At 38.4% G+C, this 288,358-nt stretch overlaps 3 protein-coding genes and 1 long non-coding RNA gene across 13 annotated transcripts in view; 2 read left to right on the forward strand and 2 right to left on the reverse strand.

The window, feature by feature from the left end:
- NEK7 (NIMA related kinase 7) overlaps positions 1 to 9,709 on the forward strand; it is a 62,364-nt gene extending 52,655 nt beyond the window's left edge. For all 4 annotated transcript variants that reach the window (XM_027713309.2, XM_039389784.1, XM_027713310.2 and 1 more), the window contains one exon: positions 6,593 to 9,709. In XM_027713309.2, the coding sequence (XP_027569110.1) occupies positions 6,593 to 6,703 (111 nt within the window). In that variant the 3' untranslated portion in view covers positions 6,704 to 9,709. The remainder of the gene's footprint in view (positions 1 to 6,592) is intronic.
- Positions 9,710 to 50,627: 40,918 nt separating this feature from the next.
- PTPRC (protein tyrosine phosphatase receptor type C) lies at positions 50,628 to 169,780 on the forward strand. Of its 5 annotated transcripts, XM_039389794.1 has the most exons (30): positions 101,775 to 102,172; positions 102,953 to 103,030; positions 108,609 to 108,726; positions 142,077 to 142,103; positions 144,898 to 144,927; positions 145,758 to 145,973; positions 146,480 to 146,581; positions 147,370 to 147,537; positions 148,381 to 148,512; positions 149,830 to 149,991; positions 152,765 to 152,964; positions 154,783 to 154,843; positions 155,598 to 155,706; positions 156,891 to 156,922; positions 158,079 to 158,194; positions 158,721 to 158,811; positions 158,907 to 158,983; positions 159,209 to 159,245; positions 159,677 to 159,774; positions 160,715 to 160,840; positions 162,254 to 162,411; positions 162,882 to 163,017; positions 163,611 to 163,760; positions 164,201 to 164,291; positions 164,600 to 164,733; positions 165,606 to 165,740; positions 166,052 to 166,174; positions 166,738 to 166,916; positions 167,584 to 167,719; positions 168,481 to 169,780. In XM_039389794.1, the coding sequence occupies exons 3-30, from the start codon at positions 108,660 to 108,662 to the stop codon at positions 168,751 to 168,753; spliced, it is 3,366 nt and encodes a 1,121-aa protein (XP_039245728.1). In that variant the 5' UTR covers positions 101,775 to 102,172; positions 102,953 to 103,030; positions 108,609 to 108,659; the 3' UTR covers positions 168,754 to 169,780. The 5 variants fall into 5 exon arrangements, with proteins under 5 accessions (XP_039245730.1, XP_039245729.1, XP_039245726.1 ...); XM_039389795.1 differs by lacking the exons at positions 101,775 to 102,172; positions 102,953 to 103,030 and adding an exon at positions 63,000 to 63,742; XM_039389793.1 differs by lacking the exon at positions 101,775 to 102,172 and having other exon boundaries at positions 102,314 to 103,030.
- On the reverse strand, positions 72,299 to 87,904 carry LOC113983841 (V-type proton ATPase subunit G 3). The gene is made up of 4 exons (XM_027713374.2): positions 87,832 to 87,904; positions 83,351 to 83,599; positions 75,919 to 76,019; positions 72,299 to 72,730 (listed from the first exon to the last, which is right to left on the reverse strand). Exons 1-4 carry the CDS (start codon positions 87,902 to 87,904, stop codon positions 72,557 to 72,559), a joined length of 597 nt encoding a protein of 198 aa, XP_027569175.2. The 3' UTR covers positions 72,299 to 72,556.
- A 37,281-nt stretch (positions 169,781 to 207,061) lies between the features above and the next one.
- Positions 207,062 to 267,587, reverse strand: LOC113983823. 3 transcript variants are annotated; one of them, XR_005566619.1, is made up of 6 exons: positions 267,252 to 267,587; positions 237,310 to 237,419; positions 231,432 to 231,566; positions 208,121 to 208,188; positions 207,967 to 208,038; positions 207,062 to 207,882 (listed from the first exon to the last, which is right to left on the reverse strand). It is a non-coding gene; the product is annotated as an uncharacterized LOC113983823 (long non-coding RNA). The 3 variants fall into 3 exon arrangements; XR_005566618.1 differs by adding an exon at positions 208,822 to 210,510 and having other exon boundaries at positions 207,062 to 208,038; XR_003539236.2 differs by having other exon boundaries at positions 207,062 to 208,038.
- Between the last annotated feature and the right edge of the window lie 20,771 nt (positions 267,588 to 288,358).

The raw sequence follows: 288,358 nt of genomic DNA on the forward strand, positions 1-288,358 counted from the left end.
GTGTTTGCTTGTTGAACTCACTCAAATGTTTCTGTCAAAACAAGTCTCTTATATGATTTATATTTGAGAGTATTAATGATGGAAACGTCACGCTGTTAGATTCTTAATTTCATTGGGCTTCCTTGCAAGTATGACAAAATACTTTCCCAGAATGCACAATGCTGTATGTTCCACATGCCAAAATGGGAGTCTTACGTCTATAGTATGCTTTTCTAAAAGCACAACAAGTTTATGTTGCACAGTAAATTAGTACACTGGCCTTGGTTCTCTAGGGGCCTGCATTAAAATAGATATAATGTAACTCACTAGTAAAAATGAATTGTTTAGTTCCCATTTGTCTGCATTATAAAACTGCAGTGTGCTGTTCAATACAGTTGAATGGCAGTTCTTTTGCAAGAAAGACTGGTTCTTGACAACACTAATAGTAGATTTCAGAGAAGTATAGGCAGACATAATATAATTGAATTTGAACAATATACTCATGCATATCGCAACAGTGTTTGTTTTATGTTGATAGGTAACAGTTCTTACTGTCATTAGTGCATTTAAGGGGGAATATTTTTTTTAGCTATAAAATGAAAAGAAACTAAACAAAATAAATATCTTTCTTAGTGTAACAGAATGGAAAAATATAAATGCTTGCTTGTTAATGTTCTGAGATGCCAGTTTTGAAGCACTTTCCCACTTTGAAAAGAACAGGGCAAACTGATAGAAACTGTAAACCAAAGAACAGCTATTAGTAACCAATTCTAATTGAGTTGAGCCTACATGAATTTAAGATTACTTTGAAAAAGCAAATAAACATAAAGCATTATACAATTTCATTTATAGAGTAGGAATTTCTAATTCTGAACCCTAAATTTTCTTGCATTCAAAGACAGTGATTGGACTATTAATAAAAGATTACTGCTCAGTGTTTTGTTTTGTATTTATAGTGACAATTTTTCCCCTTTTATGAAACAAACTGGACTTAAAAAGATAATTGGGTGATGTTACAAAGGATGAAATAACAATCTATTGTGTAATTTATACACTATACCTCTTTTTGGGTTTTCCAATTAGTTATTTTACCTAGGCCGTTTTTAATTATTATTTATTGTAGACTATAAATAATGGCAGTTCATATAACCAACTTCAGAACTGGAGGCCTAGAAATACAGTAGGGTGTGAACAATAATGCAAAATGATAGCAAGAATGTCAGGGGCCGTTCTTTGTTGTGTCATTCATGCTGTCTTCCTTTTTCCATGAAGCGCATGAATATTTCACATATCTGCATCCTCATCCTCTATTCTTCTTGACTAATTTTCAGACTGTCTGAATTTGCATTTCACATGGTAGCTGATTAGGAGATGCCGAGTGCAGCAGCGAAGCCTCAGCAGGCGGTTTCCATGGTGACCTTCAGCAGGATTTTAATGATGATACCACTAGTGGTTCGTTGAAGTTGGCCTGCCTGCAGGGCTACTTCGCTGCAGCTAAGTGTGAAGTTGGAGATGTGGATTCCCAGCCAAGGGGCAGATATCAAAGCCTGGCCCAGATAGAAGGTCTTAAAGTTTGGATGGGGAAAGAGATTCCACCCTTTCCTTACATCTGTACAGTTTCTCGTGTTGCAAACAGATGCAAAGCACAACATGTTACGTTCTGTTTATTTCAAAGCAGTCGTACTTGTGCACGGTGGATAAACCAGTTACTTGCAAAATACATATAAGTTACTTTAAAAGATAATGAGAGAATCAGAGCTATTATAGGTATCAAGACAAGTAAGAAAATAGTTACTTAAAAGAAGTCATCAGCTATGGAAACTGTATGGAACTGTATGGGAACATTATGTTATGATATGAAGACTTGTGCCTTCACTAAGGTACGTGGAAAACACACACATTTATTAGCTATTGCACCAAAATAGATGCTTTTTTACTTGTGTGAAAAAATACACTGCTGGCAAAAACTCTGAAGAAGAGAAACAAGTGGTATCTGTCATATTAGGATACTGTCCTAAATGTTTCACCTGTACTGGAAATATAAATGTCAAACCTTTAACCAGGTCAGAAACACACTCCGTGATCAGTAAAGATCAGGGTTCACTGATCAGTAAAGCCCACTTCCTTTTTTATGACAAAGAAAAATTTCACTCAGTGTTGATCTCTGCATCCTGTAATATAGGAGTGTAAATACTTTTATTACAAAATACAAGACAGGCGCTTTTCTGAGAAACTTTTTGTAAGTAAATTTTAGTGAGTTTTAAGATGTGACATTTTTTCTAAATTTTGAATCCTCTTTAAGACCAACCTATTAGTAATGTATCACATCTGTGTAATTAGAGAATAGTGTGACAGAAAGATGCACCTTTAGATGGACAGATGGGTAATTTTTTTAGAAAACTTTTGATTAGAAATTCTAATAGTCTAAGATGCGTTTTCACAAACTATTGCTTCAGTGGTAGAGACACAAGCCAAGATTTTCAGATACTTAATAACTTTGGATATCTCAATTTTTTAATATATGTTAAAAACATCTAGTATTCAGAGTGAGTATTAAACATTTACTGAAAGCTGTTCTGCTTTAGAGAATTCAAAGCTGGGGCTCCCTTGCCACCCCCAATCAATACTCTTAAAATCTTCTCAGCAAATATTAATATAACATTGCTTTCATGATTAAGTTTTAAAATCTTCACTTTGATTGAGGTGCATTTCTTCTAAAGTCCATTGGCAAACCTCCTACCCAGATGTGACAGCTGAATGAGCCAGCAGGTTCATGATGATGGTGTTAGTTGCCAGCAGAAGGTCTTGAGAAAAGCACTCAGAAAAGGCTTCAAGAAGGTCTCCTATTCAGACCAAGAATCATCTTGTGGGGTTTTTTCATCCAAAATTCCCTATATGAAAATTTCTTTTTCAGCTAGCTAGCAATGCCGAGTACTTGCCTGTCATATTTCTGTCTTTCCCTCTCCTCCTGACTTGTGTGATAATTATTTATTTCATAGCTGAAAAACCTGCTAAAGAAAGTGTGTCCCGCTGCTCTAATGTCAGGCTAAGCTCCAGGCTAAAGACAGTCACTGTGCTAAGTGTGCAGAGGAGGTTAAGAACAGTAAGCAACCAAAGAAGTTTGCAGCTTGGGGATGCAACAGGAGGTTCCTCTAGTTCAGTCATAAGTCTGCTCTGCCTGTTGGACAGTCTGTGCCAGGTAATAAAAAATTTCTCCCATCTCTAATGATAGTCTGACTTTAGAATCCCAGTGCCTCTTCCCATGATACTGGTGAGCTTTTTTGATACATTGAAAATTTTATTAATACTAGAGGGACTGACAAATGGATTTTAGGTTTATTGAAATGGATATTCCTGTAGGAGTAAAGGAATAGTGCTAATACCAAGTATTAGTATCCAGCGTGGTCCCAGTTTCAGTCCCAAAAGACTGTCTTTCCATGTAACTGTTTTCATCGTGTACAGCAAAATTTATTCACCTTCTTCCAAGGGTTTGCTGTTCAATTACAAGGCTCAAAAGAGCTCAAGGATTTTGAAATTACTCAGGAATATGCACTATTGTTGTGCACTGTCCCAAGCATAGTCAGCTCAGCATTCTGACCTTACTGAGTGAGATTCTGGACTCCCCAGGGGAAGAGGGAGACAGAGATTTTGTAGTAATTGCAGTGACTACCATTTTAAGAGGTCTGTGACCCTGTGGTTTATTTTATTACAGTAATAGTGAAGGTTTGTCACTAACGGAGCTCACCACTTACATTGGGAAGAGAATTTCTGAGTAAACTGATTCTTGTATATTTTTTCTTGCATTCTAATAATGGTAGCTATGTATGCATTTTAGGGAGAGTAAAAAATAAGAAGCTGTAAAAAGCCACCAGTCAATACACCATGTGGGTGAACGATTTTTTTTTTTCCAAGTGTGTCTACAGGGATTAATAGGACCTAAAGTCTTACATGTACTTTTGAGTAATGATGCCATTTTGCTACACTGTCTTTCTGAGCAATGAATCTTCTTGACCACTTTATTGAAGCTTGGAATTATAATCTTCTGTAGCAAGTGCAAAAGTAACTCTGAAGGAAGGCTTACTGTTTAGTGACTTAACAAGCAGTTTGAGTCTGAAATGGGGTTTTAGAATGAACATTCAGTTTAGAAATCTGAGAGAAGAATTAAAAAGACATGAAGTAGTCTGTTGGAGGTAAACAAAGCTTCTCATGTGCTTCACAGGTTAAGTTTCTTGAAGATCTATTTCTGCTGTTCTACATGCAGTAAAGTTATTGATAAACAACTGGGAAAAACAGGAGAAAGAATGAGAAAGAATGCTCTGCTTTCCCTCTGATGCAAGCTTTATAGATTTCAGTCCCTCAAGGATGCTTAAAAAGACTATTTACTGTATGCAGTTCTGTTGAACAGATGGAAGTCTTCACAGAGAAAGAGAAATGTATACGTTCAAGATTAGATGTTGTATATTGCAGATAAATTACACCTGTATTCTCCTCACAAAATGTTTGCTTATTTGACGCTAATTTCAGGCTTGGTGCTTTTGCATGTTCCTCAGTCTTTCCTGTTTTCCATGCAGGCTGTCTGAGGTGTTAGCAAGCTGCTCATCCCTGCTAATACACTGTACTGTGCCTCTTGCTTACACTGTGTCCCACCTGCTTCTTCTGCAGGAGACTGTTGTGCTTTGCGTGTTTGTATTACATGCTGGCAATTATTATTTCTTACAGTAGCTAATGATTTCCATCATTCTATTCTTCAAATGTTTGTGAGTTATTACAGGCTAATACTTTTTCTTTTCACTGGCATTGTATTTTATTTATTGACTGCCAGAAGCAATATGATGGCTTTTATAACTACATTAATCAGAATTTTATTTAAGATATTTAAGATTCAAATAGCAAGTCTGTTACAGGTTATTTTGATTTAATATGTTTCTTTTCAATTCAGCAAACTGACCACTACCTTCAGAATTAATGGTCTCATTTTTAAATATTAAGCTGTTTTTGCCAGGGAATAGGGATGTCTAGTGACGTAGATTTTGTGTTGTTAAGTACAAAATCCCTGTACATTGTGTGCAGTTTATCTGCAAGGGCTAATGGACAAAGCTTTATATAGTGCTGTGCAATGCTTCTTCCTTAACTTCAGGAATTACTGTTTCCATGCATTTAAATTAAGGAAAGGAGTAGAATTATAATTTAAAATCCTTCTTGGTCTTTTTATAAAAGGTAGGAAGGAAACTCTCTGATAGCAGGTTTAAAGAGGCAGCCTGTGTTACTTTTGAATACTCAGAGTGATGAGGTTGCTCTGTATTAGTTGCAATAATTACAGATTTTTTTTCAATAATGGTACCTAACAGTACTGCATGGGAGACCAAACCAAATTTGACATATTGACATAGAAGGGTAGATCACAATGTGTTGTTTGGAGTGTCCTTCCCCACCTGTCCCTAATGCTATAAGGAGATCCAGGAGGATTTGACAAAACTAAAAAGCATAAAAGAAGAGCTTCAGAGTTGGTTGTTTTCACGAAAGATTGTAAACATTTTAGTAAGTCATCATGAAAGAGGTATTTTCCATGTCGAAAAACACTTAGGACTTGCATACAATTTAAAATAGATGCCCTATCAGAAGGTCATCCAGACAATATATTAAGTTCTAATGACATAAGTTCTTGGGCGTATAAATGGAGGAAGAAAAGCCTGCAACTGTCCTGCCAGGTATCCAGGTGGTGGGGAAGCTCTTTGGGGTTGCTTCTGCTGAGTATGTGCATTAAAAAGGCCCATTAAGTTATGATGTTTGTGGAAACATGGAGTTTTCTAGAGTAGTGGTTTGTTTATTTCCAGGCTTTTGTGAACATATTTGTTAATTGTCCTTTCCATAAGGAACACAATAAATGATCTATCCCGAAGGAATAAACACTGGGATATAGAGCAAAGGTTATTTATTCCAATATAGTATCTTCAGCAGTGGACAAGTGAAGTAACAGGGCCAATATAATGTGTGCTGTTCCCCAGCTTCCAGTTTTAAGTTCAGAAATTTCCTCGGGGGTGAAGTCTTTATAACAAATAGCCCACAGTGGGTTTAATTTGCTCAGTTGCTTTCTGAATGTGTGTGCCTTGGTAGCTCCTGGCAGCAGGAGGTTCTGCGGGTTAACTGTGTGTTAGAAGGAGAACCGCTGCCTTTTGTTCCTTGGAACCTGTCACGCAGAAATGCCATTTATTGCTGGCAAACTCTTGTCTGAGTGAATGAACAAGCAGTCCTCATTTACCTCGCCTCAGCCTTCTGAGGTTTGCAGGCACACCCCTCCAAAAACCTGGGAATTTTCTGTAGGTTATGTGTGATTGGACTAAATGCATACCTGAAGTTGTGCATTTAGAAGGATTAGAACTTAAATTTGCTCATCAATTTTAGTGCACAGCAGCGCAAAACGTAAAAATCCTGGGAGCACCTTGCATGCATTCTTGCATAAAACTGCGTGTCGAGAGAGGGAGGGTCGAGTGTGGGCTTATGCAGAACTGCTGCTTGGCTAATTTTTGCTGGTTTTATTAATTTGAATTAGATAAAGCACAAATACTGCTTGTAAGGAGGCCAACGATCCTGTGCTGTTGTTTCCCCTCCCCAGCTGCGACAATTAGTTAATATGTGCATCAACCCCGACCCGGAGAAGCGACCAGACATCACCTACGTGTACGATGTAGCGAAACGTATGCACGCGCACACCGCCAGCAGCTGAACTGACGCCAGACCAGGAGGAAGAGAGCAGAGATAACCAAGTATTTTAAATAACTCATCCCACCCCTCCGTGTGTTACACAAATGTAATTATTTGAAGCTTACCGTTGTGCTTTGAATCGTAAACCAATTTACATACACAAGCTTTGTTGTTTTCTGTTTGTTTCTGGGGGTTTCGTTTGTATTTTTTACTAACTTGCAGTTGTACAACAGGTTTAAATGTGTAAGGCGTAATTTCAAGATACCAAGAACCACTGTTTTCTATGATATGTGGGTTCAAGTATATTTTCTGTAATAACAAAATTGTATTCAGTTGGGCCTCAGTTCTAAAACACAGTTGCACTTTTGCACATGATACAGATATTAGGCTTATTATCCAGAAGAAAAATGTCTGAATCTCTCACCTTTATAGTAATTTATGGAAAGTATGAATCAGCACAGTTAACTTTATTTTAATCTTTGTTCTGAGAGGAACATAATTATTATAGAAGATTATTGTATTTTATGTTGAATTGTAGTTTGCAGTTCTTACTGTAAGAGTAGACAGGTGATAGGATTAGTTCTCCGCTTGCCAAGTGCAATGGAAAAATAGTTTCAGGAAAATTTGTCATGCTGAAATTTTTTTAACAGCCCTTTTTATTTTGTTATTCTGTCATAATACACATAAAACACTTGTTGGAGGTTTTCTGGGAAAATTTAAGGTTGTTGATTCACGAATCTGGTGTCTTTGAATAGATTTGTGCAGCACTGCCCTGGGGCAATAGGAGTCTGCGTAGTTAAGTCTTAAAACCATGCAGATGCTTCTAGTAGCAAAGAGGGGTTCTTCTGAGGCTGTCATTTGTGCAGGTCTGATTAAAAGATGTGATCTTTAGGTTACAACTTCCCAACTGTTTGTGTATATGTCACTGTTTGTAGATTTTTGTGTTTAAAATAATTTGAATGACCTTACAATGTATTTAAATTTTAAAGTGTTTGTTTTTTTTTAAGTACAGAAATCTTTTGGGAAAGATATAATACTGTAGTATAACAAAATGTATTCTACATAAATATATAATTTTTGTATACTGTATCCTGAGAATTAGTTTTATATTTAGCAAAATTGAATTTTAGCTTCTATGTTTAAGAGAAAGTTGCCAGTCCTTCACTTGGGAAATAAATATATATGCAAACTGTCTTACAAATACTTTATTAGTTAAAAAGGAAATGCTGAATATTTTTTTTAGACCTTACTGCCTTTTTGATTGTGTTTAAATAATATTTTTATTGTTAAGGAAGGAATGTGCCTTTTTTCTAAATGTGGCAAAAATGGAGAGTGGAATGAAATTTCTAGAGTTTCATGACTGAACTTTTTATACAGAACTGTCTAAGCGTAATTCTTTTCAGTGATAACAGCTAAGAAGCTGTTACAGTCGGTTAAATCTTTTTCCTTAACGTGGGTAAAAAGAAGTTAGTTCAAATAAAAGCAGCAGGATGTACATACATGTATAGGTTCTAGATGCAGTCACTTCCCTGCATGCTCAGATTTTTTTTTTTGCTTGTTTGTTTCTCTGTGTAGCTTTAATTTTTTGATTTGATATAATGCTCAAGGAATAAAAATCTGTCTGTGGAGTTTGTGGATGAAATGTTCAGCCTAGGTCAGGATTGTTTCCAGTTTTGTATTTTTTAAAACTGCAAATAGTATGGAAATTGTATTTGGCAAAATACAGGAGTTTTTAAATAGTATGTGCCAGATCATGAGCTTATCTTGATACATATTTTTTAAATCTTTGTTTCTAGATTTTGTAGGTTGAATTCTATGAAACCATAGTTTTCCTTCTCACTTGTGTGTACTTAATCTTGTAGGACTTGAGTGGAGAAGAGGTATTTGAGAAACCTTGGTTTGTATCTTAAAACCTCTAGATTTGTTTTTGTTATCTGTATAATTTTTTAAATGATGGTTATATTCTGTAACTATATTTCATATGTCATAGAATGAAATGCTTTGTATTGAAAAAGGCAGCACAATATTTGCTTGACTGCCAGGATTAACTCTTAATGTGCACAAGTACTCACACAATCTTTTTTTCTGAAATGGGCTAGAACATTTAAAAATCACTGAAAAAAACCCTCAGTGCAGTCAGGCTATTTGTATCTAATCTTATGCATAGAGTATTGAACTTTTCCTGAAAGAAACCGATAATAGATCTCTCTCCCTCTGGAGGATATGTAGAGTAAAAAAATGATGAGTTAAGAGTTAGCAAATGTGCATGCTTAAGCATTTAAATTTTTTTAGGTTTGGGGGGGGTTAGTATTTATGATTAAATCTTGTGTTGAGGAAAAAAATAGTTGTTCATGGTTTAAAATCTGTAAAACAAATGGTACAGATGACTCTGGTACCAAACTTTATAATTAAAAAACCCATGTGGGTTAATAGAACTGCTTACATAATTGGGACTGTAGAATCTATCCCTAAAGTAAAGCACCTGGTAACATATGAAAGTGATAAGTCTGTTATAGCACTCCCATGTGTCCTACATACTAATAAAATATTTTCTTTCATAAACGACCATTCTCTTTTTCATATGTTGGTGATGACATATGGCACTATTTATTTTAAGCTATGTTATTATATGTTTATTTTCTTTAAAGAAAACATATTACATTTCTACCCAAAATGTCTGACTAGCTCCTTTTATTTCAGTAATGCTCTGGTATTAACTTGCTTCAGAAGTGAATTTTGTGCTTTGAATGACATTGCATAAAATCTCTTTTGTCTTGGAAACTCCCTTTCTGTGCAGAAGTCTAATAGAAATAAAACACACAGATATTAAATACAATATGAAAATTATAGTATTTCTATGATATTTTTTTTGACTTTTCGTGTTAGAGATATATATATATATAATATATGTTACAGTAGATGCTACCTTGTCTTGTGGACAACTTAACTGCTTCCAGTAGTTGATTCTAGGTGAGATTTCTTGACTGTAACAAAAGATAGTACAATAAAAAAAAAAATCTTGTTTGTATTATTTGTCAAAAGTTTATCTAACAATACTAAATCCAGTATATTGACAATTAATCCAAAGGAGTGTTTTTATCTAAAATTTAAAAATAAATTTAAAACTATTTTCATGCCATGTGAAAATATATAGGTTGGCTGGTTTCTATGTAGTTTCACTAGTTTTGAGTGAACCTCATCTACACACATGAATAAATAGCAATCAGTAGTGTATATAGAAATACTCACTTTTTATACTCTCTGTATGTCACTGGTTTGGTAGCAGAGAATAATGTGGGTTTTTTTTCCCCTCTTCTGTTGCACTCTAATGATCCAGCTACCAGTTGTACGAGCAGGCGGTAGAAGTGTGTCGTCTTTTTGTAATGAGCAGAAACTTTAAAAACATGCCAGTATACCAGAAGATGAAATGCAGTATTAGAAGTGTCTGAGAAGGCTGGTGTTTTATTCATGCTCATGATTAAGAAAGCCACAGACTGAAATTCTTGACAGAGGCCTGGAAAATGGAGAAGGACTTCTTATGCCAGTGGTTCTCAGATACCTCTGAATAGGACCCAAAATCACAGTGATGTTTGTTTTCAACAATCTGTCTACTTAATCTCTTATCTTTGCTGTTATACAGCGAGATGAGAATCTTAATGGCTGAATTTGAATGCTGGTGGTGAATGCTGCTTGGATATTTGAGTTTCTAGGAACAGGAGGTTGATGTGAGGGAGAATCAACAAAGGCCTTCAGGTCTGCTTTGTGAAGAGTTAATTTAATCTGGAAGTAAAGGTGCTGGATAGCAGATGCCAAATGATGTTTTCAATACTTTTTGGTACTTCTTTAACAGTCAAAATTTTTCCAAACCAGCCATATCCCCACATCATCTAGACAGTGGCAGTATTGGTCTTGTGAATTTATGATCTCTGGCTTGGTCTAGGTGAGTAACTAAACCTTTCTGGCAAGATTACCCAAGGAGGGAAAGACAGGTGCTGACTGTGGAGTGCTACTTATGTTTCTGAAGGTGACTTAAGTACAGGTTAAGTTTGTTTTTCAAACTTGACTCCCTTTCCTGAACCCTTTTTCTGCAGTTCATGCTTTTTAAAAAGTGTTTTCTTTCATATTCACTTCTACAGTTCTACGACTCCTGTCTTCTGTTTCTTCTGCTTGATTGGTCCTGTTGTCTGCTCTACCCTCTTCATGATTTTGAAGTCCTCTGTGTCTAGTTTTCCTAGTGGCCATTAGTTTGCTTCTTTCTTTGTAACTTTGCTAAACTCAACCCATTTCTGTCTTCTCAAAATTTATCCCTCCCCATGGGCAAGTGTAGTGGTTTGAACCTTCCCCCCCAGTAAGTACTTTACTCCGCTGTTCTTCATCCTGTTTTTCCAGCCCAGTGCCTGTGATTTCTAGTTTCAGACAGATTTTCTCACTGCCTCAATCATTCCCATGACCTTGTCTTTACTAAATACTGTTCCCTTTATTATCTCTCATTTCTAAATTCCCTTTCTCTGATCACTACCTGCTCCCTTTCAGCTTATCTGTCTTTCTCTCTCCTTTACCCTGTCACTCACTCCTTTTGGGATCTCCAGTCTATTAACCTTTTTGACTCCTTTATCTTTTCAGCTGCCTCCTTCCTTCATTGGTCTCGCTTCTTTTGACTCACTGGTCTTTATTTTCATCTCTATCTGGTTCTCTATACGTGGTATCTTTGGTTGCTTCTCACATTGCCTTGTCTCCATTCCTCCGTCCAGACTTTTTTTTTCGTGTAATTTCTTAATTTCCATTCCAGCTTTTTTGAATATCTCTGAAGAGTATGTCATTGTAACACAGCTTTGGACTCTACTTTACCTTTCCTGCTTTAATTCTCTTCCCAAATGAACTTTTTAACCACTCTTACCTCATCCTTTTTTTCTTGTTGAGCTTGCTTTGCAGATTTGCTGTTCGTTTTAGTTCTCCGTTCATTCTTGAAATGAAATCTTCAGTCTTGATTTTTTGCGTGACAAGATCCTTTTCAAAGTTGTTCTTCATTTTCAGGATCTGTTTCTGAACTGAACTTCGCTGCCTCTTAACTGTACAAATTTGCCCCTCTTATTTCTGTATATTTTATGCCTCTCGTTCTGTTCATTGAAGGACTTTTTTCCTTCACTAGCAACCAAGTTTCTCTTTCCTCTGTCTTTAAGGGGGTAGCACCCGTCATCCTGAGGTTTTTTATACTTTGTCCTTTTTTCCTCCTCTTATTTCCTAATTTCATGTATCTGAAGACCCTCTCACTAGTTTGTTTATTACATTACACTTTCATTTGAATGCCTCAAAAGTCCAGTGCTTCCCCCTCCCCTCCCCACCAGTCTGGTTCTCCGGTAGTTCTATCTCCAGATGATTCCTTTAGTATCCAGCCGGCCTCAGACCTGTTCAGATTCAAAGATGTAATTTTTATTTCTGACTCCCTCTGGACTATTTTCCAACATCCTTGACAATTTTACTTGCCTATTTTCCAAGGCCACAACCTTCCATCTCTGACATTTCTCCCATGCCTGTGTATCAAATGTCTTAAAGTTAGATGTATCAGATTCCAGCCCTCTTCACTATGTTCTTTCTTATCTTTTATCTTCACTGATTTAACCTCTGTGTCATTTTGACTTCTTTTCTCCCTTCAAAGTATCAAAAGTGACAGGATTTAACTGTCGTTGGGCTTTTACTGTTTTGTGTGCTGAAGAAGGAACTCCCCCAAATTACTACATTTTTGTGTTTTAAAGAGACCTGAATCCCACAAATCTGGTCTTATTTCTGAACTGTAGACTGGAGTAGGCACTGTTTTTTCAAATACTTCAGAAGTCTTTGAATTTGGACCTTAATTTAGTTTTCTGTCATTTCAGATGAAAACCTTTTTCCCTTAATTGCTTTGTATTTACTGTGTGTAACTTTGTCTTGTCTTGTTCCTGCATGTCCAGCTAACAGTTTTTTTCTTATTATAGCAACTTCATTTCAGTGCTTTTAGCTAGTGCTTGAAATAAGAATATACTTAAGAGCGTCACTGGCTGGATCCAGAGCGTTAAGGCACAGTGCTCCTCTTTGTTCCTGTCCCACCTTAATTCTGGCTTCTCTTCCTTGCTGTCCCCTGTGTCTGACCTGGCTGCAGGGACACTGTTACACTGCAGGGTGGTGCAGCTGAAAACAAGGTGTAACTTGTGTTCTTGCAGCAATAGTGCAAGTTGTTATCAGCAGCAAAATGTTTATTCGTCTTCTAGGTCTAGAACGAAGCTCAGTGCTGAACAAGTTCTCTACCCATTTAAAAACAAATTTAAAACCAAATCAGACCTACCTGTGTGGTGGGGGCTGCATGGTTTTCGGAGGAGGTGCAGTATCTAAATTCACAGTTTTAGCAGGCTTTCAGAGTTGGGGGATTTTATATTTTCAGAGATTCACTGTTGATCAAATTGTCTGACCTTTCACTACTCATAATTATCCTCATGTATGTGTTGAGATTGAGAAACAGAATTCTCTGTAAAACTAAGAAGTTCAGTGTTTTGGAACTGTGGGATGTACATAGAGCAGAATGTCAGATTTAGTTTGGTGTGTCTGGGTATATACACGTTTATTGACTTTTTATTTGCACCAGAATAATTCTTATAGAGTGTCAGTTGCTTGTTGGCACCAAGAATTTTTCTAGTAATTTTCAGGTTTTATATTTACTTTTGTTGCCTGTTTGTATCACATCATACCATTAGTTAATTTGTTCTTCTACAGCTGCCCTAGTGATGAGTGGAGGCCTTACATCTTTTGTCTAATTTCAGTTTTCTATCATTTGGAATTAAAAATAAATTAAGAAATTATTGGTGCATTGAGTCCTTCCTGATAGTTCCACTTGCTTTTCATTTAAGGGCTCTCAAACAGGAACAGAAATGGTCTCCAGGACAGAGTAGAGATGTTTTGGGGATGTTTTGGGAATCCCTGCTTCCTCTCCACCTCCCATTCTCTGGCTTCCCTGGGGCACTTGCAGGGGACCTGGCACTGCCATGCTATCAAGAGCCAGTAGAAACTTAGTGTGGATAGGGAATCTCCCAGTTAAAAATCACTAGGAATATCTTTGGTATTGTTATGCAGTTGATAATTCCAGATATGTAAAGAGCAATTAAAAAAAATGTGTGTTTGCTGTTACAAAGAGAATTTTAGGCTCTTAGTTTGCCTTTTAATGTGGTGTTGAATCTCTTCTATAGTCTTCATTTGCTGCTTGTTTCTTTGATTTCAGTTAATGCTGGACTGTTGTAAAGATGATTAAAGATGAGTATTGCTTTTTTTATTGTGAGAGGGAAAAATGGGAGGCATTCACTGATTTGATTGAATTTGGCTCCTGATTGTGTTTGAATCAAATCATATAATTATTGAGATTGGAAAGGATCTTGAGAGAGGTCTCTAGTCCAGCCTCCTGCTGAGAGCAGAGTCAGTGCTGAATTCAGACCTGGACTTAAGGCTTCAGCAAGTTGGATCTTGAAAGCCTCTGGGATGTTGATTGTGAAGCTCCCCTGGGCAACCTGCTCCGAAACTTAGCTGGCTTCACTGGAAACCTTGTCTTCCTTACATTCAGTCAGAAACTCCTCAGTTACAAATTATGACCATTCTTTGTTCTTCTGCCACACTTCAGATGTTCTTTATATTGCAGAAAAGGTAAGTCAAGTACTGAAACAGAGAACTTAGGATGTTTTATTTTCTGAAACTGCTGTTGCTAACACTTATGTTCACGTAGCACTTGTGCATTGTGTATGACATGTACAGTATATTCATTTGCAACTTGAGTGTAAAATAAAATTCTTGGCAGTAAACTTGATATAAAAGTTCCCTGATGTTTATGGCCTGGATTTTCTCAGAATTCTCATTTTTCTTGTTACCTTTCAAATCTGCTAGATGTTTTGTGGCAGATCACAATTCTGCCCACCTTGATGAAGCAGGGAAGTTGGGATCCTGAATATAACTTTGCGTTTCTGTCTTCTGGAGCCTGCTTTGGGGAAGGTGGCTTACCACTGGGGATGGGAAGGGAAGGAGGTTAATGTGCATCGAAGTTAACTGGTGGTTATGGGAACTCTAGTTTTAAACTCTCATGTCCTGAGAGAGATTTATCAAAACTGAAATTTAAGGAGAAAAATTACTGGGGTGGGGGAAGTTTTCAGAGTCGTAGTTCGTTTTGGTAAATTTCTCTATGTATTAAATGAGAACTCAAAATTTGAAACTTCTGACCACAAACTTCTTGGAAACAAATAAGGAATATTAGAAGTAGATTCATTTTCAAATTTGACAGAAAGTGTCTTAGGAAACAGTTTCTCTAAACCAAGAATAATTTCTCAATCTTATAAAATATCATTTAACAGTTACCAGTCTGGCAGGGTGGTGGTGGTGAGTGTACCTGTGTAACATTTGCTTCCAAGTAGGTATTGGCTTGGGGTGGAGCTGCACGTGCTGCTCCCTTCTCTTGCTTCCCAGCACTAGCTGTGTAGGTCAGACCCTCTGACACCAGGGAACAGGACAGTTAGAGGTCCTGTGTAAACACATGTCTCCTGATGTGCATCGAGTTCACCATGGCAGAATTTTTCCTGATTTTTATTTGTTTGCAATTCAAACATTAGAAAAAAATAAAAGGAGTAGCAAATGATTCAGAGCTTTTTCTCTTTTGGGAGAGTATTTTATAAGGTAATTTCGTTTTGCAGGATTCAGTGTGCGTTTTTGCAAATAGCAATTTTTGTTCCTTATTCTAGAACAAGTAATTATTTTAGATCATGATTTGTCCATAGTGTGATGTGTTAGGACTAAAGTTCTTCGTGCTATACTTTTCCTCCCTAGATAGGAGGAATTCAGGAGTCTAGGAAGAGCCAAAGATAGTTGCACTGCTTTCAACCCCCAAAGAAGCATGTCTTGCTTGAGTCTGGTGTGAGCTGTTGAACTGCTTTTGGCCTGTAGCTGGAAGGGAATTCTTCCCAGGGCAGAAGCACTGCTGGACAAACATAAAGCAACTTTCTGAGGACTACTTAAAAAATTTTAATGAGTTCGTGGGGGAAAAAAGGGATCCTAAAATGTTGTTATTGTAGAGAGTATTATTAATGTCGTGACCTCTGAGGTAGGCTTTGGAAATCTGGGGGTGTCCAGCTGCAGAAGGCACTAGGCTGAATTCAAAGAAAAGGCTTCTTGTCCTTTCTCCTTCAGCTGAGAGGCCTGTACTGCATGTTTGGCAAGGCTGAAACACAGCCTGGCTTAACAATCTTGACTTGAGTGGGAGATTTTTGTAGGTAGTTTGCATGGAATATCCAGTAATAATAGTAAGTCAGTATTTTGAAGAACCATATACAGTCATCTTGTTTCCATAATTTAGTTGTTCCACTCCAGAGCTTGCATGGATACAGAGATGACTTCAACAACTCCATCCTGTATAACAGAAAGAGGACAAGAGTTCCCTTGTCTTGTTTTAATGTTTTCCTGTGGTGTGTATTTGTTGTTATTTTTTGATTGCTTTTGTCTGTTTGCTAAACACTTCTGACCTGAAAATGATAATAAAAATTGTTCCTTATGTGTGAAATATACATTTTTATATGTGTATATATATATGTAAGCAAGGCTTACAAAACACTGCATTCTTCTTCAGGGTGAGCAGTTGTAAGTTGATCTGTAGTCACACAGATGTACTTGCTGCGAGCTGCACTTGGCTGTCCCATGGCACTGTTGCAAACGTGAACGCGTTTTCCATTAAAATCTAAGGACTGGTCCTGTGAACATAAAATGCAAGGCGTACACCTTTAAAAAAAATTCCTCATACTGCAAAATGAGGCAATTACTTGACCTTCCCAGAAGGCAGTTTGCTGTGTGTGGGTGCCAGTGGTGAGCGTGGCCGTGAGCAAGGCTGGTGCTGGCTCGAGCATCATTAAATGGGAGCCTGCTGACACCGGCCATTGATCCAGCAGCCGGCACGGGGCCTCTGGGCCGCGGTGCTTCCTCCTCCATCCCTCACTTCTCTCTGGGGATAACCAGTTGGAAGAAATGACCCACTTGCCTGGAGTTTCTAGAAGCGGTGGGCAGTTCAACGTGAATTGTCAGCTCAAGCAAAAGGGCAAAGGTTCGTGTGGATGACCCTTATCTGTTGCTGTAACGTTGGACCATCCCTCACAGTGTCACAAATCCCAAGAAGACCTTGTGAAACTCTACCAATGCGGTACTTGGAAAGCTGTCATCTTTTAAAGTTATGTTACAAAAGGGTGGTGATTGCTTTGAGCTGTAATACTTTCTTTGAAAAGTTCTGCCTGTTTAGTAATTAAATGTTTATGATGCTAAACAATCTGTCTATAAAATTTTATTTTATTTGAAAATTATTTTTAGTTTTCTGGGGGTGCACAGGTTTATGACAATGGTCCCAAATGGTTAGAAACAGATGATGTTCAGGTAATACCCATGAAATGGAATGTATTATATTAGGTCATATATTCTTCCCATTTATTGTTGTTTTCAGTCTTGAGTGTTTTCTTTAAACAGCACTGATAGGTCTAAAAACCGCCACGGGTAACTAAAGGCAACTTAGTTATTCTAATATGGTGTGCTATGAATTTTGTGTATATTTTTCAATTAATGATTTATATTTCTCTTTCTGTAAGAAATTTAAATTAGACACAGCCTAATTTTTTTTCTTTTTTATTAGCACAGAATCCAAAAGCCATTATTATGATCAGAATTCTATTGTAACTTAGTGGTGTATCTGTGTGAGAATATTTTCTGTGTTGAGCATAGATATTTCTGCAGTAAGTTGCCTTACACATTGATTTGGAATGCTGGCAGCCATTTACCTGCAGCAAAGTACCTTCCAAAATGTATAACTTCTTCTTACTTTATGGAGCTCTTGTTGGAATTTGGCCTTTTTATTTCCTCATGATATCTAATTTCTGGCTTTGCATAGGACCATCAAACTACTGCTAAAAGAACTGTAGATCATAATTGTAATTTATTTCACAGTAATTGAACATAAAATTCTGTGTTTAAAATGCAGTTCTAAAATACAACTTCCTTTTAAATCAGATATTCTGCAGTTCTCTCGTTAACTTGAAATAGTGTTACATCTTTACATACTTCATAATTTTATGTAATGAAAACTTGAAATAGAAATTCTGTTTGCATAAAGGGCCTGAGTTGAAATTGCAAAGACATCAATTGTGTTCTTCAGGCCTCTCAATAATTGTCTTTATATTCATTCTTTAAGGTCCTAACCAAGTTGAAATGCAGTATTTCATTCCTGACATTTAATCCATTAAAATGTCCTTGGAGATGTATTATTCCCTTAAAATAATTTATGTGTACCCTGCAAGGAACACACGCTGCTGGAGGTATATCAGAATAAATTTTGCTCTGCTACAGGACATAAATAGGAAACGTATACATGCCTCATTTGAAATTAATTTATATAATTCTCCTTTGACAATCATGTTATCACAGTCTCGGGACTACTTTTTGTTGACATTTATTAAAAAAAAGTATCAAATTGTTAACAGATGATGATTGCATGAACTAACACTGTATCTTGGGCTGTTTTGGCTTGTGTAGCATTTTGTTTAGTTTATAAAGGAATAAAAGTGGTATTTCCGAGCTCAGTCTGTCCAGAGATATTAACATACAGTAGATTTGTCCATCTGCACTGTCAGTGGTAGCTTTTGCCTATGAAGATATTGACACGTGAGCAAGAGGGAGGCTCGTTCTGGGGAAGGTTGTGGTGTGAACTCGCCCTCTGGCAACTCTGCTTGTGCAGCCTCTAACTGTGCCCTTACCTGGCCACAGGGTGCATTACAGGCAAGGCAGTGTCAGCTTGGTGAGTTTAGGTGCATGGTATGGGAATATCTGTTCTGTTGAACTCTATGTATGCCCATCTTTGTCCACCGTAATGGGACTTGATTATTTACATGTACCAAGGATTTATTATGTGAATGTGAGTATTGTAGATGATTTTAAACTGGGTATCTGAAAGAATTGCTTGACTGCTGTTGGAAAGCCTGATCTGCTGTTCAGTATGGAAAAACATACTACCCTAACAACCCCGTGTTGCACAGGTTGACTCTAATTATGTCTCACTTTCCATTTTATTTTTCTGTGCAACTTACCCAGTAGGGGTTTTCATCATGAACCAGGCAGATGTTGCCAGGCAGAATGCTTCACAGCAAATTGTCTAAGTGAGCAGGCGTCCTAAAGAAGTCCAGAAACTTAGGAGCAGCTTGCAGACCTCACAGCTCCTGCCCTCCTCTTGTATATTTGTAGCTCTGGTTTCTGCTCTTTCTGGAGTGTAGCCAGTTCCTACAGTGCTTTTGGCCTTTTTTTAGCATTCCCAGTTTCTGTGGGATCCTGGATTTCACACCGTACTTAGCTGTCAGTTCTGCCTTTTACCTCTTAGCTTTGCTCTGTCCTGTGATTTTTGTGCTTTGAGAACCTTTCCTTTCAATGTTACGGCCTTTTCACAGCTACTGGCTTGGTAACCTTGTGCTTCTCTTATTCTCCTAGTAATTTTGTGCTTGCTATCTCATGTACTCCTGCTGTGATTTGAGGATGAGATGGCTTTTGTGATTTCTTTCCCCATCTCCCTAGTGGGACATGAGAATCTGTTTCCATTCTGAGAATTTGGTAACATCCCAAACTACTTTGCCAGAGTCCTGGTTATGCAGAAGTTGGACTAGGAGCCTCTGAGCAAGCTTTGTGCTACTTAGGTTGAGCACAAAGGATGATTACAAAACAATTTGAACATGGCAGCTATTGAGAAATTTGAAAGGCCACAGTATGGAGGGTTTTGAGGGGAAAATTTGCCTGAATGGAACTCTCAAGTAGTGCTCTAGGATAGTGTGGGATTAGATCTTAAGCAAACACTCTTGTGAAGAGTACTTGTGCAGCATTGCAAGGAACAAAGCAATTACCCCAAGGATAGCACCTTTCAAAATTATTGCTATAATTTGGCTAGTACCAGTAAATGTGTTGTTTTCACTGTCTATATTTTATCTCTTAATACTCACTGCAGAGCAAAGCAAATAGTGATTCCTTTTTTCTTGGAAGATGATTTTATTGGTAGATGTGTACTGTATAAAAAAGGGAGGATTTTTCTGTGCTTCTATAACAAATAATTCTCTTTGATTTAGCACTAATCTTTAAGAAAAAATGAGGATCCAGGCAGCAAATTATTTTTTTTCAAATGGCACTTCCTTTTATTTTTGCCAGCAAAGATAGCTGCATGTTTGGTTATAGTTCCATAATAATTTTTTTTTACTAAAACTTGTAGTTTCTTCAGCTCTTCTTTCATCACAAGATCTGCTTCCCTTAAAGAAAAGTATAAGGAGCAGCAGTGTTTTGCAGAATTGTATATTATCTGAGATAGATGCTGTCTTCCACACAGCTACCAATACACAGATACTGAAATGGCTTTATATCCTTGAATCTGCTTATGAGATTGATACTTAAATTACTCCTGCTTACTTACTTTTGTAGATCAATATTTCATGGTCTATTTACTAATACAAAATGACTGTTTCTATTTTTGGCTTAAATGTGTGTGGTTGGGTTTTTTTTCCTTTTTCCCAGTCTCTAACAAATTGCTGCTTTTGATTTTTCAGGCTTGATGGGCCACTGGCATTGGCAGGTGGTGGAATGACACAATGCAATATGATATGCCAAAGTAGTTGGGCATCACTTGTCATCTTGTAGACAAGTGAGGCAGAGGAAGTAAGAGAATACATGAGTCTCTCAAATATGTAGGCAAAAAAAAGGGATATTTTCCATGGGATAGAAATCTTTTTCTATAACTGCCTCCTTCCATCTTGTCCCCAGAGGTGTTCAGTTTCTCGTGGTATTTTATCTATGCCATAGTTGAGGTACCATAAATAAATATGTAAAACATTTTATCTGTAATAAATAGCTCCATGTATAATTTCACTTCTCTTAAAATGCTTGCTTTCTGTACTGCAGATAAGAAGCCATAAAAGATAGTAAAGATTTAAATAATGATCTTTAAAGTTACAGCCTATGCTAAATGCAGTATATAAGCATATAGCTTGCTATAAAGAACTGCTCAGTTCACTCTAGTTTCGTAGTGATTGCTTGTGTTTTGACCACACAGGGTTATTCATTTTGTTTCAGGCAGAGGTATACCTCAGTAATTTGTGCAGTTGTTCAAAAGCACAAATGCTTATACATGGATTTAAGGGGGAACTGTCTATGAACATGTTTCTCAATTTTTACTTTTTTTTTTTTTTGTCTGTCTGGGGCAGCATGGTGACAAATACGTAGCAAATTTCTACCTCAGCTTATTGTTTTTCCTGAAGGTTGAGATCTAGAAAAGTTTTATTAAATCCATCACAAGACACTGATGCAAATAGGATGAGATGGAAGAGCAACCTGTGTTAATTCTTTCCCTCCCTCCGAAGGTGTGCAGTATGTTCTTCCCCTGTGTGTGTGGAGCCGGCATGAGTGAAGGGGAAAGTGCAAGTTCAGTAAATTTTGCGAAGTAGCAGCATGGTGGATTTAGCTCACTTGGAAAGCTTCCCACATCCAGAGCAGCTCTTTCTTGTCCTGAGTGCCCAGCTGCATCCTAATATGCGTTAAGGAAAATACAGTAAGGATGTTGAGAGCAAGGAGCAGCCCAGTTCGGGAGGGGAGTTTCCCTTGTGTAGTACAGGTATAAACTTCACAAGGATGGTTTTGACTGTGAGCTTCACAAATGTTGCTCCAAAAGTTGATGTGTTAACTTTTTCTCTCCACTGCCCCACTTTCAGATTAAGCACACTAAGTTTAGTGGTTGAGGTTGTTCAGGATCAGTGTTTTTCATAGATTACATCTGCATTGCTAAAATTGAAGTCTGGTTCCTTCATTTTGGAACTCCTTTTGTCTGATGTAGAAGCGTGTTTTTAAAGATCTGTCTGCAGGTGTGTCTGCTTCTACAGTTGCTTTATAATAAATTTTGGAACAAACTTAATTTGGAAGGGAAAAAGTTATTCTTTCCATTATTTTTCTACAATGCATTGTCTTGTGTTTGACCATAGTGAAAAATGTTTCCTCTGATACGTTACTCTTTTGATAAATGAATTTTTTCAGTTCCTCCCAGTTTTCTCCAATCTTGATGGTTCTTAATGAATCTGTAGTATTTGCGAGTACTTCAATCCTATGTTAATTGCAGTACTACTTCTGCAAAGCCTAGTATTCATTCCAGGTTTGCTGCTTATTACATGTTGTATCATAGACTGAGGCAAAATTATTGCATTTTGGGTCACAGCAGGTTTGGCTCACATTTTTCTTACAGTCATGAGATTGTTTTATGCTTTGGAGTGATGCTAATTTAGAGAGAGTAGCAAATGCAATGTGTGCTGCCATTCCAGCTACTTAGTAGTCACCAAGGCATCCTCACCTAATCACATACTTTGCCTCTTTAAAATAATCTTTCCCAGAAGGAGATGTTAATTCTGCATATTGAGGACAGCCATCATGCAGCAATATACATATGTGTAGGAAAGAAACCCTTTTAAAGGGAGTTTTTGATTTGTGTTTTAAGTTAAGCTTGGTTGCAAACAGTTTCTGCAACACCTTGGTGTTTGTGGCTGGGTGATTGTCGATGCTGCTTGCATGTTGTTGGTGATTTTTAAGCTCATCTAATATTAAACTACAAATCTTTGCTGGCTTCATTTAACCCCAAATCCAGTTTCCAATATAGCTTTAGCAGTACTGGTAGGAAAGAAGAAATTAGGACATGGTAGCCTGTAACTGGCTTAATTTCCTTGGTCCTGTTTGCACGCACTTGAGGGCACAGCATCCCCACACCATCGGCTGCCAACCTCTCCTGTGGCAACAGGCAAGCATCCATGCCACTGTGCCCCATTCCCCCTGCAGGCCCTTGGCACTGCCAGTTAGGTATTTGAAGGTGGGAACCATAGCCTCACAAAATACTGTATCTTCCTCTGTGGATATTAATTTTAGATGTGTTTAGGTAGCAATTAAGTTTTCTCTGGTTCCCATAGTGGCCTTATTAGACAGCTAAGGAGAAAAATATCTCATCTAAATCTACCCACATTTACTCCTTTATGATAAGGAAAGCTTGTAAGAGATAAGCTTTCCATGTATGCATATTGTGACTGCTGAAAATTAATGCTAAACCTACTCTCAGAAAACAATACGCAAATGGAGAACTTCTAAGGTATTCTTGAAGTAAGCTATGAGTTGAGAATTAGAAAATCCTGTGGCCTGGTAAGAAATGGATTTTGTGGTCTCTTTGTACTGTTAAAATTCTTTTTGGAAAGGAACTCCCACTGTCTAAAGTACCATAAGGTTTTACAAGTTTGCAGAAGATAAAAATGCTACCAGATGTTAAGTTCAAGGAGCAAGTTAACTACTGTTGTCAGATGGAATAGCTTTTTTGTGTTTGGTACCTTCTCCTTACCTTCTCTCCCTCTCTTCCCCCACCCCGTCTGTTCACTTGACCACAGCTGCTACCAGACTGCCCATCTCTTCTGCAAGTAAACTGGTGGTTCACTCACACAGCTGAAGGGAGAAATCTGTGTGTATTTTAGAGTGCCTATAATTAAGTTGATGGTTGGTTGGATTAGTGAATCTTTTACTGAAATGGATTATCCAACTAAACTGCTGTAGTTAAATATAGTTCAGTATTAAATATATATTGAATAAGCAGAAGAGAAGTCGCTAATAACTGAGTTCAGCACAGGGAAAATCAATGAAGGGCACATGAAAAGGATTGCTCATGTCCGGCAGTCTCACCTTAGTGCTGCTACAATGCTGCTATTTTTGCCATAAGACCTTTTTTCATAATATGATTCAACTACATAAGAGGTGTGTGGATTTGAAGCACATCAGAAGTCATTTCCTCCTGTGACTCACTAATCAGCTCTGGTACTTTCATATGTACAGCAGGAACTTTCAGACAAAGGTAAGATTAGTAGCTAACCAGACAAAGAGAAAATGGAGGAAAATAATAGTAGTGGTGAGTACATGCATCCAGTAAGTGTGGCCCAGTATTTTTGTCTTTTTTGATAGATTGCTTTGGATGCTTCTGGGTAACATTGAATGTAGCACTTTTTCATCTCTGTCCCAGAAGGACTATTCCAGTGGTTCACCTTAGATTCTGCACAGAATATTACTTTGATACTGTAATAGCTTTGGAAATGCTGTCCTTTGATGTCAAGAGCTGTATGGAACTGTTCTTTTGATTAAGACACACTTACACACTTGAAAAACCTAATAGATAAAAAAAGAAAAGAAAAAAATGATCATCATTTGTGCTTTATTAAACTAGATCTATGGGAGAGATGCAGAACATGTGTGCATCTGTATCCCCTGTCTTGATCTGTTACTTTTCTATTGGAAACCCTCATAGTGTGTCTGTCTCTGTCTTGAATAGCCCAGGAGCCTATTTTTTTTTTGTCCCCTCTTCATTTTAGGACTTTCACCTTTCTTCTGCCAATGAATGCTTGCAGACTGAACAACCTGGCTGGAAACTGGATTATTGTATCCCCCCTTCCCTCATCCTCAATTGATTGTCAAAGATTTATTGTTTACAATTTCAGTTTAAAACCTACTCTGCTCCATACCAGGAAAATTTGTTTGTGCTGTCAAGGGGTGTAATTGAACGAGTGGCCAACAATTTAACTTCATTCACTCATTTGCAATTAGTGCCATTTCAGGGGAATGAGTGGCATGCAGTCATTCCAGCCTGCTCAGCCAATACTGGCTGTGTCTTCAGCCAGAGCTCAGGGTAGATGTCTGGCACAGTTCAGGGCTCACAGGAGAAAGCCCCTGGCATTGCTGTGGAACATCTGTATGACATCCTATCAACAGCGTAGTTGCTTCTAGGTCAAAGTCATGTTTTGCATGAGTTTCTGAGGTACTAAGTTAATTTGCTAGTTGAATGGGTATGGAAATTTGCTCTGAAAACATACATTAAAGCTCTCTTGTCCTTAATATATTTACTGTGAGTTTTTTAATGCTTTTGTCTCAGATTTATTCCTGGAACGCATTGCTCCATTTTTGCGAGTTAATTTAGTTATTTTGAGATAAACTTTTAAGAGAACTTACTGATCCTGCCTTGTTGGGAAAGATTGGTCCCCTCCTAAGCAAGGCAAATCCTTTTTTTATTCTGTGCTCTGCAAGTAGGCCTTTGTTTGAGAGTTTATTTTACGTTAAATCCAGAGTCACTGCCTGAATTGAGTTGAGAAGCAACTGGGCAAACATTTCAATTTTAGATACAGGAACATAGTGTACATCAGAGATGGTAATTTTGATCACTTTTAACTCAGAAAAATTGAGCTGTATGGAAATAAATATATGCTCAAACAGATGAAGTGGTTCTCAGCAAAGCAAAATGGGAATAGTAAAAGTGGCAGTGGAAGGATATATTGACCCGAGATTCAGATTAGGAAAAAAACCTCAGGATTTGGGATTTGGCTGCATGTGGCCAGAACTGTGCCAGCCTGCAGTGGAGTTGTAAGAACAGAGAGGACTAGAGAAATAGTTATATTTTCTATTTCAAACTTTACGCTCTTTTCAGAGAGAGTTTCAGGCTAAACCTGAGGCTTCGTAGGCTGTTAGACCCCTGCTGCTTCTCATGGAAGCTTTGTGCAAGAAGGGGAAAGTCGGAACATCAATCCATATCATCACAAGAGAAGATGTGATTATTTGACTGCCTCTCCATCCTCGTTCACAGGGCAGACTTCCCAGACAGCCTTCACTGCTCCCTTCAAGTCCTTTTTACGCAGCACAGAGACCTTTCCAGACTTCGAGGTGAACGTGCGTCATTCACTCCAGTTTGGGAACTGTGATGTAGACTGAATGTGGGCTCTCCCTGATGGATAAGTGTCAGGGATAATCCGAGCACTAAAAGAAGACACTATGTTCTCCAACACCCAAACTTGCCCTAAGCAGTATCTGGGGTTTTGCTGAACACCAGCCAGCAAAGCAGACTGACTTACCTGGAGAGTCTGTAAAGGGAGACACATTTTGCAGTGCTTCCTTTGCAGCATATGGAGAAGTGGTTGAGGCGTAGCTTCGTGATTATTTTTGCTAAGACTTACCTTCTCTTAAGAGAAAAACTTTAGATTAGAAACTTATTTTTGCTTCGTGGTATGTAGTTCATACGAGGTTTTTAACTTGGTTTCAAGTTAGAGGGATTTTTTTGAGGATAGTATAATACAACGTGAGAGATTATTTGAAGGGGGTTTCATAGTCTGTTGATATTTTACTTTTGCAAGTGTTATTAATTGTTTACATGGCTAAAGGAGCACCCTTTAACTCTTCAAATGGAAATTGCTTTTTCCTACAGTGGAAATGAAACAAAGCAAGAATGAAAAAAAAAAAAATTGTTATGAAATAAATATCAAGGTATTCAATCCTGACCTAAGAGAGATGTAACATAAAATGAAGAATGGAGATGAAGGAGAACAGGAAACATTGCCTTTTGAAAGACCAAGTTAGCTTAAGACAATCTCTGGTCACAAAGAATAATTTTAGTAGCCAGTACTGATATAAAAGATAGGTGATCCCACGACACTCCTCAAAAAGAACCAGACATAAGCCTAGAAGATGAAGTAGGAAAGTATATGTGCTTAGGAGACTTTTAGCTAGTAGCTTAAAGACTGTTAAAAAATTGAAAGTAGCACCTGATTGGCTACATTATCCCTTTGGATTTTATCCATATGAAATGTCAGGGACTTAAAATTTGTGGGTCTAAGAGATCATCTGTAGCCTTACAGTACTGGATATTTGTTTAGCTGTAACTACAGATACTAATCTTTGGAGAAGTTATCATTCTGTGAAGAGTAGGGGCAGAGCATGTCTGTTGCTATTTGTCATGTGTGTCCCCTCCACAGGCTGCAGGTGGATCCCTGCTCCCTCATGGGCTGTAGGGGCACAGCTGCCTCCCCATGGTCTGCACCACAGGCTGCAGGGGAATCCCTGATGCAGCTCCTGGAGCACCTCCTGCCCCTCCTTCCTCACTGACCTCGGTGTCTGCAGAGTTGCTTCTTTGACTTATTCTCACTTGTCTCTCTGGCTGGAGTTTCTATTATGAAGTTCTTCCCCCTCCACCCCATAATGTGTTATCCCATAGGTGCGATCACTGCTGGGCTCAGCCTTGGCCAGTGGTGGGTCCAGCCTGGAGCTGGCTGGCATTGACTCTGTTGGACATGGGGGAGGCTTCCAGCAGCCTCTTACAGAAGCCACTTGTAGTCCCTTGCTAGCAAAACTTTTCCATGCAAACTCAGTTCCCTGATCTGGAGACCTACCTGTCAAATCCTCCTGTCACATCAACATTAATTAACAAGCCAGTTTGGAGGTATGGGTTTAAATGGTATTTTTAATTGCTAAATACTTTCTTCTTGCCAAAAGTGTAGATGTTGACAGTCATCAGCCTTAAGGTTCCACCGAGGCAGAGATGACTGAACCAGAAGTAGATCTGTGTCTGGGATGAGAATTAACCAGGACAAGGACCCTGCCGGGAACTGAGTGTTTTGGGAAGAACAAAGGAGTTATCCCAATTGATGTGCCAAAATTAGCAAACGGAGTTTGATTTATGAAATCTTGGCTGGAAAACAAGGTACAATGCCCTCTCAAGCACATCCCTAATGAGTAACATCCTCAATCCCCACCCCTGCTTATTGCAGGGTACTAGCTGTGGTGTCTTATCTAACTTTATTTTCTGTGTTCTCTGTGCATTCAGGATAACTCTTTTGTTCCATTTTCAGCCACACGCTGACACAGCTCTCCCTCTCTCTCTTTCCCCTTACACTGTTGTTTAAGCATGCTGTAAACTTATTCATTCCCTAAAGGCAAGAGCAGCTATCTGAGCAACACTTTGTCAGCATAATACATTTACAGAATGCATATTTATGAACCTTTGAGCCTTTATTGTTCCAGAGGGCAAATAAAAAACATGAAAAGTAGCAATATAGTGTTTCAAAGGTCCCTCAAGGAAAACAAAAGTAGTTGGAAATAAATTTAGGGGAAAAAAGTTCTTCTCCAGAAGAGAACCTTGAATTAGCACATACAAAATATGTGGTAGGTAAGACTATTCTCTTCTTTCACCTATCCTAGACTCTTCTAATCCAACTTTTAAGAAGTTTTAAGCTTGAAAAATGGTTTTAAGCTTTATAAAAATAAATAAATGGCATAGTTTAGATATAAAACCAGGGTTTTTTTAAACAGCATGTTTTGCTCAATCAAAGTAAAACAGTTTGAAAATGGAATTGATCATCTCCATTGAAACACACCACACTGACCATCTTGTGATCAGTGTGGTGTGTGCTACAAAATTACTACAGATAAAAGGTAGCTGAAAAATCAGTAAAATGCCCTAACTGTTATTTTAATTGACTCTGGATTCTCATTAACTTTACAGTGTATACCTCAGCTTTTAAAATTAATGGGTTGCTGCTCATTATTGCTGATAATAAAATAAAGCTGGTTAGGCAGTATTTGTGTTCTTACATGTGTCCATTAGCTCAGTTGCAATCAAAATGTGGTTATACCAATGTTCCTAGATTATACACCCTAAAAGTTAAAACATGCAGAGTTGTCTCCCCGCATGAAGAGTCTCATCTTAAAATGAGATATGTGAACGTGGCTACCTGTAGCTTATGTCCAAAGAAAAAGCTGGAGTGTGTGCCAAACAACAGAACTCATGGAAATTCAGCTTAACCAAAATTTGACATCATAAAAAGAAGAAAATAGCTCCAACATGCAGGAGAAAATACATGAAAGTTCCACATGGTGAAAAAATAAAATAAATGCAGATTTTTAGCTTCTCTACGGTAGCAGAACTATAGGGATTTGTAAGTAAGAGGTTGTAGTTGTGCTTTCTGCTGTAATGACTTGGAAGGCACATTTAATGGGAAACTCCAGGCACCAGTACCTGCTGGGGCCAACCTGCTGGGAAGCAGCTCTGGGGGAAAGAACCTGGGGGTTCTGATGGACAACAAGGTGTCCATGACCAGCAGTGTGCCCTTGTGCCAAGAAGGCAAATAGTATCCCCGAGGGCATTAGGAAGAACACTGCCAGCAGTTCCAGGGAGATGATCCTGCCCCTTTACTCAGCCCTGCTGAGGCACACCTGGAGTGCTGTGTCCAGTTCTGGGCTCCTCAGTGCAACAGACAGGGAGCTCCTGGAGCAGGTCCAGCAGAGGGTCACAAAGAGGATTAAGAGACTGGAGCATCTCTCTTATGAGGAAAGGCTGAGGGAGCTGGGACTGTTCAGCCTCGAGAAGAGATGACTGAGAGGGAACCTCATCAAAGTCTGTCAGTCTCTGAAGGGACGGTGTCAAGAGGATGGATCCAGTGGTGCCAAGCAGTAGGACAAGAGGTAATGGGCAGAAACTGATGTAGAGGAAGAACTTTCCTGTGTGAACAAATTGCCCCTAGAGATTGTGGAGTCTCCCTCATGGGAAATATTCAGGAGTTGTCTGGACGCAATCCTGTGCCATGTGCTTTGGGTTGACCCTGCTTGATCAGGAGGTTGTACTGGATGACCCACTGGAGTGCCTTCCAACCTTACCCATTCTGTGACTTATTCTGTGAAACTCAGCTGGACTCATCTCTGTTACTTCTTTTGGCCCAAATTAGGGAAGGAAATTCAGAGAGCTATCCATGGAACAATGCAGAACCCTACTGACAGCAAAAACTAGCCTGGGGTGATCCAGAAGCTGCGGCGACTCTGCCATAAGGTGCTGGATGATTTGTGTGGAGGGAGGAGGGGTGAGGAGGAGGATTTGTTTCCTAAATCTGTCACAATTTCACTAGTGGATACTTTTTTCCAAAGGGCTGATGCATGTGTGACTGTGAAGCAAGGACTGTGAGTGTGGGATCTGAGCTAGGGGTTTTCAGTTGAGTGGATGTTTTTCTCCCTAAGATACTGTCTCCATTAGAATGGCACACCAGAAAAAAGGTAGGAGAGATGATGAGTGAAGATTCAACATTGCACAGAAGAGACAACTTAAACTCTTATGTATGTGTTTAGTTATTTTCAGTAGTCAAAATGCAACTGTATTCACAAATTATTTCAGGTCCTTCATGGCTGAATTTTTGGTAATTATTCATGTATTACAGCCTTTCTTCCATTCTTTCCTCAAGAATCACTGTTCTGCGTTTTGTAAGTTCTGGAGAGACCCCCAGAGGGGGAGGGGGATCAGGTTTGCCTCTAAATATAATTTTCCAGTGAATTGTGGTAATCATTTGTTAAACATGAGAACAGCTTGAAACATTATGATCACTCAGGAGTAACTGCATGGGTAAACCTTCGCCTACCACAGTGCAATGACTTTAAAAAGAAAAAAAAAAGTGTAGTTATATTTCATCGTTTTCTCACATTTTAGGTGGCACTGGCAATGTTACTTTGTAGCAAGACATCTGTAATATCAAATGATTGCTTAAAGATCACAAAAGAAACTAAAATTAATTTCTTGCTAGTTCTACAAACATGTTTGCCACTGGTATATTTCTTCTGAGATAGGGAGGATTGACATTGCTAAGGCTGGGTGGGATTCTCCTGGCCCTATTCCACCATTGAAAGGACGATGTCTTTTAAGGATATGTAACCCCATTTATAAGTATAGTTTAAGCAAATGTTTGGTATCCAAAGTGCCGCTTTTCCTTTTGTCTTTTAACATGCTCAGAAAATCAGGGTGTGAGGTTGGTGCCCCAGCCAATGCCTTTCCCCTCAGCAAAGTGGAATTCCACATCCTCCCTTCAAAACAGTCCTTGTGCTGGGTGGGCAGTGCTAGTGCCCAGGGCTTACAGAAGAAACTTTTTACTCTCATGGAAACCATCTTGAGACATAAAGATTACTAAATAAAAAAAGAGAGAGAAAACTCGTGGTTTTTTTTTTCCTAGTTTTTTAAACAGCTTTTCAAAGCTTATTTCACCAATATGAATCAAGCATAGATTATTTACGTTCTTGACTCACTGTGAGAAAGACTGATAAATGAAAATATCCACAAGTTAAGAAACCATACACAATTGCGCTGTCATCTTTAAATTCTCTATACATAACAAAAGTGGCAGGATGCAAATATGAGGCATTCTAGATCAAAGCAGTAAAAATATGAAGATATTATTATCCAAAAAATATACAGTGAATGATAGTAATGATAAATATTTTAAATCCAGTGAAAGGAAAAATCTATAGGAATCTTGCTATTTCAGTAGGGGTTGTACGGTGGGGTTTCAGTGTTCCAGATTACACCAAATTTTCCTTTAATTAAAGGTGTCTTGCACTGAAATAATGAAAATGAACCATTTAACATTATTTCTGTGTAGTAAAGGAATGAAAGGGTTGTCATCTTTTTACAATTTGCTTTTCTCAAAAATGTAATAGAAGTGTGGAGAAAGAGCCATGTTGTCACTGCAAATCAGAAATTGTACTGGGCTTTCTCTATTACAATGAACTTTGCTGTCTGTTCTTAGGTTCTGTTAAAAAAAAAATTAAATGTGTATGTGTGTACTTCTCTCTTATTCCTGGTTAGATTTTTCTTAAATAACCAAATCTTTAATATTGTACTGGAAAATGAGTCCTGTGTGAGGGTCAGGGAGGTCCAAACAGTTTGGATCAAAACACAAAAAACTGAGTTGGGACTAGTCAAGGCCTTTTAATGTGCCTGATGTTTGCTTTGAGAGCTGCTGCAGTGTGAGTGCGTTTTGAGACTTGCAGCATTAATGTTGTATGCAAGTTGGTAAGTTGATTAATGTTTCAGAGGAAAGCTTCATAAACCTCTCTGACCCAATTGCTTGTGAAGTTCTGGTTGGGCCGTGTGTGCCCAAGTTTGTCCCTCGTGGCAGGAGGGGCTCTGGACAGCTGCCCACCATCAGTGCTGTGCCCCCAGTCTGCCTTTCCCTGTGGTTCTTGACGCTTTTCTGTTCTTCAGTTGTGACTGTGTGAGTAGAATGGAAACTGAACCTTTTGACATGGGTGTTTCCTATGTCCAACCCCTGCCAAAAAGGCATTTTCCCTTTTTAAAAAATAGATAAAGTTTCTCTCTGTTCATAATTTGGCTGTGCATCAGTGGCTCTGCTGTAAAAACAATTAATGGAGAGACTGATGTGAGAGCTAGGCCAAGTCCTAGCACTGCCTGCCTGTGCATGAGTAATGAGTTGCAATATTCTTCCTGAATTACGTGTTTCTGTCTGAGAAGGTTGTGTTTCCGAGACGTGGTGCCTCCAATTGGTGCTCTTCAGGCTGGCTCCTGCTTCACCGACTTCTTAAAAAGGGCTGGTTGGAAGAACGAAGATCTGGCCTAATATTGGCAAGGATTTGCTGGAGACTGCATGCCAAATTAAAGGGAGAAAAAGAAAAAGAAAATTGGTTTAGGGAGAACATGTTTATTTGAAAGAGACCATGCTGGTTTTGTTTTTGCTGAGAACATGGTAATATGAGATACTGAGAGCCGAAGGTTTTAATGATATTATGCACCTAAGGTACTAAAGAGTCTGTAAAAGTGTGTCCGGCCCTATAAAATAATTTTCCTAGTGGAGCTGGTACCAAGATAAATGACAGCCTTCAGTACTTGTCAGCTCTGTGGGCTCAGTCCTCTGGGGTGCAGCTGGAACTGCCGCACCAGGAGGTTGATTATTGCCAATAGTCTCTGCTGTGCATCTGCTTTTTTTGTTGTTGTTGCTTTTTTTTTTCTCCAAGTTAGATCAGTGGCTGTCTTTTTGTCTCCTTCCTTCTCTGTTTCTCATTTGTGTGCCATAGGGATACATATTGAATGAACTGAGGAAAAATAAGGAAGAAAACTGGTAATCCTGGCTAATATCTCCAGAGATCCCACCAACAGGTTAGATGACTTCTGTGTCAGAAGATTTTAGGGAGTTATTGTTGACTGGTTGCTCTTATGTATCCTTTTTTTTTTAAGTTGGTAAATATGAAGATTGACATTCACTGTTTCTCTTTTGGGGAGGGTTTCCTGATTCAGCTTCTTAAGAGCAGCAAATGAGTTTGGTTAGAGGGTAGAAAGGCTTTTGTTGTGAGCTTTCTGTGAGTAGGCCAGTAATACCACCCATAGGCTAAACCAAAAGCACTGTGCTACTTGCTTAATAATTAAATGAGCTCCTCATTTCAGTCGCAGTATCTAACATAAGCTGAATCCAGCGAGCCCACCAGCTGTGTACTTGCTCACAGAAAGTTACTGCTATGATGTTGCACTGAATTTCTCCCAGTCATCCCAGTCTTATTAATGCCTCAGTGTGGCATAAAGCTTCATTCATTATTCATAATAATCCAGTCAGAGGGCACTCTGAGACCTGATAAATTCTCACCTAAATGACAACAGCTGACAGGGCCTAGGGTTTTATAGCCTTTCTCTTGCCATAGCAAGGTGCTGTGGGCAAAGGTCCAGAATGATCTTCTACTAATGACCACCGTGATATATGAGCAGCTGCTGATTTTCTGACACGAAGTCTATTCTGCTGAGCATCCAACCTACCAACCGTGAGCAGCGGATAAATATCTGACAGGCGATATACTTCAAGAACAGATCACGAAAAAAATCTGTCTCAGGTGGGAGAGAATAAAAGGGTTAATCCTGTGCTGGAGCACTGCAACATCAACAACAACAAAAATATCCTGGGGGCAAAAAAAAAAAAATAATCAGAAGTCTGTAAATTCTGGCTGTGCTGATGTGGAAATGAGAATACGATTCCTACTTCTGAAAACTCTTCCTTTCTGGCCTCCAGAGGGTTGAATAATCATGACTTTAGAAGCCTGTAAATTGCTTTATAAAAATCAATAATCATCTGCTGAAGGATATTAATTGCACTTTTTCATAAAGGGAAAAAGCTTCATAATATTTTATTGGTTTTTAATGGGCTCTTTGATACCACAGGAGGTAGGTGAAAAGCCTCTTTCTTTTGTTCAGGCACAGATCTAGCTTTTCAAAGGAATGTATGTACCTATTTGAGTTTTAACTTCTCCCTTGTGTTGTGGGTTCAAATTAAAAGCAGGTGGAGTCCTTTTATTTAGCCCTTCTGTTTTACTTTCAATGAAAAATAATTCTTTATTATATCATCTTACCTTTTCTAAGTTATATTGATAAATGTATGTCTTTCTCTGAGTTTCATTGCCATGCAAATTGAGGGGTTAATTCTGGAAGTTTGACCTTATTGACATATAGCAGAAAAAAATCAAGCTCTAAGTGTTTCAAAAAGATTCAGCACCAACCAGGCCAAGTCAGATATCTTTTGCTTGTTAAAATAAGTATAGTGAGTGCTCATTTTTCACTATGCCTCATCTTTGCTTTGGAAGAACGAGCCTTTGAGGCTGTTTAAGGGTGCCCATTTTTGCATTTTCCGCATCCAGTGTTGAGTGTCTAGGCCAGGAGGACAACTGGTTATTCTGCATAAGAGCTTTGCTCAAAATGAGTTTCTGTCCACTCCATTTAGCACCCAAGTGGCAATAACAGGCTGCTCTGGCCTGAAATCGTAGAGAACTGGAGGTGAAAAGGTGGCCTTTGCATGGATGAAGTTCAAGGCTGGAAATTATAGTTTTTTCAGTGGTGTGTTTTGACCCTGTTCTCTCCAGGATTTGTGCCACAGTAACAGAGATCCACGAGGTCAATGCAAATGTTTTCCCCTCTTCCCTCCCTGTGACACCCTCTTGTTAGTTAATGGAGACATGGACTCTATCTGGTTCCCAGACTGAACCAGTAGATAGGAGGGCACCAGACAAAGTCAGGCTAAAGGAGATGGGTCAAGTCTGGCACTGATTCTTATGCTCACATTATGTACAACACGTTGTGGCTGTTGGAGTAGTTCAGGACTCGGCCACTGACAGTTACTTCCATCAGTACTGCGACATCTTTTGGGACCAGACTTTGAGGGCTGATGGCAGCAGAACTTTACCATCTACTGGAATTATAGGAAAGTTTGGCTTTCCTGTCTGAAGTAATTCTGGCAACTTTATTTGGTCTTGTTTTGATAACAAGTATTTCTAGTATTTCTATTAAAAGTGACACAGACTATTTACAAATGAGGTGTGTCTGAACTATATGAAACTTAAACATATTCCAGGCAAGTTTAGGCTTTGTTTTGGGCAAGAGCTGGGTGAAAGCATTCCTGGAATCTCACATGGTTGCTAGAGCAACTTGCAGCTGTAACCAAAACATTCATCACTCTCGCTGGGCTCCTCTGTCAGCCTCCTCAGACACTTCTTCCTTCTTTCTATTATATTCCAGTAGAAATAAACAAAATGTGACCTTTACTTAGGGTGACCCTCACCAGTCAGAATATTGACTTGTCGAAGACAGCTTAACATGCAATTTGTCAAGCCAAGCCGTTGGGTTTCTTAGTCGTCCTGTGTTGTCTTCACTGATGCCTTAGTTCCTTCTCCTTGTTGCTGCTCCCCTGGCTGAACACAGTTGGTCAATGGGTTCTTTGCTTGGAATGTTTGGAAGGTGATGGGAACATGTTCTGATGGGTGTGGTAGACCAAGGAAGCCTTTTTGTTGTTATTTTTTTCTTGTTGGGGTAAAATAGAAAGGTATGTCATTAATACTCATGGACAGCAAGAATTGCCTGGATAATTTTTTTGTTTTTGACTGTGTAGGTGAAATCACCTCTAATGTGGGATTTTCTCACTCAGTTGTCTGTCACTGAATGTCTCCTAGGTTGGTAACAACCCTGCTTTCTATCTGGGGATTTACTATTATAATTTTTCAAATGCTTTTCTACCTAAGTGTGAAAATGGTGGTTTTCCTTGTGGTTTTGTGGCTTAGTTTGGTGGTTTGGGGTGGTTGTTTTTTTTTTTTTTGGTAGAACATGCATGTTCCATTCCATCTGCTTGAAGGACCTAGAAGTTACTTTTGTTTTGTTAACTAAAAATTTCCCACTCCCATAAGCAAGGGCAGACAAAATACAGAATTGTTCTAAAAAATACTCTGAAAACAAACTAGAAAGCATTGCAAAAATAACTTTAATAGAAAATAAAACCTGGGTTCGTAAATTCATTAATTGTAGCATATGCTTTTGAAAATCACGCTCTGTATTTAAATGTGAACATTCACAGAATAATGGAAAGATTTGTGTTGGAAGGGATCTTACAGATCATCTGGTTCCAGTTCCCTTGCTGTGGGCAGGGACATCTTTCACTAGACCAGATTTCTCAAAGCCCCATCCAGCCTGGCCTTGATTCGTTCAGTTTCCTGTCGTTAAAAGTTTTGTGCAGGGATCTGAAGTTTTCCTATGAAGTAATTTAATAGAAATTAGTGAAAGAGAGCAAAAGAGGAGAGGAAACTAAACCCTTCAAAGGTGTACTCAGAAGGAGAAGACATCTTCAATGCTTCCTTCAGTGTGAAGATTTTTGTCCCATCCTGCAGGCATCATGTATACCATGATGCAGGAAATAAATTACTTTTCTTCTCTGACTTATGGTAGGAGTCCCTGCAGAGATTTAGTGGGAAATATTTAACAAGGGGATCTCCCCTTTTCCTTTATGATCTCATATTTTGTAAACTGATTAATGTAATAAGGAAACATTTCCCTTCTGTCGAAGCCCTCAGTTCCTCACAACTGGGAGTTGCATTCCTCAGCCTTTTCCATTGGAGGGCTCTCCCAGTAGGCAGTTTGGTTTGCCTCAGGTGGAAAACAAACTATTTGTTTGACAGGAAGGAAACTAATCACAACTAGTCTTCTCACAATTAAAGGAAAAACCAGACTATTTTAACAAACTGTAGACAATATTTTTGATTTTGGTCAGTTGCAGAGCTCCTCCAAGACTATTCAGCCATCTAACACAGTTCTGTGATGTGCCCATGGAATGGATTCAGTCACGCAGTGGTTCCTGCCTTGTGGTAGTAAACCCAAGCAAATGTCATGCAGGACCTCATAGCATTGCATCACTGTGATTCTCAGTTGAATTAAAATTTTTGAGTGAGGTTGCCATTCCATCAGAGAAATCAAATGTTTCTGGGTTGTCCCCAGGTATCCCTTTCCATCTATGGACTCCCCTTGTGGATTTTTATGTATGTGTTCTTTAGGAGCCTCTCATATTGCCATCAGTGCTGGGAAAGACATTGTTTTCAATGCGCCAGCTTTCTTATCTTGCTAGTTAAGAGCTGTCGCTAGTTAAGAGACCTGAGAAATTCCTGGCACTCGTAGACTGCCTACTGCCGTTTAAATGAGCACCTGTGTGTGCAGTTTCTTGTTGTTTTCTGGAAAGCCATTGCACAACCTCCATGCACAAGCTCTGCTGCAGCTGAGTGTTTTAAATACAAAGAATGATGTTGCTTCCAGCTCATGGTGGTGTGCAAGCACTAGCCTGTACTCTTGGCCTGTGTGGATCTGTGGCTCCTGGGGGATAGAGAGCTTACAGACTGAGCTGAAGCTGCAACACAGATGAACAAACTGATCAGACACAGGTTAAAGCCTTACTCACACATGGGTCATGATATACTTAGCAAATACCATTTTCTTCTCTATTGTGTGGAAGAAAATATGGAATGAAAACTGAATTGTCAATTGTCCCAAACTGATATCTGGTCAATATGAGTGGGTGCTTCCCAGGCTCCTGACTGTTACCAGAGGTGGCATTGCTTGAAGTTAGGCTCTCCAGTGTCATGGAGTGACAGAGTATATCTGGGCAATTGGATACACCAGTGTCTTACTGTGGTGCTCTTGTGGGGGAGCTGCTTTTTCTTGTTTTCTGTAGCATGGTGCTGTGCAGTGCTGTGAGTGGTGAGCTGTGTTTTTTGTGCTGTGGGTGAATGGGGACTTTTCATTTTGAATTCAAGATTCTGGGAGATAAAAAGGCAAGTATTTTTTGACAGTTCTGTGGTTTGTCTCTAGGCACATTGGGTGCTGATTTTCATTCCAGTACATCAAGGCAACTGTCTGAACTACAATCCAAACAGAAATTCCTTCAACAACAAACCAGTAATATCACATGTAGTTCCAGTTGTTCACTCTTTCTTGTGCTCTGTCTTTCCATGAGATCTCACGTCCTCAACCCACTGCCTTGGGCTAATAGTTTGTAACAAAGCTCAATCTCTAAAATGTCCTATATAAATGGAGAAGGGAAGATCATAAAAGAGAAAGATGAAAACATTTACCACTCCAGCTCCCACACTCAGAGTCTCTCTTGAGTTTCCTGATTCATCAGCCAGTTAGGAGGGCATGCAGTCACCCATGCTGCCTGGCTGCTGTTGCTCTCTCCAATGCTACAGGGTACCATTCATCACAGACTGCTAGCTGAAGGATACAGTGTCAATGCTGGCAATTGATCCAAGAAAACCTGCACATGTTATTGTACCTCACTAAGGGCCCTCTTCTTTTCTGCTTTTCCCTGTAACTGAAAAAAAATTAACCCGTGAGGTTTTTTTTGTTCAAGTTGGAGCAGGGAAAATAATATCTGTAAGGGGAGGAAATGTTCTGTGCTCATCCCATCCCTATGTCCTAATCGTTATTTAAGACTGTAAATTAGGGGGAAAAGACAGCATTTGCTGTCTTCTAGCATATCTGATTGAGAGGAAAGGAGATCTGTAGGGATTATCAGCTTGTAACAGTATATATTCAGATGATAAAACTGAATTACCCAGAAGACAAAAGAAACACTTGAGATACAGCATTCATCTTTTGTACCACCATGTGCATTCATGTGTTACACCTTGGGGCAAATCACAGGCAAGTTTAGGGGGAAGGGGGGGGGGCAGAAGCAGATGTGGGAAGGGAGATCTTGCTTTTCCTAGGCCAACAATCCTAGATGTAATTGTTGTTCACAATAAATTGTTGATCACAATGAGCAGTACCCACTCATTCAGACCCGTAGGCATATTCATGAAGTAAGGTACTATTAAATAGGGGCTCATGCTTTGACTCTGTGTTTGGAAATCTGGGAGTGAGAAAGGAAGGATTCATCAGTAATTGGACTCCCTTGGAAGAGGATGAGAAATGTGGAAGCAAACAGTCTATAGGGCACCAATTTAAGTCCATCCCAAGTCAACTGTATCAGTGCATGCCTTGGTGTCCACTGGCTTAGGTATGTGCTTACTTTCAAGTAATTTGCTGAATCAGAATTGTAGGTAATGTTCTATCTCGGGTCCCATAAGGTACAATACCAAAGCAGGAAGTCAGGAAATTTTGAGGGGTTTTCTTTATAGCAGGCATTATATTTTTATTGGTGTTTTCATTGAAAAAAATCTCAGCAAACTAAGCTACAATGACTAATTAAATTTTACAGCTACCCTGTGCACTAAGTGAACACCGCATTATTATTTTGTGCTTTAACAAATAGCAAATGCAGGATGCGGAAAGGAAAGGATTTAGAATTATGTCTAATCAGTTGGGGTGGCTCCTTCCCTCATTTATAATCTCCCCTTGGATGCCTGGTAGGATTAGTATTGCTTTTTTTGGTAACTAGAGTCAGATGGACAACTTCATCCTCAGTGTGCTGTAGATCAGAGGTAAGTTCCCAGAAGACCACCAGAACAGATATAAATCCAACCCAAAGGAGAGCAAAATCCTTTGTAAATGTAGTTAGGCTTTTTTAGTTCTTTTCTCCCTAAAATGAGCAGATTTTGGAGCACATTGTAATCAGCATGACTATTTAGCCCCAAGGATACAGGTCTGAGTAGCAGATGCTGGGGAAGCCTTTGTGGTTTGCTGGACACAGGCTGTACCTCAACATAACCTACCATTGCTAGCTCTTAAAAGAACAGGGATATCCTTTCTTGCCTGCCTGTGTGTAGGGCAGGAAAGATGGGTGAGAGAGATCTCCCACATAAAGTGTGTCAGAGGAAGGGCAGACATGGGGATTCTTTGGGCTCAGCATATTCTGTATGTGGAAGTCCTTGAGTAGAGTACAGTCCTGCCTTAGAAAAACACCACCAAAACCAACCAACCAACCAGAAAAAAACAACAAAAGAGGGATATTGAACACTTCAGAAATAAAATTAATGTTTTCTTCGTAGCCTTCTGGTAATAAGACAAGTGTGCAAGATGAGAAAATTGTTCTAGCTGAGAGAACAGTTCCTGAACTTTGTGCTGTTTTGTATTATTTGTTAGGAAAACAGCAAATATTCTAAATGAGCATCATGATTATGGAATGGATGGGTATCTGGTGGTGGGTATCAAAAATTTGCATGGACTTGGAAAGAAACTGGGCACATAATAAGAGGAAAGCTTCACTGTAAAAGCATAAATAAAATTAATAAATGAAAGTGCACAAAGGCCATTTACAGAAAAAGGAAGGTCAGCCTCTCATCTGAGCAGATGTGGTGGTTGTTCATATACAAGGATAATATCCTGTACCATGCAATGGACTCTGTTAAGCCTTTGCCTCCGTGAGGAAAGAGTTATGTTTTTGGTTTAATTGTTGCAAGGAACAGCTTGAGCTGAACTCTACACCATAGAGAGTTACCAGTCTAGAGGAGCTTCTTTACTTTTTATTTCCTAGCTGGCATCCCAACCTGCAGACTCCGGATGAGATGATGAAAACAGAAGAGAAGCAAAGTTCTGCCCAAACCACGTGCTCTTAGCTCAGCTGTAGTGACCTTTGGATTGACTTTAGTCTTCAAGGAAGCAGATGCCAAGGCGGACTTAATCAACTCTCATCCCGTGACTTTCTTTGCTGCCAGCGCAGCAAACTGTTACCACGGATGCTGTTTGTGGGACACTTGTGCTTTGCAGGTGACCTCTGCCTCTGTCAGCCAAAGGAAACTTCTCCTAGCAGAGCTGCCTGAAGCGTGTTGCAGCTGGAAGCTGTTCTTGGCATTATTTACATTTAGCTCATTGAAACAGCATATCTGTCATTGGGGGTGGTTTCTGTGGAACTCTTTAGCATGTGTTTTCATCACCAGGCTGGCCTGGCCTCTCCAAAACTGCTGCTTTCTTACGCTGTGCCTACACATGTTTTTTCCCCTGTTTGTTGGATGTTGATGTACTTCCAGAAAACCCTGTGTCCATGGCAGAGAGGCATATGGAAAGATGCAAAGGGGTTTTGTAAAGTATAAGAAAGGTATGTCCTTTGTCACAGTTGAGTGCAGCTTTGTCAGTGTGTGGAAAGTTGTTTTTATTCTGAACCTTGGTAGCTCATGATTGCAGGTTAATTGTGGTAATGGAAATGTATCATTATGGCACTGGTTCAGATGCAGAGCCCGGAGGTGCAACCGCCTTTCAGGAAGGCTAGGGACAGAGGAAAGGAGAATGGCTGCAGTTGGCTGTGAACAAGAGGCTTGCAGGCATGACTGCAGGGGAGAGAGGCAACAAGGAGTAAAGATTTGGAGTTGTATCCCTGTTTCCATGGGATGCAGGCATGCACAGAGGCCTGGTTTTGATTGCTTTTTTCCACAGTAGAAGCAAGGGGTCAATAGGATCATGCATACAGGGACAAGCGTCCCCCAGATGGCAAAGGACCAAGAGATACTGAATGTGGGAGGAGTTGGCAGCATCATAGTGGAATTACCAGTCTCCTTTGTCAGAGCTCCGTAGGTGAACTGCTGGAATTCAGAATGACTGTGGAAAAGCAGACTCTGAAATGTGGTACAGAGAGTGCTGGAAAATGCAAAACCCAGCCACTACGTTTGACTAGCAAGATTGTTTTTTTGGGAGGGCAGGGAATTTTTCAAATAGGAAATTGCCACTGAGGTCATTCTGACCACGCTTTAATATCTTGGATTTACCTAACTGAAATGTTATTTTCCATTTTAGTTGGTTATGCTCTCATTTATTCACTGTCTTATTACAGGCTGGGTTTTACTGAGATGTGGCCCCAAGCTGACTGGCGCTTAGGACCAAATGAAGTGAGCGAGTCCTTTGCATTTTCAGTAGGAAATTTGAGAGCCTTAATTATTTAAACCTGGAAAACATCAGAGAAATCCATATTAAAAGTTGTTTATGAAGTGAAAGATGGTTCTCAAAGTGCTCTCTCCTGCTTCCCTTCTGTGGGATGTGACTGCCCAGAAGTGTCTTGCTTGTTACAAGGCACTGCAGGGCTGAACCTGGAGAGATGTGTTTGCTCTCATGAGGCTGTGTGACCTCTGTGATTTTTGGATCCAGGTTTCCTGGGCAGCTTTGGGAATGCCACGCCAAATCTTTTTACTTGTTTTGAATTGGCTTTGGCTGCTTGGAACCTGGTAATGTGGTACCATCTGCCTGGCTTATTGAATGTGTGAGGGTGTATAGCTGCTCTGGGAAAAAGGGACATATGGAAAATGATAGTTGGTGAATCCCAGGAAAGAAAAGTCACGGGAAACCACCTAATTACCAAGGCTTAATAGCCAGTGAATCGACAGTAAGGAGCTTGGTCCTGAGGTCCTGTGGCATAAATGCGTGATTACGTTAACACCCCACTGCTACTGGGATACTTTTGTGTTTACAGGCCTTTCTCCCTTATTGCTAGAGGCCTTCAAATCCCAGATAGTCAAAATCTCTATTCAGTGCTGCCTGCTGGGCGTTTAACAAGGGTCCTTGTAACGGGACCCAGTACAAGTACAAACATGAATGAAGAGTGCAGGGGCCACCAGAGCACCACAGGCTGCAAGGTAGCCAAATGGAGGCAGCGGCAGAAAAGCAGGATAAAGTAGACAATGACCCTCAGTGCCTCAAGGCATTGCTTCAAAAGGTGTCAACACCAATTAAATTGTAAAGGCTCTGTCAGCTTCTGAAAAGTTATCTAGGCAGGGACAGAAAGTACAGAATCAAAGGGGCTACAATGAGGTTTTGTGTGTCTGGCAGCAGAGCCGGCAGTACACATGCTCCTGGCAGTGTGGGATCCGGCTGGGAGCCTCCCAAAGGCAGAGCTATGCTTGGGGTGGAAAAGAGGCAAGACAGCTAGTGTGGGGTCTCCTGCGCTGCTGGTTTTTATCAACAGCGGGGGGAGTGTTTAATAACATGAACCAGGGTTGGTTCAAGAAAAAGCTGAACATTTCTCCCTCGACTGAGTTAGGGGTTAATACATTTGAGAACTGGATGCAGTGTCTTCCCCAATAAATGTGCTTTCTGTGTGCTCTGAGCATTTTAAATTTCCTTGCAATAAATAGCAGCTCTCAAATTTGTTTTATACATTGCTGTGTAAAATTGCTCATTAGAAAAGGAAGTGCTGTTTTAGCAGCTAATTTCTTTTTGTGGTTAGATGACTATAACTCTTAAACTCTTGTGCTGTCTTTCCCCTTTGCTTGTGGGACTGTGAAACTCTCATCTTATTCTTTGAAATGGTTGGAGGTGCAGGGCAGAGGTACATGTAGACATTACTCTGCCCCTTGTTGATGAGGCTGTAGTGATGCACACAGGTGAGTATTGTGGTCTTTTCAGTGCAACAGTCAAGCTGTGGGGTCTAAGGCACAATGAAAGGGGGTGAATACTCAGTTTGGTTCTCTTATGTGGTAAGGGAGGAAGAAACGTGTCTTCTGCGTGTGGTGCCTAAATTTCCATGCAAAAAGGCGAAATGCTTCATATATAAAACAGATTAAATGTTTTGAGCTTGAAGGAAGCTTCTAACTATAATATTTATTCCCATTTCCTCATAAAAAGCCTGCAAAAAGGTGTTTATGCTCTCTTTAAAACCCAACTCAAAATGTCAATTAAAACAAGGAATTCAAATTGTTGTTTTTAGTCTTACAGTTTGCTCACAAAGCATTTTTATGGCAATTCAAATGGCTGAATGATGTTGATATTAACTCATCTTTGTAGGTATACACAGCAAATCATAGAGATAGTTCATATTTTTTGTATAATGAGTTCTAACTATGGTATTTTGCCAAATCTCATCAGTATTGTAACAAATTGTTGAATGAAGAAATTGATTTGGGAGGAAGACTCTGATTTGAAAGGTTTAGGAATGCTGTTTAAATGAGATTATATAAAACTAATGGCTTATTGCTGCGCTATATTAAAGCCTTTTCTTGAAAAGTAGGTGATGTGGTGACCCTAGTATAAAAGCAACAATCAAAATTGCTAGAATGCATTCATCTATCTACAGAGAAGTTTATTCTCTGACTAGAAGTGTAGACAGAGTTTGTTTTTCAGTGTCTGATTATTATCATGTCTTTGGAATTCATCATTCTTAAATGTCTCGATACCATAAGAAACCAAAAGGGCACTTTCTGACAAAGTTGAAGTATGTGTCAGAAATATTCTGAGTCTCTCTTTTTGAGTAACAGCTCAATTTAGCAAATATAGTCTTCTGAAGCTGGAGCAGAAATACTTGGAGGGTGGATGAGAAGCTGAGCTGTATGTGGCATTGTTAGGCAAATGGCAGAGGAAGGGTGCTGAGGATCCCCTTCTCTGGCCTTGCCAAGACCACAGCTTCCTGGTGTCTGAGAGGAGAGCACGTATGTTTTCTACCACCCGTGAGGAGGATTTCATGAGTGTTTTTGGGCAGTCAGCCATGCCCTGTGGCTGTCCCAGCTGTGCCAGTGGTGAGCAGCAGCTGTGTGGGCTTTGGCACAAATACCCAGCTGATCTCCAAAACCTGTCACTGAGCAGCACTGATGAGGGGAAGAGCCTGTGTCTTTTCCTGCTTTTATGGAAGAGCTGGCAGGGGAAGCTGGCCTTGGCAGTGGGTTTCTCTCTGTGCATGAGGATTTCTAGGCTTTGCATAGGAGTCAGGACAAGCCTGTAGGACTGGCACCACAGTGCACCTGAGGTAGTGCCCAGTGCTGTAAGCAGTTGAAATGCACAGTGAGCAAGTTGTGAGTGCACATGTACATATACAGCAAGGAGGTTGGGAGCGAAACAGGAACATACTTGGACACATGCTGATAAGTATTTCTCCACAAACGATGATGTAAGACTGGGCTATGCTTTGTGTTGGAAACGAAGAGAGCAAATGTGCCAGAGCTACCGTGTCTGCAGTCATCAAAGGGGCTGCTGGCAAGTTGCTTCCCACAGGTGTAACTCAATCAGAAGTGATCTGGAAGGGGGATAATCACTCTAGTTGTACCTCAGTACCAATTTCATCCTGCCCATTTGTCAACTGTTGCTAGGTAGCTGTCTGGTGGGAGTGGAGAAGTGGGATTTTTTTCCCCCCCACTCTTAAAACGGCGTATTGCAAATTGCTGTCCTTCTGTGCAAATGGGGAGAACACATCCCAGTGCTGCTCTGCCACCAGCTGAAGGGAAGCATGACTGAGAGCAAGGCTGTGCTCCTGCCTGGGAGCCTGCCTGGGAGACAGCACGGATGCTGCGGCTCATCCCGAGCTGTCCGTAAACAACTTGTAACAGCCTTCTCCAATTTACAGAAGAAAGTGAATAGTGTGCAGAAGGCCACCTGACTATGGCAGGGAAGTAAAAATTAGCAAGGTTTTGCTGTGGTTTGGGGCAGAGTTCCTTAATCTAATGCTGGTTTGCTTTGCACAGATTAATTTTTCTTGTGGAACAAAAGAGCTTGAAAAGAAGATTATCACTTCCATATAGTGTTTTGCTCTATAAGGCAAAAGCATTGGAGAATGGTGAGAGCTTCGAATTTTTTTTTTTTTTGGTAAATAATAACATGATCAGCATGGCAATTTTTGCCTTTCTGTGGACATCGAAACAAATTGCACAAAGAGAGGGTGATTTTACCGCAAAGAGAAAAATAATGTTGCTTCTTTAAATAACTGTCACAGAGCAGGCATTCCTCCAAGGTTGAGCAAAATTCCTACAGCTCTTTCTGGGCAGCGAGAGGGGAAGCACGACTGTGTGTTGCCCGTCAGCCGGTGGGCGGGGAGCACTCCTGGGCGTCTGAGGGCTGCTCCGAGTCTGCCCTACCTTTGTGCAGGCGTGCAGCACAGAGCACATTTTACATGGCTGAGTGCATTGTAAACTCTGTCACTTCAGGGTATCGCCCACTTAAACAACATCCTCATCATTTTTCTTAGGAAATGATCTGAGACAAAATATTGAATTATTTAGAGTACCTCTGGGAGAGGGAATTGATTCCTCGCTGTATCAGAGAGAAATAGCTGCTCTTTTGAGGCTTGATCCAAAGCCTGGAGAAGTCAATGAGAATCTTTCCATTGATTTCAATAGGCTTTAGATCATGCTCTTATTCACTCATCAACTATTTCTCCTTAGTTTGAACAAAACAATGCAGCCTTTCATTGCAAGATACTCAGTTTGCTGTACCTAAAAGAAATACATTCTGTCTGAATATAAAAATCACTTATGGCCTGATGAAATAACTAGCAAACAGCTTTTTAACATTGCCAAAACTTAAATTTATCCCTTATGAATTTGGAATTTTTGTAACATGCACAGCTACCTCTGTATGTAAATTTTCAACTCAATATGTGAACTTGTGATATTTGCTTACTTTGCAATTAATTCCTCTTATTTGAAATAAGAAGATGTATCCTACTCTTTTTCTTTCTAGGCTTTTCAGATGTGTTCCTTTGTGCCAAAGGAAAAAGTAGAGTACACTTTCACTGGTGTCCAGTTGCTATCCTGTTCCTGGGAAAGTCAAAATGCAGCATCTATGTTGGACAGCACTGAAATTTTCCATTTTGACACCAAGTCTGAAAGAAGTATCCAAACTAGGCAGGGCTTCTGCAGCTGCCAGCAGCTTTTCCAACAGCCTCTTGAAAAGAGAGATGCAAGAGTTGTTTTCTTGAATGTCTGACTTACATCTTCTCTTTCCTCGTGTCCTGTGTATTTAAGCAAAGTTTAGCCACCTGAAAACAACAACACTCCTGTGTGTGCCACCTTTATAAAATGATCCCAAAACAGACCTAACAAAAAATATAATAGGGAAAAAAAATAGCAGTGAGTGCCACACTCAGCTTTTGACCTCTCAGGCTGTGCTAGAGTCAGGAGCAAGGTGGATTCATTGTTGACCACTGGCAGTGTACCTGCTTCTGAGCTCAGGCTGCAGAACACTCCTGAGGGCTCTTCCAAAGTTGACAGAAATACAGTTGAGTGTAATTTAGATTAGGAGAAGATGACACCCCTGCTCTGTGGCTCAGGGACTTTTGAGGGCTTGCAGCAGGGCCCAGCTCCCAGTGTAAGCCTTAACCCCGAGGAGGGGGACAGAGCTCAGGTCAGGGTTGACTTTGTAGCAAAAAACCACAAATTATAGAATTGCATTCTATTTTTCAGGAAAGCAATTTTTTCACTTTAATAATTTAATATTTTCAGTATGTTTTGTTTCTTATCTTGAAGGAAGTATTTTCAGCTATAGAATTATTCCCTCATCCAGAGGGACTTCTAAACAGCAGATTTATGTACTCCCAGTAATGTTATTCAGAAATTGGATTGTATCAAATTGTAAACATTTCAAAGTGTAAAGAAATCATGAAAGCACGATGAGGTTATCACAGCAGGGACAGAGACAGTGTGTTGAATCATCACCTGTAAAGGCTCCTGCTTTGGGGAGGTATTTCCACAGTCAAAGGTTGGTGAACAGTTATGAACCCCTTAAAAAAAAAAGAAAATATTGTTGATATTGCCCTATAATACCTACCTAGTCGATTAATGGGAAGACTGGACTGGGTTGAGGTTCTTTTTGTTTGTAAGATATCTGAGGCAAGAGTTGAAAGAAGAGAAGCAGAGTATGGTTTCAGAAAAATGCCAGTCAATTTTCATAGCCAGAGGGTTTCTGTCAGGGAAAAGGAGAAATAATAGCTTATAAAAAAATTCTGAAGTTTTATAAATATTTACAAATACCAAAATATCCACCAGAATCAATCACAGAATCAGTAACAGAAGCACATTTAAGTCTTGGCACAAATTCTACTGAAGGCAGTCTGATTGCTTGCATTGATTTTTTTGGGGGGAAGGATGAGGGCAATGGAGATTTTGTTAAAGATCTTGCAAAAGAAACCAAGAGATTCCAGCTAGCAGCCCTTCCAGCTTCACAGCCACTGGGCAAGGCATGGAGGCTGTGATATTGAGAGGTGTAGCTAAGAATTTCTGATAGCCATTTTGGGGGGGAATTAAGCAGCTTCCTTTGTCAGTGAACTTCATCCCTCAGCTAAGAGCTAGCAGAGAGCTTGTTTCATATTTCAAATGGTATTTGGTGCTGCAGAGACTGGGTTATAGCCTACTAGTAGGAAATAAGCATGTTGATAGCTTATGAATTTACCAACATGAAGGGAAAGTGTTCTTGAGGCAAATGAATCTTCTTTGGGTAGGATAATTAATCTTCGAAACCCTAAACTTGCCAGGATGTGATTATTTAGACAAGTGAAGCAAACAGCATATAAATGGTTAAACAAAATAGAAATATTACAGAAGGTTTAATATTCAATCTTTTTAATTAAACCCTGAACCAAACACATTAATTTTTTTTAAAATTCTTTAGCGTTTGAGATGATGATTATTTCTGTTACCTCTTTAAGTTTGGAACTTACTGACAGGAATCTTTGTGATTTTTGAAGTTGCCCAAATCTACTTTCCGTTTAAGTAGGTGATAGTTTCGCAGATAAGAGAGAGAGTTGCTTTCCAAGAGCAAGGATAAAAGCACTTGTGGCCAGACAGAGTGGTGGGTTTATTTTCCTCCCTCGTTCCTGCATAAGCTGTCTCTCTCCCCTTGCTTGCTCCCCTTGCATTGCAAGGAAAGCAGAACAGCTTTTAAAAACAACTGATGAACGTGGTCTCCAGAGCAGGCTGCCTTTATTCTGAGAGTTATTTTCCACCAATTAGTTGCCTTTTATTAAGAATTTTCTGTCAATGCTGGTGACTGAAGTTTGCAGCATTCGAATGAACTGTTCTACATGGATACATGAGCAGACTGAAGTTAGGCTTTGTTATAAAACTTGATTTATTATATCCTTGAAATATCAGAGTAAGAAGAAGATTACAGGACCTAAAATATTTGGAGATGTTCACGTGTGTGTGGATAACTAGCAAGGAGTCAAATTGAATTTACTGGGAGTCATCGGGATTGGCTGAGGCTGAGTCAGGTCTGTGCTGCTGGGTCTGCTGCGATCTGCTCTTTGGGTAAGAGCCTGCAGGGTTGGGTACTGCTTAAGCCTCTTGACGGCACAAAGCTAGTTCTCGGATTTGTTTGCTTTTGAAACTTGTCCTTACAAAAGAAAAAGTTCAGAGCCTTCAGTGGAGTTAAAATTTCGTCAGTGAACAATATTATTGTAAATACACAAAAAACTTAAAAGATAACATTACACTCAGAGACCTGTTTCATCTTTTTTTTTTTTCTTTCTTTATTTGACTGTATTATCAACTTTGGTAAAACTGTGATTAGTCCTGGCTGTTTACATGTCTTGACAGCTATAGATGGACATTTTTGTTATTCATTTGTAAGCTTAAAATATTAAACAAATGAGCTGAAAATTGGGTATTTCTTTTACTAGTGCCTACTATAAATTTATAATTGGTAAGTTGGAAAGCTATCTTGGAAAGCTACTTGTGTTTTTAGGAAAGTGTTGCTCCCTGTACTTGTAGAAATTAACTTTTTGATTGACATTCTAATTTTAATTTGAAATAGTACTAGGCAGTTCAACAGAAATTTTGATAGGGATGCAGTTACCTTTAGTTTCTTTCTTCCCATGAAGAGTTAAATTTTACTCTCATTTACTTTAAAGATGTAAATATCTCTATATCAAAAAGAACCGTATTGATTTAACCATGGAGTTTTGGGGAGTGTTTTGCATATAGGAAAGAAATCATACGGGGAAGGTTCAAAAAACCCATGTTGAATAGATGCTTCACAATTAACAGCCATGATTTTGCCTGTGAGCAATGGTTAGAATTCTGCATTATGATTGTTGGTTATTAGAATAATTTTTGCTCAGTCATCTGTTTCCTTTTATTGTCTACATGCAATTATTTTCATTAGCATCTCCAATTAAAGAGTTTGCTGAGTTGAGATGACTTGGTCTTTGAAAATATTTTGTAATTACAAATATGCATATATCCATCCTCCTATTTTTGGCAAGTTCACCTTAAAAATTTTCCTTATTATTTGTTGATGAATAACCTTCAGATTAGGTTGGGTCAACACTGCTGATTTAGACCCACTGCAGTTTTCAGAAGTACAACTCTGGATTTTTTGCTGCTGGAGTCCTTTTCTGGAAAGAGAACTGGATCATTAGCTGGCGGGAAATGGCATAGTTACGTTTGAAAACAATTTGCACTAATTGATTATCCGGCTGATTCAATTCCCAGTCTTGGCTCTCACTTGGGCCAGATGCAATATTATCTCTCAATATACCTCATGGTTAAATTTTACTGAAGTGATATCCCTATGAAATTCCTATTTGTGCAACAGACTTAGTATTTATCTATCTATCTATCTATCTATCTATCTATCTATCTATCTATCTATCATCTATCTATCATGTTAAAATCTAAAATAAATTGTGGCAATCCCATCTGACATCCAGGAGAGTGTCCTATTTTTGGTCTCCATGCCAACTCTCTGGAGAAGTGTCTACTATTTTGTACCATCGTTACGAGTACATTCTCTCGTTACAGATAATAAACCTGCTCTCCTTTCTGTCGCCCTAGTCTATTCATTTAAAAATTGTTTCATTTTTGCAACACTAATGTTATTCTCACCAGCTTGGCAACCCTGGGATAATAGCATAAATCAGTGAATTATTATTTTTGTTTAAGGCATTTCTAATTTTTAATTAAAAAGAAAAGTCAGACTCTTGCTGATCACCTACAGGATTGTGACTCTCCATGGTTACCTGTCACTCAAAGAGATCTAGCTCTGAGGAATGCTAATTAGCACTGTTAAAGCACTGGTAATTGAACTGTGGAGACAGCCTGCAGAAGGAGGCTGTTTGCATTCAGCACTGCTTTGCCATTTAAATGGACTAGTACAGTCATGAAGGTACGGTGGATAAAAGCGAAAAAAGCACTCAGGCTGTAATTTTTCATTTTGACTTCAAAGTTGTTTACCAAAGTGTTTCCTAGAAACGAGTGCCCGTACCAAAAAAGTGTCATCCGTAGCAACTTCGCTGACAACCTACGCCTAAAAAGTGCACAATGCCCTTCATCTCTTCCTTTTCTCGTTGCCTGGAGCAGCCGCTCGTAGCGGTGGAGCTCGAGATGCTGCCCAGGATGACCCACACTGCTCCCCACTCAGTGCTGGGTTTCCAAGCAAGAGATTGCAAATTAAGCAAGCACCAAACTGAAAACAAGCTGAAGAAAAATCCTGAAGGAAACTAGTCTTCACGCTGTGGTTGATGACTCTTTTCCAGATATTTATTTGACTCCCAGTGCCGTGATGTCCATTTGTCCTGGAATAATGCACCTTCCATCATAGTTTTTACAAGATTTTTTAGGGGTTTGCTGAGGTGAAGCGGAACGTCTCCTGGTGCAGTGGAAGTGAAACCTGAGACCTCTATCACAAGGGCAGGCTGGTTGTCTGACACCTTCAGATGGGCTTGTTTTTTCTCTGAAGGTAAATAATCAGCATCTCTTGAAGATCTAATACTTTTCTTTAAAGTACTGCAGAAGTGAGGTAGCCATGTCATGCTGATCTAACATGTCTTTGTGATCTCTTTGCTTGTGCAATCTCTTTGTCTTTTTCCATTGTACAACTTAATGTCTCAAACTATTTTCCATGCCTTCAGAGAGTTAAATGTTTGAGATTGTTCATATTTGCTAAACTAAACATTCAGAAGTATGAAGTCATATGGTTACCTTGGTCTTTAGATTGTGATGCAACACTTACATGACTCCTACATTTAGATGCTTTGAGAATAATGAATACTGTTTTTAAAATGTGTCATTCAGCTAATAGAATCATAGAATCAGCATATCGTGAGTTGGAAGGGACCAACAAGGATTATCGAAATACAACTCCTGCCCCAAGAATCACACCATGTGCCTGAGAGCATTGTCCACATAGATGAAATTGGATTTCTTCTGTTAAAATATATCAGATAACTGTGTGCACATTTTAGTACATGCAAGATCATGAATTGATCATTTGATTGTGTAAAGCAAATATCTGGAGCATATGACAGCTTCACTTTACTAAGCTGTGAATATTTCAGAGATGCTAACTTAAGCATTTCAGGATACTTTTGTGTTAAAAAGCAAACATGTGATAATGCAGAAAGTTTCCAGGTGTTACCCTCACTGGTGACTTGAAAACCCTTTTCTCTTAAATGTAAGATCCTACCTATTCTCAATGGGTAAAACTGACTCCGAATCTCAGTGAGTCTAGGACTTCATGCAGACATTTTGGTGTGCAAGACTGTTAGATGGGTAGCATGCAGGTGTTATCTTTATGTATCCCCACCTTTGTGTTTATTTATCCAAAACTGTTCCTGTGTGAGATGTTCCCAGTTTTTTTCATTTTGCTGCTTTGTGAAGAACAGTATGGATGGACATTTTCCATGTTATGAGGAAAAAAAAAAGAGGTTGATATTTTCATGTTCCTCACTGACCTTAAGGACTGGGTGCCAGCATGTTCTTGCCTTGCTCCATTCTTCCTATTGGGATGTGCTGGCACATTCACCATGTTTTTTTCTCACAGGCCTTTCACAGGATACATCATCTCTTCTAGCCTGCTAACTGTGGCCTGTGGCAGCTGGATGGAGAAGGACACACATACCTTTTCACACGATTTACACTTTGCTATTCAACAATACAAGGGGGAAAATGTATATCCCAAGGTGTGCTCAGGAGTATAATGGCACATCACTGGCTTTTAATCTGAATCATCTCGGACTGTTACCTTGGGAGCACTGGCTTTTTTCACTTATTTGCAGGTTGGGTTTGAAGGGGGTACTGTCTTTCTGTCATGCGTGTCAAGCTGTTACCTGTTTAGCCTTCATGTTGCTTGTGACTCTGTCTCTGAAATGCTTCATGCATGCCAGGACCCCTGAGAAACATGGGCAGGGTGCAGTGTATATTCAAGTTAGGGCATCGCTCAGGGTCCAGACACGATGTGAGGGGCACAGGGCAGCCGAGCTCTTGACAGGGCATTTTGCAGCATGGTGTGGTTCCCCCAGTTCTGATGTCAGGTTGACCACTCCCTACCGTGGAACTCCCTGCCTGTCATGCCTCATGATGCTGTGGAGAGGCAGGGGTGCTGGCTTTGCTGCTTCTCACTGTGACTGGGAAGCTGCTAGAGTATCTGGCAGCTGTGCCCACATCCCTGTGTGCTGGCAGGCACCTGAAAATAAGAAGAAAGATTGCCCCTAGCTCCCACCTGTCAGTTAAGCAAACAAAGAAAATCAATCTCAGAAAAGGATGCTCTGACTTAGCTACCCCAAAGGAAGCCTGAAGTCATTTTGACAGTCCAGGCATCTAGCCCTCAAATATGTGACATTATTGATCCCTTAATTTTGAAAGCCCCCTAGTTATAGCATAGACTGGTGCCTATGGAGACCACATAAAGCCTTTACTGGGAATAGGGAGCCGTGGCAGAGGCTGACAAAGGAATCAGGGAGATGCTGTGTCGGAGTCTCCAGAGGTCCATGGGCTCCTGTGACCCAGTGCTTGGCTGGGAGGTGCTGCTGTTTCTGCAGTGGTCCATCATGCTCTGGAGCAGTGACACAGCACCGCTCCTGGGTCGTGGTGAGGCTTTTTGAGTGGTTTTTGAGACTAGACCAACACTGACCTATCAGCAAATAGACTTTAAGGTCATCTAAATCAGATGGTGGACTTACTGAGAATCCCATTCATCTAGCCGGGCAAGATAGTGTAGTAAGACCTGGTTTTGGAGGTCTGCGCAGTCACCACATGCATCTCTGCAGCACTACAGGTAAAATGCCATGGTGAAACAAAGAACTTCTTCCTCTGTGACTTAAGAGGAACAGTATTCAAATGTGTCTTTGCTCTTCCTCACCTGTCTCTGGAGAGTTACATCAGATTCACACAGAGGACCTCAGTTTTGAGCTCAAATAGTTTCTAAATGTGCAAATCATTTGTAACTGTCAGCACCAGATGCATTGAACAGAGGAGGCATATTTGTGTGGGGAATGTTGTGACATGGAACGCTGGAACAATAGATGTCTTGGTTTATTTTAATTAGTGTTAAGAAAAAGTATTTGAATTGGCAAAATTAGATAGTGACTACTAAATTGGCATTTTTTCCTCTATTGACTTGCCAGAAAAAATATTGGTGCTACTAACAAACCCAAAGGCAAAAAGCACAGGTGACTTACCTGCTGTCACTCAACATGTGAAAACCAGAGATGAGATACTCAGTGTCTTAAACCCATGCCCAGTCTTTTAGCCCAAGCTGCCTGACATGTAGACTGTTAACAGAGACAGGGATAATCAGGGAAAGAAAAAAATCTGATGATACATAGGTTGTTACTGCGTAATTTTTTCCAGTGCAGAAAAGCCTTTCGCTCCTTAAAGTTGTCTGCAAAGGGATATTTGCTCTTATGATTATGTCAGTGTAATATAATTGCATTCAAAGCAATTTAACATGAACTGCAAATAAGTACTTCAGTACTAGGGAGTTGCATCAGTGTGACTGCAGCGGGTCACTGCTCAGTTACAGCAGTATAATTGCCTCAGTAAATCTCCCCTATGTTGACAAACCCTTAGATGAGTAGTATCCATTTCCCATAAGTGGACATGTTTCAGAGCACCAACTTGACCCCAGTGCCAATAATACCAAGAATTAAATTTTTGAGCAATGGTATATGCAGATACACTTAAAGCAGAACAGTAGCTGGATTTCATACCTGCTGTGCAGTGTATGGTTGGGTGCCTTGTTTTGTGAATCAGGCCACGAAAATGCCTACAATGTGCTCTACAGGAAAAGCCAGTACAAAGGCACAGCTGTTTTTGAACCTGCAGTGATTTTTTCAGAACTTTTTATACCAGACAAAAGGTTGCAGTGTGTCCATTTAATATGAATACACAGAGGATGCTGGAGGCTGGGTCCTTTGCTCATGTAAATTAGTGTTGCTCCATTCTCTTTGGGGCAGTTGAGTTATGCTGTTATCGCCTGATAACATTTGTTTTATTTCTCTGGCAAAATGCTATAAAAGCCTTCTGCTTTTGCAAGTGAGCACTAAGTAACCATACCAATAAAAAAAAAAGCTTAATATGAACACTAAGAAACCTTTCTCTGCTAATTGTAAACAAACCTAGGTTTACTTTGGTGTATATTTGTATTCTCTTTTCAGTGGAGTTTTTGGAAAGAGTTTGAAATGAGAATGTCCATACAGGCCACATCCTGCTGACACCTGCCAGGCTCCAGAGAGGCATGTAACTCTGTGCTGGGAGGATTATTGCCTTATGTGCCAGCCTGATGTAATTTGTTATCCTGTTCTAATTGAATCTGCTCCAGCAGTGAGAAGCTGTTGTGTCCCTCAAACTACTGCTTCTTGGGGTGTTCATGGGAGGGTATAAGTGTTCCCTGGTGGATGATTTGCTGGAGGCTGTTGGGCTTTATTGTGGTGTACTGTGGGTTGCATGCTGCAGCGAGAGAGCTCCTCACCATCGACTGCTACGCTGTGCCAGGAGAGGGATACAAGCCCCAGCCCCCAGATTTTCTGTCCCCCAGGGGCTCCCCTACAGCCTTATCCCCTATCCCCTACCAAAGCCAGCAGGTAGAAATGCATGACTTCAGAGGGCACTGGCCCATGCACAGCTGCTCTGCGCTAGAATATTTGCATTTTGCTCTTCATTCTGTGCTATTAGAACAGAGCTCACCCCAGCACCTTTAATACTGAAAAATTTAACCATTTGATTTGAATATCACGTTTCCTCTTCTGATTGTTAAATCATTCCTAAAATAGACTTGGAAACCAATTTGCAGTTTTGTCCCTGGAGCTCTTACACTGATAGTGGGACAAAGGGCTTTGTGTCAAAGAAATATATCCACCTCCAGCACCAGACTCGAAGAAAAAATGATAATAAAACACTTTTAAGAATGCATTTCACAGTTTATCCTTAGTGTGAATTGCTTCTTACGCTGTGAACTTGTTGGACTGTAGGGCTGAGAATTTTCCTTCAAGTCCATGCTGGTTTACAACCAATGAAGGTCTCAGAGCGGAGATGGCAAAGCTTCTGCTCCAAACCCCAGAGAATGTGGAAATGGAGCTCTGATGAGGATGTCTGTCCTGTGACAGCTTTCCCAGCAAAACAACAATCTGACCATGCTCTGGTTGAGAACTAGAAACCCTGCAGGGATTCTAATGTGGCATGTACTCACTTCCTGATTAACTATACCTGCTGAAAAAGCTTTTTTTGTTCTTGGGATCTTATGAATTGCTCCAGTCTGAAGGATTACATTACAGAGCAGTTCATGAGTATGGCATTTCCTGGTACATATTTAAAGAAATATGGTGCAAGTGCATATATTGGCATACAGTATTCAACCTTCCTGTAAATGAAATATTACCAAACCCAGAAAACAACCCCCAACTAAGAAAAAAGCCCCAAACCATTAAGGGTCTCTGAGGTGTCTAAAACTAGGTGTGGACTATGTCATAAAGTGCACTTTGTTAGTATAATACTTTCTACTTGCTTCTGAAATCTGAGTTCAAATTGCTGTTTTACAGCTATATATTTTCTAGATTAATGTTTACATTAGCTCAATATTACATTTGAGGAGTTAGGTGCTTCTTTGCAATGAAACGCAGAATTTAGGCAGATTGTCCACAGCTTAGTGGTTGCATAGTTGGAAGCTGTCTGGGCCTCTCAAGTTGGTACTAACCTGTGGGAGAGCTCCTACAATTTTACTTCAGACCTCTGGCTTCTCCACAGACCAGGTACCCTCTGATGATTGTTTTTCTATTACTAGCAGATAGAAGCCTGTTGAGGCTGGTGGGATTTGTTTCCATCATCTTCTGTGGCTGGTGGGTTGCAGTTATCACTGTATTTGCTGCCAGCTGACTTCCTTTCTCCTGTGCCTTGTGCAGCCCTGCAAGGGGAGGTCCAGTAAAGCAAGAGCAGCTGCAACAGTGAAGGGGAGCATGGTCTGAGAAGGACCCTGGAGGGATTGTCTGTTTCAGAGTAGGGAATGTGAGACAGAGAACTTAAAAGAAAACTTTTTGATACTTTTGCTATAAACCAAAATATGTAAGTAAGCTCTTGAGAACAGGTCTGGTGAGCAAAAAGCTGTTCACAAAGAAATATCCTTGATAATTTTAAACTGAGTGAACTGAAGAGAGTTGTGGGTTTGGTGAGGTTGCTTATCAGCAGAGATAGTGGCTAAACTGCAATACATATCATTAATTTCTCTTTGTTTTCTTCCTGTGAAATATTAATGAAAATTCACACATACCATACTTATATTTGTCAGATAAAATTCTCCCTGAATTACTTACCTCTGCTTCTAAGGGCTGAACAACAGTGCTTGCAGTGAAAATACTGCTTCAGGCTTTTGCTACTGATTGCTACAGAGTAGCAATCAGTCATTGCTACTCTCTAATATTGTAGAAGCTGTCTAAACAACAACCAGCTGCAGCTACAGGAAAACTGGAAATATCAGCTGTTGTGGAAACCATAGGCTGGTGCTAAAGGCACGTCCCCTTCTGCTGAGGTGCAGGGGTGGCAGCAGGGGTGTGTCAGCCTCAAGGATCCCCCATGGGAAGCAGCAGACTGTGCAGAGGTATGTGCACACTGGGTATCTCAAAGATGTGTTTTGGTCACTAGCCTAAACATTGCCTTTCTGGCTAAACAAAATCCCCCATGATATCCTACTAATACATCGTGACGCAAACGATGTTAACTTTCCAAAGCCTTGCCAAGAGGTTGATTCTCTCCTTTTAAGCAGATAGTTTTACAAAGATTGTATCCAACTTGAAACTGGGAGAAAATTGCATAGAAAACCTGTTTGGTCAGGAAAAAGTAAATGGGAAACAGTCCCATATTGAGAAGTGTGAATGCACGGTGTAAATTTGTTAATGGTGCTGCTGCACACTTTCTCCTTGCTATTGAATTGTGTAACATCAAGTCCCTTCTTTTGTTTGAGCAGAGCAGAGCAACAGCCACAGCTCCTGTATTTCAGACTGACTACCAAACAGGCGATGGCTCCTGTTTTGTAACTGTTAAAAGCAGGTAGAAGAGGCTGGTTGGATGTAGACATTGAGAATGGCCTACAGACACTTTGGCACCAGTTGAGGATTATGTCTCATACTGGTAGGGATTAGAGACCCCAGGTTTTAATTAAGATTCCCCCAGTCCTTGATATCACACAAAACCCAAGCTGCTACAGGGGCACAGCCCTGTAAATATCAAGAGCATCAGTATGGAGGAACTTCCTTGCAAGCTCAGAGGCTTGGCAATGGGACACTGGCAATAGGACTGTGCTGATTGTTTGCAGACTTTCCTGCCCTGATGTTTTGAATCTAAATAAATAGCAAGGAGAAAGAGGGGAACGGGTTCATGCCTGAATGGATTAGCATCTGAAGCTCTTTGGAAAACAGGGCACAGAGAATCTGCCTATGAATACAGTCAATTTTCTGGTGTTAAGTAATTACTATTGTCACTCCCACTTTACAGGCAAGAGATGGAAAAGCTACGTAAAAATTAAAGATTAAAATTGCAATGTCTCTGACAGCTGAGAGCAGATACAGGATTTCTGATCTTGTACCAACCTGAGGGATGATGCGCAAAGGCAGGGTGGTGGTGGCTGCACACCAACAGGAAGAGGCATACAGAGCTGTGAAGTGAGCAGTGTCCATCATCCCCATGTATTACTGCATCAAAAGGAACAAGGAACTTCACAAATCTACAGCCAGTCTGAAGCATTGCTCCCCAGAAGTAAGTGTTTCTTATTCAATACAGTGAAGGAGTAAGTTGCTGTACTTGGATCTTGAGCTTATTTACCAGGACTTTGAAATGTTGCTGTTCACTCTTGCACAGGTATATAAACTTTTCCCAGCACAAATCTGGGAAAGACAATATCAACGTTTAAATTTTCCATCTGACTCAGACCAGGGGTTTGTCTTCATGTATGAAGCAAAAGTGTTTTTATGTTGGCCTGGGAGGATGGGGTGTCTGTCAGGCTGCTACAGACAGAGCCGGTCCCTTTCATTTTCCCTTTTCCCCACAGCTTTTTCATTGTCTGTTGAAAACTTAGCTCTTCCCTGGCACTAGGGCTGGAGCTGAGGTTCTGTCTCTCAGATTACAATCCTAAATCTCTCATTACCGTCTTCCCAGCCAAAAAATCTTTTACTGGTCCATTTAAGCTGGAAGAGCATCCAGAGGAAAAGATGCTCAGGTGCAGAGTACCCAGCCAGGGTGGTTTGGTCACGCTGTTGAAAGGGCAGGTGTAGGTTCAGGGTCCCTCCTGTCCCTCTGGAGAATGGTGCTAGTACCAAGCCAGAAGTGCATAAGTGGCCTACATAACCTCCTTCGATTTATAGCAAACAATTATTTTCCTTTCTTATAAAACCACTTGGAAGCGAACTACACTAGTACAGCAGGAGGCTCGGCAGGAATTACGCTTCCGAACAGAGAGAAAGAGCAAAAAAAGAGTTGTATTTGAAGCAATCTTACTGTTGTTTTCCAGTCCAGTTTTCAGACTGGAAACCAGCTGAAAAGTGAGCGTGCAGCTGAACACAAGGTTGTATGGCCCATGATTTTTAGAAGAGCCACAAGCGATTTTGCAGGTTTTCCATCAGAGTGTTGGTACAGACAGCAAGACCTCAGCAGGGATTTGCTCCAGGTCTTCCCCTGTGCCTCTAGCAGGTGTCGTGGGGAAGCCTGGAATATCTGAGCCTCAGGGATGATTTAATTCCTTGATTCTGTCCTGTCATTTAATCTCCATTGTTCTGTCTTTTCCCTTCAAATATGGCTTCTGACAGTATGTTTGCTGCCTTCTCCGTCAGGCTCACTTGTGCCTTGCTCTAGGGACGAGTGACATAAAGCCCTTCTTACTCAACAAGCGAGGCCCCTTGTGCTGCCATTACAGAGCTCTGACTGAATGCAAAACCCAAGCTGGTATTGCTCATGCTTAATCAATTGTGTCACCGCTGAGGTATTGGTAATTCCTGAGTTGTGTCTGCTAGGCAGGCTGGGAAAATAGTAAGAAATGGCCAGGAAGAAAAATCACTTTGCAACAACCAGACGTGCAGAGTCTGAGGTGGCAAAAATTTACAGCATCTCCTCCTTGGACCTGAGACAAGATGACTCCATGCAATGCAAGGTAAGCTCATCTTTTTACTGTTGTGCTGCTTTCCTCTCTAAATCTTAAACGTCAGAGTTTTCACTTCTGTGCCATGGTTGAAACTGTTGATTGAATGCTCTCTTCTGTGGGCAAAATTTCTGCGCTTCACATGGTAGAGCTATTGCTTCTCAGAGCAATACTTCTGTTACTGTAGATTTTAATTACCACTCTTAGAGAACAAGATAAATGGAGCTTGAAGTCCATAGCATTAAAGCTAACCACAGACAACCTAACTGTGCCTGTTACTGTGCTTAGATGATGTCAGCAACATACTCTTTGCTTAACCTATAAATGTCACTGATGTGATTTGTGCCACTGAAGAAGATTTTGGGAGAAATTCTAACACGCAGCAAAAGAAAGAAACCTCTAAGGAACAGATGGACAGGCAGGATTTTCACACTCACTGTTCATATGTAAGAGCATGGAGAGCCCATATTTAAGGCAGCAGATTCTTGCTGAGGGTGAGCACATCTTGCACATCGCTTGGCATGTGCACAGGAACACACCTTCTCATGGCACTTGGAGCCCACCAGTGAAGCACTGTGGGAGCCCGGTGGGTGAGAAGAGGTGCTAGATGGGTGCCAGCTCCGTGCCTGTCAAGATAATTATTGTACCAGCGTGGGTTGGGATGAGCGTGGCTGGACCAAGGGAAGAGCAGAAACCCAGACACACCGAACTGCTCCTTTGGACAGGAGTTCCTGGCTCTGCTGTGGAGCTGCGGGCTCACATGGTGCTCCAACAGGGACAGAGGGCACTGGTGAGGGAGAGTGAGGCTGCATCTACCAGCCTTTGAATTCCAAGTGGAAATTCTGCTGTTTGGGTGTAGGAAAAAAGTAAACTCCTCTCCACTTGTCTGCACTCAGCCTGTGGTTAGCTGGGTGGACTCCACACCCCTTCATGCTGCAGTAGAACAGAAGACACAGGTGAGGCTTTCCAAATGCCAGCTCGAGCTGCATCTGCAACTCTGCCTGCAGCTTCTCTTGGAGTTTCCTGGGGGATTGCTCCCAGGGGGAGGCCTTCTCCTCCAGAGGTGCCATTGTTCAGAGCAAGGGGAGGACAGAAGGAAAGTTGGGGTTTTTTTATTATTTTTCTTTTTTAAAATCATTTCAGTTTTGGTTGGGTTTTGGGTTTTTTTTTTTCAGTCTCACAGGAGGCCATGAGACAATGTAGGTCAGTGACAGGGCAAGGCTGAGGGCATTTTAGGTGTAGCTGCTCTTTGTGTATAAGGGTGTCACACAGCCAGTTTTATTTTTGGAAGGGTGGCATGAGGGGAAAGTTACACCCTCTGAATTTAATTCCTGATTTATGTGTGTCAAGTTGGGTGTATGCTTTTTTCCTTTTCTTTTTGCCCCTCTTTTTTTTGGATATAAATTTATACTTCTTTCTGGTCTGCATCCTGTTTGACGAATTCATGGTGCCATCTGCTGATTAGAGATGGAATTATCATTGAGTCCTAGTCGAGAATAGCATTCTGCACTATCTATTTCAAAATAAAATTTAATTATGTGGTGATTAAACAACATCTTTACACAGAAAGCACCAAATACTTGGATTTTTTTCCCCACCAGAAAAGCTCAGTACCTCTAAATCACCGTGACTACTTTGTCATATAGATCTGTACCTCCAAAATATCACCCCAAAAGTACAGTGGAGTCTGAAGGTTTTCTCCTTGCCCCTGTGCTCAGAGCATTTGTACACCTCTACCCCTGCTCTTCCCCTGAGATTGAGAAATAGCTTTCAAAAACATTCTGAGCTTTTTGGAAAACAGGAAGATTATGGAGGGTTTTCCTTTTCTTAAAAAAAAACCAGCAGTGACCAAAAACAGATCAAAATGTTATGTTTTGAGTTTGCGAAGCAGACAATTTTTTCCCCCTTTTATTCATAATCAGGAATATATACACAATATGATCAAATGGCCAAATCCGCAACTTAAAGACAAACCAAACAGACCACCAGGGAGTGGGGAAAAGTTGATTTCAGCTGTCTTTATGGATGATATTTCTAAATTTCAGATTTCCAAAAGTTCCAAACCTTTTGACTGGAAAACATGTAAATAATTTGCTGGTTCTGCTGGTGGTATGTGAACAGGGATGAGCTTTGCTCCTGCGGATCTCTCCTCTAGCTGTCTCACGCTATTATTGTCTCTCCTCTGTTGACTGCTCCTTCTCTCCTGAACTGCCTATTTCTCCTGAGGCAGTCTGCTCTTCAGGGGCTTGTTTCCAGGCAGATGCACGGTGTCACCAACCTAATAGCCTGGCAGTCAACCTGGAAAACAGGGTACAGGGCAAGATTTAGAGATCCAGGACACCTCCATTCCCAGGTGGCTCTTGCCTTTTGATGGGCTTTTTCTGAAGAGTGAGCAATAGAAAATGTGTGGGAAGCAAGTAGAAACATCTTTAAAAAATATATGAACACTTCACTGAATGCAAAAGAGCCAAGAGGCTTAATTGAGATACATTGCCTTTGCTTCTAAAATATCTAGTTCTTTTTCCTTTAGAAGAAAACACAAAATGTATCCAAAATAGCAAACATTTTCCATGTACACTTTTAAAGCACAGCCCCTTTTCTGTCCTTGTTCTGTAAGCACAGTGATTGCCCATAATAGCTTGCTGGTGTTCCTAAGGTTAATAGATAAAATAGATAAGAGATAATAGTGTTCCATGTAGCGGTGCTTTAGGGAATACTGTGAATATTGAGGTAATTGGGGAAGTCTGTAATGGGGAACGGGGGGTCACTGGAGGGGAGTCAAAGTAAGATTAGAAAAGCTGAGCTGCAGATCTCAGGAATACTTGATAAAGGTCAGAACTAGAGGCCACCGTATCACTTTCTCTTGAAATATGGAGTCAAATAAAGAAAGAAGAGGGCAGAACTAGAGCAGTACCCATTATTTCTGACATCTAATTATTGTACAGATATTGTTATTTTAATAAGATTAGCCAGCAGTAATGGCAAAATGGTAGACCCTTCCCTTCTTTATATATCTCACAGATTAGGCTGCCTACCAGCAGTGCAGTGGTATGCTTAGAGATGGGCATGAAAGATGATAGATTGGTAAAGAAATAACTTTGATGGTTTCCTCCTCTCCTTGTACAATTAGGTTCAGCTTTGCACAAGCTGTTAATGGCGGGTGGTGGGGAGCCAGCTACAAGTTAAGAACTGGCTCCAATTATGCTATAAATGGATAGCCAGTATTTACAGAAAGAAAGTTTGAAAGTTCATCATTTTTAATCCAGGTCAGACCTGTTAAATTAAAGTATTTCAGTAAAGCAATGAAAATGGGATTTTTTTTAATAATTTGCTTTTTTGATCCCACCTCAGGGATAAACACACAGAATATTTGTGCTTTCCACCAAGTGTAAGAGGGATGGACTAGAACTACCTACTGCTTCTCAATTTAAAAAAGGCCAATGCCTGTCCCACTTTGCAGTCTAAGCTGATTTTAGCAAATATTTTTTTCGAGTTGTAGGAATTTTGGTACAGATATGTCAATGTAAGCAGGCTGTAAAAGAATTGTTGCATGACACTTCAGGAAAGTCAGGTTCACGTGTGCCACAGGGAGTGATGCTCTGCGTGAGTTCATCAATGCCCACACGTGCAGCAGAGTTGCAGACCAGCTCAAGGCAGGGATCACTGTCCTCAGTTATTCTGTTGTATTAAACCCTATATAAACTCTGTTGTTTAATAATAATAATTTGTGCTTGATATTCCCAGGTACCACAGTCACAGACCAGGACTACAGTGAGGGTGGGACTTGGAGCTGAGGTTGGAGGGGAGGATGGTTTCTCTCTCCAGGAGTTTGTAGCACAGCATGGCAGCAGAAGAATAGGGCTATTAGAAAACAAAGAAATTATTGAGATGCTGTTGAGTACTATGATAGTCAGTAGCCTCTTAACACAATTTGTTTTATGGTTGTCCTGCTCTTTTGGTAGAATTATTAGAAGTGTGGAGGAGGAAAATAAAGCAATGTGATGTGTGTCTATGATGAATTCCTGCTAGAGAAGGAGAAAGTATGAAGATACTGATTTGAAAAAGTAATTAGAGGATAATGGAAGCTGGATGCATAAGGTAAGCAGAAATTAAGGAGGTTCTGGTGGGAATAAATTAGGATACACATTAGAAGTAAAGAAAAGCAGGTTACATTTCATGAGAAAGAAAACATTGGTCTGATGAAAGTAAAAAGCCAGGAAAATTAGGGGAGGTCTTATGTTTTTGGGTTTTTTTATTTTTCATAATGAAAGTTATGGCTATGAGAAAAAGACTAACCAACAAACCAATTGCTACATCTGGTCTCCCTTGGTAAATATGTTTAATTTGAGCAAGAATCCTGTGGAAGGGAGGTGAATTCAGTATCTAGAATTATGGAGAGAGAACTCTTTCAGTCACATCAGCAGTGTGATCTTTGGAAATAGGCCTTCTCTGCCTCATTTGTATTAGAACAAGTGCACAAAAAATATAGGGCACCCCAGTGGTTGGTGAAAGCCACTTCAGTGCAGAGGAGCAGGATCTTGCACTTTTAGCAATTTTCTTAGGGCATCAGCCTGAGGCTTAAAGTCAAGAACTGGACCTCTGACAAACCGATGTTGTTGGAGCGTGCTTCCTCTCGTTCACAGGTCTCTGTTCAGGTTGCTCTGTCAATTCCCAGCTCTTTCATAGACATGCTGAAGTCTGAGCTCAAGTAGTGGCCTATAAGGTCAGCAAATGCTTGTGCATGTACTACTAATGTTTTGTCTACACAAACATTTGTAAGTACTTCAGTGCCAGTTTATGGGCTGACTTCTGTACTCCTGTGCTGTTAGTACTCTGCAAGGCTCCAGTCTCACAAGAGCAGCTGAGTGGAAGCAAGGCACTGACATGCAAACTCAGAAGTGCTTGTTAGGTTACATGCCCCTTCAAACGGATCTTCACCTCTCATGGACCTGAAGTTTACAAGGCAAAAGAACAGTTAAAAGAGTTGGAACCAGTCACAGGGGGGTGAGAAAACAAAGAGGCTCATTAAACTTTATGTCTGCAACTCAACTGTAAACTGCATAGTGCCATTTTTGTTAATGCTTTGAATTTTAATTGTATGCTACCTTAACTAGTACACATCTAATCTTACCTTTTTCCAGCTGGTATTAGAAAATGAATCTCAAGTTAAATTTAAAAGCTGTGCAAGATTTTGAGGAACGCTGGCATCCATGTTTGTATGTAGGATAGAAGCTTGCTCACCATTTCAAGGAGAGGAAAGATATTTTCACTCTGAAGCACATCAGGGACTTTATTTTACCATCCACAAAGCAATTAATAACATATTAGTATATATGACTGCATTCAGTGTTTGCTGACAAGTCCACATGCTTCTGTGTGGAACATATTTTCTTCTGATTATGGCATCTTTCTTAACCACCAAAGAGTATAAATATTGGTCTTAGTGCTTGAACGAGTCACATCTCAAACAAGTGAATCATTTTAAAACACCATGCTATACTGTGGAATTACTGAATTTCCATACAGATCAAAGCTGCAACAAATCTTCATGTTTCACTGAACATGGCTGTTCTGTTCAAGCAGACTGTAGTCCAGAGGGTATTGCAGTGTGCTTCAGAATGAGTTCTCTTTATTAAAGTTAGTCTCATTGAAAATAAGAAAGCGTCACAATTTAAAGCTTGAGCCAATGGAAGAACTTTTCACGGAAAATTCTCTCAGAATGTACCAATTTTCCTGAAACACTCGCACTTTGAAATTCTGTTTAGTTCTCTGGTGTGTCCTGCGGCCTATGTCATTGACAGTGGGCTATTTTGGGTGGCAAAGTGACTGCACACAGACCTAGCACAAACTCTGACCGTGCACATAATTTTATTCTTGTGCCTTGTTAGTCCAGGAACTCCCCCCATCACAAGGAGTTTTTCTTGCCGAGTCTGGTTTCAGATAGAAACAATAGCATCAGCAGAGCAGCAGGCATGCTGGGACATTGTGGAAGAGCACAGCACAGTAAATGCCAGAGGTAGATGCAGAGTTCAGAGATTTTCACAAAACTGAGTTGATTGCTACTGCATTGGTGTCACCTGACTTACAGTGATTTCCAGCGGCTGTCAATCAAGTCTTAGGTGTTTTTCTCACAACAGTTCTACATAACCAGAAGTTCGGAAGGAATATTTCCAGGAAACTTGTAATTGCTTTGGAGAGCATTCTCCTAGGTCAGGTCTAAAATTCTTTATGGTGAATATTGGCTGGTTTTAGCAGTGACTAAGTGGAAAGTGATGAACCATTCAGGCTTGAATTTGACACGAACAAGTAGGAAAGTAGTTCTTGTTTATTTTTCCAGGGAAGGTAAATAATTATAGTCAAAACCAGAAACTGACTGAATAATGAAAATTACTTTAACTTCTTTAATACAGAGGATACATGTGGGACATATTTATGCTCATATATATAAGTATCAAAAAGTTAAAACTGTGTAAGTTAGTAGGAGCTGGAGTATTTAAGAAGTGTGTGAAGATTCTGCAGACTTTTCATCTTGGAGTAAATTATTGTCTCAATGTCACTTTATGGTGACTCCAAAGGATATGGAAGAAAAATGGTTAAAAAAAAAGAGCAAAATGTTGAATGTTTATTTGCTTACTCCAGAGCTGAATGGAAAAGCCATTAGGGAAAATACTCTGAATGGGTTTGGCAGCCGGTGCCATAAGAAACATTTCCCATAGCATATGCAGACAGAGCAGTTAAGTGTTAATAGGAAACAATATCTTTTTTTTTCCCCTTGAAACTGATATTAGTAGATATGTTGTTAAGAAGTGTTAATCTGTTATAAAGCACAATTATTTCATTTATTAAATGTTCTTCACTACTGCTAACAGCTGGGAAACCGTGAGGTAGAATGTGTCCTCCTGATGTTTGGGGAACCAGGTTGATAAAGCAGGTTTTTGGAGAGTCAAGGGTGTATGTTCCTGTGCTGGTAGAGCAGTGGTGGCAGTGTGAGGTGGAGAGCAGCGACCCTCAGAGAGGAGATGTGGATCAGAATTCATGGCAGGGGAAATTTTGAGCACCCGCCGTGCCCTGGCCACCTGTCTTTGTTGGTAGGTCTCACTTCTACACTCTGAGCTGCCACCACACTTCACCTTTACTTGATTTTAAACACAGGTATGAGTCATCCCGTTGCCAGCAATGGGTTTGCTCATTTCCCACAAGTAAGTCTGAAAGGAAAGAAGACTGACACAAAATGCTAGATTTATTTTCTGAAGTGATATATACATGGTTAGATTACATTTGTTATATATCTATTTTTAGCTGTCTCTTTTCTACAATAAATCAATGCCAAATTATAAAATAAATATTTACATGAAATATATAGAGGAAGTTTTACGAATTAGGTTATATTGACATTGATGATCTGTTTTATATTAATATTTATGCTATTTGGTTTGTTACAAGTGAATTGAATTATAAATACTGTGTTTCTTAAAGCAAAGTCTACTTAATAACAAGTTTTGAGGTCATTTTTCTGGCATATTTTATGCAAAGCTTGTTTTTGGAGCACAGCTTTACTCAAAAATCCTGTATTTCCAAAAGTGATATGGAAATTTGTTAGCATATTGGAGTTTCATGTACCTGGAAATAAATCAGATATCTGGGGCAAGAGGGACTTTCAGGAATCACCCAGGGTCAGGTAATTCAGTTGTGACATATCTTTCATAAAAGCAATGAGGAATCTCAGTAAATTAATAAGCTTGCAAGTCATCAGATTTTCCACATGCAGTCATGTCCTGTATGTGCAATAGAGTCTATTAATAGTACTCCAATGTAACATTTTCCAAGTGTTTTGTAGTAATACTGGTTGGGTCATGTACTTCTAACAAGCGTTAACATTCCTCAGGGAAGACTCGGGGTATGAAGTGCCTTATGCTGCCATAAAATGCGAGATAATCAAATCTGTGAAGGACAGGCCACTGGGAAGCTGGCAGGAATATATGACACTTGTGTATTGTGTAACAGGCAGTCCCTCTATTTCTATGATGAACTGGAGGAAATTACTTTGAAGTATATGCATTGTATACATGAAGCAGAACTTTTCATAATGGTCAAGTTTCCTACCTAACACACGGCCGTGGGGGGTTCCTGGGATGGAGGAGAACTAGAATTGCTGCTGTCACCCCAGAATATTTGCCTGATATCCTTTCTTTCCCTTATGTTTATTTGCGGTAGCACCTGGCTCCCCACTCAGTTGTTGGACAGTGAGGGTAATGTTCTTTGCCCCAGGATACGGAGAAGGTGACAGTGCGATGCCACAAAGATACCATTCTCATGGCTTAGTCTTTTGGTGGGGACATCCTAGACACATCCTGACCTGTGGCTGAGAGTAAAGAAAAATTGTGTCTAGGTAGTCTGCATGCTGTTATTTTGAGAAAAAACAAAATTCATGGTTGAAAGATGCATACAGTTCAGAGAAATTCCAATTAAACATAATGGATTCCCATTAATGGACCATGGGGGCAAGGTTCATTCTTTCTTTTGTGAGAGTTGTTACTGTTCACATGTAAACTGATGACAGTAAAACTTGCCTGTCCATATAGCTAATAGCCAATGCCACTGCAAATGTTGGAAGGTATTGTTTAGTAGCCTAAAAACGTGTTTATATTTCATACCCAGACTCAGTCTGATGTCTCACCCTGCCTAGATTTGTACCCAAAGTTTGACACAACCCCTTGCTGCAGGGCTTTTCAGTGTATCCTTATACACAGACGTCTTTCCTGTTTTGTCTGTAGCTAAGGATGCTTCTGGGCAAGGCTATGTGTGAAAGTATGGATCTGCAGGTACACATCTCCTGTAATTGTATGACATAGCAGTCTGTTTTCACCTGCCCTGTGGTGGCTCCTGAGCTCTAAAACAGCAGGTCATCCTGTCCCAACTTACAGGGAGACATTGCTCACAGTCCTGGAGCTATAAAACCTTTTAATTCAAGGACTGAAATATTTTGTTCCATAAAAATTTCATGCATACACTTATATCCTACATATGATCATTTACAAGAACAACTTATGTTTTACAGATTGTATGAACTTCCAAATATATTTTAATATGGAAAAATTTCAGTTAATATCATAATCCATGTAATAGATTAACATCTGGTTCTGATTTCCCAAACCTCAGCTTCCAAACTCTTCAGAAATTAATGGGAAAGTTGGTAGAGAGCCTTCTACATAGAATGTAGTATTAATTCTTTGTGTCTGTTTCATTTTACTTTATTTAGACTTGAAAGATATTCTGCCCTACTGGCATGAGTTCAGAGATCTTCCCTCATCACCCATGAATGGGAACCACATCACTACATCCTCATAGGTTATAATTCAAAAGAGAACATTGAGGGAGAACAGCCAGAGAAATTCAGCATAGTCCATGTCATGAGTTGTGTAGAACAGTTCTTGTACTTTCCACTGGTATGAACTTTTCCACCAGTTGTTGTTTGAGACACTTTAATCAGTGGATTTTGAATTTATCGTATAATACAGGTCTTCATTTCCAAACAGCAAAAGCCTTGTTAAGCCCCTCTTTAAGTCAGTGAAGAATTAGACTGACCTAGGAAACTTCTCAAGTTTGTTGTTTCAACCCTAATATTTCCCACTGTGGGAGTTTTGCAGTTGATTTTGATGGGAACAGCTTCACTTATTTTATTACTTGCTTATTTATTCATAATTAGAAGCTACTAATTGAAATACTGAAAGTGCTAATCACTGTCATTATGTACATTTAGTTACTCCTTACAGAGTTGGCTCCCAATGACATGGGGAAAATCCCTGTGTCTGTAGTGGTGTCATGGTCAGGTAACCACCATTTCCAAGGGAAAAACGTGGCTGGAGAGATGGAAGCTTTTACAGGAGCTCTTCAGGTGTTTGCCAAGACCATGATTTCAGGGACAATTATGAGAGAAGGATTTATACAGGCATGAGTGCTACCTATATGTGGCTTTCTATTTCTTAAAATCTGTTTGTGTTTTGATATATGATAGGTTGCCATTTTATTTGGCAACTGCATTGGGGCATATTAGGTAATAGAGTGTCAGGGCACTGTGAAGGCTGGAGGATCCCTGGAGTCCAAGGATGTTCCTGGAAGATGGCAGCGCATTTGTAATCATCCCTGGTAGGTGACTGCTGAAGATTTTTACCTTTCTTTTATGCATTTAAAAACATTTTGAAATTAAACATGCTTCTTCTTTTTCTTTTGTATGGAATGATTGTTTGTTGTTATCATGAGTATATGACTGTCACATACAAGGTATTTTGTGCACTTGTAAATTCAGCATGCATTTTCTTGGCACCTCAATATTCCATGGATGTAGCTGATACTTTACACTCTTCATTTGAAAAACCTAGTATCTTGCCAAGTTATACGAAGTCTAATTTGACCTTTACCTCTGTACAGCTAAAAGTGGTGGTATGACCACCCATTGCCTGTCCAGAAAAAGGAATGAATGCAGAAGAGAGGAAATGCGCAGAGCGCTCAAAGCTCTCAGATTTATCTCTCTCAAGATCAAATAATATCAAATTCACTCCTTCTTCATGAGAGATAGCCATGAACCGGCCGCAGCTGGAGAACATAATCAGGTTCAGAAGGCTTGAGTACTTGACTCCATGTGTATCTCAGGTACACAGGTGATAGCAGGGCTATAGGCAGGTCGTGGCCGTGACTGCAGTGCAGTGTCGCTGCATGGGAAGTGGCAAAGCTGCCCAATCCCCTCCAGACAGTGCTCATCCTTGCTACTGGTGTGGCTTCTGCTGTCCCCCACCATGTGCTCGTGTTTTTTGTCAAGGAAGGGGTATTCATGGGAGAATGTATTTTAAAGAAGATACTAAAATAAGAGATGTGTGTGTGGCCGTTAGGACCAGACATGTAGAGACAGCCTGGAAAGGAGGGCAGAAGCTTTGCAAGAAAAGAAGTTGGTGGCAGAAGACAGATTTTGGAAAGAACGCGGGAAAGGGGGAATGCCATAAAAAGAAGCAGATTAAGGAGGAAAACAAAGCATTATTTCATGTAGCATGGGTTGCTGCCTCCTGAAAAGCTGCCACTCTAGTTTGCTGCCCACCAGGATGTGGCAATTCTGCTCTTGCTGTACAGGGGTGTGTGTTTTTATCCCGTGCAGCTGGCGATGGAACCCGTATTGCTTTAGTTCTGCAGCTGAACCTGCAACATTTCTGTATGTTTAGAAGTTATAGCTGGAGAAAAGTGTGCTGAGGTAGCCCAGAGGGAAAGTGGAGCAGTCCTGAGCACTGCAGTGAGACCCTGTCAGGTGTTAGTGTCCACTTTGGTGAATGCTTAGGTTCACAGAGAATGCATCTCACAGCTGAGCTCCGCACTGGGACTGCAGCCGTGACCCAAAGCAGAGGCACATATGCCTGGGCAATGAGGCAACCCTGAGTGCCCCAAGCTATGCAGGAGGGTGCCTGCATTAGGTCCTGCACATAGCCTGGGACTTGAGTTCCTTCATCCCCTCAGCAAATCAAAGGCTATCACAGCTTGATTCAAAGCGCCCTTACATAAATGAGCCTCCCAGCTGATGTCAATCAGCTCTCTTGCCCACTCCTCGGCATCCTTGGGTCCCCAGAGAATATAATCAAGCACAGGAGACTGTAACAATCAGGGTTTGGGGATTATGTAGCATCCAGGCACAGCCTTGAGGAGTCATGTTTGTTGACATTAGGTTGACTACAGCTTTACAGTCATTTTACACATGACAGCATGTCAGCTGTGTAAACCTCGCTGGAACAGGAGATTGCCTATGACTAGCTGCTGTGAAATTGAAATGATTTCTCTGTGTCTATGTGGACTGAAAATCATGGCTATTGTTTGCCAGTTGCTGCAATTTCTCAAGCTTTTTTTCTAATTCAGTATCATTTTGTAGTGGAGAAGAGGCATTAAAGGGGCTCATGGTACCAGGTGTGTGTCAGATCCCCACTTTATCAGTGCCTCCCATCAGACTGAATGGGCTTCACTTTGAAAGGACAGATCATATTATATTTTTGTAACTTCAGTAGAATTTATTCCAGGGAAAACCTGTGCCATTGCAGAGAGAAGTATTGCTCAAGGTGACTTAGAATAACAGAAATGAGCTCTAACTGATGTGATTTCTGTAATCAACCTGTGGATTCAGGTACCATTTAGCATAACTGGTGTAGAGTTTGAGCCCATGGATTTCTGTGCTTTCAGGGTAACTGTATAATGATGGATGTGCTAGTCTGCCCGTTGCTCTGAAGCAGTTTCATAAATAATGATTATACCTCATTTTTCACACTTAACAAAGCTATATAAAATTTGTGGTGTAGTTAAGCAACAGGACAATATTTTGAGTATGACTTTTAGCAAAAATTTGTACAAGTCAACTGTATTTTGCTTTAAATTAGCATAGAAAGATTGAAAATGTTTTGACCCTTTCTGACCAAAATCTAAACGGTTCCTCTATGGTCCATAACCTGATCACTCCACGTGTCATAAGGAAAACAGAAATGCTCTATTTTAAGTTTTTGTGATATTCTATTTCATGGGACTTGAAGTAGAGTAAAGATGGGGATAAACAGACTTTATGAAACACAACATCCCAGTACAGAACATTTTATAAAGGAAAAGGAATAAAGACTCCCACTGAAAAGCTGGTGGTGTCAAATAATCATTTATTCTGCTGTTGTCGACCTGCCCCAGTCTAAATGACAGGGGCTTAGCTACCAACAGGAAACAATATTACAACAAATGCTTACAAAACCCTGTAGAATTCCTGTCACATCAAAAGCCCGTGTGAATTGTGTGCTTTTGGCTTTAGTGTTCTTTTTTTTTCTCACACATGCAGAAACAATACATGAGGAAGTATTTATGCTTATCAAGAAAGAAGGCCACTTTTTATGAACATAGCACATCTTAAACTGCATGTCTGAAGTTTGGGTGAATTTCGGGGTTGATGTCACATATCGTGCTCAAGAGCTTTTTCATCATACTCTCCATGTTCTTATGGTAGCTGCTCGTGAGGTTTCGGATGTTTTCTGTTGTCTGCTCTTCTATTTTAGCTGAGAGGTTACCTTGGGAGCCCATTACCTGAAAAGCAGAAGGCTTCTGAGCAAAATAAAAGGTTATATATGACTGTTTATTGTACTATTTTTCATCATCTAGCATAAGCATAACACAAACACGTCACAGTGCTTCCTAACAGTAAGGGTATGATCTAGGCTGAACTAGATCACAAAAACAGGATTAAAGGCAATTCTTTCATATACTCACAAGCAATGGGAATCTCCCCATGTAATGAAAGTTTCCCAGCTCAGTGTAGTAACAACATCGTAATGTTTTGTCTTTTATATCGCTCTTTTTAATTTGTTTTCTATTTTAATGACTAGTCAACTGAGTTCTATCACCCGTGTGCTTCATTTGGCCTCACTGAGAATGCACATGAGCACATCTAGGGAGCAAAACATGGGAAAGCCTTCCTGACAATGCATAATTACAGTTTCAGAGTACTTGAAATGTCTTCAGCAGTTAGTGATGTATAACCCTCAACAGGCCTCAGACAAGGTCTTTTAATGTTACATTTTCTTATCTGGCGAAATACCAGACAGCTTCTGGCACAGTTAGTATCAGGACATTCGCTTAGAATTTAATTGACTCTAGACTCGCTGAACATTTTAGCAAGGTTATGTTATAAACAGATGCACACGTTCCAAATCTGTGACTTTGCTCCCTCCTCCCCCACTGCCCCAACATCCCTTGAATTTTTCCCTTATGGAAAAGTCCTTCAGATACCAGTAGAGAAATTGTTTTTCACCTAAAGAATTCTGTGGGGGAAAGCAGGAGACTTTTCTGTGTGCTGGCAGAATAAGAAGGGAATAAGTAACATATTCTTGTTCCTGCCATGGTTCTCTGGGGTGGACTAGCTGGCGAAGCTAACCTGTAATACATTAGTGGGATACCTAGAGGATGACCGAAAACAAGGTCATTAGCTTTGTTTTCCATGTGGTTTCAGCCCAACTTAGTGCTTAAAAGAAGGAAAGCAACTGAGTTAAGATCTTTTGCTCAGCTCACCCTCGCAGTTCCATTTGTCAGTACCTGACAGTGTAGTAAGACATTGGTCTGTAACTCACATGTAAAATACTTCAGTTCGGAAGAAATGTAAGTTGTAGACATTATAGTAAGTACTGGGAAAAGATTATAGTTTTCTATAGTAACTATTTTTGGCTGACATTTTATTTTAGCTTTTAGACAAGTTGCAAGGGTCACATATGGGAAAGGCTGTACAGCTTAGGCCAGATTTATGAAGCTGATTTTTTCCACTGGGAAAAATAACTTTGTAGAGATCCCAGATGGTTGCATGTTATCCAGCTACTAAATACTTTTCAAAAACCTCAAGAAAAGTATTATAATTTTAAGAAGAGCCTCTGCAGACCTGCTCTCTCAGCTCATGCTAACATTGTAACTTGAGATAGTAAATTCTTATTCTTCTATGTGTTTTCCCTCTTTGTTTCTGCTTCTGAATATGGAGACCCTTTTCTTTTCAGAATGCAGACAGTGCTCTGCTTAGTTTATGATTCCTGCTGACCTTGAGGGTCTGTCCCTTATTTTGCCTATAGAGGTTTTATGCCAGCATCATTCCAAAGTTGCTAAAATATTACATTGACTTGGAAGCCACAAAATTCAGAATTAGGCTGCACATCTCCAGAGTTCACTGATCTCAGACCCTGAGTACAAACACCATGAACACCAGCAAACTTGGTTTGAGATGCAGGCTAAAAATTTTGCATGTTTTGAGAAAGTGTCATCCATACTGTCATTCTAACCTCAAGTTACTTGTTATTTTCTGTTGCTTTTTTTAATTCTGGATGGATGTGGAACATCTCACAGTATGAGGAAACTTACCCCAGTTTGGATATGAGCAACGCAAAGTAAGAGAAGGAATAGCATTAAATGAGACTGTGACAAAGAATTAAAAATACCTGTGTCCAAATGCCCAAGCAAGTAAACTGAACTGGGCATCAGATCTCCCCCTGCACTGGCTTTGCTGAATCTCCTGAGTGCCTTCCAGACACAGGTTAATAATGATGACATTTGTCTGGGTAGATAAATGTTCGACATAATGGGGTCAGGGAACGTGAAGGAGGACTGATGATCTTGTACAACATGTTGTCATTCGAGGAGCAATATGTCTTCTGTCCTGCTTCTGTGAAATGTTCAGTCGACAAATAGTGGCCTTTCCCTGCAGCTTTAATTTTGTTTGTGATGAAAAAATTGAGTTCACAGCAAAGCATCTGTACTCTTTTGCTATTTAAGACCTAAAACAAGAAGTCTGGCTCGACTGAAAAGGTGAACAAATTTTAGAGGTGTTTTTACTTTATTTCAGTGTCAGTAAACATCTGAAATTGTACATATGAGACAGTTCTACCTGGCCTGCTTGTGTGACAGTGTGTGCTGGCAGTGTATGTTAGAGACTTTGTGTCTATATAAGGCTTGTGATCCCTGCTGGAAAATGGTTTATGACAGGTTTGTAAAGCAGTTTTTATTCGACCTCTTTGGCTTTTTTTGTTGGCAAAAAAAGCCAAACTACTTGTTTCCACAAGTAGTTTCCCTGCCTTTGCACGGTAGAAGCTGGGGGGAAAAAACAAGAGCAAATACATAAGAGGAAGGTCACCAGGTAAAAAGAGAATGGTTTGTGAACTTTCATGAAAATACTAGACAAAAATGCAAGGTGCCATAAATGTATTAAATGGCTTTAATTCAGATATCAAAATATCAGCCAGACCACTTCTACTATAGAAACATAGTGGAAAAACTCTAAAATTTTGGTGATTTGAGTTGATAAAAGATGCAGTCTTGTATCAGACAGCTGAAGTGGAACAGAAATAGAAAGAAACATTTTAAACCTTTGCTTTTACTGACATCCACCTTACTGAAACCTCCAGTTTCAAGACAGGAATGAGGTCTGTCTGCAGTTATAGAAAGAGTACCCAAAGGTATTTTTCCTTAAGGAAGATATGTCTTCAAAGTACAAGCATGAACCAAATATGGAATCTGGACAATTTTAGTGGTAAGAGTCCATAATTTCTTCTACATATGAATTCAAAGCCTGTGAAAAAGTAAAAATTAGGCATATGCACACCATAGGGTGATATCTCTGTGTTTAATAAGTATGATCACATTGATTTGCAGAAGTATCCATGTAATATTGTTGGAAGCAATTTGGTTTACCATTGAGCAGATTGACACTACAAGAGGACATATGCATGTTTCTTACTTACATTTGTTTGCTTGCTCCTAAATTCCTTCTCTCTCTGTAACCTGTAGTGGTCTATCTCGGCTGTGGCTTCTTCCTTGGCCTGCTTCAGCCTTTTCCCCTTTCCTAGTGGAGGAAGAAACCGATTTATTTCATGCTATCACTGCATCCCAAAAGATGAATTTCTCTAAAACAGGGGATTTTAGATGGCATAATAAAATGTTGACTTTGCTGAAAACTTTGTCCATCAGCTTTATTTACACAAGAGTGGTCAGAACAGCTGAAGTGATTTATGTAGAGTACTTTTTGATTGACAGCCGGTCATGCAAGGACCCATCTTCTGAGACCAACTTCCAGTGCAGAAGCACACATCAAATGAAAAGTTTGTGGGTTTGCTAACAACAGAAGTCTTTTTGCAACTACACATTTTCTCGTAACACAAATGCATTTTTTTTAATCACAGCTTGGTGTTTATATAAATATCTATCTTTTCTTTATCAGCAATAGTAGCAGCCAGATAACAGATTTTAGTTGTCACTGATGGGAAAAGACGTTATTCTGTAAGATTTGCTGTATCGATTGGTTGCCAGCATCCCTTCATCCCACACCAACTGGATTCTTCTTGGAGCTGGCAAATTTCCAGAATACTGCAAGATATGTCTTAACCATTACCAATCTGAGTTGCAACCTTCAGGCTTTGTCCTTTTCTTCTCTCACCTTTTTCCTACCTAAGCTTTGTCCAGTGCAGAGGTGAGTGATTAAGAGGAGGTCAATGGTATCCTCTACCAGTGCACAGAAAATATGAAAGCGATTCAAAAAAACTTTTTTTTTTCCTTTTCATTTTAAAGAAGGTGATCTTTAAGGTGATATTGTAGGGTGTAGCGGAAACAAGAGCCTTCCTCCTGACCAGGTGTGTTTACATACTTAATTTTGTTTGCTGAGAATAGTTACTTTGTTTTAGGTAAAACACTATGGATTTGTCAAATCAAGTGCACATAAGTCATTGCAGGACTGGGCATAAGGTAGTTCCTGGGTCTAGCAAGTATGTTATGGAAAGGATAAAAGGTTTGATGGGAATGTGATGTTTAAGGTTTTACATGAAGGAGCTGGTGAAAATGTCATAAAAACCCCTGTGGTCTTCTCTGTCTGCCTGTTTTTTATAAAGTTGGTGAAGTTGCATGGATTCTGCTACACTACTTTGTGAGGAAAAAGTCATTTTCTGACTGATGGGACTGTAAACCTCTTGCATTGAATGTTGATATGTTATACTTGAAACACCTGTGCTGATGCTGATTTTTGGAGTCTCTTTCTGTATGGCTACAATTTTAGGAGTGGGGGGAATAAGCTTGCTCCCTTTTCTTAACAGGAGAAATATCTTCGATGTCTGAAAAACTGCTTAGTTGCTTAAATTAGGATATCACAAGGATGAAAGGGGCATTCTAGGCAACTTGATTTCATGTGTGACACATCAATTAATTTACTTATTGTAACCAATTCAAGCATAGAAGGTGAAAGGTACCTTTTCTGAAGTCCTAAGGAATGTTCTCCACCTAGACTAGGAAGAAGACCGTGAATATTTCTGATTTGTTTTCTCTAGGCTATTATACTGTATTGGTTACACCTGAGCTGGGCTTCTAAAACCTTATCAGGTGTGGCATATAGCAACCTGCTTCCACTGAGCATGGCACAATGAGGAAGTTCAAGAGGAAGGCTGTTGGTTTTAATACATTTGAGACTCAGCAAAAGCCTGGGTAAAATGCCTGATCCAGCAGGAAACTACTTGCCCAGTTGATGGCTTCTTCCAAAGTCATCACCTGCAGATGGGTGAGTAGAAGTGGAGAGATGCCTGAAATGTGAATTACCTTTTCAAGTCTTGATTCCTGGACTGTTTGCTTTTGTGGCCATGCTTATTGTGGACCCTTGGGTGTGTGGCTGTATACAGGCTTTTTACAGGAAGGAGCAAACTACTGAGGAACTAGATAGCTTTACTGACTCTCAGTTCATGAGTGCAGGGCTCTCTTGTGTAGTAAATTATATTTCTCAGAGTCCTTCTGCCGTTGAGCCACTGTGCCTATGCATGAAGGGGAGAGAGACAGTTTAAAACTTAGTGGGTATTTTCCCAGAATTTGTATGTGTAGGATAAAGGCTGATTCCACCATCTTCTGCCACTCACTGTGTGAAGTGTTGGGTGAACAGACAGATTTGTGTAAGAGCCTGATATCAGTCTGGACAACAAAATTTGGAACCAGGTTTAGGTCTATATTTTGAAGTTTCCCTTATTCTCCTCTCCAAATTTGGAGCTGATCAGCCTTTTGTAGAGTTTTCCTCTAGGAGTGGAGCCGGGGGGTGATTCTCTGGAGCTAAGCATTCGGGGGGAAGTGACTATGATGAAGCTCTGCCAATTTCACCAGCTGAGGAACTGGATCTCTATATCAAATTAAATTATTTCAAAATCAGTGGGATTTTAATTTCAAATTCCATCTGGGGGGCCATCTGTAGTAAATATGTTGCATATTTGGCCACCAGATAGATAAATATATCCTTTTAAAATGCACAAAATGGAAAGAGATTTACTGTAAAACAGCAGTTCACTTGCCTCTGACAATGTAGGTAGTGAACCAAAAAGTATATATATACCTATGTGTCAGCTCTTGACAGTGCACTGGAGTAAGCACAATACATAGGGTGTCACTGTGGAGCAACAGCCATTTCATTTTACCATGATGCCTTTAGGATTGGCACAGCAGGAACCTGCTGCTTCCTATTTAATTAAGTGGAAAAGCTGTGAGTAAATTACTGCTAGTTCAACAACGTTGTGGACAGAATCGGCAACTGCCAACATATGCGACAGTGCATATGCTGCACCTGATTAAGTTAAGCAGAAACTAGAGCTTAACCTGCTGTTCCACTAGAGACAAACCAAAATTAATTAATCAGTCTGTTGTTAACCACTTGTCTGCTACCTTAGTTGTGCAGTACGGGACTGCCTTTTCAAAGCCTTACTGATCTGCTGCGTTGGGTTCTGTGCAGAGCACAGCCAAGCTGAAATCCACCCTTACCCACTGAAGGGTGGCAAAGCACTGAAATTCAGCCAAGATCATGCAAAAAGAGGACAAGAAATACAGGAAGATGGACAAACCAATCTCTATGATCATACAGGTGAGGTACATAAAGCTCCAAGTTTGAAGGGATTTTGCTGCAAAGGGTGTGCCGTGGGGGCCCTGCCCCTCTGGTTTGCTACTGTCCCTCTGTAGCTCCTTCCATCCTTGAAGACAGGGAGCAGCAAAGCAGCTGTGCTATGCTTGGTTTCCTTGTCCACTCTTGTCCATGATTATGGTAGCTGACAGCCTATAAATTTTTAGGCATCATGTAAATTGGCCAAATCTTAACTTGCTGTAAAAGCCAGCCCTGTGTTAGATTTTCTTGCCTAACGTGGGAAGGTATTATCAGCATGGAGAAAGGCTGTGTTCTTCTTTCTAGGTGTTTCTGTGATGGTAATGAAATACCTAGCTCTGGTTAGATCCAAAAGAACTGGTGTATTTTAGATTATTGGAGTTTTTTAGATCTTGCAAGAAAAAGACAGTAGGAGGCAAAAATGTTGCATTCTAATTTGTTCAAAACACTAAGTTATCTTACTTTCCAAAAACTGCAATGCTAAAATTGGCTTTTTTGATTTCAAACATATCATCTAGGCTTCTAGCTGAATTTCTGCATAGAAATCAAATCATTTGAAGAAGTTGCGAAAAATTAATCATATTTTCTTAAAATAGAACAGCTTCAGTTGTCTTCAAGAGTGCTAAATTGTCTGCAAATTGGGATTTGGGGATGCTCATTTTGTGAAGACTCTTTTGTACTTTTAATAAAATACAATAGAAGCAGCTGATCAGTATATATAGGGTTTTTTTCAGTAGATAAAATAGGTCTTGGATATTATCCAAGAGAGTGCCATGGATATAATTCTGCTTATTATATCTTATTTTGATTAACATTTGGTTTTAGTCTGATTTCCTGAAATCTTTCATCTCAGTTTTCATTTTATTAGGCACGAGAAATTCAAGCCAAGCCATAAAAATCTATAGGAAAACAAATGTTGCTAAGCCCAGTCTTCATGACACATTTGTTTCCCTTGTTTTAACCAAAAGGATTTTCGGGAATTGATGTCTTGGCTCTGACAATGCTCAGTTATTTCTGGGATCCAAATTATGCTTTAAGTAAAAATGATAGATAAAGCAGAGCCACATTCTAAAGGCCAAAGAATTGCAGACTGGATTGATTTGTGTTTAATCAATTTAATAGTTGCAGTCTTGCACGTGTGCATTTACTAACTAATTAATTCAACTATTATTAATTTGTCAGGTATAAGGGATATGGGCTAATGATACAGTAAAGATATTGCAAGCCAGGATAAAGGGTATTGAGCTAGAAGTATGAAAAAGCATGTATAGAGGAGCTTTAGCTTTATTTTTGCTTTGTTTCGTGTCTATCGATATAATTTTATTTACTGTTTTTTCAGTTATTTCAAGTGGGGTTTGAATTACAAACAACTGCACATATGTCAGCAAAAACCAGGCCTATTACCTGTTTATATACAACATTACGTGTGTTCACACTACATTTTGATCTGGTTATGTATCAACTGTAAACACTGAAGGGTAGTTTTGCTATTCACATTTCCTTGAAAATGCCTTTTCCTGGTTGTGTCCCATGAGCAACCTGCCATTTGTTCTTCTGACATTCCAGTTTGTAAACAGGACAGCCAGACTCATTGGTACAGGGGTGTTGTGCAGTACCTGTTTGTGGTGACAAAGGAGGTCACAGGTACAGTTTAGCAGGGACAGGACTGCATTGGCACTGCCTGGATGGGTTCATTGCTTTCACTTGCAGCCCAGACCTGCTGAGCCCAGGCCCTGAGCAGAAGCTGCTGATCTGAACTGGTACCGGGTGGATCTGGGCTGGCAATTTCTGGGGGGAAGCAGCACGTCCTTGCCTTGTTTCACCGAACTCTGTGCCCAGGTTAACCACTTGTGCTGGATATATCAGTTGCATTTCATATACTTCCTTTCATCTTAGCTTTTATTCTTAGAGACAAACTCTGCAATTTGATCTAACTGCAGAATCACTCCAAGGAAGAGATTGTTGAAGTAATTCCAATTTGGCACAGCCAGATTTCCCTCTAAAAGAATCCCTTTTGTCCTTGTCCCATAGGATTTGAATTATGGTGGTATAGTTAGGTATCTAAGGTGGTGTAGTGACATTGTTATGAAAATACTGAAATTACGACAACATAGGACTTTTTAATTTTGTTTTGTGGCTTCACTGCAAACCTCTTGTAATGTTGAATGCATTGATTGTCTAGGTATAATTATTCTGCTAGTTTAGCTATAATGCTTGGTTTGGCACAAAATGCAGGGTGGATTTATTGAAACTGTTTGCCCTTGATCTGCTATACCCAGGAATAAAATCTTTTGGAAATTCCTGAAGTTTTTCCTGGGATCATATGGAGCTGCTGAGGCTGGAAGGAATCTACAGGGTATGCTCCAAAGCCCTGCTTGGAGCAAGGGCAGCTTGACCGGGACCATATCTAGCAGGTTTTGAACATCTCTGAGATTGGAGACTCCACAGGCTCTCTGGGCAGCCTGTTCCTCCCTCGCAGTTATTGATCTGTTTTCTTACATTTAAATTTGTTTATTGAATCTGTTATTTTTCTTAATAATTTTTGTAAATGCAAGAAAAGTATGGCCTTAAAAGGAATAGAGAAGAAAGTCATACTGATGAATTATTTTCACTCTAAACATTTTTACTGATAGAAAAATTTTAAATAGCTGTTTTTCTGTAGCTGGTTATTAACTCCTACCATTGTATTAGTGTTGAGGTAAGCGTAGGTAGTGGTTTAATTGAAGTTTCTGACTCAGAGGGATCTTGAAGATACTTTATCTGTAAGAAACCCTGTGATTATCACAAGCACTCCAAGTAAGGCTGAGATGATAACAAGGGAGTGTGTCTTTTACAGAGTAGAGTAAATGCACCTGCAACTGTGTCTGGATTCTGCAAGACATTCATCTTCAGTCATTACTTTTATGTTATAATGATAATTTTCTTTTTTGAAATTCCTTAAGGTTTGAAGCCTCTTTTTTAACTGTGTGTTTTAGAAAAAGCTAAACTGACTCATCCAGTTTTAAAAACAAAACCAAATGAAATTAAAGCAACAAAAAAACCTCAAACCAAAAGTAAGGGGTAATCAACTTCAAGCTATCATAGTTAAAGGCAGTCTGTGTTCAGGCCAAACTCCCCCTCCCTCCACTGGGGCTGTGTCTTTCCAGGTCATATGCTTTCTTGCTTTAGGGTACAGTGTGTTTCCTCTGCCTTACATAAGAAGGGAGAACACCCCTCCCAGCGCACCTGTTTTGGCTATGTAAGGATTAAATCACTTCTTCATTATCCTTTGCTTTCAGGCTTGCATTTGGGAGAGTTCTGTTTTATGAAGATGAGAGAATTTTTTTTTTCTCTCTATTGCGTCTGCAAGGCACAGGCAGTGGTTGGGTGCTCAGGGAAGGGGACTTGCCTTTCTACATGTTTTTTTGTGTGTTGCTGTACAAATTGAGATGTCACACTAACAGTTAATGAACACACAGCAATACTGATTCATGTGTAGAAGGGATACGGAAACTACAGAAATTATTTCTGTTTGGCTTCCATTTCTCCCTGGAAAACAAAATATATTCCTTTATCACACTCTTGCTCCACGTGACATCGTCATACATTTTAGTTGAGTTCTGCAGCACAGTCTTGTTTCCGGCTGCTGGTTTCCAAAGCAGGGTAACTCCATGAAACAGTATCAGTGTTTCAGTGCTAATGCAGGTCAGTGACTCAAGTGGTTGGTGGCTACACTCAGGAGAATAATTACTTGCACCATGTAATAAAACTTCTATAAATGATCTAGTACAGTACTGAGAGTGCTTGTGATTCTACTGATTACTATCATGGTGCTGAAGTCTCCCTTTTGTTTTCATATAATTTTTTGAAGTCCAGCTGAGATTAGGAGACAAGTTACTAGATTTTGCAAGTAAAGAGGAACATTTTAATAGGACTTATGGAGAAAAATAGTGTTTGGAGTCTGGTCCTTCAGAGCTGGAAGCCAGAAGCATGTAGAATTCTAGTTTAAATAGCTAGGGAAGGCAGTAATGGCATTATTGGCATTTAGATAAAGCAAGAATAAATCTGGCTGACAGGACAAATATAAAAAAGAAAACACTTTTAACATAATAAGGCACATGTGCATACACACACAAACAGAGAATTTTAAGCAAACTCTGAATGTTCAGTTCTGGTTAAATGCCTGGTTGCAGTCAAGGCACAGCATTAATGCATGGATACAGATGAAATGTTTTTCTGTGATCTACTGTAATTCTGAAGAGCTTGCACTTGAGAAGTACAGTAAAAACAGGCCAGCTACTTACTTTTTTTGGCTTCCTCCAGTTTGTCCTTGGCACGTTTTTCTGCCTGCAAAAGCTGCTGGATTCCCTGAGACTGGCTGGTCATGCTGATTGTTGAGGCTGGTGAACTTCTGTGGAGAACAGAGCTGGGAGGGAGTTTTATGCAGCTGCCAGGCTCTTCCTTGTGTTTTTTGTTCTGCCTCTTATTACAACAAGCTTCCAGATTGCACCAAACCAGCTGGCTCTGCCTGGATTGCTGCTGGGCAAAAAGGCCTGTTAGTGCAATTGGAAAAACACAGCAGCAAGGCTGAAAGGAATGTTCTCTCCTCTTCAGGGTCACAGAGATGTTGAAGTGTCCAATTAACACACTGGAGGAAAAAAAAAAGGAACATTTCAATTAGCTTGTATTTTAATGGGGATTTTTTTTCTTTTTTAATCTCTTCTTGCTGAAGTATAGTTGATCTTGTCAGAGGAACTGAGGAGAAAAAAATTGTTTATTGGATTTTTCTTTTAATTAAACTTTCCCCCAATGTGAAGAATCAGACTCAGTCAACAATTAATTTTGGTTGAACACTATGATCTGCTTGTAGACTTCTCTTTGGTGTTACTTCTTAACACTATACGTTAGGGTTTTCACTTAAAAAAAATCTTCAATAGAAAAGAATTTATTATGACTAAAATTTAAAAAAGCAGTGATGGTTGAGGTACACTCTGCCTTGTAATCTGCCACGATGGAGATGAGTGCTGGGGTGGAAAGCTGTGGGATTAGCTCTAAGATCCAGACTCTTGGAAGGTATGAATGGTGGCCTAGGTTTAAGTCATAACACACACAATGGTCAAATGAACATCTGAGGTGGCTGTAGATGCACATCCCACTCCCTACAGAAGGATAGTGTTTTGTGAGCTACTACATGAACAAGCAGCATGTTCATATTCTCAATCCTTATTAGAAAAAACAAATCCCACTCTCAAAGGTACTCTTGCCATTGCATAGGAGAGGGACCTGTCAAGTTGCATAATTAAAATAGATTTACTTTTGTAAAAAAGTATGTCATAGCATTAGTCAAGTATATTTACTATAAATTTATTCAAGATAGAGCTCTACCAGAATCAGAGATCACCTTCTGATGTAAATGTTTTTTTCTTCATCCAGAAACTGTGTGAGATGCTTTCTCATCTCCAGCACTGAAATCAGGGGTTCGCTGTACCTGCAGGAGAAGAGACATGGCACTATTTTTAGAAGATTTTAATGCATAGCCTTGAAGTTTATTTTATTCAGACTCAGAAGACGAAGTGATGATCAGTTCTACAGAAAATGTGGAAACTGTAGGGTTAGGAAGCCTGTTGTGCCACTGGGACTCAGCTATAAGTGATATTACTGGCAAAGAAAAGCAGAAGTGGAAAATGAAAGTAAAAAATGAAGAGATTTGGTTTACTTGGGGCAGGAAACTTTAAAGCAGTAGTTACTTAAAAATTAAATAGGAAGTGGAAATGTCAGGCTTGTCTCAGACATCAAAAGTATATTCCAGGCAAAGGGTCTTGTCAGGCAAATTTCATTGCTACAAGGAATGTTACAAAACTGCTAGGAAATTAAACTGTTTCAGAGCTTTGGACTTGGTTGAAAGCATCATGGGTCAAACCTTTTAAATTTTCAGAGCAGTTCTCAATGCCATAATTATGTTATGTGGGCCTCAGTAACAGCCTGAGTTTTTATATTTACAATCTGTTAATTAATATTTCACAGAAAATAATTCTATATAATGAATTTTTATGGGAAAAAAATCCACCCTTCAACAGACTATGAAACTTTTCTATTGAGAAAAAAATTAATATAGTCCTTCAGTAGATCATTTGAGCTGTGTATGTCACAGTTCACACAATTCAATATTTCTCTGAATTAAAAAAAAAATCCCAGTTTATAATTTTCCTTGTGATTGGTTCACATACAGTTTGGTGGCATGCCATGCTGGCACTCCTCATGGCATCAGGCACCTAGTACACCTCTGCAGGGGAGAAGATGATAATTTATTTGGCTGGTGCTTATATATAGGTTTTGTTAGACTCCACACAAAGTACTGCCACTTAGAACTAATTTCAAACTTGTCCGATGATGTCGGTGGTGATCTCAGACTATGTTGACATGGCACCTCTGTGAATCCCACTTCAAGGATAATTCATTAAAATAAAGTAGGTTAAGCCAATGACTGACCAAACAGGCTCCTACTTCATCACACAAGCTCATAAGAAACTTCTTTGTGTCGTAGTTGCTGCCTTTCTTTCCAAGCCAGCTCCAGACTCATTAAATTAGAGAAGAGAAACCAATGTGATGACTGGTGATGGGGGGAGGAGAGGTGTTAGCAGAGTGAGAGAAGGCAGAGAGAAGTGTTTTTAGTTTTGTTTAAGACTCCTTTTCTTCTCAGCATTTGGCCTACCTATCTCAGTCTCCAGAATTTCCTGAGCCTTTTCTGGCTATCCCCACTGACAGAATGGGAAAAATGGGCTCAGTTCTGTCATTCTCACTCCCTCAAAGCAAAGCTGTACAGCAAGGAAACGAAGAGTCTTACAAGGGATGAGAGACCCTGCTGAGCTCTCCCTGCTCACCCACAGCTTGTACAGCAGAAACACTCTAAATCAGGTATTTCTAGTTTAGGTGGAGGCTGTGCAGCTGCTGTTTTATCTCTGCAGAGGGAAGGTCAGGGACAGTGGCGAAGTTCACCCCAGGTAATTCAGATTATTTTATTTGGAAAAAAATCTGCTTGCTGTAACTCAGATTGAGCCTTACCTAGCATGAGTGTACTAACTTGTCAGTCCACCTACTGCTGTGCAGTAAAGGCAGTGCTGTGGCACCCTTTTATTGTGGTTTAAGTGTGCACAGACTCTCTGGTATGTAGGAGGGCAGCAGGCAGAGTTTCTGCTGAAATGTGTTTAAGTAGAAGGTCTCCCATTGCCTCTGTGGCTGTATTTCCCAAAGCACACACTTTTTTTTTTTTTTTTAATTACTTCTTTAAATTATAAAACAAATCCTTTCTAAATGAGCTGCAAGGACTGCTAAGTAGCAACCTTTGTTCAGAATACAGCTTCAAAGCAGCGACACTGATTCAATGATAGCAGCATGTAAGGCAGGGCAGCTGCTGCGGGTGCTTTTGTGTTTCTGTGCACCTTTTGTTTTGTTGCTCTAGAAAGGCCTAAGTAAGGAAAAGCAGGGTGCACACCTGCATGGCTTCCTGCAGCATGATGGGGACTGCTTTTCTGATGAAAATGGAGCACCTTCAAACAGAGTAAGACCTATCATGCTGAGGAAGAGTAATGGGCTCCTGTTAACACTCATAAAAAAGTCTTTGTACACCAATTAAAAAGTATGCAGTGAAACCCATCACATGTATCTGAAAATCCTAGCCTTTTCTCTCTGAATTCAACAAACCATGTTTGCTTATATTAGAAGAAAAAGTTATGAACTTTGTACTGAAGTTGTAATTATGTCTGCAAGCTAAGATTCTTGCCGCAGTGTTTTCTGACACTGACATTCTCACTCTGTTGTCATCAGCACAGTTCATCTCAGCAGCCTGAATTTCACCCATAGACCAGAAAAATAGGGGAACAAATAGGTATGAAAAGATGAATAAATATTATAATATTGCTAGAGGCAGCTTGCTGCCATACTGTCTGGGTGAGCTTATTGACTGCTGGCCAAGTCTGCAACACAGCTCCAGCTTCAGCTGCCATAGCAGTCTGATGGCCCTATATTGAACACCTACTTTAAACCAACTCATATTTTTTCCTAAATTTGGCCTATGTCTTAATATGAGTAATTATGTTTGCAACTATAGTGAGTTTAGCATTCAGAGAAAGCCAGTGTGAGCTGTGTATGTACTTATTTTTTCTGAAAAGCTCTTCAACTTCCAGGAGAAAAATTAGGATTTTTTTTAATATGCATGTGAAAATTTGGGCAGAGTAAATAGTAATAATTTTAAAAATGTGCAAAAAAAAAAGGGAAAAAAGGCGTAGCCTCTGTGATTAACTTCCATGTTAATTTATAACTTGACCATCAATATGGTTGAGATTCTTTCCTGGTTTAAGTATATGGTGTATTCACCCCAGCCAGCAAGCCCCCACCCAGCAGATCGCTTACTCCCCTGTGGTGGCGTGGGGGAGAGAATCAAAAGAGCAAGAGTGAGAAAACTTCTGAGTCAAGGTCAAAACAGTTTTAAAAATGAGGGGAAGGGTAGAAGGAGACAAAGTGATGCAAAGTCACTTATCACCTCCCACAAGCAGACCAATGCCTAGTCAGCCTCCAAATAGAGGCTACTGTGGAAAGACCAAATCTCCAGTCATGTTTCTGAGTTTGGTATTACATTATTTGCAGTATCTCTTTGGTCACTCCAGTTTGCTGTCCTGGCTCTGACCACTCCCAGCCTCCTGCATGCCCCAGCCTGCTTTTGTGGGGGACAGAGCTGAGGAACAGAGAAAACCTTGACCTGCAAGCCCTGTTCAGCAACATCTAAAACATTGGTGTGCTATCGACACAATTTTAGTCGCAAGCCGAAAACGTGCAGGCTGCAACGAAGCAATTAACTCCATCGCAACCAGACCCAGCACCCAGTGTTTCATTTCAAGTAGTTTTCTCCTTTTATCTTTTCCCAGTGCAGCTATTTGCTCTTTTCTTTCCTACTGTTCTGCACTACAATCATGCCTCTTCACTTATTACATCCTCTCTATGATTTTTAGTGTAGCTGCCTTTCCCAAAAGCAGTTTGCAACTTCACCAGTGTGTTTGTGCAGTCAGGCACAGAAGGGAGGGGAAGTGGGGAGTCATGTAAGTATATTTTGAACTGTGTAGGCTAGCCAACAACTTGCATCCGTGTCACAGTTCAACATTCACTTGAAGAAAACTGAGTGTAGTATACCAGAAAATTTCAGTGCTGTCTCAAATTAGATTTGTCAAGATCAACAAATATACCACAAAGACAATAGTTCGACTTTGAAGAAATACATTTCATTGTATTTCATTCTACCCCTGAGCAACAACAGCTTAAACTGAAAGTGAAAAAAAGGAATGAGAATTTCCTTTCTTGTAGTGAAAATACTAATACTTTAATAGGAAGAAGAGAAACTATTTGGAAAGGTAAGACACAAAACCTGGAGTGGAAAAAATGATGCATACTGGCAATGTCTTTTAAGACTGGAGTAGATGTTGCCTTAGCTAAAATAGTCCTTGTAAAATTTCCTATATTCTGATACAACTATGAATGTAAAGGGGGTGTTTTTCTCCTTATTTCGTAATACCTGCTTTTGAATTAGTGTTTCTGAAACAAGAAATGTGTACATGTACTTATGTTAGTACCATGTGTGCGTACACAAGGATGTGTTTTTGTGTTGAGATTTAAAAATCTCTTCCACCACTTCCTAGTGCCCTCTAGGATATTTGCTATAATTAAAAAAATAAAAATAGAATTCACCCTCCCTTCATAAAAGAAATCAGAACATTAACCAATTTTAGCCTGTTCACCGCTTTACATCACATCTCTGGTATTTCTGTTCTCTGTTTCTCTTGCTCATCATGTGGCTGTGAGAGTAGTGAGTCTTGTGTCAGGCAGTTCCTCATCTTAGAGGGGGAAGGATTTTTCTTGTCAAGCCTTCATGCAGTGTAAACACTTTTTTTTTTTTTTTTTTTTTTTTTCTGTTCTGTTGGTAACTCATTGGGGCTTGAGTTTTGCTTTGCAGAAGGTAATTCTGCTGATGAGGATCTCTGTGTTTTAATGTAAAGCATTTTTGCCTCTTATGGGCTTGGAAAAAAGGTCAAAATTCACTATTAGTTTTGCTTTTCTTTCAAACACTTCACTTGCAAGTAACTTCAGAGCTTAGTGAAACTAAACACTATTATGGTGTGTCGAACGTGTTCTGAGTTCTGGCGCCAGGCCCCTTCAGGAGTGGGCTGTCCACTGCGCTGCGTGCAGGGCGGTAGCTGCGCCCACGCACCTCACCTTCTCCCATCCTGGGGAATCTTTCTGCTTTATCCAGCAAGGAGCTGTATCTCAGACCTTCCTGATAGGTTTCCTGATAGATTGCCACCTCAAAAATTGGCATCAGGTTATTCTGCCTAAGGCAGCCCTGGTGAATATTTTGGACAATGGCATGATGTGTCATCAACTGGTCAGTGTTGCTAATCATGTCATTTTTAAACTGTTACCTTATATGTGTAGTCATTTTTAAGGTGCAAATACTGTGGCTGAACTTGTGAAGGGAAACATGGGCGAGTCGGAGCTCAGCAGAGCAGCAGCACACGCAGGGAACAAGGTCTGCCATGTGGATGAGAGCTGGCTCCTGGCTCCACAGGCCAACACATTAATGATCTGTTCCTGGTGAAACACAGGAGATGATCCATCTCCCAGACAGGTGTGGAGTCCCACAGAGCTCCCCTTGTCTGGTGCTGCCCAAGCCCTGTTGTGGGGCTTCTGGCTGACCTGGTGGGGAGGAGGAGGAGAGGGGAGGGAAGGGAGCCAGTGGTGTGTTATGGGCCTGGTTTGAGGTAGCGGGATTGGGATGGAAGGTGAAGCTGGTGGAAGCCGGCTGCAGAAGCTGAGCCCTCATAACACCTTCCCAAAGGAAGGGTGAACCTTGGCTCCAAACTGTGCTTTTGGCCCGGTGTTGTTTGAAATTGTCATTTGTGTGGGATGGAAGACAACAGGAGTGGTGATCCAAAGATAGTTCAGAAATGATGTGTGTCATTGTCCTGGAAGTGTAATAGACTGAAAACATGCATTTCTGGCAGGAATTGTGCTTTTAATGGTGGATCTTGTGGCGTGGTCCACCATGGGATAGCTCCTCATAGGCTTCCCTCACAGTTCCTGTGTGGGGATGTTGGCTCTGTAATTCTGTGGTTATTCCACAGAAGTTCTAGGGGTCAAGCTTTTTCTGGGAGAACAAAGAGGAACAAAGTATTGTACAGCAGGAACATTTTGGAAGTTCCTTGTCTACCCACAGGGAGTATTTTCGGGCCCTGCAGAGAGCCACAAGGTTTCTGGTTTCACACGGCATTTAAAAAGGGGAGCCTGACTGCCATCTATGCTTTTCTAAAGTCATCACACAAACATGGTGGATGACTTAAAAAAAAAAATTAAATGGAACTTCATTTGTATGCAGTTAATGTTAATACGAAAAGTTTGCTCTACTGAATATGTGGTCTGACAGGAGGTGCTGGAATCAAAAATAAAGCAAATTATTATCAATTTGGCTATTCTGAGCAGCTGCCTATTTTATCTTTGAAATAAATGCCTGGAAAGATTTCTTTTTTTTTTTTCAGAGAAAGAATTGGAATTAGTCTACTATGAAAGCACAAAGTAATTCTCTGTATTTCTGTCTAAGGATATTGTGAATATTTGCGTTGCTCTTTTTTGACACTATGGGTAACAGCCAAAGCAGCATGGATTAAACCTTCTCTCATGGAGTATGGCAGAGGCTATAATAGAAGCCTCTCAAAAGAAAAAATCATTTCTTTGAAAAACCTCAAAAGATACATTAAAAAAAGAAGCTTCATGCTTATGGTAACGTAACCCTTGATAAAAGACTACACAATATTGGCTCTCAAAACCCTCTTGAAATTAAATTAAATCCATTGAAATTCTTCAGTAAAGGCCTAACAAGTAATAGCTTTTATTCTGTCAGTGTGCTCTACTGGATCTTTCCTTTCCAAGCCACCTGAGATCCTCCTCTTAACAGCAGAGATGATTGTAGATATGTGTCCTAGAATTCAGGATATTACAGCAGTTCATCTGTTCATTTCACTTCTCCCCCTTTTCTAGACAGGGGTGACACCTTATGCAAAGTACTGAGAATCTCAGAAATTACTCTTTTACTACCTCTTTCTGGCCACTTGACTCCTCCTTGCCTTCAGAACAAAAACAACTCTCCTTTTATAAAATAACCTGTGACAGTGCGAAGAGCAGTGCCCTCATTTTGCAGGTGCCAGCAGCTCCCTCTCAGTGTCCAGGCTGTCCAGAGCCTCATGTTGAGTCCAACCTTCAGTCAGGCTTTTGTACCCACCTGCAGGTGTAACATTGCCAGACCTTTTGCTGGCTCCTACAGACGTGTTTTTAGTGAATCCCACATGGGAAGAAGAGGGATAGAAGTGATGATGAAAAGACAGGGCTATCTCCTTGTGAGCTTCAGCGAGGTACAGGGGGAAGTAGGGAAGCACTCACCTGCACATATCGAATAACTGTTGTCTTACAGTATCAGGCTTTTTGGATGTTGTGTAAACTGACTCTAATAACAACAGGTTGATATATTTTTTATAATGTGCATATCATGTCCCATATAGTCCAGAAAAAATACAACAGGAATATGTGTGATTACACTGGGGACTGCTTTGAAGTGTTACAGGTACAGCGCTATCACTTCCCTGAAATTTCCCAGTATAAATTGCCTCCTCTCGTATCTCTTTGATATCAATGGTTTCTTCTGATCCTCTCTCATTTCTGTTTTTGCAGTTCTGCAGTATGTGAAATGCTTGTTATTACAAGTATTGATGATACTGAAGAAATAACAAGGCTCTACAGCATAGAAAGTTGTGTCAATAGGTGCGTGAATTAAAGGGTAGGAGGGGAGCTGACGGTAAGAGGTTCAGAAACCTGACTCTTTACAGTAACTTTGACTTCCTCTACACAAATTTTTGCTGTTTTGAAGTTTGCAGGTTAAATATATAAAGGGATGACTTGGGTATGGGAACTTTCCCCTTCCCCAGACAGTATCTGATAAGCTTGTTACCAACACATCAAAGGTTTGTGTGAAAATATGCTTATGTCTGTGGTTAGGTGTTGTGCTGTTATTGGGCTTACAAATCTCTATAGCAGCTTTGCATCTGCTTATTTTAGAAAACTGACCTGAAAAATTATTTTGCAAGGGAAACATCCAGAGTTCTCTGCAGGAACGTGATTTGAGCACATTGACTCCTACGAGCATTTGAGGATGAAAATGTTTTAATTCCACATCTACCAGCAGTTTGCTTGAGGTCTGAAGCAGCAGATTAATGGGACAGCAAAGAGGCATCCTCAGCCTCCAGGGTCAAGAACTATGAGTGCTATGGCATGACAAGGCCTCTATTGCACAGTCTATGGGCTGTCTGTGTCCTGATCTAGAGAGGATGCAGAGATGACCCAGTCCTTTCCTGATGTCTTTCAGGTTGTCTAAACTGTTGCAGGCAGCAGTGGGGAAAAAGCAGTAAAATTTCATTTCTAAGGTTTGTTCAAGGCATATAAAGAGGGAAAACTGCTGCATACATCTAGCTTCTAACTGCTTCCTAGAGTTAGTGTTCTAATATCCACGTGGGAAATTGGAGAGGCCTTAGAGGCTGTATTTCTTCCCATGTAATCACTAAGAGCTCAGTTAAAGGTTTTCAGGCCTATGGTGTTCAGTTATGTTACTAAATCACAGCCTCTGCATAGCAACTGTAGAGTGGAAGACTTAAAATTTGAGCAAGTCTGAGTATTGGGAGATGGCTTGAAGCTTTCATTGCATTTACTGCAGTGATTACACAGACTCTTTAAAGTTCAGAGTTTTACTAGCAGGTGAGTGGCAGTAGGCTCTGTGTTTGGAGGAAACCCTCATATCAAAAAGAGTGTTTCACAGCAGAAATATTTCAGATTCCCACAAGAATGGGAAAAAAGCAGTTAGGGCCACTCCAGAGTGGCATAAATGGAAACCTTTTTCTTCACTATTGAAATTACAAAGTAAATTTCAGAATTCAATGCAATGTCACTTCAGAGTCCTAGAATTTCAGAGCTATCTTGTTAATTATGCAGGGACTAATTAGGAGATGCTTGTGTCTATAATCTTCTTGGTCAGCTATGTGGATTTTGATTTTTTCATACCTTTTGTATGCTGGGCAAGAAATGTAGAAAAAAGAACTTTTATGTACTTTTGCTCTTCAAATATGCAACATGATTTTAAGCAGTCTCAAGCATTTAGCCAGTGATTGATTTAGTGGGAGCTGATTTGTGCTTAGTAATATTTCTAAATTTTTTAAGATAGTTTTAAAAATGAATCAGATTTTTAATTAAATAAAGATTCCTGATTACTAAAGGAGATGGATTCAGATATTGTGTAGCTTTATCTTGCTTGTTAGGTGTTCTTACCATATGAGAAAGTATTGCCAGATTAAAATATATTATTGTGTGTAGGCTGAGTGATACTACTGTGTTTACAGTTGTGGGAAGAGATTCCTTTGATGAAATCTAGAGAGCTTCCATACAAAAATACCAGACAGTCATTCTACTGTGTTTTGCAGTGTGAAATTTTTTTTAGTCAAGACAGTCCCTGGCAGTTGTGGACCAAGGAAGAATCTTCAGTGGAAGTTTAGTGGTTGGTATGTACATGTGCTCATGTGTGCATGTGCACACACATGCTGATGAAAAGCTCTACCGGTTCTACTCTGTTGCAAAAATAATTTTAAATTCTCTCCCACTCTCTCTGAAACATCTTCAGGCTGATTCCAGAGATAAGGAGAAACATAAAGGTGGGATTCAGAAGGCAAAAATAATTATGCATAAACAAGAAGGGGAGAAAAATTGTTTTTAAAATAAAAAAAAAGGCCAACAAAATAAATGCATTGATTGATTGCAAGCCCAAGAAAATAAATGCATTAATCACTTTGAATTACCTGCTGCTTATGTGTATCTTTTAGCTTGTATACCCCTCTCTTCCTGAAATACAGTTTTAATAAGTTCACAAAGCTGATTTGAAACATGCAGCAATAAGACACTGTGAAGTCCTATCTCAGGGAACTATTAGCTGATGATCCCAAAGAGTATGCTGGTTTCAGTGCATTATGACTGAAAATAAAAAGGGACAGGCTTTTAATGTGGATAGCTTTATATGGAATGAAGTGTGTGTGTGTGTGTACACATGTGCATATATGTGTCTGTATAGACACATACAAATAGTTACATAAATGTCAACAAAAGCTGCTGAAATACACCGTAATAAATCTTTAGTGTTTATTGGGTGCATTTTAAATACACTTTTTCTTTCATATGGACTGCATTTTCAAGCTCCTTTTCTTTCTGTCCTTCACCTCATTGGAGTATTTAATTTCTTTGCACAGAAGACAGCAGGGGGTCTGTAAAATTACTTTTTTTTTCAGTAAGAACTACAGGATTTGGCCTATAGTTTTAGTGTAGATGAAAGAAATAATGGATTTCTTTGAAAAAAACTAAGGAAAATCAGAACAATTTTGTTCAGTACTATACCACTGTTTCCAGTAATTGCCTTGTAGAGTTTGCAAGTCTTTGCACTTTATGTAAATACATTAACTTCTGAAAATCCCCTTATAGCTGTGAGGTGGGGCCTTTTGAAGGAGGTGTTCTTTTGAAGGTTCGAGGGCCTCTTAAACACACATTTTTTTCTTCAAAGTAAATCTTGTAGACTCCCTGTCACAAATCCTTCTTGTTAGGATTTCTGCTTGAAGAACTGTTTGAATTTCAATATCAGGTATTTCAAACAAATACATCTACATGCCTCAATACATTTTTCTTATGGTCAGTCAGTGGCCCTAAAAAAGAAAGGAAACCTCTCTTAACTTAAATTCTGTTCCTAGCAACCCTTTGAAGAAAAAAAATAAAATCTGAGTTTTTGATAGTTACTCCTGGCAACCAAGAAAGGGAAAGTAACTGTAAACTTCTAATTTAGGAGCTGCTTTCTCTGCTTCTTCATCTTGTGCTCCCATTTCCTGTATTTTTATAAATAAGATGAGTGAGAAGTTCAAAACTCTGTAACAGAAAATAATGCAATAACATATAGGTAGGTTTTTGCCTTGACTTCTAAACAGAGGAAATTAATTAATTATAAGCATGTGAATCATTATCAGTTTAAGCTGCCAAATGAATAACAGTTGTATTTGAGTTTTCTATAGTGAAATCCTGTTCTAGCAGATTTTAGTGATTGCAGGACAAGTGGTCTGTTTTACACATTATGCAGGACTGAGGATATAAGGCTTTAAGGCATTTACCTCTGAATTTCTTTTTGTGGCTAAGAATGACTATTTTTTGATATAATTTTGAAAATTCCAATATGCTACAGTGCAAAGGTTTTGTAGGCTACAAATACAAAAAGAGAAAAGGTACTTTTAAAATTTGGATATGGAGAAAAATAATATCATAATTTCAATAAATCTTCATGATAAAAGCTAGAAGTTTTGCTTAGTGTCTCTATGCAATTGTGGACATGAGGAAGTACATACCTCATCTTGGATTTAAAGCCTTTAGCTATAAGACAATTAGGGAAGCACATAGATTACTTGAAAGCTTGTCTGGTTCATGTTGAATTGTTACAAGATTTCTACAGCTCAAGGACACCTTCTTGTTAAGAAAACCAGAAGTGAACTTGGTTCTCTAAGTCCAGCCTCATTTTTACAGTCAGGGTCTCCAGGAAATAGAATCATAAATCTGGAATGTTATAAAATACTTTCCCATAATTCAAGGTCAAGCTATAAATCTAAGTTACCGTGTCTCTTGCTAAATATGTATTTTCTCTGGTTCTTAGGGCTTAAAGCTTCCAAGAAGTGACCCTTTAAATGCTATCAACATTAGTTTTAGCAGCAAATTTGAACATTAGCCTTGCTGAGCTGGGCAGTATGAGTTACTTAAAAGAAGTAGATGCTCAAAGGTTTCTGTGTAACATGGAGCGCAAAGCAGGTAAAGGATCCTCTCAGCCTGATAACCCTTTCATCTAAAAGTGATGACTTTTTTACAGCTTCATACATGCTTACATACTCATGTACATGTTCCTGTATATACCTAGGATACACTGAGAATCCTGTGTATTGCCCCTTGTGAACACTCCCTGGGACTTCCCAAATGCCTGTAGAGCTGAGGGTAGAGCACAGCAACCTAACATCTAGATGGAGTTGGATGTAGTAAAGCACATTGTGTTGTACCAGTGTTCATGCTTTCTCTACTGAGATTATTACCATCATCTTCCTTGCATATGCAGAGCTCTGAGTGATCACCACTTCTTGCTTCAGGATCTGCTCATCTCCTCTGCTCTCCTCCTCCCACTTCCCTCCCACACACAGTTGCACTGCTTGTCCAGAACACTTGTGCTGCACAGAGCTAATGAATCAAAGCATGCATTTCCCTGAACAGTGGTGTGGTCAGGGAACATCTGGTGAAAAAAGATAGACACTGTCACTGCTGTCCCCATCTTAGGAGGAGGACAACATCGATCCCTGCAGTAGTAATGTATGTCTTCCAAAAATGAAAATGTTCGAATTATTCCAAATAATCCTTCAGAAGCAGCCATAAAGCAACAGCTTTGTCTTTTTAAATGTAGAATAACCAACTTCAGGCTTCATCAGCAGGTAAGAGGAGGAGATTCTAGTAACTGTGTATACCATAGGTAGCTTAAAATACATGGTTAAACTACAAGCCAAGACACACTGAGATACAAATGCATCCCATCGAATGTACTGCCCAAAAGTGTTATTGGGAGGGCTATGTAATGGACCATTTCATTCTGTACAATGTGTTCAAGTCCTATCTTGTCATATGGGAGCCATTGACAGGCTGAAGGCAGCCAGAGGCCAGGGAGAGTGAGAGATGTGTGCTCAGCACTTGGACTGGACAGAACTTCAAATGTCTGCACACTTCTGCAACCTCTCCACTGCCCCAGGGCAGGGTTTGATGGTCCTGCAGGACCTGGGAGTCAGTGTCGTGTGTGCTTTAGTTCAGTGCAAGCTTCAAATCATCCAATGTATCATGACAAGAGCTAAGAAACCAGCTTATCAATTTAGAAATACCTGAGGCATCTGACTGAAAAAGTTTTGCTGAATCTTTAGTGTAGTTCTTAGATGAAAATATGGATGGTATTTATCTGTCTCTGTACTTCTCTGCTTTCAGTAAGGAAGTGCTGGCACCTGTGGGAATTCAGATACAAAGCCAGGCTGGTGAAAAGGAGCTTGGTACCTCTGATGCACAGAATGAAATCTGAGATATTAATTAGGTTGTCCCCAAAGGACCAGTCTTTTCATTCCAAAGGTAAGAAGGCATGCACTGACCTAAAGTGTTTCAATATGTTAAGCTGAGACTGGGGATCAAGGGCCAGGATATCAGCTCTGCTGTTTTCATCTCCCAGAGTATCTCTTACTTCAGGGACCAGCAGTGGGCTGCTGTTCTCCAGGAAGTCCATCTTTAGAGAGTTCTACCGGAGCCAACGTAAGTGAAATTGTGGCTTCACTGGTGCAGCTTGCATTTCACTTACCTAGAAAAGGAGGTTATATTTGGGCTGTCAGTTATGAATTTTGCAACTCTGCACCATTGCAGGACCTTGGTAATTATCATACAGACACCAGAATGTAAAACCAGCTTGGAAAGCTGAGAGCAGGAGTGCTTTGCAGGCCAAGCTGAGGCAAGAGCAGAAAGCAGCAGTCAGGTGTTTTTATTTCTTTTCAGTTTTAGCTGTATTTGGCCTAATAGTCTTCATCTGACAGCCCTGAAAAACACTGCTGATGATCTTTCATGATGTATTAGACAGTAAAGGCATTATATGTATCTAATGTTGCTGTTAAACAAAACTTGCTTCCAATATATAAACTATTGATAATTACAGCATAAAAAATAGTGTCAGTAGCAAAGTAGTTTAAGTGGGTATTTATTAGATTCAAGATAAATAATCTATTTGACAGGACTTTGGGGTTTTGTTTTTCCTTTTGAGCTTTTACTTGTTCAATAAACAATTTTGGGAGGTTTTGAAAACTGATATATATAATTTATAAAACTGGTTTCACGTAATTAAACTATTTTAGTTCATGCAAAACAAACTATTTTCCCCCATAATTAATCTCACTGTTAATGAAAGTATAACGCTCATTAAAATAGGTAAATAAATAAAGATGCATGATGTTCAGGGAGTTCACATGGTTGTATGGTTGTACAACGAATATGTACATTTTCAGCCTGGTCATCTTTGTAATACTGAGCGAAGACATGTATAAAAACCAGACTGTCTCAAAAACACTTTTTAAACTTCCCGTTACCCCTTGGAGTAGAGCAGAGGCCACTGTGGAAACAGCAGAGAACAGCTCTTCCCACCTCCTTTTCAGACTTCTCTTTTCTCACCCTCCTTGTGTTCCTCACACAAACAACAAAAAAAAAGACTGAACACCCCACCTCACCCCAAACTCCCCAGAGTTCGAGGGTTTGATTGGAGCTTGTTTTCCTCAGGACTGGTATTTGGTGCTCTCGCTGCACGGATATTGCAGCAGTATGTGACGGGTATTATTTCCAGCTAGAATGGAGTGTACGTAAGTCTGACCTGACAGGCTTATGATTCAAGAAGGTGAGCTATCTGTGAAGAGTAGTGAGGTAGTTCAGATATTTTTTTCAGGCTAATGTGGGAAATTTGGAGAAAGGATTGTTCTGAGAGTAAGGAATAGCACAAAGGATTTTTCAGGTCAGAGACTGTGAGGGCAGGTTGGCCTCGTTTTGTTTACTATCTTCTGTCTCTAAATTATGTTCCTGTTTACAGTAGAAGAAGGAAAGGAAAATGAGCAAGTTATTGGCTTTTCTTAGAAAATCTTCTTTGTGAATCTATGTTTTTACATGGTGGTTGGTCTCTTCCACCTAAAATGACAGTGTGCTGGTGGAAGGGGTAAAGTCCCTCAGAAACTTCACCTCTCCAGAATGTGTCTCCATTGATAAGTGTTGGCCAACTTTATGAACATCAGTAAACTGAAAATAAAGCTGGGATGTTCAACTGAAATGAGGTTGATATTTCTCAGTATACCTTTGTCTGAAGGAAAAAAACTTAATTTTTGTTTACCAGTTTACAGCCTTCACAGACTGACTTTGCTCTAGGAACTGGCAATGTTAAGCCGACGATTTTTTCTTGTTTTGCATCAAAATCAGTTTTAAATAACACCTCTGTATTTTAACACAGAATTTCATAAACTCTAAAGAGGATATTACTAGAAGAAGACAAAAACAGACAGAGCCTCTTGCTAAATAATTGTTGCATGAAGTTTCATCTTCGGTGATATTTCCTAACTTACAAAGTATAGGAAGTAACACTTGCTATAGGGCAGAAAGAGGATGTGCAAATATTTTATGCTGATCTTGGGAGGGAAAGAACATTACTGACTTAGTATGTTACCTTGAGCTTGGTATGGGAAAAATGAGCTATTCTTGCTATAGCAGAATTTATACTGTTAACATTTTATCACTTTTTAGAAAAGAAATGAAGAAACAATAGCAATACCAGGCCTTTTTTTTTTTTTAATGACAAAGACTAGATATTTGGCAGTGTACACATGAGCACATATTATAAAAATAGTTGTTGTGAAATTGTGGTATTTCTTTGAGACCTGTTTTATGAAACACATGAAAGGGTTTTTTTCTTGAACTAAAGGAATGTGATACAGTTCTAAAACTGTAGTGATTCAATTGTTTACATACTCTGAGAATTCCAGGTGTCTTGGGAATACCACAGCAGGGACTGTTTCAACATGATAGATTACCAGCTTTCCCTACTCCCCTTCCACCATCTTCTTTTGGCTATTTTTGGCTCTTTCATTGTGTTGTGTGCAGTAAAAAGGTTGTATGTGTTTATAGGGCCTCACAAAATGTTTCTTGAGCTTTTCTGACACAGTTAAAATAGCCAATTTGTGCTAAAAGTCTTTAAGTGTTTATTACAAAATATTCTACAGAGAAAGAGAAATAAGCTATAAAACCAAAATAACAAAAAAAAATTTATTTCAGAGTGTTTGATTTCCCAATGCTGTCTTTTCTTTTACCTGTCTGTAAATCACTGGAGTATTTTCTTGAGTCTCTACCAAAATTTGTCTTGCACAAGAGTCTATTGTTTGCATGATTGTTACTTTCAAAGTATATATTTCCAATGTTTCTGCACCTCTGTTAGCTGACTCTAATTATGCCCATTAACAAGAAGTGATAAAGAAGCATTTGAAGCTGCATAAATTACTTTTCCATAATATTAATGTTAATATTTTTAATAAAATTAAAATACTTAACCGACTCTCAGTTTTCCTCAAATTTACCTTTTGCACTTCTCATTCAGACTAGAAAATATTCTACCCAAATAGGACGATTTTCCCTGAACTTTCTGAATACTTTAGAAGTTTGGAGAAGGCCAAATGAATATGAATCTAAAAAGTTCAAATTTTGTACGTCCTAACTTCAGATCCCATTTTTCTTGAATAATCTCATATTGTCTTCAGTTTTTCTCTTTCTTTGTAATTTTTCATCTGCAGTGTTTTCCGTGTCCCACAACAAATAACATTCTTGATTAAAAGAAAGCACGAAATCACTATGAAAAATGAGAAAAATGAGAAGGCAAGTAGTTTAACAAAACTGTTGTTGCCAACAATGGATCAATTTGAAATATTTTGACCCAAAACTACATGTAACATGCATCGAGTAACCTTCTTTCCTTGCTGCTGCAATGCATCGGTTCAGTTTTGGGCTCCTCAGTACAAGAAGGCCATTGAGGTGCTGGAGCATATCCAGAGAAGGGCAACGGAGCTGGTGAAGGGTCTGGAGCATGAGTTTGATGAGGAGCAGCTGAGGGAGCTCAGGGTGTTTAGCCTGGAGAAAAGGAGGCTCAGGGGAGACCTTATAACTCTCTTTAACTTCCTGCCAGGAGGTTGTAGCCAGATGGGAGTTGGCCTCTTCTCCCAGGTAACAAGAGACAGGATGAGACGAAATAGCCTCAAGTTGCATCATGGGCAGATTTAGATTGGATATCAGGAAAAATCTTATCGTGGTAAAGGGTTGTAAAGCATTAGAACAGGCTGCCCAGGGAAGTGGTGAAATCACTATCCCTAGAAGTGTTAAAAACTGTGTGGATGTGGCATTTGAGGACAAGGTTTAATAATGGTGCTGGGTTGATGGTTGGATTTGATGATCTTAAAGGTCTTTTCCAACCTTGAAAATTTTCTCTCACAGATTTTTTACTTCTGTTACCCCAGCTCTGTTTTTATTTCTTACTTTTGGTTTTGTTGGGTTTTTTTTAAGCGCTGACCCATTTTATGTCAGTCTGGGAAAATGGATGGTAATATCAGATTTTTTAGCACTTCTACTAAAGGAGCAAATAACCAAGTACATGGACTTTCACAAGATTGAATAGAAAGTTATTGTGGGAAAATACTTTAAAAATGTATTTTAAAGATGTATGGCCTAGGATGTAGCTTCAAGGGACTTTCCACATTACAGAAGTTGTTTTATGCTACAAAAACGTCTCAGAAAAATTTTTCTGCCCTTATAGTCAATTATTTTTCAATGTTTCCTTCTAGTTTTGATGACTCTCTTGCTTTAAAGAAGCTTTGAATTTACTCCCTGTGCTAAATATTTTTTTTTTTATAGTGTGAGAATAAACAAAGACAGCCAGTGTATCTTTAGACAGACTGTTTCGTTTTTTTTTTTCTGAGTATCAACATTATGAACTTGCCACATGTTAAGATAGCTTACAGTGTGTGTGTGAAACATATAAATTGAATGGCTTAGAAGCATGGAAACTAAGGGAGTTTTATGTGACATAAACCCTGATGTGCAAGGTAAATCTATGGGATCAGTTTGGTTTCCTAACTGTTTCAAATTCAAAGATGGTTATTATGAGTTTAGATTATAGAAATCTTCTAGAGCCTTTTAGCTGTATAACAGTAGTTTCTTGACAAGCCACTGAGGAAGAAGTAATGCCTGCCACATGTTTATCTTTGGAAATATCTATCTAACCCATTTGGACAGCCCCAGAGAGAAAAATCATGTCAAAATATGAAGAAGGGTAAGAGATGGGCTATCAGAAGACGACCGACAGCGTCACTGTGAGCAGACCAGCCTTCTAGGTAAATATTTGTGGTTTATGTTTATAAATACCTTGCTCAGAGGCATTTTTGTGCTTCTGTACCATAATAATAACTACAATCAGCTGTGGGACTACATTTCCATCCAAAAAATAAACATAGCTGAGATGTTAGAAAAATATTTGGTATAAAGTCATCCTGTGTTTTATTGGAAAAATGAACACAAATACTCTTGGATATAAGCACTGTAATCTGACAGATAATAAAACACTGGGAGGACTTGCAGACCACAGCTAATAGTGTGTGACAATGAATCTGGCATCCTAGGTGGGAAGCAGGATACAAGGCTAGAAGCAAAGAATACAGAAGTTAATATCACAGAAGATACCTACTTGGGAAAAACAGAAAAATGGACAGAGAACTCACAGAAAACAAGCTGGTTTGCTCTTTTACAACACAGACTAACCACCAGTTAGCTCAGAAGTATCCTATTGTAGAAAGATAGCCCAAAACACAGGTTCAGTAGCCTACCCTGACACCGGTTCTGGATTGCTTCAGCTAAATTTGAGCTTTAAAAAAAGATTAAAAAAGGAAAACCTACCCTGTTTGGTTATTTCAAGCATTAGCTTTAGAATAAACAGGCATGTCTTTAAGTTTTCTACAGAGCACACAGGAAACAATGTTCAAGAGATAAGGGAACGTCCAGTGAACTACAGTGAAGTATGTGAGTGCTATTTTGAAACGTGAATGGAAATACTTTGGGAAGGATTGTTCTGTAAGCATTTTCTTCTTTTTCTGTGTGGGGCTCTTTTGGGTTTGCAGGTGTTACTACTGCTTTGACTCATGTTCTCTCAGGCCTCCTGCAAACATGGCACAACCATGACTTTCCATATGGTGCAGGTAAGACAGCATTTACTGCAGAGTGTCATATAATAGTGTATAAGTTTGCTTATAATTTGGGAAAATTATCTAGCAGACACAGATTTGGCTCATAAGAAGCAATCAGCAAGCAAATTTTGCTGAAGGCAGGGTGGATTTGGTGAAGGTAATAGGGGAGACCCTGCACAGAGGGAGCTTGTTTAGTCCCTCCAGCTGTGGTGATACTCTGAGTTTGTGTGATTGCACAGAGCACAGCTCCTTGTCTGGCATTCAGCTCACTGCTTTTTAAAGCTGTGGTTGTTCATTTGCTGAGACACAGTCATATGAGTGTCTATAAGAATCGAAGAAGTTAGTACTAGGAGAAATGAAACTGGAGGAATAAAGAAGAATCAGACTAAGAGAAGGAAAAATCTGCCAGTGTTGAAGAGCTCTTCCGAATGAGAGTTCAACAAGGAGTGGTCCATGGATAGCAAATATTCAAATAAATGTTGTGCCTCCTTTTCCTTTTCCCCTTCAAACTGGGTGATGGAAGAACACAAAGAAAAGATATCATGGGTAAAAATATTTATTTGATGTTTCATAATGGGAAATGAACTTGTTCACTCTGCAATATCTGAACACCATATACAAAGCTAAATCCTGAGCTGTTCTCAGTGTCCAGCACTCGTTCAAAACCAGGATTTTCAGCACAAATCTGAGTTGGTGCTTGTAGGTATGCTGCCACTGTTTGTGGGTGGCAAATTCTAAACTGACACGTTGAAAGGAGCTATTCAAGAAATATCACAGTGTTATCCTGGAACAATTTTATGTGTAAGCAAGAAGTAGGTGCCTGGCACTTTTGAGAGCTTATCGTAGACTTATTGCTCATTTTGGGCCAGATTGTGGATAGTGCCTCAGGGATACCAGAATATGTTCTCTGTCCTGAGCAGGTACAGCACAGATCATGCAGGCACCATATGAAGTGAAGATGTCAAATCATCATTGCCTGAGGGTTGGTAGCAGCACAGCAGTATGCTTGCACAAAGAGCTGTATTGTTTACTTTTGACCTTAAAATAATTTGATCCAATACGACATATTAAGTAAAAATGTTTTCTTTCTTCAGGAAATAGTTCTTGGCAATTGCAAACAAACCTGAAAAAGTATGTACAAAATCGACTCCTTAGCAAATATTCAATGAAAAATTAAGAGTATTATATAATCTCTAGCAAGAACAATGTTTTCACAGTAACACTGTCAAATTAATTTTGCTGGATGAAATGCATTATGCAGGTAACTCCCCTTGATTTAAACAGAGTTGTCCTTGGGATGAATTTATCTATTAGTGTTTGCAAAGGTGTGCCTTCAGTTTCTGTGGAACAGTTTAATTCTGATATGCAGAATATCAGTGTAACTGAGCTGAGCCATATGAGATTACTTCAATGCAAGGGAAATTATACAAAGCAAAAAAAGTCTGCATAACTTTAAATCCAAGTAATTTATGCTTTAAATCCAAGTGATGTGTGGAGTCTGCAGAGAATTTAATTTTTATTGCTTTGTACTTTACTCTTTCAAGGCCTCTGAAGAAAAAGAAAACACAGGTGGGTTCTCAAGAACACATTTCTTGAGAAAACTAATTCATACTACATTCTGTAAACACATAAACACAAAACAGCATTAGGTTTAGGTACTAGTGGAGAACACCATTGCCTAAATTAACCCTCATCCTCCTCCCCAGTAAACCCTCAAACAAACAAATGCAACCCAATTAAAATCCTCTGTGATGAATGCCAGTATGACACCATATTGACTTTGATAATCTGGGCTTGGAAGTTGTGTTGTGTGAGGAAGATGAATGCCCCAGTGTTATCAAGCTAAACTCTTAGGGAAACGAACACAAGGTTAAACCGAGCTCCATCAAGTCGTAAGGAGAGAGAACAAAGAGTGGGGTTTCTCTGGCATCCTTCAGTCACAGCTCCTATGCATTGAACACAGTGAGCACCAGAAATGATCACTTTTGGGTGGCACAGGCCTTGTAGGTGTTAGTGTGCAGGGTAAGTGTGGCTGTTGTTTGATACCTGATGACAGATACAGGGTGGGCCAATCTTTGAGGGCAACCTGCCATAATCCAACCTGAGACAATTTTTTTTGGCTTGTGGCTATACGAAAATGCTGTTCGTACCCTGGTTATTGCTACTCCTGCCTTCCTTTCATCTTTCCAGTCTGTTTCCTCCTGGTCCTGTTGTACCAGGCAGAGATAGGGACTGGTTTGGGGAGCGCTTTGTGGGGTAGAAAAGGAAAGTGTCAAAATAGTCTTACATGGATGAAGAGTTCATGCTCTCCCTTCCTCTAGGGTAAATAGTGGTGGGTTTTATGGCTGTTCTCTGCTTTCCTCTACCCTCCATTGGAATAGGAACCAGCTCCTTAGCTTCTTCCCAAAGAATAGTAAGGCCTTTTTTTAGCTGCATTAGGTAAATTGTTCTGGGGCAGAACTGTCATGCATGCCTGCTTGTTCCCTTCCTCTCTCTCTATCACACAGAGTCACTGTTACCTGGAGGGAGGAAATAAGGCCAGAGTCTGTGCTGAAATGAGCAAGATGCCATATGCCCTAAACTGCCCACTAGTAAAGCTATTGTAGAACAGGGAACTATGGAGAAGTGCTTATATTTGCCAGGCCTACATGGGTACCTTTTTAGTCTTCAGTTACTGCTCATCCTTCCCCTTTCTTAGATGCACTGAAAATGCTGTGGCCCCTTTTTGCAGGTTTCCCACTTGTGTAGTTACCTTTATTGGTGATTTCATTCCCTGTGAGCTTCTGCACGAGCAGGTACATCCAAGGCTGTCCTTTTGGTTTTGTTCAAAAGCTGATGAAATACTCTGGGAAAGGAAATGTACTTAACCACAGAATCAGGCATGTGCAGCTGAATTTTTCTTGGCTTTGCTGTTGCCTACACAGTGTGATAAGACGGACAGGCAGGACCATCACTAAGCCTTCAGAAGCAAAAAATTGAAATGCTTTGTGTTGTAGTATCTGAAGATCACACCATGCCCAGTGCACTCTGTAATCTCATTCCTTTGTTCAGCACAACTCACAAAACAGAGTTACAGAAACACCTCCTGGTAGAAAGCAAGTTGGCAGTGACTGTGGAGGCTGTTAGAGATCTTGGTGTCTCTCAGCAAGCTCTAAGATTGTTTGGGTTCTGGGCAGAGCTTTTGCACTGTCTAACATCAGTCACTGAGTAACTACAGCATTTTTTTCTGATGTGTTATGAGAGGTTGTGCAGGAAGATGGGTGTGTGTAGTGTTTTGAGGTTCACAGCTGTTTGCTCCAGTGCTGTGGTCTCATTAGCAGTGAGAGAACCAGACCCCCCACTCTGGGTTACCCAGGGAGATGATTGAATGGCCCTGTGACTGACTCAGAAGTGAGAGAGAAAAAGAATTTGGAATAAGCATTGATGCTACCTTTATCATCATTTCCTTAGTCATCATTTACTATTCCTATCTGGGACATGTGAATTGTGTAAATCAACACCAAAAAACCCCAAGGTGAACTTTCATTGAATCTTTTCATGGAATAATTTGATTTTTCTCTCTCCTTAAATCACCTGTTTCAGAAATTTGTTGTAAGGATAGAGTAATATTTGTCTCTTACACAGTTTTGTTGTTTGTTTGTTTGTTTGGGGGCTATTGTGGCTCTTTTCATGACTTACAAAAGAGAGAGACTTCCAAAGAGATGGGTAGCTTGAGCATCTGCACATTTTTAATGTAATTTTAGAAATCCTTATTAATACAAATTGATGTTTCTGTCTTTGATTCTTTCCAGCATAGGGGAAGTAACTGCTCTAGTTATGTATTGACATAATCATTTGGCCAATGAAAAATCCTGAGAAAGGATTTATTTTAATAACCCATTCTTTAATGTGCAGGTAGAATAAATTAATCATCTCCCATTCCCTTGAAAGGAGGATTTTGTATTTAACCTTTGGAAGAAGATTGCAGTTTATGTTTGGGAATAGACTTCATATGCTCTAATAGAAATACCACACAGCCAGAAAAGGTCTGCTGTGCAGGAATTTGTCTTGGGGACACCAGAAAAGCTTGAAGAGTTGAGTGGACGTTGTATAAAACTGCTGGGGAAGGTCAGGTGGGAATGGAGCCTGGTTCTTTTTGAGAACCTTTATGAGAAATTCTCCAGAGGATGTCATGCACTCTATTCATTAGATAGCACACTTCAGCCAGGCTGTTATCCTGGTTTTGGATAGGATAAAAGGGACTAAGATGTCAGTGCTGCAGACAATGCATGGCTATAGTCCAAATTTAATTTGTGACAACTCTAGGATGATGAAGTTATTGTTTATCAAAATCAAAGTCTCTGGAGTATCAGTACAGTACAGTATCACTGTATCAGTTTTGTTCTGAACACATTTACAGTATAATTATTATTGCAGCAAGTTTGTACAGAGAAGCACTACTTAATGGAAGTTAAGATTTTGGCTTGTGTTGTAAGACTTTTTCTCAAAGCTGTAGAAGACGGGTTTAATCGTATGAGTTCAATTCACTAATGTCATTTGTGAATTATTATTTGAATTTGTGCAACTTTTTCCTGTGAGATGCTTAGGAAGTCTCTGGAGGACTTATGAAGAAGCAGCACAAAAGAATTCTCTTCCCTTATCTGCCTCACAGGGTTCTGCTGTTTCTTTTAAAACCTTTGAAACCTTCAAAAAGACAAGCAATCCTAACATTAATTCCTTTTGTAATCTACTATATAATGGGCATTTGTTATCAAGTTGTTGAGAACTACCTCAGTGCATCCAGTGAGTGAAAATGTCGCTGGTGTACCTTGCACAACCTCCATGAGAAGGACAACAATCCTCTGGCACTATCGTGGCAAAGAATTGCATTGAGCTACCTAATCAGGTACTCAACATTACAGAAAACAGAATTAGTCTGTCCCTATCCATTTTTTATATATTACTGTCATACCTAAAATGTCATCCTTGTAGAAAGATTCAGAAGTATATCCCATAGAATCAGAAAATAGTTCATGTTGGAAGGACCTGTGGAGATGATCTAGTCCAACCCCATTTTTAAAAAATTTTCATTTGATCATCAGTTACTTCACTTGAGGATGCACCTTTTTATGAAGGCCTTGTTGTTCTGTTTCCTGATGGTTTGAGTTTCTCCTTCTCTCAACAAAAATCTCAAGAAGCATCCATAACACAGAAAGGACTCAGTGAATGTGTGCAATATGAAGACAAAGTATGACTTTGTTAAATCCAGTCCTTTGAAAAGTTAGGTCTTGTGTAGCTCCTCAGTAGAAAGGAAGAAATAGCTAAAAACAATCTATTTAATTTGAATTAAGGAAGCTGAGTATTACTGCAGGAACTTAAGAAAAACCCTTTTGACTTCCTGGAAACTGAAAGAAGTTTTTTTGAAGAAGTAATTGTCTCTGACATCACTAAACTGCACAACGAGTTTGCGGGTGGTTAGTTTGGGGTAAGAGAAGGAAGCAACTCCTTCACAGATAAGCAGGCAATGTATGTGCCTACTTATTCTCCTTTTTGGTTCAAGTTTTGCGGAGAAATTCTTTTGCGGACAGATAACATTTATTTTGCTTTGCAGAGAGAGACACATGCTGTTTCATAAGGATACGCCTGATTTCCAGAAATAACCATGTTTTTGTGGCTTAAACTCTTAGCATTTGGTGTTGCACTTCTGAGACAGGATGCTTTTCTCAAAGGTAGGTAGCAACTGATATTTCTTTCTCTCATTTTGAACCCTGAGTATCCTCTGTAGATGTAAAACCAATGGAAAGCTTTGCAAAGTGGAGAAATAAGATCTTGGTTCAGAAATTAGAATACGATTGTATGCAATGGTATCAGAACCTAGATCAGGAAGGTTAATGCATAATGTGCTAGGCTAAAATGTCTTCCGCGTGGTCATATGTGAGAGTTATGTGCACCATTAAAAAAAAGCCCCCAGTTTGTAGCTCTATTTGAGAAAGAATACATTTAGATCTCTTATGTGATCCTATTCATTACAGTCTTTGTTTGGTTTCATCTCCTGGTGCAGTACTTTGTTTTCTGTGCTTAAATCCTTCATGAAAAAAAATCTTCCCATCAGTGTTAGCCACTCCCTGATCTCAGAATCTACTTATTGTTTCTCAAATTTATTTTTTTTTTTTTTACTGCAGTGGAGTTAGTAAAAAAAAAAATCTAAATGTTGTAAATTAATCTCTACAATTGGTAAATCGCTTATTTTGTAAAATAGACATCATTTATTTATTTATTTATTTTATAAAAACTGCACCTTAAAGAGTCTTCAGAATGTTTAATTTCCCCACTCTGGGTGAACTTGTCGCTTCACTTTTTTTACTTTTATGAGAGAAAGATAGAGCCCAAGAGGATGATCTTGCAAAACATGATAGATGCAACAGATAATATTAGTAGCAAGAAAAGCAATTAATCTTAAGGTCATACTTCATATAAAGACAAAAACTTATCTATGTTTAAGAAAATATTTTCTTCTGAAGAAAATGCAGCATTCTTACATATATCAGTTCTTACTTCCATTCTTACTTCCATCAGTTTAGCTAGTGATGTAATTGGGGATGGTTGATGGCAGGCACAAAGGCTTTTCTCTAGGGTAATGTTGACCGTAAAAAGTGATTTGAAATATATTTTCTGAAATGGCAGTAAGTTATATGCAGGGCTGAAATCTCTTTTCATATAAACTGAATTTATGCATCCTTCTATCCTTATGTCACTATAGTAACTCCAGGTTTATACTGATGTAAGCAACAAAATGATCTGCCTTTAGTTGATAACCAGCTAAGAAGAGCATTTGAAGCCTGAGCATTAGCTCTCTTGTCCTTCAAAGTCTCTGAAGAGAGGCAGCACTGAATAAATCTAGTTGATAGCTGCTGGATATTATAAGAAAACAAGTGAATGCTGAACTGTAGAGGAAAAGAACAAAATCTCTTTCTTTTCCTGTCTTTTTTTTTTTTTTATCTACTGTCCTACTTTCCATTTTATAAGTCTTTCTGAGACTTCCTGCTGCTCCCTTTTCTCCAGAAAAGGCAGGTTACTGTCTGCCCTCTCAACCACCTTCACAGTCAGTCAACATGTCAGCTAACAGAGAGGGCAGGAAGGTGGATAGACAGGTAATAGTATTTTATTTCAAGTAATAGTTATTTTTTCTGTCCACACACAGTAGTCTAACTAGAGCCAGTTCCTCTCTACATTTACTAAACAGAAGAACCTCAAAGAAATGCTAAGTTTTAACTCCTCTCTTCTACACTTGAAGCAATTAAGTCTCCCGCAGTAATATCAAGTACTCGACATCACAGACCTTGTTTTTACCATGTAGTTTGGCACAGAGGTTGCTTCTCCTGTCAGAGTGACAGAAAGATTGTACTTCATTTGCTGTGCAGATTACTTTGCCTTGTAGCTGTGGGACACTGGGCAGTCTCCTGGGGAGGGGTTTGTTAATGGGGGAGCAGCATTTTGAAACAGTGGCGTAGGCTTTGGTTTTATGGCAATCACTTTTCAGGCACTTGATTGTAAGTGTAGGATGGGCATCAGGACTTCTTTTGTTATTACTGTAATTATTTTCCAAGGGTCTATTGTACTTAGTGATTTTGAAAACTTAGCAGGGGAAATTTTAAGATTGTTCAACTTCCTCCCCAAGCTCAGACATCCTATAAAACATCTCTTATTTCTTGTAATCACCAAGCCACTTTTAAGAGCATCAAACTACATTAAACCAAACCAAACAAATTAAGTTATAGCCTGCACAAAGGCCTTTTCACTGTGTAGATCCCTCAAATAAAAACTAAGTATCCAACTGATTATCCTGGTAAGAAACAGATGTGTAGTGCTATTTGTGGGTGTACCTATATATACCAATATATGGTACAAATAAACACCAAACTTGGAGTTCAGTCTGTCCTTGTAAACATTTGCACTGCTGAAACATCCCATTAAATTAATCAGTGTTTTGTGCACTGTTAGTCTTTCTGTCTACATGGAATAGCTAGCTTTATCAACATCTTTAGTTGCCAGATGTGTAGTTCTTAAAATCTTTAGTGTAAGCTTGATAATATAACACTTTATAGTATCTAGGATGACTTCCCAATTAAGAAAGTTATCCTAACATACCTGATACAATTCGTCAATGCCTGTTTATGCAAAAAAACCCCAAAACAACAAAAAACCCTTAGCCAATTCAATTAAAAAAAACCCAATACCCCAAGAAATGACCAATGTCAATAACCTCTCCCTCCAAAAAATCCAAAAGCAACAAAAAAATAAACCAAAAAACCCCAACCCAAATCAACAAAAGCTTGAAAAACACTTTAGTTTCCATTCAGAAAAAAGAAATGCTTGCTGGACAAGCACTTTTTCCATTAGATCATTATTTCAGGTTCCCACCCTCCTCCACAAAAGTGTTAGCAATTTGACAGCTTTCAAAAACCTTCACCCAACCCCTGAGCCACTTCCTTTATGTCAGGAAACTAAATAATTGCTTGATAGTTTTGAGTGTGACTTTTTTATTTTCCAGGTTAAAAGTACCAAGCTCCAGCAGTCAGACTGTGCTGCTTTTGTCTGGGATAGCATTAATTTTTCTCGTAGTAGCTACTATGGGACTTTGGTTTGGATTTGTGCTCAAAACTGTGTTGGTAATACAGAGATTTCTTCTTTATTCTGTACCATTTATGTCCCACACTATCCAGCACAACCACATTAACCACCTGACTTCCCACCCTTTGATATAATACACAGATATTATTCACTTACTCTATTGGCTACCTCTGCCAAATGTTCATAAAATGTCCACAACATGTCCATCGAGTTCATTTAGTCCATGACTTTAGGCTCCATGTTGTGGTGGTCACTCAGGACAGGAGAGGTGGTTTGTTGCATGGTTATTGGGTGCCAAAGTCACTTTTGGTCTGGTCCCTGCTGCACTTGCTCTGCTTCTTGTAAGGCTTCTCCTCCACTGATTTGGGTAGTTCCTCTTATATTACATACATTTGTTATATATAAAATATATAAATATATATATATATATATATATACAATTCCTATAATATGCAACTTGAATCAGGAGTTACAACAATTTAAGTGTATTTCTATTACAATCTCTACCCCACTCCCTACCAGGTTTAGCATTGCAATGAACTCCTCCCCTTGCCCTCGGTCCAGCTTCAACTTATCTGTTGAATAAACAGTCCCTCAGGGTTGTACCTGCTCCAAATGTAGCCCTGTATATGATCCACAGTCTTTTCAGGGGGACAGCTGCTGTTGCATGGATTTATCCACAGCCACAGCTCCTTGGGGGGGGGGCACCTGTTCCACCATGGCCCAATCCATGGGCCACAGTGCCTTCAGAGATAGACCTGCTCCAGTGTGGCCTTACTCACAGCCACCCTCTCTTCAGAAGTAAATGTGCCCAACACGGTCTTAGCCCTGGCTGCAGCACCTCCAGGGATGTTCCTGCTCTGTTGTGGGCTTATCCATGGCCACATGGTTTGAGGTGCTGTCAGTGTGACCTCACGCACAGCATGCTTCAAGGTGTGTCTGCTGTGGCATGGGCAAATCCTTGGGCCACAGTGCCTTCAGAGGTGGACCTCCTGTGGCACACTTATAGCCACAAATGCTTTGAGATGTACCTGCTCTGGTACGTGGACTTATTCATGGCCCTCAGAATCTTCAGGATGTCCTGCTCCCACATGGACTCACCCATAAGTTGCAGTCCCTTCAACTCGAGTTCACACTGGAGCATGACCAGTGCAGCAGCACAAACAGCAACCATGCTCCAGCTATCTGCCAGTCCCTGTGCATCACCACTGCTGCTATCAGAATGTTCCCAGGAAGAGCAGAGCGAGGTGATCAGCAGCACAACAAGCAAAAAGCAGCCACTAATGAGCTCAGACTCTCCTACAGTTGAGCCCAGGGCAAGCACAAGAGCCCTGCCCAAAGCACCCAAACAGCAATAATGGCTATAAATTCCATCTAACACATTCCAATCAAATCTATCATTTTATCTCAAACCCTTTGAGACCCATATTGGGGGCCAAAGAGGGCTGTTGTAGTTTGGCCCCAGCTGGCAACTAAACCCCACACAGTCTCTTGCTCACTCCCCTGCCCCAGTGGGATGGGGGAAAGAATCAGAAGGGTAAAAGTGAGAAAATTCATGGGTTGAGTTAAAGACCATTTAATCGGGGAAGAAAATGAAGAAATTAATTCACTGCTTCCCCTGGGCAGGCAGGTGTTCAGCCATCTCCAGGAAAGCAGGGCTCATCAAGCATGATGGTTACTTGGGAACACAAAAGCCATCACTCCCAATGTCCCCACTTCCTCTTTCTTTCTTTCCCTGGCTCTATATACTGAGTATGATGTCATATGGTATGGTACTTTGGTCAGTTGGGGTCACCTGTCCCACCTGTTTCCTCTCCCAGATCGTTGTGCACCCTCCTCTCTTGTGGGGTGGTGTGAGAAGCAGAAAAGACCTTGAATGTGTAAGCGCCTCTCAGCAATATGGAAAACTTCCCTGGATTATTAACCCTGTTTTTCATCACAAATCCAAAACAGCCCCATGCTAGATAATGTGAAGAAAATTAACTCTACCCCAGCCAAAACCAGCTTACGAGTGAAATCTGGTTTTACAGTCTCCATGCCCAACAGCTGTGGAGGTTTCCAGTTGGAAGTGTTATGTTTTCTTTGCACAGACATCAGCATAGCTCATCCTATGGCCTTGATTTTCTGTGAAAATCTTTCTCACAGATTGGTCTATACCCTTGGAAAGAGTTTGGCAGACCTAATTTTTAAGAAGAGAAACTTAGTAATACAGGTTCATTTTATGTGCAGTATAAAGGATAAGGGAAATTGCTCTAGCAGGAAGATGTATATTAAGATAGAAGGAAATGAAGTGAAAACTTTACAGCATCAGATCTTATATTGTCCTCTTACGGATGCCCCACCGCAGGTTCTGTTTAGGACTGTTCTTTTTTTTGTAGTGGTGCATTTAGGGGTTTTTGAAATGCAAACCCCAAAGTCCTGCCCTCAGGGACCTCTTAATCATTTGGAACAAATTGCTTGCTTTACACATCTTGCACTGTTCCAAAACTTTATTCACAATCAGTTGCGACAGCGTTTGTGCATGCACAGATGGCAGCAGTTCCTTTTGCTTCCTGGGCTGGCCAGACACAAGCAACTTCTAAACTGGAAGCTGTTTAGTTTCATTATGGTGTCATACCTAAGCCGTGGGCAGGACACAAGTTCATCAGAGCTCAGCAGCACTCTAGCTGAGCTACGTGGTTTCTGGACTAAACGTGATTTTCTTTATCCATTCGCCTAGACCTGCACAAATATAACAAGCAGATGGCTGGGTTGTTAGTGTGGTATAGGTATATTTGTTGATGCAGACATTGGTTCTGGACTAATGGGTCTTTCTTACATAGTATGGAAAAGACATTTTCTAGTCATTTTGTGTTCACTCACACCTCTATATTCATATACTAAGAATCTTTTACAAATAAAAAACTGCCATGCAGAGACCAGTTCTAAAGAAAATCCAGCTCTTGGTGGCATGGTATTTGGAACCACTTCCTTTAGTTTCAATATGGTGAACTTATGTTTATATATTTCGGTTCTGAAGAACAAATCAACAGCAAGAGTGTTAGAAACACTACATGATGAGATAAGACAGAAGAAGTGGGAGGAGGAAACAGGATGAAATGACTTTTCAAAGTTTATCTACTATCAGGAATCAAGCTCTGTTTTTCTGACTCTCATAACCTATCTGCAGAACTGCCTGCCAGCCTGGGAGCATGTGTATGCATCGAACAAGTAGCAGTTTCCACAGTGAAATTGTGAATGCATTGTATATACTGCCTAAAAATTATTCTGTTTTCTTTTGCTGCGTAGCTGCCTCGTGGTATACACTGTACCATGCTGGGAGCCAGGAAAGGAGAACAGCAGGCCTCTGTTTACATTCTTGATCTAGTTTTAAGAGTTAATATTCATAAACATACATCTGGCCCACCAGGAAGGCAGAGCAAATTAACCCACAGTGAATTCTCTGCTGTCATGGCTTGACTTCTCTTCGTGCTCAGTCAACCACCTCCTTTAGTTGGCTCAAATGTCTCTGCGTTGTCCCGTGCAGTGCAGACTTGCCCCAAGTCTTGCCACTGTCACTGCCCTTCCTTTGGGTGCTGTTACCACTGTGCTGTCAGTGCCGGGGGTGAGAGCCATGGGTGTGAGAGCACAGCACGGGGGTGGCTCTCTGCAGATGCAGAGCTGCAACACGAGCCAGCAAAGTAATGAGAGGCGCTGCAGGAAGGCGTGATGTGCTGGGCAAGGCTGGCTAGTGTGAGTTCAGCTCTTTGTGGCTGTGAGTTCCTTTGAAAGCCTAGCAAGAGCACGTGTGTTACAGGAGTGTAATGGCTTAGAGCTGGGCTGTGTATTTGTGCCCTGCCCGGAACAGACAGGCCTTTTGAGGTGGCTGCTGGGGCTGTGACTGCCAGTCCTGCCTGGGAGACAGTGACTGTCTCTGAGCTCTGCTGCTTTCTGCATCATGCAGAGATGTCTGTTGCTCACGTTGATTTATCTTTGATCCTATATAACTAGAAATCATGCAGTTATTTCTTTCAGACAAACTTATGAAATACATCCAATATGTTTTGGAGGAAGTAGTTGGCTTTCTTCAAAGTTCAGTTTAGGCCCTGAGGCACTTCGATGCAAAAAAATGATAAAAAGTCTGAAGAGTGGCAAAACTCTGACTTCCTCCTGTAAATATCAAGATTAAAATAACAGATACAGTTACGAAAGTTGTTTATTTCACTGCAACTTGACTGTTCTTTCAGACTGTGCGTCCTGATGTATTTCCAGGCTATCCATACACTTGCAAACAGATCTTTTTCACTGGTGTTTCAGTAACTGTTACAGCATTTTATCTATTTCCTGGCTTTTTTCCCTTTCAAGTAAAGCAGTTTGGGGCCTTCAATGCCAAGATTTCAGAAACTAGCTGTGAGCACTTCAGTGCTAGCTTATATTATCCATAGTGTTGTATAGCTAACAGGATCCACTTCTTTTCTTTCATACCACTACTTTGCAGTACTGTTCTTCCAGTTATTCCCTCTGTGTCAGTGCCTTCTCGGCTAGCCTGCTTGCTTAGGTTTCTATTCTCTAGTTTCAAAGACTTCTCTTACAATCTATCTGTGCTTCATTCATAATCCCACTGCCCTGCACAGAGCTCTAGAGGTATCTTTTGTAGTGCATGAATGACTTTTTTGTTGTTGCAAAAATGTGGGCTCCATGGAGCAATATTTTTAATTGCCTTTTGAAATAGATTCTTTTCCTGACAGTAAGAGAAATAATCAAGTTAGCTGTCTAATAGAAAAATGAAGCCATACAATGAAGCTTTTTGTACAATATATAAGGAAATAGTAGTTCATTAAATGAAGCATATGTGTCCTATATGAGTTGAAAGATTTTACACTCAGGGAAATATAGTATAACACAGAACCTCAGCTCAAATGGTATTAAAAATATAGGGCTAGTGATGCCTTTCCAGGTAATCATATGCATTGCAGAACACGTGAATGGAATATTTAAGGTAGTATTAGGCCTTGAACTGTTTCTATAGGCTTGTGAGTTAAGACTATGAAGATGGAAAATAAGGTATGATAAATGGCAAAGCATAGTCCGGTTTCTAGAATAAGATTTAAGAGACAGAATTCAGCTGCAGTCTAGCCTGTCTCAGAAACTCCTGGTGTGAAGTTTTAAGGTATTTTCATTTCTCCAGACCTCAGTTTCGTCATCTGTCAGTTGAAGATAGTAAGACTTACCTTGTTAAAAAATGTAGAGTCCTAATTCCTCAAATATTTACAGCTATGTCTGTGTCTTGCAACATGTAAACTACCACCAATTAATCTGAAGAACCTGGCTGTGCATTAGAGTATTTAGGATAGTGTATCTGAGCAAAGAAAACAAAAGTATGAAGCAAATGATTTGTGCATAAAGTTCTACCTTGTTCTCAGTCCTAAAGCACAGGTGTTGTCAATGGGGAGCTGATACTTTAGCGCTGAGTAAGAACAACCCATACTGTGCTTAACTTCAGCAAATCTGAAATTCTTGAAAACATCATCACATCAACTGTAGTCTCTATTTTAGCCAATATTGGATGAAATAGCTGAAGTTGTTTAATGAGGTCTTGTGAGACACAGGAACAGGACTGCACACAAGAACAGGACTGCGAGTTTTTTACTTCCTGTGTCTGTGGATGAGACAACAAGGTGTGCTTAGCAGACCATAGCTGCAAAAGGCTTCGTGTTATAAAGTATCCTCCACACATAAGGGTAAATTTAACAGTAGGCCTGTTAGCAGATGATTTAAAATCGTACACTCACATAATCAAAGGAAAGATGACCAATGTTGCTTCTGCAGCAGTTCAGGTAATCTTCTCTAGATAGACCTTTGATGTCTAAAATGAATGCAGAATCACTTGTGCGTACACCTTAGAGAAATCTTTCAGTTTTAATGAGTTTTGGATAGAGTATGTTGAGGATTTCTTTATTCATTTCACACATTCCTGGAAGAATTTAAATGATGAAACATATATATTTAAACTTACGTGGATTTTTTTTCCTTGGTCCCTGATGGCAGTAAGAGATTACTGCCCTACATCTCTTGTGTGCAGTATACAACCTCCCTCATCCCAAAACACCGTGTGTGAATGTGCAGGCCTGTGCAATGTATCTGAGTGAGTGGAAGTATAACATTTGTAATGCTTCAGACTGCCTACTAAGTACACAAAAAAGCTGGACTTTGCTTGCAGCTTCATTAGTGCTTCTGTGCTCAACTGTGCTGCCTCAACAAGAAGTGAAAGACCTTTCTACATCCTCCACACACCTGCAGTCTAGCGTGTTAGTCTGAAGTAAGAAATGTGGTTGAAGTTGGAGGGAAAGATGTGAAAGAGCAGAAAGAAATATGCATTAGTAGACATTAGTAGCATTTCTGATTTTGCTCTCCAAGTCTACTGATAAAATGACTTAAAATTATGTTTCTGAGAGACATTCATTACTCTTACTCTTAGAAAAAGTTAGGAATAATAATAGCTTAACCCACTGTCAACTTCCATACCTACAGTTTAGAAGGCTTACAGAGGAATTGTGCTGAATACAAGGGAGACAGTTCAAGGAAATGAATGTGAAATCTATAAAGAGTAATTTATCCTTGACAGTAATGGATCAAGGTTTTGTAATACTCAGAGGTGAAACTTGCATTAAATCCAGTGATCTTTGGACTTCCAAGTTTAGCACTTTATGCTTTTCTGAAGATTGGTCAGTTTGGCCATGAGGCCTTTGAAGTGATGAAATATGTAGTAAGATATTATTTATAGAGGCATACGATTTATGGAACTCACCTACAGATGCCTTTTGAATCAACACGGGATGTATTAAGTTAATTAGGAATCATACAAGAATTCAGAAGAAAAGGTCACCCAAAAATTCCAAAATTCGTGGATCAGATTATTCCAAAAGCTAGTAAAAAAGTGACAGCTGCATTTGTCTTCCTGCTGTAATTAATGCTGTGCTTAAGGGCCTGCTAAGATGCAGTTTTGCACTACCCTGAATAAACAGGTAAGTGTTTGGTGCCGTAGCTGGTTGAAGTTTTTGTGTTAATATTGGGAAGAGAACCATTTACAACGTGGAAGTGATTTGGCCTCAGAGATGTCAACAAGTGTGTCATCATTGCAGGAGGGTGCCTTAAATGGCAAGGGAAGGATTGCTTGCAAACCACAGCTTCTAAAAAACACACTCTTCACTGAGCAATGAAGATATTTAACATAGACCATGTCAGAGATGCCATTTTTGACTTCTCTCTCTGCAGCTGATGCTCTCTGTTTCTCTTCAGAACAGAATTGCTGCTTACCTGAGTTTCACCTAGCAGTGACATCAGTGGAAATTCTGAAAAGGCTTCCAATTGTCTTACAGGATTTTTTTTTTTTTTAACCTACCGGGGGTCTTCAAACTCCAAGTTCTGATTTCCTATTAGCTGCCCAGAGAAAACTGTTTGGGGGAGACATCCCTGGTTTTGACCATAAGCTCCAAAACACTTGGGAACTGTTTTTACATAGAAGAAAATGATCAGATTTTCAGAAGACTTCCATGTGTTGGTCGCTGAGACAACATGAAAAAATTGTAGTGTACAGCTGCATGTTAATATTTTCTGAAACTTTTTATGAAGTTGTGAATACTGAATACTTGGAAAGTCAGGAAGGAACTGCTCCTCTGTGTGTGTGTGACTGACTGTCTGACATGTGTCTACATTAGGGCAAATGGCACAGTCATGATCAAGTGTTCTTGTTGGACCAGGTGCTGTAGAAACCTAGGATCAAACATGATCTTGTCCTCAAAGGACTTCTGATCTCGTTCTGGACAGCATGGATATTTCTTAAAAAGTAGTACAGAGGCACGAGAAAAGACAGATAATGGAAAAAGTAATAGTAGCATATGTACCCAGCCAAAGAACTTGCATAATCCCCTGTGCTATTTATTTCCTTTTCTGAGAAAGGGTCATACTACATCTTCTTCAAAGCATCAAGCAACTGGATAGATTCTTCCCAGGATCTAAAATACGCTCTTCTACATAGGTCCATGTATTATAGGTATCACATTGTGCTCTTATAACTTTTTTACATGACAACTGGTACAAGTATTCCTGAAAAACAACATTTAATGATAAAATTGCTGCAGGTAAAAATTTACAGTCTTCCAAAGCTCCTCTCTTGCTATATAGAAACAATAAAAAATCAGGTCACATACAAAGGCACTAAATTTATTTGCAGTGGTTATTTTCTCCAGCTGTTTAATCCTTTCATTAACATGTTGCATTTTCTCACCAGCGACTGAAATACAGTAAACAAACGACAGAATGTGTAGATGATGTGTTACCAACACACATACACATGTTCTCTGTCCTTTGTGGGAGAGAATGTAATCTCACCCTTCTGATTCTCAATCCTTGTAGCAGTTACTCAACTTGCAGGAGATGAACTAACATGAACAGCATCCGGATATGAAAAAGAGGGACCACATTCTGTTCAGTTCAGTTAAAAAAAAATTTAGGTTGCACTCAGCATTTTCATATCTAAATGTTCATAAATAGTAATAACAATAATAAATTAATTTTGACCTGTAATTGACCTAAGAGATTTATTTAAACTGAAAAAAAAAATCACATTTCCTGAATATCAGATGGTGCACTCTGTAGACTCTAGGGATTGCCTGCAACTAATTCAAGTGTGATGTGAATCCATACTAGAGTATAGAATATTTTTAAAAATATCGAGTACTACAGAGGTTTGGTTGGGGTTTTTTTTTGTTTGTTTTGGTTTTTTTTGTTTGGTTGGTTTGGTTTTTTGGGGTTTTTTTTGTGAAATTGATTATTTTTTATTTGCTGTGTTGGATTTCAGGGTCATAATGACATTTGGGTTCTAGATGGCTGCAAGTTTGAGTGAAAAGGTTTTTTTGTGAAGTGCTTAGGATTTGGAATGGCTCTGTTTGCTATTGCAGTAGTTGATCATAAGATACAGCTGTAAGTAGAGCCTTGAATGGAGCTGTATTGTGTAATATGTGTGTAATAACTGTTCAATAGTATCATCTTCATGTAAAATCTGAGCTCTGTGTGTTATGGCAGCTTGTTCTTGTGATAATGAGCAACCATAGGTAGCAGGAAGTAGGTACTGTAACCCTACATGCTTTTTCAAAATCACTTCAGATCTTTAAGATAATCTTCGAAAAGCATTGCAATGATTGGTAGAGTAATAAGTCTCATCTACGGCTGATGCCAGATCTGTACAGTGTTGGTGGATGCAATCAGTGTCTTCATGGAAGGAAGTTCTTCAGAACTTCAGAAAGAAGTTCTGGTCAGGTTGTGAAGCCAAATGAGGGGAGATTGATGTTGTGGGGCAGGAACTCAGGATGTGATGGTACAAGTATTGCTGCCCCAAAGCATCAGAGAAAGGATGATGAAGCTGTTTCTTTAAGAGAAGAGATTGGATGCTGGGGCTGATGTGGCAGTGGGGAACAGCTGGAAGGAGGCAGAGAGACAAAGACACAAAACAGTGATAGGAAGCCTCTATGTCATACTGCAAGGCCTGAGGTAGCAACCAATGTCACTGAGGGGTTTTTGACATTTTGACAATGGCTTATAATGAAAGTGCTGACATATTGATAACTTTTAGTAGCAACTGCGGTCTGGATGCTAAAACAGAAGGAAAATTTGTTTCTCCAAAAAATCAGAGGATTTTTCTCATGTAAGGAGCAACCAAGTATTGAAGGCATGATCACCATTTCATGTTAGTCTAAAGAGGATGAAAACCTAATGGCTTATAACCCTTATTTCTTCAGTGATAGCATTTTTTCCTCTTTTCTCTTTTTTATTCTCTTTCCTATTTTTTTATTTTATTTTTACCCTTTTTTTTTTTTAAGTAGCTCTGATTTGCTGCTAGTCCCTTGTCTCCTGTCACCAGCTCCAAAGCCAGGGAAGAGCTGGATTGGTGTGCCACAGTGGAAGAAGCTGTGGAATCTGCTAGGATTGTAATTCTGAGCCCACTGGGAAACAGTAATGGAAATAATGCACTTCATTTTCTTAGTGATTATATCTGATTCATTTTGAGGGAGAAGCACTAACAGTCTTGAATTGATTCATCAAGATAGGTAGCATCTTTAGATGAGTATGGAACATTACCTGACCTTTGATGGATATTTTGATAAAAGCAGACAGAGAGGCCTAGGCAGAGTCTCCAGGAAGTGTAGGCAGAATACTGTCATTCTTCCACTCTAAGAAAGATTACAGGCAATTCTTAAGGGTGTGGGGGAGGAATTCTTGTTCAGAAAAGTAGCTGAGAATGTCTCTCTTCTCTAGAGAGTGAGGGTATTGTGCAGAATGAATACAGAGAGGAAGAAGCAATATCTAATTATGAAAAGTGTATTATTTTTCCAGTCAGGAAGGCATCTCATTCATATCTTAATAATGGTTAGAGCTGCACTACTGAAATGATTGTAGTGTCCCTTCTGAAAATTCTTACCTGGAGAAGCTTTTAAACTATGTTTGCGACAATATAGCTTGTCTTCAAAATCAGTGTTACTAAGATTTGACTATTTTATTTATTTAAATCTGTACCATTGAGAGAGAAGAGTTACTCACTACTTTAAATTTGAGCCTATTTCAGTGGGATTTTTTATAGTGAAAGTAAAATACATAATTATCAGGCTAGACACACAAGCCACTCCATAGCCGCCATTCAGGATTCCCAAATTATTAACAAGATACCAGTTCTTATAGCATGTGGTTTTATGTATATTAGTAGACATACAGTAATTCTGAAGGGCTTGAAGTAGATTTCTGCTTTCAGGAATGTACCTGAACCTTGATTATTTCACACACATATGTGTGTGAAACATAATGTCAGAGACAATCGTTTTCATTTTTTAGGTAAAGAAATGTAATCTCCTTAAAAGACCCATAAACCATTTTTTATTACAGTATTACCCTGAAAAATATTTGTGTCATTAGAGGGAAAAGTAAGTATTTGCAGAAATCAGACCACATATTTGTTTTAGTAAGTGCTGGTAAACATTAGTTATTAAAGGAAATGCAAAAGAAAAGACCCTTGGGACACCTGTTCATCATAACAGATTGTCACCTCGTAGAGCTGATATAACATATTTCTACTTCAATGGACTTCAATGGACTTCAATGCACCTTCATAAATGTCTTACTGTTCCACAGAGCTCAGAATACTTTAGCAAAGAAAAGTTATTATATCCATGTTAAATGGAAACAGATCCAGATAACCGATTTCTAAAAGGTCACTTGAAAAGCTGTTGAACAAAAAGAAATACTCTAGACCTTTTTCTGAGTAAGAAGCAAAAAAAGGAGGGGAAATGAAGACTAAAGAAGGAGCATTTTTTAAATCAACCATTTAAGTTGGTTGGTTGTGACTGTTATTTCGTAAAGGAAGTCACATACTTTGTAGCAAACTCAGCAAAAAGTCATACTTAACAACCCAACCCAAGAGTATAATGTTGATTATTGTACATAATAAACCATTCATTTAATGAACCTTGTTAGTCAATTAGCAAAGCAGTAGGAGGCCTGTGTATCACCTGAGCTAGTTGCAGAAATCCTGGGCTAACATTCTGCATAAAGTATTTGTCATCCAAAGGATGGACACAAGAACTTAATCTATTCAGCGAAGACTATTGCAGGAAGACTCGAGGGCATTAACCCTTCTTCCTGGGAGAGGATTGCTGTCAGCTTCAAAAGACACTTTCTGCCTACTTCCAGGCAGGGATATCAAATTGAAGCACAGATAAAAAGGATTTCTTGGAAAGCTGGGTCAGATCAGGGGTGGCACTTTTCAAATGCTCTGGAGCATAAGCAAGAGTAAATCAAGAACAGAGAAATTACAATAATGCACTAATAATTTTGCAGCAGGGCTCAGTATGTTTAACAGCTGCATTTAATTTTATGATCTGGAATTATTGTGGCACTTGCAGGAGGCAAATGCAAATGACAATTAACATGATCATCATGATAGGTTTTAGTGAGGCAGATTGTTATAAAAGTTACCATCTGTAACTTTTGTAAAAGAAATACAACCCCCAAATCAAAACAGATCAGCTGTGCTGGTGGTGCAAAGTCCTAACCCCATGTCTTAGGTCAGAGTGACACATCTCTTTGAGTCCTGTTTCAATGTGTAGACATACAATAGTGTTTTCACCGGAGGTGGAAGGTGTTGCAGAGTGCATGTGGTTGCAGTGTTGGTGCAGTCATAAAGGCAGATGAGAAGTCTCACTACAGGAAATGTTATCATTAGGGAAATGATCTGTCACAAAATTCATTGTGATGCCACATTTCAGAACAAACAGTGCTTCAAAGCTTTTAGCTCAAAACCAAATCCCTATGACTCCTTTTCATACAGAGACAGGAGATTTCACCTGTAATAAGGAAAGCTGGGAATGACTGACAGTGTGTGATGCTGAGTATTTGAAATGTTGAATGTTTCTTGACCACAGATTCCATCTAGATGCTTCACAATGCAGTTGCTGGAGGAGAAACCAGTTTGATTTCAAACAGATCCTGCCTTGGTCTCTCTGCTCACTGTCTTTATGGAACATTTACTTTTCATTTGATGAGTCTTTGCTAAAAATAATTAGATTTTATATTATTTAAGCGTCCAGTGTTTACAATCTTACTGGTGCATGTTTTTAATATTACTTTTGATGAATTCATTAATATAATGACCCAACTGATGAGCACTAGCCCAGCTCGTGCCTTCTTCGTAGGTGAAGCCTTGCTATGAGGAAAATAGAGGAAGTTGAAAAGATTCCTTAGTTTCTCAACTCAGACAGTTGTCATCTGCATGTTACAGAAAAAAATAAGTTTTAAACATCATACAGGACAGATTCTCTGGGTCTGGGGGGTTCAAAGGATTCTCTGGACATGCAGGGGTTGTTCACCTTCTGCAAAAACCAATTCTGACCACCTTCTTGACTTACAAAGGCCAGAGGCATTTCAAGGACACGTCCAGGTCCATTGCACTACCTTTGTACTATCAGCAGATTAATCATTAAACAGAATTACTTTTCTGTATTTCTTTTCAATGCCATTTACTATCTGTCTATCAGGCCAACTTTACTGAAGTCAGCTGATTTTTTTTACTCTTTTTTAATTTTTGTAATTCTGTTAATCAGACAGAAAGAATTATTTGGGTTTTTTATGTAAATTAGAGAAATTGTATTAATAGGAATATTTTTCAAAAGCTTAATAGTGCAAACTATGAAATAAAAAAAAATCATAAGAATTATAAGGTAGAAAAGAAACACATATGTAGAATCTCTCTGCAAATACCATTAAGTTAGACTGGAAAAAGGGCATGCAAAGAAACAGAGTTAGTTTATTCAGTAGTATCAAGCTCCCAGTATACCTAAAAAAAGGACTTCTTGCACAGTTTAAGACCTTGGCAGAGATGTACCATGAAGAGCTTTGCCTTAAAAATAGGTACTTGAAATCAGTCTTATAAAAACATATGCACACTTGGTATTAGAGAATGAAAGATGCAAGTATGTTACATAAATGTGATGTATTTCAAATATATATGCTATCTTCTGGGTATAATTTAAGCAGTATAAGTTACATTTCTGAAATCCCCAGAGCTATTTCTGTGGAATATCAGCACTAGTCTTCTCTTGGACAAGTGTTTAAAAGTTAGCTCTAGGAGAAGGGATTTTAGAATGTATGGGAAGAATATATGCAAACATAAACTGAACTCCTAGAACCTGCAAGGACACTGTGACAACACACTGTGCAAGTGTGTGCCTGAGCCCAAATGGAGAGGGAGCAGTAAAGGCAGAAGAAAAAAAAAAAAAGCTGGGTTATGAGTGTTTGTACAGGTACCAGAGGTATTCTGAATCTGGAAATCCACCTGAAGTGATGCTAACATAAGATTTCTTTTAGGAAAGAACTCTTCATAAAGCTTATAAGTGTTGTCTTTATAAAGTAAGCTTCAGAGCTGAATGTTGTGCAATTCACACAACTTTCAATAAAAATAAAAAACAGCTGCCTAAGCATCAGTTGCTATGGTGGAGGTACTCAGTGTACTATAGAAGTCATCTTTGGACCTTAGATCAATAAAACTTCAGTAATTAAAGAATGCTTGAAATAGTCATAGCAGAATCATAAAAGGAAAAAGTACTCTGGATGTTTGTGCTAGGCAAGTTGGATCATCCTAGTCCAGGACAGTCACTGGATATTCTGTGTAATGCTCATAGAAGGTAAACTACAGTCTTATTTCTTAGATATTAGCTGTCTCATAGTGTAATGCACCGTGAGGTTTGTGCCATTGTGGTGGTTGCCTGTGTAGTGCTTTGTAGTTAAAACAGCACGCTAAAAATGAAAAATGAGTCATTAGGGCAGCTACACTTTCTGGTACTTCAGTTTTGCAAAATTCTGTGTCTTCTAACAATGTAGGCTGAAGTATTAATGTTTTTGTACATTGCTGCAGTTCACCTTAGTGAGGAAGTTCATTCATTTGCGGGTTGACAGGCAACCTTCCTGGGACTGGGAAGGTGCTTGCTCACAATGCAAGCTGAGAGCTGTTTTTGCTACTTATAGACCAGTGCTCTGCAAAATGGAGATAAAACTAAGGCACCCACATCCTGTCACACCATATAGCTCTTGCAGGCTGCCATTTACCAGGAAATCGAAAGAAGTCCATTAACTCCAAACACTGTTAAAGCAGCAAAGAGCTTGATTTCCCTTATACTGTGTGGAGGTGAAAGCGAGCCCTGTGAGCTAGACCTTCTGCTGGGTCTCTGACACCACCAGTCTCTTCCTGGTGGTGTCAGAGAAGGAGTAAAACCAGCTCTGGCTACTTGTCAGCCATATCAGGTTTGCAGGTGAACATGAGTACATTCCCATAATTTGTAGTTAATGCAACTTTTCTTGCACATCTGTAATCATTATTTGCTGTCAGTTCCCATGTCTGTTTTTATCCTTGCACAAAACATGTTAAATACACAGCTTAAAATTATTGAAAAATTCAAATGTATTTTATTTTTGAAATACCTATATATTTCGGATGAAATTATAGACTGCGGAAATTGATGTTTTATTTTTATTATTTTATAATGTTAGGAACTTAAATTTTATTTCTCTTTAGCCATAAACTTAAACAGGGCTGACGGGGTTTTTGAAGTACTCATTTGGAAATGAATATGTTATCATCTGAAGAGAAACATAGATTTTAATTAAGCTTTCTAGTTTACCTGAAGTCAAACATTATTATCCCATTGAAATCTGGTCAAGACTAGGAAGATAAACTTAGTGCCATGGTTATATGTCACAGGCTTGCTGGGCAAGCAAACCTAAATTACTGTCTCTGTAGAAGACTGCACTGATCTTTTGATCTTATCTCCTCTGAATTTCAGAATTTCTGATCAAGTTAGCAGAGAGATAGCAAGCTGTCAAGACATCCCTAAACAGGCAATCTAGATGACAATTCTGAAGCAGCTCTAAGTTCCTAGCGAAACCCTGGTGTAAGAACAGGTCACTGTTTAGACTGTGAAGACTGAACACATCTTTTACATGGAGATATTTGTGATGTGGAGGCATCACCATAGTCGTGGGCCAGTTTCCTGGAGTGTGACATAAGCAGGTGCATGATGGTGAGATAATGAAGGGCCAGGCAGGAAGGGACCAGCCCCCTGAACACAGGACCACTGCAGTTTAGAGGTAATCTGTGGAAGCTGCTTCAGAAGGAGGGAATCAGGAGCTTCTAAGCATTGGATGGTAGAGGGGACAGGAGGCAAAAAGAACGAAACCAAAAAGTAGCCAATCACAGATGGCTTTTGCAATTTTAGGCTTCCCAGCAAAGAGTATAGCGTTGTTGGGTAGTGGATGTACAGAGGGCAGAGGAGCCCTGCAGGACCTGCAGTTATCCCCAATCCCCCCTCCGAGCCCATTCATCCATCAACACTTCTTCACAAGCTGTTGTCAGTGTCAGCATTAACACAGAGCCTGGGAAAGGAACACATGAAGACATTTTGTTGATCAAACTTACTGCTAGAGACCAAACACATTTAGCAGTTTTTTTACTTTTAAGTGTTCAAATAATTCTTTTGCCTCTTCCTAGTGAGGTGGAGGATTGCAGTGGGTTTTTATCTTCTTTGTGTGGTGTCTCTATATCTCTGCCAAACCTGTGTATGAAGAGTGAGCAAAACTTCAAGCTGACTAATGGGTAAACACCAGTGTTGATCTCTCAGCTTTGTCCCCTAAGATCTGAAGTCAGAAATTTAACAAGATAATGGGAACCCTCCCATGATTAAGCTACTCAAATCTAAACTGCAGTTGATTTAAACTGAAATGGGAGTTTGACCAAATGCCTGACTACCTGTAATGACTCATAGTCAAAAAGGACATGACTACATGGTACAGCAAAGCAAGACAGAGAGGCCCCTGAACAAGCAGTAACACAACAAGTGGCAGAAGCAGGATTTTTACAAGCACATTTGGGAGTGTAGTGCCAAAGCTCATTAATGTTGATGCGGTAAAAGATAACTTTCATTAGCAACTGCCAGTAAGTTAAAACTGAAAGACAAATCAAGCTTGGCAATTAAGCCATTTTAGCATTGTTTACCTTTGCACAAGTAAAAGCACCTGCACTCCTGGCTAGAGAGCAAATGCTCTGGCAAGAGGCCCACATTCCTCATGTAATGTAAACTCTTGTTCACAGGTCAAATATATTGCAACTGTTCTAATTTGAGAAGTACCCTGTGATACCAAGCACAGTGGGATCCCACTCAGCCATCAGCCACTCACCTCAAAAGTTCCATTTGCATTCATCAGAGAACTGTGTTCCTCTGGGGCAGCTGTCTGCCCCATATATGTGCTAAAATATGTTGACAGCCTTTAATTCAATTTTCTTTTACATTATCTCTGTGGCCCTGGAGGATTGGCTATTCGTCCCTGATCACTGCATTCCTTATTTTCTTGGAAGTTTAATAATATTTGTAAATATTTTCTTTGTCCTCGTCAACCTAAAGAAGACTTTATCCTGTCATCACTGCAGATGCCATTGGTCTGTCCTTAATTTCTTTGAGTCTTGGCTATGTAAATGTACATAAAGAATATAATTTATTTCCAAAAGGAAAGAAAGATCCTATTGTGTTAACAAGGCAGAATTGATTGGGTTTGCAGCAGACATTATGGGCAGAGCATCATGCATTCTTGACCTTGGATTTTCCCACAATTTCCTACAAAACAATCTTGCGCAGAAAAACGGAAATCCAGGAGCTAAGAATTTTACTTTTTTATAGATTTTTCAGTTTCTAGATGTGAGGATATTCTTGATAATCCTAACTAAAATGCTGCAGCTTGTTTGTCTTTCGGTATAGTAGTTTCAATTGCCTTGGGCACTGTTGGGCACCATTATAAATTGTCTTTCATAATTTTAACATGAATTAAACTGCCTTGAAAGTTTCAGTTTGCGGCATCGATTATTACCAAAACAGACAAATTGACAAAGAGTTTGGGTGTGGGTTCTGTAGACTGTGCAGGGTTTTGATCATAGTTCAGTTTATCCAAGTACTAACAGTATACACACTGGTTCAGAGGAGCCCGTGGAAATCCAGGTAATTCTATACTGGAGTTGGTCTATGTGCCCCAAATGAAGGTACAGAAAAAGCTCTGTGCCTTCCTGAGCCAGCAGAGCTGAAGGTTGAATTAAGCACTGTCAGTCCCCACTTCTATTTGTGTTTGTTGCTGGGGGGTTATTGGAGTTCTTATGTGCTTATATGTTATCTGCTAACATGCCAGACTCTGTAGCAGTCTATATTCACATCATCTTTATTCAAACTGTGGGATTAATTCTTACTTAAGTCAACGATGAATTTGTGTGCAGAAGTACTTTCTTGAACAACTACCAAAACTTTTTCTCTTTTGTAGTTTTTTCATATTAGCAAATTTGTGGGGCATACTTTTGAAATGCTAAATACGTGATAAATAATGTCTTCAAGTGTCTTAATCCACACAACTGAGAAATTTTGTACATATTTCCTTAGTTAAAAATGAAAGAGCAGTTAATTTTATGAGGTCGTTTGGTCACATACTCATCAGGATTTCAACCAAATGCTGTAAAATGTAGGCTTTGAGAGAGACAAATCTTACCCACATTTGCACATTCTGTGTCGCTCTGCTTCAGCTTTTCCATCTGTCCTCCCAGAAGACAGTACACATGCTACTTCCAAACTGCTCCATCTATGTGTATGTGTGTGTACAAACTGATACTTGTTTTACAGATCAAATTGGGTTTCTGACCTCCCACTTCCAAGTAGTAGTTGTTCTTGTTATTGTCATAAGATGTGTAATGCTACTACATACATATTTCCTATTATTAGGCATCAGAAATGTTTACAGGTCTGTGGAATTTCCTGCTTGTTCATAGCTGTGCCTATATAAAGAGTGTAAAATTATTTGGAGCATGAAATTCAGTGTTCTCTTAACTTTGGCCTCAGGGCTTTCCCTGGGTCCCTATACATTGAAAGGTCCATAAAATCCTTTTTCTACATAAATTCTTATCTCGCATCTTTATCTAGTGTCTTTGATTTTACTTTTCTTTCCCAGACCATCACTTAATATTTTTAAAATAAAAAATTATAATGAAAAAAGGAAACTATTTATGAAATGCTAATGAAAATTGCTTGCCACATACAAAAGATGGAAGCATAGAATGTTTATGTTCCTTTTGCCTTGAATTATTTTAAGTGGTACAGAAATTAGTCTTGTTCAAATCCCAAGAAACATGAGCTTTAGATTTCACAGGTTCTTTGCTGGAATATGGGGCACCACAATCCCTGTGAACAGAGTAGAATCCTTCCATTCCAAGCCTTTATTTTCATTTCCTGAAACATTCAGCATACTCTATCTTTTAGGAAAGAACAGTCAACACAGGATTTAAAGCAAAATCAGATGAACTGTTTTCACCTCTTTTTGCTTATGATTATCAGATGGTTTGTTAGTTAAAGCTGGAGCTCACACCTCACGTTTGTTATAATGAAAATAGCAAATAGAGAAAGAGAAAAAAAGCACGCATTTAAAACGCAGTGAACGGCCCAGAGTTGGGCACCAAAATTGCTGATCTGATTTCAAAAGAAAAATAAAAAAGGAATGGGGTCCAAGAAATCACTTTCACTTAACATTTTTTTATTGAATTCAGGAGAAGTTGTGTGTACTCAGCTCTCTTCTGAAATCTGTTCATCATTGCTTCTGATGTGACATGAAGTACAGGCCCCTTCTTGATAGTGCTGGCTCAACTTCCCTGAAGGGACAGAGCTCAGGTTTTGCAAAGATTTGGAGATAGTGGGAGGCTTTGGTTTGTGTGTGCACGGCCCTTCGGGGAGCTCCAGTTCTAGGAGTTTCTCTCGCTGTAGCCCTACGACTGTTCCTTTTTATGCAATCAGACAGATGTGAGCATATTTCTTTATGTCACTTTCAGATCCCTTGTCTGCAAACTTCATAATTTTAAATAGATTTCTAATTGCAATATGCCACTATCTCCACTTTGCATGGGATGTTACACAGGCACAGAAATGAAGGGTACATCCAACCACTCATGCAGTACGTAACTAAAAAGTGGAATCCCTGAGAAGGACTTGGTCACAGTCCCAGCTTTTCTCATTCTGGCTGAGTACAAGAAATTTTGATTAAATAGTGGTAATTTCTGATTTTCAATAAAAAATTATTGATAAATTTTAACAGGCAGTTTTCTAAAAGATGCTTCACTGAATGATTTACTTTTCATATAATTTTTGAATTAGTAATGGTGGTAGAATCTGACTCTTACATGATGCTTCCTGTCAACATTTTGTGCGTATATATTACCACATTTTAAATTGTACCCTAACAAGCATGCAGTTGATTTAGCTGTTGGTCAGTGAATACTGTTTGTCACAATATTTTATGAATAACAAAAATATTTTTCAGTAGCATATTTGATGAAGGACATTCGGTTCTGATCATGTTTGGCCTGAATGTCTGGAGGAAAATAAAAAAAGTGGGGATAGTAGCCAAGTAAAATCAGTCTCCCTTGAAACAAAGAGAGTTTGCTGGGTGCAGCTGGCAGCCCCGGGAGGGCGAGGAAGCTGCCCAGCAGGCAGAGTTGGTATGGGAACAGTTCTCCACTGAGCTGCGCGATTTTTTTCCTTCTGTACTCTATCCTTTCAAGAAACAGAAGCTAGTTGTCTATCAGCCAGTGCTGGTTAGGATCTTCTCTTCATGCTGGAAGAAATCTGGGTCATAGGAGACGACTGAGACTAGCAGGATAGTTTAGAGCATTGCTGCTTGGAGATGTGAGGCTGGGACTTCAGCTCAGGGAGCAAAGGGACTGCTGAGGGTCCTGTTAAGCTCGGAGCAAGAAGTTGTAGAAATAAAAATGACAGATCACTGGAAAAGGAAATTTTTGTGCCACATCTTTATTCTGATTTGTGCCTTTCTGTGGCAGTTAAGAATCTTTCAAAGGCTGGGGCTGTGCAGGCAGAGTAACTGAGCACAGTAGAACCCAGCACTGTGCACTGGAGGTACAGAGCAATGGCACATGCATTACTCTGCTGTGGAATAAAGCAGCTAGTTTTCTTTAACCCTGAACTGAACAATCATCAGAGAATGCAATTAAAACTTAAATTTGTGAGTAGATAAAGTCAGATCCTCACTCAGATCTTAACTCTGACTCCAGCATTCTCATTTGAACCTGTTCTCATCAAAGACAGCGGCTGACTCCAGCCCCAGCATTTGGCTCTAAGAGAGTTGCTTCAGTAGCACCAAATGTCACTGCAGTCCTCAGAGCAACACTCCTTTGAGCCATTTACCGTCTTCTAGGAGTATCAGGAATTTTATATTCACAGCGCTGTCTGAAAAGTATAATTTTTGCAGCAGTGCTGAATTACTGGGAGCTTCACCTTTGTGAGCAGAACAACTGTGGGAACAGTGCACTGCTGAGGGTCTTGATAGTCAGGGGCTGTCAGAGCAGCCCTCAGGAAGACCCCACTACGGCTTTGCAGCAACACCGAGTGTTGCTCTCTGGTGGGTTGTTGCTCCATCGTTCATCACACTCTGGTGCTGCTGGAATGAGACTGTTTGCCAGCACTCAGCCCTGCTTGCCCTGCCCTCAGCCCTCGGCCAAGGTGAAGCCATGGCACTGCTGTGGTACATTTATATGTCCTTTATTGTTAAAAAATATGCAATACATAGCAATCAAAGAAGTTTTTAGAGGCTATTAAAAGGATGGATTTATGAATTTGCACAGCACTAGAATGTTGTTTGAGGATCCTGTTTGTAGAATAGGCTTTCTCTAAGAATTTTTGCTTGGTTGTTTTTGCTTTAATCTTTATTTTGTAACATTGGAAATGTTTCTTTTCCCTTTTTCCACTTTTTCTGACTCAAACATTGAAGAATACTGATAATTTTTCATTATAAATAATATGAAATGAAGATAAGCAACCTGACCTTGAAATTCAGACTTTCATCTAAAACTTTTACTGGCTCAGAATGCAATGTGTATCTAAGGTTACCAGAAAAAAAAAGCAAGCTTAAATGAATCATTAAGGTGTCTTTTCAGAGTCTATGTGTTTTCTTTCCATTTTTGATTGTGTTTTGATCCCATTTTGTAGGACAGCTAAGTATTTGCAAATCCAGGTGTTGTCAATTGGAGATAAAGATGTTCAGAGCAGCTGAATATAAACTGTTTACCCTCCTCCCTCAGCTCCTCCAGGCCAGTTAGCTATTTTCGTTTGTGTTTTTAACATAGCAGAGGATCAGAGAAAAATACTGTTACAAAAAGGAATAACTCACAGGCAGATGTCATTTCTTGAAAGAAATGTTCTTTTCTTTTTAAAAAGCACTGGCTAAATCTTTTTGAAAATCACTGATTAGAGTCCTCACTGACATAATGCTCCCAGTAAGCACAGAGCTGTTGAAGCAAAGACTTCATGCTAATAGGTCTCTAGCAAACAGAAGATATTTCTGGTTTCAACAGGCTTTATGTTGTCAGTGGCTAAAATGTTGATCCTATAATCATAGACTCATCGAAAGGCTTGGGTTGGAAGGAACCTTAAAGATCATCTAGTTCCATCCCTCACTCTTGATACGGTACTAAACTGTTCATGGTTTGAAGTTTGAGCTGATTAAAGGTAATTTAGAGAGATATTTTCAAGTTGTTTCTGTTTTTTAGAGCAAGGGGCCCATTTTCTATTGCTGGCAAAATTACATAAAAAGCAATATGGAATCAGGAAGTTCTACAAAATCAGATAATGCTTTAATCTTGAAAGAGCTCAGAGATATCTGCCTCTGAGATGCAGAGAAGCAAGTCAGATATTTAAATAAGCCATGGTGCAATGAAAAATTCTGAGATGAAGTGATTTACCCCTACCTCACACTCACTTTATCACAGTCATTTCTCAGCTGTAGCCTCTTTTTCTGATCAAAACTCTTGAGAACTGAGCTGCCTTCAGCTGTCCTCCATAGCTCCCCAGGACTAATAGAGTTGGTAATTGCAAAAACATGGGAGCAGGAATTGCGAGGACAATCTCATAGTTGTAAGATCTTTCCTCCTTCTGCTTGCCATAAACAATATCCATTCAGCAAATCTAGAAGCAGCCTGTCTGTATAACTAAGAAGAACACTGTGGAGCAAGTGTTTCTTTCCGCTCATGGTAGATGTGGGAAAGGAAGATCAAGAAAGGTACAACAGAGCTAGAAAAATCATGACTAAAATTAGGAACTGGGGAGCAGACAATTTAGCATGGTAACAATGTGGATCTGGTTCATGACTTTGTGTGTGCACAAATACTAAAACTATATAAAGGGCAAAGCAAATATTAACACATTTATATATTCTTTTGTGAGTAGCACAAAATTGCCGAGCAAATATCACATTCCTCATGTACAGGTGTTTCTTACCGACTGGGGATAGTAGCCAGTGTTTCATAGTGGAAGTAACTGTTGCATCAGGGTTTGATATTCTCCTTTCTTGCAGACAATTTGCATGGTGACAAGTATTCCCTGCAAAGCAGCCTGGACTTTATCCCAAAGATTCCACCCCCCTCCACCCCCCCGCATCATATTAATGAACTTGTACAACTAAAAATAATTACACATGCAAATGTGGTGAAAAGGAGGTTAATAGGGAAATTTCATGAGTGCACTAGAGAAGTGGTTTAGCACTAACATAGGTCTGATTGCTTGAGCATGTGGGTGCTATGGTAACTCAGTTTCACCATTTGGAAGCATTTAAGCTCTAAACCGCAGTAAGCTGCACCCTCTTCCTTTTGAGTAGGGTTCTGTATAAGAAAGGCAGAAGTAAAGCAGCATGAGAGAAACCACAGAGTAGCAAAGGTGTCGTTAGCTATAGTTCTACAAGTGGATTACTGCAGTTAAAGTCGTCCTAAGAAGACTGAGGATGTCATTTAAAGTATAGTGCAATTGATAGGAAAGCCTTCCTTCTGCCTGCTAAGTACACAATATTCCTGCATGTTTATTTTAGGTTTGCAAGAACTGTGTACATGAGAGAAAGGACTTGATTTGCTGCTTTTGGGGTTTATTCTACTTCAGGTTTATGGTTTTGAGAAATTCTACGTATCGTTGGTAACAACTGTTGCTTCCATGAAGTAAATATTTCTTGATGGAAATGTCTGTTTTGGTCTGTGTTTTTATTTTTCTCTGGAAAAATTAAACTCTTCTGTTTATTTGGCATAATCAGAACCAGAAAATTACTTTTTGTAAGTGACTAGAAATATTTCATTTGATTTCAGTTTAATTGAGAAAAAATATTATTTCAGGATTTTTCTTGTGCTTTTTTCGTCACCCTTTTCTTAAGACAGGCTCAGTATGTTAGCAGAAGTTATACCTGGTATTAATTTGTTTTAGCTGATGAATGCTGACAAACTTTGATGTTTGTATTCCCTCCTCTCTCCTGAGCTTGTAGTGTTATGTTCCTCCTTGTATCTGTCAGCTATAAATTCTTAATTCCATCTCTTTCTTCTGGCTGCTGCCCTTGTACTTGATTGCTGGTTAATTTGAATTTTTCACCTTCTCCATTGCTGTAAATGCTGATTAATGCTTATAGGCGACTCTGAAATAGAGAAGGATAGAGATAATTCCAGTCCTGGAAGGTGGGCAGCAAAGAGAGGGTCATAGAGCAAGCATGAATTTCGGAGGTCAGTTTTCACAAAAACCATAATATCACATTAGCTGTAGTGTAGGCCTGCACTTATTCCTACGGCGGATTGGGGAGAATTGGGGGACACCTCCAGGCCTTAAGCTGCTAGCCCCATTATCTGAGAGGTGAATGCCCTTCCCCCCAGCCCTGCACGTGGCCCGGTGACCCCGCAAGGAGCACACACAGACCACCCGGGAGGGACGGAGGAAAGAGGAAGTTTATTGTGGGGTTGGGGTTTATAGGGCTTTTAGGAGGGTCAAAGGGGGCCAATCACAAGTTCAGGGTCACACAGAAAAAAACATCAGGTAAGGGGTCAACAGCCAGTAGGAAGGGGTTAACAAAGGACCAATGAGAAACTCCTCAGGACACCTTCCCAGGACACCTTGTGTGGGAGACAATAGCTTCACAGGGGGTGTCTGGGAGAGGGAGACAGTGACACTGCAGAAAATACACAAACATGTTGAAACATGTTTAAACTACAGTAAAAACTTCTGTTTCCATAAGGTTAGAATTGTTTTCCTCACCAGTCCATCTCTGACAGGACTTTTTCCATCCTGCATATGGCAAATCCATTGCCACATATTCCTGAGCTGTGCTCTGCAGGATGAGCCAAGGCTTCCTCAGTGCAAATCAGGTCTGAGCCCTGGCAGGTGTCTTGGGAACAATAAGGCCTTTGACTCCCCAGACACATGTTTTAACCAAAGATTAAAGGTGGTAGGAAAGAATGTCAGGATCAGGCTCTGAGGCAACAGTGCAGTGTGTTAAGGAGTTGCTATGGGAGGCAATTATTAATGAACTTGTACAAAAGGAAATATTTTGAGAAATCAAATGGAAACTATTTTAATTATCATTGTGAAGAGTCAGAATGGATGTTACATCCTGGTGCCAAAAGGAAACAATTGGCATTTCTCAATCAGATCATTTTTGAGTTTTGTTAAATTAAAATTTACTGTTCCAAGATTATATCCTTAATTTCTGGTGAAAATAAATATTGTAAATATTGCCTCTGGGAAAGATATTATAATATTTATTTAGTTCTAATTCCTATGATTGCTGCAGGGCTATGAAGACTTTTACCAATTAGATTATGGATAACTTTGAAGTGATTTGATGGCTGCAGCTTCAATGACCACAAGAGTGGGGTTTTTTTAGGGCTCTCCCAGTTATATGAGAAAATTCTACCCTGTAAACTCAAATGAGTAGTTTATTTTTTTGACTCAGAGCATGCAAAATTTCACATATTTTTAATATGATTTTTATATGGCATTTTTAAAATCGATTTTCAAGAAGTAGTATTTTGTCCAGAAACTGGGAACAGATTTGGGTTCCCCCCACCCCCGCTGCCCTGAGACAGTGATAAAGAATAAAGTGTAATTCTGCAGTCTGTGATTATGAAAGCACTTCAGCACACATGATCCCACGTATGAAATTTGAGGGGTCCTCTGTGGTGTAGAATTACTCAGATGTTTAAGTGTTTGCTAATCTATTCTTAGGTCTGCCTAGATTTGTTTATAAAGTAGCAATGGATCCCTTTATTTTGTGTTTGCAGCAAAAAGAAGCAGTAACATTTCTGGCCCTGATGCTCATTTACTTTAACGTCTCTTTAGCTGGTTCTGGCAGCACAAGGGAGCCTTAAAGTAGGTGTGAATTACATCCTATCCTACTTGAAGTTTAAAAATAAATCAAAGAAGGGCAGCTGGCAGCAGTTTGTAAGGCTCCTTGCCTTACTCACCCCTTCACCTCCCACTAGGAACTGTTCTTTTTTTGCGATTTAGTGTTGGCTTGCAGTGGAGCTGCAATGTCTATGCTGTTTGCTAGAAGACCCCCTCAAAGAGCTTTACTCCATCTGAACAAGTATACCACATCCTGTTGCATTCTGTGCAGATGTGAAGAGCCCTTACCCCGCTGAAACAGCGCTGTTCAGCTGTAAAAAGAGGGAAGACAGAATCTGGACCTACACAAGCTGTTGGTGTAAAATGCTGCCTGGTGGGGGTTGCTGGGGTCTGTCCAATATGCCAAAGGCTGGGGAGATCCTGGGAAAAGGGAAGCAGCTCTGCAGAATCACTAAGCATTTTTCCTGGCAGCAAAACCCAGCTGCCAACTGTTTTACAGACAGGAGGCTGAGAGGAAGGATTACTTCCTCTGCTCCCTCCCAGCTCTGGCAAAGACACGTGGAGTACAGCTGGATGTGAAGAGCCAGCTGGTATGGTACCACGCTAGATAAAACACCAAATGCACTGTTAGAAGAGGTATCCTCCTTTCCACACTTCTCTATGCTGTCAGGAATGCAATCCTGAAGCAATCCTGTGCTCAGAGGAGACAGCCTGAGCTATCATCATGCGAGCGCAGTCCCCTGCCCAGCCCAGCAGGAAATACAAAACTGGGTCCATTTTACTCACTGTGCAAATTAAGCAGCAGAATGGAATTAAAAGGCATGTTTCCTGTCATCAGCTAATGTATTTTTGCACCTATAAACATGATAACATTTTTAGGCTCTTAATGCCAATTCAACAGTATTTCCATTTTATCAGCTGGAGTTTGAGTTATTAATAACATCACGCACAGGAAATGTGTGCTGGCACTTCCTTCTCCTTGAGAAGATCAGACCCTGTACTTACTTGAAATACAGTGTCTTTTAGCACATTCTAGGGCCGAGTTGTATCCTGCTGAGTCGCTTGGTCCTGCCAAGTGGAAAGCATTTTCCTGAGAGGGCAGCAACAGGTTGTCTCTTTATATGATTGGACTTATGTGTGACCACACATAAGTTCAGTGCAGTGGGTGCAGTCAGTACTGCAGAGGTGATGTAGCAGCTCCTGTACTCCCAAATATGACCCAGACAGCCTGCTGTCCCAGGGCTTTGAAGTGATAGACTTTTTTTTTTTTTTGGTGGCCTGGTTCCTTTCACAGTTTTTCCATTTTCTCTTCTTGTTGAACATTGAAAGGTTTCTTCATAATGCAGTAGTCCCATGTTTCACTCAGAGGGCCTGTGTATCTTTGAGCTTTCAGCGGAGAGTGGTCAGCTCATTCATTTTTAGGTGTATTTTGCTGGCAGCCTGTCATTCCATCTAAAACCTCTCTTTCTTCCAGCAGCTGCATTCTGTCTGCCAACTGGTAGCCAGAGAGGAAAAGGAATGAAAGCCATTAGCCTGGTTCCCATCTGCCTGTGGGATATGCTGATTTTATCTTTTTCCAGGGCACCTGCTTACGGCCAGATCTGCTCAAACGTTACTGATGGGTTGCAAATCTTTCAGTCAAGTCAGCAGGAACCAACCGGTGGCCAAAACAGGAGGAGGGAAAGGGAAGTTTAGAAAAGTTCCTTCAGTAGTAGGAACTTTGTATATGCTCTAATTCTTCCCCTTGGATTATCTACACATATTATTTTCAAAAGGTCTTATGGCTGGATGCAGTTTAAATTTTGAGAAAAGCATCCTGTTTAAACTCATACAAACTTCATTAGTTTGGTAATCATCAGGCTTTCATAGTGCACAGCATGTTTTTTGCAGGGTTGGATATTATTATTAAATTTAAAAAGATATTTTTAGATTGCAGCCTTCAATCTTCCAGAGTTATGTTTTAGAACATAAACATGAGCAGACGGTTTTGTCTTTGAGTTTAACTTTTTTAGCCCAGGGTTAGCTCAGACATATTTGTCTGTGCTGTGGGACATTTTTTAAAAAATAAATTAATTGTAGCAATATACCTTCTAATCTTGGAGTAGCAGAGTCTGCTGTATTGAGATCCTTCTTTATTTTCCTTCATTTTACCTAGTATGTCTCAATAAGGTTACACAGGGAAATGTATCTGCTTTGCTGCTTGAGAGGATTTTTTAGTGTTCTGGTGCCACCTATTGAATTCTTTTCAACTGCATCCTATTCCATTGCTATAATAAAGCATGTCAGAGAATAGAATCACAGATGAGCGGGAGACTTTTAAAATGCTTAGACGGACGTAAAACTGCCATGAAATTCTGCTAAAAACGCCAGTGCTTAGTTGGAGGGGGGGAAAGGGCAATCTAGGACTATTCCAAACTGTTTTAAGGCCCTGGTCTGACCAAGGCAGGTGGACTAAACGATCTCTTGAGGTCACATCTAACCTCGAGTTCCATGATTATGTATAACATTTAGCATCTGTCACTGTGAGTGAGCAATAAACCTCACACTAAATTTAAACTAGTAGCATTAATCTTAACTTTACAAGGGAAAGGATGGGGAGAATTACTTTCACAGAAATCTTAAGGAAGTGAATGAGGCATCCAGAAACAACACTGTGACAAGCTTATGAGCCCACTACTTGGAAGAGGGAACTTTGATGTATGGGTATTTTTGTCTCCATTATGTTTGCATCAGAGATCAGTAAATAGCTCAAAAAGTATTTCTGAATGTTTCACTAATCTCTGAGCAGAGTTTAATTTAGGACTTTTTCTGAAACTTCTTGTATTCTGTTCCTGGAAAAGTTTTTAAAGTGAAAGTTGATCTATGTAGATGCTCACAGAAAGTTAAGTTTTGGCTTGAGGTATATTTGATGTGCTGAACCAGAATAAGATTTGGGAAGGAGGGGGAATAATTGATTCTTCAACTTTGAAAACAGACTCATTATGGAATTTAGAGTGAAAAACTGCCAGTTTTCAAACACTGAATTTTAGAAAAAAAAGTGAAAATGCATTGAAAATGAATTGCCTGGAACAAATATGAGTTTATATAAATGCTAGCTTTTACAAGGTTCCTTGGCATTTTAATATATATAGTTAGATTATGCAATTGTAAAGAAATGTTCCAGACGGGGAATTTCAAATGCTGAGGGTACATTGATAGTTCAAAAGATCAGCTACGTTTTTGTTTCTTATCTGTAACATCTCTCATGGTAGAAGATCTGCTAACATTCTGTAGCTTTGAAAAGTATGTATGGTCTGTGTTTCAATGGAGAATATATGGAGAATGAATTTACATACTAGACCTGCTAATACAGTGGCTTCTAAACCCACGTTATTCAGTCTGTTGTCTGTCTACTGCTTCTTTAGATATTATACTCTTACATTTAAGAGCAATTTTATTTTGACAGTTTCATATGATTCCAGGCAAAATGTAGGCAGACCATGTCCTCATGTCATGGATCAAATTTTAGGCAACACCTCTCCCCACTTCTGTAAAGAAAGAAATAGCTGGCTCTGCATCACTGTTTTTAGCTGAACTTCATTTGACTTCTGTTGCTACTTTTTCTGTAGGATATCAGGCTACCAGCTTTTTCCAAATTTTAACTTGTAGTAAGAGGTCCTGAATAACATGCAGTCCACAGGAAATTCAGCTGCTCACTAGAAAAATATTTACAAGACATTAGGTTTTGTTTACATTCGTACTCATATCATGGTTTATACACACTTCATGACAGTTCTGAGCACAAAGAAATCGCTCACTGTCAGCAGGTGACTTTGTCCCATGGTTGTGGGATTTTTTAGTGGCTGTTGTTGATCTTCTGAACTGTCCACACAGAGTGCACAATCTGAAAAACATGTGCCACAAAAAAAAAAAAAATCCAAGATACGAATATAGTGGGAAAGTAGTAGAAAAAGAGAGGAGAAAGGAAGAGACAAACAGGTGGCTGAAAGTTTATGGAACAGTCCTAGCAAGGAGTGTATGAACAAGTGGGTTTGTTCCTTGCTGAAAGCATAGCAGGCTGTGTTAAAGGGATATGTCTGGAGGGAACTGTGGGGATGGATTTCAGGATTCTTGTGTCAAAGTGGAATTTTATAACCCCCAAAATTAGTAAAAGATTGTAGCCTTCCAGTACTTAAAGGGGTCTTATAAAAAAGAGGGAGAATGATTTATTGTGTGGACAGATAGTGATAGGACAAGGGAGAATGGTTTCAAACTAAAAGATGAAGGATTTAGATTAGATGTTAGGAGGAAATTCTTTAGTATGAGGGTGCTGAGGCACTGGAACAGGTTGCCCAGAGAAGTTGTGGATGCCCTGTCCCTGGAATTGTTCAAGAACAGGTTGGATGGGACCCTGAGCAACCTGATCTACTGTGTGGCATCTCTGCCCATGGCAGGGGTGTTTGAGATCTTTGTGATCTTTGAGATCTCTTCCAGCCCAGGCCATTCTGTGATTCTATGACCATATGCTTGATATTTTAGGGGGTCTGGTTGTTGCTACATCCAATAAATATTACTTAAGAATGCGTAATTCCCTAGGGAAAGATCAGCTGATAGTTGGGAGGAAGGAATGTGTCTTTTCATATTTTTGGCATATGACTATGTTTAATTCCTTGAAAGTTTAATTTACACTTTCTCTCTCTTTTTCTCTTTTTCAGGAGAAGATACAACAATGACCACACCTGGTAAGAAACCTTTTTTACATGGACAGAACTGCATTGAATTTTTTTTTTTCTGATAATTTCTTCATTCCTTTGTGCACACATGGTTACTTTGCAGGGCGTATAACGCATTTTCATTCACTTCATGAAATGAAATATGCGGTCTGCATAGGCAAGAATAACAGATAAGTCTGGTTTTGAGTAATGCATTTGAATATATTTTAAAACACAGCATTTAGCATGAAGGAGGTGCAGTCAGTGCCAAAAAGGGTTGTACTCACTGGATGTTCATCTGACACCTGTTGGACCCCTTAACGCTTTGAGTGTTCAGTGTGCCTTTGCTTATTAACAAATTCCTGGTGTGCGAGTGCTCCAGCACTGTGCCCTGTGTCATGGACAGCTTTGTGTTCCTCTTTGGCCGGGCAGACTCGAAGCATTAACGAAACTGCTGTCCCTCTCACCACAGGTGTCTCTCCTGCAGACAGCACATACTTGTCCACGCACGCAGGCTCCACCCCTGCCACGGAACTCAGCAATCCACCACACGACAGCACTGCTGCCCTCACCACACGCACTCCCATTGCCTCCGAGAGTCCTTCATCAGGTTTGCCGTCTTCCTTTAGATGCCACTCCCTGCTCTCAGAATTGTAGGGGAAAACTTAGTTCAACATCAAGGTAGCCTTTTTCAGCTTATGGTTCAGCAGATAGAAGAGATGTCTGCAATTTGGCACAGTGACAATACCAGGATTATTTCCAGGATCTGGTATCTGAGGGCCAAGTCTTGCAGTCATCACAGCAGTATCAAAATGCCAGCTGCTGTCAAGAAGGCTGCTGCCAATGCAAGAGCAATAGGAATGGGCCTGAAAAAGAATACAGAAACCTGTCTCTGGTTTATAAGCAGGGGGATAAATATTGAAATATAGTGAGTAATATAGTGAGCAAGATGCATGATCTGGCAAAGGGTTCTTGTTTCTGAAAGAACACAAGCACTATTCATAATTGTGTTTTACTGTAAGAATATAGCAAAATGTTTTAGTTTTTCCCAATTGACAAATTGTAACACCATTTTTTATGTTGACTCCATCCTGGATTATGACTAAATAATGAAAAAACAAAAATGGTTCTTGTACATCAGAAAATTCATTTGTAAGTGGTATACTCCTAAAAATTTGCTTCCTTTTAAAATAATCATTTTCTGTTTTATTTGCTATGCTAACATCACTTTTCTTTCAGACTCTTATCCAAGTTATAAAAATTCCCTATGAAAAAAAAACAGGAAGGGCTGTGGTATAAGACATTTCTGATGACATAGCCATATGAAAGAATGCATTTCACTTTTGATGCTGATATGTTGTTTATTTCCTTACAGATGATTACAATTCAACATCCTTGCACAGCACCACCTCACCAGTCAGCACGCCAGCAAACACTGGGATCACCCCCACTCACACAATAGGTGACAAACTTGCACACAGTTACCACAACTATGATGCTTGAAGCACAGAAAATGTGCTAGAATGAGGCAATTCATTTTGGATTTCTGTTATCAAACCTAAGCATATAAATTAGGCATACAGCTGCATTAAACTTAAGGGTGTTTTTAGGAATCTTATTAATAGTTAATGAGTAATATTAAAGATATCAGATTTGCTACTTGTCAAGTGAGTGCAAAATAGAAATCATTTACACGCAGTGGCACGTAGTAGGGGGGTAAATCTGTCAATTACTGTGTCAGTACTCCTCTTGTTATTCACAGAAATTTGCCCAAGCAGCAAAAAAGTGTGAATACATCCAAGATCTGTGTGCTTCTGTTTTCTGGTGGCTTCCCTTTTGTTTCACACAGCAGTAGTATTTTCTTGGGATCTAATGATGCAAGCACTTACACACATTATAATTGCATTTGGGCTGTAAGGAATTACTCAGGTCAGTAAAATATGTGTGTGTGCTTGAGGAAGGTACATCCAGGAGTTGTACTCTTACCATCACTTTTAACTGCCCTTCAAGCAGCTGTAGGCTGCTGTCTGCTCTTTCACAAACTGAGCTTAGCTTTTATTTGTGGGTGTTCTGCCCCTAAAAATCTTGGTAAGTCTACAATGGATCCTCTCAGTTTGCCCTCTCATGAGGGCCACTATTCAGCCAGGTGAGTCCCAGCCTGGGGGAGGCAAATATAGGGCCTATCTTCTACAAAAAAAATTCGATATCAGTCTCTTTTGGTAATATTTATACCTTAGGATATTTTAAGTCACTGTTTTCAGGATGAAGATATTCTGTACAGATTTTCTAAATACCATAAAGCTCATAATTTCTTTTGGATACCTTAGTGTAACAATTATTGTAAAATGATCTGTACTGTTGTATAAATTTCTTTCCAAAGGTAAGAGTGGCAGTGCAAAAAGTAGGCAAATTTTGGTTCTTTAGTGACATTTTATACTGTTCAGTTACCTATTCCATACCATACATATCCTGGAAAACTGCTATAGCTTATCATACTGTTATGAGAATGTGTAATTTTGGAATATTCTTGTGTAACTTTGTATTCAGAAATATTAATAAAAACAGTTTGATTTCTAGTTCAGTGATGTCATTGGAAAATTGTGAAAGACACACGATCTCTAAAATAACTAGTTAAAAAATGGGGTTATGTATAGCTGATGATCTCTTCCCTATTTCAAATGCGAGAGGAGTGCTAAATAAGTTTGCTTGCATTGAATATATTTAATGAAGAGTTTGGGACAGTATTGGTCACCCTTCTCCAGTGCTCTGTGTTAAAAAACAAGCCTGGTAAGATAGACCTTCATTTTGTTTTCTTTTCTTATAGGAACCACAGTGACAACTTCATTACCTTGTGGTAAGAATCAAACTTCTTATTCTCCCTCAGTCTTGAAATGTGACCAAATAGTAAAGTCAAATGCAGAAAATTGGTAAAGCTGATAAAGCAGTAAAAAAAAAAAAAGCAAAGAAAACAAAAAACTAATCAGTTAGCATCTCGGGTTATTTTATAAAATGTCTTCCAGTTCTGGAAGAAGTAGGAATAAAGTTATTAACAGTTCTAGTCTTCTCACTTCCACTTACAGTTCTGTTGAATTGCCCTGCATTAAGCTGTTGATATCAGGGCTGCAGAATTCATCCCACTAGGCCCTCTCTAGTTTTTCCCCATCATGTGATAATCACATGGTGCAAACTGCAATTCGTAAGTCATGTAGAACTAAAGTTTAGGCATTGATTTATCTCTCTTCAGAATTACAGGCCTCTCTAATTTTCAAGAATAGACTATAGCCATTATTTACTAGATGGTTCTGAAATGCTTTGAATAGGAAAATGTGAAATATCTGTCAAATGAAACAATGTTTCAAAAACAAATGATCTAACATTTCAAAACAAAGTATTTCACTTTGATCTAACATTTTAAATGAAAGTAAATCTATTTCTGGAATGTACATATTTTTAATTTTTAGTTTCCTTAACTAGAGAATTATTGAAAAGAATATTTTACTAAGGAAATTTTCTGTTTTGACTAAACATTTTTCTTAAGTAAAAGATAAATAAAAAACAAAAATAAAGAATGAGGAGCAGCTAATTTTCAGTATTTTCTGATTCTTAAAACACATGGGGGTGCCATAAAACGTTTAATGCTTTTTTAAAAATTGTCATAGAATCAGTTTGCTATTTTTCTTTTAGGTGATGGTATTGATAGCAGCATAATTGAAGAATACAGCAATAACACGGCTGACGTTGAGCTGAGAAATCTCACAATATCCAGAGAATATTTAATTGTGGAGGAAAACAAAAGAATAACTGCAGATTCCACCACCTATACAGTAAATCTTCAGAAATGCATGAGATACACAGTTCAAGTTAAATCCTGTCCAGACAATTATCTTACTGTTCCACCAGGTAGATATACAAGGGATTTAGCAGGGGGTTTTGGTGGTGTTTTTAGTTGGTTTTGTTTTGTGTTCTTTTTTTTTGTCATTTTGGTGGGGATTTTTTTATATGTAGTCATTCAGCTTCCCTGGGTTTCAGCATCTATTTTTGTCTCTTTTCAGAGAATCAGACAGAAGGTTTTCATACTTTGTGCTTGATTTGCAAGATATTTTGAAGTTGCACATTAAAACCCCTCAGTATTTTCGTAAAGTATAATATAAAAAATGTCATTTTCTCATTTTTAAGGGAAAAGGGAACTTTAACTTCCTTGACCATATGCAGTGTAGTAAGCAATAGCAAAACCAGCCACCACTTCAAAGCTGCTATTTACACTGGAAGTTAAATTCTTTGTATATTACCCTATGCCAATTGTTTCTTTATATTGCAGAACAAGTAAAAAAATATAAAGAGTAAACTTATTTAAAGACTCAATATAGCCAATGTCACAGTGATGTATAGTATTAATTCTGTTTCAGTCGACAGTGAACCTTTTGTAGTTGAGAAAGAAAACAGCACATGTGCATTGTTATGTTGGAGTAACTCACTCGCCTGTGCTGACGTGACTCCTGTCTGCACAGGTAAGTCACTTCATTCATTTTTAAAAGCAATGCTGATGTTGTCTTTTGATGACAGATTTAGTCTTTTGGCAGATTTAAATTAATTGTGCCAGTTTGAGGGAAATGTAGTTTAGAATTTCCAGTATCGCCAGTTTGGGAACTACCATCCCCACACACTGCAGATCTGGGGAAAGTTCAAACCCAGACAGATCTTTTGCTGAGTTTACCAGCTTCACAGATTGGAGGCTTCTGGAGATTTTGAGGTCCTGCTTGGAGGCCTGATGGAGAGCTGAATATTTTGGAAATCCTGCAGTTGGTGAGTCTGCTGTGAGCTGATCCCTTGCAGGCTCCCTGGTGGGAGTCCACGCTCTCTGCTCCTGGAGCCAGCCAGCATGAGGAGATGCTGGCTCAAAGGCAGCTGGTGTGATAGGGAAGATATGGATGCTGACTGTCCTCAAGTGTCCCAGGAAAATTTCCGATGAATGTCTGGGGCTGGAAATTTCCTCTTTCAGGGAACTGAAGAGATAGGAAGCCATTCCAGGGTTCTGCCAGACTCTGATGACATATTATGATTTCTCCGGGAAACCTGTTGTCTAAAAAAGTCAAATCATAGGAGCTTTCAAAAGAACCGAAAACTTGGACTGAACTGTACATTGGATCAGGCTGTATGTTTTTCTGTTTGGAATATTGTGACAGTTTATTGCAAATTGCGCTGAATAAATATGGTAGAGAAAATCACAGTTAAAATGGGGCCATGCACTTCTGGAATTGTGGAAAAAATATTGATCAACCTCTTTTTGTGTCTACAGATCCAGTAAGCTCTACAGATTCACCAGACTGCATACCTCCAAATCAAAAGACATGTAAAAGTCTGAGCCATTTATCACCCAACCGCATGTACAACTGCTATGGAACCATGTATTTTCATAAAAATGTGGTTGCCAACCAAAGCTTCTCTATAACTACAGATTATGGTGGTAAGTGTAATGCTTATTTTTGCTTTACATTCCACATATTTCTGGGAACCCCTACAATGAATCCCACTGTCTGTGTTTCCTGCGGTTGAAGGTATATTTTGAGAAACATGCTCCGCCATGCTCAAGTTCTCCTCCAGCTCCTCCCTCCTGGTCTCCCCTTGTGTTTGTTCTGTGATTGCAGTCACAGACTTCATTTCCCTCTCCAGGCCCAGTCTCAGTCTTCCAGTCTGATGCCTTTCTCTACTCGTATCAGAAATTGTGATATTTTTGTTGTTGTTGTTGTTTTGGAGGTTGAGAACATGGCCAAATACAAGGAAAAGTACAGGCCTAGTCAGAAACAGGTCTTAAATTCTTGATTTGAAGAAAGGCATAATAGAAGAATTGCAAAGAATATCTCCATATAAAATGATATGTTTTTCCAAAGCATTTTCCTTGGAAATAGCTTAGCTTTATTTTTCTGAATTAAAAAAGAAAACAACCTAATCAGGTAACCTGCAGGTAAAAATGCAGGCCAAACGCATGGTTTGTTAAAATTATAAGAGAATAAAACCAATGGTTAATATTTGGAAATGTTGGACAATTTTAGTAATATATGATATTGTTGTATTCACCTTATCCAGAATTAATTAAATTTATGAAATTGCTGTAATATGATGCTTTTACATATACTCAGTTTATACTTATGTATCATTTCTTGGAATGAAATAGAGTACGATAAATATTTCCCATTGTTTGGTATCTTGCTTTAGTATCTGATGAAATTTAACTTATCAAAGTAGGTAAAAAGAGGAACATTTGCATTTTCATTTGTTGCTAATTATTGTTATTTTTCTTTTCCAACAGCTCCAGAAGCACCAGAAAACCTTGATGTAAAATTTAATGAGACAAATGTAAAAGTTACATGGAAGAAACCTAGCGACACTTCAAAGGGTCCCATACATGGCTACCTTGTGCAATGCTTTGTGTATGGCCAGGGTAAGTATATTCACTGTTAAATACTTCATCGCATGTACATAATTACAGAGCACCAAGCATGATGCCCTGTCAAACCATACCGGAATCTCTTAAAACTGCCTTTTTTTTTTTTTTTTAACAAACATTTACATTTCTTTCCTTTGAGGTTGTTCCAGTTGAACCTTCAGTTAAGATTATTCAGTTTCCCATGCCAGGACACAACCCTGTCACCTTCAGTTCTCATTTTTCTTGTATTAAGTATTAGTTCTGACAGTTGCCTGATCAGTTTGCAGAATGGTGCTCTCTGTCTCAGAAAATGCTGCTATAGCTGGTCAATATATTCTCTGAGAAGACCAGGACCTGCCTTCTGAGTAACAAGAATGTATGTAAAAGCAAGGGATCCTGAGTATGGCAGTTAGTATAAACATGTTTAGATAGATATAGCTAGAGGATTGTCTTCTACTAAATGACCACTCCTTTCAGAGATGCTGGTCTAGGCCATCTTACATTTAAATGGTTAATTTTGTAGTCAATGCACTGGGATAATATTTTCCAGATGTGAGCTTCTCTTCAAAACAAGGACTGGAAAATGAGGTTTTTAAATTGAAGAGCCTGATAATAATAAATATGTGTCAGGTTTAAGCTAGCTCTGGCTTAATTCATCCTTTCTATTCACATACTGCAGGTTATGTAAACCTGGACTATCACAGGAACCAAAGGCTGTCGTGGTCCTGTGTTCCCCAGATACAAATAATCTCTCCCATTCTCCATGCCTTGAATTTGACCACTACCCAAAGGGGTGGCAGCCCCATGAACCAGTTTCTGTGATTGATTTGGCTTGGCCAGTGTGGGAGACCGAGGTAGTAATGTGGGGGCGCAGGGAGGTCACATCTGAATCAGCCAGAAGGAAACATGGGAAGGCTGTTGCTCCCCAGTTTCCCAGGCCACCAAAGCCCCATTTGCAGTGTGGGTTAATAGCTTTGCCCAAGTTGCTTCTCCTGCAATTCCTTTCTCTCCTGCTTGCCACCACTGAAAGCACAAAACATCTCTCACACCACACCAGTAGAGACTTGCTCAGTGTGCAGAGTGACACCTTTCTACTAACCCCTTCCCAGGCTGAATGCAGAAGAAAGTATGTCTTTCCTTTTGTGGTTTTATATTTCCTCCTCTTCCTGAGCCTTCACTTAGTATTAGTAAGCAAGACAAAGCAACCAAGTAAAAGGCAATTAAAATAGAAATACACATGACAGTGGTTTTAGGTAGCTCTGATAAAGTGTAAGAGCTCCTGCGCTTATAAAATAGATTTCATTAATTTCACTAATTAATTTAATTTTTCAGTTTTTTGTAAGGAGACGGAAATCAACACGACTAACTGGACTTTCAACATACCTGAACCCTATAGCAATGTTTCTGTATGGGTGACTGCATATACAGACTCCAAACAAAACAGAAAACTTAAGAGTCAACCCAAAAAGCATAACTTTACAACACAAGAAGGAGGTAAGTCTCGTTTGCTAACTATTATGAATGAGGCTGATAATAACACAAAGAATACGTACTCTTCTCTTGTAGTTAATTATATTTTATACATGGTATTGCTATTAACCAAGAAACTGATTAACACTAAAATAATTGCATTGAAACTCATCAGTGTCTCTTCTTTAATTTTTTAACATTAATCTATTTTTAATTATGCACTTGGTATTAGTATTGTTCTTATTTATATAAGATTTAAAAAAAAAAATTCTTCATTCATTTGCAATTTTTGTCAAGATTTTAGAAAGCATTATGTCCCAATCTAAAGAAAAGATTCAAATTAAACAAAAATAGAATGAAAAACATTTATGTTTTATTTTGTGGCTTGCAAGCTACAAAGCTGTGCAGACTGTACCTTCTGCTCTGTAGTTACCTGTTTGCTTGAGGCAGACCTGCATTGCCCAGGCTACAGAAGCAGTACTGGGTGTCGATCAGTTTGGGTGTACCCGTACACAGTTGCCTTCCAACATTAGGTTAAAGACAAATGTGTGCCAGGCCCCATGCTGACAGAAAGGTCTGTGCACATTTTTGGGGCTCTGCTTTCAAAAGCTTAGCCCTGTGGTCCCGGTTCTCTGTTTGCCATACATGTTCAATTGATAAATCTAGATGAGAAGCTAGAAAAACCCCAAACCAACAGACTTCACAGATATTCTCCTGATGCAGAAAAGGCGTAATAGGGATGCAGTCCTTTTTACTTTGTTGGGGTTTTTCCCCCTTTTAATCTTCAGATGTAGAGCCTCATATTATTTTAGTTCCTGCTTTGAGGAAAAAGCAATAAAACAAAATCCAAACGTACCCAAATCCTCATATTTATCTAGTTTTTTCCAGTACTTTTTTAGCTCTAGCTGCACCACCTCCAGATTTAGCTAATATAGATATACAGCTAAAGGAAAACTATGATGGCTTATACCTTGTAAGATACTAAATTAATATTTCCTTTAATTTCATTGAATAAGCAAAAGATTTTTTTTTAGTGAAAAATAAAATATTATCTTTGTGATAGTGATATAATGATAGTTTAAAGTAGCGGTTGCTTTTTTCCCCTAATAACAGGAATAATTAAGTCTTTTGTTGCTTTTAGCACTCCTGGAAAGTCTGTAGAAATGGATATATAAGAACATTAAACCTGACTACTGTTTTTATTAAATGTGCTTCTGTAGAGCTTTGGGAAATACAGGGGCTTCTGGCAGACTATTATTTTGAATTTGAATCCTATCCCTCTGTGGAATATGCAGAGCTTTTGCAGCCAGTTTTATAGACAATCCATGTAAAGATTAGAATCCCCTGATTACTCTGGGTCACTGAGCTAACAAATTTTAGTTTATGGTTTGAAGTATACAGGGATCAAAATTGTCAACTGAAGCTCCACAAAAATAAAAATCTGATAAATTAATTAATTGATAAAGGTAAACAGTTTGATCTGAGACTTAATTGTAACAGAAATTTAAAAATGGCTTTAATTTTTAGGCAGCCCTAGTTTGAGCATGATCACGATTCTTTTCTCTATGAAAATCTTGTTTAAGCATAGTATATTTTGAAGCCCCCACTTTCTGGGGTTCCACTTACATTTTAGTAACTCGGGAAGATTACAGTGTACAGTATAAGTTTATGGGTCTCAAAACAACCTCATATCCCTTCTTATGTTGAGAAAATAACAAGTTACTTCCTTCATGAATCAATGGTATTGATTAGACCTTCTCCAACTGTTACAACATGGTCAAGCAGAGAGTGGGAGAGTTTTATGGCTTCTTGAACAGCACAATGTATCAGTAGAGCACAATTCCTTGGAAGCAGGAAAACCCCTACATTTTATAAAATGTGTTTTCATCTTCAACAAACACATTGCCTGCAAAAGAGTTCACTTTCTCCTTGTCACAGCTCTCTCGGTAGTATGTGGAATAACAGGAATAACAGATCTGCCCTGTGGATAAAAATGAGCAGATACGTCGTAACCTCACACTCAGCCAAGTAAAATACCCACATGAGATATTTGATCTGCTTGTAAAGCCTCACACCTCTTAGCTCTTTATATGAAGAAAAAAGTAACTGCAAGTAGTTTGCAAGTTGAAGTTATTTTGAAGAAAATTTCCATGGTGATGTTCTCCTGAAATGTGGCCAATGGGCCTGCCTTATGGAGAGGGTTATTTATTTTCTGAAAGGTTTTATAAGCTCTCAGTGAAAGGTTCCTTGGACTGTGCTCCTCAGTCTGAAACATGTTTGCTGCAAAATACAAAATTAGAGTTAGAAAACACAGATTAGACTTAACGGATTCTGTATCATTAAAAAGTAAAAAGTTGTTGTGGTTTTAGGCCAGCTTTAACACACCAGTAACTCCTGGCAGGAAATTTCATTTATAGAAGTTTTGAAATGAATATCACATGGAAAACTTTTTGTCCTCCTGTTTTGTCTGTCATCCCATGTTCTTCGAATGAGAAAGTGATGGCAGGTGTAAGAGAGAGATTTGCCATCATACTGTGTTTGCAGCCTGACTGTCAGTAGGCTTCTGATCTTCCCAGCCTTTTCAGTTCCACTTCACACCTTTTCCAGCTCAGATAAGCCTATGGTTAAGTCAAAACTGATTTTACTTATCTTGTTAAATTTGGACTGAATTTTTTAAGGAAGAAAATGTATTACATTTATGTTAAGAGAGAAGATAAATAGATGTGAGCACATACAGTGTGAAATGTTGTGTTTGAAATGATGAGAATAGTACCAGTAACACTTCTTTTGTGTACAGTTCCAGAGAAAGTGACTGCTGTTGAAGCAAAGTTGACAGCTGATAATGCTGTCCAAATAAAGTGCAAACGTCAAAAAGTGTATGGACCACAAACAATATTTGAATTGACTTGGGAGAATGATGGAGAAACCCATAAGAGAAGCGAGAATTGTGAGTTTACAATAGGAGATCTTTCATACTTGACAAATTATACATTTAAGGTAAGTAGGCTTATTATATTAAAATATATAAAATATTGCAACATTTTCATTGTTGAAGCATATACTTCATTTTAGGAAAAAAAGGCAAATATAGTGGCAGAGGAGTTAATCTGTGGATCTGTAGGCTACAGATGTAAAGAAATAGCTATTATTTTGGAAATAAAATGCATGTGTGCCTAACTTATCAAGCAGTTCCTTGTGTGCTATTCCACATAGGTTCTGACAACAAGAAAAATACAAGCTGAATAGATTGTTTGTACTTGCAAAAGAGAGAAATTTTAGGTTTCTAAAGGTTTAAAATAGTTTCTTCAGTATGACTGATATCATAGTGTTTAAAACATATTTCATTTAATGAATATGTGACTGTCATTTCAATCAGAGTATAAATGTGGGATTTAAGTCTTGAGATAATTGCTCAGAAGTAAACTGTTCAGATTTTTTCACTGTGAAGATTTTTGACGTAAAACAGTCCAGATCGTTTCCTATGTTCTTACATCATCCTCTTACAAGCCAGTCCTTCTTTCCATACAAAATACGTCAGAAATATGTCAAACTCTTTGCTTTCCTGAAGGCCTCCTTCTATTTTCTCTTCTGTCAGACATTTCAGTCTTTTGGGGTTTGTTGCTTGCAAAACCAATGATCTTGTGTGATTCCCTTACTGTGGCCAGTAGGAATATTTTTTATATCCTGATAGCTCCTCTCAGTAAAGTTTGGCAAGAAAGTAACCAGTAAGAATGATGGAGTTTTATTACTCTTAGGAATCAGTTTCACTCTTTTCCCACAATCTTTCCCTCTTGTCTCTGTTTTTACCTGAAGAAATGCAGTATCAGAGAACTTGAATACTCTCGGTTTTATTCCAAGATTTTGTCAGCAGTTTCCTGACAGATTCTGCTCGGAGAGCTTTGTATTTGGAAAATAAAGATGAGGTCCCATAGGAGCAAGAGATCCTTGCATTGACCCAATATCACAAGACCTCTGCATTCTTGTAAGCTTCCTGTACATCACATGCAGTGAGCAGTGTTCCTTACAGAAGGAATTTGCTTCTCTGTCTCTAAACTGGCTTTTCCTTTGCACTTGTTTTGCCCAATTCTTACTGGAAAAACAAAGAAAACCTTATGACCTTTGCTGGTAAGGAAAGGACCCTGGGTCAAGTTATAGAAGACTCAAGAAAAAAAAACAACATGAAATATTTGACGTACAAAGTGCCTTTTAGATCTGATAGGAATTTCTATTAAGGAAATTTAAAAGATTGAATAAATGTTAAGTATATGACAAAACATAAACAACAGCAAAACATAGTTAATATTTTAACACCAATTAAAGTATCCAAATTTAATGATGCAAGAAACCAGCTTATTGAATTAAATTTCTATTAATTATTTCCTATACAGAAATTTGTATTAAAAATATCAAATTCAGTTAACTATTTGTATATGTACTGTTGAAGCAAATGAGTGTTTTTTTATATATTGTATGGTTATTTTTTAGATTTGAGAGACTTGATAAGAGATAAAGTTGATTTTTCCTTGAGGTGCATCTGATTTTGATTTTGTAAGATGTGTTCCCTGTTTTGCTAATTTTTTTTCTTGTCATCTCCATATTTTTGGATCTAGATTTTGCTGTAACTTGGGTAGAAACCTGAGCTGCACTATAAGTGGCTATACAGAGATATAGCAGATGCTGCTGTCAATGAGATTGATTAATTGAAAATGGATGAATTTCAATATCCATTGTGCTTTATTTTCAAAATAAATCGTATGCAGAAATTTTTGCTTTTTGTACCTTAACATCTCTATTATTCTCACCCACTGCAAACAGATCTCAGTGTTTAACAATGTACATAGAGGGGAGGCAGTACAGGGGAGCATAAAAACCAGATGTAAGTAAATATATACAGCCTTTTCACCTTTAGACTTTAGCATAATATAAATAATGTAAATTGTGAATTCCATTAAATTGCTCATAATTAAAAATCCAAACTGCCTGTTTTATAGTTCATAGTTGATCTGCATTTAAAAATATTATCTTAATTAAGTATTAATATAACAGATCATGTTGTCAAGTCATTGATCATAATTCAGAATTATTACGCAGCTGTGGTTTCTTCAGGAAACATTCAAATGCAAGTAGAAATTAATTTCTCCAGCTTAAATTATTCAGTTTAGGATTACTTTCCCATGTTCAGATCCTGCATTTCAAGAGCTGAACATCTGTGCCTTGGCAGAGATTCCCAATGTTCAGGTCAAGAGCAAGTGAGAGCTCCACTGCTCGGGAGTACAGGTCACACAGAGCAGGAGACAAGTGTGGTAACGATGAACTAGTGAGTTGTAGCATTTTAACAGGTGGACATGGGGAGTTTAAAGGGAAATAAAGAATGAAGAGACTTAATTGTAACAGAAATTTAATGAAGAAATAAAATGAAAAAATGAAGAAATAAAATTCCCTTCTCTATTTTGGAATAGTAAACTTAAACCAAACACATAAAAATAATTGTTTAGTTCTTTTCTGAAAATAAAACCAAAACCAAAACAAACCAAACCAAAAAAAAAAATCAATGAGCCCTGGTTCTAGGAAGTATACAGATAAAAAAAAGGAATTAAAATAATAAAAATATATTCTTTTTCTGTTGCCAGACAATTCTAAAGCCCTGATTATATTCTTGGCATTTTTGATCATTGTGACATCAATTGCTTTACTCCTGGTTCTGTACAAAATCTATGATCTTCACCAAAAAAAACTTAGGTAAGGTTCATGTTTCTTTCGAAAATGTGGGGGAGGAGCTTTCTGGGTTTTTTTCCCAAGATTTCTCAGTGGATAGTGGAAAAATGTTGCAAGTTTGATGTTTTATTAATACTGGGAAAAGATATCCTTTTACCTTTTAATTGTTTCAAAAGAAGCTCATTTTTTTGTTTGTCTGACAACACAATGAAATAGATATAGAATCTTTCTGCTATACCCTTGTTCAAGGCACAGAAGGACTGATCTGTTAGAACAAAATGTCTTGTCCCTAGTTTTGTGAAAAAATATTCAGAAATACCTGGAAAATGTTTCCTTCATGATTTAAATCAAAAGCAATGAAAATAATACAAACTTCCATGGAATTCTTTCAAACACTTGTTGGCCCCAAACAATATCTGAGGGAGACTTCGTTTATTACAGTAGTCTCCAGGTGACTCAGCAGTTCTGTAGGACAGTGCATGGTGCTGGAGGAGTGACCATTGCCTTCCCCAATACCTGTGCCAGAGTCCTGGCGAGCCAGGCTGACTTCTGCTATTGCTGTGAGGGGAGGTGGTGCAACGTGTGAGGGGGCATTTGCTGCTGGTAGAGACAGAAGAGTTTGGGCAACTTCTTCTGAAACCTTTCAGCCCTCTGGCAACAACAGAACTTGGTGTCTCATCTCTTCAGCCCCTTTCCCTTCCCCTCCCTTCCCCTTAGTGGGATAGGGAGTTGCTCTTGCTCAGATGCAAATTTCTATGCTTAGGGAAGCAAAACTGCTTTTGCTTGTATAGCTCCAAAGAGTCTGACTTGGTTTTGGCTGCTTAGCATTTAAACTTCATTATGTTTTACGCATGTGTTGGTTTTCTATCGCAAACAAGAGAAATAAGGATGGTGTGGGCAGCCACTCCAGTGAAGAAATTAAAGATAAGTTTGCAGTAGGTGATATGGACAAAATTATGCAAGGGGCAAAACTTTTTGATATGGTCCCCTTGTTTCTCCCCCTCAGTAGTGCTCAGGGTAGGAAGACAAGGATCTTAAACAACTCTGCATAGTCACAGTTGTTGCACTTGTTTCACAGAGAGCTTGTAATGCAGTTTGGTGGCTAAGAACAGCCTTGATGTTCACATACAAAATTGATTTTATTTAACTCATTATCATATATATGTCTTACTGGTCAAAGTGTTTACAGATGCTTTTGCTTCTTACAGCAATTCTTCTGAAGATGTGAACCTTGTTGCAGGTGAGTCTTTATTTAGCAAGTGGAAATAAAATTAGTTTCAGGTCTTGCTGCCGCCTTTGGACTGTTGACATTCTGGGTTGTATACGTAGATTACAAATATCAACATGATAACACCTTATACAGAGGAAAAAATACTTCAGTAAATTTGTGGGACAAGTATTTATACATTAATGAACTGAAAGTTTGTCAGTATTTGGAAAATTCTTAGTTAGTATTTAATTACAAACCCAATTTTATTATCCCAGACAATGTTTGTGGTATTTTTAACACTGAGACTAAGCCCAGAATCAAATAGAGCTTCAACCAGAATTTCCCTTTTCTGTGTGCCTTTTTCAAAACAAGAAATTAAACATTAGCCAGTTGTTTTTTACTGAAAAATTTTGAAGGCTTTCAAATCCCAAATGTGAAACCAAACGTTTTATGCAACTTTTTGCACAAGATTTCAAAGCCTGTAAAGAAAGACAGGATCAGTCAATACCAGAAAGCTTAAAGAAAAAAACTATTTAGAACACTTAAACGCACAGAAACTAGCTATATTACATACTGTGTTGAGATTCAAATCCATTAGCTTAGATACACGGTTACTAAAAAATACAACTTTTCAATGTAAATAAAAAATTTATAAATGTCTAATAGGAGGTGTTAAAACTTGTTCAGTTGTTACTTTGTCATTTGAGAGGATATAACAGATAATTGCAACTCAGAGAATAAATTGGAGGAAACTTGGAAAATCAGGCAATGTATTGCATCTGTAGGTTGTTTGCACAGTATTTCCCTGTACCACTGGCAATAACTGATCAGAACTGAAGTAGAAGGCAAGGCTGTGTAACTCCTGTGGCCTTGGGGCTGTGGGTGTGACCTGAATGTGGCAGTGGACACTTGGTACAAAAGCACTGTTGGTGCAGTGTCCCTGCATGAGGCTTCCTCCGGAGGTGTCTCCAGTCAGGCAGCAGAGCTGGAAAAGTTCTGTTATTCCCATGACCTGTCTTCTCACAGCTGGCTCAGGCAACACCAGTTTTTAAAAAAATAAACATGCTGTTAAAACAAAGAAGTTTGTCCATCTGTTAATTCACCTGACAATGCAAGAATCACATTTCAGTAATGTGATGAACATCTTCAACATCAGTAACAATAAATGTTCAACTTGTTGACACAGTTAAAGAGGATGAGAGGCAACTTCTCAACATAGAACCAATACCTTCAGAGCAATTGCTGGACACATACAAGAGGAAGATTGCAGATGAAGGAAGGCTTTTCTTGGATGAATTTCAGGTTTGTCCTTGGCTCAAAATATACCACAGATTTTTAGGCAGGTGGTTGGAAAAATTCCGTTTGGGAGCGTGTTTGAAGTACTAGTTAGAAATAAATAAATAATCTAGAAAATTGAGCAAATTCTCATCTAAGGTCAAATAGGCCTCAGTTAATTTTGCTACCAATCTCTCCTCATTGTAAGATGACTACTTTTTTTTCCCTGAAAATGTTTTTCAGCAAAAATATAAAATAAGCAGTCTAAATATTTTTCATTTTAAAGTACCTTTTAATGCATATGTTTTATACTCTTACTGCATAGCCATGGGGATATAAATAATATATAATTGTGGAGATATATATTATCTATATTGAGGAAAAGAAATTTTTTCTACTTCAGATATAAGAAATATATGAAGTAATATTGTATAAAGTAGAATATTATCTTCCAGATTCAGTAATACCAACTTATTTCCATATGCATTTGACTGTAAGTAGAAGCTATTTAAAATATACACTTATTTAATAAAAGAAAAATTGTATTTTACAGAGTATTCCTAGAGTTTTCAGTAAATTTTCTATAAAGGAGGCCAAAAAGAGCCATAATCAGAACAAAAACCGTTACATTGATATTCTTCCATGTGAGTATTTGCTATAATTTTTGTGCATTTTATAAATATTTGATTTCTCACTGCCTTGAGATAATATAATTTATTTTTTTTAATTATTTAAACAGATGACCATAACCGTGTTGAGCTCTCAGAGATCCCAGGAGATCCAGGATCGGACTATATCAATGCAAGTTATATTGATGTGAGTGACTTTTACTGAAAAAAATCTTAGACACTATTGAAGAAATCCTATAGTCTGTACATTTAATGCATCAACACCTTTAAGGATTTCCATTTGAGTTGTTTCCAACTTTGTAATGTATTCAGTATTATTGAACTGTTGTATATTGAATTTGTTTTTTAAAGTTGAAAATCTTTGACTGTTCATGCTTGCTTTCTAAAGGTTGATAACAATGTACTTTTTTAGGGCTTCAAAGAACCAAGAAAATACATTGCTGCACAAGGTAATTTTTAACCTTAAAAGAATATGCTTTCTTTATTCACCCATTTCTTTTAGAGTACTAAAAGCCTATTTGTAAATTTAAAGGAAAAAATGAAAGTCTGAAATTTTGAAATTTGATATGAAATAGTTGTCAATGAGTTTTTGCTTAGGGAATTTTGCGAAGATTAATAAATTTTACTTCAAAGGCAGATTTCTCATATTGTATAATTTAACACCAAAAGTTTTCAGATTTCATAGCTATGCACTAAAGATACGTATGAGACGTTTAAAATGTTGTAGCCACATGGCAGCAACCATAATGAAATCAAGTGTGTGGCTCTTATTTGTGTGATTGCTTAGCTTTTCAGACTGCATGGCTAAGCATGTCAAGAAGGCAAGTGTGTTTTCATGGGGCTGCACTCTGAAAAAGTCCCTTAAAATATCTCCTACTAGGCCCCAAGGATGAAACCACAGATGATTTCTGGAGAATGATCTGGGAACAGAAGGCAACCATTATTGTCATGGTGACTCGCTGTGAGGAAGGAAAGAGGGTGAGAAACATTCATCCTTCTATCCTTCTGTCTACCTTTCTGTCCTTCTTTTGTCTGAAAACAGAGTGGGTTGCTGTGCTGTGCTGAATTACATTTTCTTCTTAGTACTTTGTTTTCATTCTTTGCTGTTCTGTTGTTGTGGTAGAACCTGTATTGGAAAGCATGACAAAACAGTGTTGCCTTATGAATTACCAGTCTTATCAGAAAATATCACTTTAGTCACATCTGTAAGTAGCAGAGGGTGAGCCTCCAAATTACAATTAATTAACCCAGAAAAGGGCTCAGGGTAGAACTCTAGCTCCTCACAGAACTGTCATAAAAGGTGTGGTTAGTATTTTTTCTTCTGTCTATTCTGACATTCTGGCAATGTCCTCCGTAAATCCTAAATAGAATATTTTTTACCTGTTGTCTTTGCCCCTTATTTAACTGGAACGTTGGGTGCTTCTGGCTTGCTTTTGTTCCTTATTCCAGGTACAGCAGGAAGAAGGGGATCTGCTGTTTTAACTGCTTTTAAAGATGTTGGCAGCATGCAGATTTACAGCACACCCAAGTTGATGTTATAGGCAGGCAAGAGCAACATCCCTCACTGAAGACTGAAAAAGAAGCCGTAGAAATAGCTGCAAAAATGTTTCTACAGCCTTCAGGCACCAGCAGCAGTTGCTGTTCACTTTTTCAACTAGTGTACAGGACGTATTTTTCCCTACTTTACATCTGAAATTAAATTCAAAATGACCATAAACTTCAGGTCAGAGACCTGAATTGCTGGATATTTGGAATTATTTACCTAAGCAGTGCCAGCCTTTTCAGGAGAGGACAAGACCTGTGAGAAGTTGGAAAAACTATACTGAGCTGCCATCTATTTTAAATCAGACTTTTTTCTAGCTCTCAGCTCTCTGCCGCTTTGCTGTCGTGCTGCTCACCTAACTTCATATCTTCATAGAACAAGTGTGCCCAGTACTGGCCATCAATGGAGAATGGATCTGCAACGTTTGGGGACATCATTGTGAAGATCAATGAAAGTAAAACATGTCCAGACTATGTCATTCAGAAACTACACATCACAAATGTAAGTTGATTCAAAAGTGTGAGACTGACTGGAACTGGAGTGTCTGTTTGGAGTTTGTACTTTTAACAGACAAGAGTCAGATATCTATGGAAGACACTCTGCTGTATTTTCCCAAGCAACATATAGCTTCCAAGAAAACTTCTTAGAAAACTTAGTGTCCTTCCTTGCAAGAAATATGAGTTAGATATGTATTTCCCAACTTCAAAATGTATTTTCCTTAATTTTCTACAATCTACATTCAAGATGAAACTACTAATATGCAAAGTAGTAAAAAAATTAATATGCACACTGTGGTTTCCTTAGACGTTAGTTTGTTCTGTAACACAGAAATTTTGCTGGTTTGTGTGTATCTCAGCATAACCCTCTGCAACTAAAATCAACGTGACTCACAGATCACCATTATCTACCCTCATGATAATTGCACAGGGGGACAATCACAAATTCCCAAGTGCATTTATGAGCATAAGTATTTTAAAATTACCATTTATCTATGTGTAGAATCATTAAGGCTGGTTAATTTCTACCTTTTATACAGCTGAAATCATGTTAGTTGCTCTATGTGTAATTGAGAACAAAATTTGCCATCTGAGGCCAAATGCTCAATCTTAGGCCCTTTGAAAACTGTTTCAGTGAGGATAAATGGAGCATAAGTCATAGCTAAAAGCATTAAGATTCAAAGAGTAAATCTGCTGACAGATCTTCAGCGAAGGGAACAGACTCCACCCATCTTTATCCATGATTACAGCTGGAAAGTCCTATTCTGCTGTCTCATGTTGCTTTAAAATTTACTCAGGAAGCGGTCTGATTGAAAGAAAGTTGTAACATAGTGTGAAGTCAGTGAGAATATCAGGATGTTAAGAATTAGCTATTAACAAGGACATTGCTCCATCACTTGAGCAATCTGACGTTAGAAATGAGAGACTGCAGCAGGTTGAGGGCTGATATTTTTAGAGCTGTCTGCCCTTTGTTCTGCTGACATCATATTTATATAGAGAAAATGAATATTTGTTGTGGAATTTAAGAGTGGTACCTGGCAAGAAAGTGGAGACTTCTGCAGTTCTGGTAGAATAGTGATGTATAATTACTGAAACAATGGCAAATAATTGTATGAATAACTCTGCCACAACTGGATAATTCAACTTTGAATAAGAATTTGGAGGTTCATTACTGGGGAAATGCTCATATAGCCATACTAAATCTTAGCCAGTAAAAAAATGTCACTGAGATGTTTTTCTCATTTTGTTTTATAATCATGTTTATCAAAATCTATGTCCTCTTTTAGTCTAGCAGTGACATATCAAAGTAGGACTCAAGACTTCACACGCTTTAAGCTTTACTCTAGTGACTTGGATTTATGTACACACATATGTATATAGAGAGAGATATTAAACCCCCACACTTCACTTTTTCTAGGGAAGAGAAAGGACAGCTGGAAGAGATGTCACTCATATTCAGTTCACAAGCTGGCCAGACCATGGAGTCCCTGAGGATCCACATCTCCTTCTCAAACTCCGACGCAGAGTTAATGCTCTCAGCAACTTTTTTAGTGGCCCAATAGTAGTTCATTGCAGGTAAATACATATTATTCTTTAAAAAAATTTTAATGTTAAATAAAAATGAAATGAAGCTATTTAAAAAAGGGAGGTGGCAAAAGTGTCTGATCCGAAATTTTGTGGTTTGAATACTTGAAAATGAGGCAGCCAGAGAGTCACAAGGAGGCCTGTTTTCTGAAGGACATTGAAGATATTCAGGTTGGTAAAACGTGAGGATATACAGACTTTTGGAAAACAGCCAGTGTTGGGCTGCTCTGGCTATAAGCATCACATTTGGCAATATTTGCCTTGTTTTCATTAAAAGATACTAGAAATACAAACTCATCGCTGTTTGTGTTGCCAGTTAATTTACAGCAAGAACTGTGTTCAGTTGGGTTGAATTCTGTTGTTACACTTTTTCACTTTCCCTCTCTCAAGGACTGCTGCCCTCAGAGTGGGACCAGGGGTGCCATTCCCTCTCAATAAACAGATCCCTTTGTGCTTTGCAGTGCTGGTGTTGGGCGCACTGGGACATATATAGGAATCGATGCCATGCTGGAGGGGCTGGATGCAGAAGGCAGAGTGGATGTTTACGGCTACGTTGTGAAGCTGCGTCGGCAGCGATGCCTCATGGTTCAAGTAGAGGTATGTCACTAAAATTCCTGTCACTTAGAACTCTCCATTGCTAGGGCTTCATCAGTATTTCTCAGAAGTGCACTGCTCAGTCTTGGGTGCTGCTACAGTTCAGTTGAAGCTGTTCGTAGAAAATGTAGCTCCGGAAAATATTAATAGAGAGAAAAGATTCCAAGATAACTTTTCAGTTTTAGAAACTTCAACTTTTTAAGTTTAGAGTCTAGAAGAGATCACTTAAACCAACTTAGATTTGATAATCCCTCTTTTGGCATGGAATTCACAAACACAAAATTGGGATTGCAGGGTCAGACTTAATTTTCAAATTCTAAAAACTGTCTGCCTAAGTGCAATTTTCAGTTGAGTTGAGAGTACACCAGAAGTTGTGGTCTGATGCGAAGTATGTTTTTTACTTATTTAAGTATTTTGCAGTTTTAATACCTGTATTTAATACTTGAATTTAATGCCTATTTAATGTTAATGCTTAATATTAACACTAATGATACCATGGGAGTAATAGTTCCTTAGAGTGGTTTTAAAAAGTGATCTGATTTTTTTTTTACTCTTTAATAACTTCATGTTTAAACTCTGCAAATGGGAAACACCAGTCGCAGTACATCCTTATTCATCAAGCACTCGTGGAATACAATCAGTATGGAGAAACAGAGGTCAGTCTCTCAGAGCTGCATTCCTACCTTAACAACCTGAAAAGGAAAGACCACCCGAGTGATTCTTCTCTGCTGGAGGCAGAATTTCAGGTAAATAAGCATTACACTCGAGTTGCCCTTACTTCCCACTTATGTCAGAAGGCACCTTGCACAATAGTCATGAGATCGAGATACTGTATGTAATAGATCACTTTGGTGCTATTTTATTTCTCTAGCACAGAAAGAGTTTCTTTACCTCCATGAAAAAAAGCTGTACATTAAGGATATTTTATTTCTACTTTTGGTGTTGATATTTTTAACAAAGTTGGAGATCACAGAATGATTACTTGTGTCTGTGTGCATGATGCCCTGTGCTATAGTAGTATAGGTGTAGCAGGTATTTTTAAACTGTGGTTGAGATGTGACCAAAGTTTAAAGAGTTAAAGTAAGGAGTGAGGCACTGTGAGGTGAAGGCAGGGTGTGTCGAGGGGAGGCAATGATCTCAGGAACTATTTTATTCAAGCATAATACCAAACATACTCTTTTTTTAGCGATTACCTTCCTATAAGGGATGGCGGACACAGAACACTGGGAATCGTGAGGAAAATAGAAGCAAAAATAGGAATGCCAACATAATTCCATGTAAGTATATCCATGAACCTTCCCTTATTTTAGCTGTTTTCTTCTATAAGAACAAATTACCTTACACTGCGGTATTTGATTAGTTTTCTCAAACTGTAAAATTAGAAACTTCTCATAGTGTTTTAAAAAAGGAGAGACGAGTTTTTGACCTGTGAATTATTTGGAGTGTTTATTTCAAACAAGGCAGCCTTTGTTCTGCAGTCTGTTGTGAAAGGACTGGCCTTTTCCTATTCCCCCCCCTTCCCCGCCCCACTAATGCCATATCTGAGGGGCTGTGTGCTGTGAGGGTGACACTTTGTCTCACGCAGATGACTTTAACCGAGTGCCGATCAGGCACGAAGACGAATGCAATAAGGAGGGTGAACATGATTCAGATGATTCCTCGGATGAGGACAGCGACTGTGAGGAATCAAGCAAATACATCAATGCTTCCTTCATAACTGTATGTATTTAGAGGATCCACTATAAGTATTTCACAAGCTTTCAGCTAAAACTATATTCTAGCTTGAGCTCCTACTCTCTTGTTGGTTTCAAAATAGAATAGGAATTACTTGAATAAGGGAGAAAGATCTGATAGTTGATTGGCAAATCCATCTATGTTCAAAATCACTAGTCTTCAGACTGGCCTCATGATAACATGTATTTCTATTAGTGGGCATCTGCCAACAAGTTGAACCATATTAATATTTTCCCTGCTAGTGAAATATGAGTATAGTTATTCACATATACCAAAAATGCTATTAGTTAAAATTATAGCCATCAGTTTTTTGGTATCGTTATACATCCAAAGAAGAAGAGCAGATATCAGTCACTATTGAAGTAATGGATTTAAATAGAATTACTAGCTAAGTTCCATTTGTCTGAATACTTTGAAATTCTGCACAGTTAGGATCCCTATTCAGGGTAAATGTATCTTTATTTTTAGGTTGCTCAGAGTGAACCGACTGGTGCACCAACTTTGTGTGGTATAAATACAAAATCTTAGTGGCAAAATTAAATGACTGTGTAGAATTGAATGTTTTAGCCCTTAAAAATATGCTTTGCAGAAAATGGCAGGGTGAGGTCTCACCCACTGCAGCATCAATATACCTTGTTGTCAGTCTGGAAGTGATATTCTTGTTAGGAGGATTGAGTTTAATGTCAGTTGAACAGTAGAATTCCCGTAAGACCACTGTGTACTGTGATAGGTGTATTTTCCCTCTAAACAAAATGGTTCATTAGTTTATTTCACTGTGTATTCCTTAAATGACAATAAGTTCTATTATTTGACAATTACATTTCAAATGAATTCAAGAGAAAAAAATTCTTTTTTAGGGTTACTGGGGTTCGAAAACCATGATTGCAACACAGGGACCACTGCAGGAAACTATTTCTGACTTCTGGCAAATGGTGTTCCAAAGAAAAGTCAAAGTCATTGTTATGCTGACAGAGCTGAAAGAAGGAGATCAGGTGGGGGCATCGTCTGCACACTGACATATATGCAAAGAAAACACTGCACTGCACTCTCTCATTCCCTTGCTGCAGTTAAGCATGTTTCATAGGATGAGGAATTTGTATTTCCAATATAATTTGTTCTATTATTTACCTACTTAGTTTACATTCTAATGAGGTAAGAGTCCATGATGCTATATTTTAAATATTTTAAAATACAATGAAACTCCCACTGCTTTAAAGTCAGTACATTCTGTAAGTGAATGTGGAAGGCAAAATAAAAGCAGATCTGAATGGTAATCACTGACTTGTACTTTTATCCATTTTAGGAACTCTGTGCACAGTACTGGGGAGAAGAAAAACAAACACACGATGGCATAGAAGTTCAAATGACAGATGTCAACCGTTGCCCAAGCTATACCATACGGGCATTTGATGTTACACATCTGAAGGTAGGAGTTTCTTTGCAAATTCCAAAAGGAAGTTTTAAAGGAATTTTTCAATTTGAAAACAAATTTATAAACTTAGCCTAAAGAAAGAGAAGGGGTAGTTCCCACTACAGTTACCTCCTGCTCTAAGAAATGGAAATATTTTTCACAGAATCACAGAATCTTCTGAGTTGGAAGGGACCCACAAGAATTATCAAGTCCAACTTTTAAAGGAATGGCCCTTACAGGGATCAAAGCCACAACCTTGGCATTATTAGCACCATGCTCTAACCAGCTGAGCTAATCTCAAGTTTCTCTTCCAGACCAGAAGTTAATCATGATAAATTAGCTCAAGTTTCCTATTTAGTGAGTTGCTGAGATGGTGGTAGTGGAGTCTAAAGACTGTGTTTTGTATTTTGAGCAAAGCCTGGATGTCTACCTACCTCATATTCATGAGGTAGAACTCACATGCTTCTGCAGTTCCTCAGGAATATAATTGTTCCTTCGTAAATCAGCAGCAATAGAGGTACTATGTGAATCTTTATTTTAACCTGAACATTGACAACATCTCCACTGCTGTTTTTCAGACAAAAGAAACACAGAAGGTGTATCAGTATCAGTATCATAAGTGGAGTGGCTTTGATGTTCCAGAAACCCCCAAAGATTTAGTCAGCATGATTGAGAAAGTTAAACAAAAAATTCCATCCAGACAAGTCACTGACGACAGCAGGAGAACCCGCAGTGTCCCACTTGTCGTCCACTGCCGGTAGGTCTAAATTCAGCACACGTGTTCAACTAGCTCCAAGTTCTGCATAGACATAGTAACCATAATTCCGGGATGCCTACCTTTTCACCCAAGCCTTTCCATATGTCTGGAGATTCAGCTCTCCCTAGAAGATTCCTTGAATTGCTCAAGCTTGACCTTTTGGATTATAGTGGTGAAAAGCAAGCACACTTCCCATGGGTGCAGAATAGGTGTTAAGAGCTGACTGCTCTTGGCTGGCACTGCTATTTCCTGGTGAAATGCTATGTCAGAGTGCACTTGTAGCATACACTAAGGAAGATCCAGTGGAGTTCTTAGGTTCATTTCTTGCTCCAATATATGTCTGCTTTTTTAGGACCATTTCCAGGAGTAGACTTGCATAGCATCTAAACCACAAGATAATCCTGCTAACAATAGTTGAGACTATAAATCTGAAATTTTGAATTTCGGTCTTCCCCTTAAGTGGCATTTGAGATCCAAGTAACCTCTAGATAAACTATGTCTTGTGCAAGTCCCACTCTTACACTTAATTGGGACAATTTCAGTCCAGTAAAAAATGCCTTGGAAAAGTAATTCTTTATGAAGGCTTTGAAATATATCTAACATTAAGTCAGAAGACTTGCTGATTTTATGTTGTAAATTTACATGTACATTTTGCATTGTCTTCTAGTGATGGATCACAGCAGACTGGTGTATTTTGTGCTTTAATGACCCTCCTGGAAAGTGCAGAAACAGAAGAAGTAATAGATGTTTTCCAAGTAGTAAAAGCTCTTCGTCGCACCAGGCTGGGAGTGGTCCCCACCTTTGTAAGTAAATCTTACAAATTAACAGAAAAAATTATGAGATTACTTATCATGGTCACGAATGTTCTCATAACCTCATGCATAATTGCTGTATACAGAACACTTACTCTAACCGGAGCATTCACAGCCACTTACCACTATTTGGGCATCAGCCCTTACTGATGGGAATGAATGAGTCTGTGAGATGTCCAGAGCTGCAATTCTGTAACACCTTTGGGAAAGTTTCCATAGTATGAAATTGTAAATTGCATAAATTGCTGTTCCTGCAGTTGCTTCAGGGATGTACACGCAGTGTCCCTGGAGTTCTGCAGTTAGGAGGCTCACTCCATTGCACTGACTGTTTTCTTTCAGCCACTTCAGAGGAACAGGCTCTGTGGCACACACTGTGCATTTACTAACAAACCAGACCTAATATGGGGCACGTTATTAGGTGACTTTCCTAAATTCCTTACAATATGTGTTGTTTACAGCTTAGGTACTCTAAAAAACATATTTTTGGTACTTTATCAACCAGGAGGTTATTGAGTGACAACTTGGAATGTCCAATGAAGGCAGTTTCAGAGACGTTACATACGCATGAAATCGGAACAAACCATAGGAGCAACACTCTGCATGCCAAAAACTGTGCAGGCTGCTTCATATGCAGTCTATCATGTCCAACTACATGCTACATTTCTAAAATTCAAGAAAACAGAGAAAGAATGGGTTTATTCTTGGAGTCTGAGCATTCCATTCACACTAACTTTCTTTGCTTTATCTTTAAGGATCATTACCAGTTTCTGTATGACACCATTGCCAGTACCTACCCTGCACAGAATGGACAAATAAAGAAGAACAGTCGACAGGAAGATAAAGTTGAATTTTGCAGTGAAGTAGGAAAAACAGATCAGGAAACTGATTTGATCACTATTGATCTTACTCCACCAACACCAGAGGAAAATGAGCCACCTGAAATACATGATGATTCTAAAGCTGCAGATAGCACTAAGGGAACAGAAAGCTCTACAAACGGCCCCACAACTCCAGTTCTAACTTAGAGCTATACTTAAAAAAAAAAAGAAAAAATGCTTTTTCAAGTGCAAAAATTCTTAAGCAAAATAAGAAGCATAAGATTTCTTCCTCTTCCCATCTTTTTTTTTTTTAATTTGAAAATGTTTAGTTATATCATTTTTTTAAAGGTACAAATTTAAAGGAATACTTGAAACTTGTAGAGAGGGACAAAGAACTGTGGAAGTTTAATTTGTGTGTAGATTTTCATTTAATACTTCCTCAGAAACCTTTTTACGATTTTTATACTTTTCTTTTTAAAAATATGTACAGTGTAATACTATGCTGAGCAGTGGGAAGGAAATTTTTTTACTTCTGTAACAAGGAGAAAAGCAACTCAGAACAGCAAGATTAGTGTGTTGCAAGAACACGTCTGTCCTCAAAACTCTTAGCAAGTAAGTTAACCTACTCGGTAAGCACATATTCTAGCATCTCAGGAGTGCTGACCAAGCTCTGCATTAATAATACTCTGTGGGACTTGTGGGACTTGTAGGACTTTGCCAAAGACTTTTAGAAGGTTATAGTTTACATCATGTGGCAATTCCAAGGAATTTAGACCTACAAGGAATCTAAATCCTCCCATATCAATGCGGAAGAGAAATTTTTGCATTTTTCTAACTGTCCTCAAGGTGTCCTTGTTGCTCCACATTTTATTAATCTGATATCCCAATGTTAGACTCCTAAAAGAGCTTGGGGATCAGCATTTGAATCATTGCAACAGTTCTGATAGAAAGCACATTCTGTTTACTCCTAGAGCTTAAAATACTGCGTGCTTGCACATCTATTTCTTATGCTTACTTTTATTTAAAGAGACTACTCTCGTGTATGCATCCAAACTCTTTGCAGAATTGGAAAATGCTTTGATACTTTTCCTCAAAACTTTGTAGATTTTAATTGGTACAGGATTTTTTTTTTCATAATGAGATTTTGTATGTTACAGTTGTGATATTTTTACTATTTCTTGCTGAATTTTACCCTACTGTTTTTAGAACAAATAAAAAAGTTAATATTTGACAAGATGGAAATTATTTTGTTCTCTAGACGTCTGCAAACTGATCATTTGCTTCTAAATGCACAAAATCTTGTGCTGTCCCATACAGGGATAAAATTTACAAATTTCAGTAGGAAAACACACCATTTAATTCTTATAAAACTGTGTGTATGCCCAGGTAAGTGTCATGACTCTCTCAGAACAGAGGAAAGAAACTTTATTTTTCCTTTTGCTTGAAGCCATTAAAGGAACAGTCATGCAAAAAATTCAGTGCTCCTAGTTTATCACTGCTTGTTCCTAATTTCTCATTACAAAACATAATTGAAAATACTCAGAGAGCTGCCTAAACAACATGTACGGTCACACTTGGTTAAAACACTAATTGAATTGTGCTGTTACTCTAGATCAAATATTTCATTCACAATTATGAGCTCAGACAAGTGCTTCCTGGCAGTCTTGAATAAGTGGCAGGCTTGAATAAGTGGCAGCAAGCAGACACAGAGGCAGTGCGATTCCCCTTGGCTGTCAGCTGAACTGTCTTTTCAGCTGGAGTTGCGTTAGATGATAAACCAATAAAGCTGAGGGGGTCATCTGTGGAATAAATGGGAAGAAAATCTGAAAAATATTGTAGGCCCAAAATCTGTTCGCTAGTTTTAGAAGAACATGTCAAAATTGCAAATTTAGCATTACTTGAAGATCAAATGGATAGAGAGCCTTGGAAGCACATTGGCTCATTGGCATTTATTGCATGACACAGAACAATTAATTTATTCTCCTTCTTTTAGGATTTGGCCACTGTAAAACCTCTCTAGCTAGCTGAGGTAGAAAAATAAAGAGGCAAGTGTTGCTTCCTATGGTAAATGTGTGGAAACAGAGACTAGTCACACTTTTAGGAATAACTGAAATGTTTCCCAAACCAAAAATTACACCAGAATTTTCATTTTGTGTTAAATCTGAGGCACTCATACACCTCAATTCCTTAGAAATTGGTTCTTGTGGTTTTTAAGCTCCTGAACCACCTGACTATAAAAATTTTGGGAATTTTGTTTTCTTAAATTACTTTCTAGAATGATTTTGATGTTCTTTTGATGGCATATTTAAAAAAAAAAAAAAAGAATACCAAGTTAACTCCTGATTTGTGCATGTATTTTGAAAGAAAAGTCCTGAAATATCTTAAATTTTGCTTCATGCTTATCTTCATTATAGTCTAATCAGAGAAACAGAGCTTTATACTGTGCTCAAATATGCCTAATGTGAACCACTTTTGCAGTAAAGTTCTTTACAGTCACAAGGAGATAAACTGAGCTCTTGGCTTTTAATTATTTTCAAATTAAAGAACACTTTGTGCAATTCAATCTCATTAAATCTCAGTATGACAACTGAGGGAGCCTGTCTTAACACAGCTTAGAAGTTCTCATTGCTTCTAGGAACTCTCTATGTGTGTCAGGGATGATTTTTTTGCCTTCTCTATTGTCCTTTGGATTCCAAAAATCCACGAGGTGGTGACACAGAGCTTGTAGAAGGTGGTCCTTGTGCTGGATGCTCCATAGTCACTAGGCTTAATTTCAGGTTCCCCAGGAACACAGTGAAGCATTTTACAGGTGAATCATCAAGCCCAAGCTAATAAGTTTTGCTAGGAATTGCTCTGGCTCTGTCAGGGCAAGAACACTTTTGTAGCACACTGGAGACATGGCATAGCCTAAAAGCTGAGAAACAAAACCTCAAAGTAAGATGAAAAATACTGGTTTCCTCGAGTAGAGCTAAGCCACACAAAGACTGCTAACCACTGCCTCAAGCTGAGTGAGCTGCTGTTGGAGAGCAGTTTGTAATCTGAAGTCCAGGATAAAAATAACTAAGCAGCGATGAGCTGGGAGAGGAGTTTAAGAAACAAATTAAGGTAATCAAGTGTTTATGTGACCAAAGGGGCTGGATTTCTCCCACAGTTTTCTGGGTAGAAGCTGACATAAAAGAGGGCGTGGAAAAGTGACGGTGGAGTCCGGTGTGGGAAGATGTCTACAAAAGATTCTGCTCGGTCAGATAACTGCACTGGAAAAGGACTGTGTGTGTTTGTTTGTATTTAGTTTAGGTTTTGTTTAGTTTTTTTCTGCTTCTTGTGCTCTATAATGAGCAAGAGATTAAAGTTTAAAACTTTTTCAGAGTGTACATTACGATGCAACACAAAACAGGGCCAGCACACAGAGCCCTACTTGTCAGGGATGCCCTTCCAGAAGTGGTAAAAGCCCTGCTGCCTTCCCACACCTCAGCTTCCACTGCTGCATTTGGGGTCCTGTGGGGTATGTTTGTGCTTGCTCCTTTTCCCACCCGTTCGTGCAGGCAGTGTCCATGAACTCGCTGTCCCACTTCTCAGCCGGCTGGAGCAGAGAGCTCCAGCGGCACTGAGCTCCCTCCCCTGGGGAAGGGAGAGTATTGTCCCCTTGCTCTGAACTGATGGGCAGGGGAGAAGCTCGTGGCCACACGAAGGAGCCCGAGGGGCTGGACCAGGCCTGGAGGGTCCCCACCTCCCACTGTTACCCTGAGGACATCACTGCTGCAGTGAAGCAGGCAGTGAGTTCTGAGCTCTGCTGCAAACCGGGAAACCTGGGTTAAAGCTTGGACGAGAGGCACAAGCCGAGCTGGATAGCAAGTCGGAGCCACGTGCAGTTTTGAAGACAGGAGTTAAAAAGGGAAGCAAAATACTACCATCATGAGCTGTTTGTTTGTGTGAGATAGCTCAGAAAGTAGAGAGTAGTGGCTCCAGACAAGTGTTTCATTAAGCTGGAAGTTGTGTCCTTTATTTAACACTCCTCAGAAAAACTCTCCAGTAGCAATGCTTATCTCTTTGACAAGATGTCTTGCTTTTGCAAAGGCCCAGGGGTTTTTTGACATTGTACATTCTGCAGATTGCCTCTAAAAGTATACCAGAAATTCCCTGAGGGCTCTACACAGATGTACCACAGTTATTTTTCCATACGTAAAGCAACTGCTTGCCAAGAACCAACATGCTGTGTTTTAGACTAGGGAAAACTAAAACAGAAGAAAAAAAAATCAGTTATAGGATACAGCAGGTATCTCTATACACCAGCTCTACTTCAGAAAAAACTTCAGTCTTCTGAAGAATAGAATCCAGTCATTTGAAAGGTACAGCAACAATTTATACAATGCTTTCTAAGTCAATCTGTCTTTTCAATGTGAAAGAAAGAAAGGTGATGGCTACAAAAGTACTGAGCAAGTGGATGCTCAGAGTTTTTTCTAGGTATGAAAAAGTTATTTGGGAAGGATACCTAGTACAAGTTATTGTAAAATATTAATCTCATTGTTTTAACCTTAAATAATTCTGTCCTCAGACTCAGGATTGCCAGCATCAGCAATGTATAATGTTACTGATTTTTTTAAAATTAACATAACAAACCTTTTTCAGAGGAATAGGTGGATAATTATTTACAGGTGGGCTGTCCCTTGAATCCCACATCTGCACAGTGCCATGGCTGGCAGTGCTAATGTAGTCGTAAATGTGACTGTCTGACATACAGAGGAAAAAATAAAAGGAACTTTATTTTGGATCAATTTTAGCACTCAGAATCAAATTTTTGGTTTTGGAGATGAACCCTCATGATAGCCTGACCTTGCCTGGCAGTTAGCTGAGAGTCAGAGCTCACACATATCAATACTTGGGGCAGACCATTTGTATTTTCAGAGCTTCCCAGCAGGCTGTGCTGAAACTCTTCAAATGCCTTTTGCTCTCTTCCAAGCCTCCTGCAGTGCATCCAGCTTGCTCCGTTTTCAGTAACATGGAGCCATTTGAGGTAATGAAGATGGCATTTGTTTATGCAGCACTGCAGAGATTGTGCCTGTCCAAGACCAAGCGCTAGCTCAGAGTCAGAGTGTGTACGTGCCTCCGTGGGTGTGCGCACGCATCGTTCAGAGCCCTGAGTGTGAGATTACGTCCCGAGCCAGAAACCGATGAGCTGTTGATTTGGCAGCTGCTCGTCTTCAAGAAAGAAAAACAGGGTTGACATGGTGGGCCTGTACTAACTTTTTTTGTGGGGCAGTGCAGTCGATGGGCTTTATAATAGTGGTTTTCAGAAATGAATTTGCAAAAAATAAGCCACAGGTGAGGTACAGGAGACTGCATGCCTTCACAGTGCTCATGTTGTCACAGACTAAATCACTGCTGGCATCAGTGGCTACTAAATAAGTATTTGTCAGCTCTCCTGATGTTGCAATAGAAGTCAATGTGCATGCTCTTCAACTGCAGAGAAAAATGGTAAAAAAATGACAATAGAAAGTTACCACTGGAAAATGGTGTTTTTGCCAAATGCAGATTTGGCAAGAAGTGTCAATTTTGATTTTTTTTTTCTTGAGGAAAAGAATGATGAATCATTTTAATCTTATTTTACTAATGTTAATATGTCATTTTGAGAATAAAAGTATCTGGCTCTAAGTTTAGCACTGTAGTTTCTTTTGCTCTTGCTATTTTCTGAAATACTTAATACTTATTATTTTTAATATATCATTGTGTCGTTGAAACCACTTTGAGACTAAAACAGTTCAGTATCGTTAAGTGTTTCCTTTCTCTATGCTGCTTTCTTAATATAATTTCTATTCAACAATAAAATGAAATTCTGACTTCATATATTGATTTAGCATAAATAAAATTCTCACAGAACAGGAATTCAATTTCTTAAATGGCATTAATAAATTATTCCTTAAAGAGTTATGTCTCTTTCCAGAGAGAGCAAGGCATTTCCACTATCAAATAAGGCCTTGCCCTGGTTCAGTCACAGTGCAGGGCAGACAAGACTCACAGCCAACCTCCTTGCAGACATCCTTACCCTCGTCTCCACAGTCCAGTTAGATGAAGTCTCTGACTTTTCCTTCTGTAGCTCTTGCTTCAGCTACTGAATTGTGACCTCTTCCTATTTGAATATTTTTATCACCTTTCTAGGTTTTCTCCTTACTTGGAAGCTCTAGCATTTCATTGACTTGAAGAGCTACCTGTTTTCCACAACAGCCTTCATGTCCTAGCCCAGCCCTATCCCCATCCTCCCTGCTCCTTCCCCCATCCCGGCTGCCAGGAAGCAGCAAGAGCCAGCTGCCCTGCCAGGTAAGCAGAGCCCAGCTCAAGAGCGAAGCAGGGGAGGGACAACACCCGCATGGGCACAGTCCCACTGTGCTCAAACAGGGGGAGCACAGCAGGACTGTGACAGTAACCAGCCTCAGACAGCAGTCCACTGCTGCCAGGCAAGTGCAAAGTGATGGTGCAGCTCTGAGGCCAAGGAGTCGTGGTGGTGAGCCAGGCTCAGCCAAGAACACGGCCAGGTGCAGGTAGACCTACAGCTCAGAAAGCCTAGGCAGGACTCCTTACCGTACTGCCTCTTCTTTCCTGTCCCGTGACAAGATACAAGTTTCTGTTACATCTTCTTTTCTCATGGTCTTGGACTCCACTTTGGAGTTGCTGTCTTGTAAAGTGGCCATGCCACCTGGCCAGACATTGCGGAAATTGATTGCTTGTCATTGCATGGGATTTGTCAGAGCCTGTGCCATACTGACTCGTGAAGACCTCACACCAGAATGGTGAAATAAGAGATGTCAGCATGGCCTCTCAATAGTTGTGCTGTTGTATCACAGTGCATAATTCCATGGGCCCTGCTTTATTGCTTTGTGAAGGGTGCTGATATTTGAGGTCTTGTATATTCAGCTGACAAGAAAACGATTGAATCTTGTAAAATCAATGCCATGGATGCCAACTGAATATTAGGACTAAAACTCAAAACTGTATTGAGAAAAAGTATTAGTTTGTGCAGAATTTAGAATTAAGAGTTAAATGTATAGAGGTGAGAAAAAAGCAAGTTAGCTGAGTTCATTGGCTTACAGATAGGATGCTCGTGTATATTTTCTTTCAAGGCCCATTTCCATTCTGAGAGCTACATCTGCATCTTTTGCATCTTAGGTGAATCCTCCCATCATCTGGTAGCTGAGGTTTTATTTTGAAAGTTCATCTTAGACAAGATAGAAAAGAAATAGTCACAAGCCAGATATTTTGTTCTCTACATTTCCATCTTGCAGCAACAGCTTTCTGATGGTGTTTTGTGAGAACCACAGCTTCAAGCTTGCTAATTTTGAATTCCTAATTCAGTATTCCTGAAGTCATGAACTGTGCATTGCTGCACAGAACTGTATTAACAAGCACTTAGTCTTGTTTTCTGGTCTCCTGTTGAAGCACAAAGCTGTATAATGTGCTGTATATTTGGTGATGTTTTCTGAGGGAGCTGTTTCCCTCTTCTTTGTTTTTAAGAAATGAGAGTTGAGATACCAGTTACTTCTCTTTTTTTTCCTCATTTATGCCCAAACAAGGAGAAAAAGGTTCATTGTCCCAACAGTTATATGTGTCCAGGCAGCATCACAACTCATGACAGATTACAGTACAAGCAGGTGGTTAAGTTTTGGCTATAGCAATTTTTTGGTCTTAAGCTGTTTTGAGTTTTATAGTCCTTGAAGCCTAGGCCCTTGTTCTCGTCCAATGCACGGGTGAGAGGCACAACTATGAACTGATGAGGTGTAAAATGGCCATCTCAGTCCTGGTCACATGGGAAGAGTCTATTCTGCTGTCAGGGCAATAGTTCTGCAAATTAAGCTGCTTGCCATACGTGCAACTGGACAAAATGAGTGTAGCTTGTTTTCAAGGATATCAGGTCCCTTTCCTGAGTTTTGCGTACTTGTAAATATTGTCTTTGGCGCGACACTCCACAGCCTTCCTGTAGATGCCTCTTCGTAGTGAGAAGCTTCCTTGAGCCCAAACAGAGCAGGCATGAGTCCAGCAGTGGTGCCAGCTGCATGGCAAGGAGGCAGTGTTGGAGAAGGAGTAAGGCAGCTTGAACCGAGATGGCTCCACACTTATAAAGAAACACTCAGGAGTCACCAAATGAATGCTATCAGCAGCCATTTCAATCTCCTTTCCCTTTTCTCCTCCAGAGTGTTTCGATGGAGCAGGTGGGTATGGTTTTCCTTTTATTTATGGACTTTTTGTTTTGCTTTGGTTCTTTTCTGCATTGTATTTTTAAAAAAATTGCATCCAGCACTTTATTATTTTAAGCTTTTGCTAGTAGCTAAAAATATAAATAAATCAAGAGTTTGTTTAGTTAATTCCTGGTGCTGCAAGTTTTTGCATCCAACTGTTATTATGAATTAGTAATTTCTTTTTTCATAACCATCAAGTACAACAACATCCAAGGTAAATACTTCAGTAAATCAAGTCTGATAAATTAAATAGTTATAACTTCAAAAATCTAAGATAAATAGGAAGGAGAGAATATTTTTATAAGGTTTATTCAGGTTTCCTTGGCAAGAGCTTGATCTACAGTAGACATCCCAGCCAGTACTTTCCCCTGCAACCTGACAATCTTGGCTGAGAGACATCACAAACACGACTAAGCGACCATGTGATGGTGACTGCTCTGAACAGCTACAACGATGTGCTGATGGCTCCTCTGAAGTGGTTCACAGGTGGGGATCATGTGTAAAGGGCTGTTAGAAGGTAGCATGGGTAACCCAGCCCAGGAGTCAGAATGGGATACACCTCTGTGGCAGGGAAGGAAGCTGTATGTAAGAAACAAATGCAGGAGTCTAGCTGTTCTGCTAGACTTCTAAACTGGAAAAAGGCACAACAGATTTAGACAGGAAGACTTTTTTTTTTTAGGCAATTATATAATTTTATAGCAGCATTTAAGGGAAAAAATTGCAACATGCACTAATAATTTCTATGGCAAATTAATGAAATCATGTGATAGGAAAGAACACATTCACTCCCTTTGCTCCCTTGTACTGCTCCCTACTTGCTGTAAAACTGAAGCATACATACTCTACAAGGCTGCTCCTGATCCTCAAAAGATCAAACCAGCCTCCTCACAGAGGACTGAACTATGCAGGGCCAGCAGTACATGCTATAATAAATCCATTGTTTATCAAGGACGTAGGAGAGCAGAAGGTTATATTAAAGAAGAAAAGAGCAAATTTTCCTGCTGTGATTACTTTGAGGTAAAGGAAGAGACCAGTATGTCAGAGTTCAGCACTGGAAAGAAGAGCTCTGGAAACGGAGGATGTCTTTTTCTGTCCAAAGAGGGGATGTTGTGAGTAAGTGTGTCATCTTAGTCCTCTGTTAAAGAGCATTTTTGATGACGTTAACCAGACTTTGGAGGGCAGCTGTTATGAAGTGCAGCTCAAGAAACTGTGCTGCCTTAAGGCCTTGGAGCAGCCTTTTTACTTTTATGTCTTGGCTAATGAATAGACTGCCCTTTGGCAACTGTTATATAAGTGAGAGCTTTTTAAGCCCAATGCATTTCACATTCTCTTGAAAAACAAAATTTTTGACCCAACAGGATAATGCGTAAGCAATTCCCTGAGTTATAGCCTTCTCTGTGTTTTCCCAGTGTGGGTTTTTGCTCCACAAAGCACATCGTGAGCATGGGGAAAGCAGTTCCATGGACAAACTGCTTTTGCAATATTGCTTAAAAGTGCCCAGTGATGTCAATATGATCACACCATTCTTCTGAGCCAGGACTCTGTCCTACATCAACTGAAATTAGTAGGATTATGTCCAGTGATTTTGCTGTGCAGTAAGTTGGGACTTAAATAAGAGAAGCAAGTGTGAATAAATTACATTTAATATGTTTTTTCCTCTTAGTCCCAGAGATACTGCCTCTATGCAGAAAGTTTGCCTCCTGTAAGAAGCACGTCCCTGTAATAAACTCTTCCATCTCCCCAAAACCAAAGGAGTAACAGAGGTCATCTACATAAAAATGTGCATTTGGCACACTACTGTGCCTTGAAATAATTCAGTTCTTGGATTCAGCTGCCCTGTAAGTAGAGAACAGAACAGGGTATGTGTGTGGTGGACTCTGTTATCATTTGTGTTCTGCTTCTTTGAGGAAAAAAAAAAGGTAAAAATAATAATCTGGTTTAAGTTTTACCTGGACCCTACTGTCAAATTGGTCCTCAGCCAATGGCAATCTAAGAATATGCTTTCCTGATAATTTGCTTCAGTGATAAGATCCCTGCCAGCACACAGAGGGGAAACTGTATGTGGTTACTCCTGAATCCTTGGCAAACAGGCATGCAATTTGAACAGCCAGTGGGAAATTCCTACTGACCTGGTTATACTGTTTCTCAGTCATACACCTGTTTATTTCTCAGTGCTCTCTTCCTCTGCATCACTTGTTTCCTGGGATTTTTTTTTACATGTAAAATATCAAAGCAAGAGGCAACTAGAATTTCCTCTTAGAAGTGGCTTCTGTTATATCAAGTCCAGTAGACTAAACACTGGCTTGTAATAAAATAATCCCAAACTTCTGGTACCTCATGGTTTATTTCTGGATAGAGCCAATTATGTGAGCACAGTTGGAGGACACACACATACCTGTTACAGTGTCAGACTTATACAAGAGGCAAGTGGAATGAAATGTGCTGTTCTGGTGGGCTTGAAACCTCTTTGCAAGCAAGTGAACCACTGAGTTTTTTAGCAGACTTGGCACTCTCCCCTCAGAAGAGGTCCAGTACTGGGACAGCAGACGTTTCATTGCCGCTCCTAACTGAGGTACATTGACAGAGACGTGTGGGAGTTTGCACAGGGTCCACTTGCATCAAGCCTTGTTCTGGCCAGGATTAATGTCTCATTTTTATGAGCACTAAACTTCACTAACATTTACCCGCAAATTAAAAAAATATCGAATATGAATTACCAAAGCAAATAGACTTTGCTTTTTTTGTATAAATAAAGTGGAGTCTTATTTAATCTTTGTTGCTGTGGATGAGGAGAACATGGTGTTTGTGCCAAACCTTTCACAGCTTCCTGGATGTACCTGATATTAACTCTTTGAGAGGAAGAGGGAAGCTGCAAGTCACCCACTGGTTTCTTTATATCTCCCATATAACTAATGCAAAACTTCCAAAAGCTTGAATGTTATTAGGATTCTGAGTACAATATATGTTCAGCGAAATGCAGTATCTGAATGCTTTGTACAGTGGAGCACAGCATAGGAGCTCCCCAGCTAATGCTGAACCACGGAGCTTGGAGCCATGAATTAGATGCAGCATAACAATGTTGTTCCTGTAGTCTCATCAGAATTAATTAGCCTGGCTGAGAGGCAGGACAGATTTTGGCTGGGCAGACTGCACAGGCAGAGCAGCTATACAGCCTGGTACCTGAGCCAGTTTATTTGGGGCAATACGGAAGTGCTGTCAGTGCTGAGAAAATTGTACTGACTTAAATGCTGCCAGATCACACTGTTTATTAGATCAGTTGTCTCAAAGACATATGCAGAAGGCTGTATCTAGAACAGTTTTGCTCCTATGCTTTTCCTTTTTGGTACAGATTCAAGAGAAGCAATAGTCTGAGTACGCCTGCTTGAAAAGCCATTCTGTACGAATTCAGCAAAAAAGGTTAAGTTGCAGTTCCCTTTCCCATATCATATGCATGTACAAATATTAAAAAAGGAAATAGAAGTGGGAACACATAGATATGTATAAAGTATCAAAGTAGATATATCTAAGATTGATCCATACACCCACTAATCTATAATAATTCAATTTTACTTCAGTAGAATCCTTTAAATGAATGGCCGGTAAACAGTATGTCTGTATTTTATTTCTGAAGTCTACATAGCTAAGTAATAGTTAAGCATACAAACTCACATGCGTTTGCTTCCAGGAGAAAAGAATTTGGAAACGTAATCTGATAAGACCTTTCCAGGTAATGTGAGCCTTTCATCTGATGGTATTCTTGTGGATCAGAGCTGTTATTGCCAGGCTTGGTAACTCTGTCTTCGAGCAGAGAAGACTGACCTGGAGAGATGTCTACCCACCAGGGACCACTGGTGGAAGCTTAGCTCCTTCCTCTGCCCTAGACCTCCTGTGTGATTCTGGGCAAGTCACTCTGGGAAATAAGATACAAAAGCTATTTGGAAAGTGAGGAATATAATTCCTTGAAATACGGGTAAGTGCTAAGATAAAAAAAACCATTGAGAGATTGTAAAGTTCTCTTCAGTAACTGGGGAACAAACAAGCATTTTAGAAAAAATACCCTACATTGTTATGTGGTTTGTTTTTGTGAGAATGAAAGAGGAAGCAGGACAAAAATGTGAGTGAGAGAAAGCATTTTATATACACGTACATGCATATGACTGATGGGATCGTAAAGAGACGTTGCTCTGGTAGGCTAATTCCTGCCCATATCCTTCACATTGAGCAGTACTTTCTTGGTACTACAACAAAGTCTGTGTTTCATAGGTGAGACTTCTGTAGAGCTATATATGTACCACACAGCTGCTGCTGCATTACAAAGTGCTCAGGGCCAGATGCTGCTGTAGTTTGGCAGAGTGAGTACAGAATAGAAATTAGGACTTTCAGAGCTATCCATTAAATTTACATGTCTGTTTCAATTCAGTTAATGGAACAAAAATCCAAGACTGAAGATCTCAATCAGGAATCCCTGGAGAAATACAAAGTAAGGTTTAGGTAGTTCAAAAAGTAGCAGATACTGTCTGCAGTTTTCTGTGCAAAAATGTGCCGTACAAAGTCTGAGTTACAAAAAAAAAAAAAAAAGATCAACCCAAAAAAAGAACAACCCAAACACTTCTACAAGAAGCAGCGCTAATGGGGAGACATGTTAACAGGAGTGCTGATTCATATCATTAATGTGGGCAGGCAGGAACTGTGGAGAGTGAAAGAGCTGTTGGAACACGTTTTTCTTGAGAACACACCTAAATTAAGAGGCTGTCAGAGACATGTGTTTCATGGTGTTGGCAACCCAGGTGTAACAAATTTCCAAGATGACTATAAGTGAGTACTAACAGCTAAGAAACCATTTCTAATTTCTTGTTGAATATGGAGACTTAAGTGGAAGAGGGAACTGTAAGCAGAAGTGAAGGTCAGTTGGGATACACGTGCAAAGTAACGGCCATTAGCAGGGAAAACATAAATGACTTCCAGACACAATGGGGTTCAAATCAAGTGATTTGATTTAAGAAAAGGAACCAGGACTGGAGAGAGTGGAAAGATCACCTCAGACTTTCCTAGTGCAGAGTTTTTTGCTTTTGTCTTGGATCTGGTTTGGTATAGCAATTCCTATCTTCCTGTATTTCTTTTGATATGTTTCAGAATAATTTTAATTGCCCTGGGAAAAAAACACTCTCTTGTCACTTTTATTTACTGAGTGCTATATTGTTTTTCATTTATGGATCAGTTTCTTACTGTAATGGAACAAAAGGCTCGATAGGATTTTATTTCCTGAATGAGACTGATCAATGCCCCAAAAAACTACTTTTTCATTTCACTGGGGCTACTTCAAGGAACAGAAGTGGAAATTAAGCATGACTTTCGGGAATTTTTGTCAACTTTGCTATTCTGCTCCTCAAAGTTATTGGCCAGTCATCTGCAGTGGTAGAACATTTGGGCGCATGACATTAAGGAAACTAGATATTTGTGTATTTTTAATAACTTTTAGGCATCCTGCTAGTAAAACATTCAGTCATTTCATGTTTGATTTTGTTTTCCCATTTTTTCACCTGGAAGTTCTCTCTGAATTTGAAGTAAGGGTGGTAGAGAAAAGGTAGAATTTTTGATGCTAAGCACTAAGACAGGCTTCAAGGATTTTATTTTACCTGCTGACTTATTATTGGCAATATTTATCATGACAAGGTTAAAACAGCACACAGTTTGGTTACCTTCTTTTCAAGAAGCAGCCCACTCCCAGCTGCACTTATGGCATCTAAAGATGTGAGACTGATTCATGCCACTCAATATTAAAAAACATATCCTTGTACCCTAAAGAAATATTTTCATTATAATTATGAAGTACTAACCCATTCACAAAGGAGGTCATGAAGGCAGGCGAAAATGGTGACACTCAGGCTTTGAAAATGGAAGGTCCCCAGATCACATCTGAAATACCTGAAGTACTTTTTCCAGAAAGAACTCTGTAAATCACTGGTGCTGGTACCAGAACTCTGGCCAGCCAGGCAGATCAGGTAACGTAGCTCCATGTTAATTTGCCTGGAATAAATGCTGGTGGGTTTTTTTTTGTTGTTGCTTTTTTTAACAATCATTCTGTACTCCACACTTATGTAATTCTACAAGTTTTATTGATTTATGACTTTATTGATTTTATGAATCTGATTTATAGTGTTAATTAAGATCATGTTTGGGAACCCTTCGGAAATGCACATTATTTAGGAACTGTGTGAAAAACCTCTGACAGACCAGAGAACACTCATTGCCATGAGTTTTCCATCTGTCTTTCATATGATGGTTTGAAATGTTCAGGAATATGTGGGTTTTTTATTGGGGAGAGACAGCATCAGAAATTACATTACAATCTATTGTATTGTACTGGGTTTGCATGGCAAGGTTTTGGTACGGAGTGTGTGTATAGGGTATCTTCTCTGAGAAGGTGCCAGAAGCTCCAAGATGGATCTGCTGCTGGCCAAGGCCAAGCCCATCAGCAACAATAGTAGCACGTCTGGGATAACACCTCTGAGGGAAAAAATGCTGTGCAATCACAGATGGAGAGAAGAGAAAGGAGTGAGAATATGTGAGAGAAGCAACTCTGCAGACACCAAGGTCAGTGAGGAAGGAGGGGAAGGAGGTGTTCCGGGTGCTGGGGAGAGATTTCCCCGCAGCCTGTGATGCAGCTCATGGAGAGGCACCTGTACCCCTACAGCCCATGGGGGTCCATAGATCCACCTGCAGCACACAGAGGTACCCACACCGTGGCAGGTGTGTGCCCGAAGGAGGCTGTGACCCTGTGGGAAGCCCATGCTGGAGCAGGTTCCTGGCAGGATTTGTGACCCTGTGGGGGCCCAGCCGGTTCCTGAGGGACTACACCCCGTGGAAGGGACACACACTGTTGCAGGGGAAGAGGGTGAGGAGTCCTCCCCCTGAGGAGGATGTAGTGGCAGAGACAACGTGTGGTAAACTGAAAGCAGCCCCCATTCCCCATCCGCCTGCACCGCTGGCAGGAAGGAGGTAGAGAAATCAGGAGAGAAGGGAACAAGGAAGGGATGGGAAGAAGTTGTTTACAATTTGGTTTTATTTCTCCTTATCCTACTCCAATTTGATTGGTAACAATTTAATTTCCCTAAATTGAGACTGGTTTGCCTGTCACAGTAATTGCTGAGTGACCTCTCCCTGACTTTATCTTGACCCATTAGCCTTTTGCTACATTTTCTCTTCCCAGTCCAGCTGAAGAGGGGAGTGACTGAGTGACTTTTGTGGGCACGCCTTTGCTATTCATGGTGTTTTGACCTGGAACTGCTTTGGGCATAGGAAGAATAAGCAGGTGGAGAAGGGGGAAAACGGCAGACAGAGAAACAGCTGCAGTGAGCTCCCTCAAGCAGCCTGAGCCACCCAAAATGAGGGAGAGCCCTCACCCACCTATGAGTAAGGAAAGCAGAAGTACATGGACCTCAACAGAAGTAAAGGCTTTTGGCTATGGCCAGGAACTTTATATTACTTACTGATTGACATTACATCTGTTGACTGTTGATGTAAGTCCTTAGCTTCAGGATTTATCCTTCACACAAAGCTCTCATGCAGCTGTACTAGCCTTTGCAACTTTCACCTCAGCTGCAGGCATAGGCAGTCCAGGAGAGGGCTGGCAGGACACCCAGCCCCTGTTGCTGGGCAAAAAGGGGTCAGCAGGCAACATCTAAGTCAGGCATGTGTCAGGAGGTGAGGCAGGATCAAGTCAAAGACTGAGAAAGCTTATGCAGGTTGACAGTGGAGCAAACACCATGCCTGATGTTCCCAATGAGGATATGTTTAGGATGCTCTAAGGCTCTGGACTCAAAGGTATTTTAAAGGGATTGCATCATTTATCCCTTCTAGTACTTTATGAAGCTATTTATAATAGCTGAATATCAGGAGTCTGGGATATAAAAAAACCAAACAAAACCCCAAAGGAATTCTAGAAGTAACCTTTCTTTTCTTCAGTCTTGTGTTTTGATGTCAGATGGATAACACAGAGTATTCATATTACTATTTCAAATTGGCATGTTCTGTTGAAAAAGAGTCAGGAGCTACCTTGTAGTATCTCCTGAATCCAACAGACCTAATGCAGATTTACACTACCTTTACTGAGAGGAGAAATTAGCCATCAACATTTTCTGAGCAAAGAGATATGTTGTATCTCCAACAAGGCTTCATAACACCTCATTAATGAGATTTATGAAACTTGAAGAGAAAACAGACTGCTGAGCAACAACTTTATTCTTTGCAATCTATGCAAGCTAGTGGTACATAACTTTTATACTTAATAACAAAGTACCTGACTGGAGCACCTTCTACAGTCTTGCTTGTATGTGCATTGTGTCAGAGCATTCTATTACTATTTATATCAGATAACTATACTGTCTGTAATGTATGTTATACATGAAGAGTTTTTACAATGCTTAGTAAAGCTCTGAGTCCGTAAAATTGGATTTTGGAGTTCTCAAGTAGGGCATTCTCTGCAATAACTTTCTGTCATCCCATCCAACATTCTTTGTCTCTTTTGAAAATCATGGCTGATTAAAAGTCTAATGCAACAGCTGTTTGTGATCATATGATTGATATGTTTTCTAGACAGATGCCTGGTATTAAATGCAGAAACATTCTGAATTCCTTGCAATGCTCAAAAAATTTGGAATTAATCTTTTTTAAAGTCACAGTAGGACAGAGCTGCTAGGCAATACAGATTCTTTGCATAATTAAGAATTGGTGTAACTCAAAAGATTGATCACACCACACAGAAAAAAGCCCCCATAGGCATGGCTTCAAGAGGTAAAACTCTTTGTCTGCACGAATCAAAAAGTATTCTGAAAACTTTTAACATCTCACTATACCCATAGACTACTGTGGAATGTATTTTTTTGCTGTTTAATATCAGAAGTGAACTCCCCTTGTGAAAAAGCTTACTCACATTAGCTGACCACTACGTAAACAGGTGACATGGGTTGAGACCAAGAGGAACGCAGGAAACGTTATGGCAAACGTTATGGCAGTTAACGTTATGTTAAACAAAAGCAACAAAACGATTTTAAAAGATGACTCTTTCCTAATTCATCATGAGAGTTTTCTTTTTCAAGTGACAGGATCTCAGCTGTAGATTAGTGATGCTGATCTATGCCTTGTGCTCCCCTCTGCAAACAGTTTCCATTTCTCTGCTTACATACACACATCACATGCATTTGTGAGATAAATCAGTATCCCACAACTCACGCTTAAATGTTTTCTAACTACTGTATGTGGCATCTTACAGAATCTTAATGCTGTCAAGCATCAGCATCTTCAAGCCACTAAACACTAGAAATAAAACACTTGCTGAAAATCATATAAAAACCTGGCCCTGAAAAACCAGGGCGACTGCTCCAGGCTGGGAACACACGTGAGAGCACGGATCCTCCTCCACACCAGTGCTGAGAGCAATGCCTCCGAGAGCCCTCAGCAGCACCCACTGGGTACACCTGCTGTAGCTCAGGGAGTAACCCCTCCAACCCCTATCCCCACGCAGCAAGCTTGAGAAGTAGCTTTAGCAGAGGTTTGCAACATGGCATGGCCCTGAGGGCGACGCTGCTTGGGCTGAGGGGCTGCATTTGGGACCTAATGGGCTGCACCTGGGAGCTGAGGGGCTGCACCTGGGCTCAGCCTGCCCCCAGGCACTGGCAGAAGCTATATAGGACCAGTCTCCAGCTAGCAGCAAACCTTTCAGGGAACGTGTCCAGGCAGTGCCTCTGGAAGAGCTGATGCACTCAGGTAGGTTGCTCCTGTTAACATCTCTCATGGCCCTGGGTTGCTGTGGTAGCTGTGTGAGTGGTGGGAGCAGGGGAGGGGAAGGTTTCCTCTTTTCTGGAGGTGACTTGGAGTCTGAGGCTTTGCAGGCTCTGGCTTCACATTCATAGTAAGGCTGCTGTTCTTGCAGCTGTGTGTGTTTGGGAAAAACTCCTGGGTAAGCCCAATCTCTGTTCTCTTGTTCCTGGGCTTTTTGCTTCACTCAGCTGGGTTTGCATTTTGGAGACACTGTGGCCGTGCGTGTGACACACTCAAGTGGGTCCTTGAATGATGTCGATATGGAAAGTTGGGAAAGGTTTTGGTGAAGCTGTGTTCTAATTGCAGGGTGACGTGATGCCTAACAAATGTTTATGAGTGAAGTTTGACTGGTGCCCTTATCTCTTGTACGTGCTCTTGGTATTGCTGGTTGTCTCACAAGGATTTGTTTTTCTGCTGCTGTCACAGATATGAGCTTAGTTAAGATATTCTTATGCTAAATAGGCCTCAGAAAATTAGCTAAAGGTGTTGATTCTTTTTAAGGAGGAGAAATCTTCAGTAGTATGTCTTTCCTTCTCGAAGATGTCTACTATTGACAGTCCAATTGTATATACAGTTTTTCTTTCATGGTACTGAGAAGGTTTTCCTATCTTTTTGTTTTCCTTACCAGTTCTACATGGTTTCCAAAATTCTTATCTCTTACTTTTGCAGTATGGACAAAGAAATAGAATATGAATGTGCATTTACTTTACATTGGCGCTACACCTGAAAGCAGTTATTGGTTGTTGCTTGGATTAAGGGGGGAGGGGACAGGCAGGGAAGCAAATTTATTCCCATTTGTGGAGTTAAATTCTAACTATGGAATTTTTATACACCAAGACTAAGGTCAAAATAAAGTGCAGTTTGAGAACCTAATCTTGAAATATTCAAAAGCTTAAGTAAGGTGGTGTTCATCAACACCTTGTTCTTTTTCTAGGAAAATCACTTCTTATTGATGTAAGAATTCAGTCATGAAATGATTATTATATAAATTAGAGAAGTAAAAGTAGCATAGTAATTAGCTGGGATCATCAGGGAACTTTGATTCCCAGAATACTGCAGTAATTCGTGCTCTTGGCTATCTAACATTGTTGTGTATGCTACAGGAACAAAAAAACCCACAAAACAGCATATGAAATAGGCATTCCAAAGAAGTCTTATTCTGTGTAATTTGTAAGATAAATAATCTGTATGCCTTAAATCTGTGGCTATGTTTCTTCCATAACTATTGTAAGTTTCCCTTCAACAAGAAACTGGTTATAAACAAAAACATACAAAATCTGTGTAGATGAAGTGGTATATATTCAGTTTGTGTCAGCATTCCAGTTCCTTATAGTAAACAGGGTTCAAAAAAATTGAACCAGGAAGTTGAACTAATGTATCAACACACCAAAATATCTGAAACCAAATACCAATTTAATATCACATATTGTTGTTTGCTATAAAGGAAAGCAATTGAGTTAGAGCAGTTCAGATGATCTCAAACACAAGGTAGCAAATGTGTATGAACTACAAATACCCATATATTAACTGGCTCTTGAAATATTTGGTTTTAAGTCGCCTCCTTCACTAGGGTGCAAATATTTGTATAGATTTCTAAGCTACAAAAAATTCTCAAACTTGGGACTAAGTGATACTTTAATTGAAGTACTTGTAGTAAACCTAAGCATATGTATCTAAGATTTGCTAAGCTGATTTGTCTTGTTTTGGTTTTCTTTAGGTATTTCTGCTCGCATTAGTAATGTGCCACAGTTTTCACTCCATTATATCACACACTTATTTTGCCTTTAATACCAGTAACAAAGAAAATGGGCATCTATGTAACGTGAATGATGTCACTGAGCTTGGGCTGTGTGACTAGAATAGCATAATTGTAGTCCCTGTAAAGCCAACAGAGCAGTGCCTGTCTTGGGTTTGAGAAACCCCTTTGGAAAAAAAAGGAGGCCAAGCTGTACAATAACTTACAGAGAGCATAGCTTCCCTGAAAAAATTTCAACAGCTTTACTTCAGTTTGGACTTTTTCATGCTCCATCAGAATTTCTTTTAAGCATGGATGCAACTAATTTTTACAAGTTCATGGGATTACTGTGGGTAGATGAAATACAATAAGCTTGGGGGTTGTTTTCTACATGGAGTATCCACTAATTGTAAAATTCTTGTAACACAATGAGGGTTGATTAGCTGGTTGATTAGTTATCTGCTAAAGGAGCATGTAAACATCTGGGCAAACAGGTGGTGCCTCTTCTACGTGCATCTGCAGGAAAGCTGCAATGAATGTCTGCCCTGCTTGAATCCAGACACTTTGTCTTTGACTGCCCATTAGCCTTTTCCTGTAGCTGATCCCAGCTTCTGACTCAAGCAGGATGGTGTCCATATCTGGTACCGTAACTATTTAATATGCCACCCATGTTCCTGGTGCCGTGGTAAGAGTTCCAATAGTTAAAACTTGAGACTCCTCTCTCTAAGAGTTTTCTTAACCTCTAGTGGATTAAATACAAAATGGATTAAAGCAGGTATTGGATTTAAAATGTGGATGGACAAGAGCTCAAGAGAAATAAGAGATCCACAACTGTGTCCCTATAGGGGAGATGGCTAAACTGATAGGAAATGAAACATTGTCTCGCAAGGCTTGCGAATATGCATTTAAAGTAGTCTCCAATTTATATATATATATTCTGGTATTATAGGTGCAGATGTACTCTGCCACACAGTTTTCTTTATTAAGCAAATGTGGTTTTTGAGGGAGACCTAACGCTGTGTTCATAAGGACAGCTTTTCTATAAAGCTAACTCTTGGAATTTAGGGCATATGTTTGTTTATTAATGGTGTACTTTGTACTATGTATATAAAGAAAGGTCATCAAAAAGTCCATGTCTGATTTGTAGCTTGAAATGCAGATCTCTACTAAAGTTTGTTTCTGTTCCAAATATCTGCTCATAAAGATATATGGGTTTGTGTGCAGCTTAGATATTCTGAGATTAAACTCGGAGGCAAGCCTGACTGCTTTGTTTATTAATGGGCAAAAGCACTGTCTGAGAATTTTACAATAGAAGAGTAGTTCTAGACAGACAGCAAGGCACCACTGTGGGAGCTGATTGCTCATTTTATTTATAGATAAGCATAGAAGCAATGTGTGAAAGATCGCTTTAAGGGGTGAAGTTTTCTAGTACATGATATGAAGTACCAGTGCCTGTTTTTGAGAACTGTTGAGAATTAGAAATGAGACTCTGTCTTTAACAGCTGCTTAAAGACACCAAGTGAGAGTTTTCTCTTTTCAAAGACCCCTTTTTGAAGTTGTAACAGTTTTTGTTGCCTGAGTGACTACTTTCTTAATTAGCACCTATCTCAGCATGCCCGATGAGGGATGAGGAACCAGTGAACCCCTAAATAAGGGTCTATCAGAATGTTACCTAATCTGATATCTGGGGTTGATAATAATCTGCAGTACTTTGACTTAACCTAATTATTTTTTTTGTTTACTTTAAATAATGTCCATTTGAAGCCTGGCAGGCAATTTGATAAAGAGCTGGCTTTCCACTCAACCAATTCAACACACCATAATATTTGAAAGCTGCGTGATCAGTATTATATCTGTGTTTTTAACAGGGTCATTTTCTGTGCTTGGGAAATTCTTAGACTTATCGAAGAGTAGTAATATATTTTTAAGGGGAAGCCTTATGTAGCATTAAGTATGATTTGAGACTTCAGACTTTAATTTCCATACCTTATTGGACCTAATATGATTAATTCAACCTAAAAATTGAAGGTTTTTTTCCCCTGAGTCTTGCATAGCATTAAAATTGCTGTAGCTCACACTAAAAATAAACTTTATTGTATTTTCTCTTTTCAACTTTGCTTACCATGTGGGTTTTTCATCCACCTCTGTAAGGAGAGGCTGTTCGGGACTATTTTTCTCCTGTTAAAATATAGACTTAAGAATAGTGTGTGGGACACTGACTGTTTCCAGAACTAACTTTCAGAACTTGATATTTGCGCTTTTTTCAGTTGATCTGTTGCTTGTTTGGAGTTCATAATAATAATATCATCTATGTTGTACAATTTTGTGGCTTCTCCTTAAAAAGCTTTGGAGATTCTCTGACCCAGAGTACAAGCTGCCAGCTGTATCCCCCGTTGTGGTTGGAGAGCTGGCTGGAAGGTCAGCAAACCCAAGTGTGGTGAAGCAATAGTTGTACTACTGCTGGACTGAAACAGAGGTCTTTCAGCAGTGGGTCTGCACAAACCCTTTCCTGTTTTGTGTGGGACCTGTGACAGATATAGCAAAAGGATGCCAGTGAGCAACATCCTGCATCACCTTCTTTCAGTCTCCGCTTTCATGAGGTCACTGCTTGCTGTGGTTCCACAGTGATGTGTTCTGTTTGTTTGGGGGTTTTTTCTTGCAATTTAAATAAGGTGGCTCATACAGCAAACTTATGTCCTTCACTCTCCTGAATGTCCAACATCTTTGGTTAGTCAGGGTGAATTCAAATCATGTCTCTCACTGATGAAACCAGTATGGGCACACTCACTCATACTTAGGACTAATCTTAAGTCTCAGCAAGGAATATAAACAGTGTGTTAAGATTAAAAATTTTATCCTATGTAAATCTGGAGAACTCTACAGCTAATTTAATGACAATATGCAACAATTATGCATGAGAAATTCTTCATTGTAACCCAGGTTCACGTCTGATTTCTGTCAACTTTTGCATAATTTATTTTCAGGATGTATTAAGGAACTAAGACTCCTTATTTTTTTTAAGCACTGTGTTTTGTTTTGCCAAAGAAGCCTCACCTAGAATCTCAGGTTCATTGGCTATTTAATCTCAAAAACCCCAGCCCCCTAAAAAACCCCCTCCCCCCCCCTAATCTCACACCCAAAAAAAGGTGAACTGCAAGTTCCAGTAGTCAAGATGTTAATTCCAGTCTGGGTTTCTGATGCCAGTTCATGCTCTCTTCTGCCTTCTGCTGTGCAGATTTAGTTGTTCTGTGCTCATATGCACTATCATTTGGCATTTTCATATCAAAAGTATTCAGATGTAATATTGAATTGGGTATTGCACATAAAGAAGAAAACATTTTCCAGAAGCAGTGATGGAAATTACTACTGATCTCATTTCAGTTTCCAAAGTTAGGATAAGGGTAACAGCTCTGGAATGAGACTGAAAAGGGTATTTTTTGCCTTTCTAATGGCAAGCAAGCAGGTCATCTCATCAGGTTTTTGATATCTGAGCAATTACATGGGTTGAAGAAAACAAATACTGGGTCTTTGGAACTAAAATAATGGATTATGTTTATCTGTTGTTTGTTTTATTATTCCTTGGAATTTTCACAGGTGACTAAGTCATGTATTCAGTTTTCACTTCTATAACACTACAAATCCCAGCCCAAACAGCAACTAAACACACAGTGAGTTTTCTGTGTCTTGTGCACAGTTGAAATTACCCTGCAAAATATTTCTTAATTTGCCACACCATTTGATTTCGTTCTTTATCTAACACGGCCAAACCCTGGTTGCCTGCAAACAGCTTTGTGAGGTGTGTTTCTATGCTGCTTCTTGTGAATGATGAAAGCTTAGCTCATTCTTATAAGGACTTTCCTTTTTATAACTTCTTAAAACTAGTAAATATAGAAACCAAATTAATTTTGAGCAAGCTGCAAGTGAATAAAAATGCTCCTCTATATCACTTTGTGCCATGCAACCTCCCCTTAGCCTGGGGGATCTATAGCACAATTGAAAGGTGCTATGCTGTTTGAACAGGCTCCTCAGATTTTGAGTAAAGATTGATTCAGGAAGGAGAGACTGGCTTCTCAATGTGCCCTGGAAGTTTTTTGGGAGAGAAAGTGAAACAGTTTTAACTAGTGGTGGTGGGGTGTGATAATTTTTAATGAGTGCCATAATTTATCGTGATATCTTCACGTTTTGGTTGTAATTGTCTTTCCTGCACATTATATTTGGACTTATATGAGTGAAAATAGTTCTGTCTTTTAATGTGGACGTTTGTTCTTGTGCTCTTGGAGGTACTGAATGTCTGGGTGAAAAAGACAATCTGGGGCTTAGAACTTTCACTGTGGCAGCTCGGGCCCCTTCCTGACAGCAGGAGTAGAGCTTACTGGAGTGCAAGGTGTGTAGAGGGAGCAAGAAAGTGACTTAGTTTTGTCTGAATTTACAGTGCAACAGGTCCCTGAAGTGACGGTTTGTACACTATCAGACATTCTTTTTCGTGGTGCCCACAGAAAACTAGTATGGATTCTGTCCCCAGCCTACCACTTTGGTGTATGACCTCTGACAACAGCTAATAAAATCCTAACAAACTTAAAGATGTTATTTGCAATAGAATTAAATACTGCTTAACAAAAAGCTTTACAGTCTTCCAGTTATACATGTGCATCAAAGCACAGATGTTAAATAAAGCCGGACTTTTACAGTTCAGTGATTGAATTAATGAATTGGAAAGAAAAAGAGGGGAAATGGTTTCAGGACAAACCAAACCAGATGGAAGAAGGTGGGGGTTAGCTTTCCTATCAATTTCTTTTGGGTGGACTCAAATACATGGTCTGAAGTTAAAATATTAACTTAAGAATTATTTTATATTTGTTTAATCCATATTAAAAGACGGGATTTTTTTAGATTAAAATGTTCAATGTTTTTGCTTGAAAATACTGAATCAAATTAATCTCAGATCCCAGTTTTGCCCCTGTCAGTTTTGATTTATTGATCATGCAGTTTGAATGGAAATCACAAAAGACTTATGCTACTAAGTAAATATTTTTACGATTAATTCACTATTTTATCGGGGGGGGGGGGAAGAGGAGGGCAGGGAAGTCCAGTTAAACTAAATGCTTGAACTTCATTGCATGTTTAACTACTTTATATATTCCTCAAGATAGAGGATCTGAGAGAAGAATGATTTCTAAACTTGAGTTGCACTGAATGTCAGGTCTGTCCATATGAGACAATACAAAAAATGAACCTGTCATACAGCCTTATTTTAATTTTCTCCAATGTCTCACTTGTGTGAATTGAGTTTTTTGGCTCAATATTCTTTTAAAAAATTTATTGAAATACCGAATTACTGTCTCTTTCCTACATTGTGTACAGTAATGCTAGATTTGGAAGCATTAATTTTTTATTTCAAATAGAATTTTTTATGAGAAAAGAGATGTTAAATCTTTCAGATCAGCAGAAATACCCACTGTAATTCTAATTTTGGAGTCTCAGTTATATGATAAAGGCAATATTCACACATACTAGTTGATGGAGCTATTTTGATCCTAGTCATAAAAAAAAACCTCCACAGACTGATGCTATATATGACTGTTAACCCAGAGGATGATGTGTGTGGACAGTTGGAAAGGTTAGTGCAGTGGTTATGTACTGAATCTTGTACAGGGACTCTACAAATAGGGATGTAAAAAAGCTACACAGATTGTTTCAAACAGTGGTGAATACTGTGGTTTTGGCTTAACACATTTATGCCTTTCTAGATGAAAGTAGAACATAAGTTTGCTAGAAGCCAGAAGATTTTTATTTTTTTTACGAACTCTAACAGTCTGGGGAAAAAAAGAAAATTGGCTTAAAGAAAAGAGAAATGAGATGAAAAAAATTAACTCCTGGAAACCAATTTTTGCTACACGTAAGAATATCACAAATGCCTTTATTGTTCATGTGTTTCTATGTTTTTTGCTAACTTTTGAGGCAGAAAACAAAAGCAGTCTGACTACTAATGTCTTAGGAGAAAGCAATTTCAAGTGTATGAAAGAATTTAGTCAGGTACTGCTGCACCTTTTTGTCTAAAGCCAATGGGGTTTAACAGGGTATGCTTCCTGGGTGAGCCTCACCTTCTTCTGCGTATGAAAACATCCTGAAGTAAAGAGTTGTTATAGGAGAAGTCTAACTTGTGAACATCTCTCAAAACAAAAGAAATGAGAAAATCTTGATTAATCACATGAGGGAACAAAAATATTATTTGTTTTGCTGTGGCAGTGCAGGCAGCTGCACATGAGACATGGGATCAGCAGTTGTGCATGGGCATAGCTGTCTGAGCATACTGGCAGGAATGGGATGTTCCTCCTCAAAAAATCCACCCAGAAACAAAACTCTTTAATAAATAAATAGAGCAATGAAAAATTTAAGTATTTGATCCTTGGTCTGGCTATAAAAGGACTAATATTGATTTGCCAGAATTCACGATGGGTTTCTCAGATGTTACTTTCCTTTACGGCTAACCCCTTCAATTTGAAAAATACCCCCAAGAAGGGGAAGGAAACCTGGTGATTGTACAAGCAAGCTGTATTTAAATTTTTGATCCTTTTAACTCAGTTCCTATTGCAATACTAGAAATAGGAGAGCTTATTTTGAAAGTAAGCTAGCAAAGATTCTCCTATCACTGATATTTTCTTCAGGGAGCAGGGGGAGCAGGACAGACAGCTTTAGCTGTGACGTGCTAGACATTACCAGCCTCTGATCCACTATAAACCTGCCTTTGGAGTGGGTGACTGACTTGTAGAATCACAGCAAGGCAACTCAACCTGACTGTAAACTTAGAAAATCTGAGGTGGTCTGGAAAAGGTGGATACGTGGGCTTGTGGAACTATTGCTGCAGAGATAAGCCCAGCTGGATGTCAGTATGTCATCTTTTGCTAAACTATCCAAGGGATTAATATTGCAAAGGTCTGTTAGCAAATATGGAAGGGAGCAAGAGGGATGCGACAGCTACGTGCCATTTACTGCATGTCCCTCTGTGCTCCTTTTTTCTGAGACATTTGTTGACTTGTTTTCCCCATTCTTGCAAAATGTCTCACCTCCTTTTACAGAATTATATTTTTTATTCTATACTGAGACATCATCTGATGCTTCTGTATTCCTTCTCTTATGGCTTTTTTTCAATTTTTCATTTCAGAGAACTTTTTAAAACTTTTTCTCACTGGAATCTGTCTATGAAGTGCTCTTTTCCTGTCTGTCAGTACTACACTTCCTTCATCCTGACCATGCCTCCTCCTCCTCCCATTCCTACCTGACCTAATCTGCACCATCAACTGCCTGTGTCATTGGTGTCCACAGTGCATAAGTCGCTCAAGCACATCCTTGCTGTCCCAAAACAAGTCTACCTAAGCCCAGCAATGATGCCTGCAGGCTTACATCATGCTAAATGTCACTTGTTCCATTTTGCTATTGGTCTGCAATAAGAAAGTGGGTGAAATATTTTTGTCTACAAGTTTTTCTTCAGTTCTGATATACTTCTGCTCAAGTAATTTTTATTTTTCATTGCCAAGTGTCCTGTGCTTACAGTGTCAATCATTTGTAAAGCTCTTTAGTTTTTCTCCCAAAATTTTTCATGAAAAAATGACTGAAAGATGTGCTGCCAAGGAAAGATTGAAAAGCTTAATGGAGGACCAATGCTACCTAGAAAGGAAAAACATCTTCCACATCTTTAAGAAATGGGAACAGGGTAAGAGGAGTCACAGAATTGTCTGTCTGTTGGCTGAAGTTAAATTCCTTGAATTAATATTGGAATAAATGGTCCAACTTTTAAAAGTCTCTTGAAATGTGTGGAGAATGAGTCATCATGGATTTGTAAGGAGAAAACCATGAAATTTCTATTAAAATGGGATAATAGATCTTGTAGAAAACAGAGAAGCCATAATATAGCCTTGTACTAGTAAGGTTCAAGGTAGTTATTAGTTATTTGCTCTTAAAATGAAAAGCTATTAAACGTTGGTGTGCAAGGTTCTGTCCCAAGTCCGGAACTCTTCAACAACTTCACTGAGAACCTGATGCTGAACGTGAGCATCTTGACTAGCTTTATAATTAAGAATTAAATTGGGAAAAGGGAGCTGCAAGTATATTGGTGGAAACTGAGGAATTGGTAGGAAAGTGTATCTACTGTAGTTGGTAGTAGTAATGCATTACCCAAATTACTTCATAAAATCTTGGATGTGCCACTTCTCTAAATGTGGAGATCCTTGAAAAGATCATTGAAAATTTTCACATATCTACACTGGAAGCATGTGAGCACTTTGCATAAGACAGGAAAACTGAGGTGAATGTCTTAACATATAAAAATTTCCTCTATGTAGGAAGAGGAAACATTGTTCCCAGAAGGATATTAGAGCCTTAATCATAACATGAAAAATTAGAGGGACTTGATGGGACTTCTCAAATTCTCTTACAGTTTCAAAATGCCACATTCTGTTAAAAATGTTAGGTAGAGTAGAATTGTTGTAGGTGAAAACATAAGTATATATATTCTATATGTACAAAATAAAGGGGGAAATTGTTACTACAGTTTTTGGTTGCTGGTATAATTGTTGTATTGGACAATAGCTCATTAACACTGTTGAACCCCTACTGAGTGAGAAGTATAGCTGGGCATACATGTAGCAATTGAGGATCTGCAGCTGAGGGATCAACTGCCTTAGATTTAGGCAGCTGAATTAGTGTTTTAAGCACACACATACACTGGACTTCTAATCTCTATGGATCTGAAAAGAGAATTCGGTTGTATAGTCACAGCCTCTCTCCTCCTCGCTGAAAGAATATATGCTTCCGTATTCTAAAGAAAGTGGATTACTCCAAATCCAAAGCCTGAATACCTCTAAAGTTTGGAGTGGAAAACCAAAATGCTATGTGCTGTTAGTTTGTTTACCCCGAGATGTTTCATGGACTAATATTAAAGCCTTTCATACTGCTGCATGCATAATTAAAGTTGTAACTTTATCTTGGGACAGTCCCATGCAGTTAAACATCAGAACTTGGTACTGCTGACATATTGTAAAATTATTTCAATTTACATTATGGTAAACTGAATACCTCTCAAAATGCTTGTCTTCATATGGGCCTGAGAAGACCTAGTAAATTTAATTATCCCAAACTAATATTATCTTAATGGTATCTTTTTTTCTTCAAAGAAAAATCCTGAAAAATGGCGAGGTGATGTAATGGTTAAAGAGATAGCATAAGAAGAATTGATACTAGTGATTGTCCCGATAGGAGTACATTTCACATCTGTTATTTATGATGTGAAGTGCCACTGGGGGCAGATTCAGTAACTATGTACATAGTAATACTTTTAATTAGACTAACAGAATAAATATTGCACACAGGCTTTAGGGATCTCATAAAAGCTTTACCCCGATGAAGAGGAAATTGGTGCAACTGGAGAATGATAACTCCAACAGGAACTGTAAACTGGGGAGATCAGTATCTCCCAACTTCTTGTGCATTGATTCTTGTGGCACTTACGAGTCAACTTAAGATTCCTCTATGACATCTCAGACAAAACCTTCCTATGAACTTGGAAAGCTTAAGGACAGAATTTACTTGTCAGTCAAATGGCAAATGTCACGTGACCTTCTGCTATCAGTGTGCCTATATCAAGATTTTCCTTTTTAAACAAAATCAAATCTGTCTTATAAGTACTACAGAGACTAGGTTATTGGAGCAGAAAAATATCTTTACCTGAGACTGTGCTGCCTCTCCTCTGGGCTGTACTGCCTGAGGTACAGAACTGAAGCCTGGGGTATGAAGGCTTTGAAGTTAAAGCATAACAGCCTCTTTGTTTTCTCTGTTTTCCTTGCCATAAAGAGCACATAACTGGAGTGACAGAGTTCAGTGAATAGGCGCTTTACACGGCTGCCCATTGCAACACCTGCTGGCAGTGAGTGTGACACCGCTGCAAAACTCTACCCATGGCACAGGAAGGGACACAGAAACCCCTTGTTCGGTCTCATGTTTTATAATGGCCAGAAATATATGTGTGGTGGGTTGCATTTTCCTCCTCAAAGCCGGTTTTTCCATGTGTTTCAGCCAAAGCAATACCTGCAAACATTAAGACTAGTTTTCCAGCTCAGTGCTTTAGAAGTAACTGTGGCAATGCTACAATTGGGTTGTGTCATCTTTAGATTGTGGGGCTGGCTTCAGTGTTCTTAGTGGTCTGCTGGCATACTTAAGTGGGCAGGATATTTTAATAGTTTGTGGCTGTTGATTGTGCCTTGTAGCTTGTGTCCATCTTGAAATAAAAGGCCAATGGGTCAGTTTCCAGAAGAAAAAAAAGATGGGATTTTAAAATTGGGCCTTTTTGCACAGTTGTCACAAATGAGGACTTCCATATGAATGCTTATCGTGGGCGAGGTGGTAAGGGAACTAAGCTAACAAAAACAGAGTGGAACCTTGTGGATGGGCTGAAAAATGAATGCTCAAAACAGTGGAATAGTTCCTGCTATTGTGGAGGAATAAGTGAGATCATTTGTGTGAATTACAAGACTCTGGCTTGAACTTGTGTTCCTTCTGTGCTCTTATCATTTGCATGCCTTGGTCCATTAACATCACTCCTTGAATACACACAAAATGAAGGCCAAATTGTCTTTTTACAGTACCTCCTTAAGTTGCTGTTTGTGCTTTTGGTTGTTTTTGTTTGGGATTGTGGGTTTTGTAGTTTGTTTTTTCAATGGATGTCCCTTGAAGAATTATGAGAACTGCTTTTACAAAGAACATATCTTATAGCACCTATCAGATCTCTTTCTGATTTTTTTAAATGTTCATTTCTGAGTGCAGGCTTGAAAAAGTAGCAGAGCTGCATACTTTTTACACAGTAGATACCTCTGAGCTGTATTTGATATGAAACATTTTTCTAACATTCTGATTTTACATCTTTAGAGTTAATAATTTCTCCATAAAAATTCCATATAAAGTGAAAATTGGTGTCTCTGTTTTCCTGTTTAAAGTTTTATCTGAAACAGCACTAGTGGCTATTTGCCTGAGATGCAGGCTAAAACCTTATTAAAAGCTGAGCACCTACTGCAGTATTTACTGCAGCATTTTCTATTTAGTTTTATTAATAGTTGAGAGCTTTCTTGGTGGGAGATGTTATTTTGCTAACCATAACATAAGAAAAAATTCTATACATGCATAAATAAAACTTTGTGATGAAAAGTAGGTCAGTCCTTCAAGTATGGCTGTTAGCTACATCTTAAAGATTTTTCTCTGCAGTGATTTGCTGATCCAGTTATTCTTAATATCATAATCCTTAAATTTATAATCCTCAGTGATAGTTAATGATTGCTAACATGCATAATTTTCCTCATCCAGTGTCAACAGTGCCAGTGATACATTTGGTCATGTGTTTGTAAGTGGCTGTCTGTTTCAGAATTGGTTATTTAAAGTGTATCTAATTTAATTACCAAACAGCAAATACACTGCCTGCAAAAGTCACTGACCTAGAATGTTGCCTCTAAGCTTTTGAGCATGGCTGATAGTGGAATGATGTAAAATGACATGAAAGCTGAAGACATAATTGCTCATTGTGAATCCTTTTTTTCAGTAGCTAACATTATTCCAAAGATGAAAAGTGACAGTTATATATTTTTGGCAACGCTTCCCTGTAGGAAAGGAACAGGCAACCTACTTATTTTTGCTACTGTTAGGGCTGACTCAAAATTATATTAATAAAAAGTTTATTTACTGACATTATAGACTGAATTTTTGAGCAGTCTGTACCCAAGTACTAATTTAGGGCTCCTATAGTCTAGGTATGTAGCCATGAAAAATGAGCTGTTGGAGGTTTAGCCACAAAATATCACAAGATTATTTCTAGGACCAAATGCTGTGTTTTGGGAGTTTGCAAGAAAATAATAAAAAAAAAAAAAAACAAACTAGAAATGAAGCGTTTAAAATTCAGATGATGCTTCTGAATATCTGGCTTTGTAAAACTTAAATGCCATCTGGTGACAGCTTTACCTTCTCCACAGATTCCATCAGACTGCGTGTGTGTGTTCCCATTGCTTGCAAATTTACACTTGTAGCTGATGGAAATGGTACATATGTGAAAGCTTGGAAAGCAGTTAGTGAGCAGCCTTATTTAAAAAAGAGCTGATAAAATGTAGCAGCCAACAATCTTAGAGTGAACATAGAGCCTTAGCACATATTGCATTGTTCTGGGCAGGCTCTGTGTTCACTTTAACAGTGGCTGTTACAGTTTCTGATGATGATAAAGGTACATAAACTGTAGTCAGCTCAGGAACCTACCAGTCTCATCTGGGTGTGGTGCAGAGATACCAGCTTTATTTCTCATCAAGTTTGGAGGTCCTGCCTGTTCAAACCCTTCCTGTTAGAGGAGGACAGTGGCACCAGCACCCTGTGAACTCAAGCACAGCAAGCTGCTAATGTAATCTTATTGATTTGGGTATTCAAGTAAAAACTTCCTTGTAGACTTGACCTGTAACAGTTCATTCATTTGTGGTAGAAAGATGGCAAAATAATCTGTTTTAATCAGTTTTGGTCTGACTACAAGGAGCCCTTAAAACATGGTCTGTTATTTTTAGGCATTTTCATTGAATTACCTTTCAGTTCCAGTTCAGCCAAGGCTGGTATGCCCTCCTGGTGAAAAATTTTGTAGTGAGTATCCTGAGCTAATCTGATGGTGTCCTCATAGACAATGAGTAGAAAATGAGTAAGGCAGGAAGACTTCTGTTTCAGAAAAATATAGCTCTGGAACCTCACCTGAGTAGAGAGGAGCCAGTAGTGCTGGACATTAAGGCTGGAGAGGCATGCACTGAAGTTCTAGCAAAGAAAATCTTCTGTGCAGGTATGCATGTCTTAGACTTGGATTTCTCCTGAGCAGTGCTGCTGACTACCTAGCAATAGATGCAGTAGTCCCTTGGAATCGCAGTAAAAGGTTTAAAGCAGAAGTAATGTTTCCAAACAGATAACAACCTCTATAAGGAGTAAGGAAATAAGGAGTAAGGGTTTGGTGCTTCATTTTTTTTCAGTTTCATTTGGGTTTTCTCCTGTTAGTATGAAGTGTCTAAGGTGTCTCTCTGCGTTCAAAAAAGCATCGATGGGGATGGGTGGTGTAGGAATGGAGAGACAAAAAGCAAATTTTCTGTGGGTTTTTTTTTGGTTGTGTTTTTTTTTGGGGGGCGGGGGGAGGAGGGAGATTTGGTGTTTTGTTTTTAGAATTCACTCTTAACGGTCAGTTTGTGGTATTCACTTTGAACAGACCTGAGGTTTGGTTATCTCACTCTTGATGTGTATCAACTGGTTCCAGAAGGCACTTTCAGTCAGCAGCTACAACCATTTGTACATGTACCTGCAATACCTAAAATTCTGTAGAACGTAAATCATCTCTTGTGAAGACTGATACAAATCTGAAGTCCGTATGTAGCTCTAGGGCAGAGAGGGATACCAATAGGCACCCAAAATAAAGAAACTCCTGGATATTGGGACATAAGGTATTTTAAGAGATGTGATAATGTTTTGCATTGATTTTTTTTTTTTTCTCAAATGCAGCCAATGAATGGCTTAGTTTTGCTGGCTCTGTATGAAAATAATGGATGAAATGATGGAAAGTGCACAGTGTGAAGGGAGAGAGAGGAAACAAGCTGCCATTCCTTCAAGTACATACACTTGTGCCGTGGGAGCCATCGTCAGACAAAAATAAGCTGTGAGCTCTTTGCCACCCACATACCTCAAGCTTCATGAAGCGCAGGAGACTGTCATGTGGTGGCAAAGGCCAGATTATCATAATGTGGGTGTGATGTTTCTGCCCAAAAATATCCTCCTGCCTGTTGTGTTCCGAAGCTCCTTATTTGTACCTGCAAAGTAGCAATCTGCACAAACGTAGTTAAGTGTCCAAGTGCTGTATGTCCAGGGCCACCCACAGTTTGTCTGTGGGCAGAAAAGCTCTCTCTGTAGGTGGAAACATGTGTTTTCCAAGTACATGTTCTTTGTTTCTCTCATCCCCCTCCCCCAAGAGTGACATCTACCTCTGCATTTTTCCCCTCAGTGTAGGATGTGCGGGACCATACTTATTTTACAGTTCTCTTGTGTGTTGGCTTACCAAATCCTCAGCTTGTACAAACTGGCGTAATTCCACTGAAATCAATAAAAGTGTGTTGACTCTAAAACCAGCAGAGAATCTGAATTCGTTAGTTAGCAGACCACGATCCGTGTGATCTTCTGGAACAATGTACTGCAGTTGTTTTGGGGATGCACAGAGATCTTCCTGGAGAGTCTACAGAGGCTTCCTTTAAGAAATGCTGTAGGCCACAGCTGGCTGCTGTCTTTATTGTCTTTTTTTTTTCTTTTCTGGTGTCTTCTACAATTACATTGTGAATGTCTCTCAAAGTTCTTCTGGGTTTGTTATCCCTATAGTAGTTTGTGGCCTCCCTAAAGTGTGTCTACTGTCCTTGTCTGTAGGAGAGCACACACTAATTTCATCATGTCTGTCAGTCTGGTAACAGCAGCATATTGATACTAAGTGAATAGGATGGCATTTAAATGTAAATCCATTGTCATGAACTCAAGGTTTTTTAAGAGATTTGATAATGTTTTGTCACGGCTCATTATTTTGAGGCAAACACAGTAATCAGGATGTACTTTATGAGAATTAGGAATGTTTTACACATCAGATGGTGATGTTGACTTTTTGAGGGCAACCACTTGGATTCAACTCTCGCTAGCTAAAACTAATATTTTTTTTTTTTTTTTTGTTTCAGAGTTTCAAAATGCCTATGACTAAGCACTTTAACTGTTTAATTACTAAGTAATAGATCTATGCAATCAATTAGATTAATAACATGATTACTGGGATAACTTGCAGGTACCTGTAGATGATACTGTAGTTTAGATACATAGGTTATGTATATTGGTAGGTTATCTTCAGTGCAAGGTGAAACTTCCACTATCTTGATGGCCAGGTGCATGTTACTTTCCAACTATTTCTCCTCATTACCTAACCTGGTATCTGAACATTCTGAACACTGGTATCATAGATTTGTGTTATCTGGTCTGTTTTAGACTTGTTTTTCATCCTAAGGACCTAGCATGAGATTTCTAATGGAAAAAAATAATGATTATTTAAAAAAAAGCACAAACACCAAACAAAATATAACCCAGCAACTTATATCGTCAGATCTCTTGATAGTCTATTTGTGAGCTTGTTAGATTAAAGAGGATTTGTTAAAACATCACAACTTTGAAGGCTAGCAGCTGTATCTCATGAAGTAAAATCAGGAAAAGTCAGAATATGTATCATAGGCATAAAGTTTCTGTTCTAATTCATGGCTTATGTGGATTAGAGTTTATGCACCTGAAGCTTTCCTGAAAATTTTGGTATCAGTTCACATCCAAACGTAGGAGGAGACTATATTTTTGTTTCTAGTGACAATGTGAAGGCAGTCTCATAAGCAGAAAATGTAGAAAATGGGCATTTCCTTCATGTTTTATAAGAACCATATTTGGAAGCTGTGCAATTTGAACACTTGCCCTGTTTCATCCTCAGATCAATAATTCCTAAACTCCAACATAAACTTTCTCTTACACGTATTTGTCAGACGTATTTGTGTTCAGTTTGTGATTACTGGTTGTTATGAAGTGAAGGCTCTAACATGACAATGTCAAATACTGAGCTTGTAAACATACTTTGGTTGCAGGCAGCAGGAAGGGAAGTAAATCATTATGCTTCTATTGCCTCTTTTGCAGTTAATGAAAATAATGTGAGGGAAATTACGTACAATGGCAATTTTAAGTATTGGGGTTTTTTTATTAAGTCACGATAGGCTTCTGCTTGTATTCAAAGTACTACTACATGCTACTGTGTAATTGTTGCCACTAAGTTTCAAAACCTTAATGATGTTTTGGAGGAAGGGATTTTTGAAAACAAAAATCCCTAAGTTCAAAAAATTGCAAGTGTTGCATTTCAAGGGGATGAAATAATCTATTTTAAACTACGAAAGAACTTGTGGACACTGTACCTATGGAATAATGTTAGATAAATTTAAATGTGTTAGCTCTGTGGTGCCATTAAAAATGCTATTTTTGGCTTAAAAGGAGCAGTGATTGCTTGTAAAATAAAGGAGCATCAGATTATTTCATCTAGCCTTGGCTGGGCTCTTTGGAATGTGATCTGCATTTCTAGCACTCACACTTAAGGAGGATGCACAGGAAGGAAAAAATGTGAAGTTAAAATAAAATTATACAAACCTAAATAAAAGGGCAAAACGTAAAAATTATTCTGTAGTGCATGTCACCAGGCAAGTGCTTAAAAAAAATTATTGGTTTTCATTGTAACTCTGGCAAGTAACAAAGGTATTCATTAAGAGGGGAAAAAAAAAGTGGTCAGCAAGAAAAACATGGTATTCCCATGACACAAAAAATCATTCTCTATTTCTTCCCCAAAAAGACACGATTGGAGTCTAATTGTCCAGATACTGCTTCCATTTCAACTATAAACTACTTCTGTATTTAACTCTTTAATTTACAGTGTCACTTCACCATCTGTAAAGTAAGAGATGTTAGTGTAGTGGTGTCAGCTGTGCCAAAAATCAAGTCTATCATGTTCATCCTGCCGTGGTTCTGAATATCACAGACTATTTCTATCACAGGAATTCTTTGACTTGTAGTTTTAGAGATATAACCAGGTGTCTGTCTGTACTTGCTAAACAGAAGCTATAGACTTAATGCAGAAGCTGTTGAATTAGATGTTTTGATCCATCTTATGCCAGAAGCAAGGGGAAAAAAGTACTTGGAGGTAATTTAAAAAACCAACAACTCCAAACCTTATAACAAACCCTTAGTACCACCTCTGCTGTCTTCAAGCACAGTGATGTGTACACTTGGGAACAGCAACTAATCTCTCGTGTATGGGAAGTATATTCCTTCTCCTCTCCCTGCACTGCTGTAAAACCAGTGCTCCTATTATGTCAAGGTCCATCGCCTTTGCTGCAACTTTGATATGCTTGACCTAAAAATATTGCTGTGAGTGAATTATTTACAATGACACTGAGGAGCAATTTTCTAGAATGTTTCTATGGCCTGTGGGCATTGTACTGAGTACATATGTGTCATATTAACAAAACCCAGGAAAATACCATGAAACCTTCCCACAGTATTTCACAGCGATCGTCACCAAATTGTGATTGTTCTGTGGCTTTACAGCATAAGGAAAGATGAGTGCAAGCCAGCATCTCTTGTGGGGTGTGGAATAAAAGTATTGCTTTCCAGCGAACATTATTAAATAACTAGTGTGTAGAGGTTGACTTTAAGCTGTGTGAAACACTATGTATCTGTATACTAAGAAGACATTTTTCTATTTGTATATGAAAACATGATGTAACTAAAATCACTGATAAATTTAATGCTAGGCATCATTAAAAAAGACTGTTATTGCAGAGTCACCTCTTCAGAAACCAATAAAAACTTGTAGTTTAGGTGAAAATATCTGTTTTATATTTGTAATGGGTATGGGCTGATTATTTGTGCCTAGGTCAATGCTGGCTAAGGTTTCTGTACCCTGTTCTAGTAAGGTAGGAATCACTGATCTTCAATTAGTACTGCCTTAGAAAAGGATATAACTTTATCTTTTTCTTGCATTGGAGTCTGTCTCTCCTTAATGCTAATCATTCAGGCATTATCAGCACAGCAAACATACAGAAACCACTCATGTTTCAGGACACTCGTTCTTTCCAGTGTTGAGAAATTCCAGAATCTTCTGTTTTGATAAGTATTTTCTCTGTTAAAAAACATAACTTATCTATAACTAGCATTAATAAATGTATTGCAAAACCAAGACCCGGGTTTTAGATTTCAGTAAGGAACTTTGTTTTTGCTACAGCATGAATCATACTAGGTTCAGCTTAATTTGAAAATTTCTCCTTCTAGATAGAATGTATACCTTTGAGTCTTGCTTTTAATATGATCTTTATCTGTCTGCAATATGTAAGTCTGTAGTAATTCAAATTCCCATTTTTGTAGAAATGGGTAAACCTAAAGATACAGGCTTATCTCTGAACAACATTGCTGAGAAATCATTCATCCATAGCAACTCTTCCTTTTAATACTTTACTCTTCTGTCTCTGACCATGATAGCATTCAGACCCTGTGGGTTCGTCTCTAGTAAATATTGGAATAAGAAAAGATAATCTTCTGAGATATCAATTTTAAATAATGTCCAAATAATTTCAGGATTTATTGTGCTAGTGTGATTACACCTTTAAGGGGAGCTGATTTTTTTTTTTCTATAAATATTAGTTTTGCATATGACAAAGAACTGATCTCTTTCAGGATTGAAGTATATCTTTACCATTTAATTAGACTGATAACACAAAGTTCAAGTATAGGTGTATTGTCCCATGACAACCTTGATATTTGTATCCTGTTCAGTTGCTACCTGGTGAAACTTAAGAAAAGCAACTACAGTACACAAGATAAATTGCTGTGTAACTGATGTGCTGAGGAAACTTTGTAAATAACCAAACTAAAGTATTATTTTTGAACCCCCTCATAATGAGGAAGAACGACATGACTGCTGTGGCATTACCTAACCTTTGTAAGCAATTCTTGCTGCAAAATATTTGAGTTGCACCAAGTCTAAAGACTGAACTTACCTTGAATGATTGTGTGATGTGAGAAATGTAGACTGGTCCTTCTGTGTGTCTGACCAGGTTAATAAAGGGTTGTAAGGAAATAAGGACAAAAATGTGAGTTTATTTACACTTTTATTTTCTTATTAGTATCTGCAATACTGAGAGCGTGACATAGGTACTCAGTTTACAGTAATTTTACAATTTAACTACTTTTCCATTTTTATTTCTGGATATACATTTCTCTGTCATCGTTCAGATGCCTAAAAAAACCAGATGCAATAGTAAGGGTTGTCTAATAATATTTATGTGCTCAGAAACAATTTCATGTAAAATTAATTAATTTATTTGATAAAACGTTTGATCCGTAACTTTGAAATCTCATTTGCTCCCATTTGTATTTGTCATGACAAGTATAGAAAAAACTTTTTAAATATTCCACAATGCCTAGTTAAAATGGCATTTAAATATTCTTTCCTTCTATGTCAGAGTCCTTAGGAGTGGATATACAGAGTTTCCTGTACAGTTATTTATTTCTGCACGCATACTAAATAAGAGTTTTTATGGTTTCAGTGATACTCAACCCTGTAAGGACAATATTCCAGAAAAAGGCAGGGTTTTTTTTTTTTCTAGTCAGCTAAGTTAAACACACTTAAAAACAAGCAAGCAAAAAGTGAATACTCCCAACTGTTTTTCTGACCAGAAAAATGTAGCTTATAAGAAGTTTGTTTCTCACTACTGCTTTCAGAGCTGCTGTTCCTCTCAACGGCAACTGTAAAATGTGGGGCCACAGTTGCATTCATTGTTCAGTGAGCTTGTCCACAAAGTTAAACCCACCGACAGCAATGAATGTTGATTGTGACCTTTTTTGTAAAGCTTGGCAGGGTGGGGGAGAAACATCATATGATGGTTAGGTTGCTATCTTCGGTGTTAAGGCCTGAAAGCATGAAGTAAGGAGGAGGATGGTTAGCTGGAGGGTACAATCAACGGTCGATGGTTTTCACTTTAATTCCAAACTCACCGACAGCGTTGAATGTTCACTGAAGCAACCACTACAACAGAACTCCATTGACTTGACCGCATCCTCAAATGTCTGAAAGGAGGGGGGGAAAATCAAAATTCACACAATGATTTTAAGCATACAGATGATGCAACTTCAGTCATTTTTCTCTTACCAACACCCTTCTCTGCCCATCGTAATTCAGTCTTTGTGCAAGGAGCTGGCAGTTTCCCAAACTTCTCTCTATGAAAAGAAAAGATATTTCACTTATTCAAGCTTTAATAATAAAGGTTGGGGATGCAGGCACAAGTGGATTAATTTTGTCTGTTATTTCCTGAGACTGAACTTCATAGCAAAATGAAACACAAGATTCCATATATGAACAGAGCTGGCTAAGAGTGTTATGAATCAGTGTTGCCAATTAGAGCAAAATTTCTTTTGATGACATGATTCAGTTGGATTTAAACTTGCTTAGGATTGATGAAAAATATATTTTTTTAAAGGAGGCTTAATTTCTCAATAAACATCTTACAGAGACAGAAGGCTTTTCTTCCTTACAAATTGTCACACATGCAGAACCTGTTATGATAGTTTTCAGGAGAAAAAATAGTGAATGTGTATTAAGACTTGACCTAAATTTGTTTTCATGTATTTTTTTAGGTGGTGGCATGCTGTGCATATCCAGTACTGCTCATCACAGTAAAGTCCTTATTCTTAAAAATTTCCACAGTAACATAACATTTTTTCCCAATCAATTGTCTTAATTATTAATAAAAATAAATAATAATTTAATAAAACAGGATTGTAGTGTTTGTGTTGCAGAAGGGTTTTAGAGGCTGTATCAGAAGGTAAAACAAGGTAATCTAGGAATTTTACCTTATTTGCATTTGGGAGCAGAGTTCTTCTGCAGAAGGTGTTCTCGATGCTCAGCTGGTCAGAATTATTTTTTTGCAGGTCTGCTCTTGCTGTGCTGAAATTGTGTGACTGATTCATTGACTTCTGTGAATTGCTGTTTGTTTACTTATCTTTGGGTAAAAGATGTTTTATACTCTCTCATCAATCTCTGATTATTTGTAAGTCTTTATGAATGTTGGGGGGGTTTGTTTCTATGTAAAAGGAACCCGCACCAAAAGACTGGAGCTCATAGGTATGGTACCTGTGTCTATTTTGTAAACAAACATCATGACAAGGACTTTGTTCTGACTGTTTCTTTCAACTAATTGCTCTGCATGTAGAGGTATTTATTACATCATTTAACTCAACATTATTTTTATCTAATATTACTGAAAGACAAAGTCATTAATATAGTCTATTGGAGAACTAGACAAGAATGGAATCCATTAATTTTCTTCTTTATGTAGTTTAGATGTATTTCGTTTAGGAAGACCACTGTGGTTAGGAATATATCTGAATTCTAATCAAATGTGGCAGTACATCTTTCTTTCTTGATACAACTGTATGGGATATTTGCTGCCAATAGTTTGGCTTTGAAGTTTATTTTTATTTTTCCATTTCTTTGTAGTGGTTTTTCAAAGGTTTAATTCCATGGATATTATGAGAAGACTTCTGTACACCAGCATGAGTGATGAGAGAATAAGGCTCTCCAACTCAGTCTTTTGTGCATCTGCATCTGTTCAACTTTGTTCTAGCCAAATGAACTGACTTTATGGTTTAGGGTTGCTTATGTTTCAGATCCACCCTATTATGAGCTTGCTTTTTGTACGTCATTTCTTTCAGTACTTATTCTTATGCTCTTATTCCCTGCTTCCATCTGTCACTTCATATTTCAATATGGGGTCCTGCCTGGCTGCTATCTGGCAATCAGGATGGAGGGTAGGGGAAGAAGAGAAGCTGCATGGAGCTTGTGGCTGGGTGGATTGCATCTTAGAAGGAATTACTTTCACAGGTTATTATTAATGCCTCCCACCCCATATACTGGAAAAACCTCAGGATTTCCTTAGTTATCTAGCCTCTGAAATGGGCTGAAACTTCTGAAATGGACTGAAGCTAGGTACAAAAAGTATTCCTCGGTTCCAGCCCTAATTCCTGATGTGTGCAGGTTATGCAGGGTAGATATGCTGTCATCATCTCTCATCTGGTTTTCATTTTTTTAAAATCCCTTACCAGGCTTAGCTGGCTGTTACAAATACCAGGCTTATTTTAAATTTTTTTTTTTTCAGATCTGCAAGCTTATGTGAACATTCATATTGGATGTAGGTTTTTTTTTTTTTTTTATTTAAGGTTAGTAGGTCATAAATAAACCAAAGCACTTTCCTTGCTATGAGCAATAGGGTCGTGGTGTACATGAAATATCGCTTTAAAAAAATTGGAACCTAACGTGAATTGACAGAGGTACATGAGGAAATAGTTCATCATGTGGCTGCAAAGGCCATAGGGATTTGGACTGCTAGAGCTGCCTGTCTTAGGAATAGATTAGATATCTTGTCTGATGACCTGTACTTAATTTAAGTGACTGCCTTTGCAAGTCCTTCCAGAGGGCAACTGTGTGAAGTAGAGCATCTCATCCTCAGTCTTCAGTCCTCTTCTTCCTCTTCATGGCCTGACCTAAATTGAAGATATGGGTGTTGTGCTGCACAAACAGACAATTACTTCAGTGCTATGTGAACTGCATCTTTGGTTCTAATTAGTTACCTTTTCTGTTTTGACCTTTATCTTGCTTTAAAAGACCAGTGTTCCATCACTGTACTGGTAAATACTGGCAACTGTAGCACAGTGCACTAATGTTTAACAACAGCCTTATGTAAAATAGGAGCAAAAGCTCCCTGTCCCTGCTTAGAAGTGGTAGAGCTATCAAATACTACTCTGCCCTGCTTATTGCCTCACCTTTTCCCTTCTTCCTTCTCTCTCTCCCACATATAAATACCAGATGAAATATGAATGATAGATGTCAGCCAGACAGAAGTCTGGCTTGCAGGCCACTTCAAACAGCTGTCTTAGAACTTTTACCAGTCTTACTGCCTGTACAGCAGGGAGTTTTTTTTCTTAGGAACAAATACTTTGGTGAATACACAGATCTCAAGTTTTAGATACTTTTTCTAATGGTGCATTAGAACAATCTATCCAGATTTATGCTGGTTAACATTGTATGTTAACATATTTCTGGGACAGATACTCTGCACGGTTTACAGAATCATTTTTCTTTTGCTGACATTTAATTCTTACTGGAAGTTGGAATTCAGACTTTTTGAAGACAAATATTCATTCGTATAAAAGGAAGACAACAAAACAGTGTTAATACTGATACTGGAAAGTTATCTCATGGATACAGTTGTTGGCTACTTCCACCTCCTGCTTGCCCTCTCCCACAGTCTGTCAACAGATTTCCAGTTATACACTTGAAGACAGGAAGAAATGCAATGTGTGGATTTTTTTTTTGAATTGTCTTGCAAAAGTGAATTCCAGTGGCAGCATCTAAAAGTGGCACTAGCACACTTGGGATCAGATTCTCAGCTCGTGTAAACTGACACAGCTCCACTGACGTCAGTGGCATCTGCGTTTACACCAGCTGGCACCTGGATGCTCATCTGGAAAAAAGTGAGGTAGAACGATCAGTTATCAGCTCTTATATTTTCTGGGTTTTGTGTTGTGTTCATCTTTTTTTATTAAACCTTTCTAAAATGACAAATTTTCATGTAGTATTGACATTTTACTCGCAATAAATTAGCCATAATACTAAATCTCTGAGTATTGACACTGCTGTGCTTCCACCAAAAGGAATTAAATCCAGCTGACTGTAGTTATTAGAAATTCAATTTATTCTTCTGTGACATTCAGTTATAAGCTGAAAGTAAAAAAATCTGTGCAGCTATCAAGAGGAAGTCCTTTTTCTGACAAAATGAAAAGTGCTTGTTTCTTCTGTGGTCTTAAAACGTGCAAGAACAGAACGAAATAACTGTGACTGTAATCTAAAACTCTCACTGTATTCTACAGACACTAACTGCAGTTGTTTCTGTGGTGTGTTGGAGTATAGCATCAGCTCCTAATTACTGATGCAGTAAATCTAAGGTTAATGCTTTTCAAGAAATCCAACTAGACAATCACCATGTTTTCATGTTGTCTTAAACCTATGGAAACATCTTTGTTAACCTCTGCTGGGGAAAAAAAGAAATGTTTTAGGGAGTATTTCATCATTTACTGGATTACACCCATCTCTGGGGAAAAGTAGCAGCTGCATAACATCTTGAAGCACTAGTGCATGCCAGCCTGAGACAGGAGGAAAAACTGGGATTGCCTTGTTTGAATTCTGCATTCTACAGGGCTGCTTTTTTGTATGTTATGATATGAAGAAATCTAAAGATATGCAGAATCATCCTGGTTCTTGCTCATAGAATAAGAGGATGGAAAATATCTTGGCCCACCAAAGAAATACTTTGAGGTGAAATAATATCCCTGAGACTGCTTTTTTAAATTAAATTAAAACTTGTTTGACATGTATAGCCATCACAGAGCGATCTGAACGTCACTGAGTCCTATCAGAGTTCTGCTGGCTCAGAAACCATAACATCTACAAATACCTACTTGATGTGTTTGTAGCCTTTGACTAGGTTTTGCTGTCCAAAAATTGACTGTGCTCTTGAAATTGAACCCATCAGCTAATATTACATGTCTACAACACTGGCTATGAGGTGGGATGCTGATTAGCCAAGCTAATTTAGGAGCAGAACAAATGTGAGGAGCAGCAATGATATTAGTTCAATCAAATATTTGATTGCACTTCCAGAAATAATTTAATTGCAGAGCTCAAAACTGTACTTTGCCCATTAGAATTTTACCTGATTAGTATTGTGTTAAATCTTGATATTAAAGACCCTTCCAACCCCAAATTTAATGTAAAAATACCCAAGGCAATATTGTCTTTTTGTGTACTGCTTTAGATTTATTGTGCTTCAATCAATATAAATTGTTACTCTTATTTAACAAATCATAGTTGCACTCATGTTCTATACAGACTTTTATATCTGACCTATTGAGCCTGAATGCAATTTATTACTTCACGTTGTTAGTCCTTTTTGAACTCGTAAGAGCTTTTCCAACATACAGGATTGAGGCCCTGGCTCTATAAGCTTTGCTTTTTACTTAAAGCCAAGAAATTGGTAAATAAATTCTTATACTGCCTGTATTTTCCCAGCCTTTTGGATCACAGTTCTCCACTCTTTGTCATTGGAACACATTACTATTTATGGAAGATATGCACACATTTCAGTGTCCATAAATCATACCAAACATCTGTTCTTTAGATCAGTAGATGGAGTATGGTAACTGCTTCTTACACTTATATCCATGAAGTAATGCTCACCTACTGATGTTAGGCTTAAACTTTAATATTTTAGCAAATATTTCAGTAATTTAACTTTCCAGGCAATGTAATTCAAGACAAAATGAATTGCAAGCACAGTCTGGCATAGAGCTCTGTGTGGCCTATACCTGAAAAATGTCAAGTGAAAGTTGTCAGGTAGAGGGGGTAAACATTAATAGCAACATGATCAACCTGACTGAAACAGAAGAGGTTCTGTAAGTCATTCTCTCCACTCATTACTGCCTTTGAAGGGAATTTCTTTCCCTCCCTCTTCCTGTTATAGCTTTAAAAAGGCATCCTTCTTTAATTTGATGAATCTGGATTATGTGTAGTGGTCCGCATTTTTGCCTTAGTAGTCTGATCTATTTCCCACGTGATTCTGCAGGCAAGATTCTAAGTCTAATAACTGGGAAGTTGTGCTCTGAGAACACGTGGTATCTGTGGAAACCAAGACTGTGTGCAAGTTAAAACGTGAGAGGTGGGGAAAGACAATGTTGTATGATAGGATGGGCACTGGGTGGAAAAGCAGAGGATAAGTTTTCTTATTCTGTCTTCAATCTCAGTGTTAGTATTTTTATGTAAAATGTTTTCAGTTGTAAAGGGAAGAATCTTCAGATTGTGTCCTGTTTAGCATTTATGTCAAGTCTTTATTTAGTTGTTATATATACTGTGGATTCATCGGTTGATTTTCAATATCTTTGTATTCTTTTTATGGGAATGGAGACTTGATACTTCGGGGCTGCAGTTATGAATGTCAGCATAGAAACTGAGTTTTCGTAGGAAGAAAGTATGTATAAATATGGACAGTAAAAATATTCTATATTTCTAAAAGTTATTGAGTCCTTCTTTAGTCAACTGTAAGACAGTAGACTGTAGTTCTTTATCTGAAGAAAATGGACGGATTGCTTTTAAATTGCCTACAAATCCTCTTGGTTTAAAAAAAACCACACTGATTCAGAATGAATTTGGAACACCATGTTAGGATTTCTGGAGTATTTCAGTACTGTTTGCTTGTTGTCTTTTAGGTTCTTTGCAGTGATTATATGAAATAGATATATTCATAAAAACACTCTTGGGGGCTTTTGAAATCTTTTGTTTCCTTTGTGCTCTTGATTTTTTTAATCAAAAGGTGCTGAGTGCAGGTTTGCTTTAGAGATCCTCCATGTGTCCATATCTCGCTGCCAGAGCAGAGTGCAATAGCAAATGGCTTTAATATCCCATCCCCCTCTTCATTCTGTGTTGACATAGGAATGGTCTGCCAGAATTACCAAATTCAAATAATTATGGTCCTGCAGCACAAAGTTTCTTTTGATCAAGAGCGAGTCATTTGAACCCTGATGTTTAGTGGGTAGTACTTACAGCCTCATAAAAGTGTAGTGATGGCTGATATCTCATAGTGCTTTGAACATGTGAAGTGCTATATAAACAATATAGGGCTATTGCACACAACCCAAGCTATTAGCATCTGAGGCACAGTGCCCCAGGCCCTTGGAGGGGAAGTCATGTCTTCACTGGAAAAGAGGCACCTTTTTTGAGTTCTGTCTGCTTCCAGATTAGGTATCGGGAGCTTTCTAGGTAGCAAATAGATATGAAAAAGCACATTTTTTTTCAAACACTGTATTTATTACACTGCACTGGATACTAACTAAAGGCAGGCAGCATTTGGTTAGAAAATGTGAGGATGGTAAATCATTGCCTGTTTGCATTATTTCCTTTCCTGTAATTGTATTTTGGCATTCCTGCATTTTTCCCCTCTGTGAAATATCTGTATGCATATCTATTTGTTGCGAATATACTTGGTATTTTTCCTGTGTAATTTGAAACAGATGAGAGATTACGCTTCATTTTTTTTCCTAAAAATATCAACATACTTTATAGAATTTAGACCACAGACACAATTCAAGAGTATGTTGAACACTACATGAGTGTCTGTGTGTAAATGGTGGCGAAATCTTGTTCTCAAGATAGCAATACAAGCTAAGAAAATAGTAGAGGCACTTGCTAAACAGCTGATGTAACATCTGTCTATCAGAGCTGAAGGTACTGCTTAGATGAGAACAAAGTTTTCTTAGGATTGATGTAATTGCCTTATTTGCCCTATTTTTACTCTTTCACACATTTTTCGTACTCTGATAAATAAGGGCTACCTATCTTGCAATTACTACAACATGAAGTCTGGGGTAGGAGAAAGGCTCATGGCTATCTCCAGGGAGAAGAGGAAATTCCTTGAAATCTTTTTATGCCCGTCGTTACTCCAGTTTAAAAGCAAAACAGTTCTTGGTCCAGAGCTGGCAAAACATTCTTTTTGCCTTTTGATGGTGTAACTTCTTTTCAACAGCAAAGACTATTTTAAAGAATTGCATTTTTCTCCTTACTTGTTGTGTGGTTTTCTAATGTCTTGAGCTAAGCTTTTAGGCATGTTAAATGATGTAAACAAGTTTTGGATTTTTGTTACTGTTATCTAGGAACAGCCATTCAAAACAAATATGCTATTGACTCAACTCTAAAAAGCTCTGAACACAGAATAAGCTCAGACTTTGAAGGACTGGGCACACAGTTTAAATATTTAGCATAGCAAAACCCATTGCAGTACAATTGCTTGTACAGGATCCAATGGTTTACAGCACAAATGCAAAGTATAATCCCATGTATTCAGGAAGCAAATGCCTAGTTAGTTTACTGTTTTCTGATGGCTTTTTTTTCATCAAGACCAACATGCACATACAAACTACTTATTTTCTGCTCTGGTAAAGGCATTTTTAAGTAATAAATATTCTTCTAAAGAAAAATAATGCACAATAAAGAGATACAACATTACCAGAACTGTTCTAAAGGCCTTATCTTTACTATTGAAAAATGGTGCACCCTTTAATGGTTCATAATCAACCTGTTTTTGTGTCTTCCTCTACATTCTCTTCCTTGTCCTTGTTAAGCTCAGCTGCCCTTTAAAAAGCTTTGTGCTCCAGTGACCACTTTAAACTTTCTATTGACAAAATAAAGCTGGACTCCTAATTTATTTTTCCAACAGAAGGTGCAAGTTGAAAGTGATCATTGGCCCAAAAACCTACAGTGATAGTAAAGATGATTTTACTGGGAAGGGAGAGTGATGTCCAGTCTTCTTTTCCTCTGTCCTTCAATCCCCTTCTCCTGCCCCTTTCTTATAACACTCCTGCTTCCTCCGACCTCCTAGAGTCCCAAGTAAACTGCAGTTCCTACATGTCTTCCCAAAGTTTCCGCTTTCCAGCCCCACAGCAGCAAGATTTGCCTTTTTGCAGCTATTTGCTATGGTAACGAAGGGTAGGCCAGTAAATCATATTTGGGACCTCAAATGAAACTGGTTTGTGAATCCAAATTCTGTCTCTTAAAACTCTGAGAAGACTGACTGGGAGATTGGTAATGAAGTAGATGAGTGAGTGGGATGAGAGAAGGCACATATAGCCAAAGAGTATGTTTATGTGTAGTTTAAAAATACATGCAAACCCATGCAGACACTGTTCAGTGTGACAGAAGAAAGGAAATGACTTTTTGTTTTGGAGATTTAAGCAGATCAGTACATTTGTAACATCCAGAAACTTCAAACATAGTCAAAATGCATTTTTACACCCCAGGGTCTTGCTTTTCTTCAGTACCCAATACATTTAAATACACGAACTACAATTAATAAATTGGTTTTGGAGTAAGTAGAAGACATTTATGAAGTCAACACCTTCTCTAAAAATCTTCAGGTCTGCTATTACCATCTCAATAACCACTCCTAATTAACAAATCATAATCTGAACAATCATAGGTGATGTTGGCTATTCTGAGATGTTTTGTTTTTCAGTACCTCCATGGGTTTATACAACCTTTCTTCTTTTGATAGCTACCTCTTTTCTTGTTAATCAGGGAACTTGAGACTCACAGATTAAATTTTCTGTGCTACTCAGTTGTTCTATTTGTATTTTTATTTAGAAAAAGCTGGGCGAAATTCCATTTGGTGGGAAGGCTCTGTTCTTTGAGTCCTATGGTAACACTATACTCCAAACACCCAGTGCAGAAACATTATGCTGGCTCTTAGCAAACAGGGCAAATTTCATTCTTATTGAATATGACCCAGGTGCTAAAAAGCTATAGCTGAAAGTGCTAGGTTAAAAGCATAAGTCAGCTAGGTACATAAATATTACATGGCTATATCTTTAATGGGCTCCTGTCGCAGACTTGCTTTGTTTAAAGATTTCCATAACCCTGCTGATTTATTGCATCTTTTCTAGAAGTATGCTGCTAGCAGGAAACTCAGTTGAAGCACTTTCAATCATGTTGGAGGATCATTATACTTTCACTTGAATAACTAATTAGTTGCAAGAAATTAACCACTGCTGTTTAGCACAAAAACACTTCCAAGAAGGGCTTTCATTTTTGTTGTGGAAAATGACCTCAGGCTCTTGAGTAGGTGGGGCAGAAAGGGGAAATAATGATCCTGCTGTCTTTTAATATAACTTTTGTTTTCAATTCAACCCAATAACTAACAGGCAGCATAGCTGTCTGAATAGGGCACTGCACTTGGACTTTGGATAAATGTGCTCTTATCTTCCTGGTCCCATGGATCTGATGGCTGACCTCATCCCATTGATTGAGACTGTCACTGAAAGCTGAGGGAGATGGAATACAAGACTGAGGAAGAAATACATTGGTGAATAGAATGGAAGAATATTATATGACCAAAGAAAGGATATAACCAGTCTCTTATGTCTCTGGAACCTAATTTTCTTGTTGTGAAATGTAACTCATTTAACTGGCATGTGAGGGCCTTGCCTTGAGGTTCTTGCATAAGAGCTCAGTATTTTTGTCAGATGGTGTTCACAGCACTGCTAATATAATCTAAAACACAGTGAGGTGAGGGAGGAGAACAAACACATAAAATACTTAGAGCTTTGCCCCACTTCTGGGGTAAAAACCACAAGGAATTTGAAGAAAAATAGTTTCTGAGATCTAGATTGTTCTCTAATATGTAAAATCCCTTTAAAAAGTCAGTAAGAGTGACAAATCCTAGATAACTTTCTCTCTGGAACTGCCGTTTTGTAGCTGTTATTAGAGAAATACACATATACAATAGATTTTTAAATTATAAACCACAAGCATAATGATGCACATACAAATTGATTATCTCCTCTCAATCTTCTCTCTCTACTGTATAGTCAGTGAATTCCTCAGGTATTTGGAAAAAAGAGAAGTATTTTCCAGTAATGTGAGGGCAAAGGGGAGGGGAGGGGAAGCCTATTGGTATTTTTTGCTCTCCTCTTCCTTCTCTCTAACCACACTTGGAAGATTAGAAAGTTGTCTTCAATATGTGCATCTGAGATGTGATATAGAAATGCTGGGAATTATTCAGTGCAAAAACAGAGTGGGCTACTCATGACAAACTCCTCCTGAATATCAAATATAAAGGTTCCTGTAATGCTTTAGCACTTTTTCTCTTTCCTCTGTTCTTTGCCTTCTTTCCAATACTTATTCTCAAGCACCTATTTGGAGTACCTGAATGTTGGGATCGGAATCTCATTCAGTTCTTTATGATTGTATTGGGTTACCTGCATAGCATGTGTCTTCTGAAAATATTCACATAAATACATTATGTTTTTTGGCTAAGTTTTCAACTTATTTTATTGGTACATGAGAATGCAGGGGACAGGAAGGTCACATCTGACTTTATTTTGATGGGGAGGTTATCATATGTGCATGCCAGGAAATCTAACTTGACGTGGGAGAAAACAGCAGAGCTCCTCTCTTTCTAGAGGCCGTGCACAATGCCATATCACCTTCAGTCAAAATCATGGGAGCATTTTTCCTGAGAAGCTATGAGGCAGATGATTTCAGATTGATCATGCTGCCTCTAAAGCATGTGGGCACAAAGGCAGCCAAGAGCTTGTGTGAGTGTGTGTGTGTGTTCAAGTCTCTCTACTTTGGGATAGCTGTGCCTAACAGCCCATCAGGCAAAAGGAAGTGGGGAGAAGGGCTTAGTGCAAGTTCTTTACTGCTTTCAAGAAAATTACCTACCAGGCTTTTAAAACAATGTATATTCCCCTGAAATTACATGCAGAGAATTTTGAAAGGACTAAGGGATTTTAAAAATTCCCTTCTCTTGTCAGAGGAATTTCTGGTAAAAATCCCAGTGTTTTCTTTTGTGCATTCATAAAGAGTGAAATCTGAGTGCAAAAATATCACAGAAATGTGTTAAATTCATTGCAATGTAGCTTTCAGGTGAACACTTTAGTTCTAGAACTGGTGGCTCATCCAAACTATGTAAACACTCACACTTTATAGTAATTACAACTGAATAACATGTAGCTGAATATAAAACCATTAACAGACATCTAAGTTATATGTTGTTGACAGATGTCTCAGTTTTCCTTTCCCAGTTATGGACATGTTCTATGCTTTGCTCCCATTACCTGATTTTGCTTTGCTTGCTCTTTCATTTTGATCTGTAACTGTTCAGTGAGCATAAAGTGTCTTCAAATAACAGGTGCTGACTTTGAGAGTAGTTTCAAACTTCAGTTTGGACTTCTGCCTGCGGTTCAGATTGGGTTCATTTGAGTTCTTACTCAGGTTTAAATCTTGGAATTCCTTCCAACTTGGATACTCTTATTCATGCCACACCAAACACTGAGTTGCTAATGTTCAGACATCACCTGTCCCTACATCATGGAAAATATATGTTTCTTCATAGTCTTGTACAATCAAAAGTAGAGGAAAATGTGGAGTCTAGAAAACCTGCATATTTAAGGAGAAGAGAATGTAAGACTCTTCTTTAAAGGAAAACCTTTGAAATACACTAAAACAAATGGGCAACTCTGTCTCCCTTGGATTTACACTTCAGTTATTAGATGATATCACAAAACACAAAGCTGATCATAAGTGAATCTACAGCAGAATAACCTTAGACCTCTTTACTGAGAAACTGCCTGTACAGATTGAATATGTTAAGTCAAGACCCTGAGGGAGAGAAATATTACTTCAAGTGGATTATAGGAAAAAGCGTGTAACTATGTTCCATTCTTTCCATTAGGAGACTCCTATGTATGACTTGAGTGTAAATGTAGCTAATTTTCTATTTCAGTAGCTGTGAATGTGTGTAGTTGAAAAGACAAAGTGAGAAAGTGGTTTGGGTTGGTTATGCATTTGAGAATCCTTGCTTTTATTGGGCCCGTGCCGAGTAAACCAAATGTGAAGGGATTAGCTCTTAAAGCACATTACAGGTGATTTCAGGCAAATGGAAAGAAAGTTTCACTGTGGGAATTGGAAAAAGATTCCGAATTGGAGAGACTGTGCTTGCTTGTCTGGTATAGTCCAGAAAGATTTTCCTCTCCTCTTTCTCTGCTATTTCCTTCTCTACTGAGGATATAAACCAACTTTATTTGTCTTCTCTTCTGCTTTTGCAAAGTGTAAGTCGGTAAACATATCTTTATGCCAACAAGTAAATATGTTTCTGTAGAATTTTACAGTGCACAAGTGCTCAAAGGTGGTTAATTAATGAATTTTGACATTCAGCAACAAATCATAGCTGCTTTTCTCAAATGGTCAGCAGTTTTCCATACAGAGCTGATAGCAAGTTTCTAGAGTTCAAAACCCCTTGTAAGAATAGTGAATGAGTATAAATAGGTACAAAGACTCATCAGAATTTTATAATTCTTGAGTGGAATTAGGAATAGTTTTATTGGTCAAAACAAATCTGTGCTTTTCAGATTATACCACATCTTGTGAAAATGAACAGTTAATAGTCTTTCTTGCGTTATGGCTTCTTTGCGTCTAATGCTTTCGTGTATATTATAGATGTTTGGCAGAGATGCATAGTCAGAAGCTGAATAACGAACAGTCTGAATTCCCTAGGCTTTGGTATTTTGCCCAGGATTTTTTCCTCGCTATCTTCATTAGGAAAAAACAATAAAGTAGTCTTGAGGCTTAGGACCTACTCTTTTTTATTCTTTCTTGTGCTGTCTTGAGCCTTTGTATAGCACTAGTATCAACTATTCAATCAACGTCTTTGAAAAGCACCTACCAGGCTGCCAGATTCCTGTTGCAGAGGAAGCTAGATGGTGCCAGAAATCAGTCACTCTGTGCTAAATATTGCTGCTGGCTCCAATCCCTGTCTCTCAGAGTCTATAGAAGTCTAATCTTCTGTTCTTCAGTGAAAAGATAGCAGGATTTAAAAATGCCATCTGAAGTTGCTGTTATGTAACAAATGTCTTGCCATCCTGCGTGGTTAAGGAGTTGAACTGCTCTCTGGTCACAAATGGTGGCCAGGTATCTTACATGGAGCACCGTTATTCTCAGCTGCTGTGGTATTTGTCCTTTAGTTCCTTACTTGCCAAAACTTAAGTTTTGTGAATTTAGAAATTCCTCTGTTTCAGACAAAGTGGTTTGCTTCCAGTCAAGTCTAAGCACCAACATCATGCTGCCTTGCACACGCTCAGAGTGCCAGCCAGCAGAGCACTTACAAAGCAGTTCAGCTGCCCCCAGCTTTCACCACCGAGATGACACCTGTGCAGTGTTGGTATACTGAGGATTGAAGTGGTGTTATATTAAAACTAAACTCAGAAAAAGTAATGCTGAAGCTAAATGTGCAAACAAATCCGTTCATAATTGTGACAGTATCCTTCATGGCATTTCCCGTTTTTATAGAATTCAGGGACATTTCTAAAAATACTGAGAGCCATTTGATTGTGTATGAAAGAATAGAATTAATTTTTCAATCTCACAATATGCAGATATTTTTTAGTAGGCATTTAAAACAATCATTACAAAATTAGCCTAGTGTAAAACTGATCAAGCTGCATTATTTTTGTTAAAATTGTTCCACAGCTGGTGTAGGTGCTTAATTAATGCATAGTACCAAAATTCAGTCTGAATTCTCAAATCACCCTGTTCAATGCTTGTCTCACTGGAGGAGCCCAAAGCTGCTGGTCACCAAAATATCTGCCAGATGACCTCCCTGGTGCTCAGGCCAGGCTGGTGCTGAGCACTCCTCTGCCCAAGTGCCCCCTGGCCTCACTTCAGTATGTCCCGCACAGCAGGCTGGAGGAGCATACAGTTCCCTTCCCCTCTGCTTTCCGCTCCTATGAGCAGCCATCAGAGCAAATCCTAAAGACAAGGGAACACGGTGTCTCGATTACCAAGCTGCAGCCAGGCATATTCTCTATTTTGCCAACTGAATATTTAGTTGCTCTTTGCAAATTGTGAAAGCTTATTGAGGAATCCTTTAAGAGCATCTCTCAGTCATGATATCTGGTTGTAGCTGGGGGTGGATTTATGTTTAAATCCCAGGTCTTCTGTGTCCTGGGTGGGCAAACTGTTCCTTGAAAGGGAAGCAGTACAAGTGCCTGCTCCTTTGTCTGCTGGAATACAAGTGTTTTCATTGCCAAATTCCAGGAGACAGTTCCTGGCCATTTCACTGTAAGGCCAGCAGTATTAAATTCAAAATTTCAAGGATGCAATTCTAGACGTGTGACTCATTATTCCCCCGTATAATTTAGGAGGACTATCTTTAACCTGCAGACTTCTAAGAGTCTTTTTGTGTGTATAGTTCTTTAGACAGATAGATATATTGCTTAGATATAAATCTCTATGGATATTTTGGGTATAGATGCTTCAAAGATAACTACAGCATTTATTATTTCTGTAAGTTCAGTCCTTTGGTTGCTCGAACCTATTTTCAGGACTCTTCCTCTCCAATTAGGAAATGGATGTAATGATCGTGGGTTATGGTTGATTCTTCTTGTCCTTAACTAAGAGGTTAATGTATTCTTTGCTGCATGTTCTGCTTTCTTCATAGGCCTAAGTTGATATTGCTCCTTCTGCTGAAGTGACAGCTCCTGGGTGATGTTTGACATGGCGCAGCCAAGAAATCTGTGTGCAGGATGTGTTTTCTCCAGCTCGATAGTTTTCCAGGAAGAGGTTTAGCAGGTAAACCAGAGCCCCAAAGTCTGTTTCCAGTGTCAAAAGGCTTAGCTTCAACTGCTAATTCTAGAAATACAACATATGAACCTGGTATTTATGCATATGACTTTGATAGCTGAAAATGTTAGCATATGAATTTGAGAGTCTGAAAAGGATTTTTAGAATGCAAATTAGCTTTTAGCTAAGTCACACTGAAAGTAAACCTGAGAAGATAAAAGAAAATAATATTCATATGTAGCAAACTGCAGAATTTATTTATTACTCTGTCAGCAAGCAGTTGGATGGCCCAGATGAAAACAGAAGGTTCATTATACCCTACAAGCTCATTTCTGGAGATAAAATGTTGGAAAACAGCTCTGAGATAAATTTCTTGTTTAAATATTATTAATATGGAGAATTACTAGGGGAAGCAACCTGTAACCATTAAGGCAGTTTTTCTCCTTTGATAAACTTTATTTCAATGCTATGATCTGCCTTCAGTGTAAGAGAGCTCTAACCCTTTCCTGTCTGCAAAGCTGAACCTTAAAAAGTGCAGTTTTCTTCTACTCTGAATATGCCAGCTCCAGTTGGTCTTATAAGGAGGTACTTTCCTTTTTAGGTGGGGATTTTCTAAGAAGGGATTTTTCTTTTTAATTGACTTTGGAATAAGTTAACTGAGTTTTGAGTTTCCTTGCATGTTTGGCTGCTTGAGTATGTTGCTACACTGCTTTATTACCGAAACTTTGGGCTGATATTTTTTTTGTTTAATATTCAGAAGATCAGGTAACTGAAATTAACATAGTTGCTCTTCTCTAGATGCCTTTAGGGATACTTGGAAAAACTACTTGTAAGAATGTGCTATAGTATGAGTCTTGCTGACTTTCATTTGATTTTTCATTCGTTAACTTGAGACAATGAAGGAGAACAAAGGTTGCTTATGTAAAATGAGACTGAGGGTGCAGAAACATTGAAAACATGCCTATGCTTGTGAGAGGTGTGGTGTGTAATAGCTTACTATGAGGTGCAGTTGAGGAGCTATTATGACTAAGAGGGATGCTGCCTAAGTCTGGTAGAGCTGCTTTTTGTATTTCTTCCCTTCACCTTCCCTGCTTCTCCCACCACTGCACCACTGTTTTACATTTTCCCTGCATGGGGGAGGAATACTAGTTGGCAACAGAAACATGGTTCCAGCTGAACTCTAATGGTAAAACACAGAAATGTGTTGCAAAAAATGCACAGTGAGCAGGGGGAAAAGGGAAATAACAGCTTTGGAGTTCTCCTCCTGTTGTGAACTGTGGCAACCAGGCAATTGGACTGCAAGGGGTTGTGCGTCTGTGGCTCATAGCTAGTTGGTAATTATAAACTGAAGATAATTCAGTGCACTATTTATATAATTTCTTGTTAAACTTGTCATGAATATTCACTTTTGATTCTATTTAGGTTTGGCATTTTCATCATACTATATTCACATAGTTTCCTGTTTTTCCTATATTTGGGAAAATTATGATCAGAAAGCTTTTCCTACATCAAGAAATAGAGGTATTCTTTCAGGACCAGAATGCAGGCTTTCTGGATTTCTATGGATTTGGGAAGTGTTTTTGCATTTGGGGTTGGTTTTGGTTTCTTTTCTTTTCAAATACAGCTCTCCACATTTCTTCAAATTAAGCACAGATATTTAATAATGAAAACTGACAGTGTTTCAACTGCCATGTATGTGATTAAAAATGTGTCTAAAACTGCAGCTTAAAAAGTGGTGTCTGGATGAACTCAGCAAAATACTTCACAGATTATGCTAATTCATGCTCACTCTACAGAGTATCTATGGCAAATTGTCTTATTATAAAAGTAATTATTGAACTGATACGCAAACTTTCTCTAGTGTGGTAGCTTAAATTTTACTCAAATTAGTAGATTTTCATACCACTAAATCTATAACAGTATTAAAAAATTATAGATATGGTAGCCCTGCTACAAGTTTCTCTACAGCCCTATGCATTTGAGCGATGGTAAGCAGTGAAAAGCTGATAGTGGGCAGAGAGTTTCTACTTCATTTGGTCTCCTTCAGTCCCATCTCATGCCCCTGACTATACATGCTTGCTACTGGACTGTGCAAGGAAATGATTGAATGTGTGGCTGGATTTTTGACTAGAAAAATGAGTAGTTTCATCTGTAATTGAGAAGAAAATCAAAATATTTTTGCATTGATTCTTACAAATGCTTATTCCCATCAGCACTCTATTAATAATATCTGTTGGAAAATGTACTGACTTAAGCACTTAATTTTTTTTCTTTCTATACAAGTATTGATGAATGCATGAATTAAAGAAGTAGTACACCCATTTCTTTTTGAATTTTTTTTTCTTTTTTTGAAATTTCTTTTTCTTCTGGTTTGAGTAGGACACTGGGCTAGATGAGGGACTGAGGTCCCTTCTAACCTCACTTATTTCAGGAGTGTCTCTGATTTCAGTAATTCAGAGTAAGTATCCACAAGGATTGATGGAACTGCATCTGAGACACTTCTGTTGATAGAGGTACTTCAGACAACACAAGACTTTAAAGTCGATTTACATGTGTTTGTCAGCTGTTTGAGAAGAGTTTCTATATCTGAAGGATACTGAGCTTTCTGTTCTAAAGGTCAGCAATAGTAAATACATCCTTTTGACTGTTGACACTTCTAAAAAAATTACATTTGAGATCTTTCTATGTGTGCATAACTTTCTCCAATGCCTATAGTGTGGTGGGCTTTTGTTTGCTTGACTGTGAGAAAGGGTGAGTGAATAGCTAGGCAGAGTTTTTTATGCTTTCATACTCTGCTATTCAATGCCAAATCATTGTAACTTTGGATGATGTTGAAAATGGAGTATAGGGGGAAATAAATCACACTGCATTGGAAGGGAAATGGAAAGAAATAAAGAAGCTAGTCACTTTTAAATATAAAATACTTTTTTCATTTAGAAAAAAGTAAAATAATTTCAAGATTTCAAAAGAAAATAGTAGGCTGATTTTTTTTTTTTCTTCCCTCTGCTCAGTGGAACAATTTTTAAAGTTCAGTTGAACTGTTGAATATATTCAGTTGCCCTTGATATTCTTGGCAAGTTTAAAACATGCACAGAAAATTTCGTGGATTCCTGATATTTAGCTTTTCTGAGTTGAGACTATGCCGTTAGTAAGCAAAAGTCACTGCTATTTTGCATATGGCATTAGAAATAAGAAATAAGCCAATTAGAATAAAAATAGCTGACTGTAGTTTAAGGTGATCTTTTTTCTTTAATGTGAATACTTTGAAACACTAACTTGAGGGTCCAAGTGTTTGAGTTGATGAATTGCCCATACTTTGCGCTGCAGAAAGTAGGAAATCATGGAATCTTGAAGACATATAAATAAATTCTTACATCCTAAGTGGAGATGCGTTTTTGAGGCTTACAAGCAGCAGACCAGCTTATAGGAGCAGACAACCCCCCCCCAGCAGTTTTGTGACCCTGAAACAGGGCTTTTGAGATGAAAAAAAGTTTTGAATGCTGACTGAAAATCTGAACTTGCTACCCAGCTCTATAGTGACTTCATATGACAAGTTTAGCTCTTTTGGTAGAATAATTTAGAAAAAGAAATGTCTGATTTTGTCATGCAAAATTGTTTGCATTTAATTGTTTAAAAATTTCAATGCATTCTCTTGTAACATGCTGTCAAAGTGCAAGTTGTTATTTTATCAGTATTTACTATTGTGAATAACTGCATGTACAAGTCTATAAATACCTGTTTCTGGGAAATAGTGTTTCAGCAATCTGGAATATTTTATTGAAAGTGGGAACCAAAAATACATAATACTTAAAAAAAAAAAAGGAAACAAAAAATGCCACCTGATCTATTTTAAAAATTAGTTTACTTTAAAGTGTATTATTTCTATCTAACTTCCAAAATGCATCCTATATTTTGATTTTAAATTCTCCATGAATGTTTATTTATCTGCCTCTGTACTATTTGTACCTCTAAAAATGTCATTGATATAAAGAGACTTAAATATGTGATCAATGAAGCATTGCAGCTGCCTGAGTAAGAAATTTCGGTGAAGCTAAAGATAGACTTTTCTCTTGTATCTATTCTTTGGCGGAGAAACGGGGTGATTGAAGGGAAGTACAGTATATGAAAGCACAGCTAAAATACAGACACACTGACATTATAATAGTGTCTCATCGGGTGATGTGGTGTTTTGACTACATGGCTGCAGCAAGTCTATAATTTAAATGCCATTAATGGCACAAAAAACAATAGCATGGAGGCAGGAATACTGTAAAATCTCTGGGTCTGTACTTACAATGCAGATGAAATAGCCCTTTGAACTTGTGGTGCCAAATGTTTTCCAAAGTTACTATTCTTCCACGAGGAAAGCAGTTTTTGTTTTTATGGTGTTTTATATCTTCCCCTCCTAGCACAGAGAGACATTTTCTGTTCAGATTTCTTGGCCTGTGTCACTATAAAGATCCCAGGCAAAGGGATGCTGCTTGTGTTTTGCTTCACTCATGTCCCGTTCACACATTCAGCACAGAATTTGCCATTGTGAATAGTCATGACTATGTTTGCTTTGTGCTCGTTGGCTTTTGAATATGCTTCTTTATATTTTGACTCGAGTTGCACGCAGAACTAATTTCACCAGAAGCTATTGGTGTTCAGCTGTAACAGAGTTACACATAGTCCTGTGACTGCACCCTGCTTATAATATCTCATTTGTTTCCACTTGGCTGTTGTAATGTTTTCTGCCTGTTAGACTTCTTGTCCTTTCCCTTGCTCTCCTTTTTTTTTTTACTTTTTTTTTTACCCCCATTTAAAATTATAACTGACTTCATTTTGGTTATTGAACTTAACTGTGGGTAAGCAATAAGCACATTTCTGTACCCTCACAGATGCCAAACATTTAATGCACCTTTACTGTAATGTATGCTCTAATTGTTTGCGAGTAGAGTGAGTCTATCCAGAAACAGTCTCTGATTTTTGAAAACCCTGTAAAATGTGTACAATATGTTAATTGTGAAGCTTTTTTTAGAAAATTTCAAAGGAGGAGAAGAAATGCTGTGTAAGTGAAACTTGTTAAAAGTGCTCCACCATTTCTAGCAGGAGACTGTTATAATAGTTGCATTATTTCTTTATACTGTTCGAGTGCCTTTGTAAATCTCAGGCTTTCTTTTCCTTTAAACTGGTTCACTGTGTGTAAATGTGGTGCTATACCATGTAAATACTATCTGTTTCCAGTTTTGGCTAAGTGGATGGACTCTTTTCGAAATATTCATGCAGTGTTAACAGCAATTACAGCCAATTTATATTCTGTGAATAAATAACTAAACATTAAAGGTTACTAAAGAGATAAGAAGGGAGTTTCAGAAAAGTTATTTTTCTTTATAGTACAAGTCGCGCATTCAAAGTGTGGTAAATTTGTGCACTTATGTATACCTTTTTTTCTCACTTAAAAACAAATCATACCTAAAATTCAAAGCATGTGGAGTAGAGGTGGATTTACTTTATACTGAAGGTAAATACAGTTGAAGAAAAATAAAGCCTCTGCATTAATTTAGAAACTTTGGATCTTAACAGAAGTAATTTATTCAGAATTCTCTGAATAAATGTAGCTACCTCTCTGAAACAGGGTCTTTCAAATCTGTGATCATTAAAATAGCTCTCTGCTGATCCTGTACGTTCATGTAGCAACTCAGGCTCTTCCAAAATGTAGTATTAATATGTGCAAAAACAAATCTTATGAATGTTTTGATCTCAGAAGGAATCTTGATCAGAACAACTATTAAATGCAAAATGATACATTGGCCAACTGAAAAAAGCTGTCTATGTTTATTTCCTTCTCAATATCAGTGAAGAAATATTTTACTTAAACCACTATGCGTGGCTACTGCAATTAGTACTTTTCAGTTTTGTCTGAAGAGAAAATGAATAATTTTTCTTGCACTTGTTGCCGCAAACTCTGAGGAGTAACATGACACCAAAGCACAACTTCAGAGAATGGCTAGCATTTCCACAGACTGCTGTTTTTAATTAGATCAGAATATGAGTTAGTGAAAAAAAATTTCATAGTGTCAGGTTTGGTAAAATTGGTCTTAGTTGTAAGACTATTTTTCTACTTAGGAAATAATTTCTGAAATGAAAGGGAACTATTCTTTACGTTCAAGGAGATTTTAAATATAGAGTGAACCTGCACAATTTCTCCATGTAAAAAAAGCATACTATGCACTTAAACAATTTTTTCCTAATGAATGCCTTGTACACTAGTAATTTCTTCAGTAACCAGAACGGTTGTTACTTTTCTCTGAAAAGCCCCAAGTATATTTTGTAACAACTGAAAACCTGAGCGCAGTTCAGTTCCTGATATAGTGGTGCAGTCCCAGCTGCCCTTTCAAGAGTTGAATTCCAGATGTTCCTGTTTTGCTTAGGGAGGAGTGCTATAATTGTTGGACAGCCGGGATACAATTTGGCTATCTGATAATGTATCTGTTGAAATACTTTCACTGTGGCTGTTGCAATGTATACATACATTGTGAAGGAAACTATATTATGGGTTGCATTCATATGATTCAGGTGAGTGCAAGAAGAGCTTGGATGTGAGGATACAATGGTGGCATCTCAAATACCACATAAGGGGGGAATTATGCAGTATCTAAAGCAGCATATACGGTAACATAGCCAGTTATGTTATTGAACCCGTTATTCATATAATAATTTAGGTTGGAAACACCACTTAAGATCATTGTATCCAACACTAAATCTAGCACTGCCAAGTCCTAAGTCATGTTCCTAGGCACCATGACTACACGTCTTTTAAACACCTCCAAGGATGGTGACTCCACCACTCCCCTGGGCAGCCTTTTCCAATGCTTGATGCCTTTTTGGTGAAGAGGTTTTTTTTCCTCTAATATCAAATCTAAACCTCCCCTGGCGCACCTTGAGGCCATTTCCTCTTGTCATATTACTTGGAGAAAAAAAAAGACTTGGGCACGCTCCTCTAGAGCCTCCTTTCAGGTAGTTGTAGAGAGTGATAGAGTCTCCCCTGAGCCTCCAGGCTTAACAATTCCAGTTCCCTCAGTTGTTCCTGAGTGGACTTGGGCTCTAGACCCTCCACCTTCATCGTGCTACTTCTTGCTCTAGTCGTGGTTACAGTGTGTATATAAACCTATCTATGTAAGAGTTTCTAGATGTTCAGCTTAAGTGTTTCTCCTATGTTTCTTGGAGCTGTTTTTGTAGGACACTAAGAGCTTAATAAAGCTTGAATTCAGTAAAAACAAAGCATGTGAGAACAGGTTTAGTTGTGGTTGTTCCCATATTTATGGTATTATTTCAGAATGTCTTCTACTATGGTTAAAAGTGCATGTGTTCAAATTTCTTGAACATGTTCATAACTGGGTTGAGTGCTGATCTTGTATTCCTTCCACACTTAATTATTCCATTTAATGCTGTGGATATTCTGGTTGTGGATTACTCCATTTTAAATCACCATTACAGATCATTTCAATCATTTTACATGCCCAAGGGAGCAGTGGATCAGGGCAGAAAGCTTCTCAGGTACTAGCTCTAGCTGCTACTTATGGCAGAAAAGATCAAATGTGAATTTCTTTTCTGTTCAAAAACTCTCTGTGGATATTTCTATTTTCCTAATTGGTTTAGGCTGAAAATGGCTTTTTAACAAGATGTAGCTTTCAGGTGGTAAGACTGATGTATTATTGTAATAGTTTGTAATCAAGATTATAGGAACTGTTAACATTAAACAGTTCTGCCTTCAGGATAAGAAAAATGGAGATGATTCCTAGAATCCTACTTTGTTGGTGAAAGATTGGAGGGGCTAACATGGGCTTAGGAGTATGGAGAAAAGGATCTCTCCCTTCTGGGCATGTGGAGTTGAATATTCACTTTGCTTTGTGGTCTAGGTTTATTGCTAAATGCTCAAGCAAGCCTGGAGGCATTTCCTAAATGAGGTTGCAACTGTATAGCTTTTAAACTCAATTAGCCCTCTCTTGTGTTTTTTGCATGCCATGTCAGTTCTAATGGAGTTTACTGGGCTGTGTGAGAAAGGAAGATGTGGGGGTCTCCATAACCAGGGCCCTTCTTCCCCCCTACTCCAGTGGATTGACACATCTTATTGTGACCCTTTGGCAACAGCAATTTAAATGTTCTCCAGAATCTTAAAATGTAAATTGTGCTTAAGGGGGGGATACTGGGGAAAAACGTCGTTCAACAACAAAGAAATAAGTAAGTTGGCTTCCACTACCTGATATGAGACTCCTTCAGAATGGAAAGAACACCAAAATGGGCTGTGCTTTGTGTCAGATGGACAGGATGAGTTGGTCCAGTGTGTTTCTTCCACACAGTGATCTTCTGAGGTTTGTGGTCTGTAAAATGCAAACTTGAGAGAAAGAAATCCTATCACAACTAATAGAAAAAAAGTGTCTTAAGAAAATTGCTATTCACAGGAATACAGATATAACAAAGTGGTAGAAATTATATCTTACCATTTAAATAAAAACTAAAACACCTAATAACTGCCTTAAGGAAAAACCCCTTTGTTAGTCTTCAAGCACAAGAAAATACTTGACCTGTTTTCAACAGCAGTGTTTTTATAACTTACTTTTGTTGGATCACAATCTTTTCTCTTTTTTCTGTTTGATCTAAAAGTCCAACTGTGTTAATTAAGAAAATTAATGTAATGCATTAAGCTTGTAACATGATTAAAGGTATTACTAGAACTTTATAGGAAGAATGTCTTTTCTCATTCTGTTAGTTTTTCCCCGCAATTGCAGTTGTATACAAAACCATAAGTACAACTGGTTGAAAACTTAATCTTTTTTTTTTTTTCCCCCTGTGGTGAAAACACAAGATGTTTTGAAGAAATATATTTTTCAATAGTCATTTTTCTGGAAGGCCTTTTGCATGGGGAGAAATAAAAAAAGACTCCTTGCTGCCCCAGAAGGGTTGGTAGCCTGGTGTTTTTGGTGTGCCTCCAGAATCTCAGAGCTCTGTTGTTGTTGGAGAAGGGCCTGGAAACCCAGGTTTCTGATACTTTGGATGAAGGTCTTAATGACCAGACTGCTATCTATCTGGAAAATTATCATGCTGCTTAGTTTTTTCCTCCTCTTTCTTTTATAATAAGCTCCTTTTCCCAAAAGAAATTTAAAATTACTTAGACATACCTCCCTAAATCTAATGAAGAATAAAAAAAAATTTAAGAATCTTTTTATCTCTCTGAGAAAGGAATATTATCTTCTGATCAGTCTTAGCATTAATGCGTAGATCCATTGTTCATGTTGTCTAGTAAAGAAAAAAAAATATAATAATTATATAGTTTGCCCTTAGTAATGAAGTTGAAGCAACTGTACATGTATTTAAAGGAAGGTGCTGTGGCTGAAGAGTGCTGAAGCAACGGATAATTCTTGTGGTTATTCCACTGAGTTTTGCAAAGAAGCACCTTTCTGTCAGGGCACTTGTACATGTACTTATTATTTTACTTTATTTTAACAGTAAAGCCAGGGCTCTCTGGTCCTATTCTCCGTGCTGGTGTACAGCATTGTCTTTGTCTCTTCCTTAAGTCGACAAAAGACCTTGCATAGCAGAGTCTACAGCCAATGTGGACAATGTGAGGGCTGCTTTTAAAAACACAAAACCAAACAGAAGTTAACTAGTACGAGGAAAAAATCCTGTTCATAGAGCCAAAGTGACTATGTAAGAATATAAAGTAATCAGTCTGGTATGTCTGAATCTCTCTCATTCATAGAAACCCATGAAAAACCTAGGCTGCTTTGACTATTACATCATCTCTGTTGAAGTACAAATGCTAATTGAAATCTTTCTAAAAGTTCAGCATGTGTGCTAAGATATTACAGATCCCTTTTTTCTTATGTACTTGAACACAGGTATGTCTGATTTTCTTTAAAGCTTCTATCAGAGGGGGAAGAAAGGTGGTGCTTGGATCATGCTCCCATAGGATGCACCTCATTTTTAGTACTTTGTGGTTTAATGTTTATCGCTTAAATGTGGTTTGAATGCGCTTCTGAATCATTACTTTGCAGAAAGAAAGACATTGCTGTCCATCTCCAGCTGAGTTTCCACCTTGCTTAAAAATCGGTGCTTTTCTCCTTTATTCTTTAGAAAAGATAATTTTTAATTAGCTTCTGCTTTCCAGATAAGCTGCTCTTCACTTTTAATTCAAGGGAACAAGAGGAGGTAGCATTGGGTATATTTGATCTCTTTGAAATATTTCAGTCTGTCCTTACAGAGCTGTAACTTTCTCTTGAAAAGCTGCTGTGACATTCAAATGTTTGTTGGATAGACTTGAAAGTATGCTTTGGATGCTGTTTAGAAAAATCTAGTGCCCCATAAGTGCAATACAAGATGAAAGGAAGTAATGCTCGGGACCTATTGTGTGTGGATTGCTGCAAACTGCTTTTTTTCCTCAGTGCTTTTAGCTTGCTGACCTGGAGATAAGGTTGTTTCTATGTTTTATTCCTGTTATCAATGTGAAATTCTTCATTTCAGGTACTTTTCCATTTTGCTTTGACCTGTTTTTACAGTTTTTAGTGCCGCCTGTTTAACACATGTGCAGTAAACAGCTGCACTACTGAGTTCCTGCAGATGTTGTGAGCCAGTATGACTTTTATAACTGCCTCTAAGATGTTCAGTTATGGAAGCCTTGATTTAGAAAGAAGAAATCATGTTCAGTCAAAGCTGCCTTCAAATGTCCTGACCTAGACCTAGAAAAAAACAGTATGGCATTTTGTTGTGCTGTCTGTGTACTGAGCTGTCTGAGATAATTTACTTTTGTGGCTCTAAACACATTAGGTAAAGTTTGGGGCCATCCAGCAATTGCATGTTACAAGTTCCTTTTTGCATCTACAGCAATCTTGTTAATGTTACCTCTTTTAAAATTCTTTGATAGTAAATATCATCAGATAAAAGGCTTTTGTAGTCTGGATTACTGCTCTGAAAAAGTCCGTGAAGTAAACACACTGTTACCAGCTGACTGATTTCTACACTTAGGTTTGCTGGGGGTTTTAGTGGGCTGTTAACACTACAGGTATGGCTTTTTTGAGTTCCTGATTTGGGGGAAATTTTGTTTATCAGATCACATCTGTTTTCCTCATCCCTTCATGTATAAACTTGCCCTAAAGGAGAGCCATCTCTAACTACATTTTGTTTATTAGGATTTCAAACTACCTACTAATCTGAAAATAAATTTTAGAAAGTTGTTGAAATAGTGGCCATTACACTACTATTTTTTTACCTGTACTTCATGTATTTAAAGTTCATAATTGAGTTTCTTTTCAGAATGAATTTCAGAGAGACAAACCTCAAACAGACTTGTATCAGTGTGTTTGCTTGGGAGTGAAGTCAGATGTCAGGGCAGCGTCAGTGTGTGTGTACTTGTGCCTGGAGGGGGGAGATAAACTGTAGGGGCAATCTTTCACATAGGTGTGCTATGCAGCTGTTTGCAGGACACCTTTCTGTGTGTTTCAGCTGTTTTTTTTCTCCTTGCTCTTGAAAATAAAATGTTTTCTGTGATGTATCCTAGACCTTTCTTGTTTCTCCCGTCTTTACCATCAAATCACCATATCATAGGTATATATACAAGACTATTCTTTCTTACTATGGCAGTTGCTAAATAATCCTGCCAAGCTTGTCAAGTCAGATATGTAATCAACACTGTACACAGCATTTTTTAGAAACTGAGGTTGAAAGGGGAATAACTAAATCAGCACAGCTGGTCAAGAGTTGCAATGCGGTGTTTTCCAGGGGAAAGAATTATATCAGTAAAGCCAGGACTCACTGGTCCTATTCTCTGTACTGGTGCACAGCATTGTCTTTGTCCTTAAGTCCCACCAAAAACCTTGGCTGCAGGCCCCTCCAGTTTGGGGGGAAATTCGAATAAGAGTTTTAAAAAGTGAATACTAAATCTCTATATTTCTCTTTTCCTTGTTAAGGTAGAATGAAAACTATAAACTATTGGTAAATGTCAACTAACCGCTAGACTTGAAAGAACCAGCAGCTGGTTTCTGCTTATGAAGCAGAAACTGTGTAGGAGGAGATGTAAAGAACCTCCTCAAATACCCATTATAACAGAGGGGCGGGGGAGAGACTGTACTGAATATGGTTTTTAACCTTTAGAATTCTTTTTCTGTTCTCTTATGCTCTTAGACTTGTATGAAAATGTAAAATGGCAATTGATATGTTTCAGGTAAAGGCATCAGACAAAGGCCCCGTACCACCTAAAACTAGTTCTAATAAAAAATTGAGTACTCAACTTGCCTGTATCAATTTTGTGTCTGTTAAAAGATTTATGGTATGAATCTCATAACCAGATTTCAAATGTATTTAATGATTGATTGTTTGCAAAGAGCTTGAGTGTGCCTCATATCAGATGCAATGTTTCAATGCAGCAACATTATTAACAACATCTTTAGAGTAATACTGAAATGGCAACACTTAAAAAATGCATCTACCACAAATCTGAAATGATGGGTTTGTCTTGAATACAAATAAACAGAGAGAAAAGAGATTGGGAGGTATTCATTCCTGATGTATAAACTGAGATAAAAAGTAGACCACAGGTTTATGTTAATATAAATTGAGACAAATTCTCGGTTGGCAACACAGACCTAAAGGCTGCCTAAGCAAAGCAATGAATGTTTATTCTGTTTCTAAAGGGAAGTCCTTACTTGCTGTCAAGAAAAGACAAAGGGTTGTTCTGGGATGTGTTTGTTTGGTTTGGGTTTTTTTAAGTAACCTATTTTTGCAGTAATTCATAAATCCTTCGTCGCTTTCTGATACGGAAAAAATATATGCAGCCTCATTAGCTCATGGCACAATTATCTTTAACTCTTTCAAAAATATTTGGAAAAATAGACTAGAAAATGACAAAATAATTTTTTTTTCTAAAAATAGTCAATTATGAGACACTTAATCAATGCATCTGGAAAATGTGGTGGCAATCTGTCTGTTTTTTAATTGGAAACCTTCTTACCTAGATACTGGGCAGACGAAACAGCTCTCAAAGAACAATTAAAAAGAAATAGAACTACCACTCTGTTATTTCACCTGCTCTTCTTTTAAACATGTCCTTTCTTGTTTGCTGACAACTCCCACTATGGAGCACTTGTCCACAGTCCTAGGAATTACTATTAACTCCCCAAGACGGGGGTGGGAAACTAGAACTGGTAAGCAAGGGCTGGAAGGGTACCAGCTGGAGGATATTTGTGACAGATCAGAATAACAGGAAGAGAGAGTAAAAAAGAAATGGTCAGCACTTTTGGCTTTTTAAAAGTGGGGTGTAGATGACTTGCTGTTATGTTTTTGCAATGTCTTGTTTCCAGGCTGCTGGCTTAGTCAGCCGCATCTTTAATTTGCCCAGTTTATAACAGCTGCTTCTGCTGCTACCACAGAAAGAGAAATTATAATTTCTAAGCTTTCATTTCATCCCTCTTACCTATAATCCTCAAGTTCCAGTCTGTCTGACCACTTGACTAGGCTTTTTAATTAGCAGATCTTCTTGGGGGCCCTTAAATGTGTTTTGAATATACAGGAACACTAAACAGCCTTGGAAACTCTTGATGAGATGAAAAACATCCTGCTGGGAATATAAAATGGCACACAGTGCCTAGAATAACGGTTTCCATAATTGAGATTTTCATGTGCTGTATTAAAAGGCAACATTTACCTGGGGTTCTTTCTCTTGAAAAGAAAAATGTTCATTTTTAAAAACTTGTCTTTTTAACTCTGTTTCCTCATAGTTTTGTTGATTCCTCAGAAGAAAAGTTATGGGTTTGGCACAAAAGGCACAGAAAGCTGGAGATGAAAACTAGTATTCAAATATTTCTGTGCAATCTGTGATTCAGATATATTTGATTTCCTCAGATGAGGTGGGTGGAGTTTTGTAATGGTCTTTACTTTGTACCCGAGACCACTGTACTGCCTGATCTTTTGGCTGAGGTGGCACATCGTTAATGATGTGCTAATAAACAACATAATTTGGTAAGGTAGACTCTTTGGTAGAAGGTAATAGTTCTCACTGCTGCAAGTATCTTAATGCAATTGAAGAAAACAGCTTGTTTTAATCATTTACTAATTGTATGGCACAGCAACTAATCTCTGGGATGTACCTTGGAGACCCGATAACATGTTTCATCGACTTCTGGGAACCGACACAGATGATGTTGGTCAAATTGCCCAGTTCCCTTCATTGCTGGTCTGCAGCTCTGTGGTGATTTGTCTAGAAGACAAAGAAATAAAGGATTTTGTGTAATAGTTTAGGATATGCCCAATAAATCAGCCAATAATTGGTCTTGACATTCCCCAAGGAAAAATCGCTAGTGTCACTATAAAGGTCTTGGTGGTTTTGTACTATTTGTACTAATGTTTTTTTTTTTCAAATTTTCAGATAAAATATGTTTTGCTTCAAGCTAACTCTAAATGAAATTAGATTATTCAGAATATTAAGTTGTGACATAATACTGTCAGTAAGCCTTATAGTTTCAATAATTTAAATGTCATAAATGCATATGTCAATGGTATATTGTTCCATGCTGTTCTGCTTTGCTGTTCATGTGAGACCATTCAGGCATATAAAACAATAAAATAATAAAAAATTGCCAAAAAATGAGCTCTAGGCTTATTTTTCAGTGCTACAGATGAGTGTTGACAAGACCCGTTTCTGAAAACTCAAATACTAGACCTGTGTGCATTGGTCTTTTTCCATAGTGTAATTATGAATTAATTTTCTCTTATAGAAAATTAATCCTGCTTAACTACTCAAATACAGTTCTAGGTAATATTCGGATCTTTACTGGTGACATGCACTAATCCTGATGAAACCTGCAACACTCCTGCAGCTTTTCAATAGCTCTGAAAATTATTCCGACCTTAGCCTATGGTATTCGAAGGCACACATAACTACATAAATGACTCTCCCCTGTCCCTGAAGTGCAGTGGATTAGGTGAAGGGATTCTCAAAGCCTTCTAAATTCTTGGCATTCAGTACAGAAAATGTTCAAGTAACAAATATTTGAGTTGCTTGTCAAAGCACTTTATTAAATTGGACTCCCTTAAATAAGTTTAGTGTTAAGTAAGTATGGTAAATTAAATCTAAAAATATTTTTTTTTCAAATCTATACTTTTCAATGGTCTAATGGTTACCTTTTGAAGAGTTTGTGGCCTGCAAAATACTGTAATTATACAGCATATTCTCAAAAAGACTGGTCTCTGGTATTTGCGTCCATGCGGTTTCATGGAAGACATTTTGAGAATTTCAAGTCCATCTTGTTGAGCTGTGCCTTCTCCATTATGATTAATGGAGGAACATGCAAGTTTGAATTCTTCAAATAGCTTTGAAAAAAATCTCACATTTTTTATTTGTCCATTTTATGGGACATGAAAAAAAAAACCATTACCCCTCAGGGAATTAAAGCACAGTGCTTTAATTACACAATGCCCATTAATGCTAATAAATTTTATGCTAAAGACCTATGCTGTACCAGTGCCAACAAAAACATAAGTCTCCTTCCTTTTCAAACCCTGTGCCACATACTGCCTGGACACACGATCATTAAAATGAACTCAGTTGCAATGACAAGCATTAGACAAAGATGTAACATTTCATTTTGACTTTCAGCAGTTTCTATAGTTTGAAATAATGCTAGAATTTGATCTTTAAGTAATCTTCGAAAGTATTCAAATAGGAATAATGTTAGACCAGTGAGGGAACATGTGAAATGAAGCGATAATACTTTCAACTGCTGCACTCCTTTCATAATCTGATATACCTTGAGTTTTCTCTCAAAAGATTCCTTTGTAATAGTAGTCAGAAGAATGAGTTTATCAGCTGTATAAGATAAAGCATGTTTGTAAGCACTCTGTATTCATAAATCTTGTTTCTTATTTCATTCTCTGCTCTGTTTCTCTTACCTAGTCATTAACTGCAACCTTTCTTTCCTTTTTTAATATAGCTCTGCTGTTAGCAGTTCTAGAATTTGACCTCAGAACTAAGTCTCCTTTTCTCTTGCAATATTCCTGGAAATCAGGCAATCATATCACTATTGATCTGTGTGTTGAAGCGCAGCAGTTCTACTTTCTATGGGTGGGTTAGAGGAAGGGTTTGGGATTCAGTTGATGAGAATTTGAAGTGAGGGGAATGCATTAATAAAAGCATCACACTGGTAGATGCGGGTTTTTCCACATCTCTGCAGTGGGGCGACATATAGGATCTCTCCGTACTAACAGAATGAATATGTGGTAGTGATTTGGTCTGGTTGAGAATGGAGACCAAATGGAAACGGCTATGCATGAGGAGGATGGCATTTAGGAGGGGCTGACCAGTGGCTTGATTGTAAAATGCATAAAAAGAAAAAAGCATTTAGATGCTGTCTGACTGTGAAGATTTAGAAAATGCCTAGACTTAGATGTCAGCGCAGTCTTCAGGAACAGACAGAAGGGAAGAGCAAGGGCTGTGAGACATCACGTGGGTTTGGAGTGAGAACTGTGCCACATCCTCGTGACCTCAGTCTGGGTGGGCAGGGGAGATGCCACAGTGTGTGGCTGGGCTGAAGGAAGGGGAACGTGAGGGTGAGCCCAGCAGTGAGCTGTGCTCCCTGCCAGGCAGGGGGGCCCCTGGGAGTGCTCTTAGAGAGCCCTCAGCAGTTGTATTTTATCCTCAAGCTCAAACCTGTCAATTCAGGGTATTAATCACATCTTTAGAATTTTCATTATGTAATGTTTTCTGGGTTCTGTTTACACTTCATTGGTGTTTTTGCTAAGAGACTGGAAGACTTGGGCTGAATTTGGGTGCCTCTGACACCTGATATGTAGAAGCAGCCTCCCATAAGAGAAAAAAGCTATATTATGAGGTTTGTAAGAATGCTATATATTGATGAGCACTGATTATCTGAGCTGGGAGCCCTTTGAAAACCTTTCTGATGACTAAATCTCCATTTTACACATCTACTTCCCAAATTCCCAATCTGGTAGGAGCTCATGTTATTTTTAACAGTGGTTTCTTTTGCCACTGAGTCCTAATGAATTGGAATCACACTTGAAATGATAGTTTCTAATCTTATATGCTGTTGTGAATATCCTTTTTATTTTTAAGTTAGTCAGACTCTTGAATCGTCCCAAATCTTCCCACCATCAGTTGGACTTTTTCCCAACTTTCTGACTAGTTTCAAAGGGAAATCATGCTCTTGCCTTTTTTGCCTGCATTCACCCCGCCGTTGGTTTTCCTGCTCAGAGGTAGACCTGTTCCAGCTCAGTGATGGGTGCCAGTCACGACAGTGTAACAAGCCAAAAGTAGTAAACTTGTTATGAAAAGCTTGAAAACTTGGACGTGTCTAGGTGCCAGGATTTTAAACTCATTGCAACTTTATTAATGACACCCTGGGGGAAGAATCTTTTAATAGTAAACGTATTCAAACAGATTTGAGCTAAAAAAGCTGGATTTACTTTGTTTTGGTTGCATGTGTACTACAGCATTATCAGGAGATGATTTAGAGTAACAGCTGTGAACTCTTAGCTTGGAACATGTTAAACTGAAGGTTCTCCATGACTGAAAATGTTTTCCCAGATTTACGGGAGCTTTCCCTCTCCCACCCCCTGTAGCACTTTGCAGTTTAAAAAGGGCTATGTGTTAAACAGCATTTGTTGAGCTTACTGAATAAGCAAATACGATTTCATTTTTTCTTGAAACATTCATTCCTGCTCTGCTTTTGAAATGACACATGTACCAGTGTGGTATTCTTCTTCCTAGTAGTTTCTACATGAAATCTGTTTTCTCTGAGAAAATGGAATCTTTGTGTCTTTGTCTCCTCTCTAGCTTTCAGGCATGTTTTGGCAGGGGCTCTGACTGTCGAGGCACTGGAGAGGAGGGGCCTTGCACTCATTTGTCAGCTTTTCTTGCATCTGTAATTTTTGCCCACTCAGCAGTACTGGAGGGGCTTAAAAAAGGGGGAGAACTTGTAGCTGTTGAAAGTCAAGCTCATGAAATTATTGCCAGACTGTAACAGTTTGGGAAAGATGTGTGTGTGAGAAACAACAAATGCTAAAACCACCTTTAGGTTTTAGGTTTTAACAAGTCTCCGTTTCATGTAATTGCATGCCTTTTCCCCCTATATCTTTACAGGCAATGACACTGTGGTTTTATAGATTTGTTCGTTGTGTGCTGATAAACTGGCTTCTTTTTTTTTTCTTAATGATGATGAAAATAATTTCACTGGTGTTCAAGACCTGGTTGTTTCCAACCAACAGCTTAATCTAAAATGTTTAAGTCTTCTCTAACTTTTGTCCTAATTCTTCACTGCAATATCCCTTTGCAAGCTGGGTGCTTTCATCTCCTTGTGTAATGTAACCAAACAGAAATTAATTATTTTTTTTTATTAGAAGACAGATCCCTTCAGACTAAAGAAAGCATTTTTCCTCTTCAGTTTTTTATGGAATATTAACATTGATCTCTCCTCCTCGTTTCAGTAGGCTATTTAAGCCCAGGGCTCATACTGTGAGCTGTTAATTAATCAGTGTGACAGATGAAGAAAGTATCCAACTATGAAAGGAAACCTTACTTCAGTGACTAACAATAAGGATGTGAGCCCGAGTGATTTAAAGGATTTTTTTTTTTTTATTATTGTGAATGTGTGATAAGAAGTTCTTAAGCTGTTTGAGGTAGCGATGGGATTTTTTTGCTCAGATTGTGTCTCTGCACGAACATTAAAGGGCTCATCAATATTTTGTCTTGAAAAGTCTAGACAGGAGTTAAAAGAGCCTCTCCTACAGTTTGAAGAGATCCTGTTTCCCATAATTAATAACAGGAAGCAAGTAAATAAGGCTTTACTGACAAATGAAACTGCAACAGTAACATGTACCCAGAAACATTAGCTCCTAGCTGAGAAATGTAGCTGAGGTCTGTTGGTTTTAGTGTACAGGAAAAGATTGCTGTGGAAGCACATTAGAGCTTTGCTCAAGTCTAATTCAGTTATGTGATAGCAGACTAAAAGTCCAAAAGTAGCGATAATGCATTTTAATTATTGAGAGTGATTCGTGACCTTTGTTTACATCTGTGTTACCATCCAAGAACTGTTCCCCCGTCATTATTTGAAATTCTTTGAACTCAAAAGGAGATTTTCATGTTTATTTAAAAGCTACCAGAAGGCATTTCAGACATTTCCTGGAACAAACTGTATATATGTATTTTAGGAAGATAAGAAATGAAAGGAAACTTGAGGAAAAGCTTTTAATTTTCTTCCTTTTTGAAGACTGCATTTTCCCTTCAGAGATACCTTCTCAGAAAGTAGTTGCAAACCCTTCCCTCCCCCTCCCCAATTCCTCTCGTTAAAATTTTTTTAATGGCTTAGTTAAACAACAAAAGGGGAGTTAGATCCTCATCTCTTCTGTACCAGTGTAAAACCAGAGGAGTGCTATTTATCTCAGTGAGCCGTTCAGTTCATTTCAGTAACTCCACGTTGTGCAGACAAAAATTCAGTCTGGCCCTTGCCTGCCATACTTCTGACTTTGGTTTTTGGGTTATGCTGGAGGGGGAGGTCGAAGGGGAAGGAAAAGGAGGAGGTTTCTGTGTGTGTAGTTGGGGGGGGTGGTTGTTTTCCTAGGGAGCAGCAATGACTGAATGCAATATTCAGAAGTACTGGAAAGCACATTTAACTCTGTGTTTGTGCTGGACCTTAAGTCTGAGCTTGTTGAATTATGGGTTCATCGTCTGGCATGCTGACTATATGATACAACTCTGTAATACAGACTGTTTGTCATCTTGGTGCTGACCTTGAAAAGAGAAGAAAAGTGAATTTGTTTTACTGATTCTTAGATACACTAGACAGTAAATTCCTGCTTTAACTGTTTAATTTACAGTGAACTGCTAATTTTTTTCCCCCTCTAGATGAAATGTTGGGCTTTCTACTAAAAATGACAAGATAGGACAAAATAAGCTTGTTTGTAGAGCTAATGTTTTTTCCTTTTCTGTATATTTTAGAAGATTAACAGCCGTTGCTGTAGAGAAGCATGGTGATGAATACTAAATAGTCCACCATAAGGCATTTTGGAAGGAATTCAGTAAATTCAAAGAACGCACCCCAACATTGTATTCCGTAACTTAGTTATTTTTTTCCACTGATTGTAGCTTATACTATGAAAGCAACAGGCTATATCCAAAAAGAAGGCCATACCATTTACCATACCATGTCAGGTTAAAATCTTTACTGGCAGATATTCTTTTATCGTTGACTGATTAAGCGAGAGATTGGAGCCCGCTTACCTAACCTTCAACATAGGCTTCTTCCATTCCACTCAGTGAGTTTATATATTTCCAGAGTTCATAATTGGACTTGTGTTATTTTCTAAATGTGTTTTCCTCTCCTGCTAAGTACTGAGTTCTGTCACCTTGAATCATGCATGCCAGTATCTAGTTAGACTTACAGCTTTTAAATGAGACAGCCTGTGGAATGTGGTGCTACTTGACACAAGTGCTTGGGTTCTTACTGAAAATAAATAGCTCAGATGTCACTTCAAATGCCTATTGTAACAGTAAAAAGTCAGAGACAGCTGCTGAAGGTGCACTTTCAGGGTAACTATAAGGTATTATGTCAACTTTTATCCCTAGCTCAGAACTGTAATAACTAGTCAGTTCCCGAGAGAAGTTTATTGTGGAAAAGGTGTATTTTCTTTACCACAAAAAAGTTACCCTACACAGCAAAGCTTTATATAAAATGGCATTAATTTTTCATTTATTTGGATGTTTGAGACGTTTGAAAATCATGTGTCTAGATCTATTAGGTACAGCATACAGGGTTAAGAAATTTTCTAATTAAAAAGAAAACAATACACAAGACTTTTTAATAACTAACTTGAATATCTTCAATTTCACATCCCAGAAAGTATTCTTATATCAAGCCTGATCTTTGTATTAGGCTTTTGATGTGTGTTTTGCATAAATAGGGTGAAAATTTCCATGTTTAGGGTGCTTCTTTTGGAAAGAAAGGTGATTCATCAGTGGACAGTTTGAATTCTTTGAATTGTCAGATTATATATTACCAGTGCTGTGTGCACTGGTACATGTAGATTGCTTAAATGCATATTTCAGAGAGATTAATGACTACAGTAAGTAGTAGAATAATGTAAAATAAGGTTCCTGATAAAGCCCCAGTTTAATCTAAAAGGTGCTGATAAGAAAAACTACAATCCTAACAGGACTAGGTATTGGTAGCAAACTTCTGCTATCTTTAAACTTATAGGTACATAGTTTCCAAGGGAAACTCTTGATAACTAGCAGTTTCCAGGATATTATCTAGATTTCCTGTTTATTTTATGTGGTATCCTTTTTCCAAAAGGATGAAGACTGCTTTAAATAGTGTATTATCCAAAGTCTACTCTGACATTGCAAGGTTCAAAGTAATTGCTTATACCACACCTTTTAATACAATATTTCTTTTTGTCCTCTAGGATTGTTAATTACTTTTAGCATACTTTGTCTCTGTGCTTGTGATTGGACCTGATGCATCCCTTCTCCACCATTTTTAAATATTTTCTAACTTAAGGGTAAAGATTTATTTCTGATTCAGCAGCAGGTTCCTTTGTGAGAAACCTAACTAGAAGAAAATAAAGGAAAAGGAATTTACGTTCATATTCAAATTTCTAATTAGATTCAGGACTGTTATATAAGTATTTTAAGGGTTTATTTTCATAGTGCTCCACATTTGGGGTAGGAACTCCTTTGAAAATCCCTTTAGTTCACAGAAGTTAGAAAGCTGATTTCTTTTAAGCAATAAACTCAGTTTGGCAAATAATTTAAAGAAGATATTTCTGTTAAATGTCCTTTTAAATTAAATAATGATTGTATAGGTGAAAAATACTTTCAATTACTGTGAATGTGTTAAAGTATAAGCATGCAGATGGATTAAGACTTAAAGAATTTGCCCCAAATGTTACTTTTAGGATGACTACTATTGGTTGCCTCTTGGAAATTTCATCCTACTGTGTGCAGAAGCTCTCCAGGCTGTCAGTAAGCACTGTGATGGAAAAACTGTTCTGAACTACCATGGATTGACAATAGGATATGTGAGTCCAGGCATTTAATTTCCAAAGCTGTTCACTTTAGAGATTCAATTAAAAAAGAGATGTAGACTTTCAGTTTCTCCTTTGTAAAGTAGGGAACAGAAGATACCTGCTAACATTAGACAGAATAATTTTTTTGAATCTTTGAAAAGGATGGACACTTACTGCTGCATTTATTTCAGAAGAAAGAGTCAACTGATGCTGTGGAGTGCTGAAGGCTCCCAGCTCTCCAAAGTATTTCTGTCATACATCCTAGAAAGGCTTCAGAGGGAGGGACAATGCCCTGAGATTCCTCACCATGTTCTCTCTACCATGACAGTCAGTATTGGAGTCAAAAATGAAGACAAATTCCAATACTCCAAATGCACATTCCGGAAGTTAAAACTTGTCCTTTATACACAACAGTGATTTAAAACCAAAACAAATGTAAAATTTCCCATACTGCACTTTTCAACCACTAGAAACTCAAACTGACATGCACCACTTTCAATCAGAGGATGAAGTAATAGAACTGCATCTTTTTTTGGCAGCAGAGGAGTAGGGGAATACCTGCTACTATTATTTCTTGATGTCCTAGTTTAAGTTCAGCTTCATCAAATTGAAGTGTAGCACAGTTTTAGTCCTTTAAACACAGCTATTTTTTGAAAAGCCAGGAGATAGGAATATGTGAGGATGAAACTCGATTTTTGTTTGTTTAAAATGTTCTCGTGAAGGCTTTTGTAACTACCTTGGCCTGCTGCTTTCCAGAAACACTATTTCTGCCAAGAAATCTAAATACAATGTCACCAGTTAAATAAGTAGATTTTTTGTGTTTTTTATAGTAAAACATATAGGGAGATAGCATAAAGTTCAAGGATACTTTCCTCTTCCACTCCTTTTTTCCCTGAAGGGAGATAATTTTCCATTCACACAAAGAACAAATACTATTTTTTTTTGTAAGTAGCCAGTGCCTCATCTTTTATTATATTGTTATTGACACAGGTGGAAGTAGAAGCTTTCATTTCTGGTACAGAAAGGGAGTTTTGTTAAATAATAAACACAGAATTTTATGGTTTTTTTCCAAGTTCTGTATGGTACTTTTTCCCTAAAAAAAGTTGCTATAGGAAGTGGGACAGATATGACAAACTTGTTTCAGGAGTATATCGTACTGTTTAGTAACAATTTTTTTTTCATAAATCATTTTCTTCACCATATGTTGAATAATATTTTGCTGCATGCAATGAGTCTTGTTTTTTACTAATACCTCATTTTGCTAATTAAATTAACGTATAAGGACACGAACATTGAAATGCTTCTTGCGTTCAAGTTAGGACATGTAATACTTTTCAATGTTTCTTCTCCATCTAGTTTCACTTCCAGAATTTCAATCTCTTTTCACCTGCAATAAGGTCACGATTGGGATGGTAACAAAACTCTGTGAGGATGTATGTTGCTGTACACTGAGTTCTGGCTGCTTGAAAGGATTTGGCCATCACAAGTCACTCTGATAAAGGTGCAGAACAGGGCACGCCCTGGTCAGTGTTGATGCTACAGCAGATACTATATTCTGCTGTAGTGAAGGTGGTTCATTGAAGAGGTTTTAACAGTTCATTTTAATTATTTTTAACTACCAGGAAAAGTTTTAAATAACTCTATACCAGGAAAAACGTTTTACTTCATGACACTGAGTTCTAACATGGCATAGGGAGTGCTCTGACTCTGCATTTTCAGTGCTTCTAGACAAAATTTCTCTCAGCAAAGACAAGTAGTACTTAGCAAACTGAGGCCTCCTTTATGTTCCTTCTGTTACTTTATTTGATTGGCTGTTAATAAGGTTCTTCCTATTAATCACCAAAAGATGCAGAATTACATACTCATTTGTTAAAAAGTGTTACAATGATTTCTCTGCCTTGAAGTTTGCAGAGAATCTTCTGTAAAAATTCATATTAAAAAAATCAACAGCCTAAAGTACGAGAATGATTTGAAGTATGTAGACTAGCATGCATTAATGTTTTACTCGTGTTTGGGTTTGTTTTTTGGAGGGGTTTTTGTGGTTTTTTGGGGGGGGGTTCTGGTTTCGTGTTTTAATCTGGATGCGACTAACCTTGATGAGACTCCCAGAAGAAATTTTAGTCAATCTCCACCTTTTAATCCCAAGCGCAGCATCATGTACTTCCTTAATAATGGAAGATATTTGTGTGTCTCTCTTTTAATCATATAAATCTTTCTAATTTAATGGAATTTCACCTTTGTAAAGAAACAACCATCTTTTGTTGGAAAGTACTCTTTTCTATAACTCCGTAATAAACAACCCACATTTTATCTTGTAAGGCAACTTTCTAGTGTTCCAAAACAACAAAAGCAAGTCCAGCACATGATTCGCAGCGCGGAATTTCTCCTCAGGCATTTGTCCTAAATATGAAGGTAGCTCAAAGGATGCACAGGTTTTGTACCTGTATTTTTCATTCATTCCACACCTCAAACAGATCAACCTTTACAGATCCTCCAAAACATTCCCCCCCTCTTGTTTTATTGTTTTGAAGTGTATATCTTGCCCTCTTAATAGATTTAAAATGGAAAATGAAGGCTGTGGTAATAGCCTATTCTGCTGAATTCCTGTGAAATGTGGAAGTTTTCTCCGTGAGAAGTCCCCTATAATGTCTGACATCCAAATAGCACACTTCCATAGCTTGGAAAATAGCAACCTGCAATAATTTTGGTAAAGGTTGAAGATGTTTTTCAAAAACAGTTGGCATCTCTTTAGCATTCTCATCTATAATACTACGATGAAGGGTTCAAAGACCTGGCAAAAGGGTACCAGATGCCCTTTGTCAGCTATGCATTGGCTTAGCTCTGGTCATAAGCAGAGGCTGAGATCATCTTTTTATTCTCTGGTTTGTTACAGGTATCACCTGTTTTGTGATGGCATAATCTTCTGGCAGCAGAAGAATTACTTTAAATACAGGGCTACACTAATCAAAGTCCATAAACTGTCCTTCCCCTCCTTCTCCCTAAATTATTTATGAATAAATTTGCATAACTTGTAGCATCCATAATTTTCTTTTAAAGCAGCTAAAAAGTAGATTTGGACCTGGGATTGTGATAGTTTTACTTTATCTAGAGGACTGGTTTTAAGGCATTTTTATGTTTTATTAAATGGTTTTACTGGGTATTTTATTAGAAAAGTAGGCATAGGTAGTTGTACTTGTCCAAAATGGACTGAAAGCTTTTTTTACTAGAAATTATTTAGGTAGATACTGTTACACATAAGGTTGCTTGCAGAAGCTTCCCACAATTTCTGTATTTAGTTCTATCTTGGGCTCTTAATTATGCCAAGCAACTTTAAGGTACTTCTGGCCCATTACATTAAACACTAAATAACTTAGTGGGAGGCCACTTTGTTATGCTTGTATGAGGGTGAGATAAAGTAGCATTACTCAGTATGTGGAAGACATGTGACCACTGAATGCTGGATTGCTAATTTATATGAAGTCCTCCACATAAAGAAATGAATGACTGTATACCATTCATTGCTATTTTTTTAACCAGCAAACTGATAAATATTTTGTGACCACAGGTAAGCAGAAAACTCACTTTTTCCAGCCCACAAAACTTTGAGTTCAAAACTAGTTCTGTTCTACTCTAAATTTCAGTGAAATTTAGGAAGAATGAAGAGATCTGTTTAAAATAGTCGACTTGCTGCTAAATGAAAAACAGCAATTTGGAGTCAGTGTGGCTGTTTTTGACTATAAATTCCCTTTTAAGCCCTAGAACTGTTTTCTGAAGGAGTTTTCTTTAAAAATGGTACAACTCCACACAAAGTTTAACTTTACGAATCACCATCTTCCAGCTTGACAGAAAAGCCGATATTCAAAGACTGCAGTACTTGTGAATTAGGAGTCAAACATGAAGTGAAATCTTCTTACGTTTTTGGTGAGAAGTGGCACTTGATCCTTGAGGCAAAGAAATTTGCTTCAACCTACATGACACATCACATCACATTACGAACAAGTGCACTGGCAGGGCTATAAGATGAAATGCCATTTTCTGTTAAGTTAAAAGTAGGATGAGTTTTTTCCATTTCTGAGAGTTCTATCACTTCATATAGTCGCTTTTGGAAATGAAAAATGGCAACGGTCCTGTACAGAAGTGGTCTGTGAATTACAGAAAAGCAGCTTATGCTGAGTAGTGTTGCACAAGAAGATGTCAACCATTTCATGAGGAGAAAATGCAGCACAGTCATATGATGGAGCCCACAAAATTTAGTTATGCTAAGTCTCTTATTCTTAATAGAGATGAGGATAAATAAAATATAATTATGGTTATTTCTTGTTTGTTTTAGCAGGCTCAACAAATATAGTGACCTTATAGATGATCAAGATATTTTACAGTGCCTGTACAGTAAATATAGATAAAGAAGATACAGGGGTTTTAGTTTTGTTATCTTCATATGTTTTCATCAGTATCCTGGTCTAAATTACTGCTGCTAGCTTTTGAGTGTGATATACAACTGTGTATACAATATACCATACAGGATTACCTAGATTTCTTTGTTACTGCATAGCAGTGGCCAAAAGAGTCTGTTTGCTTTCTTTTATAGTAAGGTGAATTAAGGAAATAATATACCTTCTGACAGCCTGGGAGTCAGGGAATAAACAGGGAGGAGTTTCTCATATTACGTCATTCTGAACGTGGAACAGAAGCCCATATGAGCCTGGGTGTTCTTCTGGCTTCACCAGTAGCTTGGTGGAAGGGGGAAAAGGAAGCTTATTAAAAACATTTCAATCTATACCAATGGGATTTTTTAACAGATATTTTAATGTCATTCTGGTGTCTATGTTGAAATTGTGTTCTACATATGGATAAAAGCAACTAAAAGGCCATAGAGGTGATGGAATGAATGAAGACAATTTTATTCTTTGTACTATAGTTTGATAAATTGCCTTGGTTTTTTGTTGTTGTTTTAATAGCTTTGACACAATTTTATTTTCAAGAGTTTAAATCAGTGGAAAAAGAACAACAAAGACTTAAAATGAGAAATGTGCTGCAGTGAGGACTGTAACCCTAGCTTACAAAAGCTTTTGCTCGTAATAATGAAGACTGGTGTTGTAATTAGCTTTTTTGGAGTGTTTTTCACTCCAGCTGCACTAGACAATACTCTGACTTGTAGTTAATACGTACAGACATATCTACTTATTTTCCTTTGCATTGCAGCATGTGTGCTTCCCTAATTGGCAGCTTGCCATTTATATGTGGACAACAAGATTGTATTAGCAAGAGGGAGAGACTGAGATATCAGATGTCTGCACTGCACAAATATCTGAGATACAGTAGTGAAAGGAGAGGAGATTTAAGTCTGAATTTAGATATTTGGATCATAATGCGCTTAGATTCTCCACAGAGCTAAACATGAGTTACAAATAACCAAAGTCCAAGTTAAAACTCAACTGCCATTTCTAGACTTCACATTAGGACCACCTGTTAGTTTCATTTATTGTAGAATCTATGCAGATATCCAGCAAGAGTAGATAGATTTAATAAAGCCACTTATGTTTTCTCTTAATACTGAAACTTATATCAAACTGCTGAGATACTCCTCCCCTAATTAAAGATAGAATTGTGGTGGCATGCTACTTTCTTTTAGTGAAGTTAAACATCATAGGTAGGAGCAAGATGACTGAATACAATGTTCTAGAAAATGCTTCTTACCCCATACAAGAACAAAAAAAATTATCATTAATACCCCACCCATTAAAGAACTGATACAGTAACAAGAGCTATATCAGGCACTGTGCTACTGCCCTTTTAAATGGATATATTGCTAATCTTATTGAGGATCATTTGGCACCAAGTTCTTGTTGTCTAGCTAGACCAGCACGGTCAAACTTGCAGTAAAGCATTGGAATGAATTCTATCTCCCTTGGAAAGTCTTGCTGTGTCTCTAAGTTTCTTTTGCTGCATCTTAGGTGAAACTGATTTTGAGTGTAACCAATTGTAATTCTGGATCTTGTCTGAGAATTCAAATATTGTCACTATAAAAAGCCAAACAAGATTTATCTAACTACCTAAATTCTAGAAAACGGGATTTTAGGTTTTTTTAAGCATGAATCTTGCATGGTTTTAATTACTTAAGGTCATAGAAATCTAATATATTTTAATAATGCTTTCAGGGAGACTCAGCTTAGGACTTCAGTTTCCTGAAGTTCCTTTTTTCAGTGTCCCTTCTTCTGTTTAGTGTATGACAAGTGCTTGTAGTAATTTAGGTGTTGCAGATGATTACAAACTGAAAAGTATTGTGTATTTTGTGCCTGCCAACATAAGGAACTGAATGAATAGGTTTTGAGTACTCAAAAGCAATGCCTTTCTAGACAGAGTACTTGAATTAGACAAACAGACTCTGAAGACTTTCTGACCCATGCTGTCTGCTATAGCTTGCATAAATCTGTGCTGAATGAGCACTCAACCAGAATTACTTGAAAAGAGTTGATAGGAGTATTGCCAAATGAAATGAACAATTCCCTTAGCTCTTTAAAACTAAGGTGGTTATCCATGAATATAGTCACTTATATATTAAAGGTTCAGCTATTAGAAGCAATAGGGACAGTGAAAAAACAGACACTGTTAAAAACAGCAAAGTCTGATCATCTGTCTTCCAATCTTACATTTTATAGTTTTTATCACATGAAATAGGGAGTTCAGTAGTTTTCCTGATGTAATCAGCTAGAGGTGACACTGTTGAATGCTAATCCACTGTCTTAACAATCTGTATGATCTCCATAGATTTAAAAAAAAAAAATCCAGCTGATACAGCAAGCCTTCGACCCAGCTTTACTGTGAACTTATCCACTTCATCACACAAGGAATTCATTCACTTGCATAAATTTGAGCACATTTTTAATTCCCTTGCCCTTTCTGTTTATTAAATACCATAGTCCTGATCCTCTAAATAGGTTTGGCCAACTGAAACACAGCAGGTAAAGAAACCTTCCAGAAAACACAAAGTGATCTTTTAGCCACATCAGTAGCCTCCTAAATACTTTTGATTTAGATATTTTTGTGAAAATCCTGATGTCATGTGATCCACACATCTAATTTACTTCAGCCTTTGAGTTGACTGGTAATTATGGTGATACTAAAGAAAGGATACATTTCAACAGAGTTTAGAAAAAGTTGGATGGTGCAATTGAATTGCCTTTATCAGTCTTCACTGAATTCTTTGTCTTTTCTCATCAGTCAAATCTATGTCTTGTTACACGACTCTGACTCTGGCTTCACAGTTTTGAGGATAAACTAGTCATTTTTCCTGGTCCATTTCCAGGGGTTTAAAGCATGTTTGCCCCCAACTAAGAAGATGTTTCCCTCCAAAATATCTGTATTTACTTCTCCATCTTCTCACCCAAGCAGGTAAAATCCATTCACTTTCCCAAGCGCTCTAGTGGAGTGATATAATTGTGTTAGGTAGCTTAAGGGACAGGTAGCAAATACTTAAATACCTGCTTATACTTGGAGTTTCTATAATTCTCTTTAAGTCTGAAATCAGTTTTTATTAACTTTTCATAACAAGCCACTTATTGAATACTTGCTCCTACCAGGGATCATTTAAGAAGTACAGAAAATACTTGTTAAGATCAGTATTACAGGGCCATGAGTCAATCATCCTTATGAAGAGATAAATATGAAAGACGTGTTTGAGTAAGAAATGTTATTAACTGAAATTTGGATTTTTATTTGGGAGTATAGAGAGAAATGAGATGTTATTTCAGCGTCACTGTGCTGGTCTGTTGAAAAAAAGCGCTTACTGTTTGCTTTGGAGAGACTTTTTAGATTTTGTTCATGTCAGTGAAAGGTAGAGTAACCAGCTCTGGAAAGCAAATTTGCCCAATTTCCATCTGCCTCATAGCAAACTTCTGCTTTTGTTTTTAATCAGTCTGGAAGTAATTTTTGAGTATGAAAATAATGAGTATTCTCATGAAAAAGTCATCTTAATGCTGCTTTTAACTGTCATGTTTAGGAAATGTGTTCGTGATTTATCAAGGATAGGTGTTATGATAGGTAACAATAGCAATGGCACTATATTGAGGGAGACATTGTCTCCTTGTTCTTAGAGTACGGTAAAATGTGAGGCTTCTGAGGCTGTGGGAAATGAGTTTTCAGTGCATCAAATGTTTTGACTTTTAACTAAAAGATTGAGTTCTGCAGTGCCACCATCTTTTAAAGATTAAATCCACATGGCACTATATGGAATACAATATCCATTGTTCATAGTTCTTGAATGACTTGGAATCATGTGTTAACATGATGAAACCAGATGGGATGTTCAAACACTAAACTCCATTCAGTGCTAGCCAGATGTCTTTCCTGGAGCTTGGGGAGGAATCCTCCAAATAGAAATTTCAGAAAAGATAACAACTGTCAAATTTTGAGAAATTGATTCAAGTGATAAATATGTTATATTGGTTATTCAGTAATTGCTTATCTATTTTTAGGTAAGCTTCATCTGATTTCATCTCTGCTCCTGGCTTCAGATGTGGATGTATCATACAATCCAAAATGGTTTTTTCCCCCCCACCCCCCACTCCCCCTTGAATGAGGAAGTAAAAGTAAAATTGACTTGGCAAGTATGCTGGGAGATAGACAGGGTTTGCTTTAGTGGCTCAACTAGCATCTTACAAACAAAAAAATGGGAAAAGAGGGCAGCAGAGAACAAAGTATGTAAGTCAAAAGCAAGCTGCAGAATGTAGCACTAAACTAAAAAAAAAGTTTATCAAATGGTTAGCAGTCACTCAGAAAGTTTGTATCTCTAAATTAGATTAACAAATGTTGCTATTATGAGCCAGCTTTATGTGTGGCTACATTTGCAGAAAATGGATGGATATCGTTTTGTGTCTTAAAAAACTAACCAAAACAAAACCTCCTCAGTTATGCTACCTTTGACCCTTACAAAAATTCCACTACAGTGGGCTTGCAGCAGCGTGGAAAGACTGTAAATATGTTTAGACAGGTGGTACAGTCTGAGGCCTTCTTTAAGGAAATGGAGAACAATACAGAAGGTCTTCATTTAGAAACGTTCTCATATAATGAAGTATGCCCAATATATTTCAATGCAGAATGCCTTTTTCAGTGATTCTCACTTGTCATGAAATAAAGTATGAGTTTTCAAACAGAACAATTGAGGAGTAGTCTCCCCCACATTTCTCTTTCATGCTGTGTTAACCTCACTTATTTTACATTTGTGCAGTAAAAGAAATGACAGCCAAGTCAAGTTTCTAAATTTAAAGCTACTGGGCGACAAATCTTTGGCAAGGAGGGATGCACAATTCTAGTCTTCGTTATGCTTTTCATCTCCTGTTGTAGAGAGCTAAGGAAAAAAGGAGCAGGAAGCTCATTAAGATATTGTAGCCAAAGGCCACAAGCTCCTCTACCATAAAAGTCTCAAATTTTCTTGACTGTCTGCTCTCCCTTTGCAATGTCCGAAACACACAGTGAATCCTGAGGGTATCCAGCAGGAAATCATTGCTGTCTGTTCTGTGTAAGTTCCAAAGAAGGAAAGGAAAGGACAGAATATAAGCACTGCATGGTGAGTTACCCAGCAGAGAGGTGTTGGAGGGGGACAGAATAGAGATCTAGTTGTTAGTACAACAAAAAGGTTGGAATTCGGCCAAGTCCCACTGGTCCTTTCAATGGCCTTGATGTTCTCACAACCTGTGTATACAAGGCATCAGGTTCTTTTTACCAGGAGCGTGTTGGAAATACACGATGGAGGCCTAACCCGTTGGAGCCTGCTGGGATGATGCTAAATAGGATTCCCTGTGCTAGTTGCTACAAAAATGCCCACTTAGGTACAGATGTGTTGCCATCTCCTTGGAGAACCAACTCAGTTATGCATTTAAAAGATAGATTCATGCACTTCACACACATTCAGTGTTAGACCCTCTTCCCTTTGAACTATTTCTTTTGGTTCAGTATTTTTTGGGTACAAATTTAAGTCGGTATTTCAGCCAAAAACCTCTTGATTCCTCTTTGAAAAGGACAGGAACTTCATCAGCTTTTTAAGTAACTCAGGTTTCGCTTCCTTCATTAGAGTGATGATAGATTTTAATTTTTTTTTGCGTGGAAAAAATCTTAAGTTACCCCAAATTTAAGATTGAGTCTGAAAAGTTCAACTAGAATACTGGTACTGAAAGAATAACCTGATGAATGATTCTCTAAACAAAATTATGTAAAATTTATTCCCTGAATGTAAAACTAACATAGGATAGTGGTTAGAGGGATATTTTCTCCTCTTTAAAAAAACCAAACCAATACAAAAACCAAACAAACAACAAAACACCAAAACCAAACCAAAAAACAAAAACACAAAACGAATGTGTTTTGTGGAATTGAGGTGTGGATTTGGTCATAACATAAAGCAGTAAAACTTGATAATTACAAACAAATACAACTAAAAAGTGAAGGTCTCAGTGAGGTGAGGAAAGAGGAAGCTTGGATTTAGACACAAAATGTCAGATAAATCCCATGGATTGAAATTGCAATGTTCCATGTTTTGGTTTACTGAAATTTCGTGAGACTCTGCTTGTTTTACTATTTTGTATTTTGAGGAAATGATGACAGAAACTAATGAGATTACAACTTGGTTATTTTTTGAGGTTTCCACTAATAATGAAAATGTAGATTTGAAGTCCTAATCTTTCCTGTGTCCGTTTAATAAAAGTATTTATGTATTTTCAAACTGCTCCATAAAAAGGCACTATTTTACTTGTGTTTACACTTTTAAGTAAAATTGGAGTAACTTTTGGTATTTATGGTACCAGTTCCAACGTTTCCATCTTCACATTTTGCTGTTTGCAGAGGAATACAGTGATTCAGGGTGGAGTGGTTTAAAGAAGCAGATTGGATGGGGGTAGAAGAAATGGATAAGAAGCTGTTAATCAGCAAATGGATTTCACGAGAGGAATCTGTCTCTAGTTTTAGAATTTTATAAGCTGATGCTCTGAAGCAAACCTGACTGTGCAAAGGATCCCTTCTACCTGTCTCTAATATATTAGGAAGTCATTTGCTTGAAGAAAGATGGTTTTTTAAGTGTTATGCAAGACTGAACTATTACATAAGACTTAGAGAAGGAGACACCTGGTTGTTTGGGGTTTTTTTGTTGTTATGGCTTTTTCAACTGACATAAAAAAGAATTCTATAATGAAGCACAATTCAAGGATGTTTTGCTTTAATTTCCTTTCTTCAGGTAAAATGTGTAGCGAAAGCACTAGGAATGATATAAGTTAGAGAATGAGGGAAATATGTACTCTCTGTATTTTAGATGCACATATTGCACGTAGAAGAAGCTGATAATTCATAAGAGTAAATGAATCAAGGCACAAGCATAGTGTCCTATTTCTACCATGCTATTTTTTCTGCAGATTTAGTACACTTCGTGACAATTGTAACAAATCAGTTTGGAATTTACAGAGAATAAGCTTCATATGAGTCTTCTCTGAAAGGCAAGATTTTGATGTTCCAAAATAGCAGAACATGAAATGAATTTATATTTGAGGTAATCTAGTTTTTCTATACTTAATTTAGAAACTTGACTACTTTTAGGTTTATTCCTTTTTATATTTGCAAATCATTGTAAAATCAGTCATTTAAAAACATAGCAAGAACTTAACCTTAGGTTGTAGTTCAGAAAAAAAATCTATAGCAGCCACCTAAAGCAAGAAATCACATTTCCAGACAAAGGATTCTGAAGTTCTGGAAGTGAAGGATGCAAATGGCTGCACGCACTGATACACAGCAGTCTCAAAAGTGATGATCTTGATGAGATAGCAGGAGAAAACAGTGTGAAAATTTACTTCATTCTGTTTATCTCAAGTCCAACTCTTCAGTGCTGTGTTTCCTTCACAGAAACAATGTCTGTTTTCAGTCTGCAGAAGTAGTTGAATTCTCAGCTGTGCAAAAGATACAATTATGACAAGTACACTTGACCTTCAGTGAAATTAAGGAGAGTACCACCTGCACTAAATATGTCTTGTAAACAGTGTCAGGAGCAAAGGGATACAGTCTGGCTAGAAATCAAATCCAGTTGCATAGCTTACTGCAATAATAACCTTTCAGGTTTCTTTAAAGTTTTGACTTCTAATGGTACCCTACTCTTAAACAAGGGGTGTTGATGAGTTGTTAGCAGCTGTGCTGTGAACAGGAGCATTCTTTGTGCTGAGATAAAGTGGCCCAGCTCTAGAAATAGTCTGTCACGCAATAAACAACTTTTTTTTCCTGATTCTCTTGTAGTCTCTGTGTTACAAATGAAATTAAAGAACATAAGAAAATTGTTTCAGGACACACTTTCCAGAATATTTCTAACTTCTTGACCTGTGCCTACTCCTGGAATAAACAACTATAGTAACACCTATATTTTGTTTTATAGAAAAATGTCCCCCCAAAATCAAACCCCTTAAAACTATCTAGATAATGAAGATAGCCTAAATTAATTTTTATATTACAATGTCATAGGAAAAACAACAAAATATTCATTTAGAAAGACACAGTATCCTGAAAGCAACTTAACATATCCAAAAGACAATCCAGTAAAAGGAATGCTGCAGTCCAGATGCAAACACATGTGCCATAGACGTTCCCTATATGTAAACCCTCATCAGAACTCTTTTTGTGCAAGTCTCACCTTGAAGTAATGCTGTACATAGAGGCTGTGTTATCCTGGGTTATTTTGTCTAGACAGTTCTGACTAGTAGGGTTTTCCATAAAAGCTACTTGCTCCTATTCACCTATTTTAACCAATCCTTTCCCTCCTTTCTGTAACTTAATGAACATTTCTCAGCATAGCTCAGTGAGGAAGGAATGTGGGGAAGCCAAGTTAGTTACCTAAAGGTTTTAAATGTCTAAATCATAATTTTAAATATTTTTTAGGCACAGTTAGCTAGTATAGATCACAAAGTGCAGGAAACATGTACTGGACAGTCTTGGATTTCCAGTAAGTTTTATACTGATGTTGTAGGGTGAATTTTAGTACATGGTATTATGTACTAATAGTGAAAATGATCTTCAATGCCAGGTCAAATCCAAAGAAGCCATCAGTCTGGCAGCCTAGTATGAATGGGGAAAATGGGTTCCTTGCCCACAGTGGCAGGAAGTGCCCATGGTAGGCTTTTCAGAAATAACACAAAATTGCAAATGGTCTTGAATATGATGGTAATCCAGCTTAAACTTTTTCCTCAGCAAAGTTAAACCATAGACCTCAAAAATCTTAGAAGCTACCTACTAAATATAAAGCATAGATGAATAAACATTGTGATATGTGTGCTGTCTTTCATATTATCTGCATCGCTGACAACTGTAGAATTTATAGCATTTCGTATTTAATATATGTTTTACTACACTCCTTATTTTTGTAAATCAAAATTGTACAAACCTTATATAGTTTAGCTGTTTATTATTAGTCTGTAAAACTGCTGTTTTCCTTTAAAATTTAAGTCAGTCCTGATATAATTAATAACTCTACAAGAAATCAATTTATTTTTTTTTCCTGAGGAAAATGAGGTGTAGTGGCTTGGCTGTTTTGTAGCAACGGGTTCTGGTTTTGTCTTCCATTTCCATAGCAAAGGGAATTAATTTAAGGGAGATCAATAGCGTTGCCGCCATACATTGCATACTCCCGCTATAATTCACAGTGCTGGGGAGTATTTGACATGAGTTTATACTTAATCTTGTATCTTGTTGTATAGAATTATGCAAATTAAGCACCCTTAGAAAGAAGCTTTTGTTTTTATTAATTTAATGCAGTAATACTAATAAGGGAAAAATGTGTAAAACAAATCTTTTTGTTTTGCTTAGGATAAAAAAAAAAAAGTGCTAACCCTTGATATTGGTGGGCGTAATGGATGTTGTGTAAAGCACTCTGCACTTTGCAGCGTGTGAAACCTGCACAAACTTTCCAGTAAAGTTAAAGCACTTGCAAAAATGTTGCACCTGGAGCAGGGAGGAGTGAAGAGGGCAAAGGTCAGCATTAGGCATTAAGACACTGACTAAACAGACTTTACACTTGGTGAAAAGTCCAGACAACCCCTGCAGTGTCATCTTACAACTCTGGTTTTCTTCTTTTCAGGACATAGTAATCCATAAATACACTCAAGTCACCAGCAGCTTAGCTCTTCCCCCACTTCTCCCCCTTTTTAACTCTCCTTTCATTTTTAATTCTTACATAAAGATCTGAATTTTTAACCCTTTCCAAGTATTTTAATCAACCCTGGGAGCTGCTTTTCTTCACTGCTGTCATTTACTAGACCTATCTTTCTAAATCCTCTTTTTTGAAAATTATTCTCTAAGAAAAGTGGTTTCAAATAAACTAAAAAAAATATTGCTTGAAAACTCAGTAGCACAAACTCAGTGTATGGATAAGACATCCTGGAAAATTATCAGATTTTTATTTCTATAAAAAGGCAGTTATCAAACTCTGTAAACTACTTAAAAGCAATATTTGTTTCTGAAGTTTCTTAACCAGAAACTCTATGTAAAATATCTCATGGGATGTAGCATAAAATTTGTTTCTACAATTACTTCTGAACCTATTTGTTTAGATAGATGAAACCAGTTTCAGCTGGGATGCTGCAAGAAATGTTTGTCATTGTTGGTTTTTTTCAGTCAAGCAAACAGAAAAATATCATCAATTTCTCTAAACTGGAAAAATGCAGAGGTAAAACGAAGAGGTCTTTGTACTTTTATCATACAATTAAGTCTTTCAGTTTTGCGTCTATTACACTTAGTAGCTGAAATCATGAGACCAAACTGATTTTAATCATTTTATCAGATCCCATTATCCACATCCCATGGTTTAAGAGACTGGATAGACTCCTAATATAGTCTGGAGCCTTGACAGTAAAAATAGGCTGGTGAAATACAACCTATCAGTTGCATATAATTGTGCACATTTTGCTCACTTCCTCTCCTTGTTCTGAGCACTGCACGAGGCTGTACTTCCACGCAGGATATTTTCCCCTTGCCCACTTTTCACTACCCCACCCCTTCTGCAAATCTACTGAGATGTTCAGCAGGTCTGTCACATTCCCTTTTTCATTAATTTTTTACATCTTGTGAGCAGCACTGACACCAGAGACCTGAAAGAAATCTGAGTAGTTCTTTCATACTGCTCACGAATATTGATTCATAGAAACATTCATCAGAAAATGATTTTTTTTTTCTTTTGGACGGAGATCTCGCGTATTTACTCAGGGAGGGAAAACAAAACTTCCAGTTACATGTGTGCAACATGGTCATTTCAGTTAGTCACAAAATGGTGGCCTGAAAGCATCTCCTGTCAAATCTCATGGTCACTGCAGGCTTACTGATTTCTGTTCTTGCACAGTGATTTTTAGTGTTGCTACCCAAGGGTTTCTAACTTGAATATGATGGTAACCCAGCTTATACTTTCTCCTCAGCAAAGCTAAAATTATAGACCTCAAAAATCTTAGAAACCACTTACTAAATATGAAGCATAGACAAATATTACATTACGTGTGTGCTGTCTTTTGGTCTGTTCAGTGGTGGAAATCAGAGAATCATCAATAGAAACAGAAAGATGAAACTGGGATTTAATGGGGGCAGAACCAGCAAAGGTATTTGCTTCTCATTGCAACGCGCTCTGTCAAAATTACAGACCTATTTCAGCATGATGCTTTAAGTATATGCTGGACTTTGAGCGTGGAAGTGATTTTTTGGGTCGGCTTTAGAAGTAAGAATACGCTCAATGCCATTACAAGATCAGATCCTTGGTGCACAAACACTAGAGGCAGTGAGTGTCTAGGGCTCAGGTTTGGTGCTCCTGGTGACACAGTGCAGCATTTTAACCTGCAGTGAGTCTCACTGGTACCATGGGACAGTCTATTAATAACCCGTTACAGGAGTCAGCATTTTAGTGCTAGGCCTTGCATGAATGTTGAATCTAGAGCATCATTACAGATGGAGTAGTACCTTCCATTCATCCTATATTCTGATGTTGTATTGCAGGTTACAAAAAAAAAAAAAAAAGAAGTGAATATTCAAGTACATGGAGAACTTAAGAAAATTAGACTAGAACTGAATAATATTAATCTCTTGAGAAATGGGCTTTGTGTCTTGTCTAGTTGTAGAAACACCACACCAAATATGACCTGACTTAATAGCAGCAACAAAAGACCATTTTGTCTAGTATTTTTTATTCTTTTCAAGCATCCGAGGTGTCTACAGTACCCTTTGCTGTGGTATCTCAATGCTGACTTCATAATAATAATCACATATTCAAAACTTCAATTCTGCTAATATGACATAGATGAGAAGCCAGGGAGTTAAATGATTTGCCCAAGGCTATGAAACATCATGCTGGAGAGCTGAAATCAGACCTTTTACCATGTCTGCCTGGCCAGACGCAAGGTCTGTGCTTTGTTTTATGTTCTCAGGCATGTTTCTTCACGCAAATGTTATTTGGACTGCATGCCTGACATATAGCAAAGGCCATACTGCCCACTGCATTTTCTTCTGGATTGTTTTCCACCTTAAACTTAAAAAATTACTGGAATTTTAATGAAAACCTGGTTTAACTGAAGGAAAGAAGAATGTCTTATTGAAGCCATTTTCATTATTACTTTTCAGAAATTATATTCTACAGGTGTTTAGTGGTTTCTTGATTCAAGCTTATAGTGATGAGACCAACAACCACTCAAGCATAATGTCAAACTAAGCTCTGAACAGGAGAGTTAATATGTGCAAAACAGTACAGCAGTAATAAGTCTGTTGCTGATTTTTTTTCAACCAACCAAACTTGCTCTGTATTGCTTCCAACTGGTCTTTTTCCCCCACCTCACTTTTTTTCTGAAGGATTCATTTTAACCACTTACCTTATCCATGGGCTGTGTAAATCTGTGGGTGAAACTTTGTGCGTCTTTTACAAACTCTACTTGCTAAATTTCCAATATCGTTGTATTACTTCACACATATCCCACTAATGCCAAACAAAATAGCAGGTAAGACTGTAATGGTGTCATCTGTGCATATAATTTTGTGGATAATGTTTGTGTGTGATACATACAGTATTTACAATCTGTACTTGGCATGTAGATCACACAGTCACAAGTGAGGCTGATCACCAACCCACGTAGTGTGGGTGGGATGTGTGTATGTAAAACCTACGTAGGCAGATTAATAGCAATTGAAGGTTACAGATGTTTTAAGGGTGAACATTTTGGACAGTGGAAAAATACATTTTTCTGACACTTCCAAAATGCGCCTTATAAAAATTTGATTAAGTACCATATCCTTCAAATTTTCTGTCTTCATTAGAAAAGGCAAAGCATTTCATGCTTTAGTTCACCCACACCTTTCAATCTTTTTGGTCGCTCTTTGCCTGAGTTTGTTTTGGCAGTTTTGTTTCTGCTTTTATGGGGTTTTTTGGTTCTTTTACTATTTGGCCATTAAATGATGTCAAGTACCTGTTTGGCTGGTGTCTGATAGACGTACATTTTCCTTGTTACGCACATTTCTAAAAGAGGAACTTGCCATGATTTTTGCCTGAATGCTACTAGATTTGGCACTGTACAAATAATATAAATTAAATATTCTTAATTATTTCATCTCATACTAGAAAAGATTCAGGACAAAGGAGAGATTGATGCAGTGTGCCTTACAATGGTCCTACTGATTTCTCTACTGGCCTTTCCTCTGCACATGGTCAATTAGAATTGAAAATCCTGTGCTGATTTCATTCGCTGGAATTTTTAAGCAGGTCAGGAAGAAAGATGTTATTGAAAGGAAAAGTCTCATCTAAATAAGAAAAGAACACGTGGCCATCTGGTCTAACTGTACCATGCTGAAAGTCATTTTGGCTCTGCTGTAGTTTGAGCTTTGTAACAGTTTGCTAAAATATCAAGCAGAAATCTGTTTACATTAAAACACTCTGTATTTTTATCTATAAAAATGCAATGTGCGGTTCTCTTCCTATCTGTAATGCATGAGCTCATTTGACCCCATTACCTTATTGAGACTGTCTATGTTTCTGGTAGGTTCTCAAGTTACTTCAGCTCTGCAAAGGTATAAGTGAAACTACCAAAATTTTGAAAGTTTTGGGGGTAATCCTGAGCACTTTATTCCTATGACCAAAACTTACACTTCTGCTTGAACTAGGAAAGGCTCAAACAGGAGGATGCAACAGGAAGTATGAGGGGAAAAGGGGAAAGGAAAGTTTAAAAAAGGAAATTAGAAGTTGAAATTTGTGCGAGTAGCACCATGGAGTTTGCACAACCAAGTGTAGGCCACAGGCTAAGAGACAAGCTGTAATAGATACCAAATTTTTGAGGAATGGAGTCATAAATATGCATGAGCTTCCATGATTGCATTGTTTCAACATCAGCTTTTAAAAATTTTAAAGAAGTCAGGAAAAAAACAGAGGTCAGAATTTTTTACATTAGGTAAATAAACTCATTGCTTAAAAAGCTAGAACACACAGCTCCAAATCTCAGGTGGCTGGACAACAACAGCAGGAGGATAATGCCATACTTACAGAAACACTGGTCACTTGTATCTTCTACCTACTTTAGTCAGAGCTGTTGAACACCCAGCACTCACAAAACCCAAGAGACCTTACTGGGAGAAGGGGACAGTGTTGAACTAAACATGGAGGCAAGGACCCTGTATTCATATTCTCAGGTTTAATGCTTAATTCTTATGTGATTAATCACTACTTTTGCATTGACAAACATTACATAAATTGCCAGTTGAAATGTCCTTCTAATACAATGTAGTGTATAAATCCCTTCTGAAGTTTAGAGGAATTGATTTGCATAGGATTTCAGCCTTTAGGAAAGGATAAAAATATGATTGCTTATTGTCATTACCCTAAGAAAATGAAAGTCAGCACTTCATAATGTAGCTGCAGGCATTATTTCAAAATACCTTTTTGGAACAAGTGGCGCGTTTTATTTTTTTTAAAGCATAATATGCCACGTAAAGTAGAAGGAAAATTATCACCTTAATATACTGAACATGCATATATACATGTAGCTTACAAGTGCACACTTCTTGTGTATGACCATTGTTGAGTTTGCTTGTATATTTCATATAAGGTTATATAAAGTGTTCCTTTAGAAAAGCATCATATCCCTTGCTTTTAAAAAAAATAAAATACAGGAATATAAATTTGACCGCAGCTCTTGATTCACTTAATTTTTCTTAAATCTCTATTCTTGAATCTTGCTGTGGATATTGCTGCAACTACGTGCAACCTTTTGTTTGCATGTCTCTGCTGCTATTTGGAAAGGAAGTTTTTTTAAGACTAAATGGGATACTTATGCTGGGTTCCTTTCCTCATAGTGTTTATAAGTAATATTAAAGAAAAAAAGCCAAGAAAAATTCCCATCTTTTCATTAAGATACTTGTTAGAGTGACTACAATATAGTTTAAGCCTTTTCAGGGAGTAAATTAAAAGCAGTGTACATAGGTTGTGTGTTTAAAAATATGTTTTCTTCTAAGTCTTTTTCACACAAAGTTCATATTAAAAAATAAATATTAGTCATCATGTGTGTCACACCGTAATTTGTACCAGAAGACAATGAAATTCCAAAGAACTTAGAATATAGGTCCACATGGCATATATTTAAAAATTAAATAGAATAAATGCTTTGAATCTCCTTTTCCTCTGTATGTCTCTGCTAACCCCACCCATAGCCACACCAAACGTAGAGCAACTATTTTGGGGAGTACTGCATTCCCAAAACCAACTTTCTGGCACGATGACACTAGGCCAGTTGGCATTTCTCTGGTCTGTGGCAACAGGAAGGCCAGGGGTTGCAAGGCCAGCTAACTAGTCCCCTGCCACGCTCCCCTTCTTCATTTGAAGACAACCTACTTACAAAGCATTTTGCTACTGCCTTGTTTAAAACTACCATAAAACTGTCTGGGAGCTCTCGCTAATCTATCTAAACCCAAATGTTTTCAAATATTTCAGTTTGATGGGCATTCAGGCATGGGTATCTGGACAGTAGCTATTTGCCTTTATATAATATATCATATGCATACACAAAATCTTTACCTAGTATTTGAGAGCTACACGGCAATTATGTAAGTGATGCATGAACTTAACGTAAAATACTGCATTGACTGTAAAGCTAGAGTAGAAATCACAGTAAAATGGGAAACATTGGATGCCCCTGTTTACACTGTGTTGGAAAGTGTGTGTACATGTGCGTATGTTTTGTACAATAATGTGTATATATGTTTACAAAGTTTCTTATTTTGTATTTTTTGCGAATCATAACAAAGTTGAAACCGAGCCTGGCCGACATAAGGAGGAAAGGCTTGTGTTTGGCTTTAATCTTTCTGCAGCACGGTTCAGACTTCTGTCTGATCTGCACATAGCAGAGCAAGGGGCTTGCCGTGCATTGCGTGCAGGCTCCTTGATTGTGGAGGGGAAAAAAAAAAAATCTGGCTGGAATCCAGACAGGCGAGCGCAGTGCTCTGTTGATCATTGTGTCTAGCCTTCAGGTGTCTCAGCTCACAGTGGGCGGCGGTTGGGGGAGGGGGAGATAACAGGAGGGCAGACAAAGAATAAAATGGTGTATTTAAAAAAAAAAAAAAAAAAAGAAATCATATGTAAAAAAAATTCACATCAAATCCTTTTTTTTTAAAAAATGCTTCTTTTAACGTTCCTGTCCCTGCAGCGGGAGCAAGCAAACATCTGTCCAGGAAGATTTATTTAAGCCATAATTAGTAGCGTCTGGAGTCTTTCAACAATTTCTCTTTATTGCACTTAATTTTTTATTTTTTTTTAAAGAAGTCTGCTCATCTTTCACTTAAAAACTGTTTTCACTTCATGCATTATTAGAGATCCAGCCCAACCAGGACTGAGTCAGATTTCTATTGTCTTTGCTTTTTCCCTTCTGATCGTAGTTTTCAGAATCCAACTTTTAGTAGGGAAGGGGGGGTGGGAAGGATCGTGCAGGCAGGGGGGAAAGATCTTATTAAAGATCTAATGAGCATGTGGAGGAAAAAAAAGCAAAAATACGAATCAGTGCTGTTTATTATACAGTTATTCATTTGGGTTCAATTTCTTTTCCGGGGAAGAAGAAAAAAAGCACTGCTTTGTCTGTTGCTTCTGTTTGAGAACTCTCATAAATCTTGCCCAGAAAGCAACTTGAGCTCAAGGAGATCTGGCCAGTAAAGCTCTGGGAAGCAATTTCAATGTCTCTTGCTATGGATATTCTCTTCTTTCTGCCCCCTTCATCTCCACTGCCCTCTCCACCCTGACTTTCTGACATTATACCGTGAAGAGCCCCACACCCTTTCCCACCCCACCAGGAATCTGAGTGAATGCAAGCCGCAATCTAGAGGTAAAGTTGCTTATCAAAAAACCTCTCCTCATGCTGAGTGAGTCCAGATATTATACTAGTGTTTTTTCAGTCCAGCCATAACCCTTTCTAACACTCCCCCCGTTGGCTCGCCTCTCCCCCTCCCCCCGTGGAAGGGGTGGGATGGGAACCTTGCTCGACTTCATTGTTCCAAATGTAAGAGCTATTTGCCCCAAAGTGTCTTTGCTGTCTTTCATAGCTAATTATAATAACTGTCAGATGTCTGGAAAGTCTGGGCTGCCCTTGCTGGCGGAGTTAAAGTTTGCCTTTATGTTTTCCCCTTGGGGACAGATCAGGCCTGATTAGACACAGAGTACAAATAAAAGTGAACAACATACGTGTGTAGGGCTTTTTGTCTTTGTTTTTCTTTATGAACAAAGCAGCACGCTGGCTATGTCAGGAAGCAGTGTGTCATGCAGTGTGCATGCAGGCACTGCCCTGGAGGATAACTCGCTTTTTCTTTTTCTTCTTTTTTTTTTCCTTTCTCTTATTGAAGCATGCAAGAAATATTACTGAATTTTAATATCACTTTAGATACTTGCTCATCGCATAAGAAAAGTAATCATTGATTTAATGGATGTAACATTTTGACATTTTTAAGATATTTGCTTTCCTGCATGAAAATAAAAATAAATAGTCCCCGTACTCACAGTTTTGTTGTGCTGTGCAGGTCGCTGTCTCCTTCTGCAGAGACAAGGAAGGTCGGAGGGTGTCAAGGGTGCAGAATCCCAGTTAAATTCAGGAGAAATGTACAAATGTGCTTCCTGAAGTCGCCTGGAAGTCAGCCACTTGTGCTCAGACATCCCATTGCTGCTCTGCACGCTATACTATCTGCAGTTCTGAATTGAACTAAATACTGCCCATGTGAAAGACAGAGGAAACACAGTCATGTGGGACACACAAATCCACTCTATTGGCTCTGAAGGCACAACTTCAGCATTCTTGCATTTCCACCATTGGTTAACAGTTCAAGCTGAAAGAGTCTAGGTCCTCCTAGTGAGTCCGTTTTCCCTTTATGTGTGGAAGAAGGACTGTAGGATTTTACAGTGACAGGATTAGTTAAGAAAGGCACTGAAGTCATCCCTTTGACTGAAGCTGGTGGGTGGGGATTGGAAGCTGTGCTTTTCTCAAGTCGACGTTTTTCCTTTTTCTGCCTGCATTCCTAGTGTCAGGAAATGCTTGCAGTTAACTCGGGCAGCAGAGAGAAACTGAAGTGACTTTTTCAGGTTCAGGGATAGGGACCTGACTTTTAGAGTAATACAGTGTTAGAGACTGTACAATGATTTTTACAGGAATAACTAATCTGGCTTGCTAAAGTGTGGTTGTTCTCTCTTTTCCAATTTGTTTTTTTTGTTGTTGTTGTTTTGGTTTTGGTTTGTTTGTTTTAAGCTCAGAAAGGACTGTATCAGGATCATTTCTCTTGAATTTTGCATCACATAAGGCACATAAATGAGACCAGCAGTTCCAAAGCCTAGACTAATAATTCAACAACAGAGGAAAGATTTTACAGAACTCTGGATCTCTGGGGAATATTATGATATGGTCATAACAATATTTTTAAAGAAGTAACCAATTCCGTAAAATCTATAATTGCTGATATTTGAGAATAATTAAACTATAAAGATTAAATAGAAGGGAAGAAGATTGACTATCCCCTATTTTGGTATTCTGTCATTTGTCTGATTTAGTTATGCCAGCGTGAGCAGTAATTTGAAACGGTACTCAGTCATGTGTGACATACTTCTCCAATTAACCCTTATTAAAAAGACCTTTCCCAAATCCCACATGCATGTTTTCCTAGAACTACAGAAAATAGAGGTGCGACAGATTTGTCAGGTTTTGTGTCCATCCTTCTGTCTGGGCAGATTTATTTCCTCTTTTGTGTTTCCGGGGCTACGTCTCATGTAGCTCTAAATACACCCAATGTGTGGTTCCTGTTGGTGGACTGTTGAACTTGGGGCCTAATTTAGCACTTGAAGTGCTTGGAAATTTACCAGAATAATTAATCTGGAATAGTAAATTCATTGTATGTCTGTGGTGTATGCAAGACCAAGTACAGACTGCTCTGCTGCCAATTGTACCATGTACAAGGTCTTATTCAGCACCTTATGCCTGGCCCTGGGTGTCAGGACATCTTTTTGTTTTTACCAGTCAAGCTTGTTCAGTCCACCTTAAAACAATGCTTCTTCCTCTTTGGAGTCCACCCTCTTAAGCTATTTATAAACTTTTATCATCACCTCACTGACCACCCTTGTCATCACTTAGCTGAACACCATATTCCAGGTGTAGCTGCATAAGATATGGAAACATTCCTCTGTAGCCTGTGCCCTGGTATGGCTGCAGCAAATCAATATGTGTTCGCTTGATATGTGAGCAGGAAAATATACATCTTAAAAATAGACTCACACACCTGACCAACAGGATTTCAGAGAAGATGAATACGCTGTATGTTCTACTCTGAGTTAGGAAGAAGGCCTTGCAAAGACCTTCTTTGCTTCTAAGTGCTAAGAAGATGCAGAGTTTATTTTTGTTTAGCAGGCTCACTTAAAAATAATGTTTAGTAACAGTATACAAAAGGTGAAATTTGTTGTTGTTGTTTGGCTTTTTAATCTTCACAAAGAAAGATAATTGTCTGGTTTGGATGAAATAAGGCTACAGCAGTAGCATCAAAACTTTCTCTCCACCCTCCAAAAATGTTTTCAGCTCCACTGGGCTTTCCACATCTGGACTCCAGAACACTGAGGGAAGAGAACTGAAAACTCTGGGAGACATTTTCTTTTTTTTCGCAGTGCTGGTGGTCTTCATAATTTTGGTTGCCTTTTTTTTGTTGTTGTTGTTTAATTCAATTAAAGAGGGAAGAAATACTAATAAAAAAAAAAAACCTTACTCCAGAGAGCAGTAAACTCTTTGGTTTTAAGACCAGTACATGGTCTTTTCTTAAATACATCTTTTTCATGAATGTCAGTTTCTGATTTTAAAATGCTGAAAAACTATTTAAAGAAAGGGAATAAACATCTGAATTAATGTATTATTGTTTAGCTCTTTCTTCAAACAACTCGTGAGTGAATTTCATTAAAATTTAGGGAATCTGGAGCAATGATTATTTAACTGCATTTCTTGAACCATGCATCAAAGGATGACACAAGCAGACAGTGACTGCTTTGTGAGTCCTGATATTTTGGAGACCAAATTAATACTCTGCCTCACTGTTGTTTCCAGGGAGAGAAATGTATCTTTACATATACTTGTGTATTTAAATGGACATTTTATTCCCTGTATCATGTCTATTGGAAAGAAAGCAAAATGAAGACTTAAGCTATATCATGTTCACTCCCCTTGAATAATAAATTGCTTCTTTCTCCATTATTGTTACCAAAGAAGAGTTCATAACTGTAAGAGACAACGGAAAAGAGCATCATAAAGTTACCACAATGTGGAAAATAACATTACTTTGCAAATTCTGTTATTATGATGATGCTTTACATGTGAGATAACATGTTGCTGTGTGAACTGGGCTGTCAGAGTCTGGAGATCAGTTACTGCTGTGTGGTCCTCTGTGACCATCCTTTGGCAGAACAGATTTTTATTTCTGGTTTTTGGGTTAGAGTTTTTTGGGGTTGCAGCTTTTTTTGCTGATCTAGCAAAGACTGGTAGAGATACATAATTCCTGTTCAGTACAGGTCCTATTCCTAAGAATTTTCAATGTCCCCTGGGCAGGAACTCTAGGAAAAAAAGAAATGACTGAAGTTAGAAATTATAGTTACTAATGTAGCTTTTTCATTCTTTGGAAGTATTAGAGAGCATATGGTTTGTGTGAGGGTGTGGAAAAGTAGGATGGACTTGAACATCTTGTATAGGGTGCATTCCCAAACAACTTTGCAAATCAGCCAGTGATTTTTTTCCTGTGTAAATATAAGCTCCATGACTACTTGGGAGAAGGAGCAGATTTGCCCCTTGGCTTCTTCTTAGTAATGCATACTACATTTAGAAAAGCAAAAATCAAAAATTCAGATAAATTTCTTTCAGAAACACTTAGAATAAAGGCACTTGTGCAGTTTGTATGTTGATGTGTTGTATTATGTAAATGGTTACTTCTGAAAACATAACTGTTTCCTTAGAAAATGAAATGGAGTTCTGTTGTGTGTACGCTGCAGATTTCATGTTGCCCAGCACTTTTAATCCTTTCCATTTTTCTTTCAGTGGAAAATAATTGAACTTTATAAGACTGTGTATTTGCTTACAACTTTGCCAGAGAATTCTTGCTGTTCTATACACCTTTGCTTTTTATAATACAGCAGTAGGTGGTAATTGCTAAAGTTTCAATCCTATATTAGCTAGTAAAAATCCCTTGATGTTGGTAGTGTATAAGCAAAGAAGAAATCAGTCAGAAACAAATATCCCAGGAGATACTGGTGAAACTGGAAAAAGGCAGAGAAGAAGCAAAGTCATTGAAAATCATTGAGGGAGGGCAAGTGGACAAAGGGCACCCAAAAGCCATTTCATGGAGAGTAATTACCAAAGCCTGGAAACATGTACATCACTTGCAGTGTATGCACATATTCTGGAAATGTTTGTATACCCTAGTTAAGAACAGCCGTAAGCGAACACGAGTTGTTTTTCAAATGCATCTGGTACAAGAGGTTTGTGAATAAAGGTTTGCTCTCATCTCCTGCACTGGGAGGGGTGACAGTAGCTGAAATGTTGTCTGAGCAAGTCATCTCTGCTGTATATGAACCAGCTGGCCAGGTTGCAGTATCTACTATTTACATAAAGAAAAATCTCCAGCTAAGCTGTTAATATCATAACTGATTTTGTGGGGTTCTTGGGGGGGTTATGTTTTGTTTGTGGTTTTTTCCAACTGGGTCTTTTCTCATTCCTCTTTCTCCTCTAACTCTTTATGTAGAAAAAGTGAATGAAACCACATGAGATACTGGGAAGATTTTCAGCAGTCAGACAGGAAGCTGGTATCCTACTAATAGTGAAAGTCAGAAGAACTTACTCCTGTTTCCTCTGCAGGTCTTCTGTCTGTTTAGGGACAACTTTTGATGGTAGCTTAGATAATATGGCTGCAATTTAACCACTACAAAAAACCATTTCAGATTCAATAGGTTCCTGATCTGTGTACTGAAATTTATGTATATGTTGAGCTATTCGCTTTTTTGTCTTTATAAACCTGATTTTGGTTACAGGATTGTTGGTGAGGAATTCATATCTCATCAATATCTCATTCAGATGAACTTAAAATGTCAGGGAAAAAAATTCAAGGATTTTCAGCTAATCAATTCTAAAATTTTTACAAATTTATTCAAGTGAAAATTAAAATACAGTGTTAGCAACTGTGTTTGCAGGAGAAAATTTCTAAATAAAACAGAAGGTTATGTAAATAGTGGGCTGGTAACTGCAGTATAGTTCAGATGAAATTGAGTGATACAAATGTTTTAAATATTGTCTATGTTTAGATTGCCATAGAATTATGATATCCAGAAAGATTTGATCAACAAAGGTAGAACCAACCATGCTTTTCATCTGATAAACCTCAAATTTAAAATATACAAAATCTCTTGAAACCCTTAAGTACCATTAAAATGAATGTTACTTGAACGATTTCTATATCACATCTGTGTATTCCACAAAGTCTGGTGATTTAAATGATGCCCTTTTTTTCTGGGTAATTTCTTCATTTTTTGGGTTTTTTAATCCTTCTGTTTTTATCCCTTTTCTTTGGTCACTTGTTCCCTTAAGTCCTTTCAGTATAAACAAATTATTTACCCCAAAAAACACATGCCTGAAACTCAGGTGGCTCAGTTTTCACCCAAAAAAATGAAAGCTTTGTAGGGGCAGTCGGACTTGGTGACCATAACAGGTCTTTTTCCCTCAGACTCCTCTTACAAGGTTATGTAGCTTTGTCTGATTTCAGATACAAGTTCTTCCATCCCCTGTTAACCCACAATAATATATAAACATATTTATTTTATGAATTATCTATCAAACTTTGATTATATTTCCTTACAGAACTATACAACTGGCATTTTAATTTCCTTCTAGTGTAAGATTGGTTGCAAAATCTAAAACTTATCAAAATTTTGTGCAATCCAGTATTTGGTGAAAAATGGTAGTATTTAGCAGTTCAACTTTCAAATATAGAAGTCTTTTGGTTGAAAAACTCCTATGTGGTCTAATTCTCGATATTTTTTATTGAATCAATCATTCCCTGGGATAAATCATCTCTCTCTTCACAGAGAAAACAGATGAATGTTTCAGTATTTAACACTATATATATTTCACACTAAATTAAATAGAGTATTCCCTCCATTGTCCCACCCCTACTGCAGAGTCTGCAACAGAAGTGCAGTATTTTAGATGAGATTAAAGCATCACTAGGAAACAAGCCAATAGCAGTTGCAACATCTTTTTCAGTAAAAATACATTAAAGTAAAAATATATTCCAAATTTTTCAAAGTAACATTGTTTGTGGATCAATATAATAAATCTTGGAGATATTTTTTTCATCTTTTCCAATAATTTTGATCTAATGAGGTCTCCCATTTTTTGATTAATAACTCTCCTCTGATATCTCAGTCTTTTAGGGATTAAGATAATAGGTAGTTTATCCCATTTTTGTTCTAATTTGGGTGGTCCTAAACCAAGACATTTTCAAAAGGATTTTTTTTTTAAACCATCTGCCCTCCACATTTTACTCCTTAATGAAATAATTTATTTTGTTATTTTCCTAAGGGGGTGGTAATACTGCATAAAAGCAATACTAATACCATGGTTTTCCTTGCAAGAAGCCAGACCTGTTACTTTAAGGACGCACATTTTTCCTCTGGTAGCTTATGAAAATTTAAATTAAAAGGATTTAATAATTTAAGCAGCATACTTTAGTGACTGAATGTTGAAGTACAGAGGAGTTTGAAATTGCTAGCAAAACACTAGGCATTTCAGAGAATATAGTTCAATACTGCCTTCAGGCACCCATCCTTGCTAGGTGCATGCAGGGTAGAGATGCTTTCAGAAATAGATTATTATATAGTTGAACAGAACTGCTACTCCAGTAATGACATTTTATCTTTAATTATATATTGAATTATATATTCGGTATTGATTAATGAATTTCTTATACACTAAAGAGTGGAGAATTCATTTACCGAGAGGGTTTGGTCTTGGTTAACGAACAAGGTGTAGGCAGAGGAGAGGAAAGGAGGGGGTAGAGGGAGGAAGTCAATGCAAACTGCACTTGTTCAAATAATTGCAGTCACAAAAGTATGTTCACATATTTGTCTGATCCTTGTAGGGGAATAAAATCCTACCCTGAGCCCTCCTGAATGTCATCCTTCTTTAAATAATCTCCATCACCTTTTTTACTTTTTTTTTCAATAGAGCTATCATGATGATATTTAAATATCCTATTACTCCATCCCTCACTCTGTATCTTTTGTTCCTTCCCACTATTTAATTATGGACATCATTTGTGGTATATCACAATCTAAACTGGAGGTTTTTTGCTTGAGGGACCTTGACTGAGATCCTGACCTTAGTGAAATCAAGGAGAAGAGTGGGTTTCAGTGTCTTAAGTGGCATCAGGATTTCACACTGCCTTTATTCAGGACACCTCTGGACAAAGGGAACAAGTAAGAATGAAGTGCTTGGGTATTAAGCCAATTATCTCTTTTAATTAGAACATGTATAGAGAACTCTTAAACTGAAGAACGAGTGAAATCTGCTGAATAAATTATTCACAGTAAATAGTCCACCCAGCTCTAGTTCTGACAGAGATAAAGCTGCAGTGGCATCAAAGTGTCTGCTCTTACAGGGTGTTGCTCTGACACAGATGTCAAATGACAAATCCACATGAGGTGAACAGATGAGTCTTATTCCCTGCCTTGCTCAGCTGGAGAGATCACAAAGGGTGGTCGAATAGGCTCCAACAATGCTCATATAGCCTCTCTTAGCTGTAAAAGATAAATAAAACTGGCCAGGAGGTAACTTCTGTAATTCCTTAAATCTGCTTTGCAGATATTACAAAGCAAATAGCTTGGGAGATTTTTACCACAGCATGAAGGGTGGGAGGGAAATCAGTAAGACCTTGTGGCCACCTCCTCTAAGATTGAAAAGGGACCTGAAAATTTAAAACAGAATTTTTTTTTTTTTTTTTTTTTACACTGGTGAAATAGTTGTTGCTAAAACGGATTTTAGCAGTGGTTCATTTCCCCAGGACTGAATTTACCTCCGTATTCTTTGCTGATATCTGGTGAGACATCTTGGACACCAGGCAACAGTGATGGAAATTACTGAAGGTGTTGTGAATAAAAGTTTTTCAAACCCTGTCCTGGGGACAGTGTTCTGACTGCCCATGTTCTCGAAAAATGCCACAAAAATTATTGTTTTCTTTGGGCTTCTGTTACCGTGCTGAGTGATACAAGTACTCTTAGCCCATTTTCCATAAAATTGAGTGCTTAATCAGGGAAAATCAGAAGTACTGGACAATAGGTGGTTCAAGTGCCTCCTCAGGGTCAGGCATGTAGGGAAGGGCCTCCTGCATAATATTCATAGTTGTTGTAGAACCTTGGTAGAACTCTGTCAGCATGTGCTGCAGAGCAGTCCTGTCTACGTGCAGAACCTGCTGTGGCAGCTGGGTGACATGGAGCCGGGGAGCAGCAGCAGCTCCAGCTCTGCAGCCACAGAGAGGAAATCAGAGAATTCATATCAGATGCCTCTCTAGCCATCAAGCTGTCATTCATGCATATTAAATGGTGTTACACTGATAGAGTCTGAGTTTTGGCTTAAATAATCTTTGCGACACCAGATTTTGCTTTGGGTAGCGAAACAGTCTGTTGTAAAAAATTAGATTTTTTTCATTCATTTCTTTAAAAAAGAAAAAAAAAAGAAACCCAGTATTTTTTTCCAGCTTTTTGTCCCTCCTTCTGAGATACAGCACTATCCTTATAGTGTTTGTCCTGAATGTAGCATTTCAAGACATAATTTAAAATCATTGTAATTTTATGTCAGATTTTTGACATTTTTTTAATGCTGTTTTACAAACTCTGTGCAATTAAGTTGAAATGCAGTCCAGGGTCTTTTAAAAGAGCGAAAATCCTTAATTTGCAATGATGTATTTTCACAGGGTAAAGATGATAATTGATGTGTCTTCGTTAAATTTCTGTAACTTTTTAATTCCAGAATGCCAAAATTTCTATAAACTAGTATCTTTCACAAAAATAGAATTATACTAAAGATTACTTTTACCATAGTGTTAAAAACTGTACATCATAGACAAACAATCCATGTAGAAATATGTGCTTGTTCCTTTGAGAGAGGTGAATAGATAAACTGTCCAAGGTACAGGGAAATAGAGCATGGATAATGCGGGTTTGAGATATTCTGTTGCTTAAGTGATGCATTAAATCAATATTCTGCAAAGCTTTTTCTTGTTAAGTTATTTACTTGGCTGCTGTCACAATTCACCATTTAGGTCATCATTTTTTTTTTAAAAATATATTTTTTGTGGCCTAATTTAACTTTATCTAGATACTTCAATTCCTCAAGTAATGAAACTGCTTCAAATGCTGAAACTATAGCACTGTTTTAATACCAATATTTACACTCACATTCCTAACTTGACTTCTGTGTTAAGGAGAGAATGGACTTTCAAGTGAATTACTGGCTTATCTGCACAAAAATCTATTACTACAAATTAATAGCAGAACGAATTAAAAGTGGTCTTAATAATTTAATAAAAAGGGAAAACTATTTAGTAGAGTTTTGGAAAGAGTCTAATGAAAAGAAAGACAAGTGTTCTTTCTTCAGCTATTTTCACTTCAACAGATATGTGCATAAATGAAATCTTGAAAGTTGCCTCATCTCAACAGTCAAAACTATTCAAAAATAATTATGGAGCTAATCGGTGCCTCGTTAGGAGCCAAAGGTATGCGCTCAGTGAGGGTACCTCAGGGAAACCCCCATCCTCCCATGCTTCCAATGGCTGAGTAAGAGCCACAGAACTTCAGCACCCTGGAGGTATTTCGTTTGTCACCAAAAAAATAGGCACATCCTGCATCATGAATGTGATGGTTTCACTCTAGCCCTGTCGTGCTGAGATTTTACTGAGCTTCAGATAACAAAATCATTTTAAACCAAGCAACAACATATACAATCATCTTTTTTTTCCTTAATCAAGATTTAAAAGGGTAAGATCGCTCACTTCCCTTTGTAAACTGTCCTAATGGTCTGTCATCTATCTCTACAGTACTGTCTGTGAAATACTGTTTACATAGCATGTAATCAGTCACAGTGTCTACAGAGGCGTGTGGCTAAGTCTGCACTTCAGTTTAGATGGTTTTGTATCTTTTTAAAGAATTTTAGAAGAAATTGTAATTAAAATTATACTGTGGTGATGGTGGTTTTCCTTTTCTTTCCAAGCATTTTGTTTTAATTTTAAGATAGACTGAGAAACAGTGTTTCCAAAGAGAATTTCCTCATCCTTTTTAGGGTATTTTAGAAATATTGGTTGTTCAGATAGTGATGAAAACTGTCAAGTAAATGCAGGTATTTTTGGGGGGGTGAAGGAGACTGCAAAGATTATGATAGATTGTTCAAGAAAGAGAATTAAAATGAGCCATGAGGAAAAACAGTTGCAAGGTAGTGAAGGTTGTAGAGAAGACATTGGGAATGCCTGTGCTCCCTGCCTCTCTCACAAGGGATGATTCAGCTTGATCTGGAGAGATTAGAAATAGATAGAAGAAGTAGATTTGTTTACTATGAAAGGAAATGCTTTTTCATACAGTGTGTCATAAAATTGTGGAATTCACTGGCAAGATTACTAAGGCTAGACCTGTTTCTTAATTACTGTCTGGATATGGACTGTTTTGGTGCCCTTTCCATTTTTTTCTTCACAGTTTCTACCAACCTCACCAAGTTTTATTAAACTGTTTCTATGATGCCTTTTCTCTTGCACCTTTTCCAGTTAGTGGTAACTAAAGGCAAAACAAAACATCTACTATCTTGCTATCTACTTTTCTTTGAGTTGCAGAACCTTTTTAAGAACATACACAGATAGGGCAGCATAGTTACATTTCAGGACTCTGAGGAGTTATTATGTGGTATTTATTAAAAAAGCACAATTCACAGACATGCAATGAAAAAATAAGGTGCATGTAAATGTTGCTTAGATAAGAACATTTTTGGCTTATAGCATTTCCCTAAAGCAAGCTACCATTTTTTAAGTCTTGATATCAGCTGAAAAAACAACAAAACTGTTTTTGAAATCTTAATAATAGAATTTTGACTATGCAAACTCTTGTGCTCAGTGACAGTAATAGTGAAAGAAGTTAAAATTGTCTGGAGTTAATTAAACTACTTATCAGATTAATACAGTAATAAAGAAATACATATATAAATATAAATACTTACTGAATAAATAACATCAGCAAGACCATTTTCATTTTCTTTCCATTAATAGGAATTGGGTTTTATACCTTTCATAATATTTTAACAATCTTTTAGAAATATTGTATTATTTTTATAAACATGTAGTATGACTATCAAAAGCAATGGAAATTCCATCTCCTGTCTAGAGAAACCACCTAAACTGCATAAAGCAACAGTCTTTTTAATCAAAGTAGTTGTAGAGTAGAAAAACACGTGCAGACTGAATCTCACGTCGTACAAGAAGCTCTTAGCATGTTCTTACTGGGCTAAGATGGCAAGGGGATGCTATTACAGACATGAAATAAAATATACTGAGGAAAAAAATTACAGAATACCTGAACAGATGAGAACAAGAAATTCCAGTGAATGAAAAATTCACCAAATCCAAAAATGTAAAGTTTTAACCCCCACTGACCTCAACAAGTTGTTAATTAGCAGAGGATTAACACCCTTTTCATGTGGTGGCAATCACTAGAAAATAATGTGCATGCATCAAAGAACTTCAGGGTCTTCTAACAAAAGATTAAACACAAAGATTCTGTGGATTATGAAAGTGCAATCTGAAAGGGGCAGTACACTGTCCAGTTTGTGATTTTGAACAAATTATTGATATCTTAGAAAATAAAATATTTTGGGAAGAAGACTTGAAATAGAAATAATTTCCTTAAAAAAATTTTTTTCTATTGCATTAATTTTTGAATTCTGTGTCTTTAACAATTTAGAACAAGACTTATTAGAGAAAAATCTGGTCACATTTTAAAATATTACCAGCTTATTACAAGATAGACAATAAGGATTTTTTTTAATTACTTTTTCAAAAGGGCTTTAGAAATTTTCATTGCTATTATAAATGACTATGGACAGCAGGTTATTCAGTAGTCTCCATAAACCCGTGACCTAGTATGAATACTGTAAAACAAACAAACAGAACCAGAACCCGCCCCTATTCTTCCATTCTGAACAAGTTTTGGGCTGGCAAAGGCTGATGAGGATTGACCTGTTTTTCATATCAGAGCACCTGGGAGGAGTCAGCAGCAACCTACAGCACTGTGGCTGTCAGGGTGCCCTGGGGATGGGGCAGCAGAGGGAGGGAGCCCCTGGCCCAGCACCACCATCAACCAGGCAAGTGCAGCCCCCGCAGGTCCCACTGATCCCAGATCCCAAAGGTGTCAGGGAGCACTCGGGAGCCCCTTAGTGCAACTGTGACTGCCAAGCAGTGTTATCTGGGCCGTTGAGTGGATCCCAGCAGTCCAAAGCTTAAATTACAACACATTTCTGTTTTGACTGACAAGGATCAGAGCCGCATCAGCAAACACAAGCAGAATAAACCTTTTCTGAAACGTTATAATGAATAATTCTATATAAAAGTTTATAATACTTTTGAATGCAAATATCTGAGCCATTCAACAAATGAAACTTGGTTTGTCTAATCACTCATAGGCAGTGAGTTCTACACATTAGTTTTGTTGTAAAGATGTCTCTCTCTGTAACCTAAAGATATAACTTTTAGAACTTCAGTTTTATCAAAAGTAGAGTACTTCTGCTTTTATAGAATGATAAATGCCTGTTAGAGCACATTTGCTGTTCATTTTGACTTCATCCAAGTCTAGTTTTGTCTTACTCAAGTCGTTTTTTCTTTTGTTCTTTATGCAAATCCTGAATTTGGCATATTTAAGACTTCACAATGGACAGGTTATGGAGTAAATCGTATCATGAAAGGGGAGTAATGGCAATTTCAGCTGTGATTTTCGGAGGCGAGTTCATAGTTGCACTCACCAGAAGGAGCCCATGCTTTTGCTCGTAGTTAAGGTCAGTCTCACAGGGCTGACAACTGAGAAAAATACTTTTCAGATAAATTGAGTGAATCGGACCTGGAAGTTTCTGAGAGATAATAAACAGGAAGCTGTGCAACTTCTAGACTCATTTTTTAATAGAGCTGCAATTGAAGAACAAAGCCATTCTCTCTGTTGTGAATTCGATCTTCCAATACCTGTGGTAGATTCTGTATTTCCAAGGGGATTTTTCATTCTTAATTATACTCTGATGCTGACTAGGACACGTTCTGTTGGTATGTTTGGTTTGCGTCACTTACCTGTTCAAGTAATGGATAAACTGAATCTTTCTGTCATTGCATAGGTCTGCAAAAATATAGTGTTGTCCAGTTAACTCCCTGATTTTTGAAACATAACCTAATTCAGCTTCAGACTTCATATGTTAAAAAGAAAATTAAAAGATCCAATCTTCTTAAGAGGAAATTAGTGTAATGGGCTCTAATCATATCTAACGGTATATGAGACAAGCTATTGGTAGCCTAAGTAATGAATACATAAAGAGGTACTAATTTAACTCTTTTCAGGTAAGTAGGAAGTTTATTCAGGAAGGAGTCATATGTGCCAACTAAAAGCATGACCGTGTTTGATTCTCTAGTATACTTACTTCAGGATTCTGATTAAATACTGCCTGTCAGTTATCTCTCTTCCTAATTAAATAAATGTTTCAACTGAAACTCTAAGGGCCCAACTTAAATTGTGTTTCCAGAGAAGCTCACATAAGCACCTTTGGCATTTGCTTTCTGTGAGTGTTCATGCCAGCAGAGTTGATTATTTGAATGCGGTTGGAAAGCACGCAAATTCAAATGAGTATTCATGAAAGGTGTTCCTCTCTCAGATTTAGGAGCTCAAAGTACAGAGATATATTTTTGTTGGACTTTCAGCTGCACAGTTGTAACTGTTTCCAGCGAAATCTGTATTAGTCTATACTGGATTAAACCTTCCTCTTTTTTATCTAAGACAGTGGTTCTGTAAATAAATCAAACTACTCTAGTCCTGCGTCATTGAAGGGCAACACTGCCCTTTCCGGTAGAAATATGTAACTGGAGATGGGAGAGGTGAGACTTTTCCTTTCCTTTTGCTAGCATCATTTTAGAGTGGTATAAATCAACCATGATCTCCACTCTAAAGTATGATAGAAAACGAAAGAATGAAACCAGTTAAATTCTTTTTCATGTGATTTCTTACCACTTGAAATCTTAAATCTAGATGAATGCTTCTTCAGAGTTCTCATATTTTTCTCAAGACTTGATAAAATTAGATTCTTTTCACTCTTCAAAGGTCACAAGCAGAATCTTTTGTTGACAATAACTACAACCCAGAAGTGCTATCTAAAAATAATCAAAACCAATGTATGAATTTTTAAGATTCCCATTCTTGGAACTAATTCCCTATTTCAGTACTTACTGTTTGTTTTAAATCCCTTCTGTTAGCAAACACCAATGCAGTTTGCTGCAATAACTAAAATCCACAGGCACTGAGGCATGCACTACTAGGAATTGCTTAGAAAAAAGATGGTGGCCACAAACATAGGTTCTATTGGCTTCCCTTTTCCCTTGACCACTAGATCAGATGTGTGTGAAGCAATGTGTGTTGAAGGGAGGTGAAATGCTTTCCATATCCACTAAGAATGTAGAATAAAAGCATTGAAATATCTATGGTAAAGAATTCTATGAAATCCTGAGCCTCTCTGTTAAAACAGTTCTGCAGAATTCAATATTGAAATTACTGTGAAACGTAGGTTCAGTTCATTTATGAGACTGTGAACCAATTCAAAGTCTTTTTCTTGAAGGCATAGGTTGTCATAATTTTGCATCCTCTTTCCCTGTAAAGGTGTCTGAAGGGAGTGAAGGAGCCTATTTCATTGTTTTTCAGAAGTTGAGTCATGGAAAGCTTAATGAATCAACAAAAATAAAAGTGTGGGGAAGATGTTGATGTATAATAATCCTCCTCTTCTACTGTTTCTGCTGATTCCAAACTTACCCCTGATTATCACATAGTGGGAGTTATTCTACTTATTATTTTCCCTAATGCTGTTCATGTTCAAAGTTAAGTTAGCACTGAGCATCCCATTTATCACAAACTCAGTATGGAAAAGCCATATGGTGATCAAGGCTGGGAATTATGCCCCAAGTTTCACACTAAATGCACTTATATGGTCTTATGGCTACTTACACTTGGTGCCCATCTGTTAGGATGGCAGGGGGCCCGCTGCTAAGTTGGCCAGACAATTGCCCTTGAGGATAGTTGCCAGACAATGTTTGAGCTTCGGTGGGCAACGTAGCAATGGAAAACCCATCAGTTTTGCTAAAACTGCCTCCTTATACCAACAATGGCAACTTACACATGGTTATAGTTTCTACTCCGTGCAGAAAATATATGAAATGATGATTTCTGTCCCTTGCAGAGATACAGGTTGTACTGCAGTGAGCAGATGTAAAAATCATCAAGGAGAAATGTTTCAAGTCGTACTGCAGTAGACTAACATTACAAGTGTACAATATGCAAGAGATTTCACATCAAGTAGGAAACTGGAAAACAGGGTGATGTAACATCTGTGGCAAAACTAAAGATGCAAGTTCTAAATATGCTTGAGGAATTTAGCACTCATCTTAAGAGAGAGAAGATTGTATGATTCAAGTTGGTATTCACCATGAAGAAGGCAGGATGATCTTTGCTAATTTCAAAAAACCAAACATATTTTGCTTCACAATAAAGCTGAGGAATGAAAGTATTATTTTGGAGGGAGGAAATACTTAAATCTTTGCAATTGAAAACAAATTTGGTCTCTGAAGAGAGTGCATGAAAATAAATATAGGAAAAGAAAGATAGTATGGAATAAAGGTATACCTGACAAAGCAAACAAGTTTTGCAGGATATAAAAGTAGAGATTAGGCTTAGAAAAGAAGAATAAAGAATTAGGCAGCATTGAGAATCGAGAAGGTATTGGAAGCAGGGAGAAGCAAAAAAAGCAGGCAGGTTTGTTTCTTTCAATTTTAAAAAAATACATTTTAGACAAAGTCTTAGGTTTAGACAAAGTCTTAGGTTTAGACTTGGAATTGACTACACTGAAGATAAAAGTAGGCAGTCATGAGATCAGGAGGGAGAGGGAAAACGTAAGTAGGAAAAAGCATTCAGTCTAAGAAAGAAAAATAAGCTTTCATGTGAAGGGGAGCTGGGAAAAAAAGAGAAATTAGAAGCAGGTGGTAACAACTGAAGTTCAGCTCTTCCATTGAGTTGTGTGAATTAGGCCTTAGTAGATCTGAAGCCTTGAGAAAAAAATAATTCTGCTGCTCTCAAAGTTCTTTCTGGTTCTGGATAACTCTCTCATAGCTAGAAAGTCTACTCTGCCAGAATATCACCTTTGCAAATACAGATGATGATTTTTTTATCACTTCAATAACACTACTTTCTGTATTTGTAACTTTTCAAGGGACTTTACATTTTCCTTTGAAAAATCAAATTCAGCAGAATATGTGTTACTAAAAGTAGCTATAATTTGACATTAAGACTTCTCACGGAAGTTCAAGAGTTTTGATGGAGACTGTTGGAAAAGATCTTTGTGTCTCGATAGACAAAAATAATTGAGAACACAATTTGGTGGTCACAATTGCTTATGATGGAGAAAGTTGCATGCCAGCTCTTGTGCCTGGTTCATTCCAGGTGATACTGGTTTCCTACATGTCAGACAAGAGGACTGGCTGTCTGGATTTTCTGGAGGAAAGGGTCACCTTTTCTGTTATCTCTCTTTAATCTTGTCCAGGATCACTGGAACATAAATATTAAAAAAACTATGATAAAAATTCCAGAGTCATAGGGTAAAAGATGTTTTCTGTGAAGCTGTAATCAAGAACAGGAAATTACTGACTCTAGGATGTGGTGGACTCTAGGACCCTAGAAGGGTCCGGTAGGTGAAAATGGTTTTAGATCCATTGTCAAAACTCCCATTGGATAAGAGAGAGGAAGGTCTAATTTCTCCTGTGAAGATGTTACTAAACAGCTTGACCTTCTTCAGTCTGAAAGGGGACACCATCCTCTGTTGAACTAGTTGGCTAAGGAAATGGTTCAAAGAGAATTCTTCTCAGTGAATCTGGTCACTTTTATGCCCTGTTTCTGACATTCACTTAATAAAGGCATGTTTTCTAAAATAATCATACAAGGTACTGTTGTGTTTTCCAGGAGATTAGGTCAAACACGCTGAATAACAATAGAACACTGAATTAAAACAGTAGGGTTTTTTTAGAATCATATTTATTGTAAGAGACCTTCATTCCATAAATAAGTTTTGTTGCTTTATGTTGGCTTTATGGCATTTTGTAGCAATCACAAGATTATGAGGTTAAAAATGAGGTTCTGTAATCTTTAATGTCTTTTGGCTGTGTAACATTCATAAAGAGAAGTTGACTAGATTCATGTTGACTTTCTAGGAGGCTTTTCAGATGTGAGCAGAAATGTGAATTTAATTTTGAGCTTGGCCCAATATCTGTGATTAAACACAGGATAACCAGTTATGCCATTTGTTCTGAACCTTAACTTTAGCAAAAACTTCTGTCTTTTAAGTTTCCCTGAAATAATTGAAACACAGTACCTATTAGTACCCAGATGTAATTTAAGCAAAATACTTTCAGTTTTAACAAATGGGCCTCTCAAAACCAACTGTATGAAACTAGTGTATTTTGAGTGTTTTTTTCCTGGAGGGACAGCATTTTATTTAATCATCATAGCTCTTATTTGCATATTGTGTTTCATTTGTTTCATGACCACATTAATTAGAAGAAAAGACCGTCTTGCTGTACATGACATTTCAGTTCCTGAATGAACAAGGACATGAGCTTCAGGCAAGTTGCATTAATTTGGTCTCTATAGAAATTAATAACAAGTGTACTTCAAACTTTCCCTTCAAAAATAATAATTTGAATATTTATGCATAAGAAAAAGGCCATTCCTGACCCATGGCCAAGAGATTATTTTGTTGTCTTATCCACAAGAAATTATTTTATGTTGATAATCCATTACATGGGAGACTTTTGAAAAAGAAACAGAGAACACTGTTCTTACAAAGCCAGGATAACAAATTTGTTTCCTAGTTGTTTGATTATGACCTGAGAGGCTACTCTTGATCTTGGAAAGGAAATGTCAAATGTTCATTTCTAGAGAAGTTCTAGAAATAAAAAGCATACTCCCTAATGAAAATCCCAGGTGGTGATTTGTGGATGATGTAATGACCAAAGGAAAAGAAGATAAGGAGGAATGTTGATGTAATTAATTAATTTTTGAGGCCAGAAGAGACTATACCAAATTTAAACCAGTATATTGCTACTGAAACTGCTTCCAAAACTATCTTTGGTATGTATGCCCAATCTTGAAGTGAGAATTTCACCACAGACTCACTCTTACAGTTACTACACTAGAAAAGTGCAACACTGTAGAGAGATGTGCTGACACTTCAGTGCCATCCTGGAAGGGGACATTCAGATGGGTAGTAGAAAGGTACAAACAAATCTGCTCAGAACTAGAAATTTCATCCTGTATACCTCGTGTCTGGAATGTGGACTTTTATATCTTAGAAGTTTTATTAGGCGTTATTGATAAGAAAAGCATGTTCAGAGAGCATAGCTTCAACAAGAAGTCTCAAATAGTCTGTAAAGCTATGTTGACACAAATATTTTTCTTTGAAGATATTGCAGTCTCGTGCTTTCCATTGGAGACAAAAAAATCCTTTTTCCACTCCACCTTTCCTGAAGTGCTTTATATTTGCAGACTGCATACCTTTTAAGGTCAAGGAGAACTATAGTTGTCCTTTTATCTCTGGCTTTCAGATTGTTTGGCTGGACCTAGGACTAAACATCCTGCTTTAAACTTTACAAGGTTCTTCATTCTTATGCACTTTACATTAAAAAAAATCTTATCTCTAAAGTCATTGTGATTAGGGTATATAAATAGATTGGGTTTAGAAACTATTGTTTTAATAATAGTTCTGATTTTGGCATGGGGAAACTTTGTAGCATCTCTTTATGTTTTAATTTTATTTATAATATCTTATTTCTGCCATTCACTTTTAAAGGTATTTAAGAAATTCAACTATATTCTTACAATGATAATGTCATTCTCAGAACCATCTCAGAAAAGACAGATTTCATTTCACTTTGAATTTCCATTTTCAATTTGAATTAACAATTTCTTTTTTTTTCCCTATCTTTTTCTTCAACCTTGTTTTCATAGCAGTTCAGTAATTCTAGTTCCATTTCCAGCTGAACCTGAATGCTTTGGCTTTCAGATGGATTTCAAAGGACTCTCAAAGATGGAACAAACTGAGGCACAAAGGACAACAGCTTTTTACACTTCTTGCTGTGCCTTTTCCTTATCTTAATCTGAAGACAGAATGTCTAAAATTGAATTATGATGATAATAATAATTTAAAAAGCCATATCCCCTTTCATGTTCATTGCAACAGTAATTTCTCTAAATAAACAAGATAAGCAATCATGCAGAGTAGTAGAAGTTAGGTTTATTTGGCAATGATCCATCTTTTACACTTGATTCTACCTATACAATCAGAAAGAAAGGCATCAGGTCATGGCAGCTCAAATGAGGACAGTGTGATCTGTGGCTTGAAATATTTCCTGGGCAGCCCAAAGAGAAGCCTCAGACATTCCCAACCATCTGCTTCAGCACTGAAGTTAATGATACTGTATCTGCTTCTGCAACAGTTGCATCATGAATGCCATTCATTTTAGCTAGATGTATTTAATTCTTCCTTTTTTCTTTTTTTTTTTCATTCCAAGTTTCCCAATATTTTTCTTGCAGATAATTGAACAGCTTACAGCTCTATTGGAATAAAACAATTGTATCAGGTTTGGCACCGAGTCTGTCTAGGTCACTATTTAATCTTAGAAAATGGACTGTATTGCCGTAGCCATTATGTTGTTAATGCAAGAAAATGATGTTTAAGGGAGCTGGGGTACCCCAGCAAATCTTTTGTTCTGCAGCTCTTTTCTTGCTTGCGTTTTGTTAATTTTTGAGTGCTGCTCGTGAAGCCAGGAAAGCAGTAAAGCCTTTGAAAAGCATGAAATAAATTCTGTTCAGTGAGTGGGTAATTGTTCAAGGTCATCTGTTCGTTGTCTTTGTCTTGATTGTTTGAATTAGTAGCTAATAATGGGGCTGAACCGTGAATGAATTATTATCCATAGGGCATATTTTGGGGAGTGTCAGGAAATATTACAGGGTAATTAAGGTTATCCAATAGCAAGGCTGTGTTACCAGCAGATGTCTAGTAATTACTATGTTTAAAAAGTGTGGGGATTAAACTAAGATTATAGCTTTTATATTGTCTGCCTTTACAAATCAGATTTGGAATTTATTCAGTTTATTCTGCTGCCCTTTTCCTTTTGTTCTGATTCTGTCACTTAAATTCCAACTTAAACACAGGCCTTTCCTGGTGAATTAAAATAAACATCAGCAGATGGTATGCAGTGCATGTGTATACAAAATACAGTGTGGTTATTGAGAACTACAAAGATAACTGCATTGATAAATACTTACTGCTACTATTTATTTGTTAACAAGTTCTGATTCCATTCCAGGGCTTGAACATTAGGCCTTTTAGGTCCTAAAATAGTGTAAAGATTAGTTTTCCTAAATAATTCTTAACACTGTATCAGTATTTAATATGCCAGGAGAGTTCAATTCTTCATTTAAATTTAATTTGTTGAGTTGGGCATCTTCATGCAAAACCAAAAGTCCTGAGTTGGAAGTTTTGTTGTTATTACTGACCCTAAGCTGGCTTAGTGGTACCAGAGGCCAGGGAAGGGGAAGCATTTGTTTAGTCCTTGATCCAGCAAATTTGATTTTAGCAGATGGGCTGAAGGGAGATAATGTAATGGACAAGTATCTGTGGCATCTGGAATGTCTGGATTTAGCACAGTTGACTGGCAGTGGGGTGGGGGGGACGCCATCGAAGCTGTCTATGCAGAGTGAGCCTTAGAGGTAACAAGAAACCTCTCAGTGGAGAAGAGTGATGACTAGGAAGAAAATGTCAGGACACTGAGTGTTTATAGCCATAAAGAGGAGAAGTAGGAGGTCTGAAAAATGGAGAGGTACAAAATGAACATGACAGGAAAGGGAAATCTGGACAACAGTGAGTAAAGGCTTTAGAGCAAGTGTTTATGTGCTTTCTGGGACCTCAGATTGTTTTTTTTTCTTTAACAATAATTTAAAAACACAATTGGAATAAAAAGTTCACATTGGAAATCATAGGTAACATCCCAATCATCTTTGCTTTTGCCCTTCCATTCCTTTGCATAATTTTTTCATCTGACCAGTATTAAGCATGTTACGCTTTTTTTTTATTTATTTTGCTTGTTGCTGGCGGTGCAGGAGGGGATTACACAGAAGTGCTATGGATTTGAAAGTCTAGTTACCACCTTAGTGGTTTTTATTGGTTCATGGGCAGCAGCAGGTGCATTAGCCTATGGCAAATGCAGCTGCTTGTTGGACTCCAA

This window comes from Pipra filicauda, unplaced genomic scaffold, assembly GCF_003945595.2.
Source record: "Pipra filicauda isolate LSUMZ 115617 unplaced genomic scaffold, ASM394559v2 scaffold76_size2844353_pilon, whole genome shotgun sequence".
Classification (NCBI taxonomy): Eukaryota; Metazoa; Chordata; class Aves; order Passeriformes; family Pipridae; genus Pipra; species Pipra filicauda.

Excerpts from the sequence above, each read along its gene's own strand:
- LOC113983841 (XM_027713374.2), bottom strand. The coding sequence starts at position 87,904 with ATGGAGTTAATTGCTTCGTTGCAGCCTGCACGTTTTCGGCTTGCGACT. Across the intron at positions 76,020-83,350 it reads ACTGGAGGAAGCCAAAAAAA|GAAAGGGGAAAAGGCTGAAG; the intron begins GTAAGTAGCTGG and ends TTCCTCCACTAG. Across the intron at positions 72,731-75,918 it reads TTAGGAGCAAGCAAACAAAT|GTAATGGGCTCCCAAGGTAA; the intron begins GTAAGTAAGAAA and ends TCTGCTTTTCAG.
- PTPRC (XM_039389792.1), top strand. The coding sequence starts at position 97,166 with ATGAAAATATGGATGGTATTTATCTGTCTCTGTACTTCTCTGCTTTCA. Across the intron at positions 144,928-145,757 it reads GACAACTTCATTACCTTGTG|GTGATGGTATTGATAGCAGC; the intron begins GTAAGAATCAAA and ends TTTTTCTTTTAG. Across the intron at positions 164,292-164,599 it reads GAATGCCAACATAATTCCAT|ATGACTTTAACCGAGTGCCG; the intron begins GTAAGTATATCC and ends TGTCTCACGCAG.